The 275679-nt window shown below is 55.7% G+C and overlaps 13 protein-coding genes across 21 annotated transcripts in view; 7 read left to right on the forward strand and 6 right to left on the reverse strand.

Moving 5' to 3' along the window:
* Positions 1-47157, forward strand: part of LOC139679581 (lipase maturation factor 1-like) — a 113088-nt gene extending 65931 nt beyond the window's left edge. Inside the window, exons 4-9 of the mRNA XM_071571447.1 lie at positions 1280-1447; positions 25070-25247; positions 29954-30107; positions 33134-33317; positions 41494-41606; positions 46854-47157. Coding sequence (XP_071427548.1) covers positions 1280-1447; positions 25070-25247; positions 29954-30107; positions 33134-33317; positions 41494-41606; positions 46854-47028 — 972 coding nt within the window. The 3' untranslated portion in view covers positions 47029-47157. The remainder of the gene's footprint in view (positions 1-1279; positions 1448-25069; positions 25248-29953; positions 30108-33133; positions 33318-41493; positions 41607-46853) is intronic.
* A 42209-nt stretch (positions 47158-89366) lies between these two features.
* LOC139679579 (uncharacterized) lies at positions 89367-106162 on the forward strand. The gene is made up of 21 exons (XM_071571444.1): positions 89367-89420; positions 91203-91301; positions 92251-92382; positions 92809-92935; positions 93071-93164; positions 94511-94661; positions 95238-95400; positions 96087-96212; positions 97712-97774; positions 98541-98663; positions 99009-99164; positions 99767-99820; positions 99930-100147; positions 101326-101402; positions 101553-101663; positions 102852-102938; positions 103744-103851; positions 104044-104165; positions 104340-104462; positions 104964-105006; positions 105315-106162. The coding sequence occupies exons 2-21, from the start codon at positions 91277-91279 to the stop codon at positions 105390-105392; spliced, it is 2181 nt and encodes a 726-aa protein (XP_071427545.1). The 5' UTR covers positions 89367-89420; positions 91203-91276; the 3' UTR covers positions 105393-106162.
* Positions 106163-112427: 6265 nt separating this feature from the next.
* GNG13 (G protein subunit gamma 13) lies at positions 112428-114409 on the forward strand. The gene is made up of 3 exons (XM_071571451.1): positions 112428-112563; positions 113375-113497; positions 114087-114409. The coding sequence occupies exons 2-3, from the start codon at positions 113400-113402 to the stop codon at positions 114190-114192; spliced, it is 204 nt and encodes a 67-aa protein (XP_071427552.1). The 5' UTR covers positions 112428-112563; positions 113375-113399; the 3' UTR covers positions 114193-114409.
* Positions 114410-114601: 192 nt separating this feature from the next.
* Positions 114602-126151, reverse strand: CHTF18 (chromosome transmission fidelity factor 18). Its single transcript, XM_071571443.1, has 22 exons — positions 126021-126151; positions 125725-125874; positions 125493-125619; positions 125212-125386; positions 125039-125128; positions 124846-124898; positions 124462-124603; positions 123728-123940; positions 123488-123585; positions 122471-122594; positions 122210-122343; positions 121514-121607; positions 121339-121437; positions 120977-121107; positions 120228-120390; positions 119855-120079; positions 119628-119777; positions 119068-119198; positions 117360-117504; positions 116416-116526; positions 115713-115770; positions 114602-114888 (listed from the first exon to the last, which is right to left on the reverse strand). Exons 1-22 carry the CDS (start codon positions 126091-126093, stop codon positions 114752-114754), a joined length of 2823 nt encoding a protein of 940 aa, XP_071427544.1. The 5' UTR covers positions 126094-126151; the 3' UTR covers positions 114602-114751.
* Positions 126152-126186: 35 nt separating this feature from the next.
* Positions 126187-131264, forward strand: RPUSD1 (RNA pseudouridine synthase domain containing 1). Of its 2 annotated transcripts, none has more exons than XM_071571448.1 (6): positions 126187-126493; positions 127244-127434; positions 127525-127648; positions 128327-128429; positions 128510-128611; positions 128771-131264. In XM_071571448.1, the coding sequence occupies exons 2-6, from the start codon at positions 127253-127255 to the stop codon at positions 129190-129192; spliced, it is 933 nt and encodes a 310-aa protein (XP_071427549.1). In that variant the 5' UTR covers positions 126187-126493; positions 127244-127252; the 3' UTR covers positions 129193-131264. The 2 variants fall into 2 exon arrangements, with proteins under 2 accessions (XP_071427549.1, XP_071427550.1); XM_071571449.1 differs by having other exon boundaries at positions 127295-127434.
* Positions 131265-133445: 2181 nt separating this feature from the next.
* LOC139679569 (uncharacterized) lies at positions 133446-141639 on the forward strand. The gene is made up of 12 exons (XM_071571426.1): positions 133446-133523; positions 133875-133979; positions 134669-134700; positions 135193-135242; positions 135476-135531; positions 136101-136285; positions 136449-136604; positions 136777-136910; positions 137154-137287; positions 137452-137552; positions 137776-140413; positions 141007-141639. The coding sequence occupies exons 5-12, from the start codon at positions 135516-135518 to the stop codon at positions 141087-141089; spliced, it is 3447 nt and encodes a 1148-aa protein (XP_071427527.1). The 5' UTR covers positions 133446-133523; positions 133875-133979; positions 134669-134700; positions 135193-135242; positions 135476-135515; the 3' UTR covers positions 141090-141639.
* A 1353-nt stretch (positions 141640-142992) lies between these two features.
* Positions 142993-158864, reverse strand: LOC139679459 (mesothelin-like). The gene is made up of 23 exons (XM_071571226.1): positions 158732-158864; positions 158315-158517; positions 158052-158143; positions 157306-157436; positions 156625-156746; positions 156065-156236; positions 154795-155010; positions 153918-154088; positions 153683-153829; positions 153510-153559; positions 151936-152056; positions 151605-151690; positions 150263-150392; positions 149978-150168; positions 149025-149115; positions 148445-148556; positions 147351-147532; positions 146835-146981; positions 146455-146588; positions 145289-145416; positions 144676-144770; positions 143905-144094; positions 142993-143461 (listed from the first exon to the last, which is right to left on the reverse strand). The coding sequence occupies exons 2-23, from the start codon at positions 158452-158454 to the stop codon at positions 143367-143369; spliced, it is 2943 nt and encodes a 980-aa protein (XP_071427327.1). The 5' UTR covers positions 158455-158517; positions 158732-158864; the 3' UTR covers positions 142993-143366.
* An 11510-nt stretch (positions 158865-170374) lies between these two features.
* CIAO3 (cytosolic iron-sulfur assembly component 3) lies at positions 170375-183209 on the forward strand. Its single transcript, XM_071571325.1, has 11 exons — positions 170375-170451; positions 173336-173431; positions 174500-174643; positions 174887-175019; positions 176073-176195; positions 176506-176624; positions 178135-178264; positions 178496-178568; positions 180116-180253; positions 181228-181385; positions 182341-183209. The coding sequence occupies exons 1-11, from the start codon at positions 170386-170388 to the stop codon at positions 182574-182576; spliced, it is 1416 nt and encodes a 471-aa protein (XP_071427426.1). The 5' UTR covers positions 170375-170385; the 3' UTR covers positions 182577-183209.
* Positions 183210-183709: 500 nt separating this feature from the next.
* Positions 183710-190269, reverse strand: LOC139679519 (hydroxyacylglutathione hydrolase-like protein). 4 transcript variants are annotated; one of them, XM_071571323.1, is made up of 8 exons: positions 188802-190269; positions 187908-187972; positions 187710-187827; positions 187167-187275; positions 186473-186576; positions 186250-186348; positions 185940-186022; positions 183710-185620 (listed from the first exon to the last, which is right to left on the reverse strand). In XM_071571323.1, the coding sequence occupies exons 1-8, from the start codon at positions 189684-189686 to the stop codon at positions 185455-185457; spliced, it is 1629 nt and encodes a 542-aa protein (XP_071427424.1). In that variant the 5' UTR covers positions 189687-190269; the 3' UTR covers positions 183710-185454. The 4 variants fall into 4 exon arrangements, with proteins under 4 accessions (XP_071427424.1, XP_071427423.1, XP_071427422.1 ...); XM_071571322.1 differs by having other exon boundaries at positions 185940-186019; positions 186250-186351; XM_071571321.1 differs by having other exon boundaries at positions 186250-186351.
* Positions 190270-191980: 1711 nt separating this feature from the next.
* LOC139679521 (hydroxyacylglutathione hydrolase, mitochondrial) lies at positions 191981-202251 on the reverse strand. 5 transcript variants are annotated; one of them, XM_071571328.1, is made up of 10 exons: positions 202147-202221; positions 199896-199926; positions 198407-198588; positions 197910-197974; positions 195582-195699; positions 194486-194594; positions 193557-193660; positions 193048-193149; positions 192697-192776; positions 191981-192235 (listed from the first exon to the last, which is right to left on the reverse strand). In XM_071571328.1, exons 3-10 carry the CDS (start codon positions 198509-198511, stop codon positions 192136-192138), a joined length of 783 nt encoding a protein of 260 aa, XP_071427429.1. In that variant the 5' UTR covers positions 198512-198588; positions 199896-199926; positions 202147-202221; the 3' UTR covers positions 191981-192135. The 5 variants fall into 5 exon arrangements, with proteins under 5 accessions (XP_071427429.1, XP_071427430.1, XP_071427427.1 ...); XM_071571329.1 differs by lacking the exon at positions 199896-199926 and having other exon boundaries at positions 202147-202251; XM_071571326.1 differs by lacking the exons at positions 199896-199926; positions 202147-202221 and adding an exon at positions 202041-202140.
* Positions 202138-203750, forward strand: FAHD1 (fumarylacetoacetate hydrolase domain containing 1). The gene has a single exon (XM_071571331.1). It carries the CDS (start codon positions 202382-202384, stop codon positions 203051-203053), a length of 672 nt encoding a protein of 223 aa, XP_071427432.1. The 5' UTR covers positions 202138-202381; the 3' UTR covers positions 203054-203750.
* A 1403-nt stretch (positions 203751-205153) lies between these two features.
* On the reverse strand, positions 205154-218042 carry MEIOB (meiosis specific with OB-fold). Its single transcript, XM_071571092.1, has 14 exons — positions 217999-218042; positions 216829-216910; positions 214177-214234; positions 213554-213685; positions 211867-211939; positions 211282-211477; positions 210289-210389; positions 208301-208353; positions 208089-208184; positions 207656-207757; positions 207027-207180; positions 206481-206664; positions 205932-206018; positions 205154-205641 (listed from the first exon to the last, which is right to left on the reverse strand). The coding sequence occupies exons 2-14, from the start codon at positions 216895-216897 to the stop codon at positions 205531-205533; spliced, it is 1416 nt and encodes a 471-aa protein (XP_071427193.1). The 5' UTR covers positions 216898-216910; positions 217999-218042; the 3' UTR covers positions 205154-205530.
* Positions 218043-239369: 21327 nt separating this feature from the next.
* Positions 239370-271290, reverse strand: HS3ST6 (heparan sulfate-glucosamine 3-sulfotransferase 6). Its single transcript, XM_071571081.1, has 2 exons — positions 270879-271290; positions 239370-240624 (listed from the first exon to the last, which is right to left on the reverse strand). The coding sequence occupies exons 1-2, from the start codon at positions 271253-271255 to the stop codon at positions 240009-240011; spliced, it is 993 nt and encodes a 330-aa protein (XP_071427182.1). The 5' UTR covers positions 271256-271290; the 3' UTR covers positions 239370-240008.
* Positions 271291-275679: the final 4389 nt, after the last annotated feature.

The raw sequence follows: 275679 nt of genomic DNA on the forward strand, positions 1-275679 counted from the left end.
TCTATGATTCTGTGATTTCTCAGCAATGTGCAATCAAGGTGAAAAGCACCTCGTTGGGAGCCTGGCTGGGATTCTGGGAATGCTGGAGAAGAATCCACCAGGCAGAGTAACTCAAAGCAGGTCCTGTGTGCGGGGAGGGCCCCTGGGTGGCACCTGGGGCTGCCCTGACCCCAGCCCTGGCTGCAGTGGGGTTGGCACAGCGCCCTGAGCCCGGGGCAGGCAGGAAGGATGTGGGCTCTGTCCTCGGGGGCTGCAGCAGCTCCAGCCCTGCACACCAAGCCCTTTATTAATCCCAGCTTTGCTAATAAGGAATTACAATAGTTGTGGGATTTGGCAGGGGCAGCCCCCTCGCCTGCCATGCATCCTGCAGGACTTTCCCTGCTTTGTTTGTATTTTGGATTTAACTACAAATAATTTAAAGATGTGTTGTGTCTCCTTCAATTAACATTTGTGTTTTCAGCCTCTCTGGTTTTTTGTTGTTACAATTTCAAAACAATTCCAGTGAATTTGAGCCTGTCAGATACGCTGAGATAAATCAACATTTGTTTTTACTGAAATTGCAGGATTTCTTAGGATGTCACTGATTAACATATCAGGGTTTGGGTTTGCTGCCTTTGTAAAATTTGCAGCTTTATTGTGCTGGATGGAAAATCTCCCAGTGTCAAAAAATTCAGGCTGATAAAAGAATAATATTGTCCCAAGGCCAGTGTGTAAATACCTTAACCAGCAGAACATGTTTAGAGGAATTACACTTTCCTCTCCCAAATTACCATCTTGGAAAGCAGCTCTACCACCACATTTATTTCAAACTTAAACATTTGGAAAGAAGATCTCCAAAGTTTTGAAATCTGGTTTCCATTCCTGGCTCTGGTTGACCCACCGTGTGACCCTGAGAAAATCTCTGTCTCAGTTTCTGGATCTGCTCAGTTGCTCTGATGATCTTCACTCATGCAGGGCAGTTTAACATCCCTGGGTGTCAGGCTGTGGGTAATATTTCAGTATTAAATATTAGTTTAATTTGAGAAGGGTTTGGGTTGTGATGAGAACAGAGAGAATTAAAAACTCTTGGTTTTTAAAAAAAGACGAATTGGTTTCCAAATGTGTTGGGTTGGCAAGAAAAAACTTGAGTGAAGTGATTTTCTCTGCAAAGAGATGAGTTCCCAGAGGCAAAGGATGGTCCACCTGGGGGAGGAATTAAGGAAAGAGGCTAAAATTCTGTGAGTGCCTTTGCTGCTGAGCCTTGGAGAGAGGATTGATCCCTTTTGCTCCCCCCTTGCAGACGCAGCCGGTGCCCAACCCCATCTCCTACTTCCTGCACCGCTCGCCCTGGTGGTTCCACCGCCTGGAGACCCTCACCAACCACCTCCTCGAGCTGCTGGTGCCCTTCTTCCTGCTGCTGGGCCGGCGCCTGTGCCTCCTGCACGGCCTCCTGCAGATCCTCTTCCAGGTGAGCTGCCCCTGAGCTGCCTCCCCAGGGCAGTGTCGTTAGTGGGACTGGAGCAGGGGGTGGCTGAGAGGGATGGAACTGCTCCTGGTGCCCCTGGGCTGCCTCCCCAGGGCAGTGTCGTTAGTGGGACTGGAGCAGGGGGTGGCTGAGAGGGATGGAGCTGCCCCTGTGCTGCCTCCCCGGGGCAGTGTCGTTAGTGGGACTGGAGCAGGGGGTGGCTGAGAGGGATGGAGCTGCCCCTGTGCTGCCTCCCCGGGGCAGTGTCGTTAGTGGGACTGGAGCAGGGGGTGGCTGAGAGGGATGGAGCTGCCCCTGTGCTGCCTCCCCGGGGCAGTGTCGTTAGTGGGACTGGAGCAGGGGGTGTCTGAGCTGCTCCTGCTGTCCCTGTGCTGCCTCCCCAGGGCAGTGTCGTTAGTGGGACTGGAGCAGGGGGTGTCTGAGCTGCTTCTGCTGCCCCTGGGCTGCCTCCCCGGGGCAGTGTCCTTGCTGGGACTGGAGCAGGGGGTGTCTGAGAGGGATGGAGCTGCTCCCACTGCTCCTGTGCTGCCTCCCCAGGGCAGTGTCCTCACCAGGGATGGAGCAGGGGGTGTCTGAGAGGGATGGAGCTGCCCCTGAGCTGCCTCCTCAGGGCAGTGTCCTCACCAGGGCTGGAGCAGAGGGTGTCTGAGAGGGATGGAACTGCTCCTGGTGCCCCTGGGCTGCCTCCCCAGGGCAGTGTCCTCACCAGGGATGGAGCAGGGGGTGTCTGAGAGGGATGGAGCTGCCCCTGTGCTGCCTCCCCAGGGCAATGTCCTCGGCAGGGCTGGAGCAGGGGGTGTCTGAGCTGCTCCTGCTGCCCCTGGGCTGCCTCCCCAGGGCAGTGTCCTCGCCAGGGATGGAGCAGGGGGTGTCTGAGCCACTCCTGCTGCCCCTGAGCTGCCTCCCCAGGGCAGTGCCCTCACCAGGGATGGAGCAGGGGGTGTCTGAGCTGCTCCTGCTGCCCCTGGAGCTGTGGGGGGGCTGCCCATAGGTGGGCAAGGTGCACACACACGTTCCTCAGGCTGGCTCTGCCAGGACATGGGCACATGTGGCATTCCCTGGAGCCAGAGGCACCCACTCAGTGGGCAGGTGGGCAGCTGAGGCTCCAGGTGGTTCTCAGCAGGAGCTGTGGGATCTCACCTGGGTCCCAGCACTGAGGCTGCTCTTGGGGCCATGCTGGGGGTTGTTTCCCGTGCTGCTGGTTTGGTTTCTGGGTGGCAGAGAAGTGTCAGCCCAGGATTGGGGCAAAGGGGCTGATCCTGTGGCTCAGGAATACCTGCAATTTCTCCAAAAGCTCATTTTTATGGACAACTTTCACCTTTTTGAACAGATTCCTTGTTAGATGTTTAACATTCAGGTGTTCTTCAAAGCTGATTTTTGTGGACATCTTTCACCTTTTGAAGAGATTCTCTGTCAGATGTTTGACATTCAGGGGTTGTTCTTTATCTCTGAAATCATTTGAGCTGCTTTTCACAGCCAGATTTACTGAGCTGAGGTTCAGAGTGAAAACAACACATCGAAAAATTAACAGTGTTTGTATTCCAGTTGAATTTTGGGCTTGGGGGTTTTTTGTGCATATGGAAAACTCAGAGGACAGAAGCTCCTGTGTGGATATTTCCTAGACCCAGCCTGGTTTCTGTCATCTCTGCCCCTGCAGGATGCAAAGGGCTCGTTATCCCCCAGCCCCTCCAGCTCCCAGCCCTGCCTGTGTTTGTTCAGCATCATTTCAGCATCATGAAATTCATACTCAGTAGCTGTTACTGCTTCCTGTGACCACTGAACTGGAGAACTTATAAACTCCCTTGGTAAACCACAAAAATGCTGATCAGGTTTTAAAGGTCTGACATAAAAGCCTCAGGGTTTGTGCCCTCGTGGAGTTTCCCCCTCCTTGTGCTTCCCAAAGGCTTCCTGTTGTGTCTGGGTGCCACTGGGCATCAGCCTGTACCTCTGCACAGCTTTTGGGCTCACTTTGGGTGTGTTGGGATGGATCTTGGGCAGCTGGAGGTGCCAGCAGTGGGGCAGGACAGGCCTGCCCAGGGGAGGTCTCCATGAGGTACCACTTGGGTTTGTGATGGGCATTTTGGTGTCACTGGGAGGATTTTCCTCAGCCCAACCCTAAAAACTCTCCTCTTTTGTCTGGTGGGCAAAGCAGAACTCCCATCTCTGCTGGTGCTTGGGGCAGAAGGAGGAGGGAGAGGTGGGATCAGCAGCGGGAATGGGCAGTGGGGGCAGTTCTGTGTGTGAGGAGGGGCAGGAAGGGGGTGGTGGCTCCTCCTCAGGTGAGCAGAGCTGGGAGGGAGCAGGACACACCCCGGTGAGTGGCCCATCAGAGGCAGCCCCATTGCCCAGGGCCAGGCTTTGGCACAGAGCTGTGCCTCAGGGCAGGGCTGGCAGAAGGATCAGAGGGGTGGGCTGAGCTGGGGGTGCTTTGCCTTCACAGCTCTGCCAGGAGGAGCTCTGTGACCAACCAACCCAACCTCCCTGAGCTGCAGGAGGGCAGGTTTAGATAAGAGAATAGGGAGAAATTGTTCCCTCAGAGAAGCTGTGGCTGCTCCATCCCTGGGAGTGTCCAAGGCCAGGTTGGACAGGGCTTGGAGCACCCTGGGCTGGTGGGAGGTGTCCCTGGGGTGAAACAAGGTGGTTTTCAAGGTTTCTTCCAACTCAAACCATTCTGGGATTCTCTCAGTGCTCCTCACTCAGCACTTCTCACCTTGGGGTTGCTCCATCACCACCAAACCCCCAGCCAGGACTCGTGGTCAGTGTCACCTCTGTCACCCTCCTTAGGGCCCTGGGTGTGCTGGGGGACATCAGGCAGGGCCAGAGGGACCTGGAAAAGCCACCTCCATCCAATAAGGGCTCCTAATGACACAGAGTAAATGCAGGCATCAAGCCCCTTTAATTGGCCCTTTATTGATAGCTGGCAATTACTGCCTGATTTCTGTCACGAGGGGAGTCTGCAAAGCAAAAAGGGTCCCAGTGTAAAAAAGCAGCTCTGGTGCCTTTACAGCATTTCAACAAAAACCTGTTTATTTAATATTTACTGCCCTTTTCTTCATTCAGAATGACTTTTATTGACAATCCTTCTGCTCTGCAAAGGAAGCAATAAAGTTTAATGTTGATATACCACTTAATTCTGCTTTTCAAGATTTGAATTGACATTACATGCAAGTTTTATTGGACATTTTATAATTGTTATTGGAGTCATGGTGGCTACGTTGAGTGAGTGTATTTTTCCAGATTCCAACTGGCCTGGAGAATATTGCTTTGTCAGGAACCCAAAAAAAGTTGAGCTTTATTGGAGAAAAACAGAGTTTTTTCCAAGTGTGAACTTGCTCTTCTTGCCCAGTTCACGTTTGTGAGGGAAAAGGCTCAGTGAGTTTGGAAACAGCAGAGAGGAGGGGCTGGGCAGGGGAGGGTGGGTGTCTGTCCACCCTTGGGTTCCTGAGGGATTGGGGTGGTTCCAGCCTGCTGGAGCATCCTGGGCCACCTCCCATGGGGAAGGTTTGGGTGATGGTGACAAGTTGGACACCAGGAGGAATTTCTTCATCAGAAGGATTGTCAGGCATTGGAAGGGGCTGCCCAGGGCAGTGGTGGAGTCGCCATCCCTGTGAGTGCTCCAAAGACAGATGGATGTGACACTTGAGGACGTGGTGTGGTGGTGAACGTGGTGGTGGTGATGGTTGGACTTCATGATCTTAAAGGGCCTTTCCAACCTGAATGATTCCATGATTCTGTGGATCTGGGATTGGTGGGGTTTGTAGCAGTGGAGGGGTCTGAGGCTCAGCAATGCACACTTAGATCTGCAGCAGCTCAGGGGAAACCGAGTCCAAAGGGTGGGGAAGGAGAGATTTGGGAGGGTCCTGGAGCCCCCAGGTGAGGTGAGGCCCCTGCTATTTGTGGTTCTGTGGCAGCCTCAGGGCAGAGCCCTGGTTTGGGGGAGGAGGGAGCAGGAGGAGCTGCGTGGGAAGGCCAGTCCTGTCCTGCTGCTCCCCTTGGCTCTGAACCCCTGGAGCTGCATGTTCCTCACGCCATCTGATGCTCAGCTTACACCAGCAATCGTGTTTCTTGGCTCCTTCTGAGCCAGGCAGTAAAATTCCACTGCTTGGCCAAGGAGTTGATGAGGGGAAGTGAGAGGAAAGCCAGGAAAGAGCCACCTTGCCCCTCAGAGCTGGCAGGTAGTGCTGGATTGGGGCACAACAGGAGGCTGCAGCACCACCAGGGAGGGGGCTGAGGTTTTCTGCAGCTGGGCCAGAGGGGAAGGAGCTCCAGTAGCACAAAGGCAAAAGCCATAAATAAGTAAATAGAGTGGCAAGTCCAAGGCTGGTGCTGTTGGAAAGGCAGGGGTCATTCCCTCACTTCTGCATCACAGGCACAGCCTGGGGACGTGGGCAGAGCTTGAGGCTCTCCAATCCCTTTGGCTTTGAATGAACATGGGGAGTCTGAGCCCTTTGTGTGGCCTCTGAGAACTCTGTGGCTGATGCTCCAGCACGGAGCATCCTCGTGGTGGGGAGTTCCTGGAGGGAAACTCCTCCTGGTGCCTGGATGAGCTCAGCCCCACGGCAGACAGAGGACAGAAGCTCCCAGAGGAGCCAGATGGTGCTGCCAGTTGTTCCCTGCCACCACTCCTGCTCCTGGGGAGCTCTGGCAGTGGGTTTGGGCAATCCCAGGGTGGTTTCAGCAGGAGCAGTTTGTAAAGCAGAGGGATGACAACACCAAGAGCCAGGCTGAATTCCAGCCTTGCAGAAGGGAAAGATAAACCCTTCAAAGTCAGAGCCCCAACCCAGAAACCGCCCAAGGCAGCTCCAGGGGTGCAGCCAAGGAGCTACAGGGGAATGTGGTGGCTTTATGAGGGCAGGGGGACCCATGGAGGGACCCCCAGAGGGGAATGTGGCAGAAACCTCTGGCTCCCTTCCCGTGGAAAACAAGCTCTGAGCTCTACCCTTGCCCAGCTGGGCACTGCACCAGGGACACCCAACCCCTGGGAGCTGGGAGTGTGCAGGAGAGTGGGCAGCAAAGTCATTTTCCTCCTCCTTTTCTCTTTCTAGGCAGAAAACAGTTGTTGAATAGACATTTTCTGCCTTGGCTTGGCCAAACCCCAACCTCCTAAAACTTGGGATGGAAATGGACGTTTTCCTCTGGTTGATTTTGTTCCCATCTCTGCAGTGCTGGGCAGGGGAGGCAAAACAGGGGTTTCCTCCCTCTCTGGTGGGAGGGAGGACCAAGCCCCCTGTCCCCCCCAGCTCTGCCACACCACAAGAGCTGGAGGGGGGCAGGGGAGGCAAAGCAGGGGTTTCCTCCCTCTCTGGTGGGAGGGGAGGACCAAGCCCCCTGTCCCCCCCAGCTCTGCCACACCACAAGAGCTAGAGGGGGGCAGGGGAGGCAAAGCAGGGGTTTCCTCCCTCTGTGGTGGGAGGGAGGACCAAGCCCCCTGTCACCCCCAGCTCTGCCACACCACAAGAGCTGGAGGGATGAACTGCCCTGGCAGCCACACACAGCAAATTGAATCAGGCTGTTGCAGTGCCACAGCTGCAACATATTGTGTTGCTGACTTAGGAGGTAGCAGAGGTCACAGCAGCAGCCTGGAGAGAGGGAACAAAAATGAAGAGCCCCCCCTTCCCTGCAGAAAGTGTCTGACTCCAGTGTTTGTTTTCACTTGTCAGATGCGAGCGGGGTTTGGGCTCTTTCCGGCTCGGCTGTAAATCAGGGGTGTCTCCAGCAGGATTAGCAGAGTGCCCCCAGTGCCAGGCTCGTGGCAGGAGGATCAGGCCCTTCCTCAGTGCTTTAGTTATGCACCTCCAGGCCGTGTGCCCTGCTCGGGGAGTTGTTTCTGTGTGTTGGTGCAGGGGAGTGTCGTTGCCTCCTGAAGGTGTTTGTGAGAATGAAGGCACTGCCCAGTTTGCAGTTTGGGAGGGAGTGTCAGAAAACTGGGGCATTGTTGAGCAGTTCAGTGAATCCCAGACTGGTTTGGGTTGGCAGGGACCTTAAAGACCATCCAGTTCAACCCCTGCCATGGGCAGGGACACCTCCCACCAACCCAGGTTGCTCCAACCTGGCCTTGGACACTCCCAGGGCTGGGGCAGCCACAGCTTCTCTGCCCAACCTGTGCCAGGGCCTGCCCACCCTCCCAGGGAAGGATTTCTTCCCAATATCCCACTAAATATGCTTTCTTTAAATCCACCCTCCCTGTTCTCTCACTACATGCCCTTGTGAAAAGTCCCTCTCCTGGTTTTCTGTGCCCCTCAGGGCTGGGGAAGGTGGCCCAGCATTGCTGGCATGGTGTGAGCAGGGGGTGGCACTGCTGGGGCTGGGTAGGGGCTGCCCTGCCAAAACAGAGGGAGTTCAGCCTTCACAAAAACCCACATTCTGTTGGTTTCATTGTGGCTCAGAAAGAAGCAACAAACAGGGAATCCCAGGAAAATGAGAGCAGAGCATGGGGCAGGAATGGCTGGTGGAGAACAGTTTTGGTGCTCAGCTGTTGGACAATGTGCTTTGGGCTGGGGGTGAGAGGGAGGATGGAGGAAGAGCCATCCAGGGCTTCTTGGGGAGCTTTGGGCTGGGATTATGGAGGTTAATCATCGTGCCAGTGCCAGGGCCAGGGGTGCCTGAGGTGCCAGGGGACCCTCCAGCCTTCCCTCCCTCCCTGGCCCTGCCCCAGCTCAGCCTTTCCTCACAGCAAAACAAAAGGAATGTAGAATCACAGAATCATAGAATGGATTGGGTTGGAAAAGACCTCCAAGATAATCGAGTCCAACACTTGGTCCAGCTCCAGTCCCTTTCCCAGATCATGGCACTCAGTGCCACGGCCAAGCTCAGCTGAAAAACCTCCAGGGATGGGGAATCCACCCCCTCTCTGGGCAGCCCATTCCAATCCCTGAGCACTCTCTCTGCAAAGAATTTCTTTCTGCTCTCCAACTTCAATTTCCCCTGGCAGAGCTTGAGCCCATCGTGCCCCCTTGTCCTATTGCTGAGTGCCTGGGAGAAGAGACCAACCCCCACCTGGCCAGAACTTCCCTTCAGGCAGTTCCAGACAGTGCTGAGGTCACCTCTGAGCCTCCTCTTCTCCAGGCTGAACACCCCCAGCTCCCTCAGCCTCTCCCCACAGCACTTGTGCTCCAGTCCCTTCTCCAGCCTCGTTGCTCTTCTCAGTTGGGTTGGAAGAGACCTCTGAGATCATTTAAGTTAAATACCAAGTTATCCCCCCTCTCCCCCCAAGAAAACCATCTGAATCAGGCAGAACCCAAACTGTTTAATCACTGCTCTATTTGATTTCTCCTCCAGCTCCATGGTGTCTGTTGAGGGGCTGCTGGGCCAGCCACAAGAACAGCAGCACATCCAGCCCAGCCCAGTCACCAGGGCTGCTCTGGAATGGGGTCTGGGATTAGTTAACAACAAGTTAAGTCCTTGCATTCTGCAGTAGTCAGAGTGACTGAGAAACACTTACTGGGAGCCATAGGAGTGCATTTAATTAGCTCCTGAGTCAGGGGCGCTGGGGTTTTTTTTTTCCCTTCTCTTTTTTTGCAGTCGTTAAATAAAGTGTCACCCCAAGGCAGTGCTGTAAACTCTGTTTGGATTGTGGCTGCAATAACCCCTCTGGGCGTCATTCAAATTGGACTAAACAGTTTCTGCCGAGCGCTGGTTTCTCTCAAAATAAACCCAAGGCCGGCTTTGACAAGCTCTAATGAAAAACAAATTGTTAGATTACTTAGAAAAATAATTTGAAGGAAGTCTGAATTAGTTGTAAAGGTGGAAAAGGTTCAGCTACTTGAAAATAGAAATTTGGAAGGTATTTATTTTAACCATTAAGCCAGTGGGCCTGAAATGCAGCCTTGTTTGGTGGGGAATGCGCCTAACGAGGGACATGAATCATGCTGGTAATCAGCTCGGGAACTTGATTAATTGGCATGGGGACCCTCGGTGACTGCAGCAGGCAGGGCAGCCTGGCAGCACCCCGTGGTGCCTTCCCATGGCCCATCCTGCTGGCAGCCAGGGCAGCCTTGGAGGGATCCCCCGGCCCTCGGAGGGGTCCCATGGAGGGATCCCATGGAGGGATCCCACGGCCCTTGGAGGGATCCCATGGAGGGATCCCACAGCCCTTGGAGAGATCCCATGACCCTTGGAGGGATCCCACGGCCCTTGGAGGGGTCCCATGGAAGGATCCCACAGCCCTTGGAGGGGTCCCATGGAGGGATCCCATGGAGGGATCCCACAGCCCTTGGAGGGGTCCCATGGAGGGATCCCATGGAGGGATCCCACAGCCCTTGGAGGGATCCCATGACCCTTGGAGGGATCCCACGGCCCTTGGAGGGGTCCCATGGAGGGATCCCATGGAGGGATCCCACGGCCCTCGGAGGGGTCCCATGGAGGGATCCCATGGAGGGATCCCCCGGCCCTCGGAGGGGTCCCATGGAGGGATCCCACGGCCCTCGGAGGGGTCCCATGGAGGGATCCCATGGAGGGATCCCACAGCCCTTGGAGGGATCCCACAGCCCTTGGAGGGATCCCACAGCCCTTGAAGGGATCCCATGACCCTTGGAGGGATCCCATGGCCCTTTCAGGGATCCCATGGAGGGATCCCATTGCCCTTGGAGGGTTCTCATGGCCCTTGGAGGGATCCCACAGCCCTTGGAGGGGTCCCATGGAGGGATCCCACAGCCCATGGAGGGATCCCATTGCCCTTGGAGGGACCCCACAGCTCTTGGAGCGATCCCATGGCCCTTGGAGGATCCCACAGCCCTGGGAGGGATCCCATGGCCCTTGAAGGATCCCACAGCCCTGGGAGGGATCCCACAGCCCTGGGAGGGATCCCAAGGCTCTGCTCCTTGGGGGGTTCATCTGACACTAAACGTGGCTCTTGGGGCCGCTGCAGCCTGAGGGGTTTGGTGCCTCTGCCTCTGGTGTGCAGCTGGAAATGTGCTGGTTTTCCAGGGAGCAGCATCCAGGCTGTCTCGGAGGCGCCTCATTCCGACAGCCTGGAATGGGATCCCACCAGCTCACCTTTGCTGCTGGAGAGGGTTTGCTCATTAAACCTGAGAGCAGGGTTTGCTTCCCATCTGCATGGGAGGCCCCAGGATGGAAGCGCTGCCATGGCTGTAAAAGTGCAGCAGGAAGGGCTGGATTGGTTTTCATCCTGACTGGGACTCTTGGCTGCGGGGCCAGGAGGAGCTGGAGGGGTTTGGCCATCCAAGAGCACGGCTTTGTTTCAGAGCAGCATCTCTTTGCTCCCAGGCAGAAGGACACGGGGGTGGCCGGGAGGGGAGGGAGATGTGGCTGTGCCAGAGGGATGAGCTCCAGCAGAGGCTCAGCTGTGTGGTGGAAGGTGCCACATGGTGGCCCAGTTTGGTGCAGTTGGTGCCACATCTGTGCCACGGCAACACCATGGCCAAGCCAGGGAGACCCAGGGGTGCCCCAGTGGCCATTTGTCCTTGGGAATATTGGTGAGGACTGGTGGTCAAGGGTCACCAGTGAGACCCATGAGTTAGAAGGTTTTTTGGAGTGTGATGGAAACACAACCAGTCGTGGCTGCCACATTCCAGCCTTCCAGGTGGCTCCCAGGGCTCACCTTCTGTGCTGCTCCAGGTCCCTGTCTCAGCACCCAAACCCCTCCGGAGCCACACGGAGTGACACGAGTGACACCCACCCCGTGTGCTCCTTCCCTCTCCAAGGGCAGAGCTGGGGAGAGCTCAGGCCCCCTGGGCTCTGGTGCAGGGTTGAGGTGGGGGTTTTTTTCTGATTTTCAGGATGTCTCTGTGCCCCAGAACCCCCTGCAGGGTTTGCAGGGATCCTGTCAGAGAACACTCCAAGCTGGAGCTCCCAACAGCTGCACTCCCAGATGGGACTGGGTTGGGTGGGAGGCAGAGTATGTGCTGCACATGGGGCTGCAGGGCCAGGGGAGTGAGTGTGAAACAGGCTGTGGAACAAGAGCCAGGCATGTTGCTGATGTGCCTGACATGATCCTGACCATGCACTGTTGCCATATTTCCAGTGGTGATTATTTATTTGCGTTGAGTGGAGCAACTAAACTAAACCCATTACTACCCATTAACGTTGCCCAAGCCAAGGGACTCGCCCAGTAACACATGTCAGGCCTCTTCAGACTGTGGATGTCTCCAGTTTCAGTGCAATGCTTTGAAGGGATGGTGAAGCTCTTGCAAGTTTAATCACGTTTTCTGTCCCTTAGCCCTGCTCTGAGCTGGTCCCGTTGGCTCTGCCCAGCCCTTGGCTCTGCCCAGCCCTTGGCTCTGCCCAGGTCTCTGCTGTTCAGGGTGACAGGTCTCTGCTGCTGGGCTGTGCAATTTGCTTTCTCTCCTCCCACCATCTCGATTACAGGACCTTTAAATAATGTTTTCTATTCCATTAAAAGAAAAAAGAAAAAGGCAAAATCAGCTCAGCCTAACTGGAAACAGATGACAGATGATGAACTTCTTTTAAAGGGAATTTTTAATCCATGTGTTATGAAAGAATCATTTCATGGTGTCAGATATGGGTGTGTGAAGGCAGAATGTGCCCATTCCAGGGATGAACAAAGCTGGAGGGGGATGATGCCTTTGGTCTGGTGGTCTTGGGGCAAGGGGAGGATTTTGCTGCTGTTCCAGGGCTGAAAAGAGGCTTCTCCCCATTCCTGCTCCTTAGTCTTTCCTCTGGTACCCCTGGCTGTCGGAGCAGTTGATTTTTGCTCTCACCTTGGACTCCTGGGGTGGTTTGACTGGAATGGTTTGGGTTGGGATGGACCTTAAAGCCCATCCAGTGCCACCCCTGCCATGGGCAGGGACACCTCCCACCAGCCCAGGCTGCTCCAAGCCCTGTCCAGCCTGGCCTGGGACACTCCCAGGGCTGGGGCAGCCACAGCTTCTCTGGGCACCTGTGCCAGGGCCTGCCCAGGCAGGTGGTGCCTTCTGTCCTGCCAGGTGTTTTTTTAATTAATCTGCATATTTCAATAAGTGATGTCCTGTCAGATTAACTGAGTGTGTGTTTTCTGCACGTGTGTAGTTGGATTGAAACATGGATGGCAGCTGGATGTACATCTGTGAAACCTCCCACAGATCAGAGGGACAAATTCTCCCACTGTCCCTCACACAAACACTGGAGAACTTTAATGAAATCCATTAAAATGAATCCCATGTAATTTCAGAGTAAAGCCCAAGCTGTGGAACTCTCTGTCTTGGTGATAGAGGTGAAGATGGATTTTTATTTTCCTTGCTTTGATGAAAATAACTCCTGTGCTTGTTGTGGGCCAAGCTGCTGGTTTCGTGTTTCTGTGTGATGCTGCTGCCTCCAGAGAGGCTTGAGTTGGGTTTGGAAGTGTTGGGCTGAGGATGCTGCCCCGGGATTCTTTAGCCCACACGCAGTTTACACAGCTGGACCAGCCCATCCTCCACCAGGGGCTTTATCTCTTTGGTGATGCAAGAGGCAGAAATTGCAGGAAACCCGTGGCACTCACTCAGGGCTTTCATGTTCCAAGGAAAGTGGAGCTTTGGGAGCTGCTGACTCAGAGCATCGCTGATGAGAGCAGGATGAGAGCAGGATGAGAGCAGGATGAGGGCAGGATGAGAGCAGGATGAGGGCAGGATGAGAGCAGGATGAGAGCAGGATGAGGGCAGGATGAGAGCAGGATGAGGGCAGGATGAGAGCAGGATGCTCTAGGGGCAGTTGGGACCGTGTGCCAGGATGGTGCCACACGGGCATCCCATCTTCATAGAATCACAGAATGGATTGGGTTGGAAAAGACCTCCAAGATCAGCAAGTCCAACCCTTGATCCAGCCCCACTGTGATCACCAGCCCAGGGCACTCCGTGGTGATCACAGTAGGGTTGGATCAAGACATGGTGGATTCTCCCTCAGTGCCACATCCACAGAATCACAGAATGGATTGGGTTGGAAAAGACCTTGGAGATCATCGAGTCCAACCCTTGGTCCAACTCCAGTCCCTTTACCAGATCATGGCACTCAGTGCCACGGCCAAGCTCAGCTGAAAAACCTCCAGGGATGGGGAATCCACCCCCTCTCTGGGCAGCCCATTCCAATCCCTGAGCACTCTCTCTGGGAAGGATTTTTTCCTGCTCTCCAACTTCAATTTCCCCTGGCAGAGCTTGAGCCCATCGTGCCCCCTTGTCCTATTGCTGAGTGCCTGGGAGAAGAGACCAACCCCCACCTGGCCAGAACTTCCCTTCAGGCAGTTCCAGACAGTGCTGAGGTCACCTCTGAGCCTCCTCTTCTCCAGGCTGAACACCCCCAGCTCCCTCAGCCTCTCCCCACAGGGCTTGTGCTCCAGTCCCTTCTCCAGCCTCGTTGCTCTTCTCACTTGGGTTGGAAGAGACCTCTGAGATCATCAACCCTTGATCCAACCCCACTGTGATCACCAGCCCAGGGCACAGAGTGGGGCACAGAGTGCCCTGGACTGGTGATCACAGTGGGGTTGGATCAAGACATGTTGGATTCTCTGTCCCTGATCACAGTGGGGTTGGATCAAGACATGTTGGATTCTCTGTCCCTGATCACAGTAGGGTTGGATCAAGACATGTTGGATTCTCTGTCCCTGGAGGTGTTTCAGAGGACACTCAGTGCCACATCCAGTCCCTTCTCCAGCCTTGTTGCTCTTCTCTGGCCCCGCTCCAGCCCCTCAATCTCTTTCCTCAACTGAGGGGCCCAGAACTGAACACAACACTCAAGGTGTGGCCTCCCCAAGGCAGAGTCCAGGGGAAGGGTCACTGCCCTGGGCCTGCTGGCCACGCTAGTTTGGATCCAGGCCAGGATCCCCTTGGCTTTCTTGGCCACTTGGGCACACTGGTGGCTCCTGTTGAGCTTCCTGTGAATTAGTACTCCAAGATCCCTTTCTGCCTGGGTGGGATGGAGACCCTGTGCCATGGTTGGGGTGGTCCTTGCCTACAGAATTGTTTGCAAACCCCAAGTCTCACTTTTCCTTCTTGTTGGGGGAATTTTTACAACATTCCCAGCAGTTCATGGACTCCCCGTCCCTGGAGGTGCTGAAGGCCAGGAAGGAGCAGCCTGGGCTAGTGGAAGGTGCCCATGGCAGGGGATGGAGCTGCACTATCCCAGGTCCCTTCCAACCCAAGCCATTCCAGGATTTTATGGTTCTGTGCAGAGGGCTGTGGGTTTTTCTTGCTGCTCCAAACCACGTCGGTGGCTGAGCTGAGCCCCAGGCCCTGAAACACCTTCAGCCAGGGGGGTGTTTGGAGCACGAGGTCTCACCTCTCCTGCTTCCCTCTGAGGGACTCCTGAACTGTAATTCCAGCTCTGCCAGGAGCTCAGTGAGGGTCTGGCTGTCCATGTTCCTGATTAACTGCTCCTTTCACACGTGTGAAACCCCCTTTGGAGGCGGGTTAAGCTAAACAGGAACAACGTAGGGTTGGTCTGGGCTTGGTGTCCACATGTGGAGCTGTTCAAGGAGAGAAATGGCACTTTAAATTTACACCCTGCTCTAATTAGAAAAACTTGCAAGGAGTGAGAAAGCTCAGATTGGTGCCAGTTTTGCAAAGGCTGAGAAAGAAAGTCCTACAACAACGTTCCCAACTCGTCCCGTCGCGCTGCTCGTGTTTGGTGCTGATGGAGGGGGATGAGAGGGGCAATCCCAGAGGTTCCTGGTGGCCACACAGCTGGTTCTTCCAGCTGAGAAAGATCCAAGGCTCTGAACCTTCTGACAGCTCCCAAAGCAGGTTCTCCTGTAGGAATCCTGTCATTAGTGAGCTCACTAATGAGGGCACATCTCTGTGGGGTAACCCGGGGCTCCCGGTGTCCCAGGGCATGGATGGCAGTGGGCAGGGAGGAAAACCAGCAGAAAAGGTCCTGAAATGGGCACTTTGGGAATGCTTTGTCCCACATTATGGTTTGTGTGCCATGGCACTGGGGGTTGGGAGGGCACATGGCTTGGTTTCTGGCACCTTGGGAGTGAACAGGCAGAGAGGGATGGGGGTTATGTGGAATCACGGAATGTTTGGAGTTGGAAAGGACCTTAAAGCTCCTCCAGTTCTGACCCCCTGCCATGGGCAGGGCCACCTTTCTCTAGACCAGGTGTCCACATGATGCCTCAGAGCATCTGCCAGCTCCTCTGAGGTGCCAAGTGAAGGAGCAGTGGAGAACTCAGGGTATAGTCATCCTAAATTTATAACTGTCCTCTGGAAAACCAAATCAGCTTGAACTCTTCGTTTGGGAATGGCAGGAGTGGGAAAGAGACAGGGATTGCTTTTATTGCACCAATAATGTCATTTATTCCATAGCCAGCCCTTGAAAACCAGTTGTAATCCCCACACAAATCCCTGGGGAGCAGCAGCAGCCAATCTGCCAGTTGAGCTCCTCCAACAGGGATCATTTCCATGGCCAGAAACCTCAGAGGGAGCAGAGCCAAGGGGAAGGGGCAGAGCTGGGGGGAGGGCACTCTGCAACCCAGGGCAGCCCAAGCAGCTCCAGCCCTGATTCCTGGGCAGATGGGGCTGTGCTGGAGACACTGCAGGGCCAACCTTGTCCTCCCACCCCACAGAGTGTTCAGGGGCAGACAGGGGGGTCCTGCAGACCCAGAGGGATCGTTTTCCTGGGGTTGTTCAGAAGAAATGTGAGCACAGATAAGAAATGAGGCTTCAAAATGTTGTCATCCATCCTCTGTTCCTTCTCCACCCCCACAGAAGGGATGAGCTGGAGAGCCCCAGTCTCAGTGCTTGGTCCCATCACTGAAAGGGCTGTTGGTGCTGCAGAGCCTCTGCTGGAGGGTTTTCCTCTGGTTTTATTGGAGCACAGGGAAAGGGAGATGTTTGCATGGAAATCTCTACGTCAACTGTCTTGGCAGCCAAAGCTGAAAGGATTTGAGGCTTTTGCCCCCAACTTCATGTTTATGGTCAGTGTGAAACTCCACCTGTGATCACCACATGCTGCTCTGCAGGACTGCAGTAAATTAAAGCACACCAGGGAATTTGAGGGAATACATCCTCTTCCTTCTTGGAGTCAGGTTACATCGACCCCTGAACATCTGGCCACGGAGTCTCCAGGCTCCCAGAGGTTCTGCTGCATTAAAGGTTCATCTGCCTTTGTTCACTTCCCAGCCTTTTCCCGTGGCCTCCTCTGGCTCCAGAGTGCTTGGCCATCCCTGGCATTGGTGCTTTATGTTCCCTGTGGAAAACACACCATGGAATTCTGGTGGTGTCTTTCTGTGGGTGAATGTAGATCCATAACCTGTGGCCATTCACTGAGCTCATGGGAGAAGTCTCATAAAATACACTCCTGCTTTTTCAGGAGCTTAAATTCCTTCTAAGCTACTGGTGACCAACATCCTGAAAGACTGAAATCTGATGGTAATTTAGGGGAAAAAATCTATTCCTGAATATTCCCTAGGTCGTGGTGGTGTGATTGGTGGTGTGATGCTCCTTTGCTTGGCAATTCCTTTGCCTGATCTCCAGGTTGCCCTGACAGGGTTTAATCACCACGTCCTGCTCACTGAAATGAGAGAGGAGAGGTGGGTCCTGCTGCCTCCAACCCCTGGGCTGTGCTGGGGATGCAGAGCAAGGCAGAGGTGCCACACCCTGATGGTCCACGTGGTGGTTGTTCAGATGACACTGAGGTGCAGCATCCCCTGGAAGGAAGTCAGCCCATCCTCACCTGGGGAGCAGCCCCTCTCCATCCACCCCAGCCTGGAGCTGCTGAGCAGAGTTCAACACCCAGAAGGAAAAGGCAGCCCCAGCTTTTCACTGTGGTGCCTTCCAGGCCCAGACCTCAAGGTTTTAAAGACTTACATCTGTGTTTCACTTGGTGTGCTCTGAGTATTCCCACTGAAGTTCCCTAAGTGGATCAGACTTGGCAGGATTAAAGCCAAATGAGTCCTCACCCACCATGCTGGGAAGTCTTGTTGAAGTGGGTCATTGGGGGGAAAGGAGGAGGAGGAGTCGGGGCCAAACTCGCCCCTTTCATTTGATGCCTTTATTTGTTTAAAGGATATTTTTTCTAAGAGAGCTTAGGGGAGAAAAGCAAATAAAAAGCCCCAGGCTGTGGTGTAACCACCACAGGCAGATGTTGTCATGACTACTAAACAAGAAACCTGATTTATAAATTGAGGCAAAACAGATGAATGTGAAATGAAAGAGAAAAAAAAAAGAGAGAGAGGATCTCAAAATATTAACTCTGATGTAGAGAAAAATATAAACAGACACAGTTAGGAAATTCCATAAGGAATATGACTTGTTCAATATTAATCATAAAGGAAAAGATTATGAGAGCCCCAGAGGGTGCCAGATGAAACACTCCACAGCATCCACTGCTGTGATAAGAGTCCTTGTGGTGGTCTGGCCTCCCTTGGCTGCCTGGGCTCTCGGGCCCTTGGACATCTCTGGGGATGTCCTGCTTGGGAGATGCCTCAGGGAGGTACTTGGTGCTTCTGCTGCTTCTCCTGGTGCTTCTCCTCCCTTGCAGTACAGGCCATGACAGCCAGAATGATCTGTACTTTAATTTGAAATATCAGTATTTTGGGAAAAGTTGGTTTGGGGGATGTGGAGGGATCTCTGTGACTGCACCCAGTGTTGTCTTCCAAAGCTGAGGCTGCTGCAGAGCAGTGGCTGGGACATCCCTGGGGTGGGGCCAGGTGGGCTCTGCTCCCTGCTCTCCATGGGTGTTGTGTCCCACTGCCCCTCCTGTCCCCTCCTGCCATCCCAGTTTGGGAAGCCCATGGAGATCCTGCAAGCACTGGAGAGGTCCCAGATGTTCATTGTTGCCTCAGGAGCACTGCTGAGCTCACAGACCATCCCTTGCCCAGGGTGTGAGGTCTCCAGGCCCAGGCTCACCCACCAGACACCTCTGGGCAGGTTCCAGAGGGCCCCTTGGAGCTCGCTGGGTCCATTCCAATCCCCTCTGGCATGCTGGGCTGGCCCCACCCGTGTGTTCTGTGGTGCCAGTGCCCTGCTGTGGCCCAGGGGACCCCCGAGCAGCAGCAGCAGGGCCACCACAAGACGCCAAAAAGGAGCAGCTCTGACCACAAATGCCTTGGAGGGAGTGCTGGGAAATACCTCCGTGGGATCCCTCTGGAAAATCCTGGGCTGAGCTGGAATTTGCTGCCTCGTTTCAGTTCCCCCAGCCCTGGCTGGGCTGCTCCTGGCTCTGGCCCACAGAGGGTTGGGGGCTCAGCTCCTGCCTGGGACATTAATGCCTTGTGGCACATCCTGGGCTCCACAGGCTCCTTCTGGAGCACTGGGCTTGCTGCTCCCAGCCCACGCTGGCCCCAGCTCTGCCTTTGGCACTGCCTTGTAAACAGTTTGGTTTACAGAGCCCTTCAGGGTTCCTTCTCACTGTCAGGAGAAATTAAGCTGCAAAGCCAAAGATAAACTATCCTTAACAATGTTGAAACCCAGAGCCTGAAGGTCCAGGATGGAGATGCCCACCCAAGGCAGGGCCTTGCAGGGCTGCAGGGCAGATTTGCCCCTTGCAGAACCATCCAGGTGCTGCCACTGCCACCCCTCCAGGTGCCCTCCCATGGCCCTGTGTCCTGCCCTGGCCATGCTCATGCAGCCTCACTGCCAGAGCTCCAGTGATGCAGGAAAACCACAAGAGCAAAGATTCTGCATCTTTTCCCAACTCCTTGCATTTTTTCTGAGTCCTCTGCATCTTTTCCCAGCTTCCTGCCTTTTTCCCATCTCCCTGCATCTTTTCCCAGTTCCCTTCCTTTTTCCCATTTCTCTGCATCTTTTCCCAGCTCCCTGCATTTCCCCCCCAGTCCTCTGCATCTTCTCCCAACTCCTTGCATTTTTTCCCATCTCTCTGCATCTTCTCCCAGCTCCCCACATCTTTTCCCAGCTCCCTGCATTTCCCCCCCAGTCCTCTGCATCTTCTCGCAGCTCCCTGCATTTTTTTCCCAAGTCCTCTGCATCTTTTCCCAGCTCCCTGCATTTTTTCCCATCTCTCTGCATATTTCTTCCCAGCTCCTGGCATTTTCCTCTCAGTTCAGTGCATCTTTACCCAGCTCCCTGCATTTCCCTCACAGTTCTCTGCCTTCTCCCAGCTCCTTTCATTTTTTTCCCAGCTCCCTGCACCTTTTCCCAGCTCTCTGCTCTTTTCCCAGCTCCCTGCACCTTTTCCCAGCTCCCTGCACCTTTTCCCAGCTCTCTGCACCTTTTTCCAGCTCCCTGCACCTTTTCCCAGCTCCCTGCACCTTTTCCCAGCTCTCTGCACCTTTTTCCAGCTCCCTGCTCTTTCCCCAGCTCCCTGCACCTTTTCCCAGTTCCCTGCACCTTTTCCCAGCTCCCTGCTCTTTTCCCAGCTCTCTGCTCTTTTCCCAGCTCCCTGCTCTTTTCCCAGTTCTCTGCTCTTTCCCCAGCTCCATGCACCTTTTCCCAGCTCCCTGCTCTTTTCCGAGCTCCCTGCTCTTTCCCCAGCTCCCTGCACCTTTCCCCAGCTCCCTGCACTTTTCCCAGCTCTGTGCTGACGTGCAGCAGCCTGGGATGTTCACATTCCTGCTGCTTTTCCTCCCTCCATGCCCAGTGCTCCTCCAGCAGCTGCAGGCAGTGCCTGGCACGTTCTGGTGCCCTTGTGTCTCATCCCTCTCTGTCCCTGTGTCCCTGGCTGTCCCCTGGCTCAGAGCAGCTCGTCACCACTTTGCTGGCTGAGCTCTTGGACTCACAGAGTGAGACAGTCCTGAAGTTTTCTCTCCCCTGCTGTTGCCAAACCCAATTTTTTGGGTGAATAACAAATCCCCTTTGCAGATGAGCCCCGTGGCTGCCCCTGGGTGTGCTCAGATGAGTCACTGTGGAGCAGAGCAACTTCCTCCTCTGCTGCACATTCCTTGGAGCTGGAAAACCTCAAACCCTGAACAGCCTTTTCTCCAGGTGAGGCATCTCCTCCTGCTACCAGCCCAGCTCCCCTGGGATTCTGTGCCTGCAGCAGGGCTGTGGTGACAGCTCTGGAATCCTCAGCCCTCCCTGTGTTTCCATCCCTCTTCCCAAGGTTCTTCTCATCTGTAAGTGATCAGTGCAGGGATCTCCTCACAGCTGTGACCTTGGAAGTGGGTGGCATGTTCTGCTTCCTCTCCAGCCTCCTCTGGGATCCACAACTCACGTGATCCCATCGGACACAGCCAAAGTTGGGCTGGGAAAAGGAGGATGGGACTCCCAGGAAATACCTACTGCCCTCCCAGGCACTCAGCAATAGGACAAGGGGGCACGATGGGCTCAAGCTCTGCCAGGGGAAATTGAAATTGGAGAGCAGAAAGAAATTCTTTGCAGAGAGAGTGCTCAGGCATTGGAATGGGCTGCCCAGAGAGGGGGTGGATTCCCCATCCCTGGAGGTTTTTCAACTGAGCTTGGCCGTGGCACTGAGTGCCATGATCTGGTAAAGGGACTGGAGTTGGACCAAGGGTTGGACTTGATGATCTCAGAGGTCTCTTCCAACCCAACTGAGAAGAGCAACGAGGCTGGAGAAGGGACTGGAGCACAAGTGCTGTGGGGAGAGGCTGAGGGAGCTGGGGGTGTTCAGCCTGGAGAAGAGGAGGCTCAGGGGTGACCTCAGCACTGTCTGGAACTGCCTGAAGGGAAGTTCTGGCCAGCTGGGGGTTGGTCTCTTCTCCCAGGCACTCAGCAATAGGACAAGGGGGCACGATGGGCTCAAGCTCTGCCAGGGGAAATTGAAGTTGGAGAGCAGAAAGAAATTCTTTGCAGAGAGAGTGCTCAGGGATTGGAATGGGCTGCCCAGAGAGGGGGTGGATTCCCCATCCCTGGAGGTTTTTCAACTGAGCTTGGCCGTGGCACTGAGTGCCATGATCTGGTAAAGGGACTGGAGTTGGACCAAGGGTTGGACTTGATGATCTCAGAGGTCTTTTCCATCCCAATCCATTCTGTGATTCTATGATTCTAAAGGAGTCCAACCTGTACCAAGCTGGGGCTGTGGGTGCCCTTTTCTGACAGTTTGGGAACAGTGCAGGGCACAGAAATGTGAGGAATAATTGTTTTTGGGTCTAGAACCAGGAAAACTACTGCTCCAAATTAACCCAGGGAGAGCCATGAATCCCCAGTATTTCATATCACACTCCATAAAACTCCAGTCATAATCCATAAAAGTGACATTATTAGATTAAAAACCTCAGTTCCTCCTGGAAGGGGCTCGCTCATTAGACATGCTGTAGTTTTATAACCTTAAAGTTCCTCCCCAATTACCGTGATTAATACTGTGCTTTAATAAAAAATTTCTCCAAATCACCACAGGGGTTGGTCCCATCTGTTGGTTATAATTGTGCATTTCAATATTGCCCAGCAAGAGAAGGACAGTGTGGACAGGAATGAGGAGCAGAGAGCCCAGGGGTGGGCACAGGGGGCAGGGGAGAGCCAGGCCTGGCATGTGCCAAGGCTGGAATTGCTGAGGGATGGGGGGGACAAACTCTCCTTCTTCCTGCAGCTAGCAGGGATGGAGCAGCCTGGGAATGTTCACCTGGAGAGGAGAAGGTTCCAGGGAGACCTGAGAGCCCTTCCAGAGCCCCTCCAGGAGGGAGAAGGAATGGAATTACAGGGCAAGGGGAATGGCTTCCCACTGCCAGAGGGCAAGGGCAGGTGGGATATTGGAGGAAATCCTGCCCTGGGAGGGTGGGCAGGCCCTGACACAGGTGCCCAGAGAAGCTGTGGCTGCCCCAGCCCTGGGAGTGTCCCAGGCCAGGTTGGACAGGGCTTGGAGCACCCTGGGCTGGTGGGAGGTGTCCCTGCCCATGGCAGGGGTGGAAAAAAGATGGTCTTTATGGTCCTTCCAACCCAAACCATTCTGTGGTGATGATGGTGATGGTGATGGTGATGATGATGATGATGAGGAGGAGGAGGAGGAGGAGGAGGAGGAGGAGGAGGAGGAGGAGGAGGAAGAGAAGGAGGATGGTGATGATGATGATGATGATGATGATGATGATGATGATGATGATGATGATGATGATGATAAGGAGGAGAAGGAGGAGGAGGATGATAGTGGTGGTGATGATGATGGTGGCGATGGTGATGAGGAGCAGGAGGAGGAGGAGGAGAAGGATGGTGGTGGTGGTGGTGATGATGATGATGATGATGATGACGATAAGGAGGAGGAGAAGGAGGAGGAGGATGATAGTGATGGTGATGATGATGGTGGTGAGGGTGATAAGGAGGAGCAGGAGGAGGAGGAGGATGGTGATGACGATGATGACGATGATGATGATGATGATGATGATGATGATGATGATGATGATGATGATGATGATGATAGAACAACACAAACTTGCAGAACCAGCCACGCAGCCCTTTGCTGGGACACCCACCCTGGGCGGGTTTCCCTTTGAAGCAGGAGGTCCTTCGAGGTTTGTCCTCGCAGGTCTGTGGGAGGGGGCACAACAACCCCAGTGTGAACCCCCTGCTGCAGGAGCTGCAGTCCCACCACAACCCCAGTCTGAACCCCCTGCTGCAGGAGCTGCAGCTCCACCAGACAACCCCTGTGTGAACCCCCTGCTGCAGGAGCTGCAGCCCCACCAGACAACCCCTGTGTGAACCCCCTGCTGCAGGAGCTGCAGTCCCACCAGACAACCCCAGTGTGAACCCCCTGCTGCAGGAGCTGCAGCCCCACCACACCCTGTGTGAACCCCCTGCTGCAGGAGCTGCAGTCCCACCACAACCCCTGTGTGAACCCCCTGCTGCAGGAGCTGCAGCCCCACCACAACCCCTGTGTGAACCCCCTGCTGCAGGAGCTGCAGCCCCACCAGACAACCCCTGTGTGAACCCCCTGCTGCAGGAGCTGCAGCCCCACCACAACCCCTGTGTGAACCCCCTGCTGCAGGAGCTGCAGCCCCACCACAACCCCTGTGTGAACCCCCTGCTGCAGGAGCTGCAGCCCCACCAGACAACCCCTGTGTGAACCCCCTGCTGCAGGAGCTGCAGCCCCACCACAACCCCTGTGTGAACCCCCTGCTGCAGGAGGGGCAGTCCCACCACAACCCCAGTCTGAACCCCCTGCTGCAGGAGCTGCAGCCCCACCACAACCCCTGTGTGAACCCCCTGCTGCAGGAGCTGCAGCCCCACCACAACCCCAGTGCAAAGTGGGTCAGGTTCAGGTTCCACCCACAGCCCAGAGAACCCCAGATTTGTGTTATTTTTGCATCCCCTGGTTCCTCAGGGCTGCTGGGAATGAAATCTCTTCTCCTGCCCTGCAGGCAGCAAGGAGGGGAATCTGCTGCAGACACCCCCTGGACCACCCAGCTCCTCAGGGCTGGCAAGCAGAGGTGCCAAAGGGCACCACTGTTCCCTTACAACTGCCCAGCAAAGGGCAGAGCTCCCTAACGAGGATGTTAATGAACACAGGCTGATTAATATGCATGGAATTAAATCACCTTCAGGTCAGAGTGGGAGCCCCCCACCCTCAAGTGCAACGTGTTCTCCTCCAGGACCCAACATGTGTGTGTGTAATTGGGGTTTAAATAGTTTTTTCCCCTCATAATTCTGCATAATTACCCAACTCGGCGTAAAGTCTGATTTTTTTTTAACTAAATAATAGTAAGGATTTTTGTTCCTTGCCGTGATTGGTCGGATGGTTCATTTCTGGGAGATTTTGTGACTTTCTGGAGGGTCCTGCTGGGCTTTTAAAAGCTGGGACTTGCAAATCACCGTATCAGAAAGCTGGTGCCTCTCACAGAAACCACAGAATTACACCCTCTTAACATCCATTTGGTGGCGTTTTTAAGGAGCAAACCTGGAGCTTTTTACCCCAACTGTGGCTGAAGGTCCTCAGGGCAACACTGGCCACCTGTCAGTGGTGTTTGTGCATGGAATGATGGTTTGGGAGAGCTGCTCTTCGTTTGGGAGGGAGGGAGGGCAAACTCCACCCTGAGCTGGTTCAGGGCATGTTGGATGAACCACAGGGCAATGCCAGGCTGGGCAGAGGTTCCAGGGGGACACCTGTGATCAGGACATGGCTTTGAAGCTGGAGATGATGGGCCTGTTCCAGGCTCTGCTGGAGGAGCCCTCAGTGCTCGGTGAGGGCCTTCAAGGGGATGTTGCTGAAATTAGGACAAGGTGCCCAAGGGTGACACCAGAGCAGTGTGGGAAGAGTCCTCTGAACTCAGGCTGAGCCCTCTGCTGGTGCCAACAGGGGCACAGCTCACACTGCGGGCTGGGGGGGCACCTTGGGGCAGGGAGGGAAGGTTGGGCATCACCTGTGGGCAGAGAGGAAGGGTTGGGCATCACCTGTGGGCAGGGAGAAAGGGTGGGGCATCACCTGTGGGCAGGGAGGGAAGGTTGGGCATCACCTTTGGGCAGGGAGGGAAGGTTGGGCATCACCTGTGGGCAGGGAGAAAGGGTTGGGTATCACCTGTGGGCAGAGAGAGAGGGTTGGGTATCACCTGTGGGCAGAGAGAGAGGGTTGGGCATCTCCTTGGGGCAGGGAGGGAAGGTTGGGCATCACCTTGGGGCAGGGAGGAAGGGTTGGGCATCACCTGTGGGCAGGGAGGGAAGGTTGGGCATCACCTGTTGGCAGAGAGGAAGGGTTGGGCATCCCCTTTGGGCAGAGAGGAAGGGTTGGCCATCCTGGAGCTCAGCCAAGTCCACGTCAGGCTGTGGAGATCCATCTGAGCACTTTCCTGGTGGCACAGAAGGGCATCACCCACCTTCTGGTGCCTCCTGTGCCTTTCAGGTGCTCCTGATCATCAGTGGCAACCTGAGCTTCCTGAACTGGCTCACCATGGTGCCCAGCATCGCCTGCTTCGACGATGCCAGCCTGGGCTTCCTGTTCAGCGCCCGGCGCGGGGCCGTGAAGGAGCGCGCGGCGCGGCTGCGGCACCGGGAGGGACGGGCACAGCAGCTGCCCTGGGGTGAGTCCCTGCCACGGGGCACAAGGGGCACAGCTGTGCTCCAAAGCTGTCACCTCCCCTGGGTGGGCAGGAGGGACCCTCGGTGGGGTGGAGGGTGCCAGGACCTCGTGGGGCTGGTGGGGATGTTGAGGTTCCTCAGGGTCTGTGGGGACATTGCCAGGGGAGATACCCATGGGGACATTGCCAGGGGAGAGATGCCCATGGGGACATTGCCAGGGGAGAGATACCCATGTGGACACTGCCAGGGGAGAGATACCCATGGGGACATTGCCAGGGGAGATGCCCATGGGGACATTGCCAGGGGAGATACCCATGGGGACATTGCCAGGGGAGATGCCCAGGGGGACATTGCCAGGAGAGATGCCCATGGGGACACTGCCAGGGGAGAGATACCCATGGGGACATTGCCAGGGGAGATACCCATGGGGACATTGCCAGGAGAGAGATACCCATGGGGACATTGCCAGGGGAGATACCCATGGGGACATTGGCAGGGGAGAGATACCCATGGGGACATTGCCAGGAGAGAGATACCCATGGGGACATTGCCAGGGGAGATACCCATGGGGACATTGCCAGGGGAGATGCCCATGGGGACATTGGCAGGGGAGAGATACCCATGGGGACATTGCCAGGAGAGAGATACTCATGGGGACATTGCCAGGGGGGAGATGCCCATGGGGACATTGCCAGGGGAGATGCCCATGGGGACATTGCCAGGGGGGAGATGCCCATGGGGACATTGCCAGGGGAGATGCCCATGGGGACATTGCCAGGAGAGATGCCCAGGGGGACATTGCCAGGGGAGATACCCATGGGGACATTGCCAGGGGAGAGATGCCCATGGGGACATTGCCAGGGGAGATACCCATGGGGACATTGCCAGGAGAGATGCCCATGGGGACATTGCCAGGGGAGATACCCATGGGGACATTGCCAGGAGAGATACCCATGGGGACGTTGCCAGGGGGGAGATGCCCATGGGGACATTGCCAGGAGAGATGCCCAGGGGGACATTGCCAGGGGAGATGCCCATGGGGACATTGGCAGGGGAGAGATGCCCATGGGGACATTGCCAGGGGAGATACCCAGGGGGACATTGCCAGGGGAGATACCCAGAGGGACATTGGCAGGGGAGAGATGCCCATGGGGACATTGCCAGGGGAGATACCCAGGGGGACATTGCCAGGGGAGATGCCCATGGGGACATTGGCAGGGGAGAGATACCCATGGGGACATTGCCAGGGGAGATACCCAGGGGGACATTGCCAGGGGAGATACCCAGAGGGACATTGGCAGGGGAGAGATGCCCATGGGGACATTGCCAGGGGACCCAACCTCCAGCAGGGCTGGTGGCCACAGCCAGCCCAGGCAGCTGCAGCTCTTGGAGGGCAGTCAGGGCTCCTTCCTCTCACCCCAGTGAGCATCAGACTCCAAGCCAAAGTGAGAGTGTGGAGTTGTCCCCTTCATCTTGTGATTGTTAATTTTTATCTTTTTTTCTTGTTTTTGACTGTTTGAAGTCAAGGCTGAAACAGCCAGTGTGGTTTGAGGTGGGGTGAGAAGTTGGGTGCAGATGCAGTTCTTGCCCTCTGCTCCATGGCATGATGAAGAGAAGGTTCCAGGGAGACCTGAGAGCCTCTTCCAGTGCCTAAAGGGGCTCCAGGAGGGACTTTGAACAAGGGGTGAAGGGACAGGACACAGGGAGTGGCTTCCCACTGCCAGAGGGCAGGGATGGATGGGATACTGGGAAGGAATTCCTGGCTGGGAGGGTGGGCAGGCCCTGGCACAGGTTGGGCAGAGAAGCTGTGGCTGCCCCAGCCCTGGGAGTGTCCAAGGCCAGGTTGGACAGGGCTTGGAGCCACCTGGGCTATGGAAGGAGCAGCTGCTGGTGGGCACCACTGGTACCCTGGGCACTGCCCCAGCAGGGAGCAAGTTCCCCAAAGCAGGGGGAGGTGAACTCATGTTCATACCAGGAGGATGGAAAAGCAAACAGGAGTTGTAGCTGGCAAAAGGGGTCTCTGTTCCCTTCCCAGGGCAGTTCTGCAGCAGCTCTGCCCCAGAGGAGGCACCACTGGGGTGGTTTTCATGGTGCTGTGGCACAGCTGGAGCATTTTCCTGAAGCACAGAGAAGCACCAAACTGCCTGTAATACCAACAACCATCACAGATGCTTCTGTTTAAATACCCTGAACATCTGTCAGAAGAATGAAAAATGTCAGCAAGACACAGCACCAGCCTCTTGTCCTTTCTCATCTCCCAAGAAGCAGCTTATTAACCAAAAATGTTGGTCCCAGCAACTGCAGCAGCTTCGTTAAACTTTCTGTGTCTCTTATTTTACACATTTGGCTGGAACAAATGGGGAGCAGCTTTTCCCCTCCTGCAGCTTTGCTTTGGAGGGTGTGAGAGCCTCGAGCTTTCCTCCCAACTCTATTTTCTGCCTCCAGTCCCAAACAACACTCAGGTTGCACCTTCCTTTTGGGAGGGGAAGCCCAAGGGCTGCTCTTTGTTGGGAGTCACCATGAGGGGGAGGAACATCCTGGTTTGGGGGAACTTGCTCCTTTTTGTGATGCTCTCCAGAAAACCTGAGTGAGCCCAGCAAGGAGAACCCCCTGTAGCTGCCCCTGCCCTGGAGGGCAGGGATGTCCCTGTCCAAAAGGGGCCATCCACAGGGGTAGCACAGCTGGGATGTGCTGGGAATGTGGATTTCTGTGTGGTTTTAATGCTGAAATTGTGAGCTGTGTGGCCACAGGCTCAGAGGAGCCCTCACCCCTGGGCCAGCAGAGCAGAAGACAGGAGGGTGCCCAGCCATGCCCAGCCATGACCTGATTCCACATCCTTGAAGGGTGTGTGTGATGCCTGCTGAGCCCTCCAATTCCCATGGCTGGTGCTCAGCTCCTGCCTGCTCCATCCCAATCCCTCCTTCCCCAAGTTTTGCTCCATCTTTGCCATCCAGATTTTACTTTTTTTTTTTTATTAACCCCTTTTTTCCTACAACTGACCCCAAGGGCCTGGTGACACGGTGACAATCCCACCTGCTGAGGGCTGAGCAGTCCCTGCACTGTGAGCTCAGGAGCCAAGGGGGGCTCTGTGCCTGTACCTGCTCTTTAATTACACCCTGTGGTGGGAAGCTCAGCCCCTGTGGAAGAGGAAAACGTGCCTGGCATCATCCCCAGCAGCACAGGGAGCTCCTTCCCAATTCAAGTGATTCTCCAGAAATGTCCTCAGACTAAACAATTATTAAGAGCTTCTGAGAGAGGTTCAAATAAACATCCCCCTCCTGCAGAGATAAGGGGAAAGCTCCACACAAATGCTTTGAATCTGATCCTTTGGCTGTTAATGTTAAATAAATTGAGAAGGGCCACGGGGGAAGGAGCCCCTGGGGGTCACCTCTGCTTATTTGTGTGATCCTGGTGGTGTCTGCCCACACTGGGGTGCTGTGCTGCTCCTGCAACCCCCTGCCCAAGAGCTGGCAAAGCAACACAGCTCTCATCCAGAAATGGTAAGGGACAGAGATTTTGGAGAAGGAAATGAGTGTGGATGGGGGAGCCTGGGGCAGCAGGAGGGGCAGGAAAAAGGAGTTTGAATGGGGGAGCTTGGGGCAGGAATGGGGCTGGAAACTGAGTTGGGATGGGGGAGCCTGGGGCAGCAGGAGGGGCAGGAATGGGGCTGGGAAATGTGTGGATGGGGAACACCTGGGGCAGCAGGAGGGGCAGGGATGGGGCTGGAAAATGAGTGTGGATGGGGGAGCCTGGGGCAGCAGGAGGGGCAGGGATGGGGCTGGAAAATGAGTTTGGATGGGGGAGCCTGGGGCAGGAATGGGGCTGGAAAATGAGTTTGGATGGGGGAGCCTGGGGCAGCAGGAGGGGCAGGAATGGGGCTGGAGGAGCTCCACACACACTCCCAGAGCAGGAGGGGGACTCTGAGCAGGGGGCAGGTGCCAGCTGGGCTTTTTGCCCTATAGGAGAGCAGTGATTAATGTCACATCTCAGACATTTTTCCTTTTAGCCCTTTCTCAGACTGTTTGGAGAAGGGCCAATGTGGGCAGTGATAGCACAGCCCTCAGTGAGCTTGGGGGCAGCTGGGCTGGCATGGGGGGTGCCCAGGGAAGGCAGAGGGGAGCAGAGCCCCCCAGCAGCAGGGAATCCCTGCCTGTGCCCTGCTCTGTGCCCCCCAGCAGCAGGGAATCCCTGCCTGTGCCCTGCTCTGTGCCCCCCAGCAGCAGGGAATCCCTGCTCTGTGCCCCCCAGCAGCAGGGAATCCCTGCTCTGTGCCCCCCAGCAGCAGGGAATCCCTGCTCTGTGCCCCCCAGCAGCAGGGAATCCCTGCTCTGTGCCCCCCAGCAGCAGGGAATCCCTGCTCTGTGCCCCCCAGCAGCAGGGAATCCCTGCCTGTGCCCTGCTCTGTGCCCCCCAGCAGCAGGGAATCCCTGCCTGTGCCCTGCTCTGTGCCCCCCAGCAGCAGGGAATCCCTGCTCTGTGCCCCCCAGCAGCAGGGAATCCCTGCTCTGTGCCCCCCAGCAGCAGGGAATCCCTGCTCTGTGCCCCCCAGCAGCAGGGAATCCCTGCTCTGTGCCCCCCAGCAGCAGGGAATCCCTGCCTGTGCCCTGCTCTGTGCCCCCCAGCAGCAGGGAATCCCTGCTCTGTGCCCTGCTATGTGCCCCACAGCTGCTGCAAATCACCTGCCTGTGCCCTGCTCTGTGCCCCACAGGCTGCTACGTCCGCAGAGTGGTGAACGTGTCCCTGGGGCTGCTCCTGGCCTGGCTCAGTGTGCCCGTGGTGCTGAACCTGCTCAGTGCCAGGCAGGTCATGAACTCCTCCTTCCACCCCCTGCGCATCGTCAACACCTACGGAGCCTTCGGCAGGTACCGCTCAGGGCAGCCCTGCCCCTCTGCCAGGGTGCCCTGCCCCTCTGCCCTGCCCCTCTGCCCCTCTGCCCTGCCCCTCTGCCCCTCTGCCCCTCTGCCCTGCCCCTCTGCCCTGCCCCTCTGCCCTGCCCCTCTGTCCTGCCCCTCTGTCCTGCCCCTGTGCTCTGCCCCTCTGCCCTGCCCCTCTGCCAGGGTGCCCTGCCCCTCTGCCCTGCCCCTCTGCCCCTCTGCCAGGGTGCCCTGCCCCTCTGCCCTGCCCCTCTGCCAGGGTGCCCTGCCCCTCTGCCCTGCCCCTCTGCCCCTCTGCCAGGGTGCCCTGCCCCTCAGCCCTGCCCCTTTGCCCCTCTGCCCTGCCCCTCTGTCCTGCCCCTCTGTCCTGCCCCTGTGCCCTGCCCCTCTGCCCCTCAGCCCTGACCCTTTGCCCCTCTGCCCTGCCCCTCTGCCCTGCCCCTCTGCCCTGCCCCTCTGCCCCTCAGCCCTGCCCCTGTGCCCTGCCCCTCTGCCCCTCTGCCCTGCCCCTCTGCCAGGGTGCCCTGGGGCCTGGGGGCACTGCAGCCAAGGAACCTGCAGGATCTGTTTGTGGGAGAGATGGTGGAAAGGAGCAGGTTCCTTTCCCACTGAATTGCAATTCATGGAATACCTGTTTGTGAGAAGGAAGAACAGGAGCAGGTTCCTTTCCCATTGAACTGCAATTTATGGAGTATCTGTTTATGAGAAGGGATAATAGGAGCAGGTTCCTTTCCCACTGAATTGCAATTCATGGAATACCTGTTTGTGAGAAGGGAGAACAGGAGCAGGTTCCTTTCCCATTGAATTGCAATTTATGGAATACCTGTTTGTGAGAAGGGAGAACAGGAGCAGGTTCCTTTCCCAGTGAACTGCAACTTATGGAATACCTGTTTGTGAGAAGGGAGAACAGGAGCAGCTTCCTTTCCCATTGAATTCCAACATATTTTCTTTGAGCTGCTTTCAGTGAGCTCGTTCTATCCATGCAGCAAATGGAGCAGCAGGATGAAAACCTCCATAGGAGAGTCCATCCAGTGGATGTTGCTCACCATGCCCAGCCCCTCTGGGTTTGGGGGGAGCTGCTCTTCCCCTCTGTAGGTTTGCTCTCCCTCATGTAAACACTCACAGAAGTTCTTGGGCAGCAGATTTTAGGCCAACAAAAGGAAATGCTTTTCTCAACCAGTGACTTGGGGAATTTGTTGCTGCAGGAAACTGTGGAGAGAAAAGTATAAATGGGCTCAGAAAGGAAGATTTGAGAGGAGAGGGCCAAGAGCAGCCTGGCTGCTGCCTGCAGCTCAGGAGATCCCAGGCAGGGCTGCAGGGTGGGATGGACAAGGGGAGCATCTCACAGCTGCCTGTGGAGCCAGCCTGGCTTGGGCTGGGCTTTCTGGGGACTTCTAAGCTTAGGTGAGCTGGGGCAGCAGAACCCTTCTGGTGTGCTGGCCCTCCCAGCCTCTTCCAGCTGGGAAAATGATGACCAACAGAGCTGCACCCACCAGGTGGTTCCAGGGCAGCAACAGGACCTCTGGCTCTGTCACCTCCTGGTCGTGGTGGCCCTGGGGTGTTCCCAGAGGTCTGAGAGGAGGGGTGGGATGGGCAGCTCTTGGTTGGAGGGCTCTGGACAAGGTCCCAGAAGAGAAGCCAACAGTAACTCAGTGTTTTATAGAAGGTGGAGCAGTTTGGCTGTTAATGGTGTGGCCAAGCAGAAGGTGAAGGGGAGGAGCAGGTCTCACATGAATAGGATGTTCCCCCCAGTTTTTCAAAGAGCAGAAATCTCTGTGGAAAGAAAAAAAGCTGGAAAAAAAATTATTAAAAATACCAACAGTAGTTGTTGAAAATGCCAAAGTTTCTCCTGTTTTTTGAGAGAGGCAGAAATAACCCCTGAGCCCCTTTGGAGTGGGGAAGCTACAGGAGCTTGTTTTCTTTGGGTTGTTGTTCTTTTTCTTCTCCACTCTCTGGTTTGTGTTTGAACAGTGAGCAGAACCTAAAGAGCATGTGCTGAAATGCTGCTGTAATATGTTTGTAATTCCAGCCTGTGTAAACCAATAAAAAGGGGATTGCAGCTTATAATGAATCCACGATTATGTGGAACTTGACATAGTTTGAATCACACAGTAGGAACACACTTTTATTAGTAATTTGGTGTCCCTGATTTACAGAGTGTTTCCCAGCATTGGGCAGCTGGCCATGGCTCATAACTCAGCCCAGTGCAGAGTGTGGCACTTGGCTGCAGGACCCAGAAATCTGTTAAATGGAGGTAACAATTCTAAGCACAGGATTGCTTGGGTTGGGAGCATCTGGAGGCATCAGGGAGAAGGTGGAACCTGGGACCTTCCAAACTTTCAGCTTCTTGGGTTGGAGAAAGAGAGACCAAAGTGTTAAAAGGTTTCCAAGGGAGCTGCACAGCTTTGATGGGCAGATTTACATCCTTCTGTTTTCCTTATGGAAAGCAGCTCTTTGGGGCAGGGAATGCCCCTGGCAGGTCATGGAGGACTTGGGGTGGGCTGGAGGTGGCCATTCCCACTGCTCTGTCCCAGAGGGAGAGCACTTGAGGTGCCTCTGGTGCAGAAACACCAACCCACCTGTTGCTGTGGGAAAATCACCTGTCTGGACCATTGGCCCTGCTTGGAGTGACCCAAGAGCAGGTGATGGAGGAAGAGCACGGAATTCAGAGCTTTCCCTGGGCTTTGCTGCTGCACAGAGAAGAGGCTGCTGGGCCAGAGGTTCTCTGTAACCCAACCCAACCCAGCTGTGCCACCAGGCCAGGGACTCCTGTGCCACCATGACTCTCATCAGCCAGTGCTTGGAATTCAGATATTGGGAGAAATCCTTCCCTGGGAGGGTGGGCAGGCCCTGGCACAGGTGCCCAGAGAAGCTGTGGCTGCCCCAGCCCTGGGAGTGTCCCAGGCCAGGTTGGACAGGGCTTGGAGCACCCTGGATCAGGTGTCCCCACGGGGATTGGAACAAGATGGTTTTGGTTCTAACCCAAACTAACAATATCCCGTTGTGTCCCCCAGCATTACCAAGGAGAGGACAGAAGTCATCCTTCAGGGGACATCCAGCCTGGATCCCAATGACCCCTCTGCAGTGTGGGAGGAGTATGAGTTCAAGTGCAAGCCTGGGGACCTGAGGAGGAGGCCGTGCTTCATCTCCCCCTACCACTATCGCCTCGACTGGCTCATGTGGTTCGCTGCCTTCCAGGTGTGTCCTCTGCTCACACCTTGGCTCTGCCCTGACCAGGAGGCACAAAGGGTGTGGGTTTCCTCTGTGTTGGGATCGTGGGGCACTGTGGGAAGCCTTGGCTGAGTTGGTTTTATTCCTAAAGTTACCAGTGTCATGGACCTCTTGGCAGTTTTTAGTGAGATCTTTTAATTAGTTCTCAACAATAACAAGAATCCCTGTCAGGGACAGCCCTGGGGACACCCCTGGGGACACCAACTCCCACTGCCCACCTGCCTGCACATGGAGAAAGGCTCCCTCAAGGTGTTTTCCCCACGTGGTATCAGCAAACAGGTGACAGGCATAAATTAAATGAGAGTGGGAAACCTGGAATATTAATCCTTGTGTGCCTTTGAGCTTATTTTGCAAATCTTATCCAAGAGCTTGGCCTGGGTTTTACAGAACTGGGACTTGAGTAGCAAACCCATCCCAGATTATCCCAGGCTTTTCCCTGCATCCTCTCCTGGAATATCCTCCTCCCTCTGCCCCAGCTCCTCTGTTTGCTTTCTCTGTGGGATGTTGGTGTTGGCACCGTTGGCATTCCTGGGCAGTGACATAAAGTTGGTGCCTTGGCTGGGGTTGGGTGTTTACCCCTCTGGTTTGTGTGTGCTGGAATTCCATTTCATCTGCTTATCCCTGAGGAAAAGCCCAGCCAAGCTTCAGGCAGTGGTGGCCCAGCTGGGAAGGGGCAGTGGGAGCTGCTGGGTTTGGTCTCCCCTTGCTTTGGGAGGGCTCTGAGCGGAGGAGAACTGGGCTCATCCCAGCAAAGGTCGTGTCTGAGATGAGAGAAGGGACGTTCCCAGGGCAGGAATGGCCTGAAGGTTTGACAGCACAAAAGGGCTTTGAGGTTTGGAGCTGGAGGAGGGCAGGGCACGGGTCCTGCTCAGAGGTGAGGCTGTGCCAAGGGCTGCTGGTGCATCCCAGTTCCACCTCTGCACGGGGCCAGGGCAGCTGCTGATGTACCCAGGAAGGAGGAGGAAACAGCTCAGCCTCTTCACATCTTTATTATTAATGTTTCACTCCTTATTGTCAGTGTTTATTTCATTAGTGGTTTAATTCACTGAAAGGCTCCCCCAGGTGTTTCTCTTCCCTGGGCACAGCCTGCTGAGGTGTCTTCACAGCACCTAATTAGCAGCAATTAGCACTGTGGGCCTCCTTGCACTGGCAGGAGGAGGGGGCATCCCTCTCTTTGGGTGGCTCTGCCCACCCTGGTGCCCACCCATCCCCTCCCACTGTGGCAGCACCCCCTGGGAATGGGTGTCCTGCCCCTTCCTGGGCATCCCCACCCCAGTGCTCCCTGTGCCCCCTGCCCTGCGGGCTCTGCTGTGGCCCCTCAGCACACACAGCACTCTGGGAAGCACTCGCAGGTCCTGCTTAGAAGTATTAGCAAAAGGTGCAGGAAGGAGGCCAAAAACCTTCTGGAAAGTGGGAATGACTTGTGGAAAGGAGAGGGAAGGTGAGGACTGGGCACGGCGAGTGTTTTCCAGTCTGGATGTCAGGCATGTAAACACCCGCTTAAGCACGGGAGCAAATCCCCTTTGGAATGGCTGAGTTTGGGCACTGGCAGCTGTTCCTTTGGTGCCAACTCCTCCTGGGCAGCCAGAAGGGTCCCTGTCACTGGGGGCTGTCTGGCCTCGGGTCCTGCAGAGCTGTGGAAAGGACACGTAACCAGAAAGCCCAGGAGTTTGTGAAGCCAGACAAGCTGTGCAAAACCCTTGTGGTGGTTTGCAGAGTCCATAAACCCGAGTTCCTTCAGCCTCCGGATTAGGTTTAATTTGTTTGCAGAAGTTGTGGAGTGTTTCTGCAGCGCCCCTCGCCGCCTGCCCCGGGGCTGGGCTGCACCTCCCTGGCAGTGGGAGCTCTGACACAGCCAGCTCTGACAGGCTGTGGAAAAGCCAAGGACTTGGGGGAAGGATATTTAGCATCCCTTTGTGCTGCTCCTGACAGGTTCCTCTTTGCACCTCATCACCACTTGACATACGGCGCCTTCCTGTGCTGGGGGTTTCCTGCGAAACTTTCCACCTTGGCTGGAGCTGTGGGAGTCACTGGGAGGCTCTGGAGCACAGGGAGCCATGCCCCTGGCACAGGGAGGGCAGCCATGCCCCTGGCACAGGGAGGGCAGTCAGGCCCCTGGCACAGGGAGGGCAGTCAGGCCCCTGGCACAGGGAGGGCAGCCAGACCCCTGGCACAGGTAGGGCAGTCAGGCCCCTGGCACAGGGAGCCAGACCCCTGGCACAGGGAGGGCAGCCAGACCCCTGGCACAGAGAGCCAGACCCCTGGCACAGGGAGCCAGACCCCTGGCACAGGGAGGGCAGCCATGCCCCTGGCACAGGGAGCCAGACCCCTGGCACAGGGAGGGCAGCCAGACCCCTGGCACAGGGAGAGCAGCCAGACCCCTGGCACAGGGAGGGCAGTCAGACCCCTGGCACAGGGAGGGCAGCCATGTCCCTGGCACAGGGAGAGCAGTCAGACCCCTGGCACAGGTAGGGCTGTCAGACCCCTGGCACAGGGAGCCAGACCCCTGGCACAGGGAGGGCAGCCAGGCCTCTGGCACAGGGAGGGCAGCCAGGCCTCTGGCACAGGGAGGGCAGCCAGACCCCTGGCACAGGGAGCCAGACCCCTGGCACAGGGAGGGCAGCCAGGCCCCTGGCACAGGGAGGGCAGTCAGGCCCCTGGCACAGGGAGCCAGGCCCCTGGCACAGGGAGGGCAGCCAGACCCCTGGCACAGGTAGGGCTGTCATACCCCTGGCACAGGGAGGGCAGCCAGACCCCTGGCACAGCCAGGGAGTGCCCACCAGCTGTGGTGCTGCCCCACCTCTGAATGCCAATTTATTAGTTGCTGCCTCTTAATTACCGTGCCAGCAGTGCCATAATTGCATGTAATGTAACATGGCATTATTTTGCAGGAAACCATTTTCATGATGTTAATTTTATTATCTAAATATAATGTGCCTTTTCACTTGTTTCCTAAATCCCCTCTTTGTTCCCCGTGTCTCGACGTCCCGAGGGTGCTGCAGGCTCTGAACTGAGGCCCTTCATGGAGCTCTGGCAGGGCCACAGCCCAGCCAGAAAAAGGGCTGAGTGGCTTCTTCCCGTCTGCAGGAGGGGGAAAAAAAACCCAGGAATGTGTGGAAATCTGTGGGCTCTTTTCACTCTGCTGGTTCCTGGGCACTGGGGGGCTCAGCAGAAATAACGTGGCCCCCACTGAGGTCCCTGTTGGGCAGGTTGGTCACTCAGGACCTCTCACCTCCAGCAAAGCAGCTTCAACCAGTGCATAATTTAAGAGGAACCCCTGCCCTTGTGAGGGGTTGGAACTGGAGGCTCTGGAAGGGATACTAGGCTGGGATACCAGGCTGGGATTCTGGGATTTCAGCTGAAGGGAATGGCACATTTGCAGATGCCACCAGGCCATGAGCCCTGTGGAGAGTCATGGAATGGGTTGGGTTGGAAGGACCTTAAAGCTCATCCCATCCCACCCCCTGCTATGGGCAGGGACACCTCCCACCAGCCCAGGGTGCTCCAAGCCCTGTCCAGCCTGGCCTGGGACACTCCCAGGGCTGGGGCAGCCACAGCTTCTCTGGGCACCTGTGCCAGGGCCTGCCCACCCTCCCAGCCAGCAATTCCTTCCCAATATCCCAGTGTCAGTGGGAAGCCATTCCCCTTGGCCTGTTCCTCCAGAGTCTTGTCCAAAATCTTTCTCTGCTTCTTTTGGAGCCTCTTTAGGCACTCAGAGGGACTCCAAGGTGTCCCTGGAGCCTTCTCTTCTCCAGGGTGAAATCAAGGAGAGGGAATTGGATCCCTCTGGATTTCCTGTTATTCTGGAAGGGGCAGTGAAATGGGAGGATGTTTTCTGAGCCACAGAATCATAGAATGGTTTGGGTTTGAAGGGACCTCAAAGCCCATCCAGTGCCACCCCTGCCATGGGCAGGGACACCTCCCACCAGCCCAGGGTGCTCCAAGCCCTGTCCAGCCTGGCCTGGGACACTCCCAGGGCTGGGGCAGCCACAGCTTCTCTGCCCACCCTGTGCCAGGGCCTGCCCACCCTCTGAGAAGGGAGGAAATAATGGATGAAAGGGCAGAATCTGATTGAACCTCCCAGAACTGAGGTTCAGCTTTAGGAATAACTTTGCCCCCTTGACACTTCCCTGTGTTACTGCAAAGACTTCCTGTTTTTACAGGAGCTGGAGACGAATTGCTGAAGTTTCAGCTGTTCTCCTGCTACTGATGCCAACCCTGCTGTGATTATTTGCCTTCTTCAGGGTGACATTTTAGGAGGAGCTCAGCCATCAGGGCCCAGCACTGAGCTGGGTGTGCTGCTGGCACCAAAGGACAATTTCTGGCAGGCTGGGGGTGGATTCAGCACAGTTGATAAATAACAAACCAGAAAACAAAATACTGCTCATAGTTCTGGGCCTTCAAGTTGGTCAGTTCTGCTGCTGGTGGGAAGTCTGGGACTTTATAAAAGCTGGTTGTTTATCATCCCAAGGGTGGTTCTCCACCAGTGGAAAAGCCTCTGAGGAAGGAAAAATCAAAGGGAAGGCTTTTTCTCTCCTCACCATGGCATGAAGGGTATTTATTCTCTTTGGGGACTGCATTTGGCCAATGCAAAGGCACCCTCTTGGTGCTTCCCAAATAATAACTCCTCAAAAATAACAAAGCTCATATTGCTTTTAAAGCTCAGAGTCTTGTGGGATTGTACCCTGAAGCTGCTCCAAAAGTCTTTTGGGATGCTCTGAGAAGCCATGTGTGTTTTCCAGATATGATGCTTTTATAAATAATGCTCAGCTGCCTTCCTGAGAGCAGCCCCAGCAGAGCAGGATGGAGCTCTGAGCTTCTCCCCTGGGTGGGAACAGGAGCTGTGCTGGAGCCTCCACGTCAGCACACACGAGCTCCAAGGAGAAGGAACACCATTTCCAGGGGAGGCAGCTGAGTGGGTTTGGGAAATGTTTTATTCAAGCCTCTGTTATCTCACTCTTCCAGCCAGAAGGTGCTTCAGGAAAAGGCTGCCCAGCAGCAGAATGGAGGAGGAGGTGTTTGCAGAGCAGTAAAACCTCAGCCTCGTGCTGGCTGTGCCCAGCCCAGCTTTTACACTTCCTTTCTTCCCCCTTCTGGAATCACAGGCCTCCCCTCACCTCCATTTGCCAGTGCAGAGTTCTGGGCCATGTTCAGCATGGAAGGATTTTTCTTTTCTTCTTTCAGCTGTGCTCAGTTGTGCCCCTGGGAACATGGATAATTCCTGAGCTCCCAGGTGGCTCAGGGAGAGCTCCCCACCCACAGCAGCATTGCCAGGGGAGAGCCCAGAGTAGCCCCAAATCCTCTCCTGCCATGCCTGTAGAAAGAGACCCCACCTTGTCCTTGTCCATGCAGGGGGTGGGCACTGCCCACAGTGCCCGTTGTACCCCCTGGCACACTCTGTTATGGATCAAAGTGGCTTTTCCTTTCCCTGGATAGGTGGGGTCTGAGAGCTGCTTCCCAACAAGGAGCAAATCCCTGTCCCAGAGGAGCACCTGGGCTGAGACTGGCAGGGAAAACCAAGGGAAAGTGTCTACCTGAGCACAGCATGAGGGTGGAACCCATCAGGAAATAAAAGCTCAGGGGTCTTTGCCCTTAGAGCCAGGTCCTGTCAGTCCACTCTGTTATCCCTAAACCCCAGTGCCTGGAGGGCAGGAGCAGGTTGGGGAGTCCCAGGCTGGGTCTGGATGGAGAAGGAACAGCCCAGGAGGTGTCGCTGAGCAGGGTCAGTCCCTGGTGCTTCTCTCTGTGCTCAGTGAAGATCCAAACCCTAAAGGTGACCCCAAAACGTGTCTACCCCCCTTCCAGCACTGTGTGCACCTCTGCTGGATTTTTTTTATTATTATTAATGCCCTGGGTGGTCCAGGCTCTGCTTTGCCCACTCAGAGCTGGCACCAGCACCACCTCCCTCCATCCCAACTCTGCTCACCCTGCACAGTCTGGGTCTCTCTGGATCCACAGAGGGACCATCCTCTTCCCACCCCAGCCTGGGATGATTCCCTGGATGCAGCCCAGATGTGCTGGACTCTTTTTGTCCCCACCTTTGCCACCATATCCCTTTGCAGAGGGATAAGCAGGGGGTGCTCAGCCCAGCCCAGCCCAGCCCAGCCCAGCCCAGCCCAGCTCGGCTCCGGCTCCGGCTCCGGCTCCGGCGGATCCAAAGCCTGGGCAGGGGGTGGGGCTGCACCGGCTGGGAATTTCTCACCACAGACTTTGCTGGGGCCAGACATGTTGTAAATTTTACAAGGAAAACACTTCACAAAGCAGAAGTTCGACTCTGGTATGTGTGGAGCTGCTAATTAGCAATTTGGAGGCCACGGGAGCCAATTGCACCCTTGCAGGTCGGGATCAGCACTGGAAGCTCTGGGGGCCTCCATCACACTTTGCCTGGGGAGACTGGAGGTTCCTCCTTCTGTTCTCCTGTTCCTTCCCACCTGGCACACAGGAACCCTCAGATCTCCCAAACTCTCCTGGAAATAGTGCCTAAAATCACACAGAGCACTTTAAAAAGGGGTTTCCAGGAAGGCACAGGGTGCTGAGGGTCTGACTCAGGAGGTTTGGTCTCTGCAATTCTGTCACACCTCGGGGAGGGTCCACAGTCACAGACTCCCCACACTGCAGGTCCCAGAGTGCCTCTCACCCTCCCAAATCCCAGCCTGGGCTGAGCATCTCCAGCGTCATCCTGGAGCCATTGAGGGACACGGAGTCTTGGAGTGAGTCATCCTGTGATGGGGCCTTGGGCAGGGCTGGTGCCAGCTGGCCCTGCAGCTTTTGTGAGCTTTGCAGGACTTGTGTTTAACATCCCACATGATGGATGGAGCTCCTGGATCCAGAGCTCCACTCTGAGGTCGCTGCATCAGGGCCATGGTGGCCTCAGTCTCGTGGTGGCCTCGTCCTTGAGAGCCACCACCACCTCCCCCTCCGTGTCAGGAGTGCTGGTGGAGAGAGGGATGTGCTGGAGGTTGACCATGGGGGTGGCAGAGCCCAGCAGGGGCTGGGGCTGGTGGGAAGCACCCCTGGAGCTCCATCCATGCTGGGACAGCCGATGGCAGGAGCAGGGGATGGGGACAGTGGTCCCTGTTCAGGTTTAATAACTGTGCTTGTCCTCTAAGCTGTGATGAGCAGGGTGAGAAGCCCCACGAGGCAGAGCTGCCCTGGATGGGCCTTCCCTCCAGCTCTCCCTGTTTTCCAGCTCCTTTCTCTCCCGTTTCCAGTAGCAACGGAAATAACAAACTGTGCCCTTGGAGGAGCTTTGCAGAGCAGCTTTGCCTCTGCTGTCACTCCCAGCCCTGCAGGTACAGCCCCAGCTTTCCCTCTCCCACACTGTCCCCTACTGCTTGCAGTCCACATTCCAGTCAGGAACACGCTGGAAAAGGAGGAGGAAAGGAAATCTTAGGGAAGTACAAGGCACAGAAGGTCACCCAGAAGGAGAAAGGCTTTTTCTGGAGCCTCAGGAAGAATCCCTGTGGAAAGCAGGAATGCCTGGATTCCTGCAGGGAGGGAAGTCATGGAATCAGAGAGTAGCTCAAGCTGGGAGGGATCCGTGAGGATCTCTGGGTCCAGCTCCCTCCTTCTCTCAGGGAGAGGGTCAAGCTCTGCCGCTTCAGCCCAGGCTGTGGGTCCCTGAGCTGTGCCCTGCCAGTGGCTCCATGAGGAAGGAATGCAGGAGGATGGAGTACATGGAAGGAAACAGGAGACAGGAATTGGGACTAGAGAAATGACTTTGTTCTGTTTTCCCGTGGATAACACAACGGGAGAAAACCACCTGGTTTAAGGTGGTGGCTGGATTGTCCTTTCCAGATGTGCCATTCCCATCCTGTGGGGAGGTGACTGCCAAAATAAATCACTTTGATCCAATATTTGGGGGCAGAATTGGCCAGAACACTCCAACTGTGGCAGAGAGGAGACAAACTCAGTGCAAACTATGGTAGAGACAAACTCTCCCTGCTCCCCACAGGTGCCAGAGTGTCCCTCTGGACCTCAGGGTGTTGGATCTCATGGAATGTTTGCTGGAACAAGGGGAAATTCATTGTTCTCCACCTGAATCCAATGAATTCTCTGCCCCAAGAGGAGTCTTTAATGCCAATAACATTCCAGGAGCAGCCCAGCAGTACCTGATGTTCATCTTTGTTCTTCCTTCCCCAAGACCTACGAGCAGAACGAATGGATAATCCACCTGGCTGGGAAGCTGCTGGCCCAGGAAGAGGAGACCTTGTCCTTGCTGGCAACAAACCCCTTTGCAGGCAGAGAAGCTCCCAGGTAAGCCTGGAGTTGTCCCAAGGAAGCTGGAAGTGGCTCTGCATTGTTCCATCTTGGACGTGTCCAGGTGGTTTCTGTTCATGGTTGGGGTTGTGTTTGATGGACCTCAGGTGGCCTTTAAACAGAGTGGGTTTGGTGAGGACACCCAGGTGGTGTCAGCACCTTGATGTCCCCTGGCAGGGACACAGGGACCCTTTGGATGAGCCCATTCCCAGGCAGGTCCATGAAGGGCTCAGTGTTGCTTCTCTTGGCCACAAATGGTGACATCTGAAGTGGTTTCCTGCCCATCAGCTTTGGATTCTTTGCTTTGTGAGCTCAGTTCAAACCCCACCATTTCTCTGGACCTCCTGAGGTGTTTCAAAGACAAAAACAGCCCTGCAGAAATGGTTGTTTTTGTGGACACTTGTCTTGGAATTGTTTTTGTTTTCAAGGAAGAGACAAAGCAAACATCAGGCAGGGGAAGGCACAGATGAAAACTCCGAGGTTTTACACAAAGGAAGTTTTTCACAAAAGGGTCTCTTTTGTTGGTGAAGTTATTTTTAGCTGAGAAAACAGTTTTGGGGCATTTGGGATCAACTCAAGTAATATTATGCTCTTGCTAATATTTTCCATTTGAGGCTCTCAGGATGCTCTGCAAACAGGGCTGGAGGTCAGAGCGTGGTGTGGAATGAGCTGCCCTGGACATGCTGGTGCTTTTGGGCAGTGCATCCCCCAAACCCTCTGAGAGGAGACTCTTCTCCAGCTGAGACACTGAGAACTTGCCACTTTTACCAAAGGGTTTCCTCTGACAAGGTTTATAAACCCCAAGGTGGTAAAAATCATGGAATCCTGGAATGGTTTGGGTGGGCAGGGACCTTAAAGACCATCATGTTCTGCCATGGGCAGGGGCACCTCCCACCAGCCCAGGTTGCTCCAAGTCCTGTCCAACCTGGCCTTGGACAGCCAAACTGCTGGAGGACAGGGATGGATGGGATGTTGGGAAGGAATTCCTGTCTGGGAGGGTGGGCAGGACCTGGCACAGGTGCCCAGAGAAGCTGTGGCTGCCCCAGCCCTGGGAGTGTCCAAGGCCAGGCTGGACAGGGCTTGGAGCAACCTTGGAGCAACCTTGGAGCAACATTCCCATGGGAGAACCACGGTGTGCACCATCCAGTCTGGGTGTAAGAACATTAGGCTGGAGATTAGGGAGGAATGAGGAATTCCTTCCTGGCAAGGGCTGTCCAGCCCTGGCACAGCTGCCCAGGGCAGGGGTGGAGTCAGGGATTTCACAGCCCTGTGGATGTGGCACTTGGGGACATGGGTAGTGATGGCCTTGGCAGTGCTGGGGGGGTTGGACTGGGTGATCTCAGAGGCCTTTTCCAAGCTGACAGATTCCCTTTTCCTGGCAGGATCCTTCCTTTTCCCCCATCCCTGTCCCTGGAGCAGCACCCTCAGCACTGAGCACAGATCCCACCCCTGCCAGAATCTCAGTCCAGCCGTGACCAAACCCCTCCAGCTGGAGCCTGAGCAGTGGCACCTGGCAAGGAAAGACAGTGCCCCGTGGCTGCAGCTCCAGTGGCTTCCCAAGGCCATCCCTGTGCCCTCACCCACCCTGCAGAGCCCACCTGTGGCTGCTGCCACCCTGCCCTCCCTGCAGTAGCTGGATGGAAAAAACCTAATTTTCCTGCCATATTCCCCCCTCCCTCCACTCTAAAGGGAATTTTGAGCCTTAATTATTTTCATTCCCTGCTAGACTAAATAATTAGGGGAAGGGCCTGTTTTCCATAAGAGCCTCAGCTCCATCCTCCACAGAGTTTGCTCTCCTAATGGAAACTCTACACCTTCAACAGCCAAGGGACTTTCAACATGAGTTAATGCCCTCGAAATGAAATTTCAGAGACCAAAGTTTGTAGCTTTCTTTACAACTCAAGAAATTATAGTATTTTTTCAAGTGTGATAAACTCAAAATGAGAAACAGGTGACTGATTAAAAATGAGGGTATTGTTGAGCCCAGCCTGGCTGAGTGTGAAGCTGGGCTTGAATCCTGGTGATGGTTGGGGAATGTGGATTTACAAAATTCTGGTGCAGTGGATAGTTCATAAAAGTGCAGCCCTCATAAATCTGAACAGGAGGCCTTTGGCTGAGAACTTCAGGAGTGTTCAGCACACCCTCATGGAAACAGCCTGCAACAGGGAAAGAAAACAAAATCCTCATTTTGCCTGCAGGAGAGGGGAGAAAACACCAGGCTGCTGGGTCTGACCTGGAGTGTTTGGTGTCTCTGATATTAAATCATGTTCACTTTGAGGACTTTTATTCCAATTATAGTAGCACTTTGTTGCAAAAACCCCAACACGTGTGTGGAGCCCTGGACTTGTGGTGCTGCTGTTGGTGAAGGAGGTGGTGCTTCCCTTTGGATGCTCCCTGGCTGCAGGAGCACAGGGAGGACATGGAATTTGGGAGTCCTGGGCTGGATTTGGTTGCCCATTTATTTCCCACTTGTGCCAGAGTTCCTGGACTTTACCCCTGGGGCACATGGGATTGGGTTTCCAGGCTGTGGAAGTCACTGTGGAGCTGCTTTTCCATGGGATCTGTGGAGAGATCCCAAGCCCTGAGAAGAGCATGGTTGAATCTGCACATTTTAGAAGCCACTTTGGGGCTTGGAGCCCTCCAAGAAGGTTGGAGGGAATTCTGGAGCTGTTGGGAGCAGGCAGGGAGTGGGATTTCCAGGAAAATCTGGGCATCACTGGGAATGCCATCCCTGTTGTGCAAGGTGTCTCCTGAGATGTCTTTGGAGGAGACAGGAGTGGGGCTTGTGGGTACCTGGGAGGTGAGAAAATATAAATAGGGAATTTGGGGCTTCTCACAGGGTGAGATGTTTTATTGCAGTTTGTTCCTTCTTGCCTTGTGCACTGCAATGTAGAAGAAAATCTCTGCTTTATTAGTCATTGATGTTACAATGTCAGGTATGATCAGAATGAAATGATTCCATGGTCCTCAAGGGGAGTTTAAGGCATTTTTCCCTTTGGTAAAAGCAACCTCAGTATTTCAGTGCCAGGGAGGGCAGAGCTCATCCCAAACCACCAGGATTTCCCCCAGGGTGGCAGATCCCAGCCACCTCTGCTCTCTGTGGGGCAGCTCCACCATGGGCAGGGCAGCACCTCACGGCCCATGGCCATGGGTTTCTCTTCCTGGGCCAGGTCAGCTCGTCTCAGAGTAGTCTGTGATTCTGTGTATGATTCTGTGATTCTGTTTCCTTCCACCATGCCTGGCTCAGCCTTTGCTACAGACACACACCCTGAGCCTCCCTTTCTGACCTGTCCACGGGGGGAAAAAACCCTCTTTGCCACCTCCCAGGGGAGTTTGGAGGATGAACTGCCCACGGGATGCTCTTGCCACACCTCACACGAGCCTTGGGGTCAGCAGTGTGCAAACCCAACCCATCAAAGTGCCCCTTCCTCTGCAAACTCGGGCCAGGCTGGATTTATGGCCCTGCCACCAGCAGGGCAAGCACAGAAGAGGGCGATGATGGAGACTCTGTTACTGTGATGGATTTGTGCTTCCCACCACCACCACTTGCTCCCTGATTTACAGTGGAGTGGGAAGCCCTGAGATAAAAGAAAAACAACCAAAAAAACCACCCCCCTCCAAACCCCAAAGACACCTCGTGTTTGGGTTTCTCTGCTCCCTTCCCGCCCGCCGTGCCCTGGCAGGCCATTAATTGCAGCGCAGAGCCCCGGCTCGGGTGTTGCCCTGGGAGCCCTCAGCTGTTGCAGGGGGACAGCTGCACCCTCTGGAACTAATTACAGCTGTCTGGGAGATTTACCCTCACCCCACCAGCTCCAATATTGCTGCTAATTTCTCGCCCGTCCAGTTGGGCGCTGTCAGAGGGGCTGATATACGAGCGGCGCTGCGGGTGCTGCGGAGCAGCTGCTCGGGGGCATCTGCTGGGCCAGGGGCTTGGAAAGTCAGGCTCAGGATTTTTACCCTCTCTGCCCCTGCCAGGGCCCTGGTCTCGCCCAGTCTGGGTGGGGATGGAGAGTGGGTGGTGGCACGTGGGTCCTGCTGGGCGCTCGGTGATCTTCCATCGGCTCCACCACCCTCTGGCACTGCTGATGGCTCAGGAGTTGCCCAAGGGGCCTTTCTGCCACATGTTCTTGTTGTCATAGCAGAGAGGGTTTGCCATCTCCTGGGGGAGTCCTTTGAATGCCATCTAGTCCAACCCCTGCCATGGCAAGGGACACCTTCTACTGGATGAGGTTGTTCCAGACCTCGTCCAACTGGCCTTGGACACTCCCAGGGATGGGGCAGCCACAGCTTCTCTGGGCACCTGTGCCAGGGCCTGCCCACCCTCCCAGGGGAAACTTCCTTCTTGGTATCCAACCCAAGTCAATCCTCCTTCAGTTTAAAACCATTTTTGATGGCACCTGCTGTCTTGCTCCAGCAGGGATGGCCATTTCTGTGCCACTGGCTGTGGGCATCCCTTGGGTGGGTGGGTGGGTGGGTGGGTGGAGAGAGGGGGGGAAGGATGGATGGATGGATGGATGGATGGATGGATGGATGGATGGATGGATGGATGATGGATGGATGGATGGATGGATGGATGGATGGATGGATGGATGGATGGATGGATGATGGAGGGATGGATGGATGGATGGATGGATAGATGGAGGATGGATGGATGGATGGATGGGTGGATGGATGGATGGATGGATGGAAGGATGGATGGAGGGGTGGATGGAGGGGTGGATAGGTGAATGGTTGATGGATGGATGGATGGATGGATGGATGGATGGATGGATGGATGATGGATGGATGAATGGATGATGGATGGATGGATGGATGGATGGATGGATGGATGGATGGAGGGGTGGATGATGGATGGATGGATGGATGGATGGATGGATGGATGGATGGATGAATGGATGATGGATGGATGGATGGATGGATGGATGGATGGATGGATGGATGAATGGATGATGGATGGATGGAGGGATGGATGGATGGATGGATGGATAGATGGATGATGGATGGATGGATGGATGGATGGATGGATGGATGGATGGATGGATGGATGGATGATGGATGGAGGGGTGGATGGAGCACCAGGATGCAGACCCAGCCAGGCTGAGTGCCCTCCAGCTGATTTCTCCATCCACCTACGGAAAGGCTCAAAACCTCCAATCCCAAGGAAACAAGGGTGGGCTCTGAGGGCTTTGTCCCTCCTCCCCCAGCAGTGCCACCCCCTGAGCTCCTGTGCTTTGTCCCCTGCAGGTGGCTCCGTGGGGAACACTTCAAGTACAAGTTCAGCCAGCCCGGGGGCACCCACGCCCGCCAGGGCCGCTGGTGGATCCGCAGGAGGATCGGGCCCTACTTCCCCCCTGTCAACCTGCAGGGCCTGAAGAAGTTCTTTGAAGACAGGAACTGGCCATTCCCTGGGCAGAACTGATGGAGAGGGATGGAGGGTCACGAGGGACCAGCTGGGAGGAGGGGGAGGAGGCAGCTCCTGCCAGACATGGCTCCTCTCTGGATTTTGTATCCATATCCTTGTTTACACGTATATTATGGAAGATTCCCATCCAAACTTGCTGTTCTGCTCTGCTTTTTCTCATCTCAGTGGTTGATTTCTTTCGCCAGGCTCTTGGAAATTGTCACCTCTAGAATTTGGGAAGAAGCTTTTATGGGATTTTAAGAAGTGACTCTGCCCCTCAGCTGTGCTTCCTGTGCCCCATCCTGGCCATCCTTCAGCTCTAATGGGAGCAGACTGGGCAGCCTGACATCTCCAGGGGTGCTCTGTGGTGCTGCAGGGGTGAGGGTGCCCCCCTGGATGGGTGGTGGGTGCCAGACACCCCCTGGGCATCCCCCATGGGCTGGACAGCAGCAGCAAACAGTGCTGGCCTCCCCCTCCCCAATTTAATTCATTTCTTTTGCTTTCCAACCTCTGGGTCAGGGATAATGGATCCCAGACCAGCATTCCCAGTCCTGTTTGCTGCTTGTTAAGCTTTTTTTTTCCCTTTTTTTGTTTTTAAATGAAAACTCCCCTCTCCACTCCTGGAAGATAATACCCATTCAAAGGCAGCGAGGAAGGTGCAGGGAGGGCATTAAATTAGAAACGTTTCCCTGGGACAACATTTTCAAAAAGAAAAGAAACAATTCTGGGGAGGGGGGCAGGAAATGGGAACCACATTGTGTTATCTGTTGCCTGGAAGCTTTTGGGGAGAGGTTTTTGCTCCCTGAGCTGTGCACTGGAAGGAGGAGACTGTGGCATTCCCAAGGCAGCACATTGTAAATCCAGGGAAGGAGAACTGTCTGGGGCTGCTCCCACCAATCTCCACATCTCCAGTGGCTTTGGAGAGGGGCTGGGGACATGGGGACACCCCCCAGGAGGACCAGGGTGTTGACACCACCTCCACCAGCTCTGGGTGCAGGGTTTGGCTCCATCAGTCGAAGCCAGGATGGGCCAAACCCCCTGGGACAATGTTGGCTCTTGGTTGTGTTTTCCTGGCTCATCCTCATCCCTGGAGCCTGATCCAAATCTTTAATCCTGGATTTCTGTTTGGAAGTTTGGTTTTCCTGTGGGGGTTTGTTTCTGCTCCACCCCCATCATTGTCACGTTGGTCATGGGGCATCTGCTCCTGGTCAAACCCCCTCCAGCTGCCAACCATCCTTATAAAACCCTTAGGGTTGGTGTAAAACCCCTAAAACTTGGGGGGAAAAGTCATTCCTTCCCTTTGATTTAGAATTACAGAATTCTGGAATGGGTTGGGTTGGGACAGACCTCAAAGCTCATCCAGTGCCACCCCTGCCATGGGCAGGGACACCTCCCACCAGCCCAGGCTGCTCCAAGCCCTGTCCAGCCTGGCCTGGGACACTCCCAGGGCTGGGGCAGCCACAGCTTCTCTGGGCACCTGTGCCAGGGCCTGCCCACCCTCCCAGCCAGCAATTCCTTCCCAATATCCCAGTGTCAGTGGGAAGCCATTCCCCTTGGCCTGTTCCTCCAGAGTCTTGTCCAAAATCTTTCTCTGGTTCTTTTGGAGCCTCTTTAGGCTCCAAGGTGTCCCTGGAGCCTTCTCTTCTCCAGGGTGAAATCAAGGAGAGGGAATTGGATCCCTCTGGATTTCCTGTTATTCTGGAAGGGGCAGTGAAATGGGAGGATGTTTGTGAGGCAGAGAATCACAGAATGGTTTGGGTTGGAAGGGATCTCAAAGCCCACCCAGTGCCACCCCTGCCATGGGCAGGGACACCTCCCACCACCCCAGGGTGCTCCAAGCCCTGTCCAGCCTGGCCTTGGACACTCCCAGGGCTGGGGCAGCCACAGCTTCTCTGGGCACCTGTGCCAGGGCAGGAGCAGGAAGCTCATCCCAGAAGGGACCTCAAAGCCCCCCCAGTGCCACCCCTGCCATGGGCAGGGACACCTCCCACTGTCCCAGGGTGCTCCAAGCCCTGTCCAACCTGGCCTTGGACACTCCCAGGACTGGGGCATTCTGTGCCAGGGCCTCTGTGGATCCACCAGGTCCCATTTCCAAACATCCTGTGGATAAAAGCCTGGCTCTGGTGTGTGTTTGGGACCGTGGCCCCCATGGTGGGCTCAGCAGATCCCACACCAGCAGAGATTCCCATATTCCTGGCTCCTGGATAAAGTGGAGTCCTTTCCTTTAAAGCAGCCCCACTGCAGGGTGGGAGCAGCCCCAGGAAATCCCTGGAGCCAAACAGCTTCCCTGCTCCCAGCTGCTGGCAGGAGCTGGCTTTGCTTTAACACATATTAAAGGGAGAAGCTTTTTTTCCTTCCCAGTAGATTAAGTTTGGCCAAACAATTCAGTGTGAACTGCTGGGCAGGAGGCACAAACCTGTAGGCTAAATTATGCAGCTGCTACAAGTTTAGACCAGCATGGGATGAATTTCAGGATCCAATATTAGTTTCCATTTAATCTGATTATTCTGGGCTGGAGTTCCTGGAGGGTCTTCAGGTTATTGTCAGTCAAAAGAATCTTTAAAAGCTTCCACTTGCACTCGGCTTTTCCCATTCAAAGTCTATTTTCATTATGGATGAATTTTAATGAAAAAATGATTCTCCTGACTCTTGCTTCCCTCCCCCCTCAGCTGGGGTTAAAATTGAAGCCACAATTGGGGTCTTGCCACTCAAAATCCCATTTTCCCACTTTGTGAGAGTGTTGGAGCAGACAATGAAAGTTTGGGAAGGCACATCCTCCACCTCCTCATCCTCAAGCCCTTCCTCACTGGGAAAACACTCAAGTGGCTCCAATCCTGGGGGCATTCCTGGCTCCCAAGTCTTGGAAACTAATGCAGGACTGGTTGGTCCTGACACCTCATTTCTGTGCTGTCCCTTCATGGGCTGGTTCCTCTGTCCCCCCCTCTGTCCCCTCCTCTGTCCCCTCCTCTGTCCCCCCCTCTGTCCTCCCCTCTGTCCCCTCCTCTGTCCCCCCCTCTGTCCTCCCCTCTGTCCCCTCCTCTGTCCCCTCCTCTGTCCCCCCCTCTGTCCCCCCCTCTGTCCCCCCCTCTGTCCCCCCTCTGTCCCCTCCTCTGCCCCTCCTCTGTCCCCCCCTCTGTCCCCCCTCTGTCCTCCCCTCTGTCCCCTCCTCTGTCCCCTCCTCTGTCCCCCCCTCTGTCCCCCCCTCTGTCCCCCCCTCTGTCCCCCCTCTGTCCCCTCCTCTGCCCCTCCTCTGTCCCCCCCTCTGTCCCCCCCTCTGTCCCCCCCTCTGTCCCCTCCTCTGTCCCCCCCTCTGTCCCCCCCTCTGTCCCCCCCTCTGTCCCCTCCTCTGTCCCCTCCACTGTTCCCCCCTCTGTCCCCCCTCTGTCCCCCCCTCTGTCCCCCCCTCTGTCCCCTCCTCTGTCCCCCCCTCTATCCCCCCTCTGTCCTCTCCTCTGTCCCCTCCTCTGTCCCCTCCTCTGTCCCCTCCTCTGCCCCTCCTCTGAGCTTCCAGCCCTGGGAGCACCACAGGGAGGTCCTGGTGGGCACAGCACCCCCTGGGGCTGGCAAGGTAATGAATCCCATGTCCTGTGCTGGGGGGACACCCTTGTCACCTCTGTCTGGCACAGGAGTGGCAGCTTTGTGGCACAGGGTGGCTTTGGGCTTCCTGGTGCTGAGCTGAAGGCACCTCCCTGGGGTGTCCATCCTGCCTCACCCAAGTCCACCTCCTTGATTTATGCAGGATTTTCCATTGGATGTGGGGTCTGAGCCTTCTGGAGTCCTGGTGCTCTCAGTGCTGCTCCAGTAAGTGACCTCAGTGCTGACCCACCAGGTGCCAGGGCAGGTTGGGCATCAGGAGGAATTTCTCCATAGGGAGGGGCTGTCAGGCTTTGGAAGGGGCTGCCCAGGGAGGTTTGGAGTGCCCAGCCCTGGAGGTGCCCAAGGCAGGACTGGCCATGGCACTCAGTGCTCTGGGCTGGGGGCAAGGTGGGCACTGGGCACAGGGTGGGCTCCATGGACTGGAAGGGCTTTGCCAAGGTGGGCACTGGGCACAGGGTGGGCTCTGTGGGCTGGGAGGGCTTTGCCAAGGTGGGCACTGGGCACAGGGTGGGCTCCATGGGCTGGGAGGGCTTTGCCAAGGTGGGCACTGGGCACAGGGTGGGCTCCATGGGCTGGGAGGGCTTTGCCAAGGTGGGCATCGGGCACAGGGTGGGCTCCATGGGCTGGGAGGGCTTTGCCAAGGTGGGCATCAGGCACAGGGTGGGCTCCATGGGCTGGGAGGGCTTTGCCAAAGTGGGCACTGGGCACAGGGTGGGCTCCAGGGGCTGGGAGGGCTTTGCCAAGGTGGGCATCGGGCACAGGGTGGGCTCTGTGGGCTGGGAGGGCTTTTCCAAGGTGGGCATCGGGCACAGGGTGGGCTCTGTGGGCTGGGAGGGCTTTTCCAACCTCAATGACTCTGGGATTCTGGGGACATGGACCATGCCAGCCTGGTCTGTGGGGACATCCATGTCCTGGTAAGTTGTCACTGCCTGAAATGCTGAGTTTGTTCAGGTTTTCCCTCAGGGAGGTGGGAGGAAGAAGCTGAGCTGTGGGGCCCTCCCTGTGCGTGTCCCAGCTGTGGTACCGACACCGTGTGTGTCCCACCCAATGGCACCAGGGGCTTCCATCCTGCTCTGCCTCCTTATTCAGGTTTAGATGGGATGTTGGGAAGGAATCCTTCCCTGGGAGGGTGGGCAGGCCCTGGCACAGGTGCCCAGAGAAGCTGTGGCTGCCCCAGCCCTGGGAGTGTCCCAGCCAGGCTGGACAGGGCTTGGAGCACCCTGGGCTGGTGGGAGGTGTCCCTGCCCATGGCAGGGGTGGCACTGGGTGGGCTTTGAGGTCCTTCCAACCCAGACCATCCTGGGGTTCCCCCAGCAAGCTGGTGATCAGCACACCCCCTGCCTCCGTGTTCCCAGCCCGTGGCATTTTGCCGTGCCCATCCCATGGAGTTTTCTCATGTCCCTGCCCGGGCTGGATTCGGCTCCTGGGCAGTGGCAGCCCCGGATGGGATGGCACAGGGCTGAGCTGTGCCTGTGTGTGCCACTGCTGGGCCCATCCCACAGCACTCCCAGCACCTGCAGGCAGTTAGTTAGAATAATAACTAAGTGATAGATTATCAAATAAAGCCTTGGCTTGGCATGAGGTCATCCCTGCTCGGCTCCCGGGACTCCCAGGCAGCTCCCGGGCTAAATGCCTCTTGTATCAGGCAATAAAGAGCTTGTCGAGATTAAAGAATCAATTAGGAATTAGCCAAAGGGGCCAAAGCATAACCCAAACACGCTGATAAAATCCAGTAGGTGATTATGGGAATGGTTCTTATTTCATTTTGCTTTTGAAAGGAATAATTGCTCGTTATAGAGCACTGAACGACCCGGGCTGGGTATTTTTCCAGCTTTAGGAGGGAGGAAATTCTAGTGGTGGGTTGACAAACGTGGGGACAGGACACAGTTTGGGGCTGAATGGGGGTTATTTGGTCCTAAATTTGAGGAGCATCATTCGCTGGTTGGAGTGGATGATCCTGAAGGTGTTTTCAAGGCCAGGCTGGATGGGGCTCTGAGCAACCTGTGCTGGTGGAAGGGCTGTCAGGAGAGGTGGGATCTCAACACTCCAGCTCATAGACCCAGGTTTGCTCCCCTTAAATCATGGGAAAAGGCAACTCTCTTGTATAAAAATTAACCATAATTATTAGTGGTAATTTATCATGGATGATTAATTATTAATAATGAATAATAATGGAATCCTGAGGTAGTAAGGCAGATAAATGGATTTGGGAAACAAAAGGCCAGTCCCTAATGCTGGGCAGAATTTTACTCTTTTTTTGCCCTGGAGTCAAACACTGAGGCCAAGAACTGGCACCAGAAGAGTCAGAATTTGAGTCAGACAACAAGGATGAGAAGTTGGGCTTCTTCCTGTCTCCAGGAGGGCCACCACCTCCTCTGGGAACGACCCACCATGGGGACAGCCCTTGGCCAAAGCCCACCGTGCTGATCCAGGAGGAGATGCCGAGGCCGGATCCGGCCGGACACGCTGGTGCCACGATGAGCCTGAGCCATCCCGGCATCCCTCCCGCTGCTCGTTAGCTGTAATTAATTGGGTTTTCCGTGCCAGCTCGGGGGGTGCCCGTGGTGTGCAGCTGTGGCTCAGCGGCGGAGCTGCCCATCTGCGGTGCCCACCCGGAGCAGCCTGGCAGCTGCAGTGCCTGGTACGGCACCCCGGCCCGGGGCACTGATCCCACAGCCCGGGCAGGGAGGTGGGCAGGGAGAGGGAGGGTGGGCAGGGAGAGGGAGGGTGGGCAGGGAGAGGGAGGCGGGCAGGGACAGGGAGGGTGGGCAGGGAGAAGCAGGCTGGACAGCCACAGGAGGCAAACCTTACAGATGCCCCCCGCGCTCCAGGCACTTCCTGCAGCTGGTGGAGAAGGGCAGGATGTGGCCCTGGGGTTCTGGGGACATGCAGCAGTGCCAAGGTGCCCCCACGGAGCTGGTCCTGCCCTCAGCAGGAGGAAGGAGTCGGGCTCCAGGGCCAGCTCTGCCCTGGAAGGTGGGCAGGGGGCAGGGACATCCCTTCCCAAGGAGCGTGGAGAGGGGTGTGAATGTTTATATCAGCAGAGGGTTGTGTTGGGGCTGAGGGAGGGGGTTTCTTGGTGCCCTCCTGGAGGGAGGCCCTTCCTCTGCTCTGGAGGCCCATGAGGAGTTGGACTCGATGATCCCTGGGGGTCCCTTCCAGCTCAGGGTGTTCTGTGGTTCTCTAATTCCATGGTCTGTGCTAAAGGCAAATGACAGGAGAGACCAAACTGTGAGTTGAACCCTTTGGGTACTTGGGGGTGTCCAACTCCTCCAACTCTGGTTGAGTGAAATCCTGTTCAGGGCTTGGACCCACTTTCCTCCTTGTCTCTCCTGCAGCAGCTGAAGGTCCCCACCATGGTCATCACAGGGCATGGACGGTCTGGGAGTGAGGACACGGAGATGGGACAACGTTCCCAGGGTGGGGAGCTCAGGTTTGTCACCCCAACCTGTGCCACCTCCCCACCATCCCTCAGTCTGGCAGAGGCACCAGCAGACACCCAGCAGTGATGCCAACAAGTGAGGTGGGCACTGACCTTGCCTCTGGTCTCTCTTGGCCTCATCTCATCAAGGAAAGTGGGAATCAGGCATGAGGAACAGGGATTGACCACCCCAGTGCCCCACCCACAGGGCCCTGGACACGGATGCCACCACCAGACCCGTCAGAGGAGACAGCTCTGCTCCTGCAAGGCTGGGCACGGTGACAGAGGTGAGAGCCACGGGGACAGGGACAGCAGTGCCCAGTCCAACCCTGCACATCCCAAGTGGTTCTCCCTGAGGGATGCCCCTTCTTTCCTGTTTACTCCTTCCTCTGGAAGTGGAACAATAAATAACTTATCGCCGCTGGGTTGGCGCCCGGCCGAGCTGTCAGTGCCGCCCGTTCCCACTGGCCAAGCGTCAGGGCAGGGGGCCAGGCAGGCTGGGCAGGGGAACAGGCACCACCACAATTAGAAGATTAACACCTTGTTTAGTGGGCACACACTGTCAAGTGGTAAAAGATTGCTCCGGTTGGGCTCTGTAGAGCAGGGCTCACAAATTACCGTATTAAGCAGGATCTTGCTCCTGGTGGCTCCTGCACCTGTGTCCCCAACCATTGCCATTCATGGCGGGGGGAGCCCAGCGCTGGGCCGGGGCTGCGCAGCTGCAGGACCATTATTCCCTCTGACCAGATTTGCATATCAATGAGCCCCTGATTAATATTTAAAGAGCCAGCTGTCCGAACCACCTAGGGAAGAAAAAAAGCTCTGTGAGGTTGGGGTTTTTGGGGTTTTTTTTTTTTTTGGGGATAACACTTACTGCCCTTTATGGAGGGGGCTTCATTTTTACCCCCCTCCCCCCATATTCTTTTCCTTGAATTTAAGAAAAAAAAAGTCAGAGGGAAAATATGAAGCATTAAGGAGTGCTGAGGGAAGGAGCTGTGCTGCTCTCAATGCTCCTCAGTCCTTTTGTGCCACCAGTGCAGCTGCACCGAGCAGGTTTCTGGGGGCAGGAGCCCAGCACCGATGGGTGCCCATGGGAACGGCATCCACGGGCACCAGGCCTGGGAAACAGGGATGGATTCCACATTCCCAGTTTCCCCCATGGAGCTGTGGCTGGTGCCGATGTCCCCACGGTCCCCAGGGGGTGGAAGGAGTTGTGCCAGGTGAGGGATGCTGGTGGTGACCCAGCAGCAGCCAGACACAAAGTCTTGGCTCGAGGGGGCTGATCAGTTGAAATGCCATCAAACAACTGGGAATTGGAATTTTCTGTGCCTCCCCAGCGCTGTAATCTCCTCGAGGTTTTGTTTCCAGCCCTAAACGCTGTCATTTTAATAGGCTGCTCTGCTGCCCTTTGTATTCCTCGAGCGTTTGTCAATAATCCCCCGACGGCGGCGGCTTCGTTATCCCAACTAATTGGAGTCAAGTAGGGCTGCGAGAAAAGATCCCTCCCGACAGAGCCCTGGGAAAAAATCCTGCAGAAGGAGTTTAATTTTCAATCAAATATGCAGATGAGTCGAGATCACCAGTGGGTTAGGGGGGCTGTGTGGATAATGGGGCTGCTCAGACGAGGGGGGCTCAGGGACTTAATGAGCACTGGGGGTGATGCCACCGGGATGGGGGGCACGGAGCTGCCCCACACCTGCAGCTCCTGCTGCCTCAGGGGTGTTCCTGGGGCTGTGGAGGTTTGTCTGCCCAGTCATGGGGAGGTGCAGCTGGGGGGGAAATAGCTCAGGTCGGGTTTTGTTGTATTTATATACAAATGTAGGAGATTTGGGCGTCCCTTCGCAGGGGGGTTGAGGTTGCTGTGGAATTCTGCAGCTCTCACAAGGCAAGGGATGGACTTGGACCTTCTCAGCCTGTGCCACTGTCCCAGCCTGAGCCTGGTGGCCACCACGGACGTGGATTTTGGCCAGGATGCTCCAGGCAGGACAAATGTTTCTGCCAAATCCCCTGCCCATGGTTGTGCTGTCCCTGACTGGTGGCAGATGGTCCCTTCTCCTGGTGGGGCATCACCCAGTTGGGAGCAGAACCACAAATCCCTCCAGCTTCATTCACTGGGTGCTGCCTGCAGGGACCTGGTGCTGTCTCCATGCAGGACAGGTCAGTCCCACCTTTCCCAGCACCTCAGAGCACTTTCAGGAGGGTTTTGCTGGGATGTCTTTGCTGCCCATCCCACCCCGCTGGCACGTGCCATCCCCCTGGGAGTGGACTGGGAGCCATCTGAGGAGGGGCAGGCGGGTTCCCCAGGGCAGGGTGGAGCTGCAGGGGGCACTGGGGACCCTCTGGGCCCGCAGCAGTTCCCAGGCCCTCGGGGAGGGACAGCTGAGCCATCACCTGTCAGAGCTCAGACGCTGCAGCTGCTTTGAACCCGCCGGATTAGGCGGTGGAGAGGCCACGAGAGCACTTGTGCTCCACATGCCAGGCCTTCCTCCTCCTCCTCCTCCTCCTCCTCCTCCTCCTCCTCCTCCTCCTCCTCCTCCTCCTCGTGCTCCACCACCCCCGTGGCCACAACCTTCCTGACCCAGCTGCTCTCAGCTGCACCAGGCACAGCAGGGATGGAGATGGGAGGATCTCTGGGTGAGGGTCAAAGCACCTTCAGCCCTTGGGACAGCAGGTTCAGATCTGCTGAGCTCTATCCTTGTTATCCAGAACAGGTAAAACCACAGGGAAATTAGGAAGTCAAAGCAGGAAAATTCACAGGTCCAATCAGAGGAAAAGTCACAGGTCAAATCAGAGGAAAAATAGGTAAAATCATGGGAAATTTCAGGGGCAAAAAACCCCAATATTTTTTAACTTTGGGAGAGCCAGACTGTGCATGTGGCCCCAGCCCAGCACCCCCAGTTTCCCAGTCTGCTCCCCACGCTCCTTTCAGGGCTGCCCAAGAGCAGAGTGGAACATTAAGGTGATTTACAGCATCCCTGGAGTGCAAGGGCAGGGACTTGGGTACTTTTTCCCCTCTTCCTCAGGTGAAAGAAAACCTCAAATGTTAAGTCAGGAGCTGTTTCAGCGACCACTCTGTCACTCCTTGATTTACAGGCAGAGATTTATGAGCTAAAAATTATTATTCCACTCGCAGATCTGTTTTTCCCTTGGCCGTTTTAGTGCTTGTGAAAGGTGAGGGGTTTGACAGCTCCTGGAAACAAAAGCCTTTAATATCCCCCGGAGTGGGGCTCTCCCAGGCAAGGAGGGAATGCCAGCAGGGCTCTCCCTGCCTGCTGCAGATTTCACTCATTCCAGGCCGGCCTTAACCAAACAGAGCAGAAAGTTTGCTTGAGTTAAGCCAGGACTAATTAGCAAAGCCCATTCCTGGTGCCTTTGGAGTCCCCTGGGCTTGTCCTGGTGGCTGGAGCAGTGTTGGAGGGTGAGGCTGGAGCTGGGGGATGCCCATCACCCCTGGGATGTTCTTGGACCTTTCCCAGATTTTTTGGGGCACCTCCAGACTTTGTGTGAGAACACGAGGGAGCTCAGGCTGTGGGACACCCTCGGGGTTTGTTTCTAATCCCTTTGCTGAGGCTCGTCCCTCCTCCACCCTCAGTGCCACCAACATTTGGGGTCTAAACTGAACTGGCAGCCTTTAAAATACAACCTGCATGAGACAGCAGGAGTGAAACGTCTGCCCATGCCCTGCAGTGGCTTAGAGGGAGGGGGATTAACCCTTCCTGGAGCTTGGCACTGCTGCCACAGCCCCTGCTGCACTTCAGCAAAGGGCATCTTTGATGCAGTTTGCCTTGCTCAGTAACAATTTAGCTGACCAAGGACCCAGTGGGAAGGGACGGGCAACGGGGCAGGATTGGGTTGTGTTTTCATTTTCAGCATTTTCCCATCAGTTTGCCAGCTGTGCCCTGCCAGGGAGGGCTGAGCCTGGCAGGGTCTGTGGGTATCCCAAAAAACAGCTGAGAGGGAGGTGGGTCAGGGGGGTGCCCCACAGGGGTGTCGAGGGGCACCACTGTGCCCACCTCCCCATCAGCTGCTCTGCTCAACCCACAGCCCCACTGGCCTCCAGTGGCACCAGGAGAAGTTCAGGTTGGGTATGAGGGAAGATTCCTTCCTGGAAAGGGCTGTCCAGCCCTGGCACAGCTGCCCAGGACAGGGGTGGGGTCCCCATTCCTGGATGGATTTAAAAGCCACGTGGATATGGTACTTGGTGGTGGCCTTGGCAGTGCTGGGAGATGGTTGGACTTGATGATCCCAGAGGGGTTTTCCAAGCTAAATGATTCCATAATTCTCTAATTCATGATTCCCAAAACGTTGTTCTGGCCACAAGTGGATGGGGTGAAACTCAGTTTGTCAACTCAGCTTGAAAACCATCTTGGGTTGGTGGTGTTTGTCCACCAAAACCAGCCCCTGGGCCAGAGGGCTGCTCAGGATCCAACCAAATCCTTGTGGTCCTCATCGACACCCCCCTCATCTCCCTGGCACAGCCCCCTCGTGCCAGGTGGGCTGGGGGGCAGGACAGAGCTGTGGGTCACAGGGAGACATCAGGGATGCTCCTGAGGGCAGGTGGGAGCAGGAGGGGTGCCAGGGGAGCCCAGCAGGCAGGTCCCACCAGGGCTCCACCACGGGCACCCCCTCCAGGAGCAGCAGGCAGCGATCCCAGAGGGTGTGCCAGCTCCCTGGGCATCCCGGGCACTCCCACAGACACAGAGACAGGCAAGGCCCCTGGGGCAACAGGAGGCACTGAGTCACCCCCCAGCTGGGGCTGGGGCTGGGGGGGTCACACCCCCCCAGCTGGGGCAGTTGGGGACACACACACCCCAGTTGGGGTCACACACCCACCCCCCAGCTGGGGCAGTTGGGGTCACAAACCCCCCAGCTGGGGTCACACACCCCCCAGCTGGGGCAGTTGGGGTCACACACACCCCCAGTTGGGGCAGTTGGGGTCACCCACCCCCCAGCTGGGGCTGGGGCAGTTGGGGTCACACACCCACCCCCCAGCTGGGGCAGTTGAGGTCACACACACCCCAGCTGGGGCAATTGAGGTCACACACACCCCAGCTGGGGCAGTTGGGGTCACATACCCCCCCAGTTGGGGCAGTTGGACTCACACCCCCCCAGCTGGGGCAGTTGGGGTCACACACACCCCCCAGCTGGGGCAATTGAGGTCACACACACCCCAGCTGGGGCAGTTGGGGTCACATACCCCCCCAGTTGGGGCAGTTGGAGTCACACACCCCCAGCTGGGGCAGTTGGGGTCACACACACCCCCCAGCTGGGGCAGTTGGGGTCACACACACCCCCCAGCTGGGGCAGTTGGGGTCACATACCCCCCCAGTTGGGGCAGTTGGAGTCACACCCCCCCAGCTGGGGCAGTTGGGGTCACACACACCCCCCAGCTGGGGCAGTTGGGGTCACATACCCCCCCCAGCTGGGGCAGTTGGGGTCACACACACCCCAGTTGGGGTCACACACCCCCCAGCTGGGGCAGTTGGGGTCACACACACACCCCAGCTGGGACAATTGAGGTCACCCACCCCCCAGCTGGGACTGGGGCAGTTGGGGTCACACACCCACCCCCCAGCTGGGGCAGTTGGGGTCACACACACCCCCAGCTGGGGCAGTTGGGGTCACACACACACCCCAGCTGGGGCAGTTGGGGTCACATACCCCCCCAGTTGGGGCAGTTGGAGTCACACCCCCCAGCTGGGGCAGTTGGGGTCACACACACCCCCCACTGGGACAGTTGGGGTCACAAACCCCCCAGCTGGGGCAGTTGGGGTCACACACCCCCCTGGCCTTACCTCACCTTTCCCTTGTTCTCCCTCAGCTCAGGCTTTGCCTTGCAGGTGCTTCCAGAGGCAGTTTTTGGGCTGGGAGGTGCTCAGGCAGAGTTGCCTCAGGAATCTGCTGCCTTGGGTTGATTCCTATTTATTATGATGTCATTTTTTATTCCTGGCTAATTTTTATTGCAGCTGAACACAGAGGACAGAGAGCAGTATTAGCAAAGAGCTTTGCTGAGCTCTTAATGTTCCCCGTGGGTGCAGAGGGAATTTAGGCACTCAACAAGTGCATCAATGGGTCCATAAAACGTGCCTGGGGCGTTGCAGGGGTGCAGCTCCGAGGGGCTGGGGGGCTGCCCACCCCCCTGAGCAGCTCTGGCTTAGCAAGGCCGGGCCCAAGGGACCTTCCTGCAGGATTACATCAGTAGCATGAGGATGCTGAGTGTACTGTCTGGGAATCTCGGAGACCAGGGGATTTTTTTTTTCCCTGAGATTATGTGTATGATAAAATATGTTCTCAGGCTGCCTGCAAGGAGGGATGTGCTGTAAAAGCCAAGCTCTGCCAGGACCTGGGAAGTGGGAATGTCATGTGCTGGGGCAGCTGTGGGGCTGGGCAGCTGCCTGTGGGGCTGGCACCTGGTGTTGCTGTGGGCAGGGACCCCAGGCAGGGGGTTTGTCGGGTGCTGGTTTCTCCCAGAGAGGGTCCAAACCACCCCACTGGTGTTCCCTGAATCCCTGTGCCCTTCTCCAGGGATGGGCCAGAGTTTCTGTGCCCTCCCAGGGGTCCTGCCCCTCCGGGGCTGACCCGTGGCTTTGGCAGGGGCTGGGGTGCCATGGGGGGCTTGGCAGGTGCCACACGTGGGTCCCACTGTGGGGATCTTGGCTTTGGCAGAGGCTGGGGTGCCATGGGGGGCTTGGCAGGTGCCACACATGGGTCCCACTGTGGGGATCTTGGCTTTGGCAGGGGCTGGGGTGCCATGGGGGGCTTGGCAGGTGCCACACGTGGGTCCCACTGTGGGGATCTTGGCTTTGGCAGGGGCTGGGGTGCCATGGGGGGCTTGGCAGGTGCCACATGTGGGTCCCACTGTGGGGAGGATGCTCTGAAGAGGAAGAAGCTCCTCCAGAGTGGCTTTATCCGTGTTGTCCCTCTGTCCTTGGCTCTGCTCCTGCTCTTTGGGTGGTGCTTTAAGCAGCTCTGGGATGCAGCTTTGGGGGGCACCAAAACCTGGTGTTCCCTGGCACTGCTCAGAGGGGATCACCCCCTGGCATTGCTGAGAGGGGGTCACACCCTGGCATTGCTGAGAGGGGTCACCCCCTGGGACTGCTGAGAGGGGATCACACCCTGGCACTGCTGAGAGAGGATCACACCCTGGCACTGCTGAGAGAGGATCACCCCCTGGCACTGCTGAGAGGGGATCACACCCTGGCACTGCTCAGAGGGGATCACACCCCAAAAGGAGCAGCAAGGTGGGAGGGGGAGCAGAGGGGAGGCAGGGAGAACCTTCCCAATGCCAGGGGAGAATGTGGAGCTCAGTCTCCAGGGACTGAGGGAGTCCCCCTGAGAACAGGGGGATGGATGAGAGCTGGAGAAGGAGGGCAGAGGACTTTGCTGTCCATCCCTACTCTGGTCCTGGTGTGAAGAGCAGGAACAGAAACGGGGGGAGAGTTCAGGATGGGAACCACAACCTGCTCTGCACAAGTGTTGGCCAGCAGGATCCAGTTCCCAACCTGGGGGTTAGCTGGGAAATGGAGGCCTGGCTCTGGGCAGCTGGGGATTAGCTGTGGGGATGTGTGGAAGGAGGCAGAACGTTGGTGGAGCTCACAGGGACATAGTTGAGCCCCAGCCAGGGCCGGGCAGACTCCACCTCTGAGGAACTGCAGCCTCGTGCTTGGCAGTGCCACTGCCCTGGCAGCCCCTCCAAGGGGCTCCAACTCAGCCTCTGGAGCAGCCAGAGGGACCTCTGGGCTCAGGGGGGCACAGCAGCAGGGAGAGGACCCCCATCATCTGTGGGCTCAGGGGGGCACAGCAGCAGGGAGAGGACCCCCATCACCTGTGGGCTCAGGGGGCACAGCAGCAGGGAGAGGATCCCCTTTATTTTTGGGCTCAGGGGGCACAGCAGCAGGGAGAGGACCCCCATCATCTGTGGGCTCAGGGGGGCACAGCAGCAGGGAGAGGACCCCCATCATCTGTGGGCTCAGGGGGGCACAGCAGCAGGGAGAGGACCCCCATCATCTGTGGGTCAGGGGGGCACAGCAGCAGGAGAGGACCCCCATCATCTGTGGGCTCAGGGGGGCACAGCAGCAGGGACAGGACCCCCATCATCTGTGGACTCAGGGGGGCACAGCAGCAGGAGAGGACCTCCATCATCTGTGGGTCAGGGGGGCACAGCAGCAGGAGAGGACCTCCATCATCTGTGGGTCAGGGGGGCACAGCAGCAGGGAGAGGACCCCCATCATCTGTGGGCTCAGGGGGGCACAGCAGCAGGGAGAGGACCCCCATCATTTGTGGGCTCAGGGGGCACAGCAGCAGGGAGAGGACCCCCATCATCTGTGGGCTCAGGGGGGCACAGCAGCAGGGAGAGGATCCCCTTCATTTTTGGGCTCAGGGGGGCACAGCAGCAGGGAGAGGACCCCCATCATCTGTGGGCTCAGGGGGCACAGCAGCAGGGGAGGACCCCCATCATCTGTGGGCTCAGGGGGGCACAGCAGCAGGGACAGGACCCCCATCATTTGTGGGCTCAGGGGGCACAGCAGCAGGAGAGGACCCCCATCATCTGTGAGCTCAGGGGGCACAGCAGCAGGGAGAGGACCCCCATCATCTGTGGCTCAGGGGGGCACAGCAGCAGGGAGAGGACCCCCATCATCTGTGGCTCAGGGGGCACAGCAGCAGGGAGAGGACCCCCATCATCTGTGGGCTCAGGGGGGCACAGCAGCAGGGAGAGGACCCCCATCATCTGTGGCTCAGGGGGGCACAGCAGCAGGGAGAGGATCCCCTTCATTTTTGGGCTCAGGGGGCACAGCAGCAGGGACAGGACCCCCATCATTTTGGGGGTGGGTGTTGGGTCTGTCTCCCACTCCCCAGTGGGTGGGAGGAGGGCACTGAGCTGGGCATCACCCTCAGCCCTGGGGCAGAGTTCAAGGAGACCTCAGTCCTGATCCTTCCTGTCTTCCAAGGGCATTTCAGGATGGAGAGGGGAAATTGGGCCAGTTTGCCCCATTCCCAACCCAGCCTTGGTGCCCACTGTGCCCACCCAGGGATTTTGGCTGCTGGGAAGGGATGCTCAGAGGGACTGAGCAACCAGCTGAGCCCAGGGGGTGCTGAGCAGTGAAGCTTCTTTAAAAATCCCCAAATTGACTCTGATTCAACGTTTTATCCAAAAAAAAATGGAATTTTACTGTGGGAGAAAAGCAGAATTTGAACATCAGTGGGGATCTTTAGCAAATCCTTCAGATCCCCCCCATCCTCCCCCAGCACAGAGGAGGCTGGAGCTGCTCCAGAACTCCAGTTTGAACCAAAAGAAGCTAAAAAGAAACAAACAAAACCACCAAAAAAAAACACTTGGCTGTGGGTTTCGTTGCCCCTTCCCCCTCCTTTTTGATCGTCTCTGTCTTGCACAGCCCTGGTGGGGGCAGATGACTGAGGATCTCACCCAGCTTTTCAGAGTGGGGTGGGGGAAGAAAGCAGCCTTTGTGGAGGCCTTTCTGAAGGTCTCTGTTCTGGGAGGGTTGGAAATAGCACAAAAACATCCTTTCTCACTATATTGTGTCGCTTCCAGCTCGGAGCTCCACCACGACCCAGATGTTTAGATGCTGATGCTGAGAAGGAAAATAAGAGCCACGGCGAGAAAGGCAGGAGGGAGAGGGGGGACCAGGGGGGAAGTGGCTCCCAGAGCCTGCCCTGCCTGGGCCCAGTGGCTGTGGCTTTGAAACAGGGAAAGAATGAGAGAGGAAGACTCAGAGATTGGGAATTAATATCTTAATTAGCTGGTATATTGATGACCAACTGCCCATCTCCTTATTTGCAGCCCTATAGTTGAGTTTTAAGACAATGTTCTGCCTGTTCAGCGTTGAATATATTGAGGATTTGGTGCTATCAAGTATTTTTCCTGCTTTTTGATCACATTTTCCCTTTTTTGCTGCATTGCTCCCAAGTTTTCCCAGCCTTTGGCCAATTATTGGTGTGAGTTCATTGCTCTGCTTTTAAGGTTGTCTTTTCTGCAGGAGGAGGAGGAGGGACCTCCTCGGGTGGATGTGTGGAGTAACTCTGCTCTTACCTAATTGATTGGACAAGGGAAGTTAAGTGTGAAACTCCTCCTCATTGTCCGTGGCCTCTCTCTAATTATCCCGGCTCAGCAAGAACATCCCAAATGTGCAGGATAGTCCCTCTCTGCTTGTTCTGCCTCAGCAGGAATTTCTCCAAATGTCCAAGCCAGCCCTTCCAGAGGGGTCTGGGCACGGGATTTTGCAGTCAGACAGTGCAGAGCCAATTCCCTGCTGGTGTGGGGAGGGAGGGAAGGACCCCCCATCCCTCCCCCTGGGTGGGTGGGTGTCTGTCCAGCTGCTGGGACGTGTGTGCAGCTGCATCTTGTGCTGGGATCAGGCTGAGTGCCCCCAGATGCTGGGGAGGGCAGGCTGTGGCACTGCTGCTGCTGCCCTGGGCACAGGGATATGGGGAGGGGGGACAAGGCACCATCTCCCACCCGTCCCAGAGCTGCTGCTGCTGCCAGAGCACAGGTTGTGCTGGCCAAAGGCTGGAGCAGGAGGTGGGGGCTGAGCTCAGCCCTGCTCTGGCAGAGCAGCCAGACGAGCCTGAGCTCCCACGCCTGGCTCTGGGTTCAGCCCGGGGTCCTGTGGCCACCTCTGCAGAGGGGAGAGGGGACATTCCCATCCTACGCTCTCCTGCCTTCTCAGAGGGGTTAGACAGACACTGGGATGGCTCAAAAGCAGAGCCTGGAGCCTGCAGAGTTGGAGCTGCAGCGACAAGGCCGAGCCAGGAGGCCACGGAGCAGCAGCCACGTGGTGGGAGCAGGGGCTGGACCCAGGGAATGTGGCACAGGAGGGTCCCTGGGCACCTGAGCAGGGGCACCTGCATGTCCCTGCAGGGATTGGGGGGTGGTGCAGCACCAGGGTGGGCTGTCCCAGAGGGGACATCCCCACTGTGGGGACACGTTTGTGGCCATGTCTGCTGAAGGTCCCTCAGCAGCACAGTGACCCCAAGCACCCCCACTGGTCGGGGCTGGAGACCTGCATGGTTCCTCTCCATCCCATCCCCATCCCATCCCCATCCCACCCCATCCCACCCCACCCCATCCCATCCCACCCCATCCCATCCCATCCCATCCCACCCCACCCCATCCCATCCCACCCCATCCCATCCCATCCCATCCCATCCCCATCCCCATCCCATCCCATCCGACCCCATCCCATCCCATTCCATCCCATCCCACCCCACCCCACCCCACCCCATCCCACCCCATCCCATCCCATCCCATCCCACCCCATCCCATCCCATCCCCATCCTGTCCCATCCCATCCCATCCCATCCCTTCCCTATCCCATCCCATCGCAATTCCATCGCAATCCCATCGCATCCCACCCCACCCCATCCCACCCCATCCCATCCCATCCCATCCCATCCCATCCCATCCCATTCCCATCCCATTCCCCTCCCTGCCCCTCCCCCTGCCCCTGTCCCTGTCCCTGTCCCTGTCCCTGTCCCTGTCCCTGTCCCTGTCCCTGTCCCTGCCCCTGCCCCTGCCCCTGCCCCTGTCCCTGTCCCTGCCCCTGCCCCTGTCCCTGCCCCTGTCCCTGCCCCTGCCCCTGTCCCTGTCCCTGCCCCTGTCCCTGCCCCTGTCCCTTGTCCCTGTCCCTGTCCCTGTCCCTGCCCCTGCCCCTGTCCCTGTCCCTGTCCCTGTCCCTGCCCCTGCCCCTGTCCCTGTCCCTGCTCCTGTCCCTGCCCCTGTCCCTGCCCCTGTCATTGTCCCTGTCCCTGCCCCTGTCCCTGTCCCTGCCCCTGTCCCTGCCCCTGTCCCTGTCCCTGTCCCTGTCCCTGCCCCTGTCATTGTCCCTGCCCCTGCCCCTGTCCCTGCCCCATCCCTGTCCCTGTCCCTGCCCCTGCCCCTGTCCCTGTCCCTGTCCCTGCCCCTGTCCCTGCCCCTGCTCCTGTCCCTTGCCCCTGTCCCTTGCCCCTGCCCCTGTCCCTGCCCCTGTCCCTGCCCCTGTCCCTGTCCCTGTCATTGTCCCTGCCCCTGCCCCTGCCCCTGTCCCTGCCCCGTCCCTGTCCCTGTCCCTGTCCCTGTCCCTGCCCCTGTCCCTGCCCCTGCTCCTGTCCCTTGCCCCTGTCCCTTGTCCCTGTCCCTGCCCCTGTCCCTGCCCCTGCCCCTGTCCCTGTCCCTGTCCCTGCCCCTGTCCCTGCCCCTGCCCCTGTCCCTGTCCCTGTCCCTGCCCCTGTCCCTGCCCCTGCCCCTGCCCCTGTCCCTGTCCCTGCCCCTGTCCCTGTCCTTGTCCCTGCCCCTGTCCCTGTCCTTGCCCGTGCCAGCCTCCCCCTGCTGCCCCCCCCACAGCTCCCCACAGCCTGACCATTAACAAACGGCCTTGGCCACGGGCCTGGCTGCCCCTTTGGCTGCCGAAGCCGCTGCCAGGCGTGCCCGGGCACCGCGAGCCGCCGGCACTGCCAGCACCGCGCTGGCATCCCGGCTGGCTGCCAAACGCCGGCGGGGCCGGTGCCAGCGCCGGGAGAAAGGGGCGAGGGAGCCGCACACAAAGAGGGGTTTATGGCCCGGGCGGGCACCTGACCCGGGGAGGGGGGAGGGCCGGGACGTGCTCAGCCCTGATAATCCCCAGTTTGAGTTTAATATAGGATTTTTTTTTTAATCAAAAGCACAGCAACAGCTGGGGCTGAGGCTTTCCAGGAGATGAACTCATGAACAACTGTTCAAAATAACTTTATTCGTGCTGCTATTAGATCAGGCCACTGGGGAGCCACCAATTATTTCTGATTACTGGAGGCAGATAAGGCTGAGCAGAGCCAAGCGCCGCGAGGCATCGAGGGCATCTCGTGGTTTGGGTGCTTTAGGTGGGCAGGACATGGGCACCTGGCACCCATGGGACCCCCCCGGCACCCATGGGACCCCCCAGCACCCATGGGACCCCCTGGCACCCCCCCCCAGCACCCATGGGACACCCCAGCACCCATGGGACCCCCCAGCACCTATGGGACACCCCCCCCCAGCACCCATGGGAGCCCCTGGCACCCATGGGACCCCCTGGCACCCATGGGACTCCCCCAGCACCCATGGAATGCCCCAGCACCCATGGGACCCCCCCCAGCACCCATGGGAGCCCCCCAGCACCCATGGGACTCCCCCCCAGCACCCATGGGACCCCTCCAGCACCCATGGGAGCCCCCCGGTACCCATAGGACCCTCCCAGCACCCATGGGACCACCCGGCACCCATGGGACCCCCCAGCACTCATGGGACCCCCACAGCAGCCATGGGACCCCCCAGCACCCATGGGAGCCCTGGCACCCATGGGATCCCCGGCACCCATGGGACACCCCCAGCACCCACGGGACCCCCCTGGCACCCATGGGACTCCCCAGCACCCATGGGACCCCCCCCAGCACCCATGGGAGCCCCCCCAGCACCCATGGGAGCCCCCGAGCACCCATGAGACCCCCCGGCACCCATGGGATCCCCAGCACCCATGGGACCCCCCTCCAGCATCCATGGGACCCCCCCCAGCACCCATAGGAGCCCCTCAGCACCCATGGGAACCCCCCAGCACCATGGGACCCCCGGCACCCATGGGATCCCCGGCACCCATGGGACACCCCCAGCACCCACGGGACCCCCCTGGCACCCATGGGACTCCCCAGCACCCATGGGACCCCCCCAGCACCCATGGGAACCCCCCCAGCGCCCATGGGAGCCCCCCCAGCACCCATGGGAACCCCCAGCACCCATGGGACCCCCCAGCACTCATGGGACCACCCCCCCAGCAGCCATGGGACCCCCCCAGCACCCATGGGACCCCCAGCACCCATGGGAGCCCCCCCAGCACCCATGGGAGCCCCCCAGCACCCATGGGACCCCCCTCCAACATCCATGGGACCCCCCTCCAACATCCATGGGACCCCCCTCAGCACCCATGGGAACCCCCCGGCACCCATGGGAGCCCCCCCAGCACCCATGGGACCCCCCCCCAGCACCCATGGGACCCCCAGCACCATCCAAGTTCCCTCCACAGCACTCAGGGATCCCCCTGGGGGAAGCAGGGCAGGTGGGCACCGTGGGCACGTGCAGCAGGCACTCAGCACGAAGGGATGTTTGCAGGCAGATCTGTGCCATTTCTGCCTAAACCCCAATTAACAGCCACGCTGCAGAGCTGATTAGCCTGGGCAAAGCTGCTCTGCCCATCTCCTTCATCAGCCCCAGGGCCAGCATGGCACCAGCCCAGGGAGAGCTGCGGGGTGTGGAGCAGGACAGCCCCTTCCCAGGGGTGCCCATGGAGCAGCATCCCAGGGTCCCAGCAGGGCAGTGCCCACCCGCCCTCCCTGTGCCCACCCCACAGACCAGCCTGAAACCCCTGGGTCAGCTGAGGCCAGGGCTGGACATTCCTCCTTCCCAGCATGACCTCAGGCCCAAAGCTGAGCTGGAGCTGCGAGTGCCAGCAGGGGAATGTCCTGATGGGCTGGAAGGTGGATGGGAAACCACGGCAGACTGGCCAGCAGACAGGCCATGAGCTCACAGGTCTTTTCCACCTCTCACTGCTGTGATTCGAGAAGTCTCATCCCTGGGGAGTTCTTAAAAATAGCCTGGATGGAACAGGAGAGGGAGGCTGAGGGAGCAGGGTTGGCTGGGGCAGGTGGGGCTATAACAGCACTTTTCCATCGTGCTGTGCCACGAGGAAAGAAAAGAGAAAGGAAATTGATAAACACAATGGTAATTCCATCCAGGGTCTGCCTTAGTCACGTTATGAGAAGCCTGACATCATGTCTTGAAAAGAAGGCTGGAAATAAATCTCTGGGAGATAAGATCTGGCTGGGCTGGGGAGGGGCACCAGGATAGTGGGGCCACACTGGGGGTCCCCTCCCCAAAATCTGTTTCTCCCAGGTTTGGTGGGTCTCAGACAGCAACAGGAGCATGTGGGGACCTCCCACCTCCCTCTGCCTGTGCATCTTGGCCCATCCTGCCAAAATGACCCCCAGCCCTCCAAAGAGCCATTCCTGAGGGAATCTCCAGGTGGGTGGGAAGGTCATTTCCTGTGGGCATCTCATCAGGACAAACACTGGGAAGTTTGGGATTGGCTCCAGCTGTGGGGGAGTGCAGTGTGTGGGGAGCTGTGGTGTCTCCTGAGGGATCTCCAGCACGGGTTCCAGGTGGGAGCAGCTCCTCACCCACAGCACCAGCTCTCCTGGGGGACCTGGGATTTGGACAGGAGAAGCTGGAGCTGTTCCCAGTGGCCCCACAGCTCAGGTGAGATGGGATGTCTGGTGATCCAACCCAGGAACCTTCCTGTCCCTTTAGGCTTTGTGGCCAGCACTGGGGCTGTGGGTGGGAGACAGGACTGAGGTCACTCAGGAATGTCTCAGCCCACAGACCCCTCTCCAGGCCTGGGAATCACCGTGGCAGGGAGGCAAATTAAATATTTTTTCCCTTTTTTCCCCTAAATGTCTCCACTAATTGTTGTCTCAGTCTGGAGATGCTTTGGCTGCATCCCTGGAGCTGCTGCTACCGGAGGGTTCGGGGAGTCCTTTCATCCTTCCCTCTGCAAACAGGTCTGGGGTGACCCCAAATCCCAGCCCTCCCCTCTTGGGCTCTGGTGGCAGCTGGGGCTGGTCCTGGCTGAACTCCAGGCAGGAATTTCTGCCCTGTCCATGTCCCATGGAAGTGGGAGCCTCTCCCAGCCAGGAAGGATGTGCTGCAGGGCCAGCACTGCTTTTCCCCTCAGTTGTTTCCTTTAACAAACCATCTTTCCTGGGATCACTCACTCAGGACTCTTCCAGCCCCTGTCCCTCCCTCCCCTCTCACTGCGTGTCACCCCCGTGTAAAATCCCAAACAGCTCCCACCTGGGAAGGAGCAATCCAGAGCAATCCAAGGCAGACACACAGCTCTGCTGCCCCTCCAAAGGGCTGACCCTCTCCAGCCCAGGAAATTCCATGGCTACTTTTGGGCCCTGCACGAGACTGAGTGGGTTGAAACATGTTGAAAAAAGATGTTGTTGCAATAATCCGGGAGCAAAGGTTTGGATGGTGCACCCACTGATCTCCCACAGCAGCTCTGAGCAGCCTTAGGTTAGTTTTAATAGATGATATTATAACAAGATATTAAATGTTATGCATTATATTAGGGGATGTATATTGAATGTGGGATGCTGCCTGATATAAATATGGATTTTTCTGAAATCTGAGCATTTCAAATACACACACAGAGGATATTTTGCAACAGCAGTGCCCAGTTTGTCACTCCCCAGGGTGGGTCAGCCCAGCCCTGCCAGTGCTGCGTCCTCCTCCTCCTCCTCCTCCCCGGGAGGATCTGCAGGCGACAGTGCCCTCTAGTGCAGCCCAGCCCAGCCCCTGAGCGACCACTAACGAGCCCCTGGCTCATTAACTAATTGGCATCCTGACATTGATTGGGTTTATGGATGGACTTGATGATTTCAGAGGCCTCTTCTAACCTTAAGGACTCTGTTTCTACCTGTGCCCACCGTCCTGGGGCTCTTGGCACAGTCAGTGTTATCCCTGCAGGGAATTCCCACCTTCCCGGTATTATCCCTGCAGGGAATTCCCACCTTCCCAATGTTATCCGTGCAGGGAATTCCCACCTTCCCGGTATTATCCCTGCAGGGAATTCCCACCTTCCCGGTGTTATCCCCGCAGGGAATTCCCACCTTCCCGGTGTTATCCCTGCAGGGAATTCCCATCTTCCCAATGTTATCCCTGCAGGGAATTCCCACCTTCCCGGTGTTATCCCTGCAGGGAATTCCCACCTTCCCGGTGTTATCCCTGCAGGGAATTACCACCTTCCTGGTATTATCCCTGCAGGGAATTCCCACCTTCCCGGTGTTATCCCTGCAGGGAATTCCCACCTTCCCGGTGTTATCCCTGCAGGGAATTCCCACCTTCCTGGTATTATCCCTGCAGGGAATTCCCACCTTCCCGGTGTTATCCCTGCAGGGACCTTCCCATTGCTGATGGGTTTTTTCCCCACTCTCATTTTTGCAGCTCAGAGGATGAGGAGGATGAGGAGGGTGAGGAGGATGAGGAGGGTGAGGAGGATGAAGTCTGTGGCCCCCTGGATCCTGCACAGTCATGGAGCGAGTCCTGAGTCCCCTCCAGGTGCCATCAGGTGGCCCATTCCCTGCCCTCAGCCTCTCCATGCCCACACTCCTCGGGCACTGCCCAGGGGAGGGGGGACATCCCTGGGTGATCCTTCACCTTCAGGAGCATTTCATTCATTCCTCCTCCCCCCAGCACTCGGTGAGCCCTGCCCGGTTTCCCTTCTCAGGGGGTGACAATCCCAGAACCTTCAGGGTGGCCACATCCCTTCAGCAGGAATTTCTGCTTGGAAAGGGTGGTCAGGCCCTGGCAGAGGCTGCTCAGGGAGGTTTGGAGTCCCCATCCCTGGAGGTGCCCAAGGCAGGACTGGCCGTGGCACTCAGTGCTCTGGGCTGGGGAACAAGGTGGGCATCGGGCACAGGGTGGGCTCCAGGGGCTGGGAGGGCTTTGCCAAGGTGGGCATCGGGCACAGGGTGGGCTCCAGGGACTGGCAGGGCTTTGCCAAGGTGGGCATCGGGCACAGGGTGGGCTCCAGGGGCTGGGAGGGCTTTGCCAAGGTGGACACTGGGCACAGGGTGGGCTCCAGGGGCTGGGAGGGCTTTGCCAAGGTGGACACTGGGCACAGGGTGGGCTCCAGGGACTGGCAGGGCTTTGCCAAGGTGGGCATCGGGCACAGGGTGGGCTCCAGGGGCTGGGAGGGCTTTTCCAAGGTGGGCATCGGGCACAGGGTGGGCTCCAGGGGCTGGCAGGGATTTGCCAAGTTTATTCTGGATGGAACCCCTTTGCCAGAGCCTCCTGTGCTCCCAGGCCGGGGCTGGGGGAGGCAGGAGGGTCCAGCAGGGCTGGGGGTGCAGATGTTTGGCAGCTCCAGGACAGGGCAGGCTCATTCCCGTTCCTGTTCCTGTTCCCATTCCCATTCCCAGCACAGTTTCATGGCACACGTTGCTTTCCTTGGCTCTGACAGACAAATGGGCTCCTCAAGGACTTTTCAATCAGCAAAATATTTCTGAGAGAGGATGAAAATTGAGTTTTACTGTCTGAGCTCTGGGGCAGTGCTGGCCCTGCAGACGTTTGAGTCATTTTGGGGAGCCCTGAGGCCATTTCTGCAGCGAAATAAAACGTTTCCCTTCCCCATTTGGAGTCGGCCGAGCCCGCCCCGGTGTGGAGCAGCAATGCCTGGAGCAACCTGAGCCCTTGGGAAGTCCAAACAAAGGCAAAACACCTCCCAGTTTATGCCCAGTGAAAAATAAGGTGTAGGTGATGGAAAGTGTTCTGGGGAGTCGATGCTAATTTCAGTGGTCACCTTGGCTGCCTTTGAGGAAGTCGCTGGTGCTGCCAAGAGCAAAGTTACCTGATGATGAATGAGGAATCGGAGGGTAAAATAAATAAATATCAGCAACACCTTTTTTTCCCCTCCTTTTTTGGCAGCTTGGTGTCATCCAAGGTCACACATTTGTGGGGTGGAACTGCAGCCAGAGCTCACTCAGGGCTTTAACATCATGTTTGAGTCAGAGCAGCAGCTCGAAGTGGTGGATTTGAAAAGAGTCTCCCAAAAATTCCTGCCCGTTGGTTACGTTTTCAACTCGGTATTAATTCTCTTCTTTCCTCGTGTCCAGGCTTGGGAGGAGCTCACCATGAGCAACCTGGGACAGTGGAAGGTGTCCCTGCCCATGGTCTTTAAGGTTCCTTCCAACCCAAACCATTCCAGGAGTCTGCAAAAATCCCTTGTTTTCCTCCTGATGCCATTCCTGCGAACTCCCCTGCTGGGTTCTGACCACTCTGTGCTTGACCTTTTGTAATGGAAAAACTGGGAAAGTTGCGCTGGGAGCTGGAGGAAAAGGAGGATTTTCTGACACAAACTGAAGGCAGGAAAGGCTTTATTCCTCTCAGCAGTTCTGGGAGAGCGGGAATGGTTCCTGGCCAACTCTCGGCAAAGCTGGAGCAGGCTCTGGTCCAAGGGAGGCAGGAGCTCCCCATGGAGCAGCTCATCCATCCCAGCACGGCCCCAGGCAGGGAGTTGTCTCCGGTCCCTCTGAAGCAGCAGCCACAGCAGGGAATGGATACCGGGCTGCAAACCCTGGGAATCGAGGCCATTCCCACATCTTTCCCACTGCCTTTAATTATCCAGGTGGGACTTTAGAGGTGTTTTGGGCACGTGGCACTGCAGGGATGGGATGCAGAGCTTTCCATGGGCAGCTCTCCCCGTGCTCCCAAAAATGAGGCACAAACCTTCGGAAATTAAATCTGGGAATGGCCCAGGAGAAAACAGGCAGGAGCCTCCTGAAGTGCCCCCTGATCCCGGGGGCTCTGAGGCCACCGAATGTCCCTCCTGCCTCTCCGAGCTGCTGCTAATTGCCTTCAAATAATTTATTTCCAAATCAAATGAAAGCATTTTATTTGGAAAAAGGAAACAAATCGGGAAGTTCCGCCGTTAAAACCCACAAGATGAGCATCCCCAGAGGAGTTTTTGTGCTGCTCTTTGGTTGGAATGACTCCAGGTCTGCAGGAGCAAAGGATGGGAACAAACAAAGTGTCTCTCCAGGATCATTTCCAGCCACCACGTTCCTCAAAGAGCTGCAGCCTCAGAGCATCCCAGACTCACCGAGGCTTTTCCTGCCAGCCTCTAAACCTGCCTGGTTTCCTTAGGGTCGAGTCCCTCCACCGATCCCTCTCTGATGCCAGAAATGCCTCCACGAGCCAAATTTCCCTGGGGATGGTCCCGGGGATGAGTTCAGAGCGTTGTCTGAGCCCTGCCCGTGTCTCTGCTCCGGGGCAAAGCCCGGAGGGCTGTGAAATGCAGAGATGGAACTGGTGGTGACATGCAGTGAAAACAGAGACGGGGATAATAAATCTCCCCAAAATTAACACGTGGGAGGAGGAGAAAAGGAGCAATGTGTTTTGGTAATCAGCGTGAACTGCTGAACCCCCTGGCACGGAGCAGATGTCACTCAGCCCCTGATTAACACATTACCGAATTTCTGCAGGCGTTTAATAGAAGGTTTACATAACACGCAGGTAATTGTTTCCAAATGGCCAGGTAACAATCGGGCTCTGTGGAGGGAGGGCATTGTCTCCAGCAGCAGGTGAAGCTCCTCTGCCAAGAGCAGCTGCTTTTCCCGGCACTGCTCCCAACGCCAGAGACAGAAACGCTCCGGGGAGAGCCAAAGGCTTCGGGCTGGGAACAGAAAACCTGTCCCTTCAAATGGCCACGTGAAGGGAACCTGCAGGAAAGATGGAGAGAGCACGGAGTGACAGGACAGGGGGAAATGGCTTCAAACTGCCAGAGGGAAGGGCTGGGTGGGATATTGGGAAGGAATTGTTGGCACTGGCACAGATTCCCAGAGCAGCCGTGGCTGCCCCAGCCCTGCCCAAGGCCACCTTGGAGCAACCTGGGCTGGTGGGAGGTGTCCCTGCCCATGGATGGGCTTTAAGGTCCCTTCCAACCCAACCCAACCCATTCCAGGATTCCATGACATGGGCAGCAAACAGACTTTGTGCTCCCAAACTGTGCCACAGGCAAATCTCTTCCTTGGGATTTGGGATTGTGTTTCTTTTTCTAGTTAGAAAATCTCATCACTGCAGAGCACGTGGAGATGGTGGGAATAACAGGGGGAATGGGAAAGCAGGAATGGGGGGCTGATCTTCATGGAGCTCTTGCCCTGAGCCCAACCCATGCTCAGAATCTACAATCACCCATTGTGACAGCAGGACAAAAGTGATCCCAACCAGTTTCTCTGCCCTGCTGTGCACCTGGGGGGACTTGCTTGGCCCCAGAGTGGGATCCTTGTTGTGTGGGAGTCAGAGCAGGAGCAGGGGGGACAGTGAGGGATGTCTGGGGACAGGGCACCCCCCAGGCTGCAGGTTCTGCACACTCAGAACTGCTGGCCAGTGGCTTTCAGGGCTGGGAATGAGCTTCCCAAATTATTGGGGCTGGAGAACAGGAGACCTTTGGAACAGCCAGTCTGTCCTGAGCTGTGTCCTGTGTCTGTCAGAGCCCAGCAAGGCTCTGAGGGGAGAATCCAGGAGCAGAACCTGAGGAGGGCTGTGAAGATGCACCTTGATGGGGTTGTTCTGATGTGACATTTCTTTTTAGGCAGCTCTGAGGGATTTCTGCTGCCACTGCAGGTCAATGTGCCACCCCTGCCCAGCAGCAGCCCCACTGTGGCTCTGCTGCTGAGGCGCAGCAAGGACTGCCCATGGTCTTCCTCATGGATGGAGGTGTGTCCAAGGTGCAGGTGCCATCAGAGCAGGGCTCCAGCTGCTCTGCCAGGAGGCTCAGCCATCCTGTAGGTCCTGGCAGCCCCTGGGAGCCCCAGAGCATCTCACACAGCACCAGACACCTCAGTTTGGGGCCCTGAATGCCACCCTTGCTGCCCTGGAGAGGGCGGGTTGTGCCCAGTGGTGGCCACTGCCCTTGGGTGGCCACCTCATGAGATGAGCTGAAGGCACCAGCACTGTGCAGGCTTTCCTGTGCCTGGGAATTTTGGGCCTATTCCCAGCTGTGTGGACAGAGTGATTTATGGACACATTATTAAAACCACATTTTCAGGCTGGGAGAGTGAAGGAACCACTGGGTGGTACTGGGGGCAACGTGCCCAGGGAGGATGGGGGTGCTCCTCAGGGGAGATGAACAACAACAAGGTGGGCAAGAGGCTGCTCCAAACCACCAGAGAGAGAGGCTGGAGCAGGTCTGGCCTCATTGAGGAGGAAGAGATTAGCTGGGAAACATCTCCCCCCTCCTCCTGCACTCAAGGTCCTTCCTTGGCTGTTTGTGCCCCCCATGATGGTCAGACTCTGGATTTGTGCCCAGGGGAGATGGGGACAGGGCTGGGGGAGGGGAGCAGGTGCAGACCATGAGGGACTGACCCCACCATGACATTCCTGGCCCAGGGTGGGTGAGCTCAGCTCTGCACAGCTCTTCCCACAGGAGCTCCTCCCAGTTCCCAGGGAAATCTGTGGGAAACATTTGCAGAGCACCTGCTCCTCCACCTCCCACCTGGAGACCTTCTGCCTTCACTGCTTGGAGCCATCACTGCTCACTCATCACCTCTGGGACCTGGCCCTGCTCCCCTGGCCCTTCACCCAGGCCAGGTGGGTCCCTCCTGCCTCTGCATGGAATGGTTTGGGTTGGAAAGACCTTAAAGATCACCCAGTGCCACCCCCTGCCATGGCAGGGACACCTCCCACCAGCCCAGGTTGCTCCAAGCCCTGTCCTGTCTCTCCTTGGACACTCCCAGGGCTGGGGCAGCCACAGCTCCTCAGCAGACTGTGTTATCTCCTGGCACAGGGTGCAGCATCACTGCATTTCCAACCTGGAAATCATTTGGGAAAAAAATTGATTTTTTTCTTTTTAATAGGAGCCTTTCAGACTTTTTCTGATGTCCACGCCAACTTTGGAAGCCCACAGCTCTTCTCTGGGTTTGGTTTGTGGCTTTATGAAGACATAAATCAGCAGATCTTGGTTGGCAGAGCCAGGAATGTGCTGAGTTGGAAGGGACCTGTCAGGATCATCGAGTCCAGCCCCTGGCCCTGCACAGGACACCCCAAGAATCACTCCAGGAGGTGTCACTCTGCTCCAAGGACTCTTTGCTCTCCAGCTCTGGTGCTTTCCCTGTCGGGTCCATAGTTGTGGTGGTTCCCAGTGACCATGAGGGGATCTGAGCAACCTGGTCCAGTGGAAGGTGACCCTTCCCATGGCAGGGGGTCTGCAGGGAGATGATTTTTAAGGTCCCTTCCAACCCAAACCATTCCAGGATTCTGTGATTCTGTGCTGGAAGCAAGAACATCTTGTGGCAACATGTTGGCCTTGACCCTTGAGCTGGGAATCAATCCCAGGGTTTGAGGGGATTGGAAATCTGTGTCTGGGGTTTGTGGTTGGTGTCACCCTCTGACCTGAGAGCTTTGAACTGAGGTGTCCAGGAGGTCTCCAGAGCAGCATTCCTGGGATCTGAGGGGAGGCAGTGCCCAACAATATCCTTCCCAGCTGCTCCTTCATGCCCAGGTAAATTCCATCACCTCTGATAGTTTCAAACAGATCAACCTCTCTGTGTCTCAGGCTGTGAATCTGCCCCAAAGTGGCAGCAAAGCTGGACCTCTGATGGTTTCAAACAGATCAACCTCTCTGTGTCTCAGGCTGTGAATCTGCCCCAAAGCTGGACCTCTGATGGTTTCAAACAGATCAACCTCTCTGTGTCTCAGGCTGTGAATCTGCCCCAAAGTGGCAGCAAAGCTGGACCTCTGATGGTTTCTAACAGATCAACCTCTCTGTGTCTCAGGCTGTGAATCTGCCCCAAAGTGGCAGCAAAGCTGGTTTTTTGACTCTGTTTTTTCCCAGGGACCAAGGGATGGCCAGAACCATCCCAGCTCATGGCAGGGCAGGGTGGGCAGGGCTGGCACAGCATCCCTTGGCCACAGGAGGCTCTTCAGCTGCCCAGCCCAGCAAGACCAATGCCCTGGAGGAAACGTTTCCTCTGCCAAGGGCTCTGCTCACAGCACAGGTCAGGAGTTGAAAAGTGAAGGAGAAAGGAAAGCAGACAGAAAGATCATCTTCCTTAGGAAATCCCAAGAGCAGGGGCATTTGGAAGTCATTTTACACCAAGCTGGGAGCTGTCTCTGGCCCTGTAGCAGAGATTATTCTCCTCCCCAGACTCACAGACTGGGACACAGGGAAGGGTTTCCCTCTGTCCTCGAGGGGTTTGGAAGTGGAGAATTATCCTGGGTGCACCTCCCAAGGGCAGGGCCCTTCCCAGGGTTGGGGGGAAGGTGGAGCCAAATTCACCCTGCAGGTTACTCTGCTCCTGGAAATGCACTGGGGCTCCAAAAGAGATGAGGGGTTTGGATGAAGGCACAGGGATGGCTTTTAGGGGGGAAAATCCTCAAAATAGGAAGGAGAATTTCAGCCTGGTTAAAGGAAGTCTAAATAAAATTCCTTTCTGGAAGGAATTCAAGAAAATTATTTTCCTTCTGTGTTTCTGTCTCTCTTCCTCTGGCTTATAAAACCACCTTGGCTCAGTCATTACATCCACTCTGCCTTTTATTGCAAAGTCCTGCTCGGGGTGTGCAGATTTCAGGCTGTCACATGAAAGTCAAATTGTACAACCAGAAGCTGAATTTAGGAAGGACCCTTTTTTTTTTTTTGGATGGTGTTGGTGTTGTTGTCTTGGGTTGGATTTGCTGGTAGTCAGGAGGGTTTGTTTAGTTTTGCTTTTTCTAAAGCACAGCCAGACTCCTGTGGGGCTGAGCACTCCAGGCTTTGTTTGGGGGGTGCTTGTTCCAAACAGGTGCCAGTGTTGGGATGCAGAGCCCTGGGCAGAGCAAGGGGGTGGGGGGATGCCCTCCCTGTGCTGCTCACCTTGGAGCAGGAGGGGGATTGTTGAGAGGTTTCTTTCAGCAAGGGAATTTCTGAGCAATCCAAAGTGCATCAGCTGGGTGAGAAGGGTGCAGATATTTCAGCTAATCAAGGACACACACCTGCTGTTTGTCCTTCGGGGGACGGTCACTCCCGAGGAGCTTCCAGAGACTCCCTGCAAGTGTTTACATGACAACAACTCAACTGTCTCACCGACCTCCTGAATGGACCTGAAAACATCGGGATGAGATAATATAAACATGGGGCTTGTGAGATAGGGGGGGGTTGAACCAATTAGAGGTTCTGGTGTGTTGGGGAGAGGGGTGAGACCTTGCAACAGTTTAAGCAGCACCTCTGGAGTCAGCAATGCAGGTGGTGTGATTTTGAAAGGATTGTTGAGTTCTGGAGATGTTTCATTTTGCTTCTTTATTGCTCAGGAGCTTTACTTGTGAACTGTTGTTTGCTGCTGTCATTTCTGAAGAATATGCTGGTGCAGAGAAGAGCAACGAGGCTGGAGAAGGGACTGGATGTGGCACTGAGTGTCCTCTGAAACACCTCCAGGGACAGAGAATCCAACATGTCTTGATCCAACCCTACTGTGATCAGGGACAGAGAATCCAACATGTCTTGATCCAACCCTACTGTGATCAGGGACAGAGAATCCAACATGTCTTGATCCAACCCTATTGTGATCAGGGACAGAGAATCCAACATGTCTTGATCCAACCCTACTGTGATCACCAGCCCAGGGCACTCTGTGCCCTGGGCTGGTGATCACAGTGGGGTTGGATCAAGATGTGGTGGATTCTCCCTCAGTGCCACATCCACAGAATCACAGAATGGATTGGGTTGGAAAAGCCCTCCCAGATCATCAAGTCCAACCCTTGGTCCAACTCCAGTCCCTTTACCAGATCATGGCACTCAGTGCCACGGCCAAGCTCAGCTGAAAAACCTCCAGGGATGGTGAATCCACCCCCTCTCTGGGCAGCCCATTCCAATCCCTGAGCACTCTCTCTGCAAAGAATTTCTTCCTGCTCTCCAACTCCAATTTCCCCTGGCAGAGCTTGAGCCCATCGTGCCCCCTTGTCCTATTGCTGAGTGCCTGGGAGAAGAGACCAACCCCCACCTGGCCAGAACTTCCCTTCAGGCAGGGGGTGGCCAAGCAAGGCCTGTCACAGGCAGAGTTCTGGAGACATCCACACTCCCATCTGCAGCTCAGCACTGCAGAGGAGCCCAATTAGTGCCCTCTGAAGGAGCTTCAGTGGCTTGTGCATCCAACAGCCAGGGAAAACAGGACAGAAAGCTGTCCTGAAGGGATCACAGAATCACAGAATCAGCTGGGTTGGAAGAGACCTCTGAGATCATCAATCCAACCCTTGATCCAACCCCACTGTGATCACGGAGTGCCCTGGGCTGGTGATCACAGTGGGGTTGGATCAAGACGTGGTGGATTCTCACTCAGTGCCACATCCAGTCTCCTCTTAAACACCTCCAGGGACAGAGAATCCACCCATTCCAATCCCTGAGCACTCTCTCTGCAAAGAATTTTTTCCTGCTCTCCAACTTCAATTTCCCCTGGCAGAGCTTGAGCCCATCGTGCCCCCTTGTCCTATTGCTGAGTGCCTGGGAGAAGAGACCAACCCCTACCTGGCCAGAACTCAGGGCTTGGAGCTCCTCCTGCTGCTCCAGAGCCACCAGGGCTGGGCTGGGGGATGTGGCTCAAGCCCCCTGACCCCTCTGTGTCCCTCCAGCCCAGATCTCTGTGCAACCTCCTCCTGCCCTGGGAAGATTTCCGGAGCAGCCCTGAGGATTTCCCTGGCTCTTTATTAAAACTGCAGCACTAAAAAAGGGGCAGCCTCTCCTTCCAAGGGCTCCCAGGGCCAGGGATAATCCAAGGAGGGATTTGGCTGCCCCCAACAGCCAGTTCAGTGCTGGGCAATGCTTTTCCAGCCCCTTTGAGGGGGCTGCTCCCCACCATCAAAGTGCCACTGAGGCTCCATGATGGGCTCCTCATAAATCTCTCCCCTCTAATCCTTCCCTTTCTCCTGTTTGCAGCAGGAGGGGGGGACTGGGCTGGGCTTTAACCCTTTGTGCTTTGAGGGACCCTCTGCTGGGCAGAAGAGGATGGGGAGTGCAAGGAGGGCTGTTCCCTGCAGAAGCAGAGAGTTCTCCTCAGCAATTACAGCCCCACTGACAGCTCAAAGAGCAACTCTGGAAGTTTAATTCCACCACTGGATCTAAGAAATAAATCTGGCTGCATTACAATCACTTCCAACTACTTAAGCAATAAATGCAGGACTCTGCTCTGGCTGGGCCAGGACCTGGGGAATGTTCCTTCACTCCTCGCTTGGTTCCAGGGCTGGGATGGCAGAGGAGGATCAAAGTGACACTGTGGGGACCACAGGGCTGTGGGAAGGGGCTGGGGCTCATCCAGTCTGGGCTCACTTGGGGTCTGAGGCTGAAGGGAAACACTGTGGGCTCTGTGGAGTGAAGAAAGTGCCCTGTGGAACTGGGCTGAGAGGGCTGGGAGAGAGAAGGTGGTGTGGAGACCTCCCAGCCCCTTCCAGGGTCTGAAGGAGCTGCAGGGAAGCCAGAGAGGGGCTTTGTGTCAGAACTGGAGTGACAGGAGAAGGGGGAATGGCTTCCCACTGAAAGAGGGGAAATTCAGACTGGACAGATGGGAAAAATTGTTCCCTGTGAGAGTGGGCAGGCCCTGGCACAGGTGCCCAGAGCAGGCCAGGCTGGACAGGGCTTGGAGCACCCTGGGCTGGTGGGAGGTGTCCCTGCCCATGGCAGGGGGTGGAACTGGGTGGGCTTTAAGGTCCCTTCTGGGATGAGCTTCCTGCTCCTGCCCTGGCACAGGTTGGGCAGAGAAGCTGTGGCTGCCCCATTCCCTGGGAGTGTCCCAGGCCAGGCTGGACAGGGCTTGGAGCACCCTGGGCTGGTGGGAGGTGTCCCTGCCCATGACAGGGGTGGCACTGGATGGGCTTTAAGGTCCCTTCAAACCCAAACCATTCTGTGATTCTGTGGCTCAGAAAACATCCTCCCATTTCACTGCCCCTTCCAGAATAACAGGAAATCCAGAGGGATCCAATTCCCTCTCCTTGATTTCACCCTGGAGAAGAGAAGGCTCCAGGGACACCTTGGAGCCCCTTTGAGTGCCTAAAGAGGCTCCAAAAGAACCAGAGAAAGATTTTGGACAAGACTCTGGAGGAACAGGCCAAGGGGAATGGCTCCCCACTGACACTGGGATATTGGGAAGGAATTGCTGGCTGGGAGGGTGGGCAGGCCCTGGCACAGGTGCCCAGAGAAGCTGTGGCTGCCCCATCCCTGGGAGTGTCCCAGGCCAGGCTGGACAGGGCTTGGAGCACCCTGGGCTGGTGGGAGGTGTCCCTGCCATGGCAGGGGGTGGAAGGGGATGGTGCCCACTGGGGTTGTGAACAGGTCTGAGGTCCCTCAGGGGTCACCTGAGGGTCACATCTCAGGGCAGATCTTGTGTCTCAAGGGGCTCCCAACCCCTCCTGGCCCTGTTACCTTGAATATTCCTAATTTGGGATATCTCTGTGCCAAAGAGAGACAGGAGCAAGCCCAGGGCAGGGTTTGGGCAGTGAGGGCTGTCTGTGAACACCCCACCCTCTCCTCCTTCCCACATTTCATCTTTGAGGCGTTGCAGTGGTTGAAAAATGCAATTTGTGTCCCTGTTCTCCTAAAAGATCTCCGGCTTTTGAAGCCCAGCTCTCTAAACCTGCTGAAAGGTCCTGCCCTGGGCAGGGGCTGCCTTTGAAAGGGAGCAAATTGTCGGGTTATGGTTCCCCTGCGCGGGAGATGCTGTAAATCTCCCACCCTTTAACACATCTGGGCTGCTCCAGGAGCGCTCCCGGCGACCCGAGGAGAGGGAGGAACAGCGACATTTCCTGCCATCGCCCCCGGGAGCTCCTCGGGAAGGGTTTTAAAGGAATATTTATGGATGATCCCGGGGAATCTGGCCCTGAAAGGGACCCAGAAAGGGCTGTTGTTCATTAACATTTGGGAACTTTGCACTGAGGATTTCCCTGTGGAGGGGCAGAAGAAACGGAGTGAAAGTGAAAGAGCTTTCCAGTTAATCCAGTTCCCTTTTAGCCTTGTTGTTACTGGTAGAAATCAGAACCTTGGCTTTGATGAAAAAAAAAAATTAAAAGTACGTTTTGGGGATGGTTTTCCTTTTCAGTTTCTTTCTAAAACTCCATTCTGAGTTCCTCAGCAAATACCTTTGTTCTGATATTTGGGTCCAGGGTTGAGTTTTGGTCTTTGCTCATCCTCAATCTTCATCCTTTGATCACCATCGTGCCCAAAGAACAAGGTAACTGTCCCAGCTAATCTGGGAATCATTTCAGTTTGGTGGGGTCCTGCTATTGCTGCAATTTCATTTTAATTTGATAACAGTGTTGTTGCAGCTCTGCACTCCCAGCACCTTCCACGTGCTGTTCCCCAAGTTAACCCTCCCCATGTCAGATCCCAGATCTCCCCCCAAGCCTTGCAAACCCCTCAGCATTAATTACTGTGGGGTTATGAAGAGGAAACTGAGCACAGGAGGAGGGAGGGGGTGGTGGAAGAGCATCCTGGGGCTTCCACTTTCCTCTCCTAAGACATGAGTTACTTAAAAGCCTCCTGTGGCCTCAGTGATAAGAGAAACTCCCTCAGATGAGCCCAGGTTTGTCCTTCAGCCTGTTTATGGAAAGCACCTCTGGAACAGCTTCATTCAAAGGAATGTGTGGAGGAGATAAGGCCACATCTGTCCTTGGAGCCTCTTCCTTTCTGTGGGATGTCCTGAGGTTCATCTGAGTTTGGCAGAGAAAGAGAAAATTAAGGTGTTTTGGCCAAACTACAGATCCTTCATAACCCCCAAGGTGTGAACTTCTTGGGAGTTCTGCTGCACCTCCTGCTCCCAGGAGGACCCACGATGCTCCTGCAGCTCCCAGGGTGGGATGGCATTTCCCCAGGGTCTCCAAGCCCTGCTGGGGGCAGGGTGGGCCCAAGGTGATGATGGATGGGGCCCACAGAGGCCGTGGGGCTGCTGGATCCAGCGCTGTGCCAATGGGGCTGACAGAGGTGCCAGCTGATGGGTGGCAGTGAAGCTCCACCGTGCTCAGCTGCCACCCTGGGGGCCCTGGGGAGTGGACAGAGCCCCCAGAACTGTTGGCTTTGGGGCTTCTTCCATGAGCACAGGAGGATCTCAGGGAAGAGACATCATCATCATCATCATCATCATCATCATCAGAAGGGCAAGTTGTTCCTCTGGGAAATCCTTCCACCTTCTCTGTGCAGAGGAAGGACAGCAGAGAGCTCTGTCTGATCCATGTGGCTTGGAGGAACTCTGAGACAAGGATCTGGGGGTGTGGAATATCTCCCTATCCAAGTAGGGTAAATCAGGAGGAAAATGGACTGGAGTGGTGGGAATGACCCATCAGCCCATCACACCAGTCTGTGCCGTGGGGATGCAGCAGCAGGAGAGGCCCTGGGGGGCTGGAAAGGGAACCCTGACCCCCCTCTGAGGCTCCCTGCCCCAACACTCTGTGGTTCTGGGATGCTGCTGGTTTGCAGGAGCTCCAGGAGCAGCCAGTGAAGCCCCACTGGCTGTGCCCTGCCAGCACAAGGGGCATCGTTTGGGGTCAGCTCTGGTAAGTCACAAAAGCCCCAGGGCTGAGTGAGTCCCTGGTGGGACCCCAACCCCAACCCCAACTCAAGGCATGGGGACCCCCTCAGCAGTGCTGGCTTGTGTTAAATCAGAACTGCTCTTCTCCCCTGGATTCCCTGGGCTGGCTGCAGGGTCAGGAACCCCTCCCTGAGGTTGGGAGCCCAGAAAGCTCCTCTCTCTCTCCCTCCCTCCAGCCCTTTGTCTTGGTGCAGGCCTGGCCTTTGTGCTCCGGATTAATTTAAGATGCTGTGAAGTGAGAGCTGTGGGGGTGGGAGGTGCTGCCTGAAACTTGTTCAGAGCCTTTGCTGGATAAATCCCCGTGGAATTTCATTGGAAGGAGCTGCCACCAGTCTGGATCATGCCAACATCAGCAGCCCCTCAGCACTTCCTCCCCACTGCCTGCAGGGCTCTGGCTTGTTCAAGGGAAGACTAAAAGCACCTAAAGCCGTTTAAGACCTAAAAGTCTTAAAGTAATAGGTGGGGTTTTTTAAAGAAGAAACAACATCTGCTATAAAACTCTGCTGGTCGGGGGCAGTGGGAGCAGAGAGCACTTATCAGGCTGGGAAGTGGCTCAGCCAGCCCTGGGATCTGAGTGGGTCTGTCTGTCTGTCTGTCTGTCTGTCTGTCTGCAAACTGGACAGATCAGTGGGACACAGAGAGCGTGGAGAACCAGGGATGGCAGACAGGGATTGGGTGGAAGGAGGAAGGAAATGAAAGCAAGACTTCCAGGAAAGGGAAGGAGACAAAGCTGCATTTATAAATATGTCCCTGGGCTTACGTGGAGGCTCCTGAGAGCTGCTGGGACAGGGTCAGGCTGCTCTGGAATGAACTCCACGAGGCAGAGTGTCTGTTCCTGGGATTTAACTGAAGAGTGACATCCCTTCAGAGGCAGGAAAGTGGTCAGGACCAAGCATGAAACATGTAAGATTGCAGAACTCCAAAGGATAAACATTATTTGATACCTTATTTATAGGGCACCACAGGGGAAAGGGAAAGGTTTCAGAAAAGAAAGAAGCACTTTAATTTTACCTGGAGATTTTCCAACAATAAAATCTAATCCATCATTCTCCGTGTGTGACTGCTCTTAATGAAAATTTAGAGGCTGTGAGTGAAATTTAGAATTCCCAGGGGCTGCCATTAGGAAGATGTGTAGCAGCTCTGCAGAACCCGGGAGCTCCCAGCCCTGCCAGGGGCCGGCAGGAGCAGAGGGGGAAAGGACAGCCCTAATTCCACGTGCTGAGGCTCTGCAGTGCCCAGCCCTGCCCTCCTGGGTGGCACAGGCACTCCTGGCATGGCTCCCACCTGGACCAGCTCACTGGGGGATTTCAGAGGCAGGAGTTGGCCCATTTGCATTTATTTTTCACCCAAAGTACCTCCATGGTGATGAGTCCCTGGTCTCCTCTTCCTTCCCCTCCAGATTTCCTGCAGGAATTTGGTGATCACAATTAAGAGCTTTCCAAAAAGCAGAGAATAAACCTGTTTCATCAGAGAACCTTGGAATGGTTTGGGTTGGAAAGGACTTTCAAATCATCCCATTCCATGGGCAGGGACACCTTCCAGCAGCCCGGGGTCAAGCTGGGGACACCCCAACCCATCCTGGAGCTGCAGAGCCACAAGGTGCTGAGCCCAGGGAAGGGGGACCATCCCCAGTCATTACCAATCCTCTGCACTTTGCTTTTAATCACAGCAGATCACCAGACTGTTTCCAATACTTTTTAATGGTCAGAAAAAGGGGCTTCACTTCTAAAGACAATAATGTTAAATTATTGAAGGGCCTGGATGTACATCATGAACCAGTTTAATCCCAAAGTCACTGCCAATCATCCAAGTGATTCAAAAGGAGCCTCCATCACCAAATGTTAAATCACAGGATAAACCTGCCCCGGGAAGGGCTTTAGTAATCAAAATTCCCTGAAAGCAGAAAAGGCTTTTCTAAAAGCAGGGGGAAACAAAGGTTACAGCTTAAGCCAGACATTATATAGTAATGCCAGATGTGAAACAGTTGACTTAAATTATTGGCAACTATCAAATGCAAGATCCTGATGCTCCTGGTTGCAGAGCTGTGCCACCGAGTTGGTAATGTGTGCAGTGGGCTTAAATACTCCTTTAATTTTCTGCCTATGGATAACAGGCAATTTGGATTAGCTTCCATGGAATAATTACCTCCTAATTCTCAGCAGATGAGCACCAGCCTCGTGCAACATCAAGAAGCCAAGCCCATGCTGAGTGGGTGCACCTTGATGGCAGATGGTTTAAATCCTGTGTTGGATCTGGGTAAGCCAGGCCAGGCCAGGCCTGGCACTGCCCTGCCTGCAGGAGGGACCTGCAGAGCTCCCCAGGCCCAAATGCAGGTAAAACACCCAACAAGGGGTCACAGATTTGCACATTGATCTGCTCTACCCCACAATTTCCCTCTTGGGATTTTTAATATCCATCTCTCTGTGCTGGAGAGCTCCAGTAGCCCAAGATCACTTGGAACAGGCACCATCTGCCCAGGTGGGTTCTCACTCTCTTGGCTTTTCCCTCTCCTTCCCATGTCCTCATCCCACCTGATGTCACCCATGGTGTCCTTTGCCCAGCAGGATTTGGGGGGGCAGGACTGGCATCTATTTGTGCAGCCCAAGGTGGGGAATCCTTTAGAATTCCAACCAGGTGTCCTGGTGCCCTCTGTGGCACCAGTGACTGCTGCCATCTGTGGATGGAAAATATGGAATCTGGGCAGCTCCTGCTCAGGCCAGGATTGCTGGGCATGGCCTTGGCCCCCAGCAGCTCAGGCACAGATTTTTGCCCCCAGCACCACGAGATTGGGCACCTCCTGCCTGCAGGATGAGATCTGCTCTCTCTCTCCACACTCTCTCTGGGATGTGTCAGAAATAACATTTGTAGTGACAGGACAATGGGAATGGGTTCAAACTGCCAGAGGGAAGGGCTGAGGGATATTGGGAAGGAATCCTTCCCTGGGAGGGTGGGCAGGCCCTGGCACAGGTGCCCAGAGGAGCTGTGGCTGCCCCATCCATGGGAGTGTCCCAGGCCAGGTTGGACAGGGCTTGGAGCACCCTGGGCTGGTGGGAGGTGTCCCTGCCCATGGCAGGGGTGGCACTGGGTGGGCTTTGAGGTCTCTCCCAACCCCAACCATTGCAGGATTCCATGATGTCAGTGCCAGCCCCTGAGCTTGGCAAGGTCTGGGCACAAACCCCACCGTGGCAGAGCAGACATGACACCCAACCAACACATTTTACACCCACACTCCCCAAAATAAGCCCCCGAGGCCAACTCCTCATCTGGAAAGAGGAACCACCAGAGTCTCCGTGCCTGGGATGGGGCTCAGCACTCCAGTCCTGACCATATTTAGCCCTAAGATCATCTCCCAGGGCTTCACAGGATGATGGAATCCCAGACAGGGTTGGCTGGGGTTGGACCTTAAAGCTCATTCAGGTCCAACCCCCTGCCATGGGCAGGAGATCAGGAATTCTGCATGAGAGCAGAGCTTTAGAAAAGAATATTCTGGCAAAGCTCTGCCTTTATTATTCCCCCTGGTACCTCCAGACCTCACTGCATGCCCTGAATGGCTGTGATGAGTTCCCCAAGGTCTGCAAACCCCTGCCATGAGTTCCCCAAGGTCTGCAAACCCCTGCCATGAGCTGCCCAAGGTCTGCAAACCCCTGCCATGAGTTCCCCAAGGTCTGCAAACCCCTGCCATGAGTTCCCCAAGGTCTGCAAACCCCTGCCATGAGCTGCCCAAGGTCTGCAAACCCCTGCCATGAGTTCCCCAAGGTCTGCAAACCCCTGCCATGAGTTCCCCAAGGTCTGTAAACCCCTGCCATGAGCTGCCCAAGGTCTGCAAACCCCTGCCATGAGTTGCCCAAGGTCTGCAAACCCCTGCCATGAGTCCCCCAAGGTCTGCAAACCCCTGCCATGAGTTCCCCAAGGTCTGTAAACCCCTGCCATGAGTTCCCCAAGGTCTGCAAACCCCTGCCATGAGCTCCCCAAGGTCTGTAAACCCCTGCCATGCCACGGAGGGGGAATGATGCCCCTTGGAATGCCCCACACAGCTGAAATCAGGGCACCCACTCAGGGCTCAGACCTGTCACTGTAAGCACAGAAACTCCAAACATTTTGCCCAAATGTGTTTGAAAGCCACAAAGACATTCAAGATTATTCATGGCATAAATATTCATTTGCAGGAAAAGGTTTTTTTGTTTTTTTTCCCTGCATGAATATTCCAATTCCAGGCAATGTGTGCAGGTTCTTCCAGGGAAAGGCAACCACATTCTGAGTGCTGCTTAAACATTAAATATTAATGAATATAACAATAATAATATCCCAGTATTAAAGATACCGGGGGTTAAAGCCAGCAGGTAAATTCTATTTCAGATTTATTCATGGAGTAGAATCCCGGGATTGGTTTGGGTTGAAGGGACTTTAAAGCTCGCCCAGTTCCAGCCCTGCCACGGGCAGGTCGTGCTGCAGGTCAGACCCTTCCCGGCTTATTAATTACCCTTACGGATAATTAATTAGGAGTGGCAGAGCCCTGGGAAGGGCACGCGTGTCCCACTGGCCCCGTGTCGTTGGTCACTGTAATCCCCAGACACGCCGCGTTGTGCCCCGAACAGCAGCGCGTCCTCCTTTCATCCCGCAGCGCGACGATATATCGCGACATCGCCTCTGCAGCGTTCCCAGTTCCGAGGGCTGTGCAGCGCCGTGTGGAGCTCTGGTACCATCTAGTGATCCTCGGCTGCCACGTGGGGCTTTTGATGTCGCGCTGGCTCGCAGGAGGGGTCGCTGTCGCGACAGGAGGTGGCGATTAAGGGTGTCAATAAGCGGTGGCAGCGTTTCCTCGGCCCCAGCTGGGCCTGGGATGGGCAGGGACCGGGCAGGGGATGGGCAGGGACCGGGCATGGGATGGGCAGGGATGGGCAGGGACTGGGCAGGGATGGGCAGGGACGGGCAGGGATCCACCCGGGCCGTGTGGGCAGCAGCGGCCTGAGGGCACCGCACAGGCCTCGCCGCCGCCCCTCCCGCAGGGCCCCGCGCACCGGCACAACCCCAGGCGCCAGTCTGGGGATGGCAAAGGGTTAATTGACGCCGTTCGTTTAAAAGAATTATTGGAGGGGGTTTATTAAAATGCTGCGCCAGCAGCGCCCTCAACAAACATGGCGGCCGTCCCGCCCTCAACAAACATGGCGGCCGTCCCGCCGCCAGCCCGCCCCCCTGTGAGGGCGGAAATTGCTCGCGCGGCGTCAGCGACGCCCCGGAAGTGCCCGGAAGTGCCTTGAAAAAGTGGCGCGACGGGAACGGGCTGGAACTGAGACGGGTGAGCGGGTGGGAATGGACGGGAATTGTGGGGGGAAAGACGGGAATGGGGGGGATAGACGGGAATTGGGGGGGGGGGGGGGGAATGGACGGGAATTGTGGAGGGAATGGATAGATATGGGGGGGAATGGACGGGAATTGTGGGGGGAAAGGCGCGAACTGGGGGGGATAGACGGGAATGGGGGGAATGGACGGGAACTGGCGGAATAGACGGGAATTGGAGGAGGGACAAATGGGAATGGGGGATAGGCGGGAATTGTGGGGGGGAGGATAGACAGGAATTGGGGGGGGACAGGCGGGAATTGGGGGGGGACAGGCGGGAATTGGGGGGGGACAGTCGGGAATTGGGGGGGGGACAGTCGGGAATTGGGGGGGGACAGTCGGGAATTGGGGGGGGACAGGCGGGAATTGGGGCGGGATAGGTGGGATTAGGGGGGATAGGCGGGAATTGGGGGGGGATAGGCGGGAATTGGGGGGGGATAGGCGGGATTAGGGGGGATAGGCGGCTCGGACCCGTTGGGCCACGAGTGCTTTGTGGCCGTTCGGAGGAGGGTTGGGGAGTTCGGGGGTTGGGGGGTTCGGTAGGAGGAGGGGAGGGAGAATCGGGGGCTCCTGTGAGGGGTGAGGGACAATCAGGAGGGGTGGGGGGCTCCTGTGAGGGGCTGGGGGACAATCAGGGAATCCGGGGGGCTCCTGTGAGGGGTGGGGGAGAATCAGGAGGGGTGGGGGGAATCAGGAGGTTCGGGGGGCCTCCTGTGAGGGGTGGGGGGGAATCAGGAGGTCCGGGGGGGCTCCTGTGAGGGGCTGGGGGACAATCAGGAGGGGTGGGGGGAATCGGGAGGTTCGGGGGGGCTCCTGTGAGGGGTGGGGTTGAATCACGCGGCCCGGGGGGGCTCCTGTGAGGGGCTGGGGGACAATCACGCGGTCCGAGGGGGCTCCTGGGAGGGGTGGGGGGAATCAGGAGGTCCGAGGGGGCTCCTGTGAGGGCTGGGGGACAATCAGGAGGTTCGGGGGGCCTCCTGTGAGGGGTGGGGTTGAATCACGCGGTCCGAGGGGGCTCCTGTGAGGGGCTGGGGGACAATCAGGAGGGGTGGGGGGAATCAGGAGGTCCGAGGGGGCTCCTGTGAGGGGCTGGGGGAGAATCAGGAGGTCCGGGGGGGCTCCTGTGAGGGGTGAGGGACAATCAGGAGGGGTGGGGGGAATCGGGAGGTCCGGGGGGCCTCCTGTGAGGGGTGGGGGACAATCAGGAGGGGTGGGGGGAATCGGGAGGTTCGGGGGGGCTCCTGGGAGGGGTGGGGGACAATCAGGAGGGGTGGGGAGAATCGGGAGGTTCGGGGGGGCTCCTGGGAGGGGTGGGGGACAATCACGCGGTCCGGGGGGGCTGCTATGAGGGGCTGGGGGACAATCGGGAGGTTCGGGGGGGCTCCTGTGAGGGGTGGGGGGAATCAGGAGGTCCGAGGGGGCTCCTGTGAGGGGCTGGGGGACAATCAGGAGGTTCGGGGGGGCTCCTGTGAGGGGCTGGGGGACAATCAGGAGGCCCGGGGGGGCTCCTGTGAGGGCTGGGGGAGAATCAGGAGGGGTGGGAGAGAATCAGGAGGTCCGGGGGGGCTCCTGTGAGGGGTGGGGGACAATCACGCGGTCCGAGGGGGCTCCTGTGAGGGGTGGGGTTGAATCACGCGGTCCGGGGGGGCTCCTGTGAGGGGTGGGGGAGTAGTTCTTAGCAAGGAACTGAAGTCAAAACACCTGGGCACGAAATGAAGCTGCTGAGACAGTGTATCTTTAGCAGTCACATGTTCCTTGCTGCTCTGGGACTGAGCCAGGTCCCTGCACGGAGCTGCTTCCACTTATCTGGGAAGAATGAGCCGCCTTACACCCTCTCCAGGTACGGAAACTTCTCCTGCATTATTCCTAAGTAGTGGTGCTTAGAACTCTCCAGATTCTTATCTCGGTATCAGTTTGGGGTGGTCCTTTCCTCTCTCCTCCCTTCTGGTCTTTGTCTGCCTCTTGTAGAATTTCTCACCTTTCTTTGTTAAGTGATTTCTCAAGCTTGGCAAGCCTTGGCTCGAGACCTTCTCTGCCTTATTCATTGTCCAGTTGATCCAATTTATGACCTACTGGTTGTATTGTGGTGCACTCCCAACGTTTTGGTCCAGTGAACAGAACAACTTGGCAGTGTTGCTGCAAAGCTCTTCTGGCAAAACAAGCAGATCAGACTGAGCAATTTCTGCTCCAAGCAGAGCGAGGTGCTTTTAGTGACTCAGTTAACTTGTAGGCCTTGCTCTTCTTTCAGAATCCTGGAATGGTTTGGGTTGGAAGGGGCCTTAAAGCCCACCCAGTGCCACCCCTGCCCTGGGCAGGGACACCTCCCACCAGTCCAGGCTGCTCCAAGCCCTGTCCAGCCTGGCCTGGGACACTCCCAGGGCTGGGGCAGCCACAGCTTCTCTGGGCACCTGTGCCAGGGCCTGCCCACCCTCCCAGGGAAGGATTTCTCCCCAGATCCCACCTTGCCCTCCCCTCTTTCAGTGGGAAGCCATTCCCTCCTTTAGTCATTATGGTTTTTCCAAAGCTGGGCCCCCCAAACCCACCAAAAGAGCAGCACTGCTCCCATTTTGGGGTTATTTTAGTTCATTTTCCCTCATTGCTTTCTCTTTAGGGTTCTCTCAGCACTGGATGGAATTCCAGTGGTGTTTGAGCTGCTGAGGCTCAAACATTTCAGTCCCTGGTGTAACTCACCCAACAGAGATGAAGAATTTGGGTCTCGAGGAGTCTCTTTCTTGCCTTGCTGAGGAAAGGACCTTTGTGAACTTTGTGCTTTGTTTGTTGCCCAGCAGTTCCTTCCCCTGATTGCTCAGGAGCCATGGAGCCAGCAGAAGGAGAGGAGAGGGAGCAGAGCATAATCCTCATCAGTGATGATGAAGCTGAGAGCTCCGTTGGGAATTCTGTCCTCTTTGTGCAGCCCCAGGGTAAGAGCTGTTCCCTTGCTCTTGGGGAGGTTCTCTGGAAGGTCTTTGGAATAAATTGAATTAAATTATTGGGTGGTGGGCCTGAAATCTGCCCTTCTGCTGCCAGGAAAACAAACTCCTTCAAAAGTGAATAAACCCAGGAGGAACTGCCATGATTTAGGAATTTTCAGAGGTTTCTTTAAAGGCAGAACTTACCCTGAAAGATGGTGCTGGACCAGCTGAGCTAAAACGGGGCCTTTTCAGTGTCAGTTGGCTCCTTTTTGAATCCATATCCTCAGTTTTTCAGAGTTCATGGAAGTTTTTTTGTACCAAATGGAATCACCAGAAAATGTGGGTCTTAAAGTGCTTAAAAAAAAGTGTCATTAATTTGTGATGAAGTTTTAGTTCCTTTTGTAGTGATTGACACCTCCTGTTCCTTCCCTGCAGAGGAACCTGCCCTGGGAGAGGTGAAGGCTGAAGTTGTGGATGAGGAATCTGAATTAATGGTCACTTACTGCAAAGAAGCCAATGTGATGCCCCATGCAAGATATGACTGTTCCAAACACCCCTTTGAGTATGTTGAGGGCTGGGGAGGGAAATCTGGGGGTTCATTCCCCACTTTTAGTCCATTTGGACAAGAAAAGTCATGGGAGCAGAAGTGGAGCTGGGTAAGGATGTAACTTGTTTCCTGAATGCCCTTCCCTTGCAGGAGAACAGAGAATGACACTTGCTCCCCCCTTGGGGAAAATGCTGCCATTTGTGACCAGTGTTACTGCTACATCTGTGACAAACTGGCCTCAGAGGTGAGGGGGCAGCTGGCAGGGAGGCACCTGATCAGCTGGGAAAAGGCTCATGGAGTGGGTTGGGTGGGAAGGGACCCCAAAGCCCATCCAGTGCCACCCCTGCCATGGGCAGGGACACCTCCCACCAGCCCAGGGTGCTCCAAGCCCTGTCCAGCCTGGCCTGGGACACTCCCAGGGCTGGGGCAGCCACAGCTTCTCTGGGCACCTGTGCCAGGGCCTGCCCACCCTCCCAGCCAGCAATTCCTTCCCAATATCCCAGTGTCAGTGGGAAGCCATTCCCCTTGTCCTGTTCCTCCAGAGTCTTGTCCAAAATCTTTCCCTGGTTCTTTTGGAGCCTCTTTAGGCACTCAAAGGGGCTCCAGGGTGTCCCTGGAGCCTTCTCTTCTCCAGGGTGAAATCAAGGAGAGGGAATTGGATCTCTCTGCATTTCCTGTTATTCTGGAAGGGGCAGTGAAATGGGAGGATGTTTTCTGAGCCACAGAATCATGGAATGGTTTGGGTTTGAAGGGACCTCAAAGCCTACCCAGTGCCACCCCTGCCATGGGCAGGGACACCTCCCACCAGCCCAGGGTGCTCCAAGCCCTGTCCAGCCTGGCCTGGGACACTCCCAGGGCTGGGGCAGCCACAGCTTCTCTGCCCAACCTGTGCCAGGGCCTGCCCACCCTCCCAGGGAAGAGTTGAAGGGCACAAAAAGAATGAGAGAGACATGAAATTGGATTGTTTTAGCCCTTCCTCTCCTCGGTGTTGACTCCTGTCTGCTCCCTCATAGCTGCTCAAAGTGTTCTCTCTGGGTTTATCTCCAGTAGTCCAGGCACTTGTTGGAGTAAACAGTCAATGGGTATAAGCAAATTTACTGCCTGTTTGCTTTGGACAAACAGTGCATTTCATAAAATCAAATTACTGAATCAAACTGTTTCTCAATGAACTCGAGAGATGGCAGACTCTGACTGTCCTAACCTGGAGTGTGGGAGGTGTGGGATTGGTTTGGTTGGTTGCTTGTTTGGGGTTTTCTCAGAATTCAGGAGACTGAACAAACCTGGGGGGACATGCAAAGACAGGACTCTGCTCCCAGTTTGCAGAGGGCAGGGTGGCAGCCCTCAGGTCTGTGCCAAGTGTTCAGGAGTGACAGTAAACAATGGGAGGGTGTTTTTGCTCTTGTTGGCCACTGTCACACTGCCCTCCTGCCCTGACTCTCCAAAAACCTCCCCGTGCCTTTGCTCAGTGTGTAAAGGGTGAAATAAATTGTAACCCTTCACACACAGGAACTGCTTTTTGAGTCGCTGAACTGGAGGGGGGGAAGTGCTACCAAACCCTCCTTTCCCTGTTTTTCCTGTTGTCTGACACAGTGCCAGCAGTGGACAACCCCCTCCCTCTGCCACTGCAATGCCCACAACAAGAGCAGGTTCTGGAAGGAGCAGAGGGGCTTCACCCTGACCGGGGTCCTGGCCACGTTCGACCTGGAGCTCAGCGACATCGACGCCGACCTGCGCCACGGGGGTGGGTGCTGTGCCCCTCCCAGGGGGCTGGCACGGGGGCTGCTCAGCCTGGCAGCAGCTGGGCTGGGCACAGCCCTCCTGGGAGGGCATGGGGCATGTGTAAGGTACCAGATTGCTGCTGCTGCTGCTCTTTGTCTGGGCCGTACTTGGACCAGGCGTGGGGTCGGAGGTCCAGGTTTCCTCCCTGTGGAAGAATCACAGAGTGGTTTGGGTTGGAAGGGACCTTAAAGACCATCTTACTCCAACCCCCTGCCATGGGCAGAGACACCTCCCACCAGCCCAGGTTGCTCCAAGCCCTGTCCAACCTGGCCTTGGACACTCCCAGGGATGGGGCAGCCACAGCTTCTCTGGGCACCTGTGCCAGGGCCTGCCCACCCTGCCAGGGCAGGATTTCCTCCCAATATCCCACCTAAATGTCTCCTCTTTCAGTTTGAAGAAGTAAATTTTCACCAGTAAAATTGGGTGCAAGCACCTGGCTAAATAATTTTCCTCAGGGAACTCAGGATTGTCTGTTCTTTGCTTTGGAAAAACAGATGCAAAACTCTCAGTGCAATTTTTTTTTTGTCTTGTTCCTTAGGAAGTCTTCTCTTAAATTTTATGCAAGAACTTTCTGTGGAATACAACAAGTACCTGGCTGGACAGAGGGTATTTCCCCCTCGACATGAGTGTGTTTGCTCTCCCAGGCTCCCTCCTGGGGAGTGCAGTGCCTGCAGATCCCGCAGCGTGCAGGTTGTGTACAAGTAAGTGACAGCAGAATTTCTTTGGTCAGGGCAGCTTTGGGTTCCTTTAGTCAAGTGACAATCAGCCTTGTGGCTCCTGATGCAGCAGAAATAGTTGAGAGGGCCAGTGAGCTGTTAAGTTACAGAGGACTGTAGTTTAAACACCCTCTTAAATACACCTTGAGATAACAGCTCTTGGGCCATACGAGACACCTGGTAATGTCTCACTGTTACCATGTGGGAAAGCATGAAAATGAGGCCTGTATTTTAGGGCAGAGTTAGGTGGGATGTTGGGAAGGAATTCCTGGCTGGGAGGGTGGGCAGGCCCTGGCACAGGTGCCCAGAGAAGCTGTGGCTGCCCCAGCCCTGGGAGTGTCCCAGGCCAGGTTGGACAGGGCTTAGAGCACCCTGGGCTGGTGGGAGGTGTCCCTGTCCATGGCAGGGGTGGCACTGGATGGGCTTTGAGGTCCCTTCCAACCCAAACCATTCCATCATTCCATGATTTTTACTAACCTGTGTTTTGGAATGGGTTTCACCTTTTAATAAAATACTGAAAGTAATGGTTGTGCAAGCCCCTTTCCAGCACATTGCAGACCCTCTCAAAGCAGGGCAGCTTCCTCTCAGCTGCAGGATGCCACAGTTGCTGCCATTGTTGGTGAAGTCCCTTGTTGCAGACCCTTTCTCTTACAGCCACTTCATCTTCTCAGGTACTCTGAAGTCTTTGCACTGGTGACAAGATTTTTAAATCAGGCAGAGCAAGAAAGCCCCAAAGCTGCTGCTGTGATGCTGCTGGGAGCAGCCAAGGAGATTGCTGCACACAAAGACCCCAGCCTGTGAGTACCAGGGCACCTCTGCCCCTCAGGGCAAGGGGAATCAGGGGGGGAATTCTGAGTTCCCGTTTATTAAGGGCAAGGAAAGGATAAACAATCCCAGCCCAGGCTGCAGGACTGTCAGAGGAAGATGAGGGAGAAGTGGGATGGGTTCCAGAGGGACTGAGGGGGAAAGAGGTTCAAGGTTGAGTGTGAGAGGAAGAAGTTAAGTTGGTTTGAGCCATGAGGAAAGGAGATGATCTCCAGCAAGAGGAAGGAATTGGAGATGGGAACTGGGAGGAGGGAGTGACAGACAGCAGATGGAGGCAGGTGGGGTTAATTCCCCAGGGGAAGGTGCAGGGACATGGGATCTTTGCTGAGTGGAGGGTGCAGAAACTGCATTGGGTGAAGAAACTTTGCTTTGTCCTGGAGGGAAGGGAAGGTGGGATGGATGTCCCTTGGGATATTGGCTGTGGGTGCCTGCCAGGGGTGTGGAGGCTGAGCTGGGAGCTGGGGGCTGTGTGATAGATGTGTTAAACCAGAGCTGAAACACTTCAGTCTCTGCTGCTTGGGCACTTTCGTGGCTGGTGAGCCCTGCAGAGCTTTGCTTTGCAAAACTTAATGTGGGGGGGCTGAAATTCAAGGCTTGTTGTGAAGGAGAAGGAAATGAGGTCTGGGATGGCTTGACAGGCCAGAAACAGCAGCTCGTCTGCAGTTCCCTCTGAGGAGCTGCCCAGCTGTGCCAGGGAGGTGTGTCAGGAGTGCCAGGGAGGTGTGTCAGGAGTGCCAGGGAGGTGTGTCAGGAGTGCCAGGGAGGTGTGTCAGGAGTGCCAGGGAGGTGTGTCAGGAGTGCCAGGGAGGTGTGTAGGGAGTGCCAGGGAGGTGTGTCAGGAGTGCCAGGGAGGTGTGTCAGGAGTGCCAGGGAGGTGTGTCAGGAGTGCCAGGGAGGTGTGTCAGGTGTGCCAGGGAGGTGTGTCAGGTGTGCCAGGGAGGTGTGTCAGGTGTGCCAGGGAGGTGTGTCAGGTGTGCCAGGGAGGTGTGTCAGGTGTGCCAGGGAGGTGTGTCAGGAGTGCCAGGGAGGTGTGTCAGGAGTGCCAGGGAGGTGTGTCAGGAGTGCCAGGGAGGTGTGTCAGGAGTGCCAGGGAGGTGTGTCAGGAGTGCCAGGGAGGTGTGTCAGGAGTGCCAGGGAGGTGTGTCAGCTGTGCCAGGGGGCTGCCCAGCTGTGCCAGGGGGCTGCCCAGCTGTGCCAGGGAGCTGTGCCAGCTGTGCCAGGGGGCTGCCCAGCTGTGCCAGGAGCAGGCTGGATGCATTTTTGGGAAGGTCTCTGCACACTTGCTGTGGCTGGGCAGTGCTGTGAATTCTAGCGGGTGATCTGCACTTGGAGCATTTCCTTTGTGTCTTTAGGGGAATTCATTAGCATGACACTTGCAGTGCTTCTCAAGGCAAAGGGTGGAGTAGGAGAAGGAGCAAAGGCAGGCAAACGAGGCAGACATTCACTAGTGCTTCTTTCCCCTCCCCTTCAGGAGCTGGCACAACGTGGACCATACTGCCTCACTGAAGATTGCTGTCCCGTGCCTCTTCCGAAGGTGGGGTTTGTTCTCTTCCTGGCGGCAGATTTTCTGTTTGCCTTTAAAATGCTTTTCCAGTGGCAGCTCTTCTGTTCAGAGGCACGTGGAGTGTTCTGGAAGGCCAAAGCAGTTGGTGTCGGGTGGTGGTTGTTAAACCAAGGACTAAATAGTGTCTCTGAGATCAAACCAGCAGCCTTGGAATATCCCGCTGGGGTGGAATAGCCAGGGCTGGAACACAGTGAGGTTCCCCCAGAGGCTGGGAAATGAGGCCATCCAGCTCTCTTGGCTTAATTCAGTTCTCATTTTAGCTTTAACTTTCTCCTTTCACCCCAAATTCACTTGCCACAGAAAGTTAATGAGTTAAGAATGAGCTTCTTTCAGGAACACTCAAACCCAATTGTATATATTCTGATTTTATCTGAAACTGATGACGTGCACAACTTAAATTCTTGAGCAGTTTTCATTCTGAATTGCTCTTCTTGAATCTTTTTATTTTTGACTTCGAAAGAACAGGAAAAGGATTTTTTTTTACCTCCCTCCCAAAATTCTAAGAGTAAATTCTTCTGTGTTATCTCCAGTTATCAGTTAAAACCACAGAACTTTGGTTTCTCTCGTTTTAAAAATACCAGCAAAATTTAATACCTTTATTCACTACAAATCTTAAAGCAGAAATTTAAATTGTTTAACAAAAAAACCAACCCAAACTTCTGTGGTTTCCAATAGGATTAAAAGAGACTCAACTTGTTAGTAATTCATTTAATTTAATGTTTTTTTCTTTTCCCAGGATCACAACCCAACTTCAGAGGATGCTGGTGTTGTGTGACTTCCCAAAAACTCTGTATGAGAAGTTCATTAATTTTTTTCACTCCATCTGCCTCCCCTGTCACTGTTTTGGCTTCTCCAATAGGTATGTTCCTTGCCTTTTTGTCCACACAATACACTTTTATACACTTGCCTGATTTAAAACCAGCTCTGTGGGATGTTTTTTTCCTTGACAGTAACAGGAGGAGCATTTTAGAGGAATATTTTGCCATTAACTCCTTTTTATTTGTGTCCCATCCTTGGAGGGTGGGTGAAAAGCTGTTTGTTGCTCCAAGTTGTTCTCCATACAGTTATTTTATTTTTTTCCCTCCCCAGAATTGAGCTGTAAAGCCCAAAATGGTTTATTAGTGAATATTCATGCTGGTAAAAGTTGCTGATTGGTGCTGACCAGTCCCAGCCCAGCTGAGGGTTCCTCCTTTTGTCCCTGCAGCCTGAAGGTGCTGTCCTGGAACCACGGCTTGCTGACCACGGTGCTAAAAGGGCAGAACATCAGCGGGCACAGGAGGCAGAAAGGCAAGAAAATGTTCCTCTGGGAGACCCTCCCTGTCATTGAGGCTCGAGTGGAGAAGCTGGTGGAGAAAAAGAAGTGAGCTTGGTTTGGGTTTTTCATTTGGGGAGCTCAGCTCTTACTCTCTCACTGCAGGGGGGTGTTTTCCAAAGCTCTGCAGTTTGGGATAATGGGGGGATGTAAAACAAAGACCTATTTAAAGCTGTTAATTCCCATTATTTCTTGACAAGGTCAGGAGCTTTTTGAAGCTTTTCAAAGCCCTTTGAGTGCTCAGAACCAAAAAGAGAATGTTGAAGTGGATGATTTCTGTCCTTCCATAAATTCTGCAGGGTTTAGATGTTGATTTTTAAAGCAATTTCTGTTCATGAAAGGCTGACTAGTGGAAAACAGCCAGAAAAACATGTTCTGGGTCTGTATTCAAGTCAGTGCAGTGTCCCAAAGAACACAGTTCACTTAAGAATTAAATTAAAGGGCAACCTCTTGTTTTATTTTTCCAGAATAATCTGTGAAGAACTTCTTGGAATTTACTTCCAACTGTCTCTTCCTTCCAGTTATATTTCTATTCCCTTGTGTGGGAAGATCTGTTGTTTTGCTTCATTAATTAGAGTAAAGATTTGATGGGCCTGTCTGTAGCTTTGCATTTTCTCCTCCTCCCACTCACCCTCTTTTTCTCTCCCCAGCTATAGGGAGGTGATTCGTTACCTGAGAGCTGTGAAATGTGACAACACCAAAGGGTAAATGGGCTTTCCTCTCTCCCCTTTTCCCTCCCCAAACACCATCAGATCTCCACATACACATTGCAAAATAATTCCTGCCAATGACAATCTTGATTTCTCCTGCCAGGCTGAGAGACCTTCAGGATAAGATCCCCTTCTTCCTGTGTAAGATTGGGAACTTTCCAGAAGCTGCCCAGGCCCAGCTGGTCCCAGTGAAGAGCATTACCTGCTGCTCTGCCTGCAGGATCAGCCCCTGCCAGTACAAGCTCTACCTCAAGATGTTCAGGACAGGCAGTGTCCCCTCTGGGGATGACATGCTGCAGCCTGGGCCCTGGGTCTCAACTGGCAAGTGCCACTTCTTGCTTACCTGTGGTTGGGGCTTGGTGTGTTTCATTTCAGTGGGTGACACTGGGAGGGACTGGGAGCCCAGCCCTGAATTGCCTGGCCCCAGCACAGTGCCCTGGGCTGAGCCCCCAGCAGGGCCAGCAGGGCAGGGGGGGTTCTGCCCCTCTGCCCCCCTGCAGAGCTGCTCCAGCCCTGGGGGCAGCACAGGAAGGATGTGGAGCTGCTGGGGAGTCCAGAGGAGGCACCAGGATGGGCAGAGGATGGAGCAGCTCTGCTGGGAGGAAAGGCTGGGGGAGCTGGGATTGTCCAGCCTGGAGAGGAGAAGCTTTGGGGGGACCTAATTGAGGCCTTCCAGTGCCTGAAGGGGCCAACAGGAAAGGTGGAGGGAGACTATTGACAAGGGCCTGGATGGACAGGGCAAGGGGGAATGGCTTCAATCTGCCAGAGAGCAGAGTTAGGTGGGACAGTGGGGAAAAATCCTTCCCTGGGAGGGTGGGCAGGCCCTGGCACAGGTGCCCAGAGAAGCTGTGGCTGCCCCAGCCCTGGGAGTGTCCAAGGCCAGGCGGGACAGGGCTTGGAGCACCCTGGGCTGGTGGGAGGTGTCCCTGCCCATGGCTGGGGTGGCACTGGGTGGCCTTTGAGGTCCCTTCCAAAGCAAACCATTCCAGGATTCCATGGGAACACCCAGCAGGGTGTCTTTGTACTTGAGCATGAACTGGCTCAGTTCACTCAAAACCTAATTTTACCAGTTTTATCACCTGAGAAACTGTTTTGAGGAAAGCAGCCTATTAAAAGGAAATCTAAAGCTCTGTCCTGTATCCCAGCCCTGCCCCTGGCACTGTGGGACTTGGTGTTATGGGACATCACAGCCTTGACCTTGAGAACTGAACTTGCTGATGGAAAATGTTCCAGAATGTGTGTGTTCCCTTCTGGCATTAGCTCAGCCACTGAACTGTGCTGGTCTGTCTTGCACATCTTTGCAGCTTTCCAGGGTTGTGTTTTACAGTTTAAACTTTTGCATTCTGCCTACAAAATACTGTAAAACAGCTGTAGGTCCTTGTGGGGCTCTGTTAGGTAGAAACATGTCTGTGACTAAGGATCCTGTTTGTGTCCCTATTTTATTGTTATTTAGGATACAGAAATATGGGTTTGATTCTTTTTTTTTTAATTTCTTGCAGGGCCTCCCCTCGGGGATGGTGGGCTGACTAAACATGCCCTCAGACTCATTTACAGCAATACCTCACTATACAGGAATGTGAGTTATCAGAACTTCTTTCCCAAATTCCCTCTTCTGTCCTGCTCCTCCTCCAGTGTGAGGGTTCTCTCTCAGAGCCTTTTCCCTCTGGCTGATGCCCACCCTGGGAAGAGCTCTCCCCTCCAGTGCCACTGCTGTGTTGTGTTTCAGCCTGCCTGCTGGAGTTCCCTCATCATGGCTGTGGGCAGCAGCAACACTCTGAACAACAGTGGGGAGCTGCAGCCCCTCACCCTGAATCAGCCCCCCATGGACTTCCAGCAGGTGAGGGAAACAGTGCTGGGAGCTGGGACAATCTGCTGCCCAGGGTTGATGCCAGAGTTCTTCATGTGGGCACCGAGGAGAGCGAGGCGGTGCCAAGGGTAACGTGCCAGGGCCTCATCCAGTGCTCCATTGGTGTGCCAGCTGCAGAGTGTTGGCATTCTGGAGGGTTAAAGGCAGCTGAAAACGGGTTCACTCTGCTCCCAGCTGGGTCCTGTGCTGATTCTCTGTGTTAATGCTGAGATGGAGCAGATTAAAGAGCCTGGAGTGACAGGACAAAGGGGAATCATAGAATGGATTGGGTTGGAAAAGACCTCCGAGATCATCAAGTCCAAACCTTGGTCCAACCCCACTGTGATCACTCTGGAACTCTGTGCCCTGGGCTGGTGATCACAGTGGGGTTGGATCAAGACGTGGTGGATTCTCACAGTGGGGTTGGATCAAGACATGGTGGATTCTCCCTCACTGCCACATCCACAGAATCACAGAATGGATTGGGTTGGAAAAGACCTCCGAGATCAGCAAGTCCAACCCTTTGATCCAACCCCACTGTGATCACCAGCCCAGGGCACTCTGTGCCCTGGGCTGGTGATCACAGTAGGGTTGGATCAAGACATGGTGGATTCTCACTCAGTGCCACATCCACAGAATCACAGAATGGATTGGGTTGGAAAAGCCCTCCCAGATCATCAAGTCCAACCCTTGGTCCAACTCCAGTCCCTTTACCAGATCATGGCACTCAGTGCCACGGCCAAGCTCAGCTGAAAAACCTCCAGGGATGGGGGATCCACCCCCTCTCTGGGCAGCCCATTCCAATCCCTGAGCACTCTCTCTGCAAAGAATTTCTTCCTGATATCCAACTTAACTTGACCCTGAAGGAGAGGAGGGTTGGATGGGGTATTGGGAAGGAATCCTTCCCTGGGAGGGTGGGCAGGCCCTGGCACAGGTTGGGCAGAGAAGCTGTGGCTGCCCCAGCCCTGGGAGTGTCCAAGGCCAGGTTGGAGCACCCTGGGCTGGTGGGAGGTGTCCCTGCCCATGGCTGGGATGGCACTGGATGGACTTTTAAGATCCTTCCAACCCAAACCATCCTGATTCTACAAAAGCACATTTAAAGAGTCATCTTGGGCACTGTTTGCTGTTGGGGAGGGTCTGGCCATGCCCCCTCACCTGTGCCCCCTCCTTCCCTTGCAGCAAGTTCTGGCTGCCAGTCAGAGCCTTTTGGAGGACCTGAAGGCCAATGTTAATGTTTCTTTACCACGTGCTTTGTTCTCTACTGAGGTGAGTGTGCCTGTGGCAATAAGAGAATTTCTCAGTTGGTTTGTTGTGCTTGAGACAGAGCAGGAGTGAAACCAGCTGGGTTATTAGAACAAGCTTTTAGGAGGAGCTGGAAGGTGGTCTGGGGGAGAAACAGCTTAAGACAGTTCTCAGCAGAGTTTAAAGGCTGTAGGTAAGAATACTCTCAGAGTCAGTTCTGGTCTGACATCCTCAGGACAAGTTGTACTTCATTAATGTCCAAATTCATGCATTTATAAAGTGGGAGGATTGGTAATAATTGATTCTGTTTTAGTGTCTCCCAGGGTGATTTGTGTGGGTGGTTCAAAGAGGAGACTGTCCTTTGAGGCTTCTCTGCTTGTCTCAGAGCTCAGAATAGCCCAGAATTTCTTAAGTTTCCCTTAAATTAGAGTTTCAAATATAGTGGAACATGTTTGAAGGTGGCTGGGAAAATATTCTATATTCAGTGCAGTCAGGAGCTGTCTTAGCCTTTTTTACTTCTTTTGAGGAAATTTAGTTTATTCTCTAAATATGTGACTCTTGAGCTGGAATATTTTTTCCCTTTAATTCTCTGTTTCTGCTGCTTTGGCTTCCAGTCTCTGTGGGCACCTGGACAATGAATGTGCTGCAGAAATAAGGGACCTGTTCTGCTCCTCTTGCTCTTCCTGAGATCCTTGTGGGTGTGATGTCTCCCCTCCACCCTCTGGCAGAACTGGGAGGAACTCAATGCTGATTTGACTGAATACAATATAAAATAGTGGGAAAAGGGGGTTTAAATGTGTTTCTTTCCCTGTTGCTCTCTGTCCTGCAGCTGCAACAAGAGGCTTGTCTCATCCTTGCAGTACAAGCATTGCTACAGATGCTCTTTTGTGACCTTTCATCCTTGACTTCCTTCTTAGAGATCCCCGTGGCCTTTGGGGTGAGTCCTGCATGATGATTTCTGTTCTAAGACATCAAACCAAATGGTGTTTAAAACCTCTGCAACACAACCTGGAAGGTTTCAGACACACCTAACACGTTTCAGCTTTGCTCTTTATTTCAACCTTACTGTTTCTTGAACAGATTTTTGGCACTTAAGTTAAATCTCTGGTCACATTTTCTCTCACCACAGAAGAACTTGTGGGCTCTGAGGCTGCTGCTGGACCATCTTTCCTATGAAGAAAATCTTCTCCGTGGCACTGTCAGGTTGATTTTGAATGACCTGAGTCGTGAGAAAGCAGCAATACTAAAACTGTGAGTAAACTCTTGCTCCCTGCAGCCTCTTTGTTTGTGGAAAGGGAAGAGCAGAGAGAGAATCCTTGGAAAGCATCCAGTGCTGTGGGTGAGCCAAGGCTGCAGCTGTGGGAGCCCCCAGGTAGGTGAGTTGTGTCACCAGCTGTGTTCTCTTTGCTGCTTCTCCCTGCTCAGGTGGGAGGACGTCAGTCCCCACTACGTGGGGGAGTTCCTGTGGCTGTTCCTCACCTGCAGGCACAAGAAGATGCAATCTGTGGGTCTCTTCACCCTCAACATCATTGCAGAGAACCGGCACATGTGAGTCTGAAGCTTCCCCAGGAGATCCTTGGGGTCCTCACTGGGGGCACTTTCCTCTTGGTTGACTGTCTGAGCTCCCAAGTCCTTCTTGTTTTTCATTCCTCCCTGTTACTGGCAGTGGCAGAGAGACCAAACATGATGTTTTTGGGTAGATTTCCAGTTGGTTTGTGTTCCCCTTTGCAATCCAGTGGCCTCCTCGCCTCCCAGAGCCCAGTGTGGTGGCAAACACCTTGGCAGCTCTTGGCAGCCTGGCAGTGCCCACCCTGACGTGGTGCCAGCCCAGTCCTGTCCCTGAACATCCCACCAACCACCCCAATCCTTCACTGGTGCCAAAGGATAACAAACCACTGAGGAGTCTTTTGAAACCACTGTCTCTTATGCTCTTTTTCTTATTTCCCTGCTCGTCTGATGCTGAAATCTTCTTTATCTGGAACTGAAGGTGAATTGTTGGCTTTTTATGTTCCTGTGAGGAGCTGGATTAAGACTCTCTCTGTGTTTCAGGTGTCCCTGGGCAAAGCATCTCTGCACCTTTTTCCACAATTCAGTGAGTACCTCAGTATTTTTAACATTATGTTACTAAATTGACAACATATTTAGAACACATAATATATATTATTGTATTAAAATATTTAAATAATTAAAACATTATTTAACAAGGCAGATCAATTACAACTGTATTACTTATCAATTAGGTATTTAATATGTGCAATTTAATGTGTTCAGTATGTAATTAGTATATTGATTAGATATTTAAATATGTAATTCTCTGTATCATGTGTCAAATATGCCAATGGAATTTCCTGCACCATGCTGAGCATTCCTGAAGGAATTAACTCCCATTTCTCTTCCCAGGGACTGAGTCACCTGTCCCTTGGCACAGCAGTTCACCAGGAAGTCTCAAAGTTCATAAACATCTTTGAACAGCCATAATTTGCCTGAATCTTTTCCAGTTTTTTCCAAGAAATCTCTTCCTGGAGTGCCTTGGTTTTCCTTTGGTTCTCATCTCCAGGAATGTTCAGCTAAACCTCAAGTTGAAGCTGAGTTTGAGTTAGGAGAGGAAGGGCCATGTTGGGAGTTCCTTCCTCACAGTTCCACGTGTTGAGCAGTTGGGGAAAGGGGCAGCAGTTTCAGTTGTTTTAAAGAGCTGTTCAGGGAATCATGTTTGGAGTTGGAAGCACCACGAGTCTGGATCAGACCAAACTGCTGAGAGAAAGCTTGAAGCAGGAAAAGAGGCATTTTCCAGGTGCTTGTGCCCAGCTGTGCAGCAGTCTGGGGTGAAGTGCTGTTTGCACAGCCCTCCTTTGGGGTTTGTTGGAAACCAGGAGCCACTGGAGGCTGAGATGGACTGAACCCTGCGGGGGTGCCAGTGGGGCTGTCCAGGGCTGGGTTTGCTGTGGAAAATCCCCATCTCAGGCTCTGGATTTCCTGCAGGAGGGGAGGGCTGGGCTGGTGCTGGGCCTGGGCACTGCTCAGAGCCTCAACTCAGTGGGAATTCAGCCCCCACTCTGCCCTGTGGGTGTGCAAAGAGGTTGTTCCCCTCCTGCCCCCTGCCCTGTGCCCCAGGCTGGCAGCAGGGAGGGCAAGAGTCACCTTGTGTTCAACTGCACTTTGCACATTGGAGCCTTTTGGAGCTTTTGTTATTCCAGTTTCTTACACAGACCATGTATGTTAATTAAAATTGAATAAATTCTATTGTTGGTTGTTTATACGTTTGTGTGTTTCTGGGTGTTGTTTGTTTTGGTGTTTTTCTTTGGCTTCAGGTTTTTTTTTTCTGGCTTTGGGGTTTTTTTGGAAGGGTTGAGGGTTTTTTTTGGGAGGGTGATTTTTTGGGGATGTTTTTTGGGTTTTTTTGGCTCTTTGGCAGGGGTTGGGTTTTATTGAGTTTTGGGGTTTTTTTGGGCTTTGGGTTGTTGTAGTTATTTGGCTTTTTTTGAGGGGGCTTTTTTCATGTGTGGGATTTTGTTTTGGGCTTTTTTCTTTTAGTTTTGTTCAGGGGTTTGGGGTTTTTTTGAAGGGTTGAGGGTTTTTTTTGGAAGGGTGATTTTTTGGGGATGTTTTTGGGGTTTTTTGGCTCTGGCAAGGGTTGGGTTTTATTGAGTTTGGGGGTTTTTGGGTTGTTGTAGTTATTTGGCTTTTTTTGAGGGGGCTTTTTCTTTCATGTGTGGGACTTTGGGCTTTTTTTCTTTTAGTTTTGTTCAGGGGTTTGGGGTTTTTTTGAAGGGTTGAGGGTTTTTTTTGAGGGGGTGATTTTTTGGGGATGTTTTTGGGGTTTTTTGGCTCTTTGGCAGGGGTTGGGTTTTATTGAGTTTGGGGTTTTTTGGGTTGTTGTAGTTATTTGGCTTTTTTTGAGGGGGCTTTTTCTTTCATGTGTGGGATTTTGTTTTGGGCTTTTTTTCTTTTAGTTTTGTTTGGAGGTTTGGGGTTTTTTGGCTTTGGATTGGACTGGGCTGGGAGTCCCTGTCACCTCCTCCACATCAGCCCCTTCCAAGGCCATGACAGACACAGGGAGAGGGATGAACCTGGATTTCCCATGGCAGGGGAAGGCTGGGAATGCTCCTTTACTGTAAATAAATAGCACATCTATTCATTATTTATCCCCTTCTGCATTTTAATGACCTATAGCAACCCTATAGATAATGATTTAATCTTTTATTTATGAGAAAAAGGACTTTTTTGTGGAGCTTTGCACTGGGGCAGGAATTGTCATCTCAGGGGGAAACCCAAAGGTGAAGTTCCAGGTATAACTGAGATGAAGAAGCTCATTAAAAATTGAAAAGTGTCTCCAAAAAGTCTCAGAAAAAAAATTGGAGAAGGAAATTGGCACCTGGAGGTGCCTCCTCCAAATGTGTTTTAGCAAACACAGCTCTGCTGCTTTAACAAGTGTCTGTCCAGCTGAGGCTGCCAAGCACTAACTGGAAGAGCTGCAAGGAAATCTGAGCTGAAAATAAGGAATTTATCTGATGTTCTTCAAGTCTGGAGTGGGAGTGTGGGAATGCCATTCCCTAATCCAGGGAGGAATGTCCCTGCCTGAGCTGGGGCAGCCCTTCAGCTGGGCTGGGTCTGTGCACACCTCGGAGCAGGATCAGGGTCTCGGGTGTGTTTCTAATAAATTAATTGTTTAAAATTGCTCAGATTGCTGCCAGTGTGCTCTGTATAAATCTCCTCTTTGTATTTAGGGAGAAACAAGCCCTGGAGCTGCTGCTCCAGCTGGGCCCTTCCCAGCCCTGCACATCCAGCACTGATCACTTGGGATCTGAGCAGAGCAGGGGACTTGTGTCCCCCCAGCTGGGATTGGCACAATAAGGTGGCAGGGGGAGGATTTGCCCCCAAGTTGCTGCCCCTGCCTGGCTTACCCTCACCCACTGCTCAGACCTTCCTCCCAAGGACACTCATTGACCTGCTAAATGAGTCCATCCCTCTGGAGCAGGCCCTGGAGAGCTGAGTTATGGAAAACATGGAAAATACCACCCCAGAGAGCCCTGATTAGCAGCAGGGGCTGAGGACAGAGGCCCCCAACTCCAGGGGGGGCTGCAGGGCCCTGGCAGCTGTGGGAGGAAAAGCCCTGCCAGCCCAGGGAGCCCACCCTGTGCCTGATGCCACCTTGGCAAAGCCCTCCCAGCCCCTGGAGCCCACCCCGTGCCTGATGCCCACCTTGACAAAGCCCTCCCAGCCCCTGGAGCCCACCCTGTGCCCGATGCCCACCTTGGAAAAGCCCTGCCAGCCTATGGAGCCCACCCTGTGCCCAATGCCCACCTTGGCAAAGCCCTCCCAGCCCCTGGAGCCCACCCTGTGCCCGATGCCCACCTTGGCAAAGCCCTGCCAGCCCATGGAGCCCACCCCGTGCCTGATGCCCACCTTGACAAAGCCCTCCCAGCCCCTGGAGCCCACCCTGTGCCCGATGCCCACCTTGGAAAAGCCCTGCCAGCCTATGGAGCCCACCCTGTGCCCGATGCCCACCTTGACAAAGCCCTCCCAGCCCATGGAGCCCACCCTGTGCCCGATGCCCACCTTGGCAAAGCCCTCCCAGCCCATGGAGCCCACCATGTGCCCAATGCCCACCTTGGCAAAGCCCTGCCAGCCCACAGAGCCCACCCTGTGCCCGATGCCCACCTTGGCAAAGCCCTGCCAGCCCCTGGAGCCCACCCTGTGCCCGATGCCCACCTTGGCAAAGCCCGCCCAGCCCCTGGAGCCCACCCTGTGCCCGATGCCCACCTTGGCAAAGCCCTCTCAGCCCATGGAGCCCACCCTGTGCCCAATGCCCACCTTGTCCCCCAGCCCAGAGCACTCAGTGCCACGGCCAGTCCTGCCCTGGGCACCTCCAGGGCTGGGCACTCCAAACCTCCCTGGGCAGCCCCTTCCAAAGCCAGACCACCCTTTCCATGGAGAAATTCCTGCTGATGTCCAGCCTGAGCCTCCCCTGGTGCAACTTGAAGCCATTTCCTCTCCTGGCAGGGATTGCAGAGCCAGAGGGTCCCCCTTGAGCTTCCTTTTCTCCAGGCTGAGCCCCCCCAGCTCCCTCAGGCCCAGGGTGGGACTCTGGAGGATGGTCCTGTGCAGGGCTATGGATTGGACATTCTGTGATTCCTGGTGCTCCAGCCCCTTCCCAGCTCCATTCCCTTCCCTGCACATGCTCCAGCCCCTCAAAATCCTTCCTGCCAAGAGGAGCCCAAAACCACCCCCAGGATTTGAGGTGCTCCAGGATTTGAGGTGCTCCAGTCAGAGAGAGGTGAGTTCTGTGCCCAGGATGCTCCTCTTTCCCTGCCCTTGGCCCTGGGGATGGCAGGGAGGAGCAGGATGGCAGTCCCTGCAGAGCAGAGGAGTCTCCAGCTGCCCACCCAGCCAGAGCCACTCTGGTTTAATAACAGCACCAGGCAGAGCCCCAGCCCAGCTCGTTGTGCTGCCAGATTAACAGATGGCCCCAGTCATTAATATTGCAGAACTTCAGGGGTTCATAATTCTTTAATCTACCGAGCTGGGGGGGTGGGCAGTGCCAGGGGCTGCAATCTGCCATGCCAGGGGCTGCCCCAAACCCCCAGGCACACCCACTCCTGCTCCCACCTGCCCTGGAGCTGCTCCTGAAATGAGCTCCTGCAGGAGAGATGGACCTGAACGCCCCGGGCTCGTGGTTGGGGTCCCCCAATCCACTCATTGCTGTCAGATCAGGGAAAATCCATGGAAATCCAATAACCCACCCCCAGGGCTGTTTGGCCATTAAAGCCGAGCCTTTCCCGGGCTGGGGGGAGGCAGAGAGGGAGATTAGGGCTGATGTCAACAGGCAGATAATCCCACTGGGATTGGGATCGCTGAGCTGGCCAGGGACCCCCGGGAGGCACAGCAGAGCACCAGGGTGGGCTGGAGCAGCTCCCGCAATCCCAGCCCTGTTCCTGGAGCAGCTCCATCGATCCCGGCCCTTGTCCCGGAGCAGCTCCATCGATCCCAGCCCTGTTCCTGGAGCAGCTCCATCAATCCCGGCCCCCTTCCCAGAGCAGCTCCATCGATCCCAGCCCTGTTCCTGGAGCAGCTCCATCGATCCCGGCCCTCGTCCCGGAGCAGCTCCATCGATCCCAGCCCTCCTCCTGGAGCAGCTCCATCGATCCCGGCCCCCTTCCCAGAGCAGCTCCATCGATCCCAGCCCTGTTCCTGGAGCAGCTCCATCGATCCCGGTCCCACTTCCCGGAGCAGCTCCATCGATCCCGGCCCTCGTCCCGGAGCAGCTCCATCGATCCCGGCCCTCGTCCCGGAGCAGCTCCATCGATCCCGGCCCTCGTGCCGGAGCAGCTCCATCGATTCCAGCCCAGCTCCATCCCCACGCCCAGAGCAGCTCCATCGATCCCAGCCCCACTCCATTCCATCAATCCCAGACCAGCTGCATCGATCCAGCCCAGCTCCACTCCCGGAGCAGCTCCATCGATCCCAGCCCTGCTCCATTCCCACTCCAGGAGCAGCTCCATCGATCGCGGCCCTGCTCCATCCCCACTCCAGGAGCAGCTCCATCGATCCCGGCCCTGCTCCATCCCCACTCCAGGAGCAGCTCCATCGATCCCGGCCCTGCTCCAGGAGCCTGCAGGGAGGCTCATAAGGCGCTGCCTTCCCATCGATTATCCCACAGGGATGAGCCAAAGGGAGCTGGATCAGCACCAGCCTGTTCAGGGCACCTGCACACAGGGAATGGATGGAATGGAATGGAGCAGATCACGGGAATAGATGGTTTTAAGGTCCCTTCCAACCCAACCCATTTCATAATTCTAAAATATAATATCTAATAAATATAATACAATGTGATATGTGATATAAAATAAATAATTTAAAATAATATTATATAATGATATCTTAAAATAAATATGAAATATAAAATACAATGTAATATAAAATAATATATACTATAATACATTTAATATCATAAAATAAAAATATTATATATAATGAATTACCCAACCCATTTCATAATTCTAAAATATAATATATAATATAATAAATATAATGCAATGTGATATGTGATATAAAAAAAATAATTTAAAATAATATTATATAATGATATCCTAAAATAAATATGAAATATAAAATACAATGTAATATAAAATAATATGTAATATAATACATTTTATATCATAAAATAAAAATATTATATATATTGAATTATAAAATAAAAGATAGTATAAAAATAAAATATAATGCAGTATAATAATTAGGATATAATGTGATGTTATATAATGATGTAACATAAAATAATATGATAAAATTATATGAAATAGTATTATATGCTATTGTATAATATCCTATACAATATTTAATTGAATATAACATAATATATTAATTAATATAAATATAATGTGATATAAATTCTGTTGTATGTGGGATTGGATGGTGTTTCTGGTCCCTTCCAGCCCAGCCCAGCCCATGGCTCTGATTTGGCCCCGGTGGGAGGGCGGAGCTTTGGGGTGGGATTTGGGCACTGCTGCTTTGTGCCAACCCTGGTTGTGTTTCCCGCAGTTCGCTTGTGATGGGCAGGGTGTCCTTCCCTGGTTCTGCATCCATCCTGTTCTCCCCATTCCCGGCTCTTCCAGGGCTTTGTCCCTCCCAAGAAATCCCCCAGCGATAGTTTGGAGCGTTGCCCTTTCCCCTCGTGCTGACCCTGCCCTTTCCCTGCCATATGTTCAGTCCCAACTGCTCACTTGGGCCGTTCATTCCTCCTTTCCCTTGCCCGGGTTTTCCCCACTCCCTCCCCGGGTGCCCCTCCAGCCCCTCCAGGAAAACGGGAAGAGCCACAACATCCAGGGACAGCAGAGCAGGAGAGCCTGGGGGTGGCTTTGGCAGGGATGCTGCCAGGGGTCAGTTGGGATGCAGGCAGGGATGCTGCCAGGGATGCAGGCAGGGATGAGTTGGGATGCAGGCAGGGATGCAGGTAGGGATGAGTTGGGATGCAGGCAGGGATGAGTTGGGATGCAGGCAGGGATGCTGCCAGGGATGAGTTGGGATGCAGGCAGAGATGCTGCCAGGGATGCAGGTAGGGATGCTGCTAGAGGTGTAGGCTGGGATGCAGGCAGAGATGCAGGCAGGGATGCAAGCTGGGATGCAGGCAGGGATGCTGCCAAGGATGCAGGCAGAGATGCTGCCAGGGATGCAGGCAGGGATGCTGCCAAGGATGCAGGCAGTGATGCTGCCAAGGATGCAGGCAGTGATGCTGCCAGGGATGCAGGCAGTGATGCTGCCAGGGATGCAGGCAGGGATGTAGAGCCTCCCTGGGGTTCCTTTGTGTCCCACCACACATCCCCGCTCCCTGAGGCCCCTCAGGGCCATGCAGGGATCCGGGATAACCCCAGCCTGGCAGCCCCCCCGCCGGGTACCAGTCCGTGCCCCCATGCCGGGCGCTCACGTTCCGCGGAGCCAAATCCCCCGGGAGCGGCGGGGGGAGGCCGCTCCCATTATCCGGCCCCTGCCGTGGCGGAGGCAGCTGGACCAGCCGTGCATTAATAGATTACACAGAGGATTTGGGCTCGCCACCAGGCAGGGACGCGCTCTCGGCAGGGACACGGCAAGGCCAGCGCGGCTTCCCGAGCGCGCCGCGACCGCCCCGGCCCCGCTGACTCCTGCCCCGGCACAGGTAAGCGCGGGGCTCGCTCCTGGCGCGGGGCTCGCTCCTGGCCAGGGCTGCTGCCCGCATGGCTGGAGCAGGGATGGGGAAGCTGCTCCCCAGCTCCTCCAGGGATCGGAGCACGGGGCTCATCCTCCTCCCGCCCGGTTATCCGGGATGCTCGGCGGGGAAGCGGAGCTGGGGCAGCCCAGGCACCTGCCGGGCTGTGCTGGAGCGGGGCTGGCACTGAGCTGGCACTGAGTTGTGCCGTCTGGGGGTGCGTTTCATCCCCCTCCAGCACCCCCAGCCCTTCCCTGACTTTCTGCCAGGATTTGCATCCCGGATTGGGGCATGGGATCGGGCGCGGGGGCATCCCTGGGGATCATCACCCCAGCCAGGGCGTTGGAGGGTCTGGGGTCACGGGCAGGGGAGGGACCCCTTGTGCCACCAACTTTTTGTGCCCAAAATCCCTCCTGGCCCACTCGGCACTGTGACAGTGAGGAAAAGGACAAACTCCCCCTCACCACCTCCCCAAACAGCCTCTGGTGGCTGTTGACACTCCCCACCCCAAGCGATGCACCACCCAAATTTCAGTCAAATCTGGCTGGTTCCCTGGGATTTGCATGTGCCCCTGAGCTACAAGAGAGGGGGGCACTGGGCACCTGCCCCATGCCAGCCTCACACCCACAGGTAAGAGCAGCCTTGGCCTCACCAGAACACCCCCAAAATCTGGAGCCACCAGAGGGGTTGGAAACCTCCCTGAGTGTGATGTGTCCCCACCCTGGGGGATCCCTCTCTGGGGGGTCAGGGCAGGACACAACCCCACTGTCCCCGTTCCCAGCCCCACAGGACCCCTGGACACCGCCATGGATGAGTGGGACCTGCCCCAGTGGAAGAAGGAGGTGGAAAGCCTCAAGTACCAGCTGGCCTACAAGAGGGAGATGTCCTCCAAGACAATACCTGAGTGAGTGGGTGCCCACCTTCCCAACCTCTCCCCCATCCTCCTTCCCATCCCTGTGCCCTTGTGAGCAGAGTCTGGGTCTTCTCCATCCCAAACTTCCCCCCTCAAATCCTCCAGGGGTCCCCAGATGAGATTTTTCCCTTTTTGGATCTTCCAACCCTCCAAGCCCCAGCAGCAGAAACCCACTGGTGTCCCCAGAGCCCCCTGTTCCTCTCCCCAAAGCTCCCCTGTGCCAACCCCTTTCCAGCTGCCTGAGCTCCAGCTGGGATGTGGCAGCAGCCATGGGAGCCCCTGGCACCCCCAGGAGTCCCCCAGTGTGCAGCTCCCTCCTTTCCAGAGCTCGAGAGACCTAAACCTGTCAAACCAAGTCCTGGGTGGGGATTTTCCCTCCTTGGTTTGTCCCTCTCTGCTCCAGCTGAGCGAGGGGCACCCCAGTGTCCCCCCAGCACCATTCCCCAATGGATCAGGGGGCACCCCAGACACTGGGGCAGGATTTACCCTGGGCACTGGGCCCCCCATCCGTGTTCTGCTGCCACACAGCCCCTGCCCTGCACCCCTGGCACGTGCCCAGCCCTCTCCTCCCTGTCGGCAGGTTCGTGAAGTGGATCGAGGACGGCATTCCCGAGGATCCCTTCCTGAACCCGGAGCTGATGAAAAACAACCCCTGGGTGGAGAAAGGCAAATGCACCATCCTCTGAGGGGTCCCCCCTGCAGCCCCTGCTGAATGTACTTTTTAATTAGCTAGTTCCAATATGAGAACCTGAACAAAACCCTCCCTCACCTGTCTCCTTCTTTTCAGTAGAAGTAGTTTTGTATCTGGGGGGACACGGGGAAGCCCCCCAGGGTGGGCAGTGCTGGGGGGCAGGAGCAGCAAAGGCTTCTCCAGGGTTTTGCTGCAGCTTCATCCCAGACCTCACTCCCCTCTGCCATCAAACAGGCACGTTTTGCTACCTGTAAAGAAAACTTTTATAAAAAGAAACCATTTTCAGTGATTTTAAATACTTTTGTATACTGTAGGATATACCAGTTTGCAGCAAAACAGGCATAATATGACAACTAAAGGTTTACTACTGAAATAAACAGAACAATACTTCATTATTCTTTTTTAAGACATATTTATTTTTTACACAAAATAACTGCATAATAAAAAACCTAAACAAAGCTCATGGGTACACAGCCCCTGCATGGGTTAGAAAACCAAACTCCAGGTGGTGCCTTCAGTTGCAGCCCTGGTTTCCTGGCTCCATCCCTGCCCTGCTAGAGCAGGTCCCTGATGTAGATGTTCCTCCTGACAGCGTTGGAAAAGCCCTCGTTGAAGCGGAACCACACGTCGCTCTTCCCCACGGCCTTGCCCAGCTGGTTCTCCAGGGACTCCTCCTTGGAGGTCTGAGGGGCTGCAGGGGGAAAACCCACCTCATAACCTTGCAGAAATCCTCAGTTACAACCTGTGCCCAGGAGGAATCAGGGAGCTGCTGCCAGGAATGGGGTGGGTTTGGGAGGGCAGAGCTGATGCTCCCAGGGGCTGCCAACACTTACACACCCCAGAACTCCCTTTGGATGGTGCCACAATCCATGGACTTGCCCACAGGAACCCTGTGCCTGTTCTGTTGGGGTCTGTTTGCCCCATTTTCCCCTTCCCCACCCCACTGATGACTCTGGAGATGGTGCTGAGGGACAGAGCCCTCTTTGGGGTGGGCACTGGCAATAAAGGGACCTCCCCAGGAGCACCCATGGCCACCCTGTCCCTCTGTCCCCTACCCAGGGCAGGGACCACCCTCCCTGTGCCACCCACCCGGGGCAGGCACCACCCTCCTGTGCCACCCACCCGGGGCAGGCACCACCCTCCTGTGCCACCCACCCAGGGCAGGGACCACCTTCCCTGTGCCACCCACCCAGGGCAGGGACCACCCCTCCCTGTGCCACCCACTCAGGGCAGGGACCACCCTCCCTGTGCCACCCACTCGGGGCAGGGACCACCTTCCCTGTGCCACCCACCCGGGGCAGGGACCACCCTCCCTGTGCCACCCACCCGGGGCAGGGACCACCTTCCCTGTGCCACCCACCCGGGGCAGGGACCACCTTCCCTGTGCCACCCACCTGGGGCAGGGACCACCCTCCCTGTGCCACCCACCCGGGGCAGGGACCACCCTCCCTGTGCCACCCACCCGGGGCAGGGACCACCCCCCTGGGGCAGGGACCACCCCCCTGTGCCACCCACCCGAGTCAGGGACCGCCTGTTTCCGCTGAAGGGGCCGCCCAAAAAAGTCCGTCTCAGGCTGTGAAAAGCAAAGGGCAGGAGGGTGAGTTGGCTCTGCAGCCTCTGCACTTCCAGCTCCCCTTCAGAGATGGCCAAAACCACAGAAAGTTCAGAAAGTTCCTCTCTCTGGGCAAGGCTCAGTCCCCCCCAGGGCAGTTCCAAGGGGAGCAGGAGCCAAATGCAAATCCTGCAGGAAGGGCCAGTGGGATGCAAAGAGCATTCAAATCCAGGGGAAAAGACACGATGTGAAGCTGATCTTGCTAAAGTCGGGTTTAAGGCCAACCAAGGGCTGCAAGCTGAGCCCTGGAGAGAGTTGGTGGCAGGGATGCCCAGGGTGGGATCAGTGGATGGATGCACCTCTTTCCACACCCTCAAGCAGCCCATCCCAACCTGCAGCTTCCAGGGACCCCAAATTCAGCTATTTTAACCCAAATACTCAGATCTCTTTCCTCCCCCAGCCCTGAAAGCTTCATGGGTTTGTAATGTCACCGAGATCCCACTCATCCCACAGCTGCAATCCCAGGGATGCCTTTACAGGACACACGGTGCTAACTGGGCTATTAAAAGAAATTGGGCTAAACCCATCAGATTCCAGTGGAGCCAGCAAGTCTCTGGCAGCCCAGGGAGTGCTGGGGGAACTGGGGCAGGAGCTGCAGCCCCTCACCTTGTCCTGCACCGCTGCCCTCTGCACGATGTGCTCCAGGCGCTGCTGGTGGTTGGGGGTCCCCAACGGCCTCGTGTCCCCTCGCTGCTCCCCGAGGCCATTCCTGGGATCCTGTGGGGAGGAGAGACCTGAACAAGGGTTCCCTGGGGGTGTCTGAGCTCGAGGTTTGGACATGGAGCCCCTGCCCCCCATCCCATCCCACCCACCCCCTCTATTTGCCACCAGATTTAATTACAACATCCCAACGGCTTGGAAAGGATTTTTCCACCATTTTCTGCCTCGCAGCAGCACGTTGGATCAGCCCCAGCTGGAGTCCCTTTCCCTGGGACTTGACAGTCAGCACCACGTAAACAAGGAGCCCTGGGATGTTTTTCCAGCATCTCTGCCCCACATATCCCCTGGGAATTCTGCTCCCATAACAAGGGGCTCTCAGGGACTAATTATCCCCCTGGCACCGGGGCAGGCACCAGCTGCACTCGAGATGTTTCTCAGGCTTTTCCACCTTCTCCTGCCTCCAGGAGGGTTTTGGCAGTGGGCAGGGTAGCTCTGCTCCTCCTGGGGGCTTTGGGACCTTTGGAAGTGAAGCAGGAAGGGAAGGTGCAGGCAGGGAAGAGCAGGTCACCTCCCCCCCACACACACACAGCACAGCCAAACCCAAATTCCGCCCCAAAACTCCCACCTCTGCACAACCCTCCCCTTAAAAGAGCTGAAGGGTTGAAAGCTTTAACCCACAGTGAGTATCTCCCTCCAGAATTCCTGCACAAGCTGGGGCTCAGCACCCCAGCACAGATGTGCAGGCAAAGCACTGCCGGGGGGGCTAATCCTGGATTTCCACTGAAAGCCACGGCTGTTCTGGGAAAACCACGTGCCCAGGCCATCCCTGGGGATCTGCCCCACACCCCCAGGCGTGGTGGCACCCCCCAGAAACACAGCCCCCCTGCCACCTCTGCCAGGCTCCGGGCCTGCAGCAGGGCCTCCATCCTCCTCATCTTCTCCAGCTCGATCTCCCTGGCAATGAGCTGCTTGGTCTGGTAGCTGAGCTGCCTCCGGGCTGGCAGGTCTGGGAAGCGACACACAACCTCCACATTGCTGCAGCACAGACAGGGAGCAGGGCCAGAAAGAACATATCAGTACCAACCTGCAGCCTGGCACAGGGAGCCCTGCCCTGCCCCCCAGCCCTGCCCCTGCCACGCTGCCTCCATTTCCCCAGCACTGCCCTCTCCAAGGGTCTGAATGGGAATGCAGGAGGGATTAGGGGGGTTTAATCGTGGGTTTAAAGCAGCAGGAGGAAATGGCACCGGGTCTGTGCTGAACAGATTCCCCTGCAAGCACCACGGGCACAGCACAGCTTGGGCATGAGCAGCGCCACGACCTTGGCAGTGCCCGAGGTGCCCCTGGGAGATGGTTCATTGAAACACAGCCAGGAACAGGAATTCTGCATCAGCAGAGCAGTTGGGCTCCCAACAAGGCTGGGGCACCAGGTCTGCAGTTAGGCCTGTTTCAGTACAGCAACTTCCCCAGCTGGGCCAGTCCCTCTGCCAGCTCTAAATATTTAATATTTATTCGATATTATTGCCCTTAAAATAAAGGGAGCAAAGTCTGCTGTCAGATGGCTCTGCAGTAATTCAGAAATTAGCTGCCAAATCGATGCTTTAAAAAGATATAAAGAGAAAACACAAGTTCTGCTGTCAGCAACAGCTTTGTTTGCAGGAGAGACACTGGGATACAACTTCCAGGTGCCACTGGGATGTGACACCCCCATGGTCCCCATCACCTGATGGTTGGACTTGATGACCTTGAAGGTTCTGTGATCCTGGGCACAGCCAGGAAACAGGCTCAGAACTCACAAAAAAAGGCAAAGTAAAGCAATGCCAAAAAGTGGCTCCCAAAGTCACACCATCTCCCCTTGGCCACGTTGAGGTGGCATAGGGAGGGCAGGGGGAGGAGGGATCCCTACAGCCCCCACAGGCCTTTCCACGAGGAAAAAAAACATATCAAGCACTTCACTGTAATTAGATACAGCTGTTTGATTTAACAGAGGCTCATTTCTGTAATTAACATTGGCCAGGAAGACATTAATGTTGGTCCTCACTGTGGCCGGGTCTGTGTTGCCTCTCCAAAGGCTCCTGAGAGTTTATGGCTCTGGATGTGCTTAAAGCAGAGCCAGAGTCAGGTCAAGCAGTGGCCAAGCTGGTAATTTATGAACTAACCATGGTGACAGTGACCTCCCTTGTGTGATGTGCCCAGGTGCACCAGCTCTGCCCTGCTGCCTCAGGCCTCTGGTGGCTTCAGTTCCTCCTCTGCCAGCTCCGGTGAGAGCCAAAGGCAGCTGCTTCCTTTCCTTTAATCCCATTAAAGCTAAACCAGCTCTGCTCCAGCCTCAGCTCAAGAGGTAGTGGTGGGCAGCTGGACCACACTGTGGAAGAGGTCCAGCTCCTTCCTGAGCTTTCTGCTCTAATTGTCCTGGAATCATCGTGGAATCATGGAATTGTTTGGGTCGGAAGGGACCTTAAAGCTCATCCAGTTCCACCCCCTGCCCTGTCCAACCTGGCTTTGGACACTTCCAGGGATGGGGCAGCCACAGCTTCTCTGGGTAACCTGTGCCAGGGCCTGCCCTGAGTCCTGCACCTTCTCCTCCCCCTTGGCACTCACGGGTCGAGCTTGTAGACGTACTGGCCCTCGGGCAGGCGCTCCTGCTGGTAGGTGAGGTTGTAGGCCAGCATGGTGCTGATCAGCTCTGCCAGTTGCTGCTTCTCCTTCTGGCTGTAGAGCTGAGTGTTCACCTGGGAGGGCAGGAGAGCATCAGTGACCCAGAGTAACCTCTAAACACAGACACAGCCTGAAACACGGTGTTTGTGTCCATGTGAGGAAGGACAATTAATACCCAGGAGGTTCAGACACACGCCCACCCCAGAGCAGGGACAGAGCCCTCTGAGGGGTGCTGGGAGGGGACTGTGACAGCTCCCCAAACCCTGCTCAGCCAGGCCCAGCCCAGGTGGGCTCCAGGAGCCCTCCACACAGTTGGAACCACACCCTCAGCTTCCCTCCAACTTTGCATCAGCTGCAGCATCAAACCAACCCCGAATCCGGGGCAGAAATCCCAGATGGCTCAGCCTGGGTGAGGCAGTACAGGGGATGTCCCCCAGCCCTCCCAGGGAGGTTTGCAGAGGGGACATAACACCCAGGCAGTGAGGGGGGCCAGGGGCACTCACAGGCCGCAGTCTGGGGGCGATGATGTCCAGCAGCAGGCACAGCACCTCCAGAACCAGCACCTGCTGCCCCGCGCGGCTCCGGGCGCTGGGCGCGATCCCCGACACCATGGACACCACGAGGTTCTGCATGTGGGTCAGCTTGGCCAGGGCCTGGGGCACAGGGCAGGGACAGCTCAGTCCGGTGCCCCAGGGGGCAGAGAGCTGCCCCAGTGCCCCCTGGGCCTTGCCTCGTGCTGGCTGCTGGGGTAGGCCAGCCGGGGGACGGCGGTGGCCGCGAAGAGCAGGTGGAAGGCCACGGGCAGGAAGGGTGGGTAGCGCAGCAGCTGGAAGCTCTGCCCGTGCAGCACAGCCCTGCCCAGCAGGTCGGAGAAGCAGAGCCACTCCAGGGCCTGGCACACCGAGCCCAGGCTGGAGTCTCGCACCCTCATGCTCAGGAAATTCTCGTACAGGCCCTGCAAGGAAGGGGGTGTGGGTTAAACAGTTGGAGGGCAGTGGATGGTCCTGCCAGAGCATGTCAGGGGGATTCTGAGCTTCCCACTGAGCTCAGCCCCAGGATGGCACAGAGGGAGGGGGCCTGGCTCTCCCCATGGCTGCTCCTACCTGGGCAAGCTTCTCCTGCTCCCCCGAGGAGATGGAGAGGTGAAGGATGTGGTGGAAGCGCTGGGAGGAGGAGCTGAGGCCAGAGGGACCCCCAAAGTGTGCCAGGTCCTCATCACCCACCAGGAGCTGGGCTGGCAAGGAGGGGTCCATTCCTATCCTGTGCCTGAGGGGAGCCCAAAGGGAAGAGCTGAGAGTTTCCTGGTGCTGGAAGAACCAGCAGAAGAATATCTGGACCCTTGCAAACCCAATGCCAAATTACTGGGAACTAAGTGAAGTAGTCAAAAACCATCTGGAATGGCTTTAATCTGACAGAGGGTGGGGTTAGCCTGGATATTAAAAAGAAGTTCTTCCCTGTGAAGGTGGGCAGGCCCTGGCACAGGTTGCCCAGAAAAGCTGTGGCTGCCCCATCCCTGAGAGTGTCCAGCTTGGACAGGGAGAGTGGAAAGTGTCCCTGCCCATGGCAGGGGGTGGCACTGGCTGGGTTTTAAGGTCCTCCCAACTCAAACCATTCCAGGATTCTATGACTGATACAGATCTGCTGAAGAAGGAGCTTTCCAGGACCTTTCAGGTTTCTCCACCCCAGACCTTGCAAGCAGATCATGGAGTCACAGAATGCTGCTCCAAGTTCCATCCAACCTGGCCTCGAACACTTCCAGGGATGGGGCAGCCACAGCTCCTCTGGGCAGCCACAGCACCACGAAGCAGCACACCCCAAGCACCCAGCACACACACCAAATCCCCTTTGTCACCTCTGGGCCCTTGGGAGCTGGAAGATCTCTTGCCAGATGGAGAAGAGCCCCTTGTTTTGGTCCTTCAGGCCGATCCTCATCGTCTGCACCATGTGCATGTTCAGCTCCTTCTGCCCTCGGCCATGCAGGAACTGCAACACGAGTGAGAGGCTGGGAGAGGGCACAGAGGGACAGGGGGTGCCCACAGCTCTGGGGAGAGCTGGACACAGCAGCACCTCCCTCTGCCTCATGCGTGGGGTTAAAACAGCACAGGAACAGGGTGGGTATTTTAGGTATCTGTCTAAGACAGATTTGTTCCCCTCCATCCCCACCAGAGTCCAGAGCACCCCGTGTCCCCCAGGCCACCCCGGTGTCCCCAGTACCTGCAGGGTGTTGATGCAGGAGCGGATGTCGTTCTCCGTCTTCTCACACAGGGCCAGCAGTGCCCCCATGTCCGCCCGCATTCCCTGCTGGAGGGCAATCTGTGGGAGCAGGAGAGGGGTCAGCAGGGAGGGATGGGCAGCCAGGGGCTGGGAGGGGCACCCAGCTGTGCCACACCTCGCTGAGTCGCTGGGCGAGCCGGGACGGAGCCGTGGGGGGGAAGTGCAGCAGGAAGGATTGCTGTCGGAGCGGGCGCAGCGCGGGCACGTACCTGGGGAGGGGAGCACAGGGTTGAGTGACCCCAGCAGGGCAAGGAATCCAGCCACTAACCACGGAATTGTTTAGGTTGAAAAAGATCATCCAGCCCAACCATTCCCCCAGCACTGCCAAGGCCACCACTAACTCATGTCCCCAAGTGCCACATCCACATGGCTGTTAAATCCCTGCAGGGATGGGCAATCCACCACTGCCCTGGACAGCCCTTTCTGTGATGAAGTTCTCCCACTATCCAACCTAAACCACCTTTGGTACAACTTGAGGCCATTCCCTCTCCTCCTGTCCCTGTTCCCTGGAGCAGAGCCTGACCCAGCCTGGCTCCCCCCTCCTGTCAGGGAATTGAGAGAGCAAGAAGGTCCCCTCTGAGTCTCCTTTTCTCCAGGCTGAGCCCCCCCAGCTGCTCCTGACTCTTCCCCAGCAACATTCCCTTATCTGGACACGCTCCAGCCCCTCAATGTCCTTCATGTCATGAGGGGCCAGAACTATCCCCAAGATTTGAGGTGCTTCACTCAAAGGGAGACACCAACAGCAGCCAGGTCCTCACTTGGGGCAGGGTCTCAGCTTTCTGTCCCCCCCAGACATCCAGGTGACACTCACTGGTCGTTGCAGATGCAGATGATGGGCCTGAGCAACAACCCACCCTCACGCCGCCGCCTCCGGCCCGCGCCGGCCACTCCCTCTCCCTCCACATCCTTACGGTGGATGATGTTCAGCAGCACGTTGATAGATGCCTTGGGGAAAAAATCAAGGACAGGAGGGATGACCTCTTGCTGTTGAGAGGCAAGAAACAGCTCTTGGCACAGGGGTGAGCTGCTAACAGGGTGACAGTTAAGGGGTCTGTGTCTTAAGGGGTCTCACCGCGGGCGCGCCGTCGATCTCGTCGATGATCAGGCAGTTGGGCTTCTCACCGGCCCCCAGCACCGACTTCATCTGCGTGGCAGCTTCGATGCGGGTCCTGAACACCTCAGGGCTGCGGTCATCACTGCAGGGCAGGGTGTGCCAGGCCACTGCAGCACAGGTCACCTCCAGCACCAGCACCGGGGACCACCATGCCAGGGGCACCATCTCCCAGGGACACCATCACCCCAGGGACACCATCACCCAGTCACCCAGGGACACCATCACCCCAGGGTCACCGTCACCCAGTCACCCAGGGACACCATCACCCAGGGTCACCATCACCCGGGGACACCATCACCCGGGGACACCATCACCCGGGGACACCATCACCCCAGGGACACCATCACCCCAGGGACACCATCACCCAGTCACCCAGGGTCACCATCACCCCAGGGACACCATCACCCCAGGGACACCATCACCCAGTCACCCAGGGACACCATCACCCAGGGACACCATCACCCCAGGGACACCATCACCCCAGGGACACCATCACCCAGGGACACCATCACCCAGTCACCCAGGGACACCATGACCCAGGGACACCATCACCCAGTCACCCAGGGACACCATCACCCCAGGGTCACCGTCACCCAGTCACCCAGGGACACCATCACCCAGGGTCACCATCACCCGGGGACACCATCACCCGGGGACACCATCACCCAGTCACCCAGGGACACCATCACCCCAGGGACACCATGACCCACAGTCACCATCACCCAGTCACCCAGGGACACCATCACCCCAGGGACACCATCACCCAGTCACCCAGGGACACCATCACCCAGAGTCACCATCACCCAGTCACCCAGGGACACCATCACCCCAGGGTCACCGTCACCCAGTCACCCAGGGACACCATCACCCAGGGACACCATCACCCAGTCACCCAGGGACACCATCACCCCCAGCACCACCTCTGCCATGGCACCACGTGCAGCAGTCCTGTGCTGGCAGCTGGCAGGGCCTCACCTGGCGTTCATCTCCACGGCGTTGTAGCCCGCGTGCCTGGCAATGACGTGGGCCAGCGTGGTCTTTCCCAAGCCAGGAGGGCCACAGAGCAGGGCTACCTGTGGCACAGAGGGCAGGTCAGCCCAGCAGGCAGCTGGGCTTCCTCCAGCCCCCACCAAGGAGGGGACAACCCTGCTCCTCACCCCACTGGCAGGATGAGGGGACACCAGACCCACCACAGCAACGTCCTGTCCTGCTCACCTTGTATTTGGGTCTCTTGTGCTGGTCCAGCTCAGCATCCAGAATCTCCTCTGTGAGCTGGACCTTCGTTTTCCACTTATTTGGATGCTCCTTGGGATGGCTGAAGGGGGGATGAGCTGCAGTGCTGAGCTTGCCCTTCTTCACAGCCTTGTCCTTCCCGAACACCACCGTGTCCCAGAGCTTGAGCCACTTCAGAAGGCAGCGGTTTGTGTACTGCAGGTGTGGGGGGAAAAGGGAAAATCCATGGAACCTCGGAAGGATCTGGCCAAGGACAGAGAAAGGCTCTCCTTCACAGCACAGCCTGCTCAGGGTTCCACCTGGCATCTCCTGGGACAGCATGGAATGTTGCTGCCCCTCCCAGGTCAACCACTATCCCACGGAAACCCAGGATAAGTCATACCAGCCCCATCCCTGTTGTCCCTCCTCTGTCCTGGCTCAGCTCAGCATTTCTCAGCCTCTTCCTCCATTTCTAATTCCCTTCAAAACTTTTAATATTCAAAAAATCCACAAAATAGCCCACAATTCCTGGCTAAGGTCATGTTTTAGTTTCCTTTGTCAGAAGGTCCACAGCCTCCAGCAGATAAACTGCCACCCCAAGCCCTCCAGGACTCAGGACTGCTCCCAGGAAGGACCAGCATTTCCAAAGGCAACACCCTGATCCCAGAGCATCAGGAAGAGCTCTAGAGGTGCTAAACCCCCCCAGGCCCAAGCCCCCCCTTCTCCCAGCACCTCACATCATCACTGAGCAGCTCTATGTAGCGCCGGGGGGTGAACTTGTCCACCCAGAGGCAATGGGGGGCAGGTTCCTCCTCGGCTGCCAGATCCATGTCCCCACCAGGTTCCAAGCTCTCAGCACTGGGCTTGCTCCCAAGACAACTGCAAGAAAGAATCAACTTGCCCAAACTACCCAGGGAGTCAGGGAAGGGCTGGGAATTGCACCCAGATTTCCCAAGAGGAGAGGGATGAGAGAAAAGAGGGTCCTCTGCTTGTAGGTCCCAAAAATCCGGACCTCATGAAGCATCTTGTGAGGCACATCTGGCAGGGTGGCAGGCATAGGATGGGGTTTCATCCCAACAACTATGTCAGGGATAGAATGGGGTTTCATCCCAACAACTCACCTGTTTATGATCTCTGTCAGCTGCTGGGAGGCCTCTCGAACATGCCTGCGACGCTGGAGGGCAATGAGAGCAACAGGGGGGTCAGGAACACCCCACTGAGCCATGGCTTGGGGGAACAGGGACTTGGGAGCCAACCCTGTGGCTCCCAGGGGTGGCAGGGAAAAGGTGGGAAGGTCGGTGTGAGATGTGGTACCTCTTCATCCACCTGCTCCTTCAGGTAGGAGAAAGGCACCCCCAGCAGGTGGAGTGGCCTGCGTGCATTCCAGCCCAGGGAATCCGGGAGCTGCGAGGACACAGCACAAACAACCCCTCCTGACCCAGCTGGACACCACAGAGGGGCAAACCCAACTTGGGATCCCTCCTCACCTCCACCCCTGTCCCGCAGGGATCGTCCCTCAGCACCAGGAAGACCCTGGAGCCCTGGGTGGATGTCACGTTGACATAATCCTCCAGCACGGGGGGTCTCCTGAGGACCCGCTGCTTCTTGGAGGGAGGGGTGGTCTGCAGGGGGGTCATCCCGCTCATATCCAGGTGGTTCGAGCTGGGAACACCAAACTCCTTCAGCAGGGGTGAGGGAAAGGAACCCTGAACGCCCCGAAGGGCTCTTCCCTTCATCCCTGTTAAAAATGGGGATCAGGGTGGCCAACCTGGAGCTCTGGGGGGCAGGAGGTGCCTCTGGGCCCCCATCCCAGGGGCCATCAGGAGCCAGCTCATCGTCCGCACCAAAATCCAGCTTCTTCACGGCCTCCAGGCGCTGCCGCTTGGGCTTCGGAGCTGCGAGAGACCGGGGAGGGAGCGGAGAGGCCCCGCTGAGGGCGGGCGGTCCCGGGGCACCCTGCGCGGCCCGGGCCGGGCTCGGCGGGGACGGGGCCGACCTACTGCGGGGCTCGGGCGGGGACGGGTCGGGGGCATCGCCCCGGGCCCTCTTCCCAGGCTGCGGGGAGGGCACGGTCGGCTCGGGCTCCTCCGGTGGCTGCCTCCTGCCCCGGAACCGGGAGAGTCTGGGCCCGGCGGGTGGGGATGGCTCGTCTGCAAGCGGGGTTGGGTCACTGGTGAGCGGAGCGGAGCGGGCACCGCGGCCGCGCCAAGCACGGCGCTGCCCGCCCTCCCCTCCCCTCCCCTGCCGGTGCCGGTGCCGGTGCCGGTGCCGGTGCCGGTGCCAGCACAGCGCCCACCTCCGAGCTCCGCCAGCACCTCCAGCTCCGCAGCGAAGCGCTCATAGAACTCATCGTCCTCCGCGCCCGCCATGGGCCGCGTCCGCCCGCGCGCCGCCGGGGCCGCCGCTCATTGGCCACGGCGCGCCGCTCGGGGGCGGGGGCGGCGCTGATTGGACGCGACGCGCGGAGGGGCGGTGCTGATTGGACGCGACGCGCGGCCGGCGGAGCGATGGAGTCGCCGTAGCCGCGCCCGGCCCGGCCCGGCCTGGCCCGACCACACCGAGGTGGGGCGGAGGAGCCGCGGGGCAGTGTCCGGGCGCCGGCCGGGGCTCTCCAACGTCCCCTGTGCCCGAGCTCGGCTCCAGTGGGCAGCGAGAGGAGGCCGATCCCCGCCGCCGGCATGGAGCGCTGCAGCCCCGCGCGGCCGCGGCACGCACAGGGTGACACTGGTGTGACTGTGGACCGAGCAGGGTGACATCGGTGTGACACCGGTGAGGCTGCGGGGTGACATCAGTGTGGCTCTGGCACTCAGGCGGGGTGACAGCGGTGAGGCTGAGGGACCCGTGCTGGGGGACAGCAGTGGGGCTGAGGAACCCGTGTGGGGTGTCAGTGGTGAAGCTGAGGGGCCCGAACTGGGTGACGCTGTTGGGGCTGAGGGACCCGTGTGGGGTGTCAGTGGTGAAGCTGAGGGGCCCGAACTGGGTGACGCTGTTGGGGCTGAGGGACCCGTGTGGGGTGTCAGTGGTGGGGCTGGGGGACCCGACCTGGGTGACGCTGTTGGGGCTGAGGGACCCGTGTGGGGTGTCAGTGGTGGGGCTGGGGGACCCGAGCTGGGTGGCACTGGTGGGGCTGAGGGACCCGTGTGGGGTGTCAGTGGTGAAGCTGAGGGGCCCGAACTGGGTGACGCTGTTGGGGCTGAGGGACCCGTGTGGGGTGTCAGTGGTGGGGCTGGGGGACCCGACCTGGGTGGCACTGGTGGGGCTGAGGGACCCATGTGGGGTGACACTGGTGCCATCCCGGCCAAGCAGGGGGATATCGGTGTCGCTCTGGTCCCACGCAGTGTGACACTGGTGCCACAGCAGCGCCGGTCCCTCTGCAGTGCCAGGTGGTGCCCACTCCAGGCCCTGCTCCCAGCCCACCCTGGCCATGTCCCCGTCACCGCCGGGTGCTGTCCCCTCCCTGTGCCACTCACCCCGCCGCGGAGGCTCCTCCTCTCACGCCGGTCCCCGCGGCTCCCGCAGGCGCTGGCCATGGAGCCGGGCACCATCGACAACCTGTGCATCCTGTACCAGAGCTCCGACTTCATCGTGGTCAACAAGCACTGGGACCTGCGCATCGACAGCAAGATGTGGTACGAGACGCTGACGCTGCAGAGCCAGCTCAAGCACCGCTTCCCCGAGCTCGCTGACCCCCACACCTACTACGGCTTCAGGTGAGCCTGGGCCGTGCCCTGAGCTGTGCCCGGGGCTGGGGACACTCCGGGGATCCCTGGAATGCTCCTCCACTCCTGTGTCCTCACCAGGTTCTGCCACCAGCTGGATTTCTCCACCAGTGGGGCCCTGTGTGTCGCCCTCAACAAGGCGGCGGCGGGAAGCGCCTACAGGTGTTTCAAGGAGCGGCTGGTGACCAAAGCCTACCTGGCCCTGGTGAGCCCACGCTGCCAGCCCTGCTCTGGGCTGGCCTTCAGGGTGTGCTGGGCACCTCTGCTGGGAGAGAAGGCTCTGCAAGCTGGGGTTCAGTCTGGAGAAGGGAAAGCTTCAGAGGGACCTCAGAGCTTCTTCCAGTGCCTGAAAGGGCTCCAGGAATGCTGAAGAGGAACTTTGGACAAGGGTTTGGAGGGACAGAACAAGGGGAAATGATTCCCTTTGCCAAAGGGGAGGGTTAGATGGGATATTGAGTAGAAATTGTTTCCTATGAGGGGTTGAGGCCCTGGTACAAGTTGCCCAGAGAAGCTGTGGCTGCCCCATCCCTGGAAGTGTCCAAGACCGGATTGGACAAAGGGTTGGAATAATCCAGTCTACTGGAAGGTGTCTCTGGCCATAACAAGAGCTGGAACTAGATGAGCTTTAAGGTCCTTTCCAATCCAAATCATTCCAGGATTCTACGATTCCATGAACTGTAGCTTGGCCTCTGCTTCTCACAGTCATTGACCACAGTCCTGTGCCACGTGCTCTAGGAAAACACGGAGGGGGTTGGACCAGACAACCCCACTGTGGTCTCTTCCAATCTTTGCCATTCTGTGATTCCATGATTCCTGTCATTGTGGGGTTGGTGAGGAGCACATGCCAGAGCTCAGTTTCTCAAACCACCTTTCTGCCCCCCAGGTGAGGGGCCACGTGAGCCAGAGCCGGATGACGATCCGCTACGCCATTGGGAAGAACACCAGTGAGGGCATGACCCACATGATGTGCATCGAAGGCACAGAGGGTGAGGGCCCCCCTTCCCTGCTCTGCCCAGCCCCCCAGGCCGTGCTGGGGATGACAACCTTCCTTTGGATCTCGTTGCAGGCTGTGAAAATCCCAAGCCTTGCCAGTCGGAGCTGATCGTGCTGGAGCACGGATTGTACAGCGGAGACCCCGTAACCAAAGTGCTGCTGCAGCCGCTCACAGGTGGGGTTGGGGTTGGGGCTGCAGCTCTGGGGGGCTCTGACGTGGAACCAGAGCCTGGAAAGGGCTGAGGGAAGTTGAGACCCTCCAGGCTCAGGGGGCACAAGTGCTGCGTGGTGCGTTGTCACCTGTCCCTGACCCTTCCACTGCTGCTGTCCCCAGGGCGCACCCACCAGCTGCGGGTTCACTGCAGCGCCATCGGCCACCCCATCGTGGGGGACTTCACCTACAGCCTGCGCCAGGACAGCAGCCCCTACAGGATGATGCTCCACGCCTACTACCTGCGCATCCCCACCCGCACCGAGCTCATCGAGGTGTGCGCGCCCGACCCCTTCGTCCCCGCCATGGACGCCCACTGGGTGCCCCAGCGCGTCACCCACCGCCTGGACAACACCATCCAGGAGCTCAAGGCCAAGGTGACACAGCAGCAGCAGGAGGAGGAGGAGGAGGAGCAGAGCCAGGAGGCCACGAGTGGTGGTGGGGAGGAGGAGGAGGAGGAGGCACGGAGCGAGGCTGGCAGCACCAAGCTGGAGGAGCGGCGGGCGCCGTGCCAGCAGTGGCTGGCAGAGTGGGCTCTGGAGTGAGCACGAGCTGCATCTCCAGCCCAGAGCTCCATCTTTGTCCCAGCGGGTCCCCACGGAGCCCAGCGCTGACTCCACACCTGCCCTTCTGTGTGCCACTCCCTCACTCCTGGGGCTGGGATTAGGCAGATTTCAGCAGTGATTAGGGTGGGTTGATTGTTTAATGTCCATCATCCATCTGGCCACGGGATGCCTCTTTCCCAATTCTGGGCCTCAGCAGCAGAGTCAGTGTCATGTACCAGCTTAGAGTGACCCCAAAGCTTTCCATCCCTGTCCTGGGGCTTGGGCACGGCCAGGGCAGCACAAACACTGCCTTTGCCATGGGCATTTCCACAAACCCTCCGTGCACTGACAGCCCCCCAGTTCTGGAGTGCTCCAGGTGTTTGGCCCATGGAGCTGGGCTGGGCACAGGAGAGGTCCCTGCCTGCCACCAAAGTGCTGCCCATCCATGCCTTGCACTCCCTTCATCCCTCTGCCCACCCATGGGGTTTTTAAAGGTTTGGTGAAGGTAAGTTGATACAAAGGGATTTTAAACTTTTTTCAATTTTTTTAGGAAAGAATCTAGTCTTATAGGGGTTGTAAAATATGGGTGGTCTTGGAAATGAGGTATTTTTAGTATTTCTATGGTCAGAGAGCCAGCAACCCAAAGCCTTTTTAATGGATTTTATTATTCCTTCTACTGGCATTGCCTTTCCTGCTTTTATCCTGGGTGTGGGTGTAACCCCTGCTGAGATGGGTCAGAGGACAGAACCTCTTGCTGCTTACCCAGATGAGTCCTGTCTGGGTCCCATGGTGTGGCTCCTGGCTGGCAGATGTCCACAGGCAGGTCCTTTGGACAGTTTGGAAAGGCTCTGAAGCAGTAGGAAATGGATGAAGCTGAAGGAAAGACTGAGGACTGCTGTGATGGCTTTGCTGGTGCTCAGCTTTGCAAGATTCCCAGAAGAGCTTCTCTGGAAGTGCCCTTGCTTTGCTGGCCATCCTGCTTTGCTTTCCCACCCTGCTCATCCTCTGCAGCCCTTGGAGGACTTTTGGAAATGAGAACAGGACAGCTGAGGAGGGACAGAGAGGGGCTGGAGTCCACTGCACACACAGCCCCATCCCAGGGCCTTTGGCACATCAGCACATGTCCAGAGTTGTCACCCCACCAGCCCTTTGCCACAGAAAATGCACCTGATGGCTCTCACACAGCTGAGATTCCACCCCGAGGGACAATAAAACATCACAGCCCTCTTCTCCTGGGTGACCACACCCTGCAGGTCACTGAAATCCCGGGGGAATTGCATCACCCCTCCCATGTGTCCGTGGGTGCTGGGGGGTGCAAGTTCATGGTCCAGCACCTGGCTGGGGGCTTGTCATGGTGTGTTTGGGCCTTGGTGCCACCACTGCAGGGTGGGCATGGCTCTGGGGTGCCAGCCCCGGGCTCCTGAGGTGGTGGCAGAGGGCTCAGGGGGGTTTGGAGGAGCGGGAGACCCAACTCCTTCATCCCAAGGCCCATCCCTGCCCATCCCACCTCCTGGGAGTGGCCGAGCAGGGAGAGGCAGCCCCGGCAGGTCCCCGAGCTGTGAATTACGGCCGTGAACGTGTTTGCCAAAGAATGAAGGTGGGTGACGTGCACGGGAGGTGCTGAAAAGTGCCAGGGGAGATTGGCAGCGTCACAGGTGGGACAGAGCCTGCCCTTCCCTCAGGCCCTCCTGGGGGAACAGTTCCTGCTGGGGAATGTCCGGGATGGGACTGGTGGTCCCTGGGGTGGGACATGGGGACACTGGTGGGCCATCCTTGCTGGTGGCTGTGTCAAGCAGCCCCTGCACCCACAGCACCTTCAACCTTTGTGTGTTGCACTTTACCCAACAGCACAGAAACCAGAGATAAACGTTTAGGTGTTTTCCTTACCCTGCAGAGAGTGTTTTCCAGGTGCCCTTCCTGGTGTCCCATCCTGCTCGCTCCTCTGTGCCAGAACTGCCAGGGGGCCCTTGGCTGTGCATCCACTCGTGCTGGGTGTGTGTCGTGACGTTCTGTGCTCGTTGCAGTACCTGTGTAGCTGCCCCTCTCTGTATTAAACGTGTCTCTGCCCTTCACCCCCTGTCTCTCAATCCAGCGCGGCCCCGGGGGCTTCCAGGAATGAGCCCAGACCGGCCCAGCGGGACCTGGCGGGGCTCCAGCCCGGCCCTGTTGTGTGAGCACAGCCCAGCGGTGTCAGCGCTCACCCTGCTGCAATTCCCTGCCGCAATTCCCTGCCTGGAACCACCGGGGCGAGCGGCCAGAGAGCCCCCCCGGCTGTGGGAGCAGAGCCCACCGAGGATGGCGGGGGGGGAGGCAGCTGGGCAGGTGTGGGTGCCACATCCTGTGCCCTGCTCGTCTCTGCCACAGGGATTGACTCAAACCGAAGAGCAGGGGCAGGAGAAAAGCTCCTCATTTGGGAATGCTGCATCTATCCCTGGCAAGGAGATGGGGGGCAGCCCCTGAACAGGCAGGGTTTAGGGGGTGCACTGGGAAAGCTGCTGTCACTGCTCATTTGCTGAGCCCTCCAAGGGCTGGAGCCAGGCTGGGGGAGCTGGGGGGGATCACCTGGAGAAGGCTCCAGAAAATCTTAGAGCCCCTTCCAGTGCCTAAAGGGGCTTCAAGAGACCTGGAGGGGGACTTTGCAGTATGGGGAATGGCTTTCCACTGTCAGAGGGCAGAGTCAGGTGGGATATTGGGAAGGAATTCCTCCCTGTGTGAATGGTGAGCCCTGGCACAGGTGCCCAGAGAAGCTGTGGCTGCCCCAGCCCTGGGAGTGTCCAAGGCCAGGCTGGACAGGGCTTGGAGCACCCTGGACTGGTGGGAGGTGTCCCTGCCCATGACAGGGGTGACACTGGATGGGCTTTCAACCCATCCAGCCCTTGCAATCCAAACCATTCCAGGATTCTATGATTCCTATACAACTGAACACGAACAGTCATTCCTCAGGCTGGAGCAATGGGAAAACTGATTGAAGACCCAAAGGAACTATTTGCTGTCTTCAAGACTGGGAGATTTTTTTAAGATTACAAACCTGACAAAGGCAAAAAGCTGCTGGTTGAGGGAAGGGAGCATTCCCAGCCATCCTGGCACAGGGAGATGCAGTCAGAGCCCACAACTGAAGTGCTGAGGTCCCAGGGAAGGGCCTTGGGCAGATGCTCCTCAGCACGTTCAAGTTTGAGGTGGATCCTCCCATACTGGCCCCTCCTGAGGGTGTTTCAGGGTCAGTTTTAAGCTCTGTGGGGACACAGTGGACTCGGTGACCCACCCAGGGGCCCTGATGTGTCCCTGCCCTCCTGCTCCAGCCACCTCTGTCCAGCCAGCCTGGGGCAGGGGCCGTGTCCCACCAGCAGCCTCATAGCAAACAAGTTTCTGTAATTTTGCCACTGCAACAGGAGCTATTTTTACAGTAAATCCTTCCAAAATAGAAACCAGCAACACCCGCGGGCGGCGGCCGAGCCCTGGGGCTGCAGGACCGGTCGGGGGACAGCACTGGGGACAGGACACAGCCGGGAGCACTGGGGGTGGCAACCCCCCTTGGCACGGTGCCAGCAGCTCCAGGGACCCTTGGAGAAGGCTGGTACCCCCAAACCTGGCTGAGAAGGCAGTGCAGCCTCTGCCAGCCCAGCTACCCCCTCCAACCACTCCCATCCTTCCCTTTTCCCGGGATAAATGCTCAGACAATGTCTGTGCTCACAGCATCAGGCTCCTCCAGCTTGTCATCCCACAGCCTCGGGAAGGATTTGCTTCCTTTCTTTTTGGTCCCCTTCAAGGCACGTGCTGGATGGCATTTCAGGGCATGATCAGGGAGCAAGCTGTAAAAGAGGGAATGGGATTGGCCGTGGTTAACAGGAAAACGATGGATGGAAAGGAAGCATCTTCCAGAGGGTGCTGAGCCCATCGCTGAGCTGAGCACTCGTCTGTTCTGCACCCCAGTTGCCCTATAAAATAAACCCCTGAACACCTCAAAATGTTTATCACTCTCTGGGAGCACCTTTATGTCCCTCAAGAGCACAGAAATCACCAACACGGAGGATTTAACTCCTTCTGGGTTCATTTTGGGTTCAGCTGAACCCGAAATTCAGAGTTTCCTTTACAGGGAAAAGTAAACAACAAACCCACAAACCAAAACCAGGGAGAAGGAAAGGAGCCTGACAAAACAGTGTTGAGAAACTGCCCCGTCACACCCCGCGCTGGGAGCACCATCCCCACCCCGCACAGATAAACGCCGAGCGCTGCGGGCGCTGCCCATCCCGGGAGAGCAATTCCAGCTGGGACCTCCCCACGGAGCCAGAGCCCCTGGACGGAGAGCAGGACAACGGCTCGGCACGGCCACGGTGGGATTTGGGGAACAAAACGAGACTCAGGGGAAACACTCCTTGCATTGAGGTCAAACGGAGGTAACTGGGCAGCACTGAGCCCAGAGGGGGAATTGTGGGAGCAGGGAGCGCTATTCCATCGGCGGGTTCCAGCGGGGGGTGTGATGGGGTGCAGGGGCAGGGAAACACCTGCTGGGGCTGCTGCACTGGCATCCACTGGAGTTCTCCCAGTCCGTGCTGGTGGGGTCCATGCGGAGCCGGGGGATGGAGGGGCACAGGGGGGAACAGGGCACTGGGTGTCAGCGGGAGTTACTGTGGAGATCCTTCTAATAGTGGGTGGGAAATGAAGTCCTGTTTTCTGTTATACAGGATTTAAAATCTCTCCCTTCGGTTCTGGGGGTCTGTGCCAGTACCACAGAGCACGGGGGGGCACCCTGAGCCATCCTGATCCCACGGCTCCAACCTCAGCACTGGGTGAGAGAATCAGCTACAGGACCCCCAGCACCTTCCAAGACCCCCAAGTGTGGGGCACAGCTCCAGCCCCGGTGCTGGGTGAGACAATCGGCTGCAGGACCCACAGCACCTTCCCAGACCCCCAAGTGTGGGGCACAGCTCCAGCCCCGTGCTGGGGGAGAGAATCAGCTACAGGACCCCCAGCACCTTCCAAGGACGCCGAGGTGGGACGCGGCTCTCTGGCCCCACACGGAGGACGGAGCCCCCCAGCAGCGCCATGGGGTGGACAGCCCCAGCCCCCGCAGCCATCACCCGCTGTCCCCGTGAGTGACCCCGTGTCCCCCTAAAGCTGCCCCGGGCCCCCCGTCCACCCCCAGCCCGTGCTGCGGCTCATCCCCAGCCCGCCCAGCTCCGGCACTCCCCGCGCTCTGTCTCTCGCTCCCCGCAGCATCCACAGCCAGCGGGGGCTTTTCCCAAAGACACAGACAGATTTCCATGGATAGATTCAGCCCTTGTCTTCTAAACCCACCCGGAGGCCCCGGGGGTGCTCAGGGCGGGGGCTGCTGTCAGCATAGCGATCGTCAGTTCAACTAAACACCATTCAACTACCGAAAAAAAGGCTCTTCCCAAACTGGAGCTGCTGCAGAACAGCCCAACCACCTGCACATACATTCATGGATGTTTCCTAACCTGCTCCCACTTCCTTGCAGGTGTCTCCACAGACCTGGTGAAAGCTGCAGTGGTGAGTCCCTCCAGCTCTGCTGGCTCCCAACGCTCCAAGGCATTCCCAGAACTTCTCAGCTGGTGCTGGAGGTGCCAGAGCTGCCATGGTTCCTCAGCTCAAGGGAGGCACAGCCATTGCCTCCCCACTGTCCCCTGGTGCAGCCCATGGCCTGTCCCATCCCATCCCATCCCATCCCATCCCATCCCATCCCATCCCAGTCCTGCTGCCCAGCACCTTCCCTGTCCTTCTCCCAAACCCTGATGGGCTCCCAGCCCCCCATCTCCAGGGCAACAGGGACAGACCCACTGAAGGGTCCCCACTCCTGAGAGTGGCTGTGGTGGCTTTTGTCCCCACGTGTCACCAGGGCAGCTGCAGTTCTTGGCAGGCTGTGGCTCATGGAGAGCAGCCACCAGTCCAGACACTCCAGCAGTGTCAGATCCCATTCCCTGCATCCAAAATCCCTTCTTCCCACTGCGTTCCTGGGCTGAGCATCCCCTATCCTGTCCCCAGGCCACCCTGATCATTGGAGCTGTCCTGTCCACTGCTGAGCAGCACCCTGAGTAAGTGCAGCCCCAGCCGGGGCTCTGTGGGGTGGGAGGGTCTCGGGGGTCCCGGGCAGGGGGGCTGGATGTCTTTATTCCTCCCCCCACCCCCATCCCAGAGGCTGTGACAGCTCACTGGGCTGGGCAGGATTTACAGCCTCGTGCAGCCGGTTCCGTGCCGGTGCCCAGGCTGGAATTCCAATGGCTTGGGCTCCTGCTGGAGCCAAACACACCAAGAATTCCCTCCTCAGGACCTTGGCAGCAGCAGCAGCTTCATCTCATCCCAGGCTGATGCGGAGCACGGGCAGTGAGTGTTGACCAGCCCAGAGCTCTCAGGGGGGAAATGCCCCAGTGCTGGTCGGGCTGTGGGTGCTCCCAGGAAGAGGGACAGGACCAGGCAGGAAGCTGAGGAATTCCCATAAAGTAACTGGGGAAGTGTGGAAAGGACCCTACAGCACACTGGGGACTTTGTTCTTACCTGGGAGCAGCAATATGGAAACAGGAAAGAGCCAGGGGTGGGAGAGGGTGGGATACCCCCAGGCAGGGGCAGCACTGGGAGGATGCTGCAGGATTGGAGGATGCTCCTGTAAGTGACCTGGAGAATTTTTAGTTGCCTCTAACAGGATAAAGTGCAAGTGGGCTGCAAAAACATCCCCATGTTTTTCAGGAATAACTTTAAGGATAAAAAGCAAATATGGCACCTTCATGGGTCGGGAACCAGGGATGGGAGGAGGATCCACAAGGCCCTGAGCCACATTACTGAGATTCCCTGTTCACTCACCAGGGTTCTTCCAAGGGCCTCTGAGCCCCGTGGCAGGACCAGGGCTGGGGGAAAGGGGGGACACACCATCTGCCTGACACAACTCATGCCCACAGGCTGCCAGTCCGAGCCCATCACTGCCCACACCATTGCCACCAACCCCCTGTTGTTCCTGGACTATTCCCTTGAGCAGTTCAACCTGTGCCTGAGCATTGACGTCTTTATAGACAACCTGGAGGCTCTGCTGGACCAGCCATGGCCCTCACAGTACTCTCAGGTCATGAAAGAAAAGGTGGACCAGGTAAGGAGTGACACAGGGCAGGGAGCCCTGGCAGCCCCTCAGCAGGATGGGCATGACCTGGGATGGGCAGGACCCTCTTCAGGGAAGGGCATCAATGCACTTGGGGATGAAGGTGCCCAGGAGGGTCCTCTGTGCCCATTTCTGCCCTGTTCTGCCTCCCCAGGCTTTCCCGTGGGGCATCCCAGAGGCGCAGCTGCGGCGCCTGGGCCCGCTGTCCCACCTCTACTCGGAGCAGGAGATCAGCCAGTGGCCAGTGACCACCAGTGACACCCTCTGGATCTTGCTCACCTCCTCGGGGAGGGAATGGGAGGATTCCCAGGTAAATCCAGGGCAGCACTGGGGGGTGGGTGCTGGGTGGGTCCTGGGGAACCCAAACTGGCCGACCACGCCCCAGCCTGGCTCAGGGAGAAGGTGTTTGGCATCACTGGGGTCTTCACCAGGAGCACCTTCCTGCCCTCCCTGTGTCCCACCACGGGCACTGTGCTCTGCAGGTGCAGGCCCTGGTCAGCAGGTACCTGACCCCGAGGGGCACCTTGACTGGGCCCCTGCTCCAGGAGATCGGGGGCAGACGCCTGTGCAACCTGCAGGAGGAGCAGCTGGAGCAAATCCCTGCCGAAGCCATCGGGTGAGGCACTGCTGAGGGATGCCCCTGGGACCCTGGGGAAGGGGGTGCTGGTGTGGAAGACCCCCAGCTCTGTTTGGCCCAGACCACTCACAGGCAGCGTGGTGGGATCACCACATCCCACCCCCAGCTCCTGCCAGATCCCCAGCACTGTGAGTGGGGACACTCCTCACATCTCCCCTGGCCAACAGAACACTCTGGTGGTTTGGGGATTGCCCTGCTCTGACCTGTGGCCCTCCCTTCCAGGGCTGCTGGACAGTTAAACATTTCTTCATGCTCCCAAAGCAAGAAGGACCAGCTCTATGGGAAAGCCCAGGAGGCCTTTGCTGGCCTGGCTGACACCCCCAGCACCTATTTCTGCCAGATCAGGCCGTACCTGGGTAGGTGCTTCCCCTTCATCCTCCTTCCCACCGCGAGGTTTGGTGTCTCTGCCTCAGCCAGGGGGGTTTGGCCACACTAGAGACAGGTCTGGCAGCCTCCAAAACTTCCCCAGAGGTGTTGGAATGGTTTGGACATGTCCAGGTGCCCCAGTGCTCTCTTTTAGGTGGAGCTCCAGCAAAGGACCTGAAAGACTTGGCTAATGCTGGCGTGGCCATAGACATGGATATGGAGACCTTCCTTGCCCTAAATCCCGAGGAGCTGCAGGTACAGCCCCTGCCCCTCTCCCCACTGCAGGGCAGGGCTGGCCCAGGGCTGAGCAAGGGGGGGCCAAGACCTGAGTCCCATCAAATCACCAATTCTCCACATTTTTGCCTTTCTAAGTTTTCTTTTGGAAGTTTTCCCTTGCTCTGCAGCCCCACTAGGAAAGCATTTGGGGTGGTGCCAGCAGTGAGGATGCACAAAGGGGATGGGGGTGTGTGTGTTGCAGAAACTCAGTGTGATGGACGTGAAAAATTTGCTGGGGAAGAACCTCCCTGGGCTGAAGAAGGCTGAGAAGGAGCCCCTGGTGGTGGGCTGGGTGCAGAGACAGTCCCAGTGGGAGCTGGACTGTGTCCTGGGAATCGGCCTGCAAGGAGGGATGGAGGACACAGGGACAACCCCCCCTGCTCACCCCAGCACCACAGCCAGGGTCACCTCCCCGGCCACTGTCCCCACCACAGCCAGGGTCACCTCCCCGGCCACTGTCCCCAGCACCACAGCCAGGGTCACTTCCCCGGCCACTGTCCCCACCACCACAGCCAGGGTCACCTCCCCGGCCACTGTCCCCACCACCACAGCCAGGGTCACCTCCCCGGGCACTGTCCCCACCACAGCCAGGGTCACCTCCACTGTCCCCACCACCCCAGCTGGTGTCACCTCCACTGTCCCCACCACCCCAGCTGGTGTCACCTCCACAGCCACTGTCCCCACCACCCCACCCAGTGTCACCTCTACTGTCCCCACCACCCCACCCGGTGTCATCTCCACAGCCACTGTCCCCACCACCCCACCCAGTGTCACCACCACGGCCACTGTCCCCTCCACCCCACCCGGTGTCATCTCCACAGCCACTGTCCCCACCACCCCAGCTGGTGTCACCACCACGGCCACTGTCCCCTCCACCCCACCCGGTGTCACCTCCACTGTCCCCACCAACCCACCCGGTGTCACCTCCACTGTCCCCACCACCACAGCCAGGGTCACTTCCACTGTCCCCACTCCTCCTCACCCCACCACCACAGTCAGTGTCACCTCCACGGCCACTGGCCCCACCACCCCAGCTGGTGTCCCCACTGTCCCCACCCCTACTGCCACTACCAGCCATCTGACCACACAGTCAAGTACAGACCCCCACAAGACCCCAGCACCCCCAAACAACACTCCCCCTAACACTGGGAGTCCCCCTGCCACCTCCACTGTCACCTCCACTGGGAGTCCCCCTGCCACCTCCACTGTCACCTCCACTGCCACCTCCACTGTCACCTCCACTGGGAGTCCCCCTGCCACCTCCACTGCCACCTCCACTGTCACCTCCACTGGGAGTCCCCCTGCCACCTCCACTGCCACCTCCACTGCCACCTCCACTGCCACCTCCACTGTCACCTCCACTGTCACCTCCACTGGGAGTCCCCCTGCCACCTCCACTGCCACCTCCACTGCCACCTCCACTGTCACTTCCACTGTCACTTCCACTGTCACCTCCACTGGGAGTCCCCCTGCCACCTCCACTGTCACCTCCACTGGGAGTCCCCCTGACACCTCCACTGCCACCTCCACTGTCACCTCCACTGGGAGTCCCCCTGTCACCTCCACTGTCACCTCCACTGCCACCTCCACTGGGAGTCCCCCTGTCACCTCCACTGGGAGTCCCCCTGTCACCTCCACTGTCACCTCCACTGCCCATCCTGCTCTGACTACCGGCCCCATTGCCCCATGCTCCACCCACCAGTCTGTCACCACAAACAAGGCCACCCCGTCCCCTGTCACCCTCCTCCCCACCACTCTGGCCACTGTCAGCCCCGACATCACCTCTCCCAGCTCTGTCCCAGTCCCTGCTGTCACCTCCAGGGCCACCACCAGCACCAGTGTTGATACCAACCCAGCTGGTACCACCTCCAACACCAGCACCCCACTGGTGCCTGTGAACCCCCCAGCACCCGGAGGCACCACCCACCCTGCTCCTGCCACCCCCAGCACTGTCACCCTGAGCACCCACAGTGCTCCCAGTACTGCTGTCCCTAACCCCACCTCTGCTCCCAGTGTCACCCCTGTCCCTAATTCCACCCACAGCACTGCCACCCCTGTCCCAAACCCCACCTCTGCTCCTGCTGCCACCAACCACACTGCCATCCCTGTTCCTAATTCCACCTCTGCCCCCACTGCCACCCACAGCACTGCCACCCCTGTCCCTAGTTCCACCTCTGCATCCACTGCCATCCCTGCCCTTAATTCCACCCACAGCACCATCACCCCTGTCTCTAACCCCACCTCTGCCCCCACTGCCACCCACAGCACTGCCACCCCTGCCCTTAGTTCCACCTCTGCATCCACTGCCATCCCTGCCCTTAATTCCACCCACAGCACCATCACTCCTGTCCCTGACCCCACCTCTGCCCCCACTGCCACCCCTGTCCCTGACCCCACCTCTGCCCCCACCGCCACCCCTGTCCCTGACCCCACCTCTGCCCCCACCGCCACCCCTGTCCCTGACCCCACCTCTGCCCCCACCGCCACCCCTGTCCCTGACCCCACCTCTGCCCCCACCGCCACCCCTGTCCCTGACCCCACCTCTGCCCCCACTGCCACCCCTGTCCCTGACCCCACCTCTGCCCCCACTGCCACAGCCACGAACCCCCCTCCCCCCAAGCCTACCCCAATTCCCAACTCCACCGTGCCCACCCAAAGGAGTGGCACCTCCTCCACACCCAAGCCCACCACACTGCCCTGCCACACCGGTGCCCCTGTGGGATTTCCCAGCCCTTCCTCCACCACCACCAGCAGTGAAGCCACCAAACCAAGCCCTGGAGTTGTGCCGGAGTCACCACGACCAACATCCAACGGATTCATCAACCTGCAGCCCGAGCCTGGTAAGGTGGGACTGGTCCGAGTTGGGAAAGCCTTCGGAATGATGGCAAGGCCAAGGTCTTCACCCATAAGCAGCTGATCCAGCTTGTTCCTGGCTGGATTCAGTACTGGCTTGGCAGACAAGGATGTGTCTCTGCAGCCCCTGGACCTTCCCCAGGTCTGGCCAGGTGCACCCTGAGGTGTCTCCTCACCTCCCAAGCCCCTGGCACTGTGGAAAGCTGGAGAAATCCCAGTCCTGCCAATGCTCTGGGCTGTTTTCCACCTGGATTTGGCCTCCCCTGTTTTAGCTGCACGTGGTGTTTTTGAGTGGAAGCACCAGAGCCTGAGCTCCTCCACTCTGCCAGAGCTGCCCCTGCAGCTTTACTGACCCAGCAGATTTGCTGCTGCTCTACACTGGTGGGGAAGGGCAGACCCAGCCCTGGCACAGAACACCTGGTGCAGTCAGTGCCTGAGGAACGGGCACAGACAGTGCCACAGGAGGCTCAGCAGTGCTGTCCTGGCCCGGGTGATCCCCGGGATACCCGGATTCCGCTGCCCTCACCTGGATAATCCCTGCCATGCACCTGGATAATCCCATTCTTTGTGTTCTCCCCAGATTCGGGCTCCAGGCTCTGCTCCTGCCTCATCCCTGTGCTGGCTGTCACCGTGGGCACCTCCCTGCTGCCAGGGCTGCTCTGACCCCTGGCACCTCACTCAGCCCAGCCCTCCTCCAATTCCACCACCCTCCAACACCACGGGCTGGGAATTCACTGCTGGAAACACAACCCTGGGAAAGAAGAGAACTTGTCCACCGATACCAGCACAGAATGGGATCATCATTTTTGAGGCAGTGAAAGGAGATCTGAGAGTTTTGCAGCCCAAAGCAGCCCTGGGGGTCCTCACCAGCAACTTCCTCTGTGGAAACCCCAGTACAACCAGCAGCAGCACCAGCTGCTCTGACAGGGGACAACACTGGGTTCTGTTCTTACAGGGATTCTCCTTCTAAGCAATCCCACTGGGATCTGGGAAGCAGTGGGACAACTCAGGGATTTGAGCCACTGGCAGAAGCAGAACATGGCCCAGCAATGCAGCTGAGAGAGCCCCCCAACCATATTTAACTTGTTTCATGAACTGCTTTTTGATCCAGGTTTGTTCCAGCTGCACAAAGACTCTGATGGGATGATTAACTGAGGATAATTTATCTTGATTACTGGTGCAATGCTAGACAATAAAACATCAACATTCTGGAGCACAAGCCCTGTGGGGAGAGGCTGAGGGAGCTGGGGGTGTTCAGCCTGGAGAAGAGGAGGCTCAGAGGTGACCTCAGCACTGTCTGGAACTGCCTGAAGGGAAGTTCTGGCCAGGTGGGGGTTGGTCTCTTCTCCCAGGCACTCAGCAATAGGACAAGGGGGCACGATGGGCTCAAGCTCTGCCAGGGGAAATTGAAGTTGGAGAGCAGAAAGAAATTCTTTGCAGAGAGAGTGCTCAGGGATTGGAATGGGTGGATTCTCTGTCCCTGGAGGTGTTTAAGAGGAGACTGGATGTGGCACTGAGTGAGAATCCACCACGTCTTGATCCAACCCTACTGTGATCACCAGCCCAGGGCACTCCGTGACCACAGTGGGGTTGGATCAAGGGTTGGATTGATGATCTCGGAGGTCTCTTCCAACCCAGCTGATTCTGGGATTCTGGGATCCCTTCAGGACAGCTTTCTGTCCTGTTTTCCCTGGCTGTTGGATGCACAAGCCACTGAAGCACCTTCAGAGGGCACTAATTGGGCTCCTCTGCAGTGCTGAGCTGCAGATGTGAGTGTGGATGTCTCCAGAACTCTGCCTGTGACAGGCCTTGCTTGGCCACCCCCTGCCTGAAGGGAAGTTCTGGCCAGCTGGGGGTTGGTCTCTTCTCCCAGGCACTCAGCAATAGGACAAGGGGGCACGATGGGCTCAAGCTCTGCCAGGGGAAATTGAAGTTGGAGATCAGGAAGAAATTCTTTGCAGAGAGAGTGCTCAGGGATTGGAATGGGCTGCCCAGAGAGGGGGTGGATTCCCCATCCCTGGAGGTTTTTCAGCTGAGCTTGGCCGTGGCACTGAGTGCCATGATCTGGTAAAGGGACTGGAGTTGGACCAAGGGTTGGACTTGATGATCTTGGAGGGCTTTTCCAACCCAATCCATGCTATGGATGTGGCACTGAGTGAGAATCCACATCTTGATCCAACCCTACTGTGATCACCAGCCCAGGGCACTCTGGACTTGATGATCTCGGAGGGCTTTTCCAACCCAATCCATTCTATGATTCTATGATCAATCAACTATTTTTTTCCTAATCTTTGAGGCATTTAGTGCTTTATATTGTACTTTCTTGTAGCTTAAATCTAAAATCTGCACTGAAGGACAGACCTGGCTCTCCTGCTCTCATTCTGTAAAGCACTGGCAGCAACGATTTAAAATATAATAAATATACCTTTATATCCCTCTTGCCAGCCCAGGCTCTGCTCCTGAGGCAAGGGGAGGGCAGGGGCACCCATGAAGGAGGAGCAGCAACTCAGCAGTTTGCTTTGGCACTTTTTACTTCATTCCATGATTTATTTACAGTCAGCCAGCAAACCTCCCTCCCACTCCGAGGTCTTGGCAGTGTCACGAGCTCAGGCTCTGAGAAATGTCATTTGTAACCTGCACAACAGCCCCAACCCCACCAGCAGAACATGGCATGGTTTGGGTTGACATGGATGGGGTTGACCTGGGCTTGGGCTCTTCCAAAGGCAAAGATCCTGCTCTGAGGAGTCTGGAATCTTCCCTTCAAACAGAATTGGGGTTTTCCAAGGGATTTGAAAGACAAAAGTACCTAAAATTGAATGTTGGGCTGTTCCCAGTTGCTGGTGCTCTGGGCACCTCCCCCCCAGGCTGGCTGTGCCCACAGACCCCAGAGCAGGTCACAGGCTGGTCCAGCTGGTCTGGCTCCCCCTGGAGAGAAGATGGTCAGGACAGGATGGACATCATGAGGAAGCTGAGGAGCAGGGCAGGCAGGAGGGGCAGTGCCATGGCCACAGCACCCAGAGGGGCTGAGGATAGGGCTGGGGGACAAAGAGGGGCATCATTAGTGCAGAGCAATCAATGACTGAGCTGTTCCCCATGGGGAGAACATCTCCTCATGCCCCACCCAGGGACCACCTTTGCCTTTCCAACCCTGCAAACAGCACAAGTTTGGGGCTTGGAACTGGCAGGTCCCTTCCAACCCAAAACATTCTGTGATTCTAAGCCCAAATCCAACCCACCCCAGAGGAGGAAGCCCTGGAAGTGCCCACTCAGTTGGAATGTTCAGCCAGTGAGGATGCCCCTCCACTGAGGATGCTCCCAGTGGGATTACAGGACTGCTCCCCAGGCTTGCCCCAGGATTTGCCCTGCAGGGCTTGAGGCTCCTCAGCAGAGCTGAACTTGCTGCCCCAGTTTCTCTCCTTGTTGCAACCCCCAAATAAATATTTTCAGCCCAGCCTTCAGAGGCCCTGCCAACACTCACCTGGGAATTTGGGGGTGATGAGGTTGATGTAGCCTTCCTGAGTGCCCCCTGTGAGCCCAATGTGCAGCTGCTCCAGCTGGAACTGTCTCTGCACCTGGATCCACTCCCTGACAGGAGACCTGTACTGCCACCTGGCCAGGTCAGGCAGGTTCACCCCCAGCAAGCCCTTCACCTCAGCAGGAGTCAGGCTCTAGGAGAAACCCCAGGGCAGGAGTTAGGGGGGAAATGGGGCACTGGAAATGGTCCCTCTGGCCAAGGAAATGGGGAGGTTTCTACTGGCAGGAGTGGGAAGAACAAGGCAGACAAATTTCTGCCATGGGTTTCTTTGGGACAATCTTCCCTCAGGTTGGTAGTTCCTCAAAGACTGTTCCTGTTGCCTCCTGGTGACATGTCTCCTGCACTCAACTGGGGGTCCCAGTTCCTGCCCAGATCTCTGGGATTTCTTCCAAAATTGGTGACCTTACTGCCAATAGTGTGTTAGAAGACCTGTCACACAGCTGTGACCAGAGTGTAGAGGACACCCACCCCCTGTTCCTGCCACCCATGCTGTGAACCTGCTCTGAAGGGACCCAACTGGCTCAGCTTCCATCTCTGCCTCCAAATTAAACTGTCCAGGGAGTTCCAGGCCAGTTCTCCACTTTCTCCTGGGCCAGCATCATCCTGAATTTGATGGGATGGCTCCTGGTTTTGGCCAAGGGACAACGTGACCCAACCCAACCACTCAGCACAACACAAACCCAAGGAATCCAACAGCTCCAAGGCCCAACTCACCATCAAAGAGTCTCTTCTCAAACTCACAAAAGTGCTGATGTTCATGTTCACGTTCTCTCGGCTCAGAGCCTTGAGATCCTCAGCAGGAGCCCCCTCTGGGACCAAAGAGAAGAACAACATCAGAGCATGGAAGGCCCCAGAGAAGCTGTGCTTGGATCTGCACAACCTGGAGCTGCAATGATGGATCCAACATTTGTTAGGAATGGGGCTGCCAACAGAGGCCAAGACTTGTGGGTGTTATTCCCTTTCAGTTGGGACTCACCGATGTGTTGGGAATTAAACCCCCCTGTGGCAATGCCAGACAAGAGAGGGCTCTGCTGAGCAGAGTTTGCTCAGGCTGGGAATAAACTCTTGGTTTAACAGGGAAAAAATCTGGTCTGTGCCATGGAGAAGGGCTGTGAGATAAATCACGAGTTGGATTTTCTCTGGGAGAGTCTCCCAGTGGACTTCAAGTCAGAATCTTTCAATAATATTTTATGCCATCTACAAGTCAAAAAAGGCAAACTTTTAAAAGCTTGGCTTTGAAAATTCCCAGATCTGTGATGGACTTTGATACCCCTTGAGCTTGTGGTTGAGATTCCTCTTCCCCCACAACATCCTGGGTTTTACATACCCAGATAAGGTAAAATCAGCTCATAGTAAGCAGGAAAAACGTGCTGGCCAGAGAAAGCCGTTTTGGCTTTCTCATACAAGATGTCCTTGGTCAGCTGGGAACAGGCTGAGGGATTCAGAGATGCCAACCTGCAGAAAAACGAAGGTTTAGGGTGAAAAAAGCTTCTCTTATCTTCAATCTGCACAAATTTTCACCTCTTCTGAGCATTTCCCTGGGATTCTCTACACAGGACAGGTGAGCTCTTCCCTGTGGGCAGAAGCGAGGAGAGAAGCTGAGAGGAAAAACAAAGGCTCGATCTCCTGCTGGGAAGGATTTGTCTCCCAAGCCGTGAAGGCTCTGGCAGTGAACAATGAGTTGAAGTACCTGTAAAGCTGCAATTACGGGTTTCATTTCCTAGTCTTTCAAAGGAATTTAAACGGGAAATGGCCAAGAAATGTGTGGATGTGGCACTTGAGGACTTGTTTGATGGCTGGACTTGATGATCTTAAAGGTCTTTTCCAAACTTAATGGTTCAGCGATACTATGAAATTAAACTTAATTATCTCTTTTGTCTCTAGACAGAAGCAGCCCAAGCTGCTGCCATAGAGTTTGACTGCAAATCTGAGCCCTTCCTGGCAGGGTGGAGACCCCACGGTGGAGACCACAATGGTGGAGACCACAATGGTGGAGACCCCACGGTGGAGACCCCACGGTGGAGACCACAATGGTGGAGACCCCACGGTGGAGACCCCACGGTGGAGACCACAATGGTGGAGACCCCACGGTGGAGACCACAATGGTGGAGACCACAATGGTGGAGACCCCACGGTGGAGACCACAACGGTGGAGACCCCACGGTGGAGACCACAACGGTGGAGACCACAATGGTGGAGACCACAATGGTGGAGACCACAATGGTGGAGACCCCACGGTGGAGACCCCACGGTGGAGACCCCACGGTGGAGACCACAATGGTGGAGACCCCACGGTGGAGACCCCACGGTGGAGACCACAATGGTGGAGACCCCACGGTGGAGACCAGCAGGGTTTAAACCTGGGCATAGAACAGCTCCTAAAGTGCTTCCTAAAATTTCCTTCCACTGAGGGGAAGGAAAAAAAAGGGAAATGGAGTTGCTGGTGGGAAAGTGCTCTCTGAAGAAGGGCAGGCCAGCCCAGGAGGGGCTCACCTGAGGCTGCTGGGCTCGATGGCCTCCAGCTCGGTGCTGTTCAGCAGACACACGTATCTGGTCCCGATGGCATCCAGGGCCGTGGCATTGAGGGCATTGCCCAGCTCCACGTAGCGTCTGATGGCTGCTGAGGCCTGGAGACACATCCCATTGGATTCATGGGGTTGAGTCAGAATTCATGTTTTCATCCCCCAAAGGAAAAAAATAAAATTTAAAATGGGGTCGCTTCAAATCTGTTGGTTTGGACTTCAAAGATGGACCATCCAACCCTGTGGGACCACGGATGGTTCAACCACCTTTGAACCCAGTGAGTTAATCCCAAACCAGCAGCCCCCAAATTAGGAATAAAGAAAAGGAGGGAAGCAAATCCAAGTCCCTACCAGGTAGTCTGAGGGCTGGTTTTTCAGGAAGGCAGCCAAGACATCAGCTGAGTTCATATTCCAGGTGGAAATCTCCTCAGGGGTGATGAGAGAAACCAGGGGGCCCAGGCTGGAGAGGAGGCTTTCAGGATAACCATCAGGGTACCTCTGTGGAGACACCACTGTCACTGCTACAAAGAGGGGCTGAGGGAAATGGGTTTGGTCTGGAGAAGAGAAGGTTGGTGAGGATTTTATTGCTGTCATCTACTGTCTAATGGAGATCACAGGGAGGTGGAGCCACGTCCCTCTCCGAGGAGCCGAGGGCCAACAGACAAAGAAAATTCTTATTAGATATTAAGAAATAGATATTTTCACAGTAAAGGTGGTCACACACTGGGAGAGGAGTCCTGAGAGGGGGTGGAGCCTCAGCCCCTGGAGATGGGACGTTTAACTGGACAAGTCCCTGAGCAACCTCATGGATGGGTAAGGACATTCCTTGGGCTGGCACTGCCTCCTGCAGGTGGTCCTTGGCATTACCTCATCCAGGTAGTCCTTCAGCACAGCCAGTTGCTGCATACTGAAGGGGTAGGTGAGGACCTGGGGGAGCTGCTCCTCCAGGGAGACGTTCCTGAGGCAGGCCCGGAGCTGCTGGGGGCTGTAGAAGGTGGGCATCAGGTCAGTGCTCAGCACCTCCTCTGTTATCTCCTGGTTACAACCTGCTGGAGGACACGGCCCTGCCTGTAATCCTTTGGCAGCAAGCTTTGAATCCCAGGATCAATAGGGGTGGCAAAGCCCTCCCAGCCCCTGGAGCCCACCCTGTGCCCAATGCCCACCTTGGCAAAGCCCTCCCAGCCCAGGGAACCCACACTGCCAACGCCCTCCCAGCCCATGGAGCCCACCCTGTGCCCGATGCCCACCTTGGCAAAGCCCTCCCAGCCCCTGGAGCCCACCCTGTGCCCAATGTACACCTTGGCAAAGCCCTCCCAGCCCATGGAGCCCACCCTGTGACCGATGCCCACCTTGGCAAAGCCCTCCCAGCCCATGGAGCCCACCCTGTGCCCAGTGCCCACCTTGGCAAAGCCCTGCCAGCCCATGGAGCCCACCCTGTGCCCAATGTCCACCTTGGCAAAGCCCTCCCAGCCCCTGGAGCCCACCCTGTGCCCGATGCCCACCTTGGCAAAGCCCTGCCAGCCCATGGAGCCCACCCTGTGCCCAATGTCCGCCTTGGCAAAGCCCTCCCAGCCCATGGAGCTCACCCTGTGCCCAATGCCCACCTTGGCAAAGCCCTCCCAGCCCATGGAGCCCACCCTGTGCCCGATGCCCACCTTGTCCCCCAGCCCAGAGCACTGAGTGCCACGGCCAGTCCTGCCTTGGGCACCTTCAGGGCTGGACACTCCAAACCTCCCTGGGCAGCCCCTGCCAGGGCCTGCCCACCCTTTCCAGACAGAAATTCCTCATGGAGATGCTCCCTTGCTGGAGATGGACAGGTGTGCCACCACGGTCCCACCCTCCTCATGGGTGGCCAAGTGCTCCATAGCTCAACCCAGACACATTGAGGGTCACCCCCAAGCACTGGGGCCACCCTGATCCCGGTGGGAATGCTGTTCTCCTGGCCCAGAAGGCTCCCATACCATCAGCCCTCTTGTGTCTCGTGGGCAGGAGCTCTCCCACGACCGTGGCCAACTCCTCCCTGGACAGGGGGGACTCCCAGGCAAAGTTCTTCAGCCAAAGGGTCAAGGAATTCTGCAAGGACAACATTTCCTCAGGGGGTATTGCAACCCTGGGGCACCTCCAGCACCAGCCCCTGCTCCTCACACACAGCAAAGGTCACTCACTGCTCTGGGCAGCACAGCAGCAGATCCAACTTGGTGAGCCACCACCAGAGTTTTCAGTGCTTGCACTCCACATATCCCACCCCCAGAAAGGATTTTACCCCCTCCAAAGGTCTTGTGTGCATTTTGCTGCTGCTTTCCCCTCTGGTGCTCTCCCCACAGTGACAGGAAGGAGCTGACAGAGCTCTGGATCTGCAATTCCAGGCTGTCAATTCCATCAGCCCTCACTGGGCAGGGACCATCATCCCCTTTGGCACCAGCCCTCTTTTCAAAGAGGAATCCCTGAAAACACATTGCTGAACAACCCCCTCCTATTCCTGCCACACTCTGAGAGCCAGGAGAGCTTCCCAAGCCCCTCAGAGCTGGATGGACAGCCCACCTTGGGGATCTGCTGCAGGATGCTGTGGTCAAACACAGGGATCAAACCACTGAGCTCCCTCAGGGTGAAGGCTGACCAGGCTGCAGGAGCCCTGCAGGGGAAACAACCCAGGATCAGCTCTCAAGGAAGAGACAAACAAAAAAAAAACACCTCAGGAGCTGCCAGGATTATGTCCTTGCAACACTTGATGTTAAGAAAGCACAAGATTTAATCCTAAAACACCTCAACTGCTTCCTGTTATCCAAAACTTCCTTCCAGCAGAGCAGAAATGCAAATGGATTTAACAGACACATTCCTTTCACCAGCAGAAACCCCAAAGAATTTCTCTTGCTCACTATCAATTCAGTGCCAAGGTCTCAGGGCACCTGACAAGAGGAAGGAAGATGTTTTGCTTCCTTCTGGTAGGATCAGCCAGGGATCCATCAAGCAGCTGGACAGGTAGAAATCAGTTTGATGTTTCCTCCAAGCCTGTGATGACAAAGAGCTTAAACTGCTCTGTGTTCACCAGGACAGCCAGAGGAGTTTGGTTAATGAACAATAAACCCAAGGAAAAGCTTTAAGAACTAAAGCAAGGGAGACACAGAACTGACAACTTATTTTTCAGTAGAATTTCAGCCAAGTCTTTCAGCTGAAAGAAGTTCAAATAAATTAAAGACTCAAAGAGCAATAAGTTACTTGGGGTTTGGATAAAAGAGCAATAAATTACTCAGGGTTTGGATCAAAGAGCAATAAATTATGTGGGGTTTGGATAAAAGAGCAATAAATTACGTGGGGTTTGGATAAAAGAGCAATAAATTACGTGGGGTTTGGATAAAAGAGCAATAAATTACTTGGGGTTTGGATAAAAGAGCAATAAATGACTTGGGGTTTGGCTGGAGCTCACTCAGGTCTTAATAGAAAAAGGGGGTTGATGAAGGGAACTGATTTGCTGATGTCCAAAGAACGTTCCATACCCAAAGGTGGTGTTGCCACTGCTGAGGACGTCCCTGATGGCCCCTTCTTGGTCAGGCAGGAAGGCCCCACAGTGGCTGAGGTGCTCCAGCAGAGCCCCCCCAGAATTCCTGATGTAGTCCCCCCCCAGGTCACAGAGCAGCTGCCCCAGGGTCTGGGCATCCTCCTCACTTATTTGGGTGCCAGGGATTTTCTGGAAGGACACCAGAGGCATCAGAGGGTCTGGCTGGCACCGTGGAGGGGCATTCCTGCCCCCAGACCCTGCAGAGCTGTGCCCTGCCGCGTACCAGGCATGCCAGAGCCTCCAGGAGGAGCCCTTTCCTCTGAGGGGACTCCCTGGGCAGGACATCCAGGTTGGCACTCCCGATGGTGCTGAAGAACTGGCTGCAGCTTCCCGTGGCTGCATAGTCTGAAGGGCTGGAAAGAAACCCTCCATGAATTGCAGGGAATGGCCCTGAGCAGCTGCCCAGGCTCGAGGCTGCTCAGCACACCCTGGGCTCCATAAAGCACCTTCCACATCTGCAGACTGAACTCCCTGCAGTTGTCCTTGGAAATATCCAATCCATGTTCTCAAAAAATGAACTTTCACCTTAAGGGGTCTATTGTGGGACAGAGTTTAAAATGGTCCCAGCATAGTGGGAAGCTGCTGGGACAAGGAAATAAGGAAATGCCCCCTCCCAGGGCCTGCTTTCCTTGCTGTTGTGAGGGAAAAGCACAGCCAGAGAGGCCTGAAGGTGCTAACACTTGGTTCTGGTTTCATACCCTAATATACATAAAATTGCTTCAGGGTGTTTATATTAATATGTTGGATGGTTGAATCTGAAAGGACCTTAAAAGCCTTTTGAAGGGTTTCATGGGATCCTGGAATGGGTTGGGTTGGAAGGGACATTAAAGCCCACCCAGTGCCACCCCTGCCATGGGCAGGGACACCTCCCACCAGCCCAGGGTGCTCCAAGCCCTGTCCAGCCTGGCCTGGGACACTCTCAGGGCTGGGGCAGCCCCAGCTTCTCTGGGCACCTGTGCCAGGGCCTGCCCACCCTCCCAGCCAGGAATTCCTTCCCAATGTCCCATCCATCCCTGCCCTCTGGCACTGGGAAGCCATTCCTTGTGTCCTGTCCCTCCATCCCTTGTCCCCAGTCCCTCTCCAGCTCTCCTGGAGTCCCTTCAGGCCCTGCCAGGGGCTCTCAGGTGTCCCTGGAGCCTTCTCTTCTCCAGGTGACACCCCAGCTCTCCCAGCCTGGCTCCAGCCCAGAGGGATCCAGAATTCTGCAATGGTTTGGGGTGGAAAGGACCTTAAAGCCCACCCAGTGCCACCCCAGCCATGGGCAGAGACACCTCCCACCAGCCCAGGGTGCTCCAAGCCCTGTCCAGCCTGGCCTGGGACACTCCCAGGGCTGGGGCAGCCACAGCTTCTCTGGGCACCTGTGCCAGGGCCTGCCCACCCTCCCAGCCAGCAATTCCTTCCCCATATCCCACCCAACCCTGCCCTCCCTCAGTTTTGTGCAATCTAAGGAGGTCTGAACAAGCCTGAAAGGCAAATCAAACTGCTCATTACCAGTCTGGTTACAAACTAATCCCTCCATTTCCCACCAACTACCAAGGCAAGAACATGAAAACAGTAACAGGTACCTTAAAAACAGCAAAAGGTCTTTGGGATAACTATCCAAATCCTCAGGAATGCCATGGAGGGTCACCATCCTCAGCAGGCAACTCAGCTGGAAGGACACCAGAGGTTGCACCAAAGAAGGAAACCAGCGTGGAACACAAGGGAAAATAAAACAAATATAAAGATTTTATCCTGCTCTGAGGAAAGGCAAAAGGGAAGAGCCTTTTCCTGATATCCACCCAAAACCTCTCCTGACACATCCCTGTTCTTGTCCCTTAAGCTCAAGGTATTGAACAATCCTCATTGTACCTTCAGGACAACATCAAACGTGGCACTTGGAAATCAGGGAACTACCTGGTCTCCTCCCAGCTTGACATTCTTGTTCCTCATGACCTTGGCCAGCTCCTGGAACCTTCCTGCTTGCACATCTTTGGCAGCTGCACAGGTGAAGCCTTGGAGGACAGACTGGGAAAGCCTGGACAGTCCCAGGAGAAAGAGCAGAAGGACAAGGACTTCAGGGGAGGTGTGTTTAGATCAGGACTCTGATCCTGACTCCACTGTTTTTCCAGCTATAAATCATTTTTTTCACAATTTTTCAACTCAGATATTGACAAAAGACACAATCAGCCCCAGTAACTGAATCCCTGGAATTGCACTGGGGAAGGCTGGCACATTCCCTGGTTAGGAATGCCTTCCACAGAGCCATCTGGAGCAAGATTCCAGGTGCAGCCTGAGCCAGGAGCTTCATTTTAGAAAGAAAATGTGGCTTATGTTGTATTTTGCAGCTGAGACCCTGAGAACTCTCAAGGCTCCAGGTCTGTGTTTGGGTTTGCATTGGATTTCCCACCTGTTCCCACGGAATCAAACAGTGGATGTGCCACATGCACTGAAGGAAACAGGGAAACTGCCAGCAAAGCAAACATGGGAATGGGCATCCAACGTGGGAATGGCATCCAACGTGGGAATGGCATCCAACGTGGGAATGGCATCCAACGTGGGAATGGGCATCCAACGTGGGAATGGGCATCAAAGCAAACATGGGAATGGGCATCCAACGTGGGAATGGGCATCCAGCGTGGGAATGGGCATCCAGCGTGGGAATGGGCATCCAGCGTGGGAATGGGCATCCAGCATGGGAATGGGCATCAAAGCAAACATGGGAATGGGCATCCAACGTGGGAATGGGCATCCAACGTGGGAATGGGCATCAAAGCAAGCATGGGAATGGGCATCCAGCATGGGAATGGGCATCCAGCATGGGAATGGGCATCCAGCATGGGAATGGGCATCAAAGCAAACAGGGAAACTACCAGCAAAGCAAACATGGGAATGGGCATCCAACGTGGGAATGGCCATCCAACGTGGGAATGGCCTCCAACATGGGAATGGCCATCAAAGCAAACATGGGAATGGGCATCCAACGTGGGAATGGGCATCAAACATGGGAATGGGCATCCAGAATGGGAATGGGCATCCAGCATGGGAATGGGCATCAAAGCAAACATGGGAATGGGCATCCAACATGGGAATGGGCATCCAGCATGGGAATGGGCATCCAGCATGGGAATGGGCATCAAAGCAAACATGGGAATGGGCATCCAACATGGGAATGGGCATCCAGCATGGGAATGGGCATCCAGCATGGGAATGGCCATCAAAGCAAACAGAGAAATTGCCAACAACCATGGAAATTGCCATCAAAGCAAACAGGGAAATTACAAACAAACCTGGAAATGGACATCAAAGCAAACATGGGAATTGCCATCAAAGCAAACATGGGAATTGCCATCAAAGCAAACGTGGGAATTGCCATCAAAGCAAACGTGGGAATTGCCATCAAAGCAAACGTGGGAATTGCCATCAAAGCAAACGTGGGAATTGCCATCAAAGCCAACATGGAAAAGGGAAGACAAGAAGGAAATCTGTACCTGCTGAAGTCAGGCTCTGCCTTCACCACATCACTGAAAAACATGGCAGCCTGGGGAGCAAAGCCAGAGGGTCAGGGGCTTTCCAGACCCCCCATGGCTGTGGGCAGAGCTGCCTGGTGGGCCTGTGAGCCCAGGGGTGCCAGGGGAGCGAGGGGGGCACAGCCCCACAGTACCTGCTCTCGGGTCCACGTTTTACTGTTGAGATCCCCAACATTGGGCTTCTCCTCCCCAAAAACGAGCAGGGATTTGGGGATGTAACTGGCCAGAGCATCAGGGATGGATTTCACCAGCTCAGCAGGGTGGGCAATACTGGAGGAAATCTTTAAAAACCCCAAAAAGCACATAAATCAAACACTGCTCATTTATGTTTGCTCTTTTATGATGCCTGAAGAGGGAGAACAACTTCACCTTCTCCACCAAGGTCCTTTTCAGAGCAGGGGGCAGGGGCTCCAAGTGCTGGGCAAACTCAGGCAGCCTGATGGCTTCCAGGAGCACCTCAGGGGGCACAGCCCAGACCGTGCTGCTGTTGAGGCCTCCCAGCAAACTGCCCAGCTGTGCCAGGCTCTGCCCATCCCGGATCTGGAAGGGAATGCGGGAGCACATGGAGGGTCAAACATCACCTGCTGGCAGCACCAGGTGGGCAGCACTTCACAGAGTCCCAGAGTCACTGAGCTTGGGAAAGACCTTCAGGATCATCAAGCCCACCCTGTGCCTGATGCCCACCTTGGCAAAGCCCTCCCAGCCCACGGAGCCCACCCTGTGCCCGATGCCCATCTTGGCAAAGCCCTCCCAGCCCACGGAGCCCACCCTGTGCCCGATGCCCACCTTGGAAAAGCCCTGCCAGCCCCTGGAGCCCACCCTGTGCCCGATGCCCATCTTGGCAAAGCCCTCCCAGCCCATGGAGCCCACCCTGTGCCCGATGCCCACCTTGGCAAAGCCCTCCCAGCCCATGGAGCCCACCCTGTGACCAATGCCCACCTTGGAAAAGCCCTCCCAGCCCATGGAGCCCACCCTGTGCCCGATGCCCACCTTGGCAAAGCCCTCCCAGCCCCTGGAGCCCACCCTGTGCCCGATGCCCACCTTGGCAAAGCCCGCCCAGCCCCTGGAGCCCACCCTGTGCCCGATGCCCACCTTGTCCCCCAGCCCAGAGCACTCAGTGCCACGTCCAGTCCTGCCTTGGGCACCTTCAGGGCTGGGCACTCCAAACCTCCCTGGGCACTTCCAATGCCTGACCACCCTTTCCATGGAGAAATTCCTGCTGGGTTTGTGGACCTGCCCCTCGTACCTGGTAGCCGGAGAGGAGCAGTTTGCTGACAATGGCATTGGCCTGCTCAGCATTCCAGCCACCAACTTCCCCCAGGGCAGGAAGAGCTGCTTCCAGGTCCTCCCCACGGATGCTGTCCTGGATGCTGGACACGGAGAGTCCAACTGCAGCCTGGCCCAGGGCACGCAGGACTTCGGGAGAGAAATCCTGCAGCTTCCTCACCAGGGCAGGGATGAGCTGCAAAGGTCCCACAGGAGAGTCAGGGCAGCAGTGAGGGGACCCTGCAGCCTTTGGGTGTCTTAAATCCCTGGAATTCTGCTAAACTTGTGTGCTGGAGGTTGGTACAGGACCATGTCCACCCATGTCCACCACCCAGGCTGGTGTTGGACCATCTCCATCCCTGAGAGCTGTCAGATGGTGAAATCCCAGCTGGATTCCAGAGTGGGGAAAGCAAAATGCCTCAAGGAGGGGCCAGAGGTGGCCCAGGGGGTGAGGGCTCTGCCCTCCTGAGTGCTGGGCAGGGGATGGGAGCCACGGGGCTGGGCAGGGGATGGATGGATGCCATGGGGCTGGGCAGGGGATGGATGGATGGATGCCATGGGGCTGGGCAGGGGATGGATGGATGGATGGATGCCATGGGGCTGGGCAGGGGATGGATGGATGCCATGGGGCTGGACAGGGGATGGATGGATGGATGCCATGGGGCTGGGCAGGGGATGGATGGATGGATGGATGGATGGATGGATGGATGGATGGATGGATGGATGGATGCCATGGGGCTGGGCAGGGGATGGATGGATGGATGGATGCCATGGGGCTGGGCAGGGGATGGATGGATGGATGGATGGATGGATGGATGCCATGGGGCTGGGCAGGGGATGGATGGATGCCATGGGGCTGGGCAGGGGATGGATGGATGGATGGATGGATGGATGGATGGATGGATGGATGGATGGATGCCATGGGGCTGGGCAGGGGATGGATGGATGCCATGGGGCTGGGCAGCGGATGGAAGGTGATGGGAGCCATGGGACTGGGCAGGGGATGGATGGATGGATGGATGGATGCCATGGGGTTGGGCAGGGGATGGATGCCATGGGGCTGGGCAGGGGATGGATGGATGGATGGATGGATGCCATGGGGTTGGGCAGGGGATGGATGCCATGGGGCTGGGCAGGGGATGGATGCCACGGGGCTGGGCAGGGGATGGATGCCACGGGGCTGGGCAGGGGATGGATGCCACGGGGCTGAAGGCTCGGCCCTCCCCAGCTCTGGGCAGGGGATGGAGTACCTGCAGTGCCGGGGCCGGCGGGGAGGAGGGAGCTCTGTCCCCACGGATTCCTCTCCGTGCCGGTGCCCGCGGGCAGCTCTCCGCGATCCTCCGCGCCAGGCTGAGCGCGCCAGCCCCGCTCAGGTCGGTCACTGCCGAGGGGCTCAGGAAGCAAAGGAGCCGATCTGGGAGGCTGCAGGTGGGACAGGAGGGCAGAGGCTGCAGTTAGAAAGGCAGCGGCTCTGCCAGCCCTGCCCCCGTTTTGCGGAGGATGCTCCTTCCCAGCACGTCCCTCCCGACTCAGTTCAGCTCTGCTGATGCTCCTGCTCAGAGGGCACTGAGAGGCACTCCTGGCATCAGCTGGTGGCTGGCACCGCGTGGAAATCGTTTCCCAAGGTTTAGAACTTGGGATCTGGCTCTCCCCACGGTGAAGGGCAATGGAATTATTTGAGGAGCAGACAAATGCTTTGAAGGTTTAGTGAAATCACCACCCCAAATCCTTCCCATCACGGCACCATGATTGGATGGGACTGGATTGGTTTCCCAGGACACAGGAAATCAGATCCAGGCAGATCCTGTACCTTGACACTGGAAATCCAGGAGCAGAGGTGAGCAGGGAGGTGTAGTACAGAGCTGTGTCCCAGAGCAGGGTGAGGTTGCTGACCAGCTCTATATTGGCTGGATCCCTGGCAAATCTTTGAAGCTGAGGGTGAAAAAGAAACAAAGAAAAATAGTTTAGATGGATCCTTTAATCCTGGCAGACACTTGGGAGGGTTTGATCCAACCTCACTTCAAACAATGTATGTTTTTTCACTGGGTTTAGTGGTGTGAGGAAGTTTAATTTTTGTTTGCAAACAAAACCCTGGGACCTGGATCAAGTTTGGAGTTGTTGCTCCTACTGATTCCAGTTTGCTTTGTGCAGAATTACTCACATGAAACCAACTTCTGTGCAAGTGCCTCTTATCACAAGAAATCATGATGAGGGGAAGATAATTAAAGTGACTTTCCAGGACAAATAAACAAGAGGAATATTCCTGCCAGCAGCATCTCCAGGGATCTCCAGGCCAGGCTGGGCAGGGCTTGGAGCAACCTGGGATAGTGGGAGGTGTCCCTGCCCATGGCAGGGGGAGAGACTGGATGGGCTTTGAGATCCTTCCAGCCCAAACCATTCTGGGACTCTGCTGTTGGCCAGGGCAGGATTAGGACCCTCCAGGCACGTTTTGCACTCTGGAGGTTCCCCCTCACCAGGAGGCTGCACTTACAGTTGGTTCATCACCAAAAAGCTGCAGGTCTTCAACAGTGGCATCCTCCAAAAAGGATCCAAGGTAGTTTTTGAACCAAGCAGTGGAATTCAGACCTGGAATGGCTTCACTGTAGCACTTGTGGTTGGATTCTGCAGTCAGACAGGTAGAAACACAGACACAAATCAGGAAAGAGGTGGATTTGGGGGATTTCTGAGTGCAGAAGAGGCTCCAGTCCCTCAGAGAGCTCAGCAGAGCTCCTGAGTGCCCCTGGTCACACATTCCACCCCAATCCATGGGCTCACAACAGAACTGCCCATGGGACAAGGACAGACACCTCATTCTCTCACAGCCCTCCAAATATCACCACCAGCCTCTTTCTTCCTCCCTCCAAATCTGCCAGAAGCTTTTTGCAGGACATTAAATTTGGGCAGGGCTGTCCCCCCTGGGTCCCTTTCTGAGCCGAATTCTTCAGCTCTCAGAACCAAACCCTGCCCTGTCCTTTCCCAGCAAGGGCAGGAAATGCCATTTGCACAGGACATCAGTCAGACTGTGCTGATTCCTAAAAATCCTGGATTAATAAAGCCTTCAGGCAGGGAAATGATTCCTGAAACCACTTGTCCCCATCCCATTCCCAGCCTGTTTCTACTGGAGATGCACAAACCCCTGGGAAGCCTCAGCCCTGTAACAGAGCCCAGCCCATGCCAGAGCCCACATTGGTGGCTCAAAGCATTCCATGGTTTCTTGGAGAAAATCAAGTCATTTACCATCCTGGGTGAGGTAGAATTTGATCCCCCTGTAAAGGTTCCTCTGCTCATCCTCTGGAAGCTCAGAGTATATTCCATCCAGGGCAGCAACTCTGCAGATGGACAGGGAAGGCAGACATGTCACCACTGAGGAACTCAGGGTTGGATTCTCACAGAAACATCGATATTGGAGACTGACTGTACCATCACACCCTCTGACAGCTGCCAGAGCTGCTGTGACACTGCCCTGCTCCCACTGGGCCAGCAGGGCCAGGAGCACTTACAGCAGCTGGAATGTCTCACAGGACACGTTTTTGGCATGGAGGCAACCAAAGACCTTGGGCTCCTCCAGGAAGGGCTGAAGTCCCCCATGGACCCACTGGGACAGGACAGGGGGGTGCCCAATGTCTGGCACCTGCAGCATCTTCTCCCACAGGCCATTAATGAAGATCAGGCTCCACTCCAGAGACAGAGGCACGTGGGAAAACTGAGAGCAAGAGGAGAATAAGCACATGAATTGGAGTGAATATGGACTTCTAATCAAACATCAGCACCAATCCATGTGAATCTGAACATCGTGGACAGAATGGGGTGGTTGAAATGGTGCTCTTTTAAAATAAAGTAATAGTAAGGTAAGAAATAATGTGATTTTAACTAAAACCTTTCACTGGTGACCAAGCAGTTGGATGTGTGGTACCCACCCTCTGGCTGAACAGGGTCAGGGAGGCCAAGAGCTTCTCAGCATCATATTTGGAAAAGAGCAGAGTGGAGTATTCTGGATCCACAGCAGAGGCAGGTTTGGGGGCAAGGCAAGAATATAAGGATATGAGGAAATCATCCTGGAGCTCCTGGAGCCAAGCCCTCTGCAAGAGAACAGAGAAGTGCAAATAGAGATGGTGAAAGGCAGGTCAGGTTTGGAGGTGCTGCAGTGAGGAATGGCCTTCAGGTGGCTCAGCCACACCTGAGCTTTTGGGAAGGAATTCCTCCCTGGGAGGGTGGAACATTTCTCTCTGTCTTGGGAAGGAAACCTGGACAAGCTTTGGCTGCTCCATTCCCAGCCAACCACGGGACTGCTTTGAGAATAAAAGTGGCAGCATCCCCAAGGAGAGCAAACCCAGCCCCATGGGAAGCAGGGCACTGCCATTACCTGGGCACAGGCATACTGGCCAAAGGAGAGGCTGCACGGGGAGCTCTGGCCATGGGCTGCTCCCAGGAACTGCTCCCGGCTGGCACTGGGGGGAAACAAAGACCTCCTGGGGCCCTCAGCAGGGCCAGCCCCTCCCTGGGACAGCCCTTCCCTTGTCCCACCTCAGCAGGGCCAGCCCCTCCATCGGGGACAGCTCTTCCCTTGTCCCCTCTCCATCAGGGACAGCCCTTCCCTGGTCCCCCTCAGCAGGGACAGCCCTTCCCTGGTCCCCTCTCCATCGGGGACAGCCCTTCCCTGGTCCCCCCCCCAGCAGGGACAGCCCTTCCCTGGTCCCCCCTCCATCAGGGACAGCCCTTCCCTGGTGCCCTCTCCATCAAGGACAGCCCTTCCCTGGTCCCCCTCAGCAGGGACAGCCCTTCCCTGGTCCCCCCCCCCCCCCAGCAGGGACAGCCCTTCCCTGGTCCCCCTCAGCAGGGACAGCCCTTCCCTGGTCCCCTCTCCATCGGGGACAGCCCTTCCCTGGTCCCCCCTCCATCAGGGACAGCCCTTCCCTGGTGCCCTCTCCATCAAGGACAGCCCTTCCCTGGTGCCCCCTCCATCAGGGACAGCCCTTCCCTGGTCCCCCTCAGCAGGGACAGCCCTTCCCTGGTGCCCTCTCCATCAAGGACAGCCCCTCCCTCGTCCCCTCCCTGGGACAGCCCTTCCCTGGTGCCCTCTCCATCAGGGACAGCCCTTCCCTGGTGCCCTCTCCATCAAGGACAGCCCTTCCCTGGTGCCCCCTCCATCAGGGACAGCCCTTCCCTGGTCCCCCTCAGCAGGGACAGCCCTTCCCTGGTGCCCTCCCTGGGACAGCCCTTCCCTGGTGCCCCTGGGGGACCCATCCCTGCCACCCAGAGCAGGAGCAGTGCCAGGTACCACCCCAACCACCCCACAGAGCAAACACAGCAGAACAAGCCAGCCCAGGGTGGGAAGGAGCTGCTGGCACCCCTGGGAGCAGGGACAGGGCAGGGATGGATTGTTGACCCTGAGGTGTAAATCAGGTTCAGCTGGAGGCTGAGGCAGAGCTGTTGGAGCCTCAAGCCCCAGCAGGAGCCAAGATAAGCTCAGCACCAATGCCAAGGCTCTCTTGGCTCACACCCCAAGGACTTGCCCTGCCTTTCTTTGTCCTGCAAGGACACAAAACCCCGAGAAGGCATTTTCCCTTCATTGTTTAAACAAGTGCAACCAGAGCCCTCCCTGCCCACAAGGAACCCCAGGACTTTTGGGGGGAGAGAGAGGTCCTACCCCTGCTTTCAGAGGGACCCCATTCCCCACAGAACCACCAGGGTCATTCCCAAGGGATCCTGATCCTGCTTTCCCAGGGACCCAGGGGCACTCCTAAGGGATCCTGATCCTGCTTCCCCAGGGACACTCCCAAGGGATTCCATTCCCCAGGAACACTCCCAAGGGATCCTGATCCTGCTTCCCCAGGGAACCAGGGACACTCCCAAAGGATCCTGATCCTGCTTCCCCAGGGGCACTCCCAAGGGATCCCATTCCCCAGGGACACTCCCAAGGGATCCTGATCCTGCTTCCCCAGGGGCACTCCCAAGGGATCCTGATCCTGCTACCCCAAGGACACTCTCAAGGGATTCCATTCCCCAGGAACACTCCCAAGGGATCCCATTCCCCAGGGGCACTCCCAAGGGATCCTGATCCTGCTTTCCCAGGGACACTCCCAAGGGATTCCATTCCCCAGGAACACTCCCAAAGGATCCTGATCCTGCTTCCCCAGGAACCCAGGGACACTCCCAAGGGATCCAATTCCCCAGGGACCCAGGGGCACTCCTAAGGGATCCCATTCCCCAGGGACCCAGGGGCACTCCTAAGGGATCCCATTCCCCAGGGACCCAGGGGCACTCCTAAGGGATCCCATTCCCCAGGGGCACTCCCAAGGGATCCCATTCCCCAGGGACCCAGGGACACTCCCAAGGGATCCAATTCCCCAGGGACCCAGGAACACTCCCAAGGGATCCAATTCCCCAGGGACCCAGGGGTACCCCAAGGGATCCCATTCCCCAGGGACCCAGGGGCACTCCCAAGGGATCCAATTCCCCAGGGACCCAGGAACACTCCCAAGGGATCCAATTCCCCAGGGACCCAGGGGCACTCCTAAGGGATCCCATTCCCCAGGGGCACTCCCAAGGGATCCTGATCCTGCTTCCCCACAAAACCAGGAGCACTCCAAGGGAAATGCTGCCACGTCCCTTTGCTGGTGGGTCCTGTACCTTTCCACTGAAGCACACAGGGCAGACTCTGATCCCAAAAAAGAGAGAGACAAAGGAATTGTGAATGGAATGTGAACACAGAACCAGGTCTGAAGATTCCTTATGGAGATTATTGGACAGGAACTCACCATCAACAGTGGAGCTGGAGCACTGCAGAAGGAGAGAGGGGAGAGATGGTGTCACCATGGGGTGGGAGTGGGGACATGTTACTTGTGATCTTGGCACACACAAACAACCCCTGGCACTGAGATGTGGCCTGGAAACACTCAAATACCCACACCCAGAGCTCCCCCATCCTGCCATCTGCAAACTTCATCTGTTTTACTGGCTCTGTGCTTCAAATAGCTGGAAAATTCCCAGTTCTCCCATCCCTCAGGTGTGAGGGCCAAAGGATGGACTGTCCCGATGGTTTGAGCATGGCCACAGCAGAGCATGGTGGTGCCACTGGCAGCTGGCCCTGCCCAGGGCACAGGGTGGAACTGGATGGTTTTTAAGGTCCCTCCAACCCAAACCATTCTGGGATTCTCTGCTGGTTTAGCCACACAAATTTGCCTTACCAGGAGTGTCCCAGCAGAGGCTGCAGCAGGTCCCTGCCAGCCTGGAAGACAAAGTGCAGGGATTTTAGAGCAAGCCCAGGGCAAAGCCTGTTGCAAACCAGGGCCTAGTGAGACTGCACACACCAATGTGATGTTCAAGCAAATCCCAAGTTTATTCAAAAACACAGGTATATATGACCTCAAGTGACCCCGCCCCAGGTGCGGTGGTCTGACTCCAATTGGTTGAGGCTGGAAACATGTCCTTTTAAGGTGAAAACGAAACCTGTAAGGTGGTCACTCAGGCCCACCTGAATCGGGCTGCAACAAAAGCCCCTCCCCACAGCCCAGCCCCTGTCTGGGTTAACCAGCCCTGGCCATCACTCAGCTCAATGCAGGGTTTTATTACACACTTTTGGCCCAGAATTTCCCAGGCTCATCCCTGCTGTCACCTCTGGGGGGGTGAGGGGGCACAAGGTCCTCCCCTACCCACCCAGGCCACTCTGGCTGTGCCTTGGGGGGCATCATGCCCAGGGAAGCTGTGGCTGCTCCATCCCTGGGAGTGTCCAAGGACAGGCTGGACAGGGCTTGGAGCACCCTGGGCTGGTGGGAGGTGTCCCTGCCATGGCAGGGTTGGCACTGGATGGGCTTTGAGGTCCTTCCAACCCAAACCATTCCCTGGTTCTGGGATTCCATGAATAGAGTTAATCATATTCAGCTCTGATTAGTCCTTAAGTGCTTTCCTAGAGACAAATGGATCCTCCACCAACAGGAGCAGGGAACACACAGCTCTGAAATCACACGAGGAGAATCAACTCCACATGTGTCCTTCCACCCTACTTATTACCAACATTCAAATATTTAATTCACTTCAAGAATCCGATAACAAACAAGGATAACTAAACTCTGGGGATTTAGAGCAACAATCAAAGCAACATTCAATGGTCTTCCAGCACAATTCTCCCTTTTGGGGATTATCTCTGGCATGGAAAATCCTCCTGGAGCACCCACCACTCCCTGGTCCTACTCACCAAGCAGGAGGAGAAATCCCAGCCCTGGGAGTAAAGGAGGCATTTCTGGAAAGGTCTTCAGAACAGCCACAAATGAGGAATCACCTTATTTCAGCAAAAAAAAAGAGAAAAAAAATCAAATTAATTGCAAACCAAACTCAGAGGAGGAAAGTTAAAAGGGGACAGTCTCATGCAAATTTAGACACTCCAACATCCTCCACAAAGTCTGAAATCAGACCCAAAACACACGAAAACCCACTGGGGGTCTGCCCTGCCTGGGAAAGCAGGTGGAGAATTGGAGATAGTTAAGCCAGAGGAGTGTGATCCTTGTGCTGGGGCACAGGGGGCAGAGGGGCCCAGAGTGCCCTGGGACACTCAGCTGGGCTCTGCTGTGCCCGCAGTGCAGGGCATGGGCACAGCGGGCTCCTTTTCAGTCAGCACAGGGGGGTGTGGCTGTGCCTCCCAGCCCGGCATCTCCCGGCAGGATGGACCTCCTGGACACACCTCCCGGCCCTGGGAACACAAACGTGCCACAGCACAAATCCCTGTGCTCTTTGTTAGTGCCTGGCACTCCTGGAACAGCAGGAACAGGGGCAGGAGGAGAGCCCTGCGGGGGCCAGTCCCCTCCCTGCCCTGCACGTGTTTGGCCTTTACAGGAGGTGACAAAACCTCAGCTGTGCCACGGCAGGACCACCTTCCTCAGGCACCAAACAAGCCTTTGGCATCAGGAATTTGGGCTTCAGTGGAGCTTGAAATTGGGGATTTCTTGAGAATTTCCACTTAGTCCAGTTGTCCCAAAGAGCAACATGCGGAAGTTGCTCTGCTGGCCAGACAGGGCATGGAATGGCTGGAGCTGTGCCAGGGCAGGGACAGCACACAGGGAATGGCTGGAGCTGTGCCAGGGCAGGGTCAGCACGCAGGGAATGGCTGGAGCTGTGCCAGGGCAGGGACAGCACCCTGGGAAGGGCTGGAGCTGTGTCAGGGCAGGGACAGGGCACAGGGAATGGCTGGAGCTGTGCCAGGGCAGGGACAGCACCCAGGGAATGGCTGGAGCTGTGCCAGGGCAGGGACAGCACCCAGGGAATGGCTGGAGCTGTGTCAGGGCAGGGACAGCACCCAGGGAATGGCTGGAGCTGTGCCAGGGCAGGGACAGCACCCAGGGAATGGCTGGAGCTGTGCCAGGGCAGGGTCAGGGCACAGGGAATGGCTGGAGCTGTGCCAGGGCAGGGACAGCACCCAGGGAATGGCTGGAGCTGTGCCAGGGCAGGGACAGCACCCAGGGAATGGCTGGAGCTGTGCCAGGGCAGGGTCAGGGCACAGGGAATGGCTGGAGCTGTGCCAGGGCAGGGACAGGGCACAGGGAATGGCTGGAGCTGTGCCAGGGCAGGGACAGCACCCAGGGAATGGCTGGAGCTGTGCCAGGGCAGGGACAGCACCCAGGGAATGGCTGGAGCTGTGCCAGGGCAGGGACAGGGCACAGGGAATGGCTGGAGCTGTGCCAGGGCAGAGTCAGGTGGGATCTCAGGACAAGGTTCTTCCACCAGAGGGTGGTGGGCACTGACCAGGCTCCCCAGGGCAGTGGACACAACCCCAAGGCTGCCAGAGCTGCAGGAGGGTTTGGATGAAGCTCTGAGGGACAGGATGGGATTGTTGGGGTGTCCTGGGCAGGACTGGATGATCCTGTGGGTCCCTCCCAGCTCAGGATATTCCGGATTTCAGCTCACAGGGATGGAGCACTGGGAGCTCTGCCCCAGGCTCAGCAAGGTCAGTTCCTCAGACACAGAGCCCCACTCAGGGAGGGGAACTGGGGTGGCTGAAACCCAAATCCACAGCAGGACAAGGTGGGACTGGCACAGCCAAACCAGGGCATGACCAGCTGCCTGAATTCCCTGAGGAATTCCCTGCTGGATGCTCAGGGTGCCCTTGGCATGCCGGGCTCATGCCAAGTGCCCCGTGGGCTCCAGACTCAGCCCTCCCCCAGCAGCATTTCATTTCTCTGGACACAGTGGGGTAATTTTAATTGGGAAAATCTCTGTTTGGCCACTTTATTGATGATTGGCAAGCCCAGGTCTGTGCCAGGCTCAGGCTTGCCCCATCATGCCCACCTCCAGCACTGACTCACCACCACCACCCACCCAAACGTGGCTCCCTCCACACTCCCAGCTCTCTGCCCCCACTTCAGGTGGCTCTGTTGGCACCAGTGCCACACCAAGCCACAAATGCAGTTTATGACTCAGAGGATGCCCAGTGTGAAAGTGGCTTCCCCCACACCCACCTGAGCCACCCAAATCCACACAAACACAAACCAAATCCCAGACTCCCAGTTCAGAGTCCTTCTCCAGGATACCCCAATGAGCTGTCCTGGAGCTGGGGTGGTCCTTCCATCAGCTCTCAAACACCAAAGCTCTCAGTGTCTTGCCCCCTTTGGGTGAGCATTGGAAGAGGGTTGTCCATACAGAGGGTCAGGTGGGAAAGTTGTTGTGGAGCTGTTGGACAAAGTGTGGGGCCAGAGAAGGGTCAACCAAGGCAGCAACAAAGGGTTCTGCCAGCTGCAGTCAGATCATGGAGCCACAGAGTGCCAAGGGACTGGAAGGACCTTAAAGCCCACCCAGTGCCACCCCTGCCATGGGCAGGGCACCTCCCACCAGCCCAGGCTGCTCCAAGCCCTGTCCAACCTGGCCTGGGACACTCCCAGGGATGGGGCAGCCACAGCTTCTCTGGGCACCTGTGCCAGGACCTGCCCACCCTCCCAGGGCAGGATTCCTTCTGAACATCTCACCTAAATTTCCCCTCTTCCAGTTTGAACCTATTCCCCCTTGCCCTGTAACCTCAGCTCCTTACAGAGTCCCTCTCCAGCTCCCATGCAGGTGCCTTCAGACCCTGGAGCTGGGTCTTCTCAGCTGCAGAACAGGAACACAGAGCAGGAACGTTGGTAGAACCTGCTCTCAGTGGGAAACAACCAGAGACCTGCCCTTGTCCAGCAGCCCAGAGCTGGCAGAGGTGCCCAGGGCTGCCCAGCCCACCCCATGGCTGTGCTCAGAACTGCCCAGCCCACCCCGTGGCTGTGCTCAGAACTGCCCAGTCCACCCCATGGCTGTGCCCAGGACTGCCCAGCCCACCCCATGGCTGTGCCCAGGACTGTCCAGCCCACCCCATGGCTGTGCCCAGGGCTGCCCAGCCCACCCCATGGCTGTGCCCAGGACTGCCCAGTCCACCCCATGGCTGTGCCCAGGACTGCCCAGCCCACCCCATGGCTGTGCCCAGGACTGCCCAGTCCACCCCATGGCTGTGCCCAGGACTGCCCAGCCCACCCCATGGCTGTGCCCAGGACTGCCCAGCCCACCCCGTGGCTGTGCCCAGGACTGCCCAGCCCACCCCATGGCTGTGCCCAGGGCTGCCCAGCCCACCCCGTGGCTGTGCCCAGGACTGCCCAGCCCACCTCGTGGCTGTGCCCAGGGCTGCCCAGCCCACCCCGTGGTTTGGGCCCAGGACTGTCCAGCCCACCCCGTGGCTGTGCCCAGGGCTGCCCAGCCCACCCCGTGGCTGTGCCCAGGCTGCCCTAGATGGGTCTGTGAGGCAGATTTGGGGGCTCCCCTGTACTAACAGTCACCTTTAGCTCAGCACAATCCCACAGCAGAGCTCTCTCTGCCCCCCCTCCCTCTACACCCTCCTTTTCCCCCAAACTGAAGCCCAGCCCTGCCTCAGGGTCCCCAACACCCACCCAGGGTGGGGTGGGACAGGGGGACAGCCCTGAGACGTGGTTTGGGCCGTGGCAAAGTGAGTCAGAGCCTCCAGACTTGGCTCAGGTGTCGGGCAGTCACACCAAACTGTGCAGTTATTGTTCCTGCAGTGTGTGCTCCAGGTGTGCCAAGAGGAAGCAAACCCTGCTGGGTGCCATCCCCAGCACGGGGCACACGCCCTGCCCGGGCTCAGCTCTGCCCTGTGCTCTTTGCCCAGCACAAAGGGGCTTTGTGCTCTCCCAGCACAGCCCAGGGGAGCAGCCCCATGGCCTGGAGGGCTCAGGATGTCCCAAAACCACTCAGACCACAGCCAGGCCCTCTGGAACCTGCAGGGCACAGACACCCCCCCGTGCTCTCCTTCCATTAACCCCAAACATGAGCCAGGATTTGGAGAGGTTTAAGAACAGGAATAACAGAGCAGAAAGTCAGGAAAGGTGAATAAAAGCCAAAAGGGGCAGATAAAAGACCAAAACACTGCAAGTGCTTTAATACCAAGTCAGACTGAAGGCTCAAACTAAGAAAATCCAATGGCCCCAACAGAACAGAGAGGCAAAGGAGGCCCCTGAAAGCACAGACTGTCTTTCAAAACCTTGAAATTATTTTTCTGTTTCTTTGTTAATGGCTCTTGAAGAAAGAATTCGTCAGGGCCCTGCTGGGACAACACTCAGGGTTGATGGGACTTGGCACACTAAGGAAGAGTCCCCAGTAGGTGAAAGTCTGTGTGAAACTTCTCTCCTTGTCTCTCCAAAAATGCAAACAAGGAAACTCTGCTGAAACTTGTCCCCATGAGAAGTGCTGTGGGTGGCAGTGACCCCCCCAGCACTGCCCTGTGGTCACAGCAGGGATCAACCCCCTGTCAACACCTGCAGAACCCCAGAGGGGAAAGTCAGGAGGGCTCTCCAGGTGCTCAGCACCAGCTCAGGGGTGGCTCAGCCCAAGCACCACTGCCTGGGGCACCACTCTGTGCTGGCAGCTTGGCAGGCTCTGCCTTGGGGCAGCTTTGGGAAGCCTCATCCTGCAGGAAACCCATCCCTGGGGTTGAACACCCACTGAGGGCAGTGCTGGCAGGAGGAGCTTGGGCAGGAATGGGGAACTGGGAGGTTTGGGCCATTCCAGCTGTCACGTTCCCTGCAAACACACCCACCCTTATCCTGGCACAGATCTGTGCCAATGTGTGCAAGGCCCCAGGGGATGAGAGCAGCTCTGGCTGTGGTTTGTGTCCCTGCCAGGCAAATGTCACCAGGACAAGACAATCCTTTGGTTCAACAAACAGCCTGGCTCACCCTGTTTGCCCAAGGGTCCAGTTACAGGAGGGAATCTGGGAAAAGGACCAGCCCTGGATCAGGGTGTTCCTGAGCCCACACCTCCCACGGGCAGAGGGGACACCAGAGCCTGACACTGGGGTGGGGGTGACACCTCAGGAAAGGCTCTCTGACCCAAGGAATGAGGGACAGGAGGAGAGGGAATGGCCTCAAGCTGCAGCAGGCAGGTTTGGGTTGGATTTCAATCCAAATTACATCCCAGAAAGGGTTGCCCAGCCCTGGCAGTGCTGGAGTCACAGACCTGGAGGGATTTAAAGGCCACATGGATGTGGCACTTGGGGACATGGGTTAGTGGTGGCCTTGGCAGTGCTGGGGGATGGTTGGACTCTCAGGGGTCTGTTTGATCCTCAATGATCCTGTGATTCCACCCTCACCTGCCTGGGCCAACAGGAGGCTCTTTCTAAATGCAGAGGAGAGAGGAGAGCCAAGGCCTGTGGGACCCTCCTGTCACCAAACACACCAACCCTCCTGTCACCAAACACACCAACCCTCAGACAACACCAACCCTCCTGCCACCAAACACACCAACCCTCCTGCCACTGACACACCAACCCTCCTGTCACCAGACACACCAACCCTCCTGCCACTGACACACCAACCCTCCTGCCACTGACACACCAACCCTCCTGTCACCAGACACACCAACCCTCCTGCCACTGACACACCAACCCTCCTGTCACCAGACACACCAACCCTCCTGTCACCAAACACACCAACCCTCCTGCCACTGACACACCAACCCTCCTGTCACCAGACACACCAACCCTCCTGTCACTGACACACCAACCCTCCTGTCACTGACACACCAACCCTCCTGTCACCAAACACACCAACCCTCCTGCCACTGACACACCAACCCTCCTGTCACCAAACACACCAACCCTCCTGTCACCAAACACACCAACCCTCCTGTCACCAAACACACCAACCCTCCTGTCACTGACACACCAACACTCCTGTCACCAAACACACCAACCCTCAGACACACCAACCCTCCTGTCACCAAACACACCAACTCTCCCCACCAAACACACCAACCCTCCTGTCACCAACACACCAACCCTCCTGTCACTGACACACCAACCCTCCTGTCACCAGACACACCAACTCTCCTGTCACCAAACACACCAACCCTCCCCACCAAACACACCAAACCTCCCCACCAAACACACCAACCCTCCTGCCACCAAACACACCAACACTCCTGCCACCAAACACACCAAACCTCCCTCAGCTCAGCACCAAACCCAACCCTGGCTGGTTCATCCCTGGGGAGAAGCCCCAGAGCAAACCCAGCTCTGGCCACCCCACATTCCCACAGCTCTTCCTGTCCCTGCTAAAGGAAGTGCCCCAGAGAAATGGGGACAGGATAGAGAGACCAAATAGCATCAAATACCACCTGAGAGCTGGGAGGAGATCCCCCCACCCCACTGCCCCTTCCTGGGGGTTTGCACAAGAGCTCCTGCCTGGGCTCCTCCTCCCCCTCTGCTCCGTGACCTTCACATTGCACAGTCCCAGCCACCTCCCTGCACCACTCAGAGCACACCCTGAGCTGCAAATGCAAACAAGTCAAAATATGAAAGGTGATTCTCTGACGTCTGATGCTCCTCTCCCCGAGCTCTGGTGACCAGGCAGCTGCTCCAGAGCAGGAGAGTGCCCAGCACTGCCCAGCCCAGCCAGTCTGGCCACCAGCAGGGCAGGGCTGGGGCTGCTGGACACGCTCCAGGCACAGCAGCAGCAGGGAGGGGACACAGGAGCAGCTCTGGGGTCACCCACGTCACTGGGAGAGCAGCAGGAGGAGGCTCCGAGCTCAGGGACACGGGGACAGGGAGAGGGATGGGCACAGGGATGGGGCCAGGAGGGGGACCAGCTGATCCCAGCAGTGCCAGGGCTGTGGCTGATCCCTGTGGCTGATCCTGGTGATGCCAAGGTCGTGGTTGATCCCAGCAGTGCCAGGGCTGTGGCTGATCCCTGTGACTGATCCTGGTGATGCCAAGGCTGTGGCTGATCCCTGTAGCTGATCCCAGCAGTGCCAAGGCTGATCCCTGTGCTTGGCCCCCCATTCCGTGGCCATCCTGCACTACCCACATTCCCAGGGCATTCCTCGAAACTCTCCCCACAACCCCCCAAGAAAACCCCCCATTCCCACCCACCCTCCCGTGCTTTACGGCAGCGTGGCAGACTTTCACGGCAGCGCCACACAGTTTCACGACAGTGTGGCGTGGCGCTTTGCGGCAGTGTGGCAGCGCTTCAAGACGGTGTCCCGCGGCGCTTTGCGGCAGTGTGGCACCGAATCACGACGGTGTCCCGCGGCGCTTTGCGGCAGTGTGGCAGCCATGGCGGCGCCGTTCAGCGGCGTCCTGCGGCTCACGGATCTCGACGACTTCATCGGCCCCGCGCAGGTGGGGCCGGGCCTGAGGGACCACCGGGCACGGGGCTGAGGGGCCGCCAGGGCCGGGGGGACCCGCGGGGAGGGCACGAACGCGGCCCTGAGGGGCTGTGAGGGGGTGACACCCGCACAGGGACCTGCCAACCCCCCCCCCGACACCCTCGCGCTGCTCTGGGAGAGGGAAAGGGGGGAAAGGAACATTCCCGGAGCAGGGAACGGCGAGGGCAGGAATCTGGGCTGGGCCGGATCGATCCCAGCCCTTTAGGGCCTTCCCAATAAAACCGTGAGCCCAAAGAAGGTTCCGAGTCCCCCACACAGACGCGGTGCCGGCGGGAGGAGCAGCCCGGCTCCTGCCAGAGGCTCCAGGCCCTGGAAACGGGGAAAATGTCGGTCCTGGGGTGCAAAACCTCCATCCTGGGGTGCAGAACGTCGGTCCTGGGGTGCAGAATGTCGGTCCTGGGGTGCAGAATGTCGGTCCTGAATGTGTTTGCTGCCCAGTCCACCCTGCAGGGGGATCGCTGGGATGGGGAACAGCAAACTCCTCACTCCCCCTGCAGTGCTGGGATTCCCAAAGGAATTCCGTGTTCCAAGGAGGGAGCACTGCAGAGCTGAGGGGTCGGTCCTGTAGGCTCTGAATCCTGCAAAAAATAGGGAAGATGGATGAGTCTGGGGCCCTGCAGGAGGTGGCAGAGCAGGATGGGGAAGGCAGAGGAGCTGCAGCTGCAGGACAGGCAGTGCCTGAGCAACGAAACTGCTCAAAATACAAAATTCCCCCCAGGAGCCCATCCTGGAGCACCCCAGGGAGCTCCTCAGAGCCCATTCCATGGATCCATCCTCCCTGGGATAGCCCAGGGAGCTCCTCAGAGCCCTCTCCATGGATCCATCCTCCCTGGAGCACCCCAGGCCCTCTCCATGGATCCATCCTCCCTTGGAGCAGCTCCCCAGAGCCCTCTACATGGATCCACCCTCCCTGGAGCAGCCCAGGGAGCTTCTCAGAGCCCTCTCCATGGATCCATCCTCCCTTGGAGCAGCTCCCCAGAGCCCTCTCCATGGATCCACCCTCCCTGGGACAGCCCAGGGAGCTCCTCAGAGCCCTCTCCATGGATCCATCCTCCCTTGGAGCAGCTCCCCAGAGCCCTCTCCATGGATCCACCCTCCCTGGGACAGCCCAGGGAGCTCCTCAGAGCCCTCTCCATGGATCCATCCTCCCTGGGAGCTCCTCAGAGCCCTTTCCATGGATCCACCCTCCCTGGGAGCTCCTCAGAGCCCTTCCCATGGATCCATCCTCCCTTGGAGCAGCTCCTCTGAGCCCTCTCCATGGATCCATCCTCCCTTGGAGCAGCTCCTCAGATCCCTCTCCATGGATCCATCCTCCCTGGGAGCTCCTCAGAGCCCTCTCCATGGATCCACCCTCCCTGGGACAGTCCAAAGAGCTCCCCAGAGCCCTCTCCATGGATCCATCCTCCCTGGGAGCTCCTCAGATCCCTCTCCATGGATCCATCCTCCCTGGGACAGCCCAGGGAGCTCCTCAGAGCCCTCTCCATGGATCCATCCTCCCTGGAGCACCCCAGGGCCCTCTCCATGGATCCATCCTCCCTTGGAGCAGCTCCCCAGAGCCCTCTCCATGGATCCATCCTCCCTTGGAGCAGCTCCTCAGAGCCCTTTCCATGGATCCACCCTCCCTGGGAGCTCCCCAGAGCCCTCTCCCTGGATCCGTCCTCCCTGGGACAGTCCAAAGAGCTCCCCAGAGCCCTCTCCCTGGATCCACCCTCCCTGGGACAGTCCAAAGAGCTCCTCAGAGCCCTCTCCATGGATCCATCCTCCCTGGGACAGCCCAGGGAGCTCCTCAGAGCCCTCTCCATGGATCCATCCTCCCTGGAGCACCCCAGGGCCCTCTCCATGGATCCATCCTCCCTTGGAGCAGCTCCCCAGAGCCCTCTCCATGGATCCACCCTCCCTGGGACAGCCCAGGGAGCTCCTCAGAGCCCTTTCCCTGGATCCATCCTCCCTGGAGCAGCCCAGGGAGCTCCTCAGAGCCCTCTCCATGGATCCATCCTCCCTGGAGCAGCCCAGGGAGCTCCTCAGAGCCCTCTCCATGGATCCACCCTCCCTGGGAGCTCCCCAGAGCCCTCTCCATGGATCCATCCTCCCTTGGAGCAGCTCCTCAGAGCCCTCTCCATGAATCCATCCTCCCTGGAGCACCCCAGGGCCCTCTCCATGGATCCACCCTCCCTTGGAGCAGCTCCCCAGAGCCCTCTCCATGGATCCACCCTCCCTTGGAGCAGCTCCTCAGATCCCTCTCCATGGATCCATCCTCCCTTGGAGCAGCTCCCCAGAGCCCTTTCCATGGATCCATCCTCCCTGGGAGCTCCTCAGAGCCCTCTCCATGGATCCATCCTCCCTGGGAGCTCCCCAGAGCCCTTCCCATGGATCCATCCTCCCTTGGAGCAGCTCCTCAGATCCCTCTCCATGGATCCATCCTCCCTGGGAGCTCCTCAGATCCCTCTCCATGGATCCATCCTCCCTTGGAGCAGCTCCCCAGAGCCCTTTCCATGGATCCACCCTCCCTGGAGCAGCTCCTGGGCAGTGACCACTCCCCCTCAGTGCAGACGAGGGGCTGGAGCTGGGGAGGAGGCTCAGCTGTGTCACAGCTCAGAGGCAGAGCTGAGATCCTCACAAGGAACAGGGGGAGGCATCCCCTGCCCTGGGATGATGCTGGAAAATTGTTCCTTCTGCTCCAAAGGGGTGAGAGCCTCTGCCTGGACACTCTTCTTGCAGCCTGTTTGAAGGGAGGGGATCCAGAGGCTCTGCAGAACTGGGGCCTGGGCACTGCAGTTCCATTAACTCTGTGTTTTCATTGCTCCCCTCCTCTCTCTGGGGCTTTCTTGCTCTGCCAGGAATGTGTCAAACCTGTGAGGGTGGAAAAACAGGCTGGGACAGCAGCAGCAAAGATCAGGATTGAGGCTGATGGGAGCTACTTCCAGATCCACCAGGTAGGGGGGACTTGGGTGGAACAGCAGAAAACAGGAGGGTTTAACTGTTTATTTAATGCCTCAGAGGGGACCAAGAGGAGATGCTGCATTCCTGGATTTTTCCAAAGTCCTTTAATTTCTAAGCAGTAATTCTAATTTTGTGTCAGTTTTATGCTCTGAAACCTTGGCATTAATCAGTGAGGATTTTCAGTATGAAAGCAGACAAGGTGAGGATGTGTTACATTTTAATTTAGAAATTAATTTAGAAATTAATTTATAAGCAGTGGTGTTACCCTCTAAGCAGTAATTCCAGTTTTGTGTCTGTTTTGTGCTCTGAAACACTGCCAGGAATCAGTGATGGTTTCCAGTGTCAGAGCAGATAAACAGAGAAGGTTTTTTTGCCATCAATCCTTAAGGATCAACAATTCCAGGTTATTTGTGCCAAGCTCTTTTGTGCTCATTCATAGTGAGATTCAGTTGGATACTTTTCATAAATCTTACTCTGAGTTTTTGATAATATTTCATTTTTTATAATTATTTCTTAAAGATCCTGCTGAATCAAAGTCTGCTTCCCAAATTCCTGCTTCCCAAATTCCTGCTGAGTTCTGCAGAACTGTGTCCCTGTTTTCACAGAAAATTTTGGCATTTCTTGGTTAACCAAGCTGGGAATTCATCTGGGAATGGTCCTTTTAACTTGAGGCAGATAAGTGACCTTTTCACTCAAGAAAGGAGGATACAGCAATTCCAGAGGGGTCTGGGTTCTTATTTTAAACTTTTTAACAGCACTAATTGCTCTGTCTGTCCCTGACTTTATTGAGGAGTGTTAATTGGAGGAGAATCCCATGGGAAAGCAAAGGAATTCAGGTCAGGTATCATGGAAAATCCTTCCTTCCAGTGACAAGCCACACACTGGGGGTGAGATGCCTCAGGATTTTTCCATCTCTGTGCCAAATAATCCTGTTAAAAGCAGCAAATTCAGGTGTCTTGCTCCTCATCTTGCAACAATAATTGCACCTTTTATAAGGGTGACCCAAGAGCACAAAAAGAGTAACCTGGGAAAGCAGCTCTGAGTGTGGCCTCTCCCTGCAGGATGGAGCAGCTCAGAGGCTGGAGAAGGCCAAGATCACCCTGAATGACTGCCTGGCCTGCAGTGGCTGCATCACCTCAGCAGAGAGTGTGCTCATCACCCAGCAGAGCCACGAGGAGCTGTGCAGGGTGCTGGCTGCCAACCAGGTGGGCAGAGCTCAGCTGCTCCCACAGGGGGGACCACCCTGACAAAGGGAGCTTTGCCCCCCTGGGAGGGTGCTCAGGGCACTCCTGGAGGGGGGAACATCTTTAAAGGGGTTGAAAGGGTTTAATGGGAGTTTCTGACTGCCCAGTTGGCTGGGTGAGGTCCTTTGAGATGCTCCAGTGCTGGAGTTGTGCCTGTGCCATGTTGGTGTTGTCTGACTGAGGTTCTCTCTGCCTTTCCCCAAGGCTGCTGCTCCCAACGAGCAGAAGGTGGTGGTGGTCTCTGTGTCCCCTCAATCCAGAGCCTCCCTGGCTGCCAGCTGTCACCTGGGGGTTGTGGACACAGCCAAGAAGCTGACAGCATTCCTGAAGAGTTTAGGCAAGTGTGGGATTGCTCTGGGACCCCAGAGGGGCTGTGGGAGGGTGTGAGATGGGACTGTGGGAGAGCAGAGGGTGAGGGGACTGAACCTCCCCAGGGACTCCACACTTGGGGGGGAAGGAGGGCTTGGAAAAGGAAGGAGAGGGACTTTATAGGGGCAGACAGTGACAGGGCAAGGGGGGATGGATGTAAACTGAGAGGGCAGGATTAGATGGGATACTGGGGAGAAGTCCTGCCCTGGGAGGGTGGGCAGGCCCTGGCACAGGTGCCCAGAGAAGCTGTGGCTGCCCCAGCCCTGTGAGAGTCCCAGGCCAGGCTGGACAGGGCTTGGAGCAGCCTGGGCTGGTGGGAGGTGTCCCTGCCCAGGGCAGGGGTGGCACTGGATGGGCTTTAAGGTCCTTTCCACCCCAAACCATTCCAGAATTCTGGATCCCTCTGGGCTGGAGCCAGGCTGGAAGAGCTGGGGGTGTCACCTGGAGCAGAGAAGGCTCCAAGGACACCTGAGAGCCCCTGGCAGGGCCTGAAGGGGCTCCAGGAGAGCTGGAGAGGGACTGGGGACAAGGGATGGAGGGACAGGACAGGGAATGGCTTCTCACTGCCAGAGGGCAGGGATGGATGGGATATTGGGAAGGAATTCCTGGCTGGGAGGGTGGGCAGGCCCTGGCACAGGTGCCCAGAGAAGCTGTGGCTGCCCCAGCCCTGGGAGTGTCCCAGGCCAGGCTGGACAGGGCTTGGAGCAGCCTGGGCTGGTGGGAGGTGTCCCTGCCCATGGCAGGGGTGGCACTGGGTGGGTTTTAAGGCCCCTTTCAACCCAAACTATTCCATGATTCTGTGAAACCTGTAAAGGACCATTTGAGGGAAGTTTCCAGTTTGGATTTGCAGCTCTGCTGTCCCTTTTGCTCCTCTCCCTGTGCTGGTGTTGGGGAGAACGTTCCTGTCACAGCTGCAGGGGTTGGTGCCTGTCAATAACTGTAAGCCTGGTTTAACTGGAGGCCTCCTGCTGCCTTTGCTGGCTGTCCCTTGGGAATCTAACACAGTTGCTGCCCTGCCTAGGGGTGCACTACGTGTTTGACACCACCTTCTCCAGGAATTTCAGCCTCCTGGAGAGCCAGAGGGAGTTCGTGCGGCGCTTCCGAGGCCGGGGGGCCCTGCCCATGCTGGCCTCTGCCTGCCCAGGTAGGAGGGGCTGGGGCTGCACCTGAGGGGCACAGGGCTGGGCACAGAGGGCTGAGGGGCCACCTTGGCCTGGGGGATTGCCCTCCTCAGAGCACAGAGCTGTGGGGACACCAGCACTGGGGCCAGCCCTGCCTGAGGATCCCAGCAGTGAACTTGTCACCCTGCCTTGGCTGTCTGTGCTGAGCGAGGCTCAGCATGGTTGGTAGTGGGTGCTGAGCCTGGGGCTGAGGAGACAATGGGCAAGGAAAAGACCTGCTTGTTATTGTTTAATTTAATGTGCTAATTTAGGCAACAACTCCTTTGTCCCCAGGCTGGATCTGCTACGCAGAGAAAACCCACGGCAGCTTCATCATCCCCCACATCAGCACCACCAAGTCCCCCCAGCAGGTCATGGGCTCTTTGGTCAAGGGCTATTTTGCAGAGCAGCAGGTAAAGGTCTAAAAAATGCTGTTCCTAATGGGAAAATGCTCAAACTGAACACCTTAGGCTGATTATTTTTTTTTGGCTACATGTTATCCGTGTGTAAAGGTAAAAAACAGAAGGCAACAAAGCCAGAAACTTCCTCACCTCTGTTTTATCTAATGAGAAATAACTGGAGCATAACACTGGGCATGTCTCAGGGGCTAATTAAAACCTCTGTGTGTTATTGGGGAAGGCTGGAGAAACTCATTTATCAGACAAGATGGGAGCACAAAGGCACTGTCTGGTACATCCATGGTGGGGAAAACCTTGAAATAAACCCCCTGAGCCAAGGCCTCAGTCAGTGCTTACGTGCAGATCATGCCTTGTCTGCACAGCTCCCTCATTCCCAACTTGATGTTCTGTTTCAGTTGGACTCAGTTCTGTCCTCAGGCTGTAACCTCTGGAATCCTTCCAGATGGGAATTTGATATTCACAGCCTGGGTTATACAAACAGCCTGGATTTGTCCTGTAAGGAACTTAAGCAGCACTTCTGATTCTGTGATTAATTGTCCTGTAACAAGCAGTGGTTTAACACTTGCATTAAGGAGGTGCTGACATTGCATATTTGTTACAAAAATTGGCAGCTACTGAGGATATTTGGCACAGGGGACTGAAACAATGGCCTGCAGTCAATAACTTCTTTCCTCAGCCTGTGTTTATTTCTTGGATGATCCTGAGGTTTCTGTCTGACTCCAGATCATGATCAGGGGCTGAGTTTTAGGAGCATGGAGGAAACATATTCCCTAAGTGCTTAATTAGGGATTCACTTCTCTGCCTGGCTCTGGATCATCTGCACTGGGATGGGGAGAAACTTCCAGTGTCTGAAGGGAGCTGAGAGGAATAAAGGACACTGTTTACAAGGGCCTGGAGGGACAGGGCAAGGGGAATGGCTTCCCACTGCCAGAGGGCAGGGATAGATGGGATACTGGAGAGAAATCCTTGCCTGGGAGGGTGGGCAGGCCCTGGCACAAGTGCCCAGAGAAGCTGTGGCTGCCCCAGCCCTGGGAGTGTCCCAGGCCAGGTTGGACAGGGCTTGGAGCACTCTGGGCTGGTGGGAGGTGTCCCTGCCATGGCAGGGGTGGCACTGGATGGGCTTTGAGGTCCTTCCAGCCCCTTGGCACTCTGTGGCTCCATGATCTGGCTGCAGGTGGCAGAACCCTTTGTTGCTGCCTTGGTTGACCCTCTCTGCCCCCACACTGGGTGGGCTTTGGGGTCCCTTCCAACCCAAACCATTCCAGGATTCTTGGAAACCTGTAAAGGACCATAGTGCTGACACTTGTTACAAACTGAAATTGGCTTCTAGGACAGCACTAATTTAAAGTATATATAAATATATATTAAAATACTCAGTAAGAGTGAGGGTTATTTCCAGGGACATGGTGGCATTAATTTCACCCTTCCTATTAATGCCTGGAAAGCACCTCCCTCAGGAGAGGTGGGACTTTGCTCCAGCTGCCCAGCTTTGTGTGTCTTGCAGCACCTGAGCCCTGCCCAGATCTACCACGTCACAGTGATGCCCTGCTATGACAAAAAGCTCGAGGCCTCCAGGCCAGACTTCTTCAACCAGCAGTACCAGACCCGGGATGTGGACTGTGTGATCACCACAGGTGAGGGAGCCACAGGGAGCCAGCTCCTCCTGGAGCCCTCAGTGCCAGGGGCTGCCCAGTTTTACTGCCCCTTTGTCTCTGCTGGAGGCTGTAGGGGTGAATATTGATGTACATTTACTTTAACAGTGCAACTCGTGCCCCGCTGAAAGGGCAGGTGCAGCCTGAGGTGCTGATCTCTTTGTCTTCCTTTATCCCCAAAATCAGAACTGTTTCTGGCTGGTTGTGTTTCAGGAGAAGTGCTAAAGCTGCTGGAACAAGAAGGGGTGTCTCTCTCAGATGTGGATCCTGCTCCCTTGGATGCCATGTAAGAGCAACCTCCTCCCAGCCCTCTTCTCTTCCATCCAGGGTTCAGAGTCCTTCACTGAATTCCCCTTTTCCCTCCTGTTCCACACAACGTGTTTGCGTTTGGTTTGGTTTCTTGGGTCACTTGAACCAGCACAACTGGCAGTTAAAATAATGTCCAGAATGTGGTGAATTCCCCCTGGACAGTCATTTCCTCAGTCAGTTCCTGTCACTCACAGGTTGCAGGTGAATCCCACAAAACAGGGAAACAAGGGGAAAAAATGATCCTCAAGTGTTTGCCTTCCCTGAGGGAGTGACAGTCTGGAAGTGTCAGTTATAACAGGAACCTGAACATCTAATTAGCTGATAGAGATCTCTGGGCAGCTGCTCAGGAGAGCACTGTGAGCCCAGGCCTGGTGCTGGGGCTGAGCAAGGGCCTCTCCATGGAGGCTCCTCTGGCTCCCCCATCCTCGGGGATTCACTGGCTCCCAACAGCACGTATTCCTTGGGAACTGGAGCCTGCCACAGGCCTGTTGTTGTGCTTTATCCCCCAGCACGTGGGGAAGCCCATTAAGATGATTGCCTTTGGCAGCAGGGGTGGGCTGCAGTGCCAGAATTCCCGGGAACTCTGCCGGGATAACCGTTGGCTGCGGCCGGCGCTTCCTGGCGAGAGGAGCTGTACGTGAGGGCAGACACTCACAGGGCTGGGAGGGGGCTCAGTTCCTGGAAACAGATTAAAATAGTCTCTGCAGCCTCCAGTGGGGCTTCAGCAGCTCTTCCACAGCACAGATTTTATCTGCCAGAGGCAGCAACTTCCATTGGACTCAAAACTTTGGCCTCAGTTCAAGTGTTTTCCCTTCTGCAGCTGTTGGTGGGAGAATCCAAGAGTCACTGCCTGATCAGGCCTCAGGCACATCCCTCGTTCCTTATCCTCTCCCAACAAAGGCCATTGTAGTGCTCCATCTGTGCAGCTGTTCCTGAGGAGCACTGCCATGGGCTCTGCAGAGCTGGTGGTGTCCTGGCACGGCAGGGAGGTGGAACTGGTTGTGCAGAGCTGGTGGTGTCCTGGCATGGCAGGGAGGTGGAACTGGTTGTGCAGAGCTGGAGTTACAGAACTGATGCCAACAGAGTTGGTCAACACCAAAAACGTGTTGAATTTGAACCAGATCCTGCTGGAACAGCCATGGAGGGAGCAAAAGTCCTGGCATTGTTGGAACTATGGAATGGGTTGTGTTGGAGGGGACTTAAAGCCCATCCAGTGCCACCCCTGCCATGGGCAGGGACACCTTCCACAGGCTGCTCCAAGCCCCATCCAGCCTGGCCTTGGACACTGCCAGGGCTGGGGCAGCCCCAGGCTGTGGCACATGGCACTGTTTGCACTGAGCAGCACAGGGTTAACCCTGCCTGTCCCTGCAGCTCTGAATTCTTGGTTCCCAGGGAAAGGGAAAGGCTGGAGCTGCAGGGGGGCTGGTTTGTGGCTTCCCCTGTTGCCCCTCAGTGCCCTGCCCTGTGTGTCTGTGCTGGCTGGTTGAGCACAGATGCTCCAGGGCTGCTCTCTGTCCCTCCCAGGCCCAGCAGTGCCACAGCAGAGCAGCTCAGCACCCACTCAGGAGGAGGCTCAGGGGGGTACCTGGAGCACATCTTCAGACACGCAGCCAAGGAGCTCTTCGGAATTCAAGTGGATACCATTGAGTACAAGCCTTTAAAGTAAGAAGCTGAAAATCCTACAGACAGCATTGCTTTGGGGAGTTCTCTCCAGGCTGTTTTCTTGCTGAGGGGCTGAGATTTTCTTTGCAATGTTCAACATTTTACTTCCAGGCTTGAGACTTGGCTCTTGCTCCCCCTGAGCTGAGCAGTAAATCAGCTCTGGGCTGCCTTTCCCCTGGAGATTCCCAGTCCCTGCACCACCCACACACTTGATTGTGGCCTGGTGGATTTTCCCAGTGTCAAGTTGCAAACAAGTTTTAGAATAGTTTACAAGGCAGAGCTCACATGGATCTGGGTTTGCTCACCTTTGATCAGCCCAGTAAAGTAGATGTATCCCTAATTATTGATCACAGAAAACACCTTCTGGGGGGCTTTGTTTAAACTACAGCAAGACAGAAAAGAAGCCACGTGAGTTTGGGCACTGAGGCTCATTCACCTGAGACTCCTTCTCCCTTCCCAGTTAAAACAATGTATCATTTGTAATTAATTACACCCCTGATAAGCAACATTGATGTTTAGGAGCAGAAGGAACTGTCCCTACATGAAATACTTGATAAAATCCAGATTACTTACCTTTGTTATCAGGAGCAGGTATTCCCACCACCCTTTGGAGTCTGGAATTCTTCAGTCATGGTTTGCTCCCTGGTTTTATGACCCACTACAAGTTAGAAGTTCCCCAAGGGGCTTCATCAATGTTGTCTGAAGATCTCCCCCAGTGAAAAGCTCCCTTTGCTGGGCTTTTAAGGATTTATTTAGCACAGGTGTCCTTCAGCAAACTCTGCTCAGGTGGCAGCTCCTCAGACAAGCCTGGAGAAGGATCTGGAAGCAGTTCCTTCATGTTTTGTTTGGATGGCACAGAACTAGGACAGCTCCTAAATAAGATCCACAAAGAACTTGGGTTTAGCTCAGGGCCCTTTGAAGTTGAAAATAGAAGTTCATTTGGGTAAGACATTTCCTCTGCTCTCCTTCCTCAGGAACAAGGACTTCCAGGAGGTGACTCTGCAGAGGGATGGGGAGGTGCTGCTCCACTTTGCTCTGGCCTATGGATTTCGGAACATCCAGAACGTGGTGCAGAAGCTGAAACGGGGGAAGTCTCCCTATCACTACGTGGAGGTCATGGCCTGTCCCTCAGGTGGGGCTGCTCAGGCACACACAGCCAGCACCAACAGGGAATTAGGCTGAAATGCAGGAAAAACAGGCAGTTCCTCACAATCCTGAGCCTTGTGGCAAAGCCATGACCTCTGGAGGTGGGACAGTCACAGCAGCAGTTTCAGCTGTGTGTGGATTTTCCTGCCTCTCAGCCAGTAATGCCTCAGGATTCAAATAATTGCTGCTAAATTAGGGAGGGTTTCCTGATTTTCTGAGCTCTTTGGTACCTGAGGGGATTTTCCCCCTAAAATTGCACAAAACTGAGCATTGTAGAATCATAGAATGGATTGGGTTGGAAAAGACCTCTGAGATCATCGAGTCCAACCCTTGGTCCAACTCCAGTCTCTTTACCAGATCATGGCACTCAGTGCCACGTCCTGTGGCTGGTGGAGAAAGTCTCTTCCCACCTATTGTATTTCATTTTTCACTTTGCTGCCTTTTCCTCCCTCCTGGCTCTGGGAATGTGCCAGCAGGGAGCAGGGGCAGGTTGGGCTCAGCCTGGGGGGATGCTGAGGGGCCACTGGTGGCACTTGGAGACCCTGCTCTGAGTGAGCTCAGCTCCCAGGGCACATGCCAGGCATGTTTCTCTTAAACAGACCGGAGTTGGACCAAGGGTTGGACTTGATGATCTCGGAGGCCTTTTCCAACCCAGTCCATTCTATGATTCTTCCCTCCAGCTGTGGCTCCAAGGCTGGATGCAGCTGCACTGTGCTCTGCCCCTTTCTGGGGGCAGGAGATAAGGCTGCAGCTCCTGGCAGGCTCCCAGCTGGCACAGCCAGGCTCTCCCTGCCCGTGGCGCTGCTGCTGGGAGATAACTGGGAGTGACCTCCCCTCTGGTGTGTCTGGAACGGTGTTTGCAGGTGCAGCCCGAGGGCACGGAGGGTTTGCTGCCGTTTTCCTGCCGATGAAGCTCAGGTTGTCTCCCGTTGTCGCCGCAGGGTGTCTGAACGGCGGGGGGCAGATCCGGCAGGCCGGGGAGCCCCGGGAGGAGCTGCAGCGGCTGGAGAGGCTGTACCGGTCCCCGCGGGCGGAGCTGCCCGAGCAGAAGGCGGAGGTGGCGGAGCTGTACGAGCGCTGGCTGGGCGGCAGCGGCTCCGACAGGGCAGCGGCAGCGCTGCACACGCAGTACCACCCCGTGGAGAAGGCAAACACCGGCCTCAGCATCAAGTGGTGAAGGTGACAAGCCCAGAGACACGTCCCCAGTGCCTTTTTAACCCAGTTCTAGTTAAGATCCTCAAAAGACAGATGAAGTTCTATGAAATTCCTGCCTCTGGAAAGAAGGAGATGGGAGTGGTCGTCGAGCCTGGCACTAATAATTCCTTCAGCTTAATGATTGAAGTGATGTAAATAAAAGGCAAACACTGACTTCAAACACATGTGTAACAAAGCAGAAATGCATCCCAGTTTCTGCACGGTCCCAGGACTGCATCTGCCCTCCCTTTGCCACCTTATTCCTACCAGAAGGGATGAACTTAAGGTGCCAAAGGATCTGGCTTGTGGCAGGATTCAGCCTCTCCAGGATGAGTTTATGTTACCCCACAGTATTCCTCACCCAGGCCTTGCTGGATTGGCACAGCACTCACTTTTGTGGCTCTCTCTGCTGGAACGTCCTCATTTAATTATATAAATGGTCTAATTGGACCCTGGGTTATACATTTCACTGCCCCTGGGGGGCAGCTGCAGGTTCTGTGCCCTCAGAGAGGGTTCCAGCAGCCTGGGATCATCTCTGGGGCTGGTTTGGCTCCTGCTGAAACAGGACTGGAATGAATGTTGAATAAAAACCTTGTGATTTCTTTTGCTTTAATTACAACAATTGTCTGCACTGTGGGCAATTCCATCTCTCCTTGTCTCCCTAAATACACAATAGGGAGTCAGGGGGTTGTCACAGCCACCTGTCCTCAGCAGCCACTCCCTGAGGGTAACAGCCTTCAGTTCAGCCCACACAGTCGGTTCCTGATGGGTCATATCCTTAAATTCAGAGAAAAGCATTTTTGGAGCATTTCAAGGAAGAATTTATTGCCAACTCTCCTCCCCACAGAGGCCAAAGCCCTGCAGGTGTTGCTTTACCCACGCTGGCAGGAGGCAGCTGTGAGGTGGGACCACGACAAGGAGCTGACCAGAACCACCCAAGGGGCTGCTGAAAACTCTGGTTTAATGCAGGTAACTTGTTGTCTGTTTAATCTGACCCTCCCTCAGTAACAGCCCTTGAGACCTTGGGGCTGGAGCAACCAAAGCTGCCACACCTTCCCCTGTCTGTCCTCCTCAAACCTCCCCTGCTCCTCACTCAAAGTAAACCAACAGTGGGAGTGATGGGTTTAGTGGTTTTAATTAAAAAGCTTTACATTTTCCAGGTGTTGATCAGTCAGTCAACTCACAGTGTTCTAAGGCAAGAATCTCCCACTGCTTCCCCCTCCTGAGAAGTTGGTGGTCTCAGGGTTTGGCTAAACCATGGAATTCATGGCCAGGGAGGGGTGCCAGGGCCCCCTCTGAGCCAGCCTGGAGTGCTGGCACCATGGGCAGTGCTGGGGAAACTGTGTCTGCTGAGCACATGCACATCAGGCCAGAAATGCACAATCAATTAAGCTAAATTAGCTGTACATTAAGGAATCAGGGCTCTACATTTTGTCTCTTCTCCAGTCCCCAGGTTGCCAACACACAAAGATCACACAAGTCACACACAACACCCCCAGGTTCCTGTTCCTGGGCATTCCAGGTGGCTGTTCCTGCCGGGTACCAGGAACAGCTGGAATTGCTCCCAGCCCTTGAGATGTGGCCCCAGGAGCTCAGGGGCAGCTCAGGGACCCTCCTGAACACACACAGGACCATCCCTGCTCCCAGGACAAATAAAATTGCCAAGGAACACCCAGGTGACATCTACAACTCCCACCATTTCAGGTGAACTGAGGAACTCCCAGGCAGCTCATGAATCCTTCCCCTCCCATGAGAGGGAATAAATCTGAATTACAACTTAAAAAAAGGAAACCTCAATCCAGTTTGCAGCAAGGGAAGGAGCAGCCACAAACCAAACTCCAGTGGCAATGATGCAGTTCACAGTCTACACATGAAAGACCCTGAAATCAATTCTATTCCAGTGTTGGGAGCTGCCATCAAACCCTCATTTTCTCTACAAAAATAACTTTTCCTGGTCCAATGTGCCTCCCCCCAGCTGCAAATAAAATCTGCACATTTTAGACTTTAAAATAACTTAAAATACAGTCCTGATGTTGCACAGACCAGGCTGAGGAGGCCTGAGAGCCTCATGCTGGTGTGTGAAGACAAGGCAATGTCCATGCAGGCTCCAGCCAAGTGATTCCCAGTTTTTATCTTGGAGGAAGGGAAAAGCAATGGCTGTGTGGCAGCCTAAAATCTGCACACCTTGGGAAGCATCTCACAGAGCCAGAGGGCTGGGGCTTTTCTGAGCTCCACCTGAACACCCCACCATGGCTTAAGGGTTTCAATGGCTCCTGAAGGCAGTGACTGTGTCACAAACCCCTACATGGGGCTGACCTACCAGAAGAACAGGGAAAAGGAGGAAAAACCCACCAAAATCCTGCTGTGATGAGGGTTTGTTAGTGCAGGGCTGGAGTGGGGCAGGCACCAGTCACTTCCCAGCTTCTCTTGGGTGTCCAAGTGTCTGTACCTTGTCCCTGCCCATCCCTGGCAGGACAGGCAGGAGGGCCTGGCAGCCTGGTGGGTTACAGCACCACAGGCCCTTTTCCATGCTCTTCCATGGCTCCCTTCTGTGGGAATGGGGCTGCAGGACAGGCAGCAGCTCCCACACTGATTCCAACATCGGGAGAGAGGGATCCCCCTCCTCAAGGACATCTCCTGACCCTCTGCCATCAGCAGCCCCAGCCCCGTGCCAGGGGCCACCACAGCCTGGGCTGTCCCAAGGCACCCACTGCTCCTGCTCCACAGGGAGAGCTGGACATGGAGCTGGAGCCAGAGCAGAGCAGAGAAGCCTCAAATGAGCAGGTGAAAGGCAAAACCAGTTCCCAGCTGGGAGTCTGAGCTGGGCACAGCCAGGGGGGAGCCCCTGGCACGACAGGACGTCACTTCTTCTCGAGGAAGGGGCCAAAGAGCCCCCAGTCGAAGGCCAGCATGGCCTGGGGGTGGGGCTGCTCCTTGGGCTTCTTGAAGTTGTCCCTCTCGGTGCGGAGCCTCCTCAGCACCTCCACAGGGTCCGTGTGGCCCGTGAACCTCTGCACGGGCTCCTCCCTGCAGGGAGAGCAGCTCTGCTGGGCCCGTGGGGGACAGGATGGGCCCCCTGCCCCGCTCCCTGCCCTGCTCACCCCAGGAGGAACAGCAGGGAGTCCCATCCTGGTGCTGAGCTCTGCTGGGCACGTGGGGCTCTGCTGGGCACGTGGGGCTCTGCTGGGCAGTGTGGCACCCTCCCCTCCCCCTGGGCTTGGGTTTCCCACCAGTCAGTGAAGCTGCTGGGAGAAGGGATGGCACTGGAGGGAAAAGGGGAGCAGATTTTGGGGGCAGGACCCCCTGGCAGGGCCCTTCACCCACCCCAGGCACTGGCAGTGCTTACATGACCCGCAGGAAGGGGTTGTAGAGAAACTCCTCCTGCAGCGTGGAGGGCACCGTGGGCAGATCCTCATCATCCCGCTGCTGCTGAGGGAGCAGAGACATCCAGAGGGAGCGGAGACATCCAGAGGGAGCGGAGACATCCAGAGGTAGCGCAGACATCCAGAGGGAGCACAGACATCCAGAGGAATCACAAGACATCCAGAGGGAGCAGAGACATCCAGAGGGAGCACAGGACATCCAGAGGGAGCACAGACATCCAGAGTCCCACTGGCACCACCACCCCGGGCCCCACCCTGGGCACAGCCACTGACCTTGGCCCACGCCAGTTTCTCCTTCACCATTTCGTTCTCCGGTTCCACCTTCAGGGCGAATTTGAGGTTCCGGACGGTGCACTCGTGGCCACAGAACACCTTCTGGAGAAGGACCTGGCATCAAACCCCCTCCTGGGGCTGGGCCTGCCCCTCCCTGCCCTGGCACAGGCACTGCCTGCTGGGCTGTGCCATCCTCGCTGCCAGGGTGTGCCGTGGCACTCACCGTGTCCTTGGGCAGAGCCCCCAGGATTTGGGTGAGGTTCGTGTACATCTGCTCCGCTGTGCCCTCGAAGAACTGCCCACAGCCTCCCACGAACAGGGTGTCACCTGCAGGAAAGGGCTCTGGGCACGGAGGGGACCCAGCCCTGTGCCCAGGGAGGGGGTGCTGGGGGTGCCACCACACTCTGGGTGCAGCCCAAGAATGCAGAGTGAAGGGGCACAGGGGCACACAGGGAGGTATCCCGTGTATCCCATATCCCCGGGGGGCACAGGGGCACACAGGGATGTATCCCGTGTATCCCACACCCCCAGGGGGCACAGGGGCACACAGGGATGTATCCCGTGTATCCCATATCCCCAGGGGGGGCACAGGGGCACACAGGGATGTATCCCGTGTATCCCATACCCCCAGGGGGGGGCACAGGGGCACACAGGGATGTATCCTGTGTATCTCATACCCCCAGGGGGGGCACAGGGGCACACAGGGATGTATCCCATGTATCCCACGTCCCTGGGGGGCACAGGGGCACACAGGGATGTATCCCGTGTATCCCATACCTCCAGGGGGCACAGGGGCACACAGGGATGTATCCCGTGTATCCCATATCCCCGGGGGGGGCACAGGGGCACACAGGGAGGTATCCTGTGTATCCCATACCCCCGGGGGGCACAGGGGGCACGTGGGCAGGGTGGGATACCTGAGAAGAGCGCGGGAGCATCCGGGGAATCGTCCTCCCACATGAAGTAGCACATGTGGCCCGAGGTGTGGCAGGGGGTGAAGAGGCACCTCACCCGGATGGCCCCAAACTGTGGGGAGAGGGTCAGGGTCCCACTGAGGGGACAAACAGACCCCCCCATGGCATCACCTGCGCAGGCTCAGCGGGTCACAGATGTGCCAGTGGTGGTTTGGATAAGGCCAGGGTGGCACGTGTCTGCTCTGATGGCACTGGGCAGCAGTGCCCGTGCAGGGGGCTGGATCCTCCAGCACAGCCCCACATGGGCTGGGAATGGGATGAGATTTCCCTTCCACCCCCCCCCCAGCCTCAAAGCCCCAGTGCCACACCTGCAACTGCCCCAGGGCACAGGGAGCCGAGCACGGGCAGCACCAACCCAGCCCCAGCACCACCTCACCCCTCTGGGGACCACAGTGCCACCCCACAGGGCACCCCATCACACCCCACCAGGCGGCAGGACCCGGGTGTGGGGTCCAGGCCCCAGGATGCCCCCGTGGTGCCACACACCGTGAGCTCCTGGCCGTGGGTCACCGTGTCCGTGAGGGCCCCGATGCGCTGGTCGGCACCGAACACGCGCAGCCCCGGGCACAGCCGCGCCAGCTCCTCGTTGCCCCTCGCGTGGTCCCTGTGCCAGCAGAGGAGGGAATGGGCACCTGGGAGAGGGAATGGCACAGGACACAGCCACCCCGGCCTGGGCACCCTTACCAGTGGTGGTGGGTGGTGAGGATGGCCCTGAGCACCACGTCCTCCTTCCTGATGATCTCCAGCAACTGAAAGGGACCCAGAGCAGCAGGACGTGAGCGGGCAGAGCAGGTGACACACCATGGCTGTGACAGCCACGGCAGGACCTGGCCCGTGTGGCACCACTCCGTGGGGGATGGACCCAGCTGAGCAGGGCACGGGAATCACCCCAAACCACCTGCCAGGGGCTGGGGGGGGCGAGGGCTGGACCCTGCAGTGGAGCAGGTGGATGGGCACACGCTGCTCCTGCGGGAATGGTGGCATTCTGTGGCCGGAGATGCTCCCGGAGGAGCCGTGCGGGAAATGTGGCCTTGCAACCTCCCCTGGCCGGGCGAGGGGCCACGTGGGTGGCCGCGCCAAGCTCTGGGCAGGCTCCCAATGCCAACTTAACATTCAGGGCCAGGAACAAACCCTCCGGCAGCTCCTGATTACGCTCCTCAGAGAGGAAGGAAGGAAACGTCCGAGTCAGCAACAAACGCTTAAAACCCGCGACAGCGTTTGCAGGATGCACAGCACAGGCGGCTGGGGGCACGGGGGGCACCAGCACGGGGGACACCGAGACCCCGGGCACTGCCCCCCTGCACTCCCGGGAAACGGGGCCGGGCACGGCAGAGCCGCTCCAAAGGCGTGTTCTGGGCTCATGTCATTGCGGTGGGATCTGGAGGCTCCAACCCCGGCACGGGCTGGGAGCGGCCAAGGCAAGGCGGAATCCCCGGCCCAGGGGAGGCTCCAGGGGAGGGTCCGGCACGTTTCGGGAGGGATGGAGGGTGGGTCGCGCCGGGGGGATGCCCATGGGCAGGGACCCGCAGCCCCCGCCAGGGACCCGCAGCCCACCCGGGCACCCCGAGCCCCGCTCACCCTTTTGGGGACCGCGGCGTCCACCGCGACGGCGTCCCGGGTCCGCTCCTCGATCACCAGGTACATGTAGTTGTCCTCCAGCACCGAGATCACCTTCACCTTCATGGTGCCGCCCCGCAGCGCACGGCGGGCGGGACACGCGGGTGCGGGACCCACGGGAGCCCCGCGGGACGCGGCGGGACCTGCGGCGGGGCGGGCGGCGCGTCCCGCCCCCCGTGCGGTGCGGGGCGGATCCCGCAGCGTGGGGCGGGGAGAGCCCGCACGGCCCCGCCACGCACACCCAAACACACACACAGGGGCAATGCGGATCCCGCAGCGTGGGGCGGGGAGAGCCCGCACGGCCCCGCCACGCACACCCAAACACACACACAGGGGCAATGCGGATCCCGCAGCGTGGGGCGGGGAGAGCCCGCACGGCCCCGCCACGCACACCCAAACACACACACAGGGGCAATGCGGATCCCGCAGCGTGGGGCGGGGAGAGCCCGCACGGCCCCGCCACGCACACCCAAACACACACACAGGGGCAATGCGGATCCCGCAGCGTGGGGCGGGAACGGAGCGGGAAAGGGGAACCTCTCGCGCTGCTCTCCCCGGGTATGACCGCGGGGTCCCACCGGGGAGTGCGGCCCGGAGCGAGGGTGGGGACACGCGTGGTGGCCCCAGCCCAGCAGTGTCACTGCCCCAGCCAGCGGGGCACGAGGACAGGGATGAGGGGCCCAGCAGGTGATGGACACGGCCCAGAGGGCACGGAGGGGTCGTGCCCGCTCCAGGCATCCCACCCACCGAGCCCAGGAAGCACCAAAGGCACAGTGGGGCACAGCATTTCCCAGCTGGACACAAATCCTGGTTCAGAGTTGACCACGGTCTCCCAAATCGAATCATTATGGTCGGAAAGGGCCTCTGAGGTGGAGTCCAACCCTTCCCTCAGCACTGCCAAGGCCATCACTCACCCATGTCTCCAAGTGCCACATCCTCATGGCTTTTAAATCCAACCAGGGATGGCGACTCCTCTGCAGCTGTGCCAGGGCTGGACAGTCCTTTCTGTGAAGGAATTTTCCCAATATCCCCCTTGCCCCTGCCCTGGCCCAGCCTGAGGCCGTTCCCTCTCCTCCTGTCCCTGTGCCCTGGAGCAGAGCCCGACCCCCTGTTCCAGCTCCCCCCTCCTGGCAGGGATTGCAGAGCCAGAAGGTGCCCCCTGAGCCTCCTTTTCTCCAGGCTGAGTCCCCCCCAGCTCCCTCAGCCCCTCCTGCTGCTCCAGACCCTTCCCAGCTCTGCTCCCTTCCAGTCCCTCAAATGTCCTTGTGAAGGGCCCAACCTGGGCAGAGGGAACTCAGTCGCAGGCAGCAAAGCAGCACTGAACCTGCTCCCTTCTCCTTTCAAAAGAAAATGCAGTGGACACAAGACCTTGAATAAAGCCCCAGAGGATCCCCAGATGCCACCTGCTCACCCCAGGATTAGGCAGAAAGACATTTCCAGTTGGTTGACTGCAATCACTAGAACAAAATAAATAAAGTAATAAACCTGGGAGACAAAGAGCCCCCAGAGAGCTCCATTTCCAGCCATTATTTATTTCTCCTCTGTCACAGCCACTCCAGTGTAGCAGCACAACATTCCAGTTCAGGAGGCAGCAAAGCTTCAGGTACCACTTTTGTTTCTGAACTAAGTAAAAATTAGCATTTTAAAGCAAATAAAGACCCCGTGCTCATGCAGTGCCACGGAGGTGCTGGAACAGCAGACAGGGGACACAGGTGACACCCAGGTGGTTCCAGACTCCATCATGGCATCACCTACCAATGTGTGCTGGTGAGAGGGGCAGAAACAGGAACCAAAATCATTTGAATCTTTTCCAAGTTTCATCTGCAAAATATTTGTTTGAAACTCACCTGTCCTGGAGCAGGTCCGTGGTATGGAGGAGCCAAATTAAGCAGGAAGCTCATTAGGAGGAAGATGGATTAAAGATAAAGATGCCATGCAGGGCTGGTCCCATCCTGTCACATCCCTTGTTTAAATGGGTGACCCAATCACCAGAAATCTGCATTTATTTCCCTCCAAAGTTTACCCCATTCTGCCACTTGGACACACAATTCCCTGTTGGAAAAGCAGCCTGAGGGCAGTTCCCTCCCTGCAGTTTCCAAGCTGGGGTCACACAGCCCTAGTCATGCAATCCTGGAATGGTTTGGGGTGGAAGGGACCATAAAGCTCACCCAGTTCCAGCACCCTGCCATGGACAGGGACAGCTTTTAACCCCATGGACACCAAGAAACAGAAATGTGCCACTCTAATGTGGCTTCTCAGGGGCTCTGAGCCCTGTTTAACCAGCAACACGTTGGCACCTTCACCAATTACAACCTCAGCTCTGTGGCCTTACCAGGGGCTGTGCCAGGCAGAGGCTGAGGGGGGCGGATGGACCAGCACAGCTCCTGCCCCCAGAACTGCTCCCCAGGGATTGCCCCTGGCTGGGGACAGGTGACAGCTGCTCCCCTGCCATGCTCCTCACAGCAAGGTACCAAGGAGCTGCCCTGGCACCCAGACCTGCTCAGGGGCTCACCATGCTCAGCTGGGACTCCCTCACTCACTCACCAGGAGTGGCTGCTCCCTCTGTGTGGTGCTGGCACAGGGAACATCCAGGCCACAGGTAAGAGCACGAGGCAGGGACATGCAAAGAGGCTCAAGACTCAAGGGGTGTAAGCAGTGCAGTGCCTGGGAAAGCCAATGCTGCCCATGCCAGGAAAGGGCAGGGAGAAGAGAGAAGCTGGATGTGCCCACATGCCACTCCCAGAGCCAGGCCATCCCTGCAGTTCCCAAATTACACCCTGAACTGGCTCTGGCAGAGCAGGCCTGTCATGGGAACTGGTTTTAGTGGAGCAAGAACCGACACAGAATGTTTAAGTAGTGGCATGAAAGAAACATTCAAATCTTCAGCTACTGCATTTGGTCTCTGCTTTGAACAAAGGCACCTCAGGCCCCAGTCCCACTCTCTGCATCCAAGTCAGGCTCCTCCAAAAATCACAGGAGCCTCTTCCTGAACCTCCAGGTTTGATCCTGCCCAGCCCAACCTCTGAGCCTCACACCAACACTTGTACAATGATCTGCATGTGACACGTGACAGCTTGGGAGACAGCAATAGAAGGATAAATATTCTTCATCATAATATAAATATGCTGTAGAACATCTCAACAAGGGCAAAGTGCATTTTTTCCTTAATTAAAACAAAAACAAAAACCCAAACAGGACTGTCTCAACCACAACAGAAGGTTTGACTCTTAGAACAGCCAAATAGTCTAAATGACACTTGAACTGACATCGAGGTGGTGCAGGCAGCAGGCAGGGCTCAGTCCTTGGGCACTCGGAAGTTGTCCTTCTCCTTCCTGATGGCCCCCATGGTGCGCACGGGGTCGCTCTCCCCCGCGTGCTGCTGCACCGTCTTCTCCCTGCCAGGAGGGGACAGCAGGCACAGCAGAACACTCAGCTGGGAGGTCACACCCATCATGTTCTGCTGCACTCAAAGATCAAAGACTCTGCGCTTAGTCCCGGCTTAGCAGCTCCCCTGGTGTGGAGGCTCCTGGGCAGGAGGACATTGCAAACACCCTCCTGCCTCCAACAGCACCTTCTGCTGTGCTAAACTCAGCTTGAGGGAGAAACAAGAGAACACAACAAAGCCTGTTCTGTCTCCTGAGTCAGGGACTGATGCTCACCACAGCCCTCAAACCAGCAAACTGCTGCCAGGACACCCAGTGTATTTTAAGGAGAGTCTTGAAGGCATCCAAACAAGGAATATTCAAGGCAGGAGAGCAATTCTCCCTTATGGCTCTTTCTTTGGAGACCTGCTCCTTTCCACAAATCTGCTCCCAACACAAGGACCATCCCCACCACTCCCACAGCTCCTCCATACCTCACTCTCATGAAGGGGTTGTAGGTGAACTCCTCTGCAATGGTGGAGGGGATGGTGGGCTCCCCACTGTCGTACTGCGCCTGGAACAGGAGTGGTTGGGAACAAGGAATGTCCTCGACATAACAGTTTTCCAGGAGGGTCAACCCTCCACCAGACAGCAACCCACCTTCTCTGGGCACACACAAACCCTGTTCCCCACACATCACTCCCCTGGAACACAACACCCTGCAGCTCCTGCCTCCCAATCCCTTCCCTCCACCTCTCTTTCTTCCCAACACTGTCTCCTCTCCTCCATCTCATCGAGGCTCTGCCAGGAGAACAGCAGGTGTAGGGAAAGCTGGCCCAGCTTACCTTGGCCCATGCAAGCTTCTCGTGGACATTGGCATTGTTGGGTTCAACGTGCCGAGCAAACTTGAGGTTGTTGATTGTGTATTCGTGCCCACAGTAAACCCTCTGGGAAGGGGGAGAAAAAGCAGCACTGGGTAACTCCAGAGGCACAAAGGTGCAGTGCCAGGTGCCAGCAGCAGTTATGGGACAGCAGGAACAACACAGCCAACCTGAGGACACGTGACACTCTCCACTGGGGACATGCATGGGACAAGTGCCAGGAGTTACCAGTCAGTGCTACCCTGCAAACTTAACAGATGAAAGAGCCCAACTCCCAACTCAAAATAAGCAGCCCCTGCCCTTTCCCCACATTTGGGGCAGGCATTTCCTTCCCAGAGGACTCCAGCTATCCATCAAGACAATTTCTGATGTACTTTCTTCTTCTTGGCACACCAGTTCTACTGGGAAGGCAGTTTCTTTGATGTCTGTGGTGGTTTCTGGTGGGTAACTCCCACCAAAGGAGAGGGTCTTACCGTTCTGGGGTCCAAGCTGCCCAAAATCTCGATCAGCGCCTTGTACATCTCCTCTGGGGTTCCCTCGAAGAACTTCCCACAGCCAGCCACAAACAGGGTGTCACCTGCAGGGAGGAGTGACATGGCATCAGGCCCACAGCAGGCTCCTCACAGCACAGCCTGAGCACAGGATCCCCCAGGGCTCGGTCCTGCCATGCTGTCCTCTCCACAGCAGCACAGGGCACAGGGACAGCCACGCACGGGCTCCGTGCCACGTAAACCCACGTGGTTTCTAAGGCAGGAAACCCCACAGCAGGCACACCCTGCCAGCACCTCCCTACCTGTGGGCAGCCTGCTGTCCCCTCCTGTCCCTTTTGGAGTGGACAAGGAACACTTGCTCTTTGCTATGAAGTTGAACAAAGATGAGTCACCGGTGTATTTCTACCCAGTACCCCTAAAATCTTGTTTAAGCCCTTGCCTCTTCCATGGAGCAGCTGGTGCAAGCTCTGGATGACCTGGAGTCTGGGGAGCCTGGGCCCAGCCTCAGGGAAGGGGAGATCCAGGGCCTGGGTACCAGCACTGGAGCACGAGCCCTCCTTACTCTGTTTCCTCCTTTCTCAGTTTTGTTACAGACACGAGTACAGGTAGATGGAAAAGCAACAGGTTTTGGGATCAGCCAGTTTGGCCTGGGACAGGAAACCAACAGCTCCTGTTTCAAGGAAGAAAATGCTGGATGTAGAACCCATCCAGGGCTCACTCTCCATGTTTGCTGGTTTACAAACCCACAGGGGCTTCACCAGTTCTACCTACAACTCCTGCTTGGTAAGGGGGCAGGATGTGGATGTTCAGCAGCTGCACTGGCAGGAAGGGAGGGATGCACAGCCAGAGTCAGAGGCACCCAGGCAGAGGGGGGGCTGCTGTCTTTGCAAGGGAACCTCCCACCTCCTCACCTGTAAAAACTGCAGGTGGCTCGGAGCTATTTGGCTTAGTCACATAATAACAGATGTGTCCAGAAGTGTGACACGGCGTACTCAGGCATTTCACATTAAGAGATCCCACCTGAGAAGAAGGCAGAAGACTGGAGCTTAAGCTTCTGTTTGCTACCAATCCCATGGTTAGAAAAGAATTGCAACTATTACAGTGGTCTAGTGCTCCTACAGGCCCAAATTTGCACAAATCTGGCCAGGAAGCATCAGCTCTGCTCCTGGGAGAGGCCACTGAGGGAGGGCTATGGCAGGGACTTGGGAGGGAGCTGTTTCCTGCCAGCAGGTGCTGGGACACAGAACTGCCAGATCCTTTCATTTCCATGCAGTGACTCAAAGCCTGCTTGGCAGCAAGAGCCAACAGATCCAGGGCAACACAGAATCCCAAACAAAGCTGATCAAGCGTAAAAAAGCTCCAAACAAAAATAAAACTGAAGAGAAGAAAAGGATGACACTGAGGAAAAGGGAAGGATCAAGCACAGCCTCTCTGCACATCTTCCCTGTGCTCCCTCCAGGGCTGCTGACCCCCAAAGGGGCACTCAGGGCCACCAGTGCCATTCATGCCAGGCTGCACTGCTCACACCAGTTTGTGTCATCTGCCAGCTCTCCTGTAAACAAACAGCCTGGTTGCAGCCAGGCCTGCTGCTTTAGCTCTGGAAAAGGCTCCCAGGCAGCTGGCACTGCTGGCCCACTGTCTCCTCGCCCGTATTCCAGCCGTCATTCCCACAGGAACACCTGCATTTGTTCAGCACAGGGCACGAGCCTGTCCTGCCACACGTCTGTTGTGACCACCCCAGGAGCACAGGGCACCCAGCACGTCCCAGGTGCCTGGGCCATGCCAGTGCTCTCATCAGCAAAGCATCACCAGCCAAAACAAGGCAGAGGGGGCACAGCTCACAGGGCTGGAAAAGGGGGAAAGCTGCACTTGAACTCTCTGCTCCATCCAAGGGATGTTCAAAGGTGAGAGAGCTGTGCCCACAATATTAGCTCAGGTCAGTCCACACCTGTCCAGCTGTGACACACCAGGAGATGCCCCCCAAGTCCTGCTGCTCCCTCCCTTTACCTTGAGAGCTGTCAGGTGGGACACTTTCTGGGTCAGAGCTCCCACTCTGCCATCTCCCCCATACACGTGCAGCCCTGTCTCCATCTTCACGAGCTTCTCGTTCCCTCCTGCATGGTCCCTGGAATGTCAGAAAAAGGGATTTGGGAAGGAAGGAACAGAAGTTTATGGTAACTTGTGTTGCAATGGTAACCTCCAGGTGATCACTTCTGAACAAACCCTCTCCCAGTATCCAACACTCCTCATATTAAAGAACAGGATACAGCAGCATGAGGGGAGATAATTTCTCCAGTAATTAGGGCAGTGAGAGGGGGGAACAATCCCCAGCAAGTTCTTGCCTAGTTGGGAAACACCAGCCTTAGGGGCTCACAGTCAGCTCTCCAGTAACTGGGGCAGGGAGAGAACAGGCTAAGTGGGATATGTGCAATCCAGTGTCCCACAAGACACCACAGGGCAGGCACACAGACACCCAACAGCTCAGCATTCACTGGTGCTGCTGGTTTGTCCAGATCAGGGCTGGCTCTTTGGCTCTCCAGCCACAGAGATGGCTCCACTCTGACCCACAGGAGAGGCTACTCAGGTTCAGCACTGCTACAGCAAAGCATTCATCTTCACACCCCTGGCTGAGTTAATCTGCACCTTGGGTGATCCTGCTGTAAGTGCTGACTGTAAGCAGGACATGTCCTGGCACCTCAGAGTGAGAGTGCTCCCTCCCACACCCACAGCTACCTCCACACCCAGAGACTGCACTGGCCACCCAGAAAACATCAGCATTTTAAAGGTTAAAGGCATTGACACACAGAGCTCAGGTCTGGACAATGTATGTGGTCAAGCAAGCCCAGAGGAATCTCTGCTCCTTCTCCTCCTCACACCTCAGCTGCTGCTTAGAGATCAACTTGATCCCAAAACCATCAGCTCTTGGCTGTTTGTGTTTGTGCTGAGGGAGCCCAGGACAGTGGGTAGTTACCAGTGGTGGTGGGTGCTCAGGACAGTGGGTAGTTACCAGTGGTGGTGAGTGCTCAGGACAGCGGGTAGTTACCAGTGGTGGTGGGTGGTCAGGACAGTGGGTAGTTACCAGTGGTGGTGGGTGGTCAGGACAGTGGGTAGTTACCAGTGGTGGTGGGTGGTCAGGACAGTGGGTAGTTACCAGTGGTGGTGGGTGGTCAGGACAGTGGGTAGTTACCAGTGGTGGTGGGTGCTCAGGACAGTGGTAGTTACCAGTGGTGGTGGGTGCTCAGGACAGTGGGTAGTTACCAGTGGTGGTGGGTGCTCAGGACAGTGGGTAGTTACCAGTGGTGGTGGGTGCTCAGGACAGTGGGTAGTTACCAGTGGTGGTGAGTGCTCAGGACAGTGGGTAGTTACCAGTGGTGGTGAGTGCTCAGGACAGTGGGTAGTTACCAGTGGTGGTGGGTGGTCAGGACAGTGGGTAGTTACCAGTGGTGGTGGGTGGTCAGGACAGTGGGTAGTTACCAGTGGTGGTGGGTGGTCAGGACAGTGGGTAGTTACCAGTGGTGGTGGGTGCTCAGGACAGTGGGTAGTTACCAGTGGTGGTGGGTGCTCAGGACAGTGGGTAGTTACCAGTGGTGGTCAGTGGTCAGGACAGTGGGTAGTTACCAGTGGTGGTGGGTGGTCAGGACAGTGGGTAGTTACCAGTGGTGGTGGGTGGTCAGGACAGTGGGTAGTTACCAGTGGTGGTGGGTGCTCAGGACAGTGGGTAGTTACCAGTGGTGGTGAGTGCTCAGGACAGTGGGTAGTTACCAGTGGTGGTGGGTGCTCAGGACAGTGGGTAGTTACCAGTGGTGGTGGGTGCTCAGGACAGTGGGTAGTTACCAGTGGTGGTGGGTGCTCAGGACAGTGGGTAGTTACCAGTGGTGGTGGGTGCTCAGGACAGTGGGTAGTTACCAGTGGTGGTCAGTGGTCAGGACAGTGGGTAGTTACCAGTGGTGGTGGGTGCTCAGGACAGTGGGTAGTTACCAGTGGTGGTGGGTGGTCAGGACAGTGGGTAGTTACCAGTGGTGGTGGGTGCTCAGGACAGTGGTAGTTACCAGTGGTGGTGGGTGGTCAGGACAGTGGGTAGTTACCAGTGGTGGTGGGTGGTCAGGATAGTGGTAGTTACCAGTGGTGGTGAGTGGTCAGGACAGTGGGTAGTTACCAGTGGTGGTGGGTGGTCAGGACAGTGGGTAGTTACCAGTGGTGGTGGGTGGTCAGGACAGTGGGTAGTTACCAGTGGTGGTGGGTGGTCAGGACAGTGGTAGCTACCAGTGGTGGTGGGTGGTCAGGACAGTGGGTAGTTACCAGTGGTGGTGGGTGGTCAGGACAGTGGGTAGTTACCAGTGGTGGTGGGTGGTCAGGACAGTGGTCAGCTTCACACCGTGCTTCTTCACTGCATCCAAAACCTGCAGGCACAGGGCACAGATTACACATTCCCCCTGCCATGGATGACCTGCCAGCACAGCTGGTGTAACCTGCACACAACTGCTCCAGGTGTGAGAGCCTCAGCAGCAGCTCTGCAGGGAGCTCACCCCTCCTAAGGGGCTACAGAGCTCTGACCCAGCCAGCCCTGACTGAGCCCTCAGTCCCACGTCCTCTTCTCTGCTCTACATCAAACTAAGGGCAAACTCCAAAATCAGGTCAATAAGCCCTGGAGTCAGGGCCAGGCTGGCTGGGAGGCAGCCTGTCTGTGAGCCCTGTGTGTACCTACTGCACAGCTGGTATTTCTTGCCTTTTCCCCACACCTGAGTCAGCATGTGAGTAATTCCCCATGGAAGCTGCATCCAGAGGGATGTCCCAGAGCCACAGTGAGCACCCTGCTCCCAGGGCAGCGTTACCTTCTGGGGGTTCACGGGGTCAACTATGGCAGCCTCCTTGGTGTCCTCATCGATGAGGAGGTACATGTAGTTGTCTGTGAGGGCGGGCAGGATTTCCACCTTCATGTCGCCTTGGGGGACCGTCTTCGGCTCCCTGCGCTCGTGCTCCGTGTGCAGGAAGAAGGCTCGGAGCTGGGCTGGACCTGGGCACCCCAAAACAGCCAGAGCTCAGCCCAGGCAGGGCAAAAAAGGGTGACAGAGCACAGCAAGACCCCAGCCCGTGGCCCCAGAGAAGGGAGGGCATGCACAGCCCAACCTGCCCCCACAGGAGCCTGGCAGTGTCACCTTGTGCCCCACGGGCCATGGGACACTCTGCTCCCAGAGATGGGCTCATGCAAGGAAAACACTGCACTTTGATCAGAGGGGATTTCAAGGGGCAGGAAAGCAAATGGAGAGGGAACAGCTGGGCAAAGGTCAGCCTGGGACAGTGACTTTGGCAAAAAAAGCCAAAAGACAAAAAGGGAGTGGGGTAGGGGTGGAAAAGAGAAACTGCTACAACAGAAATATCCAGTTTGTTACCTGGGGAAATGACACCCTGCACAATCCATGGAGAGAAGGCAGGCTCTCCATGGCTAGCAGGGCTCCCTGCTTGGCCAGGAACAGGCACACACAGGGCCACTGCTCACAAACTACCCTGATGCAACAGTGGAGAAACAGGGAAATATTTGCTTTTGGTTAAATGTTTAATCAGATCCAAGAAGCAAGGTCTAGATGCAAATAACCTGGGCTCTGCTGTTCAAGGCACAGATAAGCAGCTCTTAAAGAAACAATCAAGCCCTAAGAGGTTCTACCCTAAAAATTAAAGGAAGGGAAAGGAAGAAAACAAGGTCTCCCATTGCTGGGGCCCTGCAGCTCAGACCTGAGTGCACACACGTGCAGGGAAAGAGGTGTCAGACCCTGCAGGTCAGGAGTGGTTGTCTGAACACCATTAAGGTGTTTGCCCACCCCCAGAGGTGCCTGTGCAGGGCTGGGCTGTGCTGGCTCAGCCCCTGCCATTCTGCACCATCCCCAAGGCCCCCAACACTCGTGCTCAGCCACCTCCCTCGGTGCCAAAGGGAGGGCTCACCCCTCTGCCATCAACCTGCCCCTCTCTCCGCAAACAGCTCAGGCCTGCCCAGCCCTGATAAGAGCAGAGCCCCACAGACCTGCAGCTCCACGGGCTGCTGGGGCTGGAAAAGCCAGATCCAGGCTCTGCCTGGGGCCCTGGAGCTGCTCCTGCTGCAAACACAGCCCAGGCAGAGGGACTGCCAGGCCCCTCTGGAGCAGCTGTCCTGCCCAGAGCTTCCTCCTCTCCTACATCCACACCATCCCACACACTCAGGAGGCACAGGGACTCAGGAGGGGACATGGCAGTGAAATTAAACACTGTTCAAGAAGACCCCAAGGCAGGATGGAACAGGCATGCAGTGGGTATTGGTGGTGAAGGCACATCATATTTAGGAATCCATACCTGCCAAGTGTTCCTCTGGAGTAGAAGACTCCTTTCAAAAAAAAATAACACAAAAAAAGCCCTTACTATTTCTTGATAGCAAAAAAATGTCCAAAAAACAACTGCTCCCTAAAACAGAGCACTGCTGGATGTTGTCAGTTTGCATGCCAGACACTAACTGGGGAAAAAACACAACCAATCAACCAAATTAAACACAACCTTAACTTCAACTCAAAGGAATTATTCACATACTTAAAATGCTTCTTTCCTATGAACCATCTCTAACCTTGGCCGGGATCCCAAGGCCTCTTTGCATGTTTAACTCACAATTCTTACAAAACAAACAAACAAGTTATGCCACATAAGGAAATGTTTTCTAACATGTAATTTCAACAAAGGAACGAGAAAACATCCACCAAGGAAGAAACTGACTCACTGTGAATTCCCATCTGCAGCTCAGCTGCCCCTTTCCAGCCTGCCCAGCCTGAGCAGAGCAGGAGTGCCCTGCTCGGAGAAGGGCACGTTCTGAGAGCTGGTGCAGCTCACAGTTGGTCCCCAGGTGATGCTCAGCCCCTGCCCTGGCCCAGCACTAACTCAGATCGCTGACACACACCCAGCTCCACTCCAGAGCTAACGCCCAGTGACTTCACTTTCGCTCAGGTTTGCACCACGTCCCTCCTGCCTTCCCGCCTGGAGCGCAGCAGTGTGGAGAGCAGAGCCAGCAGCCTCTGAATCACCACTCGGGCTTCCTGGAACAGCTCCTCAGCACAGCTGGAGCGGCCAAGAGGAAAGGGTTTGCAGCTGGAAGTGTTAATGTCATCGCATAAACACATCCGTGCTGGAGGGTGGCAGGGCAGGTCCCCTCAGAACGGGGCTGCTTCGTGCATTTCCTCCACAGCATTTTGGGTGACTCTTTCTATGACACAAAAGAGTGGAAAATTCCTGTGTCAGTTTCTGTAGCTGTCACTGAGACACTGCGCGCCCAGCCCAGCCCAGCCCAGCGCACAGCCCTGCACCGCCTCACCGCAAACACCACTCGCTCTTTGCACGTGGCTCCTCCACAACAACAGCAAGTGAGCTGCTCCACAAACCCAGGGCAGCTTCTGCTCACACTCCACTTGCTCCCCCAGCACATGGGAATGCAGCGCCCACCCTGCAAGCGGGGGAGCTCAGGAGCTGTCCGTGTGACAGCCCAGGGCATGGCAGGGTCCCTGTCACAGCCCCCATGGCATGACAAGGGTCCCTGTGACAGCCCCAGGGCATGGCAGGGTCCCTGTGACAGCCCCAAGGCATGGCAGGGTCCCTGCGACAGCCCCCATGCCCGGTGACAGCCCCAGGGCAAGGCAGGGTCCCTGTGACAGCCCCCAGGGCATGGCAGGGTCCCTGTGACAGCCCCCAGGGCATGGCAGGGTCCCTGTGACAGCCCCCAGGGCATGGCAGGGTCCCTGTGACAGCCCCCATGGCATGACAAGGGTCCCTGTGACAGCCCCCATGGCATGGCAGGGGCCCTGTGACAGCCCCCATGGCATGACAGGGTCCCTGTGACAGCCCCAGAGCATGGCAGGGTCCCTGTGCCTCCCATGGTATGGCAGGGTCCCTGTGACAGCCCCCATGGCATGGCAGGGTCCCTGTGACAGCTCCCAGAGCATGGCAGGGTCCCTGTGACAGCCCCAAGGCATGGCAGGGTCCCTGTGACAGCTCCCAGAGCATGGCAGGGTTTCAGTGTCTGGCAGTCAACCCCAACAGATTCTCGCACATTTCTCCAGCTCTTAAAACCCGAGTGATGCAAAAGGCCCCGGCAAGACTTCCCCGAGAGGCTCTGAAGGCAAAGTCCAGGATCTAATCTAAGTCAAGGAGAGACTCTCAGAATTTAGGCCCGAAATGGAACGGCAAAGCTCGGGCTCAGTTCGGGGTTCTGTTAAGGCCGCCAGCACAGCACAGCCTGTCCCGCACAGTGCCCAGCCCGACCGCCAGCCCTGACCCCCGTGCTGCTGCTCTCCAGCACTGACCGGCGCGGCGGGGCCCGGGCCCTCGGCGGGGCCTCCGCGTTGGTGTCGGCCCGGCCCGCTCGGGGTGAGTCAGCGCAGAGCCCGGCCCGGCCCGAGCCCGCCGGAGCAGCCGCGGCCCCGCACGGCCCTGCCGGGGTTCAGCCCGCCCCGCACGTACCGGCTCGCAGGACGGCCCCGAGGACGGCCCCGGCTGCCAGGGCGGTGCCGAGTCCCCGCCAGCCCCCGCGGAGCATCGTGCGCCGCGCCCCGCCCGGCCCGGTTACCTTCGCTGCCCGCCCGGCCCCCGGAGGCGGCGGCAGAGCCGGCACGGCCCGGCCCGGCCCGGCGAGCGGCGGGGGCGGTGCTGGAGCTGGAGCTGTGCCCGCCCGGCCCCCGGCCCGCCCGCCAGCGCCGCCCGTTCGCTGCCCCGGCGGAGGAGGCGGAGGAGCCGGAGGAGCCGCCCGGCAAGGACGGCCCAAGGGCGGCCGCGCTGCCCCGCGAAGGAGCCGCGCCTCGGCCATGGCCTCCGCCAAGCCCCTGTCCCGCTTCTGGGAGTGGGGCAGGAACATCGTGTGCGTGGGGCGCAACTACGCGGAGCACGCCAAGGAGATGGGCAGCGCCCTGCCCGCCGAGCCCCTCTTCTTCCTCAAGCCCTCCTCGGCCTACCTGCGCGAAGGGTCGCCCATCCTCCGGCCCTACTACTGCCGGAACCTGCACCACGAGGTGGAGCTGGGGGTGGTCATCGGGAAGCGGGCCCAGGCCGTGTCCCAGGAGGCTGCCATGGAGCACGTGGCGGGGTATGCCCTGTGCCTGGACATGACGGCCAGGGACACGCAGGAGGAGTGCAAGAAGAAGGGGCTGCCCTGGACCTTGGCCAAGGGATTCGGCTCATCCTGCCCGGTCAGTGACTTTGTGCCCAAGGAGAAGATCCCAGACCCTCACAAGCTGCAGATCTGGCTCAAAGTGAATGGAAAGCTGAGGCAGGAGGGGGACACCTCCTCCATGATTTTCTCCATCCCTTACCTCATCAGCTACATCAGTCAGATATTCACCCTGGAGGAAGGCGACTTGATTCTGACAGGCTCTCCCAAAGGAGTGGGGTCTGTGGAGGCCAACGATGAGATCGAGGCCGGGATCAGAGATGTGCTGTCCATGCGGTTTAAGGTGGCCCAGCAGACACGTGGATCCTGAACCAGGGACCTGTGGGGGACCAGCTCTTTGGGAACAGCTGGGGAGCAAACACTGCCATGCCCCAGTTGCCTAATGGGCTGTCACACAGACATGGAGCCCATGAGCCCAAAGGCATTGGACTGAGACAGCCCCGTTTCTGTGGGGACTGGAGCCTCCGCTGAGGCTTCAGCCCTGGAGTCCAGCCCAGCTTGGTGGTTAATTCCAAAGCCATACCTGGACACTGGTGATGGAGCTGGTGTGCCAGGGAGCTGGGAAGGGGAGCAGGGCGGGCTGTCACTGTGTGCTTCTCTTCTGCTGTTGATTGAGCTTTGCCAATGTATTGCCTAAAAATAAAAACTATTGCTCAGACAAAGTGGTGGTGGAGGAGCTAAAGCTCCCCATGCTATGGAAAATCAAAAGTGTATCTATAACAGTAAATCAGCAACAGAACTGCAGCTTCACAAAGAGTTTCCTTGGAATAGTCTACAAGAGAAAGATATTTGATTTTTAGATTTTTGTTGCAGTTCCTCCTGCATTTTCCAAATGTACAAATTAAATGAGGATGGTGTTTCCTCCCACTCCAAGGGGTGAATGCAGCAGGAAGTGTTCCAGATGCTTGTCTGATTTCTTTTTGCCCTAAACTGATCTTTAAATATGTTCTAAAAGTGAAATAATACAAAAGATCAAAAATAAAGAGGCTCATGGGTAAAGATCACCAGTTAACTTGTCTTTACTTTTACTGATTGAAATACAATTTCAATAAAAATGTGACTGCAGGAATTGCTGTTACTTACACAGTGCAGTGCAGCACTTGGAGTTTTAAGTATTTCCAGCTGCTCAAGGCCATGCTGTGGAACTTTCCCCAGTCCCAAACTCCAGCAGATCCAACTCTTCCCCACCAGTTTGCATGACAGCGAGTTCTCCTCCAATTCCAGAGTGACAGAGCTGTAAAATATAATTAAAAAAATCCTCCCCGCACAAACATCAAAACTTGGATTTTCAAAGGTTGTACAGAACTGACTGATTTCTAACAGAAACAGATGGATTAGTTTTTTACATATGTGCAAGCACCAAAGTTAAACACTTCCATTTACTGGAGTCACATCTTAATAACCACTAGGAAAAGTTCTGGGTTTAAAAGTGAGGGAATCCACAGGGAAAATTCCTTTTTCCCAAAGTCAGGCACCTCTGTGAGAGCACCATGGTCCAGGGTGGTGCACATCACCCTGTGAAGAGAAAGCAGAACGTGCTGCACAATTAAAATAGACATCAGGGGGAACAGTTCTGGGAGAGGAAGGATGGAATGAAGTTCTGTGCTGTTTGCATTTCCTCGTGCCTGTCAGACATTGCTGTTCATGGCGACAGCAGCAACGCCTCATGTGCAGTTTGGTCTCCAGCCCTGTGCACTGACAGCAGAGCTGGGCTGGGATTAGATTATTGGAAACATTCACTGCAGAATCTGAGCTGTTAAGGCTGAAGAACGTTGAATCATTTACTGCTACAACAGGGATGCAGTGACCCAACACTGGCAGCATTTTGGGGGTGTTTAGTCCCTCGTTCCCACCCATGGGAGTAGGGGATGCAATCCTGGTGGATTGCCTGTCAGGATTTACTGTTTCTGGGGTTGTTTCCTCTGTGCCATTTTGCTTTAGGGAGTAGGGAGGGCACAGGGGTGACCTGAGTTCCTCAGGTGTCCTGGCCTAACAAACCCTCTGCAAAGAGCAGGGCTGTGGGACCTCCCACTACCTGAGACTGGCCGAGTCCCAGCAGGCTCAGGGGGAGAGACTGGTGAATGCAGCAAACACAACAAATACAGCAAACACAGTGGCAGGGGAAGCTGAGGACAGAAGTAGGTTAAAAATAGGGGAGAAATACATGGAGAAGTGCAAAATATACATACCTGGGTTCTTTATGTCCAGCTAAGAACAAATACTTGGGTGAAGAAGAATCTTCTCTCTGCTTCTTGTAATCTCAGCTGGTTGTTTGCTCATCAGAGGTCACTGCTAATTGATGACTCTGTTCTAACAAGCCTTAGTCTGCCCCAAAGAGAATCACCCCAGCTGCTGCCAAAGGTTCCATGTTTGGACTCACCAAGGTGCACCACAAACACAGGCAGTGTTTCAAACTGGGTCTTTATTAAAACTAGCACAAAAGCAGCACAAAAATAGCAAGGCAGTCAAACATACAGAAGCTCAACAGATCTGTCTTGAACTCTTTGTTATTTCTGATGTTTTCAAAGATCTCAGCTGAGTGAAGGAACTTTCCACCTCCCATGGAAGGGCTTGAATTTGGTAGAACTGACTTTTAAGCTGAGGCCCAAGTTACTTTTTGAGGTACAATCACCTGAAGATCAACCCACAGGCCCATTTACAGGTACAGTAATGCATATTCCTTCTTTACCATCAGAACAGACTTGGCAAAAGCTGACAACAGGATTTCCCCTCAGACAACACAGTGAAGGAAGTCCTTTTTTTAGCCAATATTAGCAGGATAATCTCTTATTTCCAATCTCTTCCCACCAAGCTCTGACTTGCCTCTACAGGATCTGCCAGTTTGCAGGAAAGAAGATTCACTTTCATTCCAGTTTTCCAATTGGGTGACAAAGTGACCTGGAAAAATAATTAAGGATCTTTGTTTTCACTGTTGTACAGCACTTTGATATAGATTATTTTGATATGTCACACAGCATGACTGACAGATTGCTCCATATTCTACATTATTTCCTGCATGAGTGCACATTTATCCTGTATACCTGTCACTGTTGAAGGAAAACATTTCATTTTGTCCTGGAAATGGGGACAGAGGAGCAGGAGATGGGAGAGTAAGAACAGTTTTGCCAAAAAGGAGAAGTTTAAAACAGAAAAACAGCCCCTGTTTTAAATTAACATTAAATACTAACTTTGAAATAAATCTTGCTTCGTTCCAAAAGAAGTTGCCATTTCAGTGCAGTCTTCTGGTCTTCCTCCAGCATGAGGAATTCATGGACCTGTTAGGACACCACAGAACTTCAGGATGTGATTACAACATCACCACAACAAAGTGATGTTGAAAAGAGCACCTTACACCTTCTTAGACACTTCTGAGCTGTATTTTTCTATTTTGAGATGGTGTTTGGTGTGATAGTGTACAAGGCAGTCAGATAAACCAGAATAACTTGCAGGGTGCTTGAGAACCAAAGTTAAGGAATTCCAACCACATTCTCAGAAAGCGTGAATTAAAATAAAGCAATATTTGGAATTGGGTGTTCACTCTTAGATTTAACACAACCCTTAGCAGCAGCTGCTGACTTCTAACTTTGGGCTCATTAAAAGGCTCTGTGTGTACATCCATAGATACATGGAATTTTACCTGTTGTTCACACACACAAAGAGAACATTTACACACATTTGTGATTTTTATCAGCCTTCACAGCTCAGCTCAAATAACAACTGAATTCCTTCCCACTCACTGTGCAGCTTAACGTTTCCTCAGCCACACAGTCAGACAGGTAGCAGGAACGGAGAGTTCCCGTGTGATCTGTCAGATCCACGAGGATGTCAAAGCTTGCAAAGGTTGTCTTTGACTCTGCAGAGACGTCGCTGCAGAAAGTGCAAGTGTTTGACATTTCGTTCACCACGAACCGGCAGATTGAGCTGGAACATCAGAAGATAATTAATGCACTTATGCAATTCCTCCTTGCTTGAAACACTTTTCTAGACTGAGATTTCCCAAGAGACTTAAAAAAGGTTTCTCATCTTCTAAACTCTCAAGTCTGACTAGGACAAAATGGCCTCATTTTCTTGGCTCTGGGACCAGACAGAGCAAGTCCCTCATGGAGCCAACTCCTCTTCCCTGCTACTTGTGGAAGTCTGCACAACAGAAATCCACATGGCATCCTCCAGAGGAGTTTTATTTCTGTTCCAGAGATGGACTCTAGTACTGTTCCATCTCCTTTGGGTCTGGGGAAGGGGGACAGGCAGGTTCCAGTGCAGGTTTGCAGCAGGCCCTTGCTCACCATCTGTTGCGCATCACTTTGGATACATTGTCGTCAATGTCCAGCGTGGAAATGTAGCCATAAATTATGCCATAGAGGGGCTCGGGTTTCCCAGCACTCTGCTCAGCTTTTTCCTTCAGCTGTTCCACTGTATAAACATCAACTATAGTCTCCACTAGAATAAAAGACATGTTAAGTGTATCTGAGCAAGAAACAATTCAGAAGAGCAACAGCAAAGAAGGATCTGAGGGTAATAAATAGGAGAGGATTTGCTGTAAAGCATCAGAAGAGCCCCCCACACCTTCCAGTTGAAAAAGTAAAACAGAAGGGAACTAAAGTCAGGAAGAGCTCTATTATTTAATCTTTGTACCCCTCAAAATGAGCTTTTGACAATCAAATTCCCCTCTCAATTTTTTCTAATTATTCAAGGCAGAAGGAACACACTGGACAGGCTCCAGCTGGCACAGTCAACTGAAGACCTAATGGACAAAATAAGGGTCAGCCCCAATAACCACAGCCCAAATTTAAATACTCAGCCAGGCTGTACCTGAGCTTTGTTTGTCTGAACACACAGAGCAAGAATTCTTTCAGCTGCACTAAGAAACTACAATATACAGTTCAATCAAATCAGGGTCTGCATCCACACTTACAGTTAATGGATTCATTTCCCTGCTCCTTCATGTTGTCAGGCAAAGCTCCTGACTGGGCACTCTCCTTGATGAAGCTGAAGAGAACATTTGCTTCTGCTGTTTCTGGAGATGTATTTTTAGGAGTTATTAGTATATGTTGCATGGAAAAATAACAGCATTGTTAAATTTTACAACTTTGTGTTCTGGTAGCACCAACACATCTCTTGGAATGACCCAAGAGCCACTTTTCTCTTTTTTACTTTTAGTCCTACATTGAATATATGAAGACTGTTTAGATAATGAAATAAATCTAAAATAAATTAAAATTAAAAAAGGGTGGAAGCCAAGGGCATGAGACAAACATGCAGAAGAAATCAGACCTCCAATACAATAATTCATGTATTACAGCCTGTAATGATTATTGGCACCAAAGCAACACTTCAGCAGGTCTTACCTGGGTTGGTCGTAATGATGGTTTTGGATATGACAGTTGCAGTCATACAGTTCCTAAATTTGTCAAAGTTTATTCTCACATCTGATGCAAATATAACTGTGTATGAAAAAAAAAACAACAAAAAAACAAACAACAAAAAATAGAATAAGAATACTTGTAGAATAAGTATGACATTAAGAACTACAGCAAAACCAAACCCCAGACTGTTATACCTGTTTCGTGAGGGATCCAACTCTGTGCCAGCTGTATGGATTCATTATCCCAACTAAATGAAACAAAAATGAATGTATCAAAACATTTTTGAAGCACTCAAACTGTTCAGTAGTTAACTACTGAATGATATAATAACATTAGTCCGAGGGGACATGGCTTTTGTTGCACACAGAAGCCAGTGCAGTTCCTCGTGCACCCACAGCCAGGCAGGACACTTGCTGGGAGGGCTGACTTTGCTGTACAGTCTGACAGACCCTGTGTTGTTACAGTAAAATCAGAAGTGAGCAATTCAGATCTATAGAAAGCCCTGTGAGACTCAGCTATCAGCCAGAAGCAGCAAGGAGCTCAGCTGCTGCTGGCTGATAGGGAGGAGTTTACTCCCCAAGAATTCACAGGACTCTGCAGGTGCACGAAAACAGCCTGGATGAAATAATATAAACATGGGACTTGTGAGAGAGAGGCTTTAACCAATTGAAGTATCTGGTATGGTGGTGTGTAACTCCTTTAGCCAATAAGCTGTAGTCCTAACCCCATATAAACTGTGTGCTTTGTGTAATAAAAGGTCTTCACTATAAACTTCATAAGCTTGTTGGTGAAGTCCTTTCTCTCCGCCAAAAATTGTTTACTTTAACCCTGTTTCCTCTCATGTCAAACAGGATAAAATAAAAAGGATTCAAAATTATTAAATGTAAAGTATACCTGGTAAAATGGTGGGTGTATTTCAGAGCTGTGATAGAAGTGCTTTCTAACTAAAGCAGATGCCAGTTAAAGTGTTTGTCAGCTCAGCCTGTGCTGGGGGCCAGGCTGGTTGCTCAGATCCCTTGGCCAGATGTGTAGCCACTTTCCAACACTGCAATCTTTGTAGCTGTGGATGATGGGACTGGAGTGAGGTCAGTGGTGTCCCTCAAAATGCTATTTACATGGTTAGGTCCCTTGATAAAATCTCATTCAGTTCCTCCCAAATTGGGCTGGCAAGAGCATTGCCAAAGCACGGATTTGTTCTGCTGGGTTTGTTTCTTAATCCTTGGACACAGATTTAAGATCTTTTATCTCCATCTAACGTCGCTCAGCCACCTCCTCACTGATGGGCTCAGCAATCCCCTCAAGACAATGCTGTTGCACAAGTGCCAGCACTGACACAAGGCTGTTGGAGCTGCTGCTCCAAAGGGCTGGAAGAGTTCACACTGCAGATGTTTCTTTTGTGTTTGTGGGTGTAAATTGTGTTAAACATGCCCCTGATGGTGACACAGCTCAGCTCACACAGGCAGTGCTGTCCTGCTGCTTCTCTCCAGGGAACAAAGGTCATTTCAGTGACATTCCAACCAGCAAGCAGCAAACCCAGGGCCAGTGAATCCCCACACACCCACGTGCCCTTGCACGGGGATAAGCCACAAGTTTATGGAACAGATTATGGGCAAAATGCAAATGTTCCTCTTAAACAAGTCCCTGTTTACATGCATGATGGTGTGGATATAGCTGTGTTTTAGATGAGACAGAGTTTGGAAATATGGGCAAAGTTGTATCAAATGTTTCTGCCTTATTTTAAGTGTTTAAAAACTCTTCCAACCTGTTTCCATTCCAGTTGTTAAGTCTGCTTGCCTTTAAAACCAAAGCACGTTCCTCTTTCCCCTTCCCAGTTTGTGGAGGGAACATGGAGCCTTTGCAGCTGGTTTTAAATGCCATTTCCTGAATTAGTTCAAATGTCCACATAAAAAAAAGGAACTATCTGGAGCTAAGCTTCATTTTGCCATTCATGAGCCAGCAGGCTGTCAGCAAGCCATAAAACTACACAATTTATATAAGGCCACTCTAAAGAATCTCCTTTTTGAGTCTCTTTTCAGTCTACATTGCTGCCTCATCACAGTTGCCTCCCAAATAACAGTACATTTAAATTAAGAAACACTGTTATAACAGGTGTGGGTTACAGTTAATTAATTTGCCTACTCTTGCATTAATTTGTGTCTTTTGAATTAAAAAACCACTTTACCATACTATTGGAAAAGACCTCTCTGTTTCATCATAAAGCTTCACTTCACACCTCTGGCCTTTCCTTTTGTCTGAAGTCATGAAGTACTTTGGCTCCCCAACCTTTAAGAAGAAAGAGCAGCAGTCACTTCTCCTGTGCTCAGTGTTTAGGAGAATAAAAGTAATAACCTAGAAAATGGAAGAGTTAGAAAAGGGAGGGAGGGGGGAAAGGAAACCCTTGTAGACTACTAAAAAACGAGACCACTTAATTTCCTCCCTGATGTTGTTTGATGCCGAAAGGGTTTTTGTTCTGATTTTCACATTTTGTAGATTTTAGGGACACAGTAGTTGTGGATTTTTAGAGGGTTAATATTTCTAACAGTTTAATGCCTTTCTATCACTACCCCTGTCCCAGAACAGGGAGCTCAAATTCCTTTAGTTAATTAATCTTGTTTAGACTCCTTTCCAAGGTAGAGCTGAAGGATATCAGAAGGCCTATAGAATGAAACATAAACACAGGTCAGAGTGACCCAAAAGCCAGAATTGGATGAGCTCCAAGAGACCTTTGTGTGCCTGAGGAAGAAGAGTTGATGAAGACAGAGGGTCTTGATGACCCCAGACCCAATTCCAGGGGGTTGGACCAGGGGTGGGACTGGGGCTGGACTGAGAAATGTGTAAAGCAATGATTGGAGGGATCTTATTATAAAAGCCATGGAAACAAGAACTAAGACACATGGATGTCATCCTGTATTCCTGTGGGCTGTAGGGCCTGGGATATTAAAGGACCTTTACTTTTTATCTTACCCTGCACTAACGTGCTCAGAGTCCTGTTTTTGGGGGGAAGGGTCATTCACTGCATCATGTTGATAAAATTCTCAAAGGGTGTGTGGTTTTCACTGAGCTGAAGTGGCTCCAATCTGAACAAACCCCCACACTGAGTCCTGTCCACTCTGAGGCCCCCAAGTTGCTGATGGTGTAGCAGAGAAACAGAGCTCAGCTGTGGCTCTCCACTTACTGACATGACAGCTGCGAGCACGTTGAGGATCCTCCCATTGAGGCTCTGTCCATTTGCAACAATATCCCCCAGGGAATAATAATCCTGGGGGTCCTTGACAGGCAGGTGCAGCAGGGAGAGCAGCCTGGTGTCTGTCTCATAGCAGGGAGATGGTTTGACCACCGAGTGATTCTCACTGAGCAACAGTTTGTAGCAACTGGGGAATGTGCACAGAACAAACCACATCACCAACATTGCACTCACCAGTGGATCAATGGGGTAAAATGTTAATTCTTGTGAGAAAATAACTTCAATCCTTTGTTGTTTTCTCTCAAGAAACAGAAAATTTTAGTAGACTTTACTCAAAAAGTGAAATTTACTCTGTTTAGTTACAGAGAATATTATTACTTAATCCCCATAACTTAGAAACATATTCCCCTTTGAGGTTACTTGAACAGACATGGTTGAACACGAGGAGGAAGGTGCAGATACACAAGAAAACTAACCCCAAATATTTCTACCAACTGCTACAACTGGCTGGCAACTAAAGCAATTCTTAACTTTGAACTTTCTGGAAAAAACTACCACTCTAAGCTTTAAATTTACCTGGGAGTTACAGGGCTGAATTTTTCTTCCCTTTCTGCTTCCTTTGACTGAACTAAAGGATTTTCAATTATAACTAAAATAAAACATTAATAAGTCATGTTAGAAAACTGGTTATAGATTCACAGAAAGAGATTACTTTAAAAAATAGTTGTTTTCAAGGTTGACTTGGAAAGGAAAAGGTCTGTAAAAGAACAACTGCCCAATGTTTTCATACTGAAACCCACACCTGTCCAGACAGCTCATGTTATGACCAAAGTCCCACATGAGTCCTCAAGACACCTGTTGGAAGCACAACACCACTGAGTTTGTGTGTGCACACCCTGCAGGGTCCCAGATTTACCCAACCAACCATGGGCAGCAAAGGCCTTCTATTAATTTAACAAGATAAAAGCACATACTGTAAATAGAGACAAGGCTTTTGTTGTGGTTTCATGAATGATCATGTTTTTAACTAAGGGAGGACAAACACAAACTACTTTACAGAGTTTAATTTTAGCCATTTATAAGAAGCCAATATAATGTAAGGCTTTAGACTGATTACCTACAGGCCAGTCTGAGTGGCTGCATTCAGTGGGTTTGTGTCTGGTCTTTTTGTTGACATATTTCATAGAATCAAAGAATGGATTGGGTGGGAAAAGACCTCCGAGATCATCAAGTCCAACCCTTGATCCAACCCCACTGTGATCACGGAGTGCCCTGGGCTGGTGATCACAGTAGGGTTGGATCAAGACATGGTGGATTCTCACTCAGTGCCACATCCACAGAATCACAGAATGGATTGGGTTGGAAAAGACCTCCCAGATCAAGTCCAACCCTTGGTCCAACTCCAGTCCCTTTACCAGATCATGGCACTCAGTGCCACGGCCAAGCTCAGTTGAAAAACCTCCAGGGATGGGGAATCCACCCCCTCTCTGGGCAGCCCATTCCAATCCCTGAGCACTCTCTCTGCAAAGAATTTCTTTCTGCTCTCCAACTTCAATTTCCCCTGGCAGAGCTTGAGCCCATCGTGCCCCCTTGTCCTATTGCTGAGTGCCTGGGAGAAGAGACCAACCCCCACCTGGCCAGAACTTCCCTTCAGGCAGGGGGTGGCCAAGCAAGGCCTGTCACAGGCAGAGTTCTGGAGACATCCACACTCCCATCTGCAGCTCAGCACTGCAGAGGAGCCCAATTAGTGCCCTCTGAAGGTGCTTCAGTGGCTTGTGCATCCAACAGCCAGGGAAAACAGGACAGAAAGCTGTCCTGAAGGGATCACAGAATCCCAGAATCAGCTGGGTTGGAAGAGACCTCTGAGATCATCAATCCAACCCTTGATCCAACCCCACTGTGATCACGGAGTGCCCTGGGCTGGTGATCACAGTGGGGTTGGATCACGACGTGGTGGATTCTCACTCAGTGCCACATCCAGTCTCCTCTTAAACACCTCCAGGGACAGAGAATCCACCCATTCCAATCCCTGAGCACTCTCTCTGCAAAGAATTTCTTCCTGATCTCCAACTTCAATTTCCCCTGGCAGAGCTTGAGCCCCCCTTGTCCTATTGCTGACTGGTTTTGAGTTTAAATCCTTGGAATCTTGTTCTTTTCCTCTTTATACTTAACTGAACATTTTTTTCCCATGTTTTCTGAGTCCTCACCAACACAACACTGATTTACAAGCAAACAGAGACGTGGTGAGAATAAACTGACTTACCACAGTCCCCAACTCTGAAACTTTCTGAGAGTGACCTGATATACTCCTCTCTGCCCCAGGACTGGACGTTTATAAAATAAGTTGGTGAATCACGAATAGTAAAACCGAAGGTGTGTCTTTCGGTCCCAATGTCTGCAAAAATAAACACTATTACAATTCTTAGCACAGCTCGATTTGTAACTAGAATATATGTAGAAAAAACACTACTATTCCGAGGGTGTGCGGTGAGTTTTGCTCCCACTAGAGGTCAGCAGGCGGTGCAGGAACCGCACCCGTGTTGGGGAACGGGCAGCAGCTCCTGCGGGGGCTGTTCCTGCACCGCCCCATCCACCTGAGCCAGCCCGGCAGTGTCTGTGGAAGGGGGGGTTGATATTGGCACCAACTCCAGAGCCTGAAACATTTCCATGGTGGAGTTTTCCCCGTTTCTGATTGATAAGATTTACCCAAACTAATGCTGGCCTTTCATTTCGGTTCTCAAAAACACACATAATTTTTTGTGTGCATTTTAATTCTCTACATTTGACACCGAGGACTCTGTTTATCATTTAAATGTTGATTTCAGCCTATACACCAAATTACACCCTGTAAGAAAATGAAGCAAAACGAGTTAAAAGGGACTGTACTTTTTCGGTCTGGAAAGCTTCTGACATCTGTTTTCCCAATAACCACACCGATTACACTCTGAAAAATAAAGAGATTAGAGAATACAAGTATTAAACACAGATGTATGTGATGAATTAGATTTCATGGAATTATACCCTACTGATGATGATAAACATATTTCTGACTAGTAATCATTTTAATCTATTTATTCCACAGTACCATGTGAAGACTAAAACATAAACACATGAGTTTGGTTTAAGAAAAAATAGTGACTAATAAACACATTAAAAGAAATACATCTGTTTCTGTTTGCAGAGACAATGAGAGGACAAAAGTTCACCTAAAGCAGCCACAATTTTGGCTGTTGTACAGCAATCTCTCCTCAGGTGGGCAGCAGTGTTGTTGTTTCATGCTCCCTGCACAGGTCTCAGGTCTCCTGAAATGCCCCCTGAAAGGTCTGGACAGGATTTATTTCTCAGGGAAGCACCCAGGGGTTCCTGGCTGTCAGCACCAAACACACCCCACAGGGAGGGCACTTACACTGCCCCCATCTCAGCAACCTCAATTTCTACAGGTGCCTCTTCCTTGCCCTCCTTCAGCTGACCCAAAGGGAGCTGAGGCAAGGAAGGGTTTTGGTGATTAGAAGAAAAATCAACCTTATTCTGCTGTGCAAAGCCTGTATTTATTATGTAAAAGCACCCTGGGCATAATTATCAAACAAAACTAATGGGAGCAAACACACTCATGGAGATGTACAGAGATATATTTTAGTAATATATAGATATGTGGTGGGGTTTTTAAAAAAACATAGGAAATCATCAGTGGGAGAGAAGGTTTGCAGTGCTGGTTTGGGATTTAAGGGGTAAGCAATGGAAACTGGAGTGGAATGAGAGACTGACAGTGCAGGACTGCCAGGGGCCTTCAGAACATGCAGCATCCCATGTCACTTCCACAATCATGGAAACCTGGAACGGTTTGGGATGGAGAGACCCCCAGACCATTTTGTTCCACCCCCTCAAAAATTAGGTCTCCAGTTCCCAGTTTCCTTGGAATCACTAGATGGAGCCAAGGTACCTGCCTTATCCCACAGTGCCATCAGCTGAGCAAGAGGACACTGGACAGCAGTGTCACAATCACAGTCCTGATGGAACACTTTCTGTCCCCAGCAGGTAGGGACTTAGATTTTTATTTTCTATTTTTGATTGTTTCTTAAAATCAAACAATGGATCAATCAGAGCACAGCAATCCCTGTATCTCAGCAGCAGTTAAAGGAACTGACATCTAGGAAGGCTCCCCACAGGAATGGAGCTGATGTCAATCTGCAGTTTCCAAAGGAAATGTGCCTGTCCCTGCTGGAAGTGCATTCCCCTCTCCAGGCCTGCTCAGAGAGCTGGCAGAGGGAAGGGATCTGGCTGGAAACTATTTGGGAGGGAGGGGGGAGAAAACCTTCCAGAGATCATTTCCTTGATCAGCTTATTGTGCAACTCTCCAAGCACTAATTCCAGCAAGGGAGGAGGAGCAGAACACAGACCTTTGGAAGCAAATCCTGCTGCCTGTTTTGGCAGAGCATTGCTTGAGGCTGCTCAACCAAATCACCCTGAGCTACACCATGGACACACTGCAAGTGTTTACACTTTAATCTATTTCACTTTTTAAAATAAACAGCAAACTAACAAACATTTTGATGCTTTAAATTATGTATTCATCTGTTTTAACATCCTGAGCACACACTGCTCATTGTATCATGAATTGCTGTATTATGAAAACACTTTCATTACTATGTGTTGCTAATTGCAATATTCAAGGTGAGTTTTGTTTGTAAAATAAAAGCTTTTAACTGAGTTAGGAGATCATTAGTTGAGAGGAACTCAGTGACAGATTAAATCAGCTTTGCAGCAGAACAGGAGATTATGAAAAAGTGGAAAAAATAAACAATGCTACCAGGATACACAACTTCTCTTTTCTGTGATTTCTATTTCATTTGCTTAAAATAAAAGGAAAAGTTTAAATTGTGCCCCTCCCAAACTAGTTTTCACTCTCTTCAGGAGCAACCTGGTCCAGTGGGAGGTGTCCCTGCCCATGCAGGGGGTGGAACGAGAGAAGCTTTGAGGTCCCTTCCACCCCAAACCAGTCTGGCATTCTGTGAAAACCTGCTTTTTATTCCAAAGAAACCCAATCTTATCTGACATGCAACTGTGAGATTTTATCCAGGTGAAACCACCATTCCCTGAGAGTTTTGTGTGACTGTCTCAGGCCCACGTTATGAGCTCAGAGGCACCGAGCACGCCAGGGCTGGGCTGGACGTTCAGGTCCTGAAAGACTCTCGAGGGTCGCAGGTACTTTGTGACTCCATTACTCTGACTCTGTAGTGCCTTTCCCAATGTCTTTGCTAATTAAGCACCATTTAAAACGCTACAAAGAAGCCTCTGATGCTCAAACACTGAATTGTCCAGTCAATATCTATAGTTTGGTACCCACGGACTGGGGACAACAACAGCATCAATTCTCCTTTTGCTGGTTTGCACACAAAGGAGGGAAGGCCCTCTCTGTCTGACAATTCCACTAATGCTCTCAGTACCCAAATCCACAGCAATTACATAATTTTGCAGTAATATAATACACTCAGATACTGTTTCATCCCAGAACAAAAGGGCCATGTCTGTGAGACTTACAGGACGAGCAAGGTTTGGATGCAGATCTGAAAGGGCAACGAAGTCCCGTGCTGAGCTAGAATAGGCCATTCTGTATCTGAAACTGGAGAAAACTAACTCAGAGGTTTTAAAAACCTAAACAAACCACTTCAGGCCATTCACAGTGAGAATAACAAGTTATTTTTTAGCACAAATGTTTTGACCTAATAGCATCTGTTTTCAATAAGAGGCATTTCAAGCCATCTGAAGTAGACAATTCTTTATTGTTTGGATTTGGCGATGGAAGTTATGAATTTTACTGTGACTACTCTACCTATGCCTGTTAAATAAAGGGCTGTGATTTTTATTTATTATTCATCATTAAATGGCTCCATTAGCACCAGCCTCTGAAAAATATTTACCCTCCTTCTCTCTGGGAAGTCCAACGGGATTTAATGAGGCAGCTCATATAAAAAAGGCAATTTATATGTGAGGAAAGAAAAGCATTGGGTTGCAAAGAGCCTTAAGTGAGGTTTTGGACTTAATATTAAACTACTTTAAAACGTGAGTTTATTCCTTCCTTAGAGGAGAAAAGTTCTGAATTTCTTAAAATCAAATTTGTGAAAATTAGTTGTTTTCAGGGTGCCCAGCCCTGGGAGCACCCAAAGTGGGGCCAGTGCTTTGTTAGCCCCTCTGAATGCCTCTTATTATTCCAGGGGTGCCTCAGAGACATTCAGATATTTAACAAATAATTGTCAGATTCTACTTCTTTTGTAAAAGGAGCCATCATGTTCAAATCTTAATAATCTTTAATAGGAGAGACCTGCTGGCATTTTTCAGAGGATGCCTGTTCAATCTTTGTAACAAAGTCCTGAAAGGATTTGCAGTCTTTATACCTGGGAATTGTTAACCATTTCATCAGGCATTGGGGGGAAGGTCTGTTGAACCAGAGAAGAAATATATAGTCTATATTTAAAATAAAAAACACAAAGCAGTGATCTGAGAACAAAGTGGTTTCTCCAAGGGAGTGTTTCAAACCACAGCCTGAATTTGCTTTACAGAAACCACTAACAATGGGGTCCTTAAACCTGTCCCCATCCCATGAGATGGAAGAATTGATGTTTTCCTCTGTGGGAAAGTCACCTCAGCGTCCCTCCAAGGCATGGTGAGCTTCTTACCTCAGAAGAAGTTAAATATTGTTAAGTGCCGTACCTCACACCAGCTGAGTCGGGTCAAAGGAACCAGCTCTTGGGAACACACGGATGGGAGGGAAATTAAAGAGGTTATTTAGGATTTAAAATGCTCCAGGCCCTGACAGGGGAGGCTGCGGCAGGAGCTGCCCCTCATGGACCCCTCAGCCCGTCCTGGGCCCCTCAGGTACCCCTGAACCTCCTCACAGACCCCTCATCCTCCTCAGAGATCCCCTGAACCTTCTCACAGACCCCTCAACCTCCTCAGAGATCCCTCAGACCATCAAATACCCCTGAACATTGTCAGGTATCCCTCCGACCCCTCAGCCCATCATGGACCTCTCAGTTAACCCTGAATCTCCTCACAGACCCCTCATCCCCCTCAGGGACTCCTCAGCCCATCATATACCCCCTCAACTTCCTCATGGACCCCTTGTTCCCCCTCACGTACCCCTCATCCCATCACGTACCCGTCAACTTCCTCACATACCCCTCATGGCCCTCAAAGACCCTCTCCACCTTTTCATGGACTACTCAGCCCAACATGTACTCCCTCATGGACCCCCTCATGGACCCCTCATTCCCCCTCAGCCCATCATGGACCCCTCAGTTACCCCTGGACCTCCGCACAGACCCCTCACAGCCCCCTCAACCTCCTCATGGACACCTCATTCCCCTCAGCCCATCACATACCCCTCCATCTCCCCACATACCCCTCATCCCCCTCAGGGACTCCCTCCACCTCCTCGTGGACCCCTCGTTCCCCCTCAGGGACTCCCTCCACCTCCTCGTGGACCCCTCGTTCCCCCTCAGGGACTCCCTCCACCTCCTCGTGGACCCCTCGTTCCCCCTCAGGGACTCCCTCCACCTCCTCGTGGACCCCTCGTTCCCCCTCAGGGACTCCCTCCACCTCCTCGTGGACCCCTCGTTCCCCCTCAGGGACTCCCTCCACCTCCTCGTGGACCCCTCGTTCCCCCTCAGGGACTCCCTCCACCTCCTCGTGGACCCCTCGTTCCCCCTCACAGACTCCCTCCACCTCCTCGTGGACCCCTCGTTCCCCCTCAGGGACTCCCTCCACCTCCTCGTGGACCCCTCGTTCCCCCTCACGTACCCCTTTATCCCATCACATATCCCTCAACCTCCACAAGAACCCCTCAGCCCATCATGTACCCCCTCATGGGCCCCTCATGGGCCCCTCATTCCCCCTCAGCCCATCGTGGACCCCTCAGTTACCCCTGAAGCTCCTCACAGCCCCCTCAGCCCCTCACGCACCCCCAGAAGCCCCTCAGGGCCCCCTCAGGATCATGAAGGAGACAAAATGGCGGGAAGGGGCTCGGCGCCCTCGGCCGTGTGGGCCCGTCCTGAGGGGAGACTTTTCCCAGCACTGATGGAGTTCCTGCACTCCTGAGCTCCAGGAGGTGACAGCAGAGTTAGGTGGGATATCAGGGAGGAATTCCTGGCTGTGAGGGAGGTCAGACCCTGGCACAGGGTGGGCAGAGAAGCTGCCCCAGCCCTGGGAGTGTCCAAGGCCAGGTGGGACCAGCCTTGGGATAGTGGAAGTGTCCCTGCCCATGGCAGACCTTTGGAACTGGATAATCTTCAAGGTCCTTCCAACCCAAACCATTCCGTGATTCCAAGATTTTAAGCCAACCAAGCACCACCCAGGAGTCTGAGATGGGGTTTGTTCTGCACAGCACACCTGCAAGACAAAGAAAATTCCAGAAATCCTTGGAGAAACCATTCCCTCCTTTTTTTTAAATTTTTGTTAGCTCTAAGAAAAAATAAATGCAGCCTGTATTTTATAAACTAATTAAAATTCATGGTTCAAGATATTATTTGTATTGATTTGCACCCAGCAATTCCTGAGTTTTCAGACCCTGAAAGAGGCTGGATTGAGCTATTTTGGTCATTTATATTGCATATAAAATAATTTTTTTTATAAAATCAATACCCTTCACTTCTGCATCATAAAAAACTTGACTCCTGATGAGTAATTTTCCAACCTCAAGGTCATGGCTATTGAAGTTTTTAGTGTAGCCTGACAAGTTCTCTGTGTTGCCTCTGTATTAGGAGATCTTTCATTTCTCCAATTAAACAGCTGAAAACAGACACCACCTGAGCTCTCATGTTTGTTGTACCTCTGAAGTCCACGATAATTATCCCGTGCTGATGACAAACATCGTGCCAGGAGAGTGACAGCCTGAGTGGAGGGGCTTTTGGGGGCACTTTTATACAGGATGATCCATGGATTTAACTTTGTTCCACAAGTTTGAAGTCTCCTGTAAACAGAATATGGTAATTTTTGTTAGTTATGTGTTAGTTTTGTTAGTTATGTTGTTTTAGTTAATAGCCACGCAGAAGATAAGGACCATGGTGATGTGATCCTGGTGGAACAGGAAGGAGAACACTCACCTTGTCTGGGAAAGGCTGGCAAAGGTACAAGTCTTGTTCTTACAGCCATGACTGCCCAGTCAACCAGGAAAACAAACCTGAAATCACAGAATCACAGAATGGATTGGGTTGGAAAAGACCTCCGAGATCATCAAGTCCAACCCTTGATCCAACCCCACTGTGATCACCAGCCCAGGGCATGGAGTGCCCTGGGCTGGTGATCACAGTAGGGTTGGATCAAGACATGGTGGATTCTCACTCAGTGCCACATCCACAGAATCACACAATGGATTGGGTTGGAAAAGACCTCTGAGATCATCAAGTCCAACCCTTGGTCCAACTCCAGTCCCTTTACCAGATCATGGCACTCAGTGCCACGGCCAAGCTCAGCTGAAAAACCTCCAGGGATGGGGAATCCACCCCCTCTCTGGGCAGCCCATTCCAATCCCTGAGCACTCTCTGGAAATAAGTTTTTTCTGCTCTCCAACTTCAATTTCCCCTGGCAGAGCTTGAGCCCATCATGCCCCCTTGTCCTATTGCTGAGTGCCTGGGAGAAGAGACCAACCCCCACCTGGCCAGAACTTCCCTTCAGGCAGTTCCAGACAGTGCTGAGGTCACCTCTGAGCCTCCTCTTCTCCAGGCTGAACACCCCCAGCTCCCTCAGCCTCTCCCCACAGCACTTGTGCTCCAGTCCTTTCTCCAGCCTCATTGCTCTTCTCTGGACCTGCTCCAACCCCTCAAGATCTTTCCTGAACTGAGGGGCTCAGAACTGAACACAACACTCAAGGTGTGGCCTCACCAATGCAGAGTACAGGGAGAGAGACCTGTGGGGTGTCCTCTGCTGCAGAAGGTTATAAATCAGGATCACAGCTCATGGGCTTGCAGGTTTTGAGCTTGTCCAGCATCTCAGCAAGGCTTTGGTGGGACATGACCACCTGCTCCAGTGGGGCCTGGCAGAACCAAGCTGGGACCTGGCGCTGCCAGCGTGGTCAGCACTGCCACCAGGGTCTGTCCAGGTGGGGCTGCCTGGTCAGCACTGCCACCAAGGTCTGTCCAGGAGGAGCTGTATGGTCACCACTGCCACCAAGGTCTGTCCAGGAGGAGCTGTATGGTCACCACTGCCACCAGGGTCTGTCCAGGAGGAGCTGTATGGTCACCACTGCCACCAGGGTCTGTCCAGGAGGAGCTGTGTGGTCACCACTGCCACCAGGGTCTGTCCAGGAGGAGCTGTGTGGTCACCACTGCCACCAGGGTCTGTCCAGGAGGAGCTGTATGGTCACCACTGCCACCAAGGTCTGTCCAGGAGGAGCTGTGTGGTCACCACTGCCACCAGGGTCTGTCCAGGAGGAGCTGCCTGGTCACCACTGCCACCAAGGTCTGTCCAGGTGGAGCTGCCTGGTCACCACTGCCACCAGGGTCTGTCCAGGAGGAGCTGTATGGTCACCACTGCCACCAGGGTCTGTCCAGGAGGAGCTGCCAGGTCACCACTGCCACCAGGGTCTGTCCAGGAGGAGCTGTATGGTCACCACTGCCACCAGGGTCTGTCCAGGAGGAGCTGCCAGGTCACCACTGCCACCAGGGTCTGTCCAGGAGGAGCTGTGTGGTCACCACTGCCACCAGGGTCTGTCCAGGAGGAGCTGCCTGGTCACCACTGCCACCAGGGTCTGTCCAGGAGGAGCTGTATGGTCACCACTGCCACCAGGGTCTGTCCAGGAGGAGCTGTGTGGTCACCACTGCCACCAGGGTCTGTCCAGGAGGAGCAGCTTTTCCCCCCCAGACACAAAGGGCAGGTGAAACCCGACACTGGGCTTTGTTCCGTTTCAAAGCCACCAGAACAAGAACGCTGTTGTGTGTCCCCACGGCCAATGATCCGGGGCTCTGCTTTGTGGCTCAGCTCCACTCCTATTTTCAATGTACATTCTGAAGAAAAAGCTGCTTTTTACTTTCCCATGATAGCCCCTGCTGGGGAGACGTTATCGGGGCCATCGTGACAGGACGCACAAAGGCACTGGGTGTGGGACCGGAGTTCTTTCCCTCCGAGATGTGATCAGGTGCTCAGTTTCTGACTTGCTGAGACTGAGCCAAGAACTGTTTGATGGGTGTCCCTGTCTCAGGTGTCACTGTGAATTCTGCCATTCATACATGGCACCTCGGGGGATGGTCAGGGAATTGGACTCCTCTGGGTTACTGGAAAAAAATAACATCTTTTTTGGTGCTTACAGCAAACAAATGTGTAACCCAACTTTATCCCACTGATTTACAGTCACCTGATTCTGCCCGTCAGGAATTTTTAATACAAACACTGAAAAGCGCCTGCAAAAACAAAAGTTATCAACTTGTACTCAGCTTCACTCAAGTTTTCCTCCTCAATTGACCTCAAAGTGGAATCAGCATCATTATCTCCCTTTGACAACTGGGAAAACAGAGGTGAGAGAAAGGCCAGAAGCGTTTCCTGAGGTCCATGTGCCACACAGGACCTGCTCCCCTCTCCACCACCATCCCCCACGGGACAGCAACAGTATTAAATCAGTATCTTTCTGATCTGGTGCTTGATCCCTGAAAGCTCCAAGTGATTTTACCTCTCCAGCACTTCAGCAGCACTTGGCCCTGTGTCGGATTCAGCCTGTGATTGGCAGAGACTTCCCATACCCTGCTGCAAATTGCCCAGTCCCTGCTAATTAAGCCTTCATGAATAGATTTATTTCAATTACACTCATTGGCATGGTCAAATGCCATTTCGTAATTCACTTTAGCAATTTGTTACGTGACCATCAGGGTTTGCATTCAGGGGAAGAGAGTCCAGCACTAGCAGGGACATTTCAGAAATCATTTTCAAAAGGATCTTCAAACCCAGAGCAATATAAAAATATTTGCTCTGAGAGTTTTCTGCTGCCCGCAGCGTTTACTGAGAGGGCTCATTGAATATTTATACACTCTTAGGACCTAGAGAATTGGTAAAATGGAAAGGGCAGACCTGTAATTTTATGTAATTGGCCTGACTGAATGCATTAAAAGCAGCAAATTATTAAAAGTGTTCAGTGGCTTTGGCTGATACCTGAACTGGCTGAGCCTCGGGAGCACTGATGGAGTAATGATGGACATCTTTAGGAGTGGCAGTGCAGGTGCTGATGCAGCCAACAGGTGCTTGGTGTGTTCAGAGATATTTAATCTAAATATTTAATCTCAATTTCTCACCATCCCCACAGCCAGTCTTTGTTCAGCTCTCACTTCCCCCATCCTGGTCCCCAGCACTGGAGTCATCCCAGTGCTGCTCCAGCGGGATTTCCTCGCTCTGAGCAGCTCCACGAAAAAACACAACAACCCAGAGCCTTACTGGAAAATTGACATGAACTGTGGCTGGTTCCCACCTAATTTGGGATCATTCTGGCTTCTTTGGGCCAGGGGAGGTGCCAGCACCCGGGGCTGGTGCATCCACAGGAGCCTGCAGAGAGCTCAGACCCTGCGAGCAAACAGCACCACGTGCCAAGAGCTCTCCCTGCACGAGAAAAGCCCCACTGCTGGCAAACACCAAACTGAGGCTTTTTCTAAGGTGCAAATCTCTGTGGGCCATGTAAACCCTGCTCTTCCCAGCTGCCCAGGAAGGACAGTGTTTGGAAACAACAGCTGCTCTCAAGACAACAAAGTCCCCCTGTTCTCTCTGATGAATTCACACGAAACTGCTTCAAACCAGAGCTGGCCTTCCCCACGGGCAGGGAGGGAATGGCATCCACAGGGCTGGAGTGCAGCAGGCACAGCATTCCTGCCTGGGGAAGCAGAGTCCTCACTCTCCAAGGCAGGGGCTGGGTGCCTGTTCATCAGCAAGCTCAGTTCTTCACTATTTCAACACTAATTAATCCCTTCTGCAACACTCATGCAAAGGTGGATCAGGAACATCACACGACACAGGCACAACCTGGAGAGGAACAGGAGCCCCTGCACCAAAATCAGCTCCCCTCAGGTGGCCATTGCAGAATGACAGCAAAAAAGAACCACCACAACTGAAATCTGAGACCTTCAGGATCATCACTAAGCAGTTGGTATATTTTCAGCAAAGACAGCAAATAAATATAACCCCAAACTAACCCTTTGTGTAATTTTATAGCAAAAAGTCAGAATAAGATGCCTATATAGGAATTAACTGCTTGGAAACACTGACAAAAGGATTTTTTTTCAATTCTCTTGCATTTTTGAAGCTCAAGCTTTGATTGTCCAAGATTTTGAAGCCCTCAGTCTGCAGTTTAACTTGCCTGAAACTACAGAAGTTGAAAGTGCTTCTTTTTGAAGCCTTCAGGCTGCAGAGAGGAACTTTTCCTGCACATAATTCCAAAATAATTTGAGATCAGTGACATTACTTGGATATTCATCACTTTCCTCAAGGCCAGAATTTCCTCCTCTCTGAGCAAACATGTGAGGAATATTTTCCAAAAAAACATCATGAATTAAAACATACAACAATTAAAAATAATTCTAGTGACAGCTCCCTGACACTGAGGAAGAACGTGTTGAGGGGGGAATAAAGAAGATATTTAGCATTGTTGGCTGCCATTCAGACATTTCCAGCCACTCAAACCAATGAAACCAAACCCAAATGATATCTGGATTTCAGTTTGAGACACGTGATGCTGAGCAGTACCAATTAGGACACACAGGATAAGAGCCTTCCAGTGACAAAACTGGGCAAAACCCCTTCCAAACCTCAGTTGCTCCAGTTTCCAACCACGTCTAAAACTTGACCTCTGCATGAGCAGTTCATAAGGAGGAAAACTTGGGATATAATTTCCAAAGACACATGGGGATGGCTGTAAAAGAAAAGCAGGATCTTAGAGTAAACAGAATTATTCCCCCACCACAGAATGCAGTGAACTGAGCACCACTGACATCCAGACAGGCTGTCCAAGCTGCATGTTCCAGCACAAACACACCTTTGATCTCTGTGGCAATGCTCCCACTGCCTGCAGAGCCAGCCCCGTGTCCAGCCCCTTCCCAGGCAATCCACACTGCCTGAGGAGCCAGCCCCACATCCAGCCCCTTCCCAGGCAATCCACAGTGCCAGAGCCAGCCCCACATCCAGCCCCTTCCCAGGCAATCCACAGTGCCTGCAGAGCCAGCCCTGTGTCCAGCCCCTTCCCAGGCAATCCACAGTGCCAGAGCCAGCCCACATCCAGCCCCTTCCCAGGCAATCCACAGTGCCTGCAGAGCCAGCCCCGTGTCCAGCCCCTTCCCAGGCAATCCACACTGCCAGAGCCAGCCCCACATCCAGCCCCTTCCCAGGCAATCCACAGTGCTTGAGGAGCCAGCCCCACATCCAGCCCCTTCCCAGGCAATCCACAGTGCCTGAGGAGCCAGTCCCACATCCAGACCCTTACCAGGCAATCCACAGTGCCTGCACATCCAGCCCCACATCCAGCCCCTTCCCAGGCAATCCACAGTGCCTGCAGAGCCAGCCCCGTGTCCAGCCCCTTCCCAGGCAATCCACAGTGCCTGCAGAGCCAGCCCCACATCCAGCCCCTTCCCAGGCAATCCACAGTGCCTGCACATCCAGCCCCACATCCAGCCCCTTCCCAGGCAATCCACAGTGCCTGCAGAGCCAGCCCCGTGTCCAGCCCCTTCCCAGGCAATCCACAGTGCCTGCAGAGCCAGCCCCACATCCAGCCCCTTCCCAGGCAATCCACAGTGCCTGCAGAACCAGCCCCACATCCAGCCCCTTCCCAGGCAATCCACATTGCCAGAGCCAGCCCCACATCCAGCCCCTTCCCAGGCAATCCACAGTGCTTGAGGAGCCAGCCCCACATCCAGCCCCTTCCCAGGCAATCCACAGTGCCTGCAGAACCAGCCCCACATCCAGCCCCTTCCCAGGCAATCCACAGTGCTTGAGGAGCCAGCCCCACATCCAGCCCCTTCCCAGGCAATCCACAGTGCCTGCAGAACCAGCCCCACATCCAGCCCCTTCCCAGGCAATCCACAGTGCCTGCAGAGCCAGCCCCACATCCAGCCCCTTCCCAGGCAATCCACAGTGCCTGCAGAGCCAGCCCTACATCCAGCCCCTTCCCAGGCAATCCACACTGACATTTGGAGTTCTTATCCATTAGGAAAATAAAACCTCCCCCCAAAGCCTGTTCAAAGTGTAAAGGTACAAGACCTGAGCAAAACAGGACTCGATCATGAGATTTCCCCTTAAGAAAATGAACACTAGAGGTCAATCTAACAACTTGTCCCGGAAATTTATATCCCTGGAATAAAACATTACAGACTTCTGCACACTGTACACCTCTAACTACATCCAGACCCGCTGACTTGGCAACGGGCTTCATATCTAACAAGGGTTTCTTCTATTCTTCTGAATTTGTTCTTGTCTTGCTCCACATTAGTATTTCCTCTCTGGAGCTTGTCCATGTGATCTCTGTCCTGATCCATGGGGCTCGCTGAGGCCCTGAACTTCCCAGGTATGGAATAAAAGGGGAAATGGGCATTTTCATGTGCAAGTGCTGGAGGCCAAATGTGTCCCTGCTGGAGCTCTGCTGCAGCCAGGAGAGTTCCATTATGGACTGAGTATAGGGGCAGAGGAGCAGATGGAAACCTCTCCAGCTCAGGATCCCATATCTCATGCATAAATCATGGAAGGGTTTGGGCTGGAAAGGATATTAAAGATCATTCAGTTACAAACCTCCTGCCATGGGCAAAAGAACCTTCTACTACCCCAGGCTGCTCCAATCCCTGTCCAACCTGGCCTTGGTCACTTCAAGGGATGGGGCAGCCACAAATCTGTGGTTCCAGAGGCAGCAGGAAACTGGGCTGGGATGCAAGTGATGGGATTGTGACTTCCAGCCTTCAAGACTGATTCCCTTCCAAAGTGTCTCCCATCAAATAGCAACAAGGTGACTTCATTACCTCACACTTTCCTCACCGCAGTTTTTATGCTCAGATCCTGGAGGAACTCAAGGCTACAAACTCCCATGAGCTATTTATGCATGACACAAAATAGTCTTTGGTTGAGATTTTTAGCTTTATCATTCTTAAACACCCAGTTATCCAATTTCAGTGAGTTTGTTCCTCCTCCTCCTTCCCTGCTCTTAACTCTAGAAATAAGACTTGCCATCCTGCCACAGCCTCCCCATTGCCACCTTGTGCAGCAAATCTTCAGTTCCCCTTTAGAAGGCTCCTGATTCAGACTCAGTGGAGACAAGAAAAGAGCACAGGCTTTGCCAATACAGAGGCTGCCTGTGCTGGGGAGCCAAGGGGGACTCAAGGCACGAAACCAAGGCAGATGAAAGCACAGCTCCAGCAACGAGTGTGTTTAAGCACAGCCCTTCTCCCAGGGAGTCACCGGGACGGCTGCTGTGCCTCTCCCTGAGCACATGTGCGAGTGCTCTGCTGCAGCCAGGCCAGGGTCGGATCGGGGTGGGATCCCGGGGCACCGAGCGCCGCCGCCGAGTGTCACCGATTCACAGGCGGCTCCGCTGCCAACCGCGGCCCCGCAGGAGTGTTCGCAGCGAGCAGCCAGAGCGCAGCTCCAGATGGCAGCGCCAGCTCCTCACTCAGCAGCTCTCCTGCTGCCAGCTCCGTGCTGCAAACGGCCCAGCACAGCAGAAACGTTCCAGCTCAACCTTCGTGTTACAATTACCTCTAAAAAACTGCCAAATAAATTCCTGAAAATTCTTCCCCTGGAGTTTCTTGCTGCCTGTATGACCTGAGTGGTGTTGGCTGTAGCCAGAGGTGCTCCCACAGGGCAGCACCCAAGGTGACTTCCAAAGGGTGCCCAATTTAATGCCCAGCTCCTCAGAGCCCTGACACATCCTAAGGCTGCCACAGAAGTGGTGAAGTAGCAGGAAAAGCCTCCTCTGCTCCTCTTCAGGCAACCTGACCCTAACAGAGAGCTTAGGCTTGTGCAGGGACACAGCCCTGAACCCTTCCCAGATAATGCAGGCACAGGAGACATTTAGGAGGGGTATGAGCATGGCTGGGACAGCAGTGGGTGCCTCGTGGCCCTGCTGTGGGTTAACAGTCTCTCTTCAAGAGAGTCAAAACTGAGCAGAGCTGAACAGGAAAACTCCCTTCTCAGACCTCTTGATGCCTCACCTTGGTAGTTTTTCTTCTATTAAAATACACAAGGGAAGATGCAATCCCTCAGCCACAGGGGCTGCCCTTCCCAGTGCCACCATCCATTCCCATCCACCCAGGAGTGATGCCACCAGTGGTTCTTCCCAAGGACTGACAACAGCAACCACAGCAAGCAACCCCCTGCTACAGCAGAGACACAGTGCAGGACCCCTGTCAGCCCCAGTGCCAGCTGTGCCAACCATGAGAACCCTCCAAGACCTGCCTGAGGCCCTCAGCACCACAAGGATCCCACAGCAGAGGCAGCAACGGCCCATCCAGGGGCCCAGAGACATCCCACATTCTCTCCATCCTTCACCATCCCCTCTTCCAAGGAGTCATACATGCAATTACTAACAGAGCTGACATTTTGCAAAGGTCTCCAAGGCCAAGCAGAGCACTCGGAAGATGTATCTGCCCAAGGATAGGCAGGAGTTGATGGGAAGTGTGGCCATCCCATCCCTCACCAGCACCAGCTGCTCCCACCATCTCCAGCACAGCCCTCAGTGCCATCAAACTCCTCGCAGGGTGTGGGCACATGGCAATGCCAACAGTGACACCAGAGGGGTGGAAGCTCCTGAAGTGACAGGGGCTTAACACAGGCAGGACCAGACTCAATCCCAGGCTCACAGGGAGCCCAGTTTTAGCTTATAGAACCGTTTAGCCTCTTGCAGCCCCAGACACAGTTCCTGCCAAATCAATATCTGTGCCTTCCTGGTAAATAACTGTGCCAGTGGGATGTTAATGGTGCACAGTGCTTGGGGTGCCGAGGCTTCTTTTTTTATCCCCCAACGAAACAAACTCCTTCATTTTCCTCCCCCTTCCCCCCACAAGCCTCCCCAAATGCACAAAATGGGCTCCAGACCCACCTCCTACGAGGAAATGAGAACCAGCCCCGGAGGATCACCCAGCAAGAAGCCTCTGTTCGGAGATCTGACGCCTCTTCAAAGGCGGGGGAGCAAATGTGCTCCTACCTCCGCTGATTTATGAGGACCGGCTGCGTGGGCCACGCGGGAACGCTTAAACGCTGCCAGAGGGAGGGGGACGGAGCCCTCGCTGCCTGCACCCAACAGCCCTGCTCCTTAGGACAGTTTGTTTTCATATCATTAGCTCTGTATTGCATTTTGAAGGAAAACAAACAACCTGGAGACTGCAGCACGTGCTGCCGGAGGATCTGCTCGCTGGGAAAATAAACCCTGGCGTGGCAGAGCCGGGACTGGCCCAGGGCAGGGGGGATGTGCCAAGGGGGCTCTTGAACTGCATGTGCCAGGCTGGGGCAGTGTCCCCACGTGGAAGGGGATGGAGGGAAGCAGGTGGCTTGCCTGTGCTGGTGGGACACAGCCCATGTCACCTCAGCTGGAGGCAGGAGCAAAGCCAGAGCCACGGGCAGCCAACCTGGCACCCGGGAAAGGCAGGAGCGAGGCTTGATTAAGTGAGGGGCACAGCCCAGGAGGGTTTCCTTCCTCCCTGTGTTGAATAATTCTGGGTGTAAATTGTTCTAAGTTACATCTGTTTGGTTTTAGTTTCTGCTCTTGTCCCAGGATTATTTATGCTTTTGAAATATAGCAGTAGGCACGTGTGTAGTGCTGTGTTCATGAAATACAGCCCATGGCATTTATCAATCACTGCAGTAAATAATTCCAACAAGCTCAACTCCTCCGAGAGAGCAGGGGACAGGGAGAAGGCTGCCCATCTGCCAGGGCCCTCCCAGGGCTGCCAGGACCCCACAAGGCTGACAGAGTCACTCCTGAAATGCTCTTTTCCATCTAAAATGAAGCCAAGAAAGCCAGTGCAGCTCCCAGGTGGGTCCTGGTGGCAGCTGTGCCCTGAGCTGGCACAGGGTTCCCACCCAGGGCAGCCAGTGCTGCAGGGGCATCCCTGGGGACAGGGGATGCTCCCAGTCCATGCCTGAAGGGCAGTGACAGCCAAAAAGTAACCACTCCACTGCATCCAAGCTGGAGCAGAGGCACCCAAGGGACACAACCACTCTGGGAACTGCATCCCCACAGCACCACACTCCAGGACAGCCAGGGAGCCACTGCCTGAAGCAAAAGCTCTCTGCAAGGATGTTTTTTGGTTTGAATTGACAGTGGTTGAGGAGAAGACAGCACTACTAACAGCCCTCTATAAACACTTGCTCAATTAGCATAGGTAACTTCTGTGGAATTTTTTCAATGCCTGAATTCTTGCATTTTTTCCAGGGAAAAGGACACAGGGGACTCCACATGATGCTGTCCATACAGAACTGGTATTTCCCTGGAAGCCCTTCCTGTCCTGCAGCAAATAGGGACCTGGGAAAGCCAAGCACAAGGCTGGATGGATTTAGTGTTGCTACACTGGGGCTCATTTATCTTTGCTCTGGGGTGAATGGACACCATCCTCAAGGACAGGAGCTTAACAAGCAGGGTAGGAGATCTGAACCAGATCTTGACCTGATCTCAGCCACACAGCTGTGCTGAACCAAACAACGTTGATTTATACCAGCAAGAAGCCAATCTCTGCTCAAATTCATGCCCTCTGCCACCAGCATTGCTGGAGCTGTCCATACCAGGCAGAGCTCATCCCACTAACACCAGCTCTCCCAGCAGCCCAGAGCAGAGCCAGGATGTGGCATCAACATTGACTCCACCATGGGACACTCACTCCAAGAGACTGCACCACTGACGTGGGCAGCCTGAAGGGCCTCAGGGTAAAATAAAGATCCTCAGAAGGGGCTGTGCTGCTACAAACACTCCTCTGGGCTTCCCAGGGCTGCCCATCCCTGCAGGATGCTGTGCCTGGTTTTAGGAGACACCTCAGCACCACGTGGTACATGTGGGACTGCCCCAAGGAAAACTCACAGGCAACTCCTCCGGCTTTGCTGCCAAAATATCACTTCCCAGAGAAGATAATCTTGCATCAAACTCATGCCCCTGCCATAAATCAGTCTGGGAGAAGGTCCCTGGTCAGAGACCCCCATTGATGCACGACAGCAGTGGTGGGGGTGCTGCAGTAACACCCCCGTGGTGCTGGGAGCTCCAGCCCTGCTGAGCCCAGCTCATCTTGGGGCAGCATTTCCAAGCAGGGTGGTGCCAGCACAGCACAAAGGGTGCTTTCAGCAGCCCTGATGAGTTTTACCCTTGGGCAACCACCACATCCCAAGGGCCTCTCACCAGGGGACAGCTCCTTCAGTTGAGCTGCTCACTGCCCCAAAGAGTCCAGGACACCCTGGAAACCTGGAATCCCCAAGTCCAAGCAGCATAAGGTGTCAGACAGCTCTGCCTCCAGCCAAGCCCCCAGCTTTGCACACACTGACACCTTTCCCCAAGTCCCCCCAAATACCCTCTTGCTCCACAGCCACAGAGGGAGAAGGCAGCAGACTGGCCCCATCTCCCAAGCTGCCCTCCAGCTGAGCACCTGCTCCTTCCCAACACCAAGGAACCTTTCCCAGCCCCCACAGAACTGCCACATCCTCCATCTCCTGCAAAACATCCCAACTCACTTCCAGGGCTGAGGGTACAAGTCAGTGCTGCTGGAAATGCCTCCCCTGCACCTGGAATCAGCAGGGTGGGGGGACCAGCACCCCCTGTGCTCCCCAGCACCCCCAGCCCTGCAGACACCGAGTGGAGCCACTTCACCTTGGCTCACTCCCCATACAAGAGCTGGTTGCCAAGTCCAGACTTGGATCTAGCAACAGACTTTTGTGCTTTGGCTCATGGATTCTGAAAACAAGAGCTTTAATCATTGCTTGCTTTTATGTGCTGAGAGCCAAAATTGTCTTGTTAAATACAGTAAGTGATCAGTACTCGCAGCAAAGAACATTTCAATGACTGCTTGTATGGGTAATTATTCCAGGCTTGCCTCTCTTCCCCTCTTGAGAAAAATTACGGAATGTGGAAATTATTGCAAAGCCTCTCCGGACTTGGAACATTTTCTGCTGGTTATGGGCAGTGCTTCAGCCTGTGCCTGCCTTTTGCTGCCTGGCTGTGCCCCTTCCCATGTGCCAAAGGGTGCTGGTCCCTGGGCAGGCTGCACCAGGGTCACATCCTGCACAGGCAGGTACAGGGCTGTACTCAGACAGGTCAAAGTAACCCCAATTCCTGTCCTAAGGGAACAGCAATCTCTCTTGTGCCAGCCTTGGGGTGAGGGTGTCCTGCCCTGCCTGAGCTCAGCACATCAGCACAGAACAGCCAAGCCCAGCAAACCTGGATTTTAGGGGGTTTTGCCCCATTTATCCCTGAGTTGCAGCCATGGATCCGTGCTTGGGCCCCCAGCTGTGCCATGGCCTCAGGCAGCAGCTTTTCTCTCCCAGCCCTCTCTAATATTCCACTATTAAAGTTGCCTTTTGGCTTTTATTATGATTCTTTCCAGAGATAAAAGAGCCCTGTAGGAGCTGAGGGAGCCCCAGCAGTAACCATGTCATTGGAGCTGACAGTGGGGAACCCCAGGCTGGGAGTGCTGTGGTGAGACCAGAGTGCACAGAGGGAGAGGAGGAGGAGGATGGTGCTCAGCCAGGCACCACCCAGCCCAGCTTTGGAGAACCAGGGGAGCAAACTGCAGGGATGGTGTCTGCTCTGGTGTCAGTGGATGCTTTTCTGCAAAAGGGGTTTTTTTCCCTTGGAAAAGAACACTCCCAGCCAGGTTTGCATCACCTTCTCCTCAGCAGGAGGTTTCTGGCACCAATAAATCTCCCAGTGAAGCAGGGGCAGGACCCCACAGCCAGTGGGCAGCTCCACTCTCACCTACAAGAGGATTTTGTATGAGGCAGTTCTGGCCCTGCTGCCTGGGATGGAGGAAGGAAAGGTTCCAGGAGGATTTGGGTGAGCAGACAAACCTTGAAAAGATGGAACAAATCCCTGAGTAGTTTCAGCATTAACACCTCTGTGCAGGTTTATGTGCAAAGAGAGTCTGTCCCCAGCTGGCAGGTGGGAAGTTCTGTCACTCTGAAGCTCATTCCTGCAGGTTTATCACAGTAGGAGAAACAGGGCAGACCCATCAGCTCCAATGGGTACCTGGGTGCCCCATGGCACCCCATCCCCTGCCCCAGGGTGCCACAGCTGCCAGACAGGAGCTCCTGCATTTCAGGACCTCCCTTTTTGGTCTCCAGACCTCCCCATGACCCACTGCCCAGGGCTGATTCCAGGCATGGATATCCACCCCAGAGCTGGATCAGGCTCTCCCAATCCAGTGTTTGCTGTCCCCTCCAGCACCCAGGGATGCCACCAGGGCATTTCCCCACCAACTGCTCGGGGTGCTGCATTGAAGATACTTGGGTGTTGCAGCCAGGTCAGAGGAATGACCATTCTCCCTGTGAGGTGTTGGACCCCCTGTCCTCTCCACCCTGGTTCTCTCTGCCCCATTTCTCAGAGGGGTGGGGGACTGGTCCCCCATGTGCAGGGCTGGCAGGAAGGGAGTCATTCCCGAGGAGCATTGCTTTAAACCACTCCAATATGGCAAGGCAATGTTAACCAGCTGGGAAAGCTCTTTAAAGACCCTTAATTAAAGGCTGGCTGTTGCACAAGCCCCTTTCCCATCCCACCAGAAGCCTTTCCCAGTTTCCCGGCCTCTCCCCCGCTGCCCTCCATCCCTCACACTTTCTTTCCTGCTGGCATCTGCCAGCAGCATGCTGGGGGTGTCCTCCAGCAATCAGCCCCTGCCATCGTATGGAAGTTTGAACTCACAGCAAAGTGGAAAAAAAAGGGGGGAAAATTCCCTCCCAGTTGCTTTTCAGGCACGGCTGGAGCAGCAGCTCCTGCATGGATGGGGCAGAGCTGGCCTGGCAGGGGGAGCATCGGCTTCATCTGCACCACCACTCACCAGACATGGGAAACTGGGAGAAATGGGGCTGCTTCAGCCCCCCCAGCACTGATTCTCCCCTCTAACGCTGTCCCTCACGTGTCACTCAGTGCCCCACCCAACCCCACAGGCTGCAGCCACCCCCTCCTGCCCACTCCACATGGCCCTGGCCCCTGGTGGTGCCACATCCCTCATATCTCCCCCTACCCCACACCAATAGGGGGTACAAGATTAGGGCCTGGGGCTCACCTCGTGCCAAGGGAATCTTGCCAGAAAGGCATCAATTTACTTTCCTAATGATATAAATTAATTAAACAAGGCAACATGTTACTGTTTCTAATCAAGAAAAAATTTGGCATTCTCTGCACACAACCACACTGGTCCTGCAGTCCCCAGAGCAGCAGGAAGGATGCCCTGCACCCCTGGAAGTGGCACCCCCCTACCAGCCAGTGCCAGCTTCTGCTCCCCGAGCTGGGACAGCCTCTGCACCATCCAGAGCTTCAGGATTCCCACAGGATCCCCCTCCCTCTCTCCCAGCTTTTATAGCCCCGGGATGTTCCCACAGCAGAGGAGCCTCACCTGGGGACTGTGGGGTGGGACAGGTGCAGCCACACAGAGAGCAGGGGGTGGGATTGGGAATGGGATTGGGAATAGGGACAGATGGGCATTTTCAGGGAAGAGCATGACCTCCCTGTTACAGGTTATAAACATTCCCAGAACACACCAAGCTGAAATGTGTAATTACAAACCAGCCCTGCTGCTCCCCATCTCCAGACCCACACAAAGGGAGGGCAGTTTTAACTTCTTCCTGGTGGAGCTGCTTTTTTTTTTTCTTTTCTGCCTATTTTTGTTCTTTCCCTTCCATCCTCCTAAATTTGGTATAAAAGAAAAAGGAGTAAATAAAAATTTTGGAAAGCTCTTTCAGCCCTGTTCTTCCTGGCTTGTGGAGTGGTTGGAAGGGAGGGGGAGCACAGGAACCACAATGCTTTGGAGAGCTGGATTCTCAAAACAAGAATGGGGTTAGAAATGGAAACTTTGGTTAACTGAGATGGGGATGAAAACTGCAGTTCATAGTTGGCTGCAGAGCTGGGTCTCCATCACCCTCTTGCTCTGACACTTCCCCCATTTAACCTGACACTCCAGGGGCATTTTTCCAGCACCATCAGCACAGGGGGTCTTGTCATCATGCCCTGAGCAAGCAGATGTGGGAGCACAGACTCTTCTGTCCCAGAGAACATCAGCACAGCTCAGCATCACCATGTTCCAACTTTATTTCCAGAGGTTCTGAGCAGAAAGATCCAGCACAGACACCTGTCCCTGAGCCCCTGGGGGAGCTCCCTGGGGTGTCAGAGCCATTGCTGACCCCACAGCACCCCCTGCTCAGGGACCACAGGGGTCAGAGCTCCATCACCCTGACCAGGGGATCCCGGTTGTGCTGCTTCCCAGCAGGATCATGGAGGGCTTTCAGCCTGTGTTTCCCTGAGAGCCCATGGGGAAAGGGCTTCCAAATGAGCTTCACCAAAGAACCCACCACAGAGAGGCACTTGGGATGGGATCCCTGCTGGGTTGGTGAAGGGAACACACCTGGCCCAGAAGATAAATTCTTCCCTATGAGGGTGGGCAGGCCCTGGCACAGGTGCCCAGAGAAGCTGTGGCTGCCCCAGCCCTGGAAGTGTCCATGGCCAGATTGGGCAGGGTTTGGAGCACCCTGGGATAGTGGGAGGTGTCCCTGTCCATGGCAGGGGGTGGGACTGGATGTGCTTAATGTCCCCTCCAACCCAAACCATTCCAGGATTCCATGACCCTAGAGAATGAAATATCATGGTGGAGAACACCAACTCCTTGAAATTCCCATGGCTCTGGGTGGACCCACACCAAGGACATGGGGGCTGTCACCATCCTGCACTGAACCACTTTGGAAGCAACAGAAACGCCACAAACCTGAGGTGGACACGAGCCTGTGTTGGCTCTTCAGAGCCGAGAGATTCCCCTTCCTACCAAAGCTGCTTTTATTGTCTTGATCTAATGAAGTGCAGACTTCACCTGGACAGACCCATAAGTGGCTCCTCTCGGAGGCAATGAATACAAATACTTGACCTCCTGAGCTGCGGGGCAGCAATTAGTTTAAGCAGGGGGTTTGTGTAACACTTCAAAAGTCTTAATCCGTGCGGTCAGCCCTGGCACGGTATTTGCCAGAACCTATTGAGTAGTCTTAATGAGTCTGCAAAGCAAGCTTTCAATACATTTTGGGTCGCTTCAGATGCTTTAAATGGCATAGTCTATATGGTATTGTGCGGCTTTAGAAAGGGCCGGGCTTTAAAAAAGTATGGCCCCCTTTCACAGGGCAGACAGAAACCATCTTTCGAGCCGGGACCCTTAACGTTTTGCATATCAATATGGCTGGGGCTGAATGCGGTCACTGAGCTGAGAAATAGGATCACTATCAGCGTTTCCAGCCTTTCACAGGCACTTGGGAAACTTTAAAGCCCTTCGTGGAGAATAATTTGGTCGAATGTCGTGGCTGGAAACAAAACCTAAACAAGCAGAGCGCAGTCCATCATGCGGAGCTGCCAGCGCGGTGACAAGGGGCTCCAGCGGCTGCGACATCCCACCCCCGGCGGGGCAGTGCCCGGGGGACCCGCACCGGGCACGGGGTGTGAGCCCATCCCACCCCCGGCGGGGCAGTGCCCAGAGCAGTGCCATGCGGGGCGACACGGCCGGGGCACCGGCACCGGGCACGGGGTGCTGAGCCCATCCCACTCCGGTGGGGCAGTGCCCGGGGGGACACGGCCGGGGCACCCGCACCGGGCACGGGATGCTGAGCCCATCCCACTCCGGTGGGGCAGTGCCCGGGGAGACACGGCCGGGGGATTCGCACCAGGCACGGGGTGCTGAGCCCATCCCACTCCGGCGGGGCAGTGCCCGGGGCAGTGCCATGCGGGGCGACACGGCCGGGGCACCGCACCGGGCACGGGGTGCTGAGCCCATCCCACTCCGGCGGGGCAGTGCCCGGGGGGACACGGCCGGGGCACCCGCACCGGGCACGGGGTGCTGAGCCCATCCCACTCCGGCGGGGCAGTGCCCGGGGAGACACGGCCGGGGCACCGGCACCGGGCACGGGGTGCTGAGCCCATCCCACTCCGGCGGGGCAGTGCCCGGGGGGACACGGCCGGGGCACCGGCACCGGGCACGGGGTGCTGAGCCCATCCCAGCAATGGCCACATCGCTCGGAGCACTCTGAGACTTCAACCAGCAGAAAACCAGTCCTGACTTCATCTCTTCTCACTGTTCTTTGACGATATCCCAGTTGATACTGGTCGTAAAGCCGCCAGGCTGTGGCGCAGCACTGGTGGCACCTGTGTTGGTGCGCGGTGCCCCCGACACCTGCAGGGACTGTCACCGCCATGCCCCGTTCCCCACAAACAGGGAACTGTTGGCATTTAACTCTGACATCACGTTAAGCCCGTCCCTGCACGTCACTTGTCCTGGGGCTGAGCAGGAACATGTTCAACCTCATCTCCAGCCCGGAGCATCGGGACAGGAAATGCCCCGTCACTCCCAGGGGCACCACGGAGGTGCCAGCAGGGGGGATGTGAGAGTGGGGACACATGTGAGGGCTAAAGCACAACGTGTGGGTGTCAAACCACCCCGGAGCTGGGAGGAAAGGGGATGGAGATGGTTGTGCATCCCAGGAGAAGCGGAGCCTGCTGCCTCCATCACCCCCAGGCAGCAGCAGCAGCGAGGAGGGGAGGGGAGGGAAGGGGGGGAGGCACCTTGGCAGGATGGGCAGCTCTGGGGTGCAGCTTTGGGATGCTGCACGATGGAAGAAACCACAGCCAAAGCATATTTGCAAACAATGCAGGGCCTGAGGGCCCTTCAAAACACATAATTAGCTGATTAAAGAGACAAATACAAGTCACTAATAAGATATTAGAGGTTAATTAAATGTTTTCCCCATCTTTAATTAAGGGAAAACTAGTTAGTACAGATTAAACTAATTTCTGCAGTCTCCTGTGATGACCCTCCATGGCTGCAGATTTGGAAATCTATTGAGATTATTGAATGGAAGGGCAGAGGTTGGAGATTTTGTCTGCTCTGCTTGGGTGAATTGTGGAGAAGCAGGAATTTTCATCCCAAGGCTTAGGAACACCCTGCTCTGTCAGCTGGGTTACTCCAGGAACACAGGACAGGATGTGATACACAGCCCCTCTCCCTAACCCCACACCTGGCATTTATTCCAAACTACTGCTGTTAATTGTGTTCTTAACTAGGAAATTCTTACAGACCATTTGCCATCTATGAAACATCTCCCATGCTCGGGGTCTGCTGCCTCACCCACCACCCCCTGGCCATCAGAGCCTGTGTCAGCACTGCAACTTGGCTTAGCAAAATCCCACTGGTGGCCCACCCCGGAGGCCAACTGGTTTCCAAAGGTTTTATTGTGGATGGTGAGTCCATCAGCTCCACACTCACATCTCCCAACCCCACACTCACATCTCCCAACCCCACACTCACACCCCCCACCCCCACACTCACCCCCCCAACCCCACACTCACCCCCCCCAACCCCACACTCACACCCCCCAACCCCACACTCACACCCCCCAACCCCACACTCACACCCCCCCAACCCCACACTCACACCCCCCCAACCCCACACTCACACCCCCCAACCCCACACTCACATCTCCCAACCCCACACTCACACCCCCCAACCCCACACTCACAGACCCCAACCCCACACTCACCCCCCCAACCCCACACTCACACCCCCCAACCCCACACTCACAGCCCCCAACCCCACACTCACACCCCCCAACCCCACACTCACACCCCCCCAACCCCACACTCACCCCCCCCCAACCCCACACTCACACCCCCCCAACCCCACACTCACACCCCCCCAACCCCACACTCACACCCCCACAACCCCACACTCACACCCCCACAACCCCACACTCACAGCCCCCCAACCCCACACTCACACCCCCCAACCCCACACTCACCCCCCCCAACCCCACATCACACCCCCCAACCCCACACTCACGTCCCACTCACCACCCAGAATGGTCCTGGTTAATACAGAATAGCAAGATTTATATGGAAGAATATTTAATCTGGTCAGGGAGGGGAGAGGGCTCATCTGTGGTTTTATTTTTTAAATATTTCTCTCTACTCCAGAAAAGTCCATTTCTTGCCAGAAAAGGTCCGATATAAATTAGAACGAAGGGAGGAGGTTGCTGGTGGGGTGGCCACGAGCATCCCTGGACCACAATGACCACGAGCATCCCTGCACAATGACCATGGGCATTTCTGGATCATGGCAGGCACGAGCATCCCTGGACCACCATGGCCGTGACCAGCCCTGGACCTCCATGACCAGCTCTGGACCACCATGGCCATCCCTGGACCACCATGGCCATCCCTGGACCACCATGGCCATGACCAGCCCTGGACCACCATGGCCATGACCATCCCTGGACCGCCATGACCATACCTGGACCGCCATGACCATCCCTGGACCACCATGGCCATGACCAGCCCTGGACCACCATGACCAGCCCTGGACCACCATGGCCATGACCAGCCCTGGATCTCCATGACCAGCCCTGGACCACCATGGCCATGACCATCCCTGGACCACCATGACCATCCCTGGACCACCATGGCCATGACCATCCCTGGTCCCCCGCAGCCATGAGCACCACAGTCCTGGCTCCAAACGCTGCTGGGCAGACCAGGTCCCAGTGTGGTGGTGTGCCCCACGGATGGCTCAGTCCCACCCGAAGTCCTGCCCTGTCATCTGATAGAACTTCATGTTGAAGGGTCTGTAGAACTCCCGCAGACGCTGCACCACCCGCGCGTCGATCCTGGGGTGCGGCCGCCCCTTGGACTTGCCCAGACAACGGGGTTTGCTGCCCTCCGGCTTCTTCAGGCAGGGGAAGCCCTTGGTCTCATTGAAGTAGAAATGTTTGCCTGTCACCACCCTCTGGAGCCCCAGGAAGTCCTGGACACGGCCCATCTCCCCGGCTGGGTCGCTGACGAGCCTCTCGCCGCTGACGAAGAGGAATTTGGAGAGGGGGAAGTACTGCAGCCAGTTGTCCAGGTGCTTGGCGTAGATCCCGATCCGCACCGCGCTCCAGCTCGTGTCGATCAGGCCCGTGCTGACGTTCTTGAAGGCCAGGGCCTGGAAGGTGGGGATGGAGGGGTTCTTGGAGAGGGTCTGTGTGTAGTCCGAGATGGCCCTGGTGACCGGGTTCCGCACCACCACGATCAGCTTCGTGTCGCGGGACATGTTGTAGATGCGCCGCGGGGCCTCCTTGGTGACGAAGTAGCTGGGGGTCTTCTCCATGGTGATCTGCCCCTCCAGAGTCCGGGGCATCAGGCTCCTGGGGAGACAGGGACAGTCACAGCTCAAGGCACAGCTGATGCCACAGTGATCAGGAACAAGTCCCCAAACCTGGCCAGAAATGCTCAGGGGCTTCCCAACAACAACCACTTCCCTCCTTTCCTCCTGCCAGGCAGGGACATGACCTTTTCACACCCCACTGGTCACATCCTCGTCTTCAAGATCCTTCCTAGGAGTCCCTGTGTCCCAGGCTCTCCTTTCTGCTCCCCCTGTCTCAGTGTCCCCTTGGTCCCCTCCAGAGTCTGTCCCTGGGAAGGGACTCCCTGACACTCTGTCTCACCAGCAGCACAGTCCAGAGGGCACCTGCTTTTGGCCCCCCTTGGAGGTCCCCAACAACCCCCTTTCCAGTCCAGAAATCCCTCCTTTCCCAGGACACTCCAGGACCCCCTACATACATTTGGGGACAGGGCTGGTTTTCATCCTCAGCCCCCAGACAAATTCCATGTCCTGGAGGAGCAGCCCCACCACGTGGGATTGCAAAGAGGAAAATCCCATCCCAGGGGTGATGCCCAAGCAGTAGCTGCAGATGGAGATGCCCACCAAGGCTCCCTCCTCCTCTGCTTCCAGAGCTCGAGCAGTTAAGGCCAAAAAAAGACTGTTTCCTTTTTTTTTAAAATAAAGGCAGAAACCCTCGGAGGGCCCAGCCATTGTGCCAGGGAAAATGCACTGCCCTGATTGTTCCCTCGTGCACTTTAATGAGGCATTAATTACCAGAGAAATTACCCAGCCGTGTCACCCTGTGTGACAGAACGGGTCCTCCCTGCCACTAGCACAGGCACCTGCCCCAGAGCCCTCCCCCAGGAACAATCACAGAATCCTGGAATGGTTTGGGAAGGCACCAACAGGCCATCCAGTGCCACCCCTGCCATGGGCAGGGACACCTCCCACCAGCCCAGGGTGCTCCAAGCCCTGTCCAACCTGGCCTTGGACACTCACAAGGATGGGGCAGCCACGGCTGCTCTGGGATCCCCATCCCACTCTTGGAGGGTTGTGCCCAATGGGGAGTGGTTGGGGACAGGGACAGGCCACGCTGCAGCCAAGGCTGTGCTGGGGGAAGTCAGGGCTCTGCCCAGCAGCATCTGCTCCTTATGTAACGGGAAAAGCTTGAGGTTTCTGGGATTCTTCCCCCGGATGCAGGAAAGAACACTTTATTGAAAGCACTTGTGAGGGGGCTGGCCCTGCACAACTCCCTCCCCCACACAGGAGGCAAAAGCCACTCGTGGCTTCCCACACACAATTTTATTTTTTAATTTCTGCACAATGCCAGTGGTTTTGAGCCACTTCTTGTTCCCAGTGGCCTCTCCTGGCAGCATGGCAGGGGGATGCCCTTTGGGGCTCCATAAATCCTGGGGCAGCCAGGGGTGCTCCCCCCATCCTTTCCAGCACCTTTCCCCCCACCCCAAATATCAGTGCTTGTGAGAGAGGCTGACTGAGAGAGTTCCTGCTGGGAAGCATCTCCCCAAACCAGGATCAGACCCTCACACCCACACCTGACCCCTCCCTGCTGTGCTTGCCCATAACCATGGAAAAACCAACGGCACAGCTCCAAACCCAGTGGAAACACCCCTCCACCCCTCCTGGGAGCACCTTCAACCCTTCCTGGGAGCATCCTGACCCCTCCTGGGAGCATCCTGACCCCTCCTGGGAGCACCTTCAGCCCTTCCTGGGAGCACCCTCCACCCCTCCTGAGAGCACCTTCAACCCTTCCTGGGAGCACCTTCAACCCTTCCTGGGAGCATCCTGACCCCTCCTGGGAGCACCTTCAGCCCTTCCTGGGAGCACCCTCCACCCCTCCTGGGAGCACCTTCAACCCTTCCCGGGAGCATCCTGACCCCTCCTGGGAGCACCTTCAGCCCTTCCTGGGAGCACCCTCCACCCCTCCTGGGAGCACCTTCAGCCCTTCCTGGGAGCATCCTGACCCCTCCTGGGAGCACCCTCCACCCTTCCTGGGAGCACCCTCCACGCTGCAGCCTGGGCTTCCCTGCCAGCCAAGCATCCCTAATTCCACTCAGGAAGTGCCACAGGGTCTCCCAGGCTGCTTCATGCAGCTTCTCCAGGCAACTTGCTGTGGCATCTCTGTGATGCTTCCCCGGAGCCCACTGGGATTTCTGTGCAGCACAGCAGCTCCTTCCCCCTGCTCAGCCACCCCAGGCCCTCTCAGCAAACGTGGGCTTAGGACCTAAGCCAGTCCCCCTCCTCAGTGGGCAATAAAATGTTTATTGTCAGCAGCAAACCCTGGGGATGACGTGTCTGGAGGTGCTGGAGAGTCCACGTTAAACCACAGCATTTCCTCAGCCTGTGCTCCAAACCCAGCACCGACTGTGACTGGGAATTCTTGGCTGTGCTCAGCCTTGGGAAAACACAAGTGATTTGGGTTTGGTGCTGATGCCATCCCGGTGTTCCCAAGGACACAAACCAGAGAGGAGACCCCTGAGCTCCCTCTGCAACAGGGGGGCTCCAGGAGCCCACCCAGTGCCACCCCTGCCATGGGCAGGGACACCTACCACGATCCCAGGTTGCTCCAAGCCCTGTCCAACCTTGCCTTGGGCACTCCCAGGGATGGAGCAGCCACAGCTGGAAAAGCTCTCTTGCCCCTCTCTTCCTTCTTGCAGAGAGACAACAAGGGTCAGGCCAAGCCCCACAGTGCCAAGAGCATCCCTAAGGGGACCCCCAGGACCCCACTCACCCACACCCAGCAGTACCAGCACCTTCCCTGCACCCATCCTGCTGGCCCAGGGCTTCTCAGCACACAGGACATGCACCTGCTGTAACTAATGCCGTCCAAGGCTTAATTACCATGTAATTAACAGAGAGTGTTTAATAAACCCCACACTGGGGCAGCTCAGTTTGCACAGGTACCACCAGGTCAGTGGCCCCTGTGCCTGTGATGGGCTGCAGAGCCCCCCAAAGTGCCCCCCAGCAGGGACAGCTGGCACCAACATCCTGGGATCCTGTTGGGAACAGCAGCCTCCAAGACTTAACTGTGCCCCACCTTCTCTTCCTCAGCAGCTCCATCACCCCCACCTACCTGGGAGATAATTACACAATTTCACATTATCATTAACTCCCTAATACTTTCCTCTAAATTACCCCAGTTAATTATTGATAACCCCAGGCTCCCTCCAGATCTGGCTTAAACTGGCAAAGAGCAGAGCAGGCTTTGTTACGCTCCACTTTAATGCAAACATTAGAAACTGTAATTAAATTTGCAGTTAATTCTTACTGACCTTAAGAGAACGCCGTGGGAATGCCACGCAGTGCCCACAGGTACCTGGCACTGCAGTGGGGGAGCCCCAGCAGCCTTGGGAGGAGCTGGGATTTCCAGAGGAGACTGTGTGCCCAGGAGGAGGGATAAACCTTTTACCTTCCTATTAGGCTGGTAGAGTTTGATTTTTAATTAATAAAACAAGTGGCATTTGAGAGGCATCAGAAATGGGATTTCCTACATGGAGATATTCAACCTGTGAAATGTTTCCTCTGTTGAGGTAACACACAGTGAGTTCCAGCAGACAAAGTGGTTATAAAAATGTAGAAGTGCATTAAATACTGATTAACAGCCACAGCAGGCAGGGAATCAAAGCAGACTTCAAAAACTGGGCCGACATAACTTTGCAGAGTTAATTGGTTTGTGATCCTCAGCTCTGGATGATTTTGGTGCAGAGGAAGGAGAACTCCAGGCTGAGTGCCCAGGGATGCACCTCACTGGGAATAACTCTGGGGCCCAAAGCATCCCTGAGATAACACCCATGGCAGGGAGAAAATTGATTCTATCTCAGCCAAAACCAGGACAGCCCACAATTCATGCCCACTGAAATGCCAGGCAGAAGCTTAGCATGGCCACAGGTCCAACCTGTGCTGGCAGACCCCAAACCCCAGAGTAACCACAAGGGTGATGGGGCCATCAGATCAGGGGGATGGGGGCTCTGGGGTCAAGGCTTGCAGGTTCTGGGTTACCACCAAGAAGAAAAAGGGGAGGAAAAGCCCTTCCCTATTATTATTTTTAAAAAATGTGCATTGACCAAAGAGCCCAGACAAAAGGAGTGAAAGGGGGGGATTTCTCCTGGGTGGGACATGGTTGAGAGCTTTCTGCAGGCCAAAGAAAGTGACTCTTTCAAGGCACTAAGATGGGCCATGGGATGACGTGGGGGACAAAACCCTTGGGCAGGGGACACCCCGCGCCTCCAGGGGACCCCCTCCCTCCTGGGCAGGGTGACAGGGGCTCGAGGGGGGGGGACAGAATCGTTTTTGTGTAAATGTAAAACAGTTTGGAACCGGGAGAGAGGGACAAGGCTGGGGACAGATTTATCCTCTCCCAGCAGACCCCGGTACCACCCGGATCTGCATATGAATCGCCCCCCAGGCTTATCTGAGGCGAGGGACAAGGCTGCCTTTGTGCCCCCGCGGCAGCTACGAAGTTGTTAAACTGGAACCAGTTATGGAAACTTGGAGATACCAGCCTTGTCCTGCCAGGCAGCTCGAATGGCAGCACCTTTGCTGGGAAACAAGGTGTGAGAAAGCAGGGAGGGGGACAGGGCGTGGGGAGGGACAGCCCCAGCCCTGGATCCTGCCCCAGGCTCTGCCAAGGCTCCCCCAGCTGCTGGGGGCACGCCAGACCCCATTTCCCCAAAACCAGGGCAGGTGTGTGGGCTCCTGTGCTTGTACCCCCATCCCAGGCCACTCCAGGAGCTTCTCTGCCAGGAGGAAGCACTGGGACATCTGTGGAACCTCTGCAGGGCATGGGCAGCTAAACTGGGAAGGCTGAGCGTGGGAGGATGAACTGGGAGGGAAGGCTGAGCTGGGAAGGGTGAACTGGGAGGGAAGGCAGAGCTGGGAAGGAGGAACTGGGAGGGAAGGCTGAGCTGGAAGGGAAGGCTGAGCTGGGAAGGCTGCACTCCCCGAACCGCCCGGGAGCAAATTATCCCCCGTTCCTTCCCACTCCTCATTACTGTGCCATTCCCCCTCTCCTTCCCCACTGCCCCTCGGAGGAGGCAGCGGGTCCTGCCAGTGCCCCCCAGCCCTCAGAGCCCCCCTGGCATTCCCCATCCTCGAGCTGCCTCCATTATTTTTGATTCTTTCACCAATTCAAAAATGTGCAAATGAGGCCACGGCTTCCCAATCAGGCCTGGCCGGGAGCTAATTGGCTTTAAGCAGGGACCCTGCATATGCTAATGAGGCAGTAACAAGGCTGTGATGTGGCTGGAAGGGAAGCCAAGCCCTGGGCTCCACCACGGGCTGACTGAGACACGTCAATTAACAACAAGGAAGATAATTTATTAATGCTCCCTTGCACCCCCCTGCCCTTTGCTCCTAATTACAGTTGGATACATGAAACATGGAGGAGGTTTGCATGGCCCTGCCCCCAGCTGGGCACCCCGGGCAGCCCCCAGAGCCTGCTCTGCCCCCCACCCCATTAAACCAGAGCCCAAGACCACGGCTGGGGGGTCTCCAATCAGCAGAGAGGACCCCAGAGCTCTCCCAGCACCAGATCACGGGGGACTGGGCCCCTGGACTGGGATTCAGGTGGAGACAGAGGCTCAGAGAGGAGGGAACTGTGATGGACTGGGTGCTGCTGCCAGCCTGGGTTGCTTCCCAGAGGGTCCAAGCCCCCCCCAGACCCTTCCCGAGGGGTTTCCTCACCAGCTGCAAAGGGCAGGGGCTGCAGGGCAGCAGCAGTGGGGTCTGGGGGCTCTGGGGAGGGCCACGAGCCAGGGAGTTTTGTGTTTGACGTGGCATCAAGATGTGGGAGATGTGGAGGGAGGGAAAGGGGAGAAGCTGCAGCCAACATTTGCATTTCTAATGGAGTGGCTGCTTTCACCAGTCACTGACACCCAGTTATTAACCCCCACAAGAACTGGGGCCATCAGGGAAACCGTGTCTGCTCTGCCAATCTACAGAGTCCCTCAGACCTCTGTGGCCTCAAGTTCCTTGGCAGGAAGGGACAAAAAAGGCTGTGCCCTCCCCAACCCCACGCACCTCCATCCTGCCCCCCTTGGCCACCTGGCACTTCCATCCCCATCCTGCCCCATGGATGGCCAGAGGCTGCAGTTATGGGCAGCTCCAGGCCCTGAAGGTTTTTTCCTTGCAAGGATGTTACAGCCAACAGACTCTGGTGAATGCACATCATGGCCTGGGATTATGGAGAGCAGGAATCAGCCTTAATAAGGACACAGCTCCTTCCTTGCTCCAGAGCTACAGTGCTGGAGAAGGGGCTGCTTGGCCTCAGCATCCATGGGGTTCAGAGACAGTCCCTCCTGACCATTCCCCAGTGTGGGGCTCACCCCAAAAATCCAAGCAGCTGCCTGTGCCAGGGACCCCTCACAGTCAGCACTGCTGGGATCCCCCTGTGCCTGTGCCAAAGGTGGTGCCCCTGGGCCATGGCACAAAGCCATGGCCACCCTGGCATGGCTGCTCAGTGAAAGGGTCTGAAAAGAGCACCCTGGCACTGCTGCTCACTGATGGAGTCATCAGCTACAGTCCATGGGGGCAATTCCTGCCTCCAGAGCTCACCCAGAGAGGGAACAACAGCAGGAGGTGCTGCCTCAGTGGCTGAAAGAGGATCTGAAGCAAAACCACCCCCGTGCTGAGCAACATCCCCCTTGCAACAAGCACAGATGGGTTTTGAAGAACCATGAGTGAAACAGCAGCTGAATCCACTGCTTGGGTTTAAACAGGTGGGAAACAGAACAGTTCCATGAACCCCCAGGAACCTTTCAGAAAATGGGGGCTGCCCAGACACAGCAGGGCACTGGGTGCCCAGAAACCCCTCAGGAAGCAGGGGCTGGCACGTGCCCAGCCGCGGTGGGATGCTGGGCTGGGGCTGGGGCTGCTGCGGGCACACCAGCCTCTGTCCCTCCGGAATGAGCCTCGTCTGTGTGGCAGCAATTAGAGCTCCTCTTCCCCCGCCCGGCTCCCCAGCGAGCCCTGGCTGCCCGTCCCGGGGGCGCGGGGACAGCCTGTGGCAGGTGTCTTGCCTGTGACCCGGGTCAACCGAGGGCTCTGATCTCCCAGTGACCCTTCCCAGCAGTGCCTGTGTAGCCGCGCTCAAACAGCTTGCAGATGAAGGAGCAACAGACTGGAGATGATTTATTCAGGAATTAAAGGTTCAGTACCCCTTTTAAAGGCTGCGCCTCGGCACTGTCAGCCTTCATTGCACACAATTAAAGGGGTTTGCTGGCCCGGCCCCCGCCCTCCTGCCTTCCAGGGGAAGGAAATCAAACAAAACCAGCCCCCCCTGCCAAGCCCCGGCCCGGGGGGTGGAACTATTAAAGGACTTGGGAACTCGGTGCTGGAGTGGCCCTGGGTTCAGGATGGGAAGCTGTTCCAGCCCCTTTCTCTGCCAGGGCAGAGCTCGGGATGGGGATGCAGCACTCGGGCTGGTCCCCACCAGCAGGGAGGGATGCTCAGGGTTGGGGCTCTCTTGGCTGCCGTGGCATCGCTGCAAAGCCTGTTCCTGCAGCTGGGGCTTGGAGAAATCCGCCTGGACCCCATCCCTTCTCCTGTTCGTCCCTCCTCCTCTTTATTCCTCCTCCTATTTAGCACCTCCAGGCTCGGAGCAGGGAAGGCGCCGCTCACCTGTGACCTCACACCGGTAGAGTGCAAATAAGGGTTGGATTTCCCTCTCACACCTGAGAGGGGAGATCAGGATGAAAACGGGCATCATCCCGACTTTCTTCTCCCCTTCCAAGCTGTGGGAACTGCGGTGCCTGGGGGGGAGCGGCGCTCGCAGCAGGAATTCAATGAAAAGCTTCCTTCCTCTTAGGAAAAGAAAGGGGAGAAATCCGCTGGCAGCGGCGCTGTGCTAATCCCTTTCCAAGGCAGTAAATTTTCCTGCAGCTCCCCCGGAAAGTAATCCGGTGGATTATTGCACCTTTCAGCACCGGCAGCCCTTAAACACGCTCTGCCCTCCGCAGGCATCCTGTGCCTTCTGACCTGACCCGCTGTCTGAGCGCGGGCAAAGCCAAATTCCCCTCCCCTGCACCCACACCCTGCGGGCAGGTTTTATCCCCCGCCAACTGCGATCCTTGGGCGCTCCAATCCAGAAGGAAAAATTGCTCTTGGGGGCTGTGCAGCTCCGGATGGGGAGGGGAGGGGAGGGCACCCCCCGCCCCCGACTGTCCCAGTGCACCCCCTGAGCTGGTGGCTGTGACACGATGAACACACACTTGGGCGATTCCAGCTATTTTTTTATGGACCAGTTGTTCCCAGTCTGAACACTCCAAGCAAGCTGTTCAGATGCAAAAAGCTTTTGCTGTTAAATAAAAACTGAAAAAAATCCCTGGGATCACTTTAAGTATCTCTAAGGTTGTTGTTTTCAATTACAAATTAAGAAAAATACACAGACTGGTTTCCACTAAATTATTCCCTTGCAGCAACGGGCTGGTTGTTCCCTGTTTCCCACCTAAATGGAGGAGAGCACAGGAAGGGCATAAAAAGGTCACAAAAATCGCTTTTTTTCAAGGTTTAAAGTTACATGTGGAGCAGAAATGGGAATTCTTCCACATCCCGGTGCTTGACTGAGCAAAAAGAAAAAGAAAGGACTTCAAAACTCATCCAGTGCCACCCCCTGCCATGGGCAGGGACACCTCCCACCAGCCCAGGGTGCTCCAAGCCCTGTCCAGCCTGGCCTTGGACACTCCCAGGGCTGGGGCAGCCACAGCTTCTCTGGGCACCTGTGCCAGGGCCTGCCCACCCTCCCAGTCAGGAATTCCTTCCCAATATCCCATCCAAGCCTGCCCCTGGCAGTGGGAGGCCATTCCCCTTGTGCTGTCACTGCCATTCCAAGTGCATCCATCCCCTCAGTGTCGTGTCCTTGGGGGCAGAGGCTGCAGGGACTCCCAGCCCACAGCAGTGCTGGCCTCAGCCACAAGCCCTCAGCTAATTAGCTGAGCCTAATGAACGAGGGCACAGTGCAGGTGGCAGGACCCCCCTCACCCTCTGTGCTGGCAGGTCCTGTGCCCCCTCCTTGCCCCGATGCCGGGGTGCAGGTGAGGGGCAGCCCCAGCAGCCCTGCCCACCCTGCCAGCCCCAGGGGGGCACAGGGGCAGGACCCCCCTTGGCACCCCGGGCCCAATCCTGCCGCAGGTGCAGGAGCAGCGGGAGTGAGGGAGGAAGAAAGGAGGGATCCACACATGTCTGCCAGAGCGAGACCTTCCCGCTGCCGGGACTGGCAGCTGCTTTGATTTGATTAACAGATGCTGACGAGGCATCGAGACAAGTCCCCAGAGCCATGAATAATTTCAGCGTATTTGTGTTTATTTGATCTCAGTATGGGGCTGGCCCGGCCCGCCTGGACCCTTGCAGAGCGCTGGGGAAGGGGCTGCTGAGCTCTCCAGATGGCCATTCCAAGGCCACCACTGGCAGGGCTGGCTGTCCACTCCAGAACCCTTCATCCTACTCCTCACACTCCTCCTGCACAGCCATCCCTCCAGGTGAGGGGGTGAAGGGAACCCCCAAGAGCTTTCAGGGAATAGAAAAGATCCCCCCAGCCTCATGATTTTTAACATAACTCATTCCAGCATTTTCAAGTCATTTATACAACTTCTCATCTTTTAAATGGGCAAAATGGGCACTTTGGACTTCCTGGTTCCTGGGTCAGAGCTGGGAACTGAGCCATGTGCCAGGGCCACCAGGTCCTGCTGGCATCCCCAAGGTTCAGGTGGGTGTGGGATAGAAATTAATCATGGTTGGACCTGATGGTTTGGAAACCAAAGATGCTCTGAGCGAGGGGCAGGCCCGTCCCCTGCCAGCAGGGCAAGGTCTCTCCATCCCCACGTGCTGCTCCACTGCCTGCATCTCATGGAGGTCCTGCAGAGGTGCTTTCCCAGCCTGGCTCTCCCTGCTGAACAAGCACCAGGGTCCTGCTCGAAGCTTTGACTTCCAACCAGCCACGAGCTGTTCTGAAGCACATCCAGACCTGTCTCATTGCTGCCTAAGAAGACATAAATCAGTCCTTGCCTGGGGGCTGGAGCCAGGGCTGAGGTCGGCAGTGGGGCCGTGGGGATCCAGCAGCACCTTTCCAGGGACAGCTTTAAGTTCTCTTGGCCAGATCCACAAAGGAATTTGGGACCATAAAGCTCACTGAGGTCACTGGTGACCCTGCACCTCAATCCAGCTGTGAAGGGGATCCCATTCACCCCTTCTCTGAAGAACTGAGCTGGTGCCTCACTCATCCCCAGCTCCTCCCCCTCCATCCCATCCTGCTGGGACCATCCACCTGTTTGGGTGTTTGGGGGGTGTTTGGGGACACCCCGTGCCCCAGCACCAAACCCCTCCAGTGCTGGGCCAGCAGCAGGGGCTGAGCAGGAGGTGCCCCGGAGGGGACAGGGGTGGGGACAGAGCCAGCAGTGCCCTCCTGCCCTCACCTCATGGTGCTGGACCAGCCCAGCTCTGTCTGAACGAGCAGCAGCTTCAAGAATCAGCCCAAAGCGATGCCAGAGCTGTGGGGTTTGGCCCAGGGGAGGAAAAGCACCATATTGGTGCAATTACCTGAGTTTAGCCAAACCCCTGCAGGTGCCTGGGCCGGGTTCAGTGGTTGGCAGAGGAGCAGCAGCATCTGCAGCACCAGCTCTTGGCTGGGGCACAGACACCCGCGGGGCTCTGGCAGGGAGCAGATGTCCCGCAGGAGGCAGCCCTGGGAGCACTGCAGGGATGGGACAGGGAGGGCAGGGACAGGAGGGAGGACAGGGGGCAGCGGGAGGACAGAAGGAAGGATGGGGGGCAGTGAATGTACAGCTGCACATGGGCAGGAGGGGCAGAAATGTGCTGAGGCAGCATTGCCACGCTGGCAGAGCCCTGGTCCCCAGCCAGGGAGGATCCAGGCATTCCCGTTTGCCAGTAATGCCTTTGACAGCTCGGGCAGGTGATGGCAGGGCTGCTGCTGCCTGGCCCTGGCAGGAACCTGATGGCCTGGAACCAGCAACAGCCCTGCAGAGCCCCAGGTTGTCTCCAGGTTAATCCATCTGGAGGTGACGGTTACCCCTGACCCTCTGAGCAAATCACCTGCAAGGATGAGGAATGGACAGGCCTGCCCAGCCCTTCTCAGCACCACCTCCCCTGAGCAGGGCAAAGGGGCCATCTCAAAGCAGGGAGGTTTCACCCCGTGGTGGGAGAGCAAAGCCCTGAGGGTGCCCAAAACCATCCCTTGCCCTCCCTTCCTGGTGTGGAGGTTACAAAAGATCCCTCAGCCAATCCCTGCATCCAGTGCCACAGGTCAGAGCCTCCTCCTTGGATCTGGGAAGAGTTCAGCCTAAAACCCCCTTGTCCTGGCCACCATGTCCTCCCCTGGCTGTTGTGCCCCACCAGAGAAGGTTCTGACCCTGCACAAACACCCCTCTCTGTGAGGGCTCAGACAGCTCCACGCTGGAGCAGCTCATCTGTCCCTCCACCACCACCAAAAGCCCAGGAATGGGGTTGTTTGGTGCTTGTCTCGGGTCAGAGGCTGCCAGGCTGCTCTTGTTGGGATGAAAAATACATCCAGTTTTCCACAGAAACAACAAAGATTCCCCATCTGTGTCAAATTTGTAATCCAGCCTGGGGAAAGATGAGAAACAAATTTAGCTCTTTTTTTACTATCAGCAAAAGCCTCATTTCCTGGTAAGGAGCTTTGCCCTGGAGCGTGGAAGGGATGGGATCCACCATTCCTTGCACAGCCCAGCCTGCCCTGGGCCATCCCATCCTGAGGCATCCAATGGAACACCAGCAGGAACTGGGTGAAGGGAAGGGGGAGAGGAGCCCCAACATGGAGCAGCTGCCAAATGGTTCTTCCTCCCAACAACCTGCTCAGCCACTTCCCTGTGTGTGGGGGGCTTCCCTGCCCAGCCTGCAGCCCATCACGTGGGACCTCCGAACTGCCTCCTCCACAGGTAAGGGAGAAGCCTCAGAAATCCAGCCAAGCCCAGCCAGTGGGGCTCAGAGATGCTGGGAATGCTGCTGGGAATGCTGCTGGGAGCCCAATGGGGTGCCAGCTCAGCCTCCCCCCTCACACCGAGGCTCAGCTGGTCCCCAGGCAAAGGAAATCCCTCCCCAGGGAGGGAGACGTGGGTGGATTATGCCCTTTGATGCAAAAGAAATGGAACTGTTTCTCCAGCCTTTCAGAAAGGGACTGTGGAGATGTTGGGAAGGCTCAGAAATGTCCCAGGCCAGGTTGGACAGAGCTTGGAGCAACCTGGTCTAGTGGAAGTGTCCCTGCCCATGGCAAGGGGTTGGATGGTCTTAAAGGTCCTTTCCAACCCCAACCAGGCTGGGATTCCATGATGCTTCCTGAGCCTTGGGCAGCTCCCAAGTGTCACCAGCACTGGGTGAGCCCCAGGTGATGCAGAGGGAGGGCTCCACCCAGCCAGGGTCTCTCACCCTGGTGTTTCTGCTCCCTTCCTCCCTCCCTCTCTCCAGCAGAACAACTGGGAATTCTCTAACAAAACATTTCTTCACTGCAAAACCATTGGTTTGTGACAGCCAGAGCTGCTTGTGGGAAAGAACTGGATTTTGCTTATTTTTAGCCTGGTTTCCTAAGGAAATGTGGCTTAAGCAATCACAGGGTCTGGCTGCCCATCCTCCCCCAGCCAGGCTGATCCTGCTGGCCAATTCCAGCTGGATTTGAGGGAGGACAAGCATCCAAAATGCACTTTCCTATGGAAATCTGCAGCTGAGTGGTGTCCAGGGCACCAACCACTGTCCCCAGCTCAGGGGGAGGCAATTCCAGCACAGCCCAGAACCAGCAGCCCCAGCCACACCAGTGCCAGCCACACCAGCCCCAGCCACACCAGTGCCAGCCACACCAGCCCCAGCCACACCAGCCCCAGCCACACCAGTGCCAGCCACACCAGTGTCATCCACACCAGTGCCAGCCACACCAGCCCCAGCCACACCAGTGTCATCCACACCAACCCCAGCCACACCAGTGCCAGCCACACCAGTGCCATCCACACCAGCGCCAGCCACACCAGTGCCAGCCACACCAGCCCCAGCCACACCAGCCCCAGCCACACCAGTCCCAGCCACACCAGTGCCAGCCACACCAGTCCCAGCCACACCAGCGCCAGCCACACCAGCCCCAACCACACCAGTCCCAACCACACCAGCCCCAGCCACACCAGTGCCAGCCACACCAGCCCCAGCCACACCAATGCCAGCCACACCAGCACCAGCCACACCAGTCCCATCCACACCAGCCCCAGCCACACCAGTGCCAGCCACACCAGCCCCAGCCACACCAGTGCCATCCACACCAGTCCCAGCCACACCAGTGCCATCCACACCAGTGCCATCCACACCAGCCCCAGCCACACCAGTGTCATCCACACCAGCCCCAGCCACACCAGTGCCAGCCACACTAGCCCCAGCCACACCAGCCCCAGCCACACCAGTGCCACCAGTAAGTTGCTTTGCTGGGTTTCAGGCTCCCCAGCTCCTGCTCAGAACCAGGTATCTGAGTGGGAAGAGTTATAGAGGGAAGAGAAACACACCCTTTGCCCCTAAACCTCCTTTGGGGAAGTTGTAAAGGCCTCAATGCCCTTCCCACAAAGCAGCCCCCCAGGCAGCCCCTCTTTGGGGGTGTCCCTCTCCCCCACCAGCAATTCCAGCAGCCAGGAGTTTGAATCTGTGTCCCACACCCTACAGAGCCAGCCCATTCCCATCCTTAGCCAGACACTTCAGTGATGGATGAGCAGAGGGATGATGGATGGGACCAGCATCCTGCTGGCAGATCGATCCCTGCATCCCTGGCCAGCCAGGCTGGGCTGCAGAGCCTGAGGAGCCTGGGCTGGAACAGCATGACAGGCTGGAACAGGAAAATTCCTCCTCAAAAAAGGTTGCCCAGCCCTGGCACAGTTGCCCAGGGCAGGGATGAGTCCTCAGCCCTGCAGGGATTTAAAAACCACCTGGATGTGGCACTGGGGACAGGGGTTAGTGGTGGCCTTGGCAGTGCTGGGGAGTGGCTGGGCTTGGTGATCTTTGAAGGCTTTTCCAACCTCAGTGATGTTGTGATTTAAAGGACTGCAAACATCAAGGCTGCAGCAGCTGATCCTGCTGTGCAGCAGCTTTGGGAGCAGCTGCTGGGAAGGGGAAGCACCAGAGCCCACAGACACAGGAACCAGCAGCACGACCTGGGCTGTTTCCCCATAACCCCCAGCCCAGGAAACATCCACCAGCAGCTGCCCCAGCCTGGGAGTGCCCAAAGCCAGGTGGGATCAGAGGGGCCAGCCCAGGGCAAGATGGGGCATTAATTAGAACCACAGGATTGTTTAGGGTGGAAAAGCCTCCAAAGTCATCGAGTCCAACCATCCCCCAGCACTGCCAAGGCCACCACTAACCATGTCCCCAAGTGCCACATCCACAGGGCTTTTAATCCCTCCAGGGATGGGGATCCACCCCTGCCCTGGGCAGCTGTGCCAGGGCTGGGCAACCCTTTCCATGAGGAAATTTTTCCTCATATCCAACCTAAACCTCCCTTGGCACAACTTGAGGCAGTTCCTTGGGTTGTTACTTGGGTCAAAGGACTGACACAGTGGCACTTTGTGCTCTGTTTTCCAGGCTGGGGGAAGGCACAGAGAGAGCCCTTGGCACAGCCCCCCACCCCTGGGGACACTGGATGTCCTTCTGTCCATTTATGGTTGAATTGTCCCCTCAGATGGATGGACAGACAGCTCAGAAAGTGCTGGTTGCTCCTCCCTAAGGGAGAAGTGACCACAGGAATGGTTTGTCCTGGGATTTGGGGGTCAGGACAGATTCTACTTCAGAATTACATTTAATCTTGGGGGGGAAAAGGTGATTCTGCAGAGTGACCTTCCAGTAAATTGTTTTTTCTCTGAACAGCAGCAGCTTTAAAGTAAACCAACACAAACCCCCAAACAAACCCTTCTTTAAGCATTTCTGAATAGTTTTTTCCTGGTTATTGTGGAAATTTAGATCAGGAAACGTGTTGGGTAAAAATATTCAATTCCCCACAGCCTGCAGAGCCTCATCAAAAATCCATTTGAAGTATTACTCTCAAATCCCTCATGGCAATGGGATATTTTAAGGTCAGTTAAACTTATTATTCACTCAAGATTTGCTTTCAGGTCCTGCATATTTCAAACAGATTTCCCCCCATCTTTAGCCTGACTGTGTTACAAAAAGCCCTTTCCCCTCCTTTTTTTTTTGTCCTGAAAAAAAAAAAAAGTTGTCAAAAGAAAAGATCCTAATCAGAACCAGCTTCTGAAGCCTTAAAAGCCACTGCAGTTTGTGCTTGTTATGAGCAAACAGCGACGCTATCGCTGGATCCCCAAATCCCTCCACTTCCTCCTCCCCGAGTGGGGCTGTGCCTGGAAAAGAGGAATTAACTCCAATTTGCTTTTCTTGTTTGCAATTCATTTCCTCGAAACAGGGTTTCTACACAGATTTCTTTTTTTTTCTTCTCCCTCTCACTGTGCAAGGAAAGAAAACACTTCCAAAACTGCAACCTGTGTTATTTTTGGATTATTTCGGATTTCCAGCCTGATGTAGCTGCAGTTCCTGCTCCTGCCATGCCCTTCCCCTCCAAGGACACCAGGCACTTTGGTTGGGTGGGTTTTTTACAGAAAGATCACCTAAAAATTACAATTTTTTAATTTTAGGATTGTCCTCACCTTGGGAGGGGCCCATGAGTTCCTCCAGCAGCACAACCAAGCCAGGAGGGATCAGCTCCCAAATCCCTGGTACCTGCACAGGGTCAGCAGGGTCTGCCCAGGGACACCACAGCCCCTGAGGGCAGAACAACCCAGAGTATAAAGCAAAGACAACAATATCTATTTTTACAACCATCCACAGAGACACTTGGCCGCTGATCATGAGGCTCTGGAGGAGCACAAAGATCAGCCTTTCCCCTAAACCACAATATCTCTTTTCAGCCTGGACAAGAGAAGGCTCCAGAGTGACATCAGAGCCCCTGCCAGGGCCTGAAGGGGCTCCAGGAGAGCTGGAGAGGGACTGGGGACAAGGGGTGGAGGGACAGCACAAGGGGAATGGCTTCCCACTGCCAGAGGGGAGGGATGGATGGAACACTGGGAAGGAATTCTTGGCTCTGAGGGTGGGCAGGCCCTGGCACAGGTGCCCAGAGAAGCTGTGGCTGCCCCAGCCCTGGGCCAGAGGGTCACCCTTACAAGTCATCAGCTGCTCCCTGAGTGGTACCTCACATTTATACCCCAGATAACAATTCCACAAATCCCTGAAGGTCACAAACAGCATTAAGAGCTCTGCCCAAAGCCACGAGGAACGTGGCCAGCCCAGGAGGCAAACTGAGCAGAGAGGAAAAGATTGCAAGTGCCCTAATCTTGCTGTGGAGAGCAGAGACTTTAGGAATTATTACACAGTTCTTAGTGTTTCCAGCCATCTGGCCTGCATTTCTCCATTTGCTCAATCAGACATATGTTGCTTTTATCCCTACCCCTGCCAGCTCTCCCCTGTTCCCTGAAAACATGTGCACCCTCCCCTCTGCTCATTTCCAGCTCAGCTCAAAGCACAGCCTGCCAGTTCAGCATGGTGGAGGCTCCCAGCAGGTGAACAAACCCATCAGAGCCTCTTCCATCTCCCACTTGTACCTAAAAATCACTCTATGCCCAAAACAAGGCAGAGTGAGATGTGATTCCAGGCTGGGAACTCCTGCAGAGCAGCATCACTGCACTGGAGCCAACCATATCCCACCAAATCCTGCCAGGCAGGGCTGGAAGGGGAGAGCTCCTCCAGCTGGGAAGCCATGGAGGGCCAGAGTCTCCAAAAAGAGGGTTTTCCCTCCCATCCCACACTGCTCTTCAGCCATACCACACACAGGCTCTGCTGCCTCTGATGTGTGGGATAACACCTGGGATAACTCATCCAGGCCATCCTGGTCAAGGTGTGGGACCTCAGCTGGTCTTCTCCCAGCAGCCCACTCTGCACCTGTCCCTGCCAGTGATGATTCCTCCCCTCTGACAAGCAGCATCTCCAACCAGGGGGGACAGAAACCAGAACTGCAAATAATGGGATGGAAAAGGGAGGAAGAGGAATGTTGCACTGCTCCAGCAACACAGGCTCCCACCACCTGAGCCAACAGCATCACCCTGGACTTCCACAGACTTCTGAGGGCAAGAGGAGGAGGAGGAGATCCAACAGTCTGGCCAAGGACAGCCACAGAGTCCCTCTAGTGCTGGAAGAGACCATGGAGGTTCTTTCGGAGCTCCCATCACCATCATGTGTGGAGAACACAGAGCTGCTGGGTGGGATCAGGCTGAGCTCCCACCAGGCCTGAAGACTCCAGCCCTGGCTCTTTCACCCCCTGGAGATGAGTTCCTTTCCCACTGTGTGACCCTCATCCCTCAGCAAAGCACGTCCTCACCTTCACATCAGCTCTGGCTGCACGTTCCTCTTCCACGAGCCTGCAGTGACAAGGACCTCCCTTCCAGCAGGAACAGCCTCTCCGAGCCCACAACAGGGCAAGGAGTGAATTACATTGAATTACACACTGTCCAGGGGCTTAAGTATCCAGCCAAGTGTTCCCAGATGTGCAGGGCTCTCCCTCAAAGCGACCCGCAGGCTCCGGTGCCTCCCTGATATTTAATATGGTGGGATGTGGGGTGTGAGGGTCAGGGATGGAGGTTTCCATGCAGATGCTGCAAATCTTCTCTACTCATACCATCACCTTTTAATAACACTGTAAATCATCAGGCACTTCTCAGGTGACCACGTAATTGCCCCTTTGTGTCTCTGAGCAAAACCTCTCCGGGCTCTTCCCTTGGCTGCAGCAAAGGAGACCTGCTGGGAGCCAATTCCAGGGCTTTGCGTGCCCCAGCTCTCCTCCAGCAAGTCATCTCCTGGCATCTGGGCTTCAGCTGCAGAGTGGCAGCACAGGGGAAAGACAAGGAACTGATACAGGAGATTAAAAAAAGGTTGGATGGGTCTGTTCCTAATGTGAGCCTTGCTGCTCACAGCCCTTTGATTGCAGCACAGCTCAGGGGGGGAAATTCACTGGAGGCAAAGGAATTAATTAACAGGAGAAGAAAGGAGCATCAGTCTGTTGGAGTCCTGGCATCAATTCCGAGAGGGGTTTTGAAGTGGCAACAGTTTTCCTTGCTCTTTTAAGTTGTTCTGCATCCTGAATGGTGCCTGCAGGAACTGACGTGTAGCACGTGCAGTGCCTCGTGCTGGTCATCGTCCCCTGAGGTGGCACAGGTGGCACAGGACACACCTGCCTGTCTCTGGTGGGGACACCCAGAGCCTGCCTCAGCATCCTTCCACCTCCTGCAGGATCCCAACTGCTCCCCTCTGATCCACTGAGACCTTCAAGCTGTGATGGAGCCGCCCTCCTCCCCTGGGCTGCCAGCACTCACCTGGGGCTGGGAGCTGGCCTGGGAACTGGGCTGGGAGCTGGGCTGGGAGCTGGACTGGGAGCTGGACTGGGAGCTGGGCTGGGAGCTGGACTGGGAGCTGGGCTAGGAGCTGGGCTGGGAGCTGGGCTGGGAGCTGGACTGGGAGCTGGACTGGGAGCTGGGCTGGGAGCTGGGCTGGGAGCTGGACTGGGAGCTGGACTGGGAGCTGAGCTGAGCTGGGAGCTGCTTTGGGAGCTGCTTTGGGAGATGCTTTGGGAGCTGGGCTGGGAGCTGCTCTGGGAGATGCTTTGGGAGCTGGGCTGGGAGCTGCTCAGGGAGCTGCTCTGGGAGCTTCTTTGCATCTCCAGTGGCTTCACAACTCTGCAAGAAACAACTGCTGAGGTTTCGCTGCAGGTGAGAAAGAACATTAACCACCTTCAGCCAAATTCCTGCCCAAGCTGGGGTTGTCTCGAAATACAGCTGTGCACACACACATGGTCTGTGGTTCTCCAAAGCTTCTTCTGGTTCCTGAAACATCAGATTTCTTGTCTTCAGGACATACTGACTCCTCACAAGAACTGAACTCTCCCTGTGCCATGACTCCTGGAGCTACGACTCAAAATAATCATCAAATTTCTTTGGATTCCCAACAAAATCAGGAGAGCTCCCACCCTGCCCTGCACCCAGACTGTACTTTAGAAATTTACGTTCAGCTGCATGCACAGAGTGGGATCTGCCACCAAGAGCATCCCAGCTGAGCTCAGGAGGGTTTCACAGCCAGATTTCTCTCCAAAGGGCACTGGTCTTTCTTCCTCTTCATCCATCAACTTGGCTCCAACTTCACCCAGGCAGAACTGTGGGGTTTGGGGACTGGTTTTGGGTCAGGGCTGGGTACATCACACACACACACAACTGATGCTCTCAGTCACTGACCCACAATTCCATGAAACCAGAAACCCTCTACAACAATGTGTGTGTTAACACTTCCAGGCAGCTCAGGCTGTCATGCTGACATGAGGCTCCCACAGCTGGACACAGCTGGAGTCAGGTGGTCACTAAATCTTTAAGCCTGAATTTGTCTCTATTTAAAGTTTGCCAAAAAAAAACCTGTTTAGAAAAGGTCTTGCCCCACCAGAGTGATTAATGCTGAAAGGAGTTGCTCATTCCCAGTTCCTGTTCAGTAATTCAGGTTTTATGAACCTTTAAGATGACAGAGGCCTTGCTGTGATCCTGCTCAGCCCCGTGGATGCAGCACATCCTGACACGCTCCCTGATACTCCTCAAAACAGAGGAATATTAATTTTTAATATACACACCCAGAGCAGACCTGAACAAGCTGTCCCTCGTTATCTGCCTTGTAATGAGATGAGGATCACCCTGAGCGTGCTGTGGGTGTGCTGGGTGGGTGACACCAGCAGCACACAGCCCTCCATCAGCACAGAGGGGAATGACCAGCATGGCACACTCAGGGTGATGATGGTGACCTGCTGGGACCCTCCCTGAGGCTGGTGGGATCTGCTCCCCCATGGGATGGACTGGGGCACCAGGGATGGGTTGGACTCGATGATCCTCATGGGCCCCTCCCAACCTGAGGTACTCTGTGGTTCTGGGAGCTCCATGGGTTCTGTGCACCCCATGCCATGATGCCCCAGGGCCTGGGTAATGTTTGGGTGATCTTTGCAGTGCTTGGTGGTCTCCCAAACAGCCCAAAGATCTGCAGTGGAGCTGGCAGGGCTGGGGACCCCCTTCATCAGTGACTGGAAGAAGGTGAGGGGTGGGATGCACCCAGAGACACAATCACAGCACTGGGGACATGAGAGACCTGGAGACAACACCAGGATAGAGCTCCAACAGAACCAAACCCTACAATGCCCCCACCTAACCCAGGCTACCTAAGAAAAGCTCTGAGCTCCAAACAGGCAGCCACAGAGCTTGGCCATCCTTCCACCAAACCTCCCTCTTCAGCCCAGCTCAAAATAACCGCCAAAGTGTGAGTTCAGCTGCAGGACCCAGCCAGAGACAGCCGGGACCCCAAAAATCCCGGGATGCCAGGGCAGGATGGTGCCCAACCACGGCAGGTTTGCTCCCACTCCTGCACGTGGCCCCTTCCCCGGCCCGGGGGGGGCTGGGACGCTCCAGCACCGGACCCTCATCTCGGCTCTGCCTCAGCGCAGCGCAGGCGGTCCCGCGGGGCAGGATCCCCTCGGGCTGCCTCTCTCCCTGGCCCTGGCAGCAGCCCAGCCCTGCCCGCCGGCGCCTTTGTGCGGGAGCGGCTCCGGGGCCGCGCGGGTGGCAGCGCAGCGGATGCGCCTTGTCACCATCGGGGCTGCGACACCGCGGGGGGACGGCCCGCTCGGCCCTCCCCCCGAAACGGCCTTTTCACCGAGACAAACGATCCTGTCCCTCAACAAAACCTGAATTCTCAGCCGAAAGCGCTTGGCAGCGGCGCCTTGAATTTTTTCTCAGGCTTGTGTGGCTTCGGAACGCGACTCAGAAACAGAAGAGCCGCCGGAGGAAGCGGCCGATGGAGAACCCGCCGCGCCCCGCCGGGCTGGCGCTCGCAGGGCAGGGATGGAGCAGCCGGGCAGGTCCAGGAAAAGCCCTTCCCGGCCATCAGAAGCCCCCGCGAGAGCCCCCGGGGAGCGGAGGGGTGTCCAGCAGCCCCCCGGCTGCTGCCAGTGCTGGCAGCGCTGACAGGCTCCTGATCAATGGCACTTATCGAGCCCCTCCGCGCTCCCGGTAATTGGAGGGTTTCTTTCGCTTCCACTTTATCGACGTTTCCTCCCTGCCAGGGGGTCCGGGGGGGGATGTTGTCACTTGGAATTACGGGGGAGCTCCGTGGCACGGGCGGGATGGGGCACAACGGCGAGAGGCAGAGGGAGGCAGGGGAAGCTTCTGGGGCGGGATCGGCACCCGCGGGAGCTCCAGAGAGGGGAAAATCAAATCCAATAATCTGATATAGGGCTGCGGAGGTGGCAGAGGCGTTTTGGGATCCTGCCCCGGTGGTGAGGAGAGGCAGCCCCGCCTTGGGCTGCAGCAGGAGGCAGAATCTGCCGTGCTTTGCTCTGGGGGTTAATTTCGCCCACAGCAAGAATTGTGGAGTCGTGGAATCATTATGGTTGGAAAAACCATCAAAGATCATCGAGTCCAGCATTCCCCCAGCTCTACCAAGGCACCACTAACTCATGTCCCCAAGTGCCACATCCATGTGGCTTTTAAATCTCTCCAGGGATGGGGACTCCACCACTGCTGGACAACCCTTTCTGAAAAGAGATTATTCCTTAATATCCAACCTAAACCTTCCTTGGCACAACTTAAGGCCTGTCCCTTGTTCCCTGGGAGCAGAACCCAATACCCTCCAGCAACCTTCTCCTGTCAGGGAGTTGCAGAGAGTAAGAAGGTCCCCCCTGAGCCTCCTTTTGTCCAGGCTGAGCCCCACCAGCTCCCTCAGCCCCTCCTGCTGTCCCAGCCCCTTCCCAGCTCCCTTCCCTTCCCTGGACATGCTCCAGCCCCTCCATGTCCTTGTCATGAGGAGTCCAAAACTACCCCCAGGATGTGAGACAAGTCTCCTGCCCCCACAGGAGCCCTCCTGCCCTGGGCCGGGCGCTGCTGTGGGGAGAAGAGCAGGGCTGGCAGAGCCCCTCCCGCCCCAGGGTTGGGGATGCTGCGGCTCCAGAGCAGCTGGAAGTTGGGGCATCCCCACCAAGCAGCACCACACAGCGCCAGGAAAGAGGCAGGGGCGGGAGTGGCCTCCGGGGACGGGATCTGTCACTTTGCTCGTCCCTTCCTATCAATCAGCCGCGGGTCCTTTTATTTATTTTTTTCCTTTGCACAATGCGGCCGCTCATTCCCGGCTGAACGAGCCCAAAGGGTGCTGATGGAGCAGGGGAGGAGATGCCAGTTCTTCATTCCAGCTACAGAAACACCTCCACGTGTGCCCACGGCCAGGTGTGCCCACGGCCACACACACAGTTCAGGAGCCAAGGAATAAATCAATTCCAAGCAGTCCCTCAGCCTTTCCCTGCCCAAGGACATTAACAAGGTCACATCGTTATTCTCTCCAGACTAATGAGTGGAGATTACTAATAAGGCCTCAGTGACAAGTGACTATATTAATGTAATTCTCTGCTGCTCATAATCAATGTTGTGTATTAAGATGCAGAGTGACCCTGGTCACCAGGAATGCTCGTGCCACCCCCTCACTGTGGAGCTGCTGGACTGTGAGAGAGGGGCTTTATCCCCCTCGTGTCCCTGCCTGCCATGGTGGAGCACACTCAGATCACTCCCAGGACTCCACAGCTCATCCCACTCCCAAAGTGCTGCTGTTCCCCTGGGCAGCCTAAAACATTCAGTGCTGGGGGTTCAATAGCCCAAAGAGTGAACATTTTCTGCAACTCAAGCCAATTTCAGCCATGTCACCCCAGATTTCAGTCTCTAGGGGTGCTGGTCCAGCACTCCACTTGCTCCAGGTCACAGCAGTTTGTCACCAACAGCATGTGCTGGAACAGAGATGTTCTCTTTGGTCTGTGGCTCTCAACCATCTCAGCCAAGCAAGGCCTGGCTCATCCCTGCTCTCTGCAAGCCCTGGAATCCCGGGGGCTTGGGCACTGCCCCCTGTGATGACCTTCAGGTTCACTCTCAGCTGGGCACACTGCCCTGTGCCCTGGTCTCTACCCCATATTCTCCATTTGCATTTCAAAGGACCCTTCAGATTAAGAGTGACTCACTTAAGGGATGCCTGAATAATTTTGCACACTTTAGACCCCTGTGATGTCCCTGAGCTGTCTCTGGGCACAGGGAGAAAGGGTTGAAATCCAAGAAGTCCCCGTGAATTTTCCACCCAGGTCCATCATCACAAAAGGTGAGTGTATAAAACCTCAACACAACCATTCCAGGATTCTATCAATTCCCACATCCAGCCTGTGCATCCTCTTGCAAGGAAAGACTCCTCTTAACCCACTGCCCAGTGGTGCCCAGACTGGACCAGGCTCCTAACCAGGTCCCACAGAAGCCTCTCAGAACATCCCTCTGCTCCTCACTGCAATACTTCAACCATCCCAGGAGCTGGGCTGTGGGGAGGGAGCTGCAGGCTCAGGTCCCACCCCTGGAGCCCTGTCAGCACCATCCTGCAGAATGGAGCCTCCATCCCTCCCACATGGAGCCTCCACCCTTCCCACTTGGAGCCTCCATCCCTCCCTCCCACATGGACCCTCCATCCATTCCTCCTCCATGGAGCCTCCATCCCTCCCACATGGAGCCTCCATCCCTCCCTCCTCCATGGAGCCTCCATCCATCCCTCCCACATGGAGCCTCCATCACTCTCTCATGGAGCCTCCATCCCTCCCTCCCACTCGGAGCCTCCATCCCTCCCTCCTCCATGGAGCCTCCATCCCTCCCTCCCACTCGGAGCCTCCATCCCTCCCTCCCACTCGGAGCCTCCATCCCTCCCTCCCACTCGGAGCCTCCATCCCTCCTCTGCCGCCTCCCTAAGCAGGAGGATTTCCACAGCCCTTTGAAAAGCCATTTAGAGCTAAGTCTTGGTATTAAACCTGGCCTTTCCTTAGGCAGGTTTTCAATCTCTGCTCGAGCCTGTTGCAGCAAAAAGTTTTTTAAAAGGTCAGGAAGAAGCTTTTAAGCAGATTTGCCAATTAACTGTTGTAGCCCCCTCCCCTCCTCGGCAGGAGCTGCCGCTTCCGTCCCTGGGGATGGTAATTACTGTTTTTATAAATAAGCTTTGAACTCTTGTAAGTAATAGTCTCTCCTTGCATAAAAGCACTCCCTAAATCCACTGGCCTTTTCCACCTTATGTCACTGCCTTTAAAAATAATCTGAGGAAAAAGCCCCACACTATACTTGTAATAAACTCCAAAACTCTCCCTTACTCTGCAATGACAATTTCTCCAACCCCTTAATAATTAACTAACACAAACCCTGCAGCTTTCCTGGCTGTTTGTGAACCTTTTGTGGTAATTGTCATATTTGCAGAAGTTCTCTGGAGTTACAGGTGGGTTTTTCTAAAACAAGGCATGTTTCAATATTTCAATTTCTAATCACTGAGGTTACAAGAGAGAAACCAGGAGAGAACAAGAAAAAGGACCCGAATGAAGAAGCCTTTTCCAGAGCTATTAATTCACATTTTACTCATCTTTTTAACCAGCCCCACAATTTCTAGATGTGCAGCTTTATAGATGTATTGGAGCAGTCTGGGATAGCCCTGCTGACAAACCTGAAATCCTTTAGGAGCTCAGACTGCTCCTGCCCAGCCTGGGTGTAAACCCAGCATTAATTTAACAGAGACAGCACAGGGAGAGCATCCCTCAGCCAGGGAGAGCATCCCTCAGCCAGGGAGAGCACCCCTCAGCCGGGGAGAGCACTCCTCAGCCAGGGAGAGCATCCCTCAGCCGGGCAGAGCATCCCTCAGCCGGGCAGAGCATCCCTCAGCCAGGGAGAGCACCCCTCAGCCAGGGAGAGCACCCCTCAGCCAGGGAGAGCACCCCTCAGCCAGGGAGAGCACCCCTCAGCCAGGGAGAGCATTCCTCAGCCAGGGAGAGCATTCCTCAGCCAGGGGAGAGCATCCCTCAGCCAGGGAGAGCATCCCTCAGCCAGGGAGAGCATCCCTCAGCCAGGGGAGAGCATCCCTCAGCCAGGGGAGAGCATCCCTCAGCCAGGGAGAGCATCCCTCAGCCAGGCAGAGCATTCCTCAGCCGGGAAGGCCATGGCTCATTCCACTCTGCAAGTCCCAGCTTTTATCCTCCAAACGCAGCTCTGGTCACTCGAGCCCGACACTGTCTGTGCAGCAGCACAAGGAGGAACCCCACTCCATCTTGCCTTGAGGCTGAGCCAGGCTCACATTCAGGCTCACAAACCTGCTTTTATCAGCAAGAAACACCTCCTGGGACTGGGAACAAAACTTGGGAGAGGCCACATGGAAACAAGGCAATGTCAGGGTGGAACTGGGGGCAGGAGGCCCATCAGGCTCCTCACCCGTCCCTGCCCCGTGTCGGGGGTGAGAGACCCCCGGGCCAGGACAGGCTCAGCCCCTCTCTCTCCCTGCCCACAGTAATCTCTGTCAAGGAGCCCTTTAAATGGTTTCAAATGGTGATTCCTCACCGTGGCAGTAAAAGCTCCTTTCAATGTCAGGTGAGAGCAGTTTGCAGAAACCCAAACTTTGCGTGTATTATGGATTCCTTCCCAAGGCCCGGCAGAGCTGGATGTGTGCTGGGAGCAGGAAACGGGCACATCATCGGGGAGACCCAGCTGGCTGGCACGGAGGTACCCAGCTCTTAAACCCGGTCCTAAGTGTAGAACTGGGACTAAAACACCGCATGAAAGCCAATCAAAATACTACACCTTAAATAAAAGCTTTAAAGTATCTGGTTCTTAGTTTAAATTAGCTTTTTCTCAAGTTTCCTTCGTGTTCTCTTTGTATTTTGGGTTTTATTTTCCAAACACGGGGGTGAGGATAAGGGAAGCTGAGACAGAAAGGTCTCGGTTTTGAATGGAAGTTAAAAAAAGAGAAGAGATTACAAAGTAATGAAGCCAAGAAGCTGCAGGGCTGAGTGTCTGCAAAGGCAGCAGCAAAACAAGGGCCACTCTCAGCGCTGAAACCGAGTCCATCAGGAGAGCAGATTAGGCGGTGTCCATGAATAAAGATAATGTCCCGGAGCAGGTCTCAGTGCATCGCCATCTGACTCCTGCGAGATTCCTTTGTCCCTTCCCACCTATGTGTTCCTTAAATGCGCCAGTGAAAGGCTCTCCCTGGAAGGCGATCCACGCCCGGTGCCAAAACGCAGCCTGGTGACTCCAGAGGGGCTGATTTTATTCAACAGCTCGCGCTATAGAGTGTCTTGATCTGTCTGTACAATCACAACACACACAAAAACCCCTCAAGGCATCTACTTAGCTCCACTTTTCAACTGCCAATAACACTCCCAGCAAAAGTCAAAAGAGCAGCGCCGGAGCCGCGTCCTTTCCCTGCCGCTCAAAGGCTTCGGGAGTGCAAAGTTCCGAGATAACAAAGTCTGGCTCAAGAAATCCTGGATGCCTTTCAAGAGCGTTATGAGCTCCTCTGAATGGGCTGGAAGAAGGGGAGGGGGAAGCCTCACACCCCGTGGAGCAGCTCTCTGCTTCCTGTTCACCTCCCCCGGGCACCCGGGGCTGTGCCCGGGCTGGGGCACCCGGGGCTGTGCCCGGGCTGGGGCACCCGGGGCTGTGCCACGCACAGGAACACAGATGGATGAGGAACCCCATGGAAAGTTCCTCCTCCCTCGTGCAGACCTGCGTGTGCTGCATTGGATCAGAAGGGAAAAGGACAATAAAAAGCTAAATTTGGTCTCCGAGAGACTTGGAGCTCTGGGATGGCTCTGCAGGGCCAGAGGATGCTTGGTAGGAATTCCAACTCCTTGTGTCCCACCACAGCAAGCTGAGGAGCTCCAGTCTGGTCCCTCACTAGCCTAGTGAGTTATACTGGTGACTCACTAGGAGTCTTTAATTCTTCTGGCCCAGACTGTAAGAAATTAGGGAATTCTTTACCATTGCTATGAACCCCAGTGTGTGCCACCATCCAGGGCCCAGCTCACAGAGCTCAATCCCAAGGGACACGCAGGGTGGGGGAGCTGGGCCCAGCCCCATTCCCAGCTAACTTTCTTTGGCTACTGGCAAAAAGCAGGAACACAAGATGGAAAAGAGAGACTGGGATAATAGATCATGTGAGGAAACACAAGACAGAGGAAAAGCGTCACATTGAGCTGATGTTGCCGCAAAGTGTTGGCAGATGGAGAGGAGGAAACTCTTTGGATAAGCTGAGAGCTCTGCACATGAATTCCCTTAAACCTGAAGCCCCTCAAACTCCCTTTCGTGCCAACCAGCCCTGCAAACTCCTCTGCCAGCACTGCCATGTGCCCCAAAGCTGCTGTTACCCTCATTTCTCCTGCCCTTTCCCCACAGCCCCGGAATTTCCGAGGCTGTGCCGGATCCCAGGGCGGGGCAGACGGAGTGGCCAAAACCTCTGCGTGGGAAACAAACCAGCTCTGGCAACCAAGAGGGGAACAATCCATGCAAAGATTCTGCTACACCCCGAAATGTCAGCAGTGGAGCAGAGCAGGGTCTGCTGGAGAGCCCGAGGGAGCCCCAGCCCCACGAGCACAGGGATTGTACCAGGGGTGACACCCCAAATGCCACCTGGGAGCCCAACCCCGCTCTGGGGGGGCTCTGGGCAGGTGCTGCCCCACACACTGGGGGGTTTCACCCCTCAAATGCCTCCACCCCCCAGTGACTGAGCACACAAGCACCATTTTCCTCAATTCCCACAGGTCAGGGCAGGATCACTCCATCACACCGAGAGGCTCCTCTGAGCCTGGCAGTGAATTTCTAAATATCACTGCAAACCTCTGGGATTCAGTTCAGTTCTCTCCATTGCCCTTCACCTGCATTCCCATAAAGCAGAGACAGACACAGCTCCCAAACAGGACCCTCACACACCCCAAACTGGGGGCAGACACACCAACATCACCCCCTCTTTTTAGTCAGGCTCCTTCCAGCAGCACTGAGTGCCAACAAAATTAAAATAGTGTTTTGCTTGAGGATAAAACATCCCATAATGCCTGGATTGGCCATTAGGCAATTTATGCTGCAGCCTAGAAAAGGTGTTTAATCTTCTTAGAATTAGCTAAACCTGTAGTAACTCAAGGAATTCTGAACAAGATGCTTTTGCACAACATTTTCTTTTCACTCTTACTCTAAAAAAGGGGACTTTGGGCTATTTAAAATATAAATTAAATAAAATAATCCACTAAGAATATATTATTTCAGTCAGTAACTTATGACATAAACAACTCATCACCCACAAGCAGATACTCCTGACACAGCAGTGAAATTGCTACAGGTCTGAGCTACCAAGAAAGAACAAAATAATTCTGGAGCAATATTTCCAAGGGAATTTTTTTCCACATTTACTCAAGACAAGCAAAGACCTACAGGTGCCTTCAGGCCAAATATCTTGGCGCAAGAAGCAGTTGGTGTAATTTTGGTTTCCCAGCAAGTTCAAATATTTTAAAAATGTTTGCACCACTTTTGAGATATTCATTGGAAAAACCTGAATTTCTGTCCAACTCCGATTTTCCTCCACTCCAGCACATCCCAGCTTTAAACATTTAGCTCTGTCTGACTTTCCCAGGGAAAGAAATCCCTTAGTATAGCAAGGTCTTGCAGGAAGACAAAACAAGAGGCAAAGAGGAGAGGAAGCGAAGGGAAGTAGTTGTGTGTGTGATTGAAAACACACTCACTCTACACAGAGTTAAAGCAAAACATCTACTGGTTTCTTCCTCCCTCCAAAGGATGCGGCTTCTCCCCAGCCCAGCGTCTGCCTCCCTGCACCGAACCCCTTCCCTGCCCCATTTCTCCGAATTTACCACAACCATATGCAGAATCATCTCCAAGCATCTCGTTGGTACCAGGCCAGGCTCCCTGCGAGCACTTCCAGCACTAAAAGCTCACGGCACAGCCATCCAAGCTGAGATTTATTTCTCCCCTCTCTGTGGTCCATCCTGCGAACACCTCGCTGGGCTACGGCGAGAGATATGAGAGCGTTCGATCTTCCCCGCTTTAATTATGTGCTCGCGGTCATTAAACTCCCATTCTGCCAAGTGAGATCTGTCTTGGAATCCTCACCCCCAAAGATTAGTTATCGTCATTATTGTTTCTAGAGCGGCGCAGACACAAACGGAGCTGCGGAACGAGCTAATAAATCACGAGGATATTAATGCAGCCATAAAAACAAGCGCCGCTACTTACTGGGTTTGAAGGTGTGTTAAGTCCCAACTTTACAGCCCAGATGTGGGCTCAGAGAGCTGAAACTCTGCGGGTAAAATTACCACTAAAATTATCCTTTCCATTAAACACGCTGATTTTTCACAGGTTATTATTTTGGCGGGGATGGGGAAGGTGCAGCCACTCCCCAAACACGGGGAAACGTTAAGAGCGCGTAAGAAATCCGGTATTCCCGGGAGGCAGGGGATGGGGAGGCAGGAAGGACAGCGGGAGCTACTCCTTGTATTATTTTCAGATGTTTCCCCGAGCACACCGCAGCGCTTTTGTACATCGACACGTTTGGACTCTCTTCAAAATAACGGAGCGGATTCCACCGGCGGCTTCAAGGGACTTATCGCTGCGCTCCGCCTGGCCCGGCCGCCCCGCAGTTGGCCGGAGACGGGGCTTTAATAGACACCACATGCACAGTAGCTGCTCTTCCGAAGGTTTTATCGCCTCAAGAGTTCAATTCCATTGAAACCCTCCAAAAAAAACTCCCCTGGATCGCTCCGGCTCTGCCCTTTGCCACAAACCCACCGACACCGTTTTATCCCTCTCCCGGTGCCCGTTCCAAGCACAGCCAGGATCAAGCCCGAGGTCCTCGCTCCCTTTATTTTTATAAACCACGCGAATAAAACAATTCCTAAAGAAACCCGGTGGGGGGAAACGCTGGGACGGCTGAGGGTGAAGTGATAAAGGTTAAAATCGCGAAGGCTGGATAGTTCAGAGAGTGAATTTTCGCGGCCCGGGTGGGATGCGGGATGGCGGGTGCGGCGATGGGGAGGAAAAGGGGGATGTGGGGACAGGGGGGACACGGGGCTAGAAGGGACACGGGGGGACGCGAGGACAGGAGGGACACGGGATCGGTTCTCACACTCGCGACTTCAGCAGCAGCCCCGCAAAACCAGCCCCCAACCCCTTCCCCAGGCCAGGCGAGGGTCGGAGCTGCCGCCCCCTTCTCGTCCCGCCCGGGACCCACATCCCCCTCCCCCGGGGACCCCCTTTCCCTCCCGGGACCCGCCGCTCCCAGACGAACCAGCCTGTTGCAGAGCCGCCCCATCCCGGCACGGGCGGCAATTAACACAGCCCGGCGACTAATTACGGACGTCAGGCCCACCCCGCGCTTCCCCCTTACCTGTACCAGCGCAGCCCCTTCTCGTAGCACCTGTCGAAGAAGTGGGGCTCGGCGCCCACCGCCCGCACCCCGGGGTGCGCCCGCAGGAACTCGAGCAGCGCCCGCGTCCCGCCCTTCTTCACGCCCACGATGATGGCCTGGGGGAAGCGGCGGCTGCCGCTGCCCGTGCCCCCCGTGCCCCCCGCGCCCCCCGCGCCCCCCGCGCCCCCCGGGCCCGCGGGCAGCGCCCCGGCCGGCGGCGGCAGCAGCGCGGGGGGCAGCGGCTCGCAGGGCCCGGGCAGGCAGGAGAAGAAGTAGGTGAAGAAGAGGATCATGGTGAGGAGCAGCGAGGCGCGGCGGCCCCCGGCGGGTCCCAGCAGCCGCCCGCTACATCCCATCGGGGGCCGCGCATCCCGCACCGCCGCCGCGCCCCCCGCGCCCCCCTCCGCGCTCCCCCGCGCAACCCGGCCCGGCCCCGCGCCCCGGACAGCCCCCCTGCCCTGCCCGCCCCTCCCGCGCCGCCCCCGCGCCCACCCGCGGGCAGGGGGAGGGCGAACACACGCGCGTGGGGCGGCGACGCCCCGAGGAGGGGAAGGGAGGGGAGGGAGGGGAAGGAAAGGAGGGAGGGGACTGGGGGGACAGCGCGGGATCCCCGCGGGGACGGGGACACCCCATGCGTGGGGGTCACCCCGACGGGGCAGCCCCTGCCGAGGGGAAGCTCTCCTGGCCCTACCGTGCTGGGGGACACGTTTTCCCACATTTCCTCACGTTTTCCCAGATTTTCGCTTGGTTCTCTGTGTTTCCACACATTTTCCCATATTTCTCTGTTTTCCCAGATCTTTCCATATTTTTGCTTGTTTTTCCATGTTTCTTCACGTTTTCCCACATCTCCTCATGTTTTCCCAGATTTTTCCATATTTCTGTTTCTTTTCCATGTTTCCCCCCATTTTCCCACATTTCCTCATGTTTTCCCAGATTTTCCCATATTTTCGCTTGGTTTTCCATATTTCCCCACATTTTCCCATATTTCTCCATGTTTTCCCACATTTTCCTGTCTTTTCCCATATTTCCTCATATTTCCCCGTACATTCCCATCTTTTCACTCGGTTTTCCATGTTTCCCAAATTTCCCATGATTTCCCACATGTCCCCATAGTTTTCCACGTTTTGCCATCAAATTTCCTTCTCTTACATTTCCCCCTCTCCTTAACATTCCCGTGGCTCCAGTGGGTGTTTTGGCCATTGGCATCATGGAAAGGGTCTCACTGGGGGTGCAGCTCCAGCTCCACAGGGGGATGTGATCCCAGGAGGCACCAGGTTGGAAATGAATGGGAACAAACCCCAGTGCCCCGGCAAAAGCAGCTCCCGGGCTCCCACTGCAGGCGTGGGAGCAGCTCCCCTGTGCCTGTGGGTGTTGTTGGGAATGGGAAAGCCTGTCCTGGATTTCCACACGTTCCACTGCACATTCCCAAATCAGCCCAAGGGCGGGTGGGTGAAAATCCAGGGGTGAAGGACGATGGATTGGGGTGTTTTCCAGCCCTGTGCAAAGCCTTCCTCCTTTGTAACCCAAATCAACAATGTCTTAATTAGCCCTTTTTATAATTACATTCCCAGGTCTGCCAAAAGCTGGAGCGTGGTGGGAAGGGGCATCCATGGACTGGGAACAGGATCCATGGACTGGGAGCAGGATCCATGGACTGGGGGCAGGATCCATGGACTGGGAGCAGGATCCATGGACTGGGAATAGGATCCATGGACTGGGAGCAGGATCCATGGACTGGGAATAGGATCCATGGACTGGGAGCAGGATCCATGGACTGGGAGCAGGATCCATGGACTGGGAGCAGGATCCATGGACTGGGAGCAGGATCCATGGACTGGGAGCAGAGGGGGTGCAGAGCAGAGCGAGCATGGCTGGACTGGGAGCAGGGATGCTCCAGTGGGAGCTGGGAGGTTCTGCAGTGACAGGACTGCAGGGGGACAGTGACAGGATGCCAGGCTGACACGGTGACACTGCTGCAGGGGAACACGGTGACAGGGCTGCAGGGGGACACAGTGACAGGGCTGCAGGGGGACACGGTGGCAGGGCTGCAGGGGGACACGGTGACAGGGCTGCAGGGGGACATGGTGGCAGGGCTGCAGGGTGACATGGTGACAGGGCTGCAGGGTGAAAGGGCTGTAGGGTAACTCAGCTGCAGGATAAGAGGGTTGCAGGGTGACAGGGCTGCGAGGTGACATAGTGAGAGGGCTTTGGGGTGACAGGGACAGGGCTCCAGGGAAAAAGTGCTGCAGGGTGATATGGCTGCAGAGCTGCAGGGTGACAGAGTGACAGGGTGACAGGGTGACAGGGTGACACAGTGAGAGGGCTGCCTGGCTGCAGGGTGACAGAGTGACATGGTGACATGGTGACATGGTGACAGAGCTGCAGGGTGAAAGGCCCACAGGATGACACCATTGCAGAGTCCCAGGGTGACACAGTGACAGGACTGCATGGCTGCGAGGTGACATGGTGACAGGACTGCATGGCTGCAGCCTGACACCGTTGCAGGGTAACACAGGGACAGGGTGACACAGGGACAGGGTGACACAGGGACAGGGTGACACGGTGACAGGGCTGCCTGGCTGCAGGGTGACACGGCTGCAGAGCTGCAGGGTGACACAGTGACAGGGTGACATGATGACAGGGCTGTCTGGCTGCAGGGCCAGGGCTTTGTGCCCTCTCGTGGCTGCTCAGCCCGTCCCGCTCGGGAGCTTTTCCGGGGGAGGAAGAAGCGGAGATTCCTTCCAGCTCCCAGGGCGAAGGCTCCCCGGGGAAAGCCGAGCAGGGAGGATTCCGGCAGGGAGTGAGGCTGGGATCGGGAGCCGTCCGACAAACACAGGCGCCTCCAGAGTCCGTGGGGCGGCACCTGCCAGCTCTTGCTGAAACAGGACCCGCTCCATGGCGGGCAGGAGCGTCGGGAGCAGCTCCAGCTCCCTGTTTGGGTTGGGGGGTAAATGTTGTTGTTGGAAAATGCCAATTTGTCAGAATGGAAACGTTTGGCAAGAATCTTTCCATGCTGACAAACTGCTGCCCAAACGCAGCCAGGGAGACTCTGCAAAGGTGGGAGGGGGGAGCACAGCATTCCCACCCTCCTCATCCTCAGTGAGGGGGGTCCCTGCAGGGCACAGAGCTCATGCCATGGTGCCTCTTGGCACTGCCAGCTCCCCCCTGGTGTGATGGGAGGACCAGCACCTTTTCTCACCTTCAAAACTGAGGAAAAAAGCTTAAAATAAAAGCTGGGGACTCGCTCCAGGTGCCACAGTGAGGGGAGGGAGCACAGAGTGCTCTGAGGGCTTGGGATGTGACCAGGACTGCCCTGGCCCCTCGTCTGGATGAGCTGGGGAAGCCCTGCAGGAGAGTCCCTGAATACAGCTCAGACCCCACTCTGGACAAGGACTGGCTCCCTGCCTCACCAGCAGCTCAGGGAATTGAGGGCAACCAGCTCAGGTGCAATTTTTCAGAAAAATTAGGACATTCTGGTTGAAATGGTGATGTTCTGCAGTGAGCAGCTCTGCTGTTCCCCACATTCTGTGCCCTTGGCTGGCAGTGACCACCCTCACACCTCTGTGGCCACATGGACCATGGGGGCAGCACAGCGTGGAGCTGCCACAGCCAGGACACCAGCTGTGCCTTGGGAATGGTGTTGGGAGGATTCCTCCTCCCCCTGGCATGGCCCACCCTCTGCCCCACCCCAAACCCAGAGGGGTGGGACCCCCATCCCAGCCCCCCCAGCACCAGGACCCTCCTGCCAGACACAGCCCCAGAGCGCTGCTCTGGGATTTCCCAAAGTTTGTTATTACAAAGCAAGAAAGAAAAGGGCTCAGGGGACAAGCAGGGATGAAAAATGCTTTAGGAACACGGGAGATCATTTAACAGGTCACCTCCACAGCAGAGCTGGCCAAGCTGATAAAGGCGAGCAAACTCCTCACGGCGCGCACAGCTTGATTCGAAACGGCTGCTCCCAAACAGCCAATTACCTCCGGCCCTGCCAAGCCAATTAGGAAGGCTGTTTCCCTGATTAGGGTGGTGTGTTGTACAAATACAGCACAACTCCTCGGGTTCAAAGAGCAGCCTGTAAAAGGGAGCTCGGAGAGAGGCAGAGCAGCCCCAGAGCAGGGAGGGAAACGCCGTCCCTGGGGGTGCAGGTGGGGCTGTGCCAGGGGTGGGGGATGCCCAGGCAGGACAGCTCCTCCAGGGCACTCTCCACTGTGATTCCCACCTTGGGTCATCCAGACTGGGATGCCCAGGGGATCTTTGGCAGTGCCACCCCCAGGGTCTCAGCAAAGGCCACTCCTTGTCACCCAGCTCAGCTGGCCTTTCCCCAGAGACCTGGCCAGCTTTGGGGTTGGGTAATGGAAAAAGCCCAACATCACCAATGTCTCATTGCAGGGGGACTTATCCTGACCCTGCAGGAGGGAGTGACAGGTTTTACAGAGGGAGAAACCCAGGTGGGACCATCAGGGCTTTGCCAGAGCTCACCAGGCCCAGGATGAATCACAGAATCATAGAATGTCAAGGGATATGAGCAAGGAGCAGGAATGGATCTTGTCTGCCTCTAATTAAGATCACGGGGGCTGTGGCACAGCACACAGAGCTGATCCCTCTGCTCTGGATTTCTCATCCCCTGGGGCAAAAGAGGCACCAAAAACTCACCATCAAGGATGGAAAACCAACCCACAAACCCCATCCTCGGTTCAGGAGGCTGAGCTGGGTTTGGGGGGAGCTGGAGGGGCTGGGGCTGAGCCACAACTCCAGCACCAGCACAGCCCCCCAACCCTCACCA

The sequence above is a fragment of the Pithys albifrons genome, chromosome 16, assembly GCF_047495875.1.
Source record: "Pithys albifrons albifrons isolate INPA30051 chromosome 16, PitAlb_v1, whole genome shotgun sequence".
In the NCBI taxonomy this organism is placed as follows: Eukaryota; Metazoa; Chordata; class Aves; order Passeriformes; family Thamnophilidae; genus Pithys; species Pithys albifrons.

What these genes read in the sequence shown, in the direction of transcription:
- MEIOB (XM_071571092.1), bottom strand. Translation starts at nt 216,897, where the DNA reads ATGGCCTATTCTAGCTCAGCACGGGACTTCGTTGCCCTTTCAGATCTG. An exon ending in AAGCTTTCCAGACCGAAAAA is followed by an intron (nt 213,686 to 214,176) that starts GTACAGTCCCTT and finishes TTATTTTTGCAG; the next exon opens with ACATTGGGACCGAAAGACAC. An exon ending in TTCAGCCCTGTAACTCCCAG is followed by an intron (nt 211,478 to 211,866) that starts GTAAATTTAAAG and finishes CACATTCCCCAG; the next exon opens with TTGCTACAAACTGTTGCTCA.
- LOC139679459 (XM_071571226.1), bottom strand. Translation starts at nt 158,454, where the DNA reads ATGCTGCAGGTGCCAGACATTGGGCACCCCCCTGTCCTGTCCCAGTGG. An exon ending in TTTTTGGTGATGAACCAACT is followed by an intron (nt 156,747 to 157,305) that starts GTAAGTGCAGCC and finishes TTTCACCCTCAG; the next exon opens with CTTCAAAGATTTGCCAGGGA. An exon ending in TGAAGGACTACCTGGATGAG is followed by an intron (nt 146,982 to 147,350) that starts GTAATGCCAAGG and finishes GTGTCTCCACAG; the next exon opens with AGGTACCCTGATGGTTATCC.
- HS3ST6 (XM_071571081.1), bottom strand. Translation starts at nt 271,255, where the DNA reads ATGGGATGTAGCGGGCGGCTGCTGGGACCCGCCGGGGGCCGCCGCGCC. An exon ending in AAGGGGCTGCGCTGGTACAG is followed by an intron (nt 240,625 to 270,878) that starts GTAAGGGGGAAG and finishes CTGTCTCCCCAG; the next exon opens with GAGCCTGATGCCCCGGACTC.
- LOC139679579 (XM_071571444.1), top strand. Translation starts at nt 91,277, where the DNA reads ATGAGCCGCCTTACACCCTCTCCAG. An exon ending in CCTCTTTGTGCAGCCCCAGG is followed by an intron (nt 92,383 to 92,808) that starts GTAAGAGCTGTT and finishes CCTTCCCTGCAG; the next exon opens with AGGAACCTGCCCTGGGAGAG. An exon ending in TGGGCCCTGGGTCTCAACTG is followed by an intron (nt 100,148 to 101,325) that starts GCAAGTGCCACT and finishes AATTTCTTGCAG; the next exon opens with GGCCTCCCCTCGGGGATGGT.
- LOC139679569 (XM_071571426.1), top strand. An exon ending in ATCCCTGCCGAAGCCATCGG is followed by an intron (nt 136,911 to 137,153) that starts GTGAGGCACTGC and finishes CCTCCCTTCCAG; the next exon opens with GGCTGCTGGACAGTTAAACA. An exon ending in CCAGATCAGGCCGTACCTGG is followed by an intron (nt 137,288 to 137,451) that starts GTAGGTGCTTCC and finishes GCTCTCTTTTAG; the next exon opens with GTGGAGCTCCAGCAAAGGAC.
- LOC139679521 (XM_071571326.1), bottom strand. Translation starts at nt 202,116, where the DNA reads ATGCTCCGCGGGGGCTGGCGGGGACTCGGCACCGCCCTGGCAGCCGGG. An exon ending in CTGACCACCCACCACCACTG is followed by an intron (nt 195,700 to 197,909) that starts GTAACTACCCAC and finishes CTGACATTCCAG; the next exon opens with GGACCATGCAGGAGGGAACG. An exon ending in AGAAGCTTGCATGGGCCAAG is followed by an intron (nt 192,777 to 193,047) that starts GTAAGCTGGGCC and finishes CTCCTGTTCCAG; the next exon opens with GCGCAGTACGACAGTGGGGA.
- GNG13 (XM_071571451.1), top strand. Translation starts at nt 113,400, where the DNA reads ATGGATGAGTGGGACCTGCCCCAGTGGAAGAAGGAGGTGGAAAGCCTC. An exon ending in TCCTCCAAGACAATACCTGA is followed by an intron (nt 113,498 to 114,086) that starts GTGAGTGGGTGC and finishes CCCTGTCGGCAG; the next exon opens with GTTCGTGAAGTGGATCGAGG.
- CIAO3 (XM_071571325.1), top strand. Translation starts at nt 170,386, where the DNA reads ATGGCGGCGCCGTTCAGCGGCGTCCTGCGGCTCACGGATCTCGACGAC. An exon ending in ACTTCATCGGCCCCGCGCAG is followed by an intron (nt 170,452 to 173,335) that starts GTGGGGCCGGGC and finishes TTGCTCTGCCAG; the next exon opens with GAATGTGTCAAACCTGTGAG. An exon ending in GCTATTTTGCAGAGCAGCAG is followed by an intron (nt 176,625 to 178,134) that starts GTAAAGGTCTAA and finishes TGTGTCTTGCAG; the next exon opens with CACCTGAGCCCTGCCCAGAT.
- FAHD1 (XM_071571331.1), top strand. Translation starts at nt 202,382, where the DNA reads ATGGCCTCCGCCAAGCCCCTGTCCCGCTTCTGGGAGTGGGGCAGGAAC.
- RPUSD1 (XM_071571448.1), top strand. Translation starts at nt 127,253, where the DNA reads ATGGAGCCGGGCACCATCGACAACCTGTGCATCCTGTACCAGAGCTCC. An exon ending in CACACCTACTACGGCTTCAG is followed by an intron (nt 127,435 to 127,524) that starts GTGAGCCTGGGC and finishes TGTCCTCACCAG; the next exon opens with GTTCTGCCACCAGCTGGATT. An exon ending in GTGCATCGAAGGCACAGAGG is followed by an intron (nt 128,430 to 128,509) that starts GTGAGGGCCCCC and finishes ATCTCGTTGCAG; the next exon opens with GCTGTGAAAATCCCAAGCCT.
- LOC139679519 (XM_071571321.1), bottom strand. Translation starts at nt 189,686, where the DNA reads ATGATTCGATTTGGGAGACCGTGGTCAACTCTGAACCAGGATTTGTGT. An exon ending in ACGCCGCGGTCCCCAAAAGG is followed by an intron (nt 187,973 to 188,801) that starts GTGAGCGGGGCT and finishes GGTCCCTTTCAG; the next exon opens with TTGCTGGAGATCATCAGGAA. An exon ending in GGGCTCTGCCCAAGGACACG is followed by an intron (nt 186,352 to 186,472) that starts GTGAGTGCCACG and finishes GTCCTTCTCCAG; the next exon opens with AAGGTGTTCTGTGGCCACGA.
- CHTF18 (XM_071571443.1), bottom strand. Translation starts at nt 126,093, where the DNA reads ATGGCGGGCGCGGAGGACGATGAGTTCTATGAGCGCTTCGCTGCGGAG. An exon ending in GTCCCCGCCCGAGCCCCGCA is followed by an intron (nt 125,620 to 125,724) that starts GTAGGTCGGCCC and finishes GGTCTCTCGCAG; the next exon opens with CTCCGAAGCCCAAGCGGCAG. An exon ending in ACAAGAGACCCAAATACAAG is followed by an intron (nt 123,586 to 123,727) that starts GTGAGCAGGACA and finishes TCTGTGCCACAG; the next exon opens with GTAGCCCTGCTCTGTGGCCC.